The 240,951-nt window shown below is 47.2% G+C and overlaps 6 protein-coding genes and 37 non-coding genes across 47 annotated transcripts; 2 read left to right on the plus strand and 41 right to left on the minus strand.

The window, feature by feature from the left end:
* Positions 1-7,747: 7,747 nt before the first annotated feature.
* On the minus strand, positions 7,748-51,189 carry Sf3b1 (splicing factor 3b subunit 1). 2 transcript variants are annotated; one of them, XM_077700636.1, is made up of 15 exons: positions 51,122-51,189; positions 49,236-49,432; positions 47,058-47,141; positions 46,403-46,520; positions 39,799-39,872; positions 37,090-37,180; positions 33,201-33,283; positions 32,402-32,645; positions 30,998-31,284; positions 28,696-30,060; positions 25,760-25,981; positions 23,897-24,490; positions 13,683-13,909; positions 13,151-13,367; positions 7,748-8,663 (listed from the first exon to the last, which is right to left on the minus strand). In XM_077700636.1, the coding sequence occupies exons 1-15, from the start codon at positions 51,147-51,149 to the stop codon at positions 8,505-8,507; spliced, it is 3,990 nt and encodes a 1,329-aa protein (XP_077556762.1). In that variant the 5' UTR covers positions 51,150-51,189; the 3' UTR covers positions 7,748-8,504. The 2 variants fall into 2 exon arrangements, with proteins under 2 accessions (XP_077556762.1, XP_077556763.1); XM_077700637.1 differs by lacking the exons at positions 46,403-46,520; positions 47,058-47,141; positions 49,236-49,432; positions 51,122-51,189 and adding an exon at positions 42,405-42,485.
* A 1,472-nt stretch (positions 51,190-52,661) lies between these two features.
* Positions 52,662-72,744, minus strand: LOC144170693 (transmembrane protein 98-like). Its single transcript, XM_077700638.1, has 6 exons — positions 72,554-72,744; positions 70,245-70,410; positions 69,695-69,814; positions 66,491-66,700; positions 65,381-65,501; positions 52,662-58,591 (listed from the first exon to the last, which is right to left on the minus strand). The coding sequence occupies exons 2-6, from the start codon at positions 70,379-70,381 to the stop codon at positions 58,466-58,468; spliced, it is 714 nt and encodes a 237-aa protein (XP_077556764.1). The 5' UTR covers positions 70,382-70,410; positions 72,554-72,744; the 3' UTR covers positions 52,662-58,465.
* A 2,923-nt stretch (positions 72,745-75,667) lies between these two features.
* Dnt (tyrosine-protein kinase Dnt) lies at positions 75,668-157,203 on the plus strand. Its single transcript, XM_077700643.1, has 11 exons — positions 75,668-75,793; positions 107,167-107,318; positions 123,313-123,607; positions 144,928-145,108; positions 147,302-147,486; positions 148,566-148,682; positions 149,662-149,751; positions 151,113-151,294; positions 151,446-151,555; positions 152,053-152,355; positions 153,285-157,203. The coding sequence occupies exons 1-11, from the start codon at positions 75,682-75,684 to the stop codon at positions 153,394-153,396; spliced, it is 1,839 nt and encodes a 612-aa protein (XP_077556769.1). The 5' UTR covers positions 75,668-75,681; the 3' UTR covers positions 153,397-157,203.
* Trnas-gcu (transfer RNA serine (anticodon GCU)) lies at positions 110,009-110,090 on the minus strand. The gene has a single exon. It is a non-coding gene; the product is annotated as a tRNA-Ser (tRNA).
* On the minus strand, positions 110,295-110,376 carry Trnas-gcu (transfer RNA serine (anticodon GCU)). The gene has a single exon. It is a non-coding gene; the product is annotated as a tRNA-Ser (tRNA).
* Positions 110,581-110,662, minus strand: Trnas-gcu (transfer RNA serine (anticodon GCU)). The gene has a single exon. It is a non-coding gene; the product is annotated as a tRNA-Ser (tRNA).
* Positions 110,867-110,948, minus strand: Trnas-gcu (transfer RNA serine (anticodon GCU)). The gene has a single exon. It is a non-coding gene; the product is annotated as a tRNA-Ser (tRNA).
* Trnas-gcu (transfer RNA serine (anticodon GCU)) lies at positions 111,153-111,234 on the minus strand. Its single transcript has one exon. It is a non-coding gene; the product is annotated as a tRNA-Ser (tRNA).
* Trnas-gcu (transfer RNA serine (anticodon GCU)) lies at positions 111,439-111,520 on the minus strand. Its single transcript has one exon. It is a non-coding gene; the product is annotated as a tRNA-Ser (tRNA).
* Trnas-gcu (transfer RNA serine (anticodon GCU)) lies at positions 111,725-111,806 on the minus strand. Its single transcript has one exon. It is a non-coding gene; the product is annotated as a tRNA-Ser (tRNA).
* Trnas-gcu (transfer RNA serine (anticodon GCU)) lies at positions 112,011-112,092 on the minus strand. The gene has a single exon. It is a non-coding gene; the product is annotated as a tRNA-Ser (tRNA).
* On the minus strand, positions 112,297-112,378 carry Trnas-gcu (transfer RNA serine (anticodon GCU)). Its single transcript has one exon. It is a non-coding gene; the product is annotated as a tRNA-Ser (tRNA).
* Trnas-gcu (transfer RNA serine (anticodon GCU)) lies at positions 112,583-112,664 on the minus strand. Its single transcript has one exon. It is a non-coding gene; the product is annotated as a tRNA-Ser (tRNA).
* Trnas-gcu (transfer RNA serine (anticodon GCU)) lies at positions 112,868-112,949 on the minus strand. Its single transcript has one exon. It is a non-coding gene; the product is annotated as a tRNA-Ser (tRNA).
* Positions 113,154-113,235, minus strand: Trnas-gcu (transfer RNA serine (anticodon GCU)). The gene has a single exon. It is a non-coding gene; the product is annotated as a tRNA-Ser (tRNA).
* Trnas-gcu (transfer RNA serine (anticodon GCU)) lies at positions 113,440-113,521 on the minus strand. The gene has a single exon. It is a non-coding gene; the product is annotated as a tRNA-Ser (tRNA).
* Positions 113,726-113,807, minus strand: Trnas-gcu (transfer RNA serine (anticodon GCU)). The gene has a single exon. It is a non-coding gene; the product is annotated as a tRNA-Ser (tRNA).
* Positions 114,012-114,093, minus strand: Trnas-gcu (transfer RNA serine (anticodon GCU)). The gene has a single exon. It is a non-coding gene; the product is annotated as a tRNA-Ser (tRNA).
* Positions 114,298-114,379, minus strand: Trnas-gcu (transfer RNA serine (anticodon GCU)). The gene has a single exon. It is a non-coding gene; the product is annotated as a tRNA-Ser (tRNA).
* On the minus strand, positions 114,584-114,665 carry Trnas-gcu (transfer RNA serine (anticodon GCU)). The gene has a single exon. It is a non-coding gene; the product is annotated as a tRNA-Ser (tRNA).
* On the minus strand, positions 114,870-114,951 carry Trnas-gcu (transfer RNA serine (anticodon GCU)). Its single transcript has one exon. It is a non-coding gene; the product is annotated as a tRNA-Ser (tRNA).
* On the minus strand, positions 115,156-115,237 carry Trnas-gcu (transfer RNA serine (anticodon GCU)). Its single transcript has one exon. It is a non-coding gene; the product is annotated as a tRNA-Ser (tRNA).
* Positions 115,442-115,523, minus strand: Trnas-gcu (transfer RNA serine (anticodon GCU)). Its single transcript has one exon. It is a non-coding gene; the product is annotated as a tRNA-Ser (tRNA).
* Trnas-gcu (transfer RNA serine (anticodon GCU)) lies at positions 115,728-115,809 on the minus strand. The gene has a single exon. It is a non-coding gene; the product is annotated as a tRNA-Ser (tRNA).
* Positions 116,014-116,095, minus strand: Trnas-gcu (transfer RNA serine (anticodon GCU)). The gene has a single exon. It is a non-coding gene; the product is annotated as a tRNA-Ser (tRNA).
* Positions 116,300-116,381, minus strand: Trnas-gcu (transfer RNA serine (anticodon GCU)). Its single transcript has one exon. It is a non-coding gene; the product is annotated as a tRNA-Ser (tRNA).
* Trnas-gcu (transfer RNA serine (anticodon GCU)) lies at positions 116,586-116,667 on the minus strand. The gene has a single exon. It is a non-coding gene; the product is annotated as a tRNA-Ser (tRNA).
* On the minus strand, positions 116,872-116,953 carry Trnas-gcu (transfer RNA serine (anticodon GCU)). Its single transcript has one exon. It is a non-coding gene; the product is annotated as a tRNA-Ser (tRNA).
* Positions 117,158-117,239, minus strand: Trnas-gcu (transfer RNA serine (anticodon GCU)). The gene has a single exon. It is a non-coding gene; the product is annotated as a tRNA-Ser (tRNA).
* On the minus strand, positions 117,444-117,525 carry Trnas-gcu (transfer RNA serine (anticodon GCU)). The gene has a single exon. It is a non-coding gene; the product is annotated as a tRNA-Ser (tRNA).
* On the minus strand, positions 117,730-117,811 carry Trnas-gcu (transfer RNA serine (anticodon GCU)). Its single transcript has one exon. It is a non-coding gene; the product is annotated as a tRNA-Ser (tRNA).
* Trnas-gcu (transfer RNA serine (anticodon GCU)) lies at positions 118,016-118,097 on the minus strand. Its single transcript has one exon. It is a non-coding gene; the product is annotated as a tRNA-Ser (tRNA).
* Positions 118,302-118,383, minus strand: Trnas-gcu (transfer RNA serine (anticodon GCU)). The gene has a single exon. It is a non-coding gene; the product is annotated as a tRNA-Ser (tRNA).
* On the minus strand, positions 118,588-118,669 carry Trnas-gcu (transfer RNA serine (anticodon GCU)). The gene has a single exon. It is a non-coding gene; the product is annotated as a tRNA-Ser (tRNA).
* Positions 118,874-118,955, minus strand: Trnas-gcu (transfer RNA serine (anticodon GCU)). The gene has a single exon. It is a non-coding gene; the product is annotated as a tRNA-Ser (tRNA).
* Trnas-gcu (transfer RNA serine (anticodon GCU)) lies at positions 119,160-119,241 on the minus strand. The gene has a single exon. It is a non-coding gene; the product is annotated as a tRNA-Ser (tRNA).
* Trnas-gcu (transfer RNA serine (anticodon GCU)) lies at positions 119,446-119,527 on the minus strand. Its single transcript has one exon. It is a non-coding gene; the product is annotated as a tRNA-Ser (tRNA).
* Positions 119,732-119,813, minus strand: Trnas-gcu (transfer RNA serine (anticodon GCU)). The gene has a single exon. It is a non-coding gene; the product is annotated as a tRNA-Ser (tRNA).
* Positions 120,018-120,099, minus strand: Trnas-gcu (transfer RNA serine (anticodon GCU)). Its single transcript has one exon. It is a non-coding gene; the product is annotated as a tRNA-Ser (tRNA).
* On the minus strand, positions 121,954-122,035 carry Trnas-gcu (transfer RNA serine (anticodon GCU)). Its single transcript has one exon. It is a non-coding gene; the product is annotated as a tRNA-Ser (tRNA).
* Positions 157,204-163,441: 6,238 nt separating the features above from the next.
* Positions 163,442-185,759, minus strand: LOC144170694 (uncharacterized). Of its 3 annotated transcripts, XM_077700640.1 has the most exons (6): positions 185,436-185,759; positions 185,030-185,188; positions 180,930-181,059; positions 174,905-175,154; positions 166,947-167,358; positions 163,442-164,911 (listed from the first exon to the last, which is right to left on the minus strand). In XM_077700640.1, the coding sequence occupies exons 1-6, from the start codon at positions 185,447-185,449 to the stop codon at positions 163,558-163,560; spliced, it is 2,319 nt and encodes a 772-aa protein (XP_077556766.1). In that variant the 5' UTR covers positions 185,450-185,759; the 3' UTR covers positions 163,442-163,557. The 3 variants fall into 3 exon arrangements, with proteins under 3 accessions (XP_077556766.1, XP_077556765.1, XP_077556767.1); XM_077700639.1 differs by lacking the exons at positions 180,930-181,059; positions 185,030-185,188; positions 185,436-185,759 and adding an exon at positions 176,008-176,654; XM_077700641.1 differs by lacking the exons at positions 180,930-181,059; positions 185,030-185,188; positions 185,436-185,759 and adding an exon at positions 176,108-176,247.
* A 108-nt stretch (positions 185,760-185,867) lies between these two features.
* Rubicon (run domain Beclin-1-interacting and cysteine-rich domain-containing protein rubicon) lies at positions 185,868-215,953 on the plus strand. The gene is made up of 16 exons (XM_077700642.1): positions 185,868-187,016; positions 190,622-190,734; positions 191,581-191,751; positions 192,115-192,166; positions 192,230-192,286; positions 192,999-193,046; positions 195,611-195,682; positions 198,680-198,737; positions 199,501-199,615; positions 202,817-202,888; positions 203,503-203,576; positions 205,806-205,870; positions 208,408-208,708; positions 211,967-212,223; positions 214,276-214,348; positions 214,629-215,953. The coding sequence occupies exons 1-16, from the start codon at positions 186,683-186,685 to the stop codon at positions 214,666-214,668; spliced, it is 1,902 nt and encodes a 633-aa protein (XP_077556768.1). The 5' UTR covers positions 185,868-186,682; the 3' UTR covers positions 214,669-215,953.
* Positions 215,954-219,614: 3,661 nt separating this feature from the next.
* On the minus strand, positions 219,615-230,164 carry LOC144170698 (putative palmitoyltransferase ZDHHC24). Of its 2 annotated transcripts, XM_077700645.1 has the most exons (4): positions 229,830-230,164; positions 229,600-229,753; positions 228,517-228,833; positions 219,615-224,651 (listed from the first exon to the last, which is right to left on the minus strand). In XM_077700645.1, exons 2-4 carry the CDS (start codon positions 229,731-229,733, stop codon positions 224,233-224,235), a joined length of 870 nt encoding a protein of 289 aa, XP_077556771.1. In that variant the 5' UTR covers positions 229,734-229,753; positions 229,830-230,164; the 3' UTR covers positions 219,615-224,232. The 2 variants fall into 2 exon arrangements, with proteins under 2 accessions (XP_077556771.1, XP_077556770.1); XM_077700644.1 differs by having other exon boundaries at positions 229,600-230,160.
* Positions 230,165-240,951: the final 10,787 nt, after the last annotated feature.

Genomic DNA, 240,951 nt, shown 5'->3' on the forward strand with positions numbered 1-240,951 from the left:
CAAGGAAATCGGCGCACGGGGATGACACCGAGATAGCGCAAAATCGCCAAATCGGACAGTTGTATTCGTCGCGCGAAATCATACCGTCTTCAAGCACTGTCCCGGCCTTCGCTTCGAAACAACAACAACCACAACAACAAAAAAAGCGCTTCCTTTCGTCGTAATAAACCCTATGCAAAATGCGCCCCGCCATCTCACGTCAACGCCGGTAACTAGGTCCGCCATTTTGGTACGGTCGTTTGAAACCGAAACCAATTAGCAAAACATAGAAGGCGGGCATTGACCGCTCTTGGTGATGGACTACAATGCCGGAACATTGCTTCGTGCCGCAGTGCACGCAATGCGGAAATACCGGTCCAAATAGAGAAAAGGTACGTGAAGTTCCACGCTTTTGAATGAACTTTCTAACGCGAACTATGCCTTCGCGAGCAACCTTTGCGACACGCTGGGCGCGGTGCGCTGGGAGCGAATATTTGTCGTTGGTTCGCTAAGCGCAGGATTCCGTAGTCGCTGTCCGGATGAAAAATACAGCTGCGTTGGAGTTCTGTGGTCCAGCCTTTGTATTCGAAATGAAGCCTGAGCATGCGCCACCTATTCATGCGACTGACAGCGGCGCTCCATCGGGAAAAACAGTACCACACGTTGCCAAAATTAGGCTGTTTCTTTACTCGTCCCTGTGGCTCTGCGCCCGCTTCTTTTCATTGTTAAATGGTACCGCTTAGCCCCTACACGAGCCTTTATCTTACCTATGGCTGTAAAACTTTTCTTGCCGCACTACGCCGTCACGGCGCGGTTGAAAATTTCCTCTGTGGCGGGCGCGCACGGTATGGGAGTGTGTTGTTGGTTTCTCTTACGTTGCATTTAGCCGCGTGTCGTTGCAGAAGTGGCGTACACTGTTTTACGATGATCTAATGGTGGAAAATTCGAGCTTTTTCCCTTGGTTCCCGATTTGCCTGACTGAAAGGTTTGTTGTTACGTCAAGTTAACTTGGTGCCCATTGTCATTTCAGCCACGATGTAGTTACTGTCGAATATTTTGCGACTAAAATACACACTCCCTCCTCTAGTTTGTCACATGCTGCATGCATGCCTCCGACGTAATGATAGGGGCCATTGATGTAGGTAGCTGAAGCAATTTTCAAGTTTCATTCCAAAAAAAAGAAAAAAAGAGGAGGGCCAGAGTTGCATCAGGCCGCCGCGCATCAGCTTGAGTGCTTTTGCATTTTTTGTATCCACAGTGAAAATCTCAGTAAATCAAACTACTTCGCTGATTTATAGCGCGTGCAGTATAGCAAACTGTGGATATAAATGGAACAAAGGGAAGCATTCGCGCCCCCCTGCATGCCGTGGTCTAGATAACACGACGTTGCCCAGCCTCTGCGTGCTCGCGAGATGACTACGGCGAAATGTGACATGAATGCTTGCTGGTAGCTCATAGGTGACCCTTCAGGTGCCATGCCAGTCCTTGTTTCTGTCACTGTGGGGGGTGAGGCCAGCACAACTGGGCAAAAAAAAAAAAAAAACATTCCCAAGGCTACCAAGTTTTCTCCCAAGCGCCTGCACTGCACTTTGTTGCTGCTCGCATTGCTCCTGTGCTCGACGTGCATCGAACAGACGCATTGGCAAGGGAAGGGAGGGGCCATTTTCTCGCGGGCTTCTCCAGTCAATGTCTTGGACACTCGCTGGCTTGATGCTCTTCTGTCTCGGACGTCCCCACTGTTGTGGCAGCTCAGTGCACGCAAGCTCCGGTGGCGCCACTTAAAACCTCCGGCCTGCAAGAGGGCGAGTAGGTGCACAGCAGCCAGGATGTGACTCCATGCTCCACTGTAACCCGCCAGGCACTCGCACGCTGCCTCCACAATCGCCCCCCCTGTCCGTCTCAAAGGTGAGGCACACAACATAGGGCCGGCCACTTTTCTTTTGGGAGCGAAAGCAGCTGCTGAGCACATGGATGAGGCCCAACCTGCAGGAACAGAGAGAGTAACAGTAAATATCACTCAAGGAAGAACAGGACTAGTTCGTTACACTTTATGGTAAAGGGACCGAGCAGAAAACAGTGGCCGCAAGGAACAGACTCAAAATGACCAGATTTTGTGTCTTGCTTAACACTGTTGCAAGGGCAATAATATACACCTCAAACAGCAATGATGTCAAAATTGTTTGTCACGTTGATGTCAAAATTGTTTGTCACGTTGGAGCGTGCAAGTATCTCTGCATGCTTTGTTAATGCATTTTCAAGAGAAGGAAGTTTAACATTTAAAAACCTCACCGTGGGTAATGATACCAGTATCCGCATAATCGTGTTCGTCATAACTTAAACAAGCAATATTATGATTATCTGGAACTCACTCCCAGAACCTTTCGAGATAAAAAGGTAAACATTCGGGCTATACCGATGACCCATCGAATTAAAAAAATCTTCTAGTTCAGTGAGTTCGAGCTAACGAGGTTTTACTGTATTATCTATTCGTGCACACCAAAAACATGCGCTTTAGAAACAAACACAACCACCCCACCGCCAAAAAAGGAGAAGAAAGACACACAAACAGATTTTTGCGGCAGAACATGCGCAATAAATAATGAGAAAAAAAGAAACTTCAAGGCGTATGTGCGCTTTTGTAGTTGACTTCGCCGCAAAGCGCGATTGCTTTGCGGCAAACGCGCGGGCGGACGACCGTCACGGAAAACGGCCGCAACCTTTCGGTAAACATCTTCGCCAAAAATCATCCAGTTAATTCGATGTACAGCATTTGAAAATACCTAATCCACCCACTAGCGGTACGATCTGGCGATTGTCTATTTCCTCTTTCAGGGTTACTGCAACAGGGTCGCCGCTACGCATTTGCATGGTAAACAACGGTGAACAAAGTGCTATACAAATGCTCATACCGGTTAATTCGCGTCAAGTAAAAAACAAAGAAGGATTTACTTACTGCGAGTCGCACGTGTTTGTCCGCACCGATGAAGGCGAGCAATGCGCCTCGGTGGCTAGGCGGCATGCCCTGCTCCGCTGCCGCTCGGGTGGGTCTTTGGCGCGGCACCCCGAGTGGTATGAGTCTTCAGACACATTCGGCAGCGCAGGCAAGTCCTTCGTCCACAATCCGCGGTCGGGAGCCGGAAAACGCCGTCCAGTTTGAGCCATACCGCGTTACCGTCACCTGCTCTTCCACAGTAAACAATACGAGACTTCCCGATCGGCGCCCGTACCGATATGGCCGACGGTCTCGTTTACATCAGTGTTGCTAGATCACCAAGCAATTTCGCATAAGGTCTATTGGCCTGCTTCGGGTCTGCAGTTGTAGGAGACGTGAACAGCGCATCTGGAATTTCGCAGCGAAAACAATGCTGGCTACTCGTTACGACCAGGCATTATCGAACCCACGAATCACACAGAGAAAAACACCGTCCACACGAACGTTCTTGCCAGCACCACGCCGAAAACAACGTTTCGCGTCGGGAAACGCGCTGCCCGTGCGGCGGAGTGCAACCTCAAATATGGCGTCGTCGCCGCCGCGCAGGTAGCACCGCCGCGCGGTCCAAGACCCTGTGAATCAGTGATTTCCTTACACTTTCACCCCCTCTAGTTGGTGTGTAGACCCTCCCTAGTTTTTCTGGACACCCCCCCTTGAATACCCAAATTTCACTCTTGTCAGTCCTTGTATGGACCTTTTTCAGTATCGATCTGCGCATGCGCGGGCTGCCCGTCTGCTATTCTTGGCAGTAGCCTCGGGCAGTCAGTAGTAAACAAAAGTGCGCCCCCCAAGCTTGCTGTTAGCGTTGCACGTATTTATTTGCTTTTTTTCGACAGCTCGTGGCAAGTTCGTATGTGCGCACAAAAAATGCTTTCAAAGGAAAAGGGCAAAGTGGTTTTAGGCTGACCACGCTGCGAGCACATTGCTACCAGCCAGGGAGTAGCGAAAATGAAAAAAAAAAGTAAAAGGGGAGCTTCAACGGCCGCAGATTAGTCACGGAAACTTTCGCCTGCTACCGTGACATTCATATGAATGGTACGGGTGACGGGTGGGTGTGGCTATTTCTGCAGTTGCGGTCAGAGAAAACAATTTCGATTATTTCTTTTGTGGATCGTCTGTTCAAGCCATTGGCGACTTTGAACAGCGCCATTCAGAAGACTTCTACTACTGCGGTAGACCTATGTCCTCTCGTCGAGGCAACAGCTGAGGCGATTGGGGAACTTTCGGTCGAAGGTGTGCTCAAAAACGTAAAGGTATCGGTGCAGGACCTAGAGAAAAGTGGCACTCACATCCAAGCGTTAACACGCGATGACGAGAGAAGCTTAGCATTCCAGCTAACCAAGTACAAGGAACTGATTCTCGAGAATCTCCGACAACGACTTGTAGACTGCTCTACAACGATGCGGTGTTTTTACGCGTGCTTGTCGCAAAAGAAACAAGTTGTAGACTGGAAAGCAGTTCTTCCAGCAGTCGGTCTGCGATACGATGAAGAAATCGGAAGCAACTTAGACGCGGAGTGGAACATTTTCAGGCGACTTCAGGAAGATTTGACGTCCACTGCATTTTTATCATCTCTGCTCGTTCAGCCTCATCATGCCGCAGTGTTCCCCAGCCTGCGATACGTCTTCTGCCATCTCCTGCTGCTGCCGATCACAACAGCTACTGTTGAGCGCTCACGCTTTCACGCAAATTTCACGCTTTCGATATTCGAAGATTTTTTTCAGCGTCTTTATTTGGCCTAGTACCATGTGCCCGGTCTTCAATTGCTTTTGTTTTTATGGACCCTGGATGATTAGCGCTGCTTTCACGCTGCGTCAAGTAAGACGTGTGCAAGTTTAATTATAAGAACTGCAAATAAATAACATATCGATTCGTCACGGGGATGAGCGTTTGGTTAACAGACGTCTATTATTTAACTAGTGGGATAAAAAAACAGCTTTTCTAGTTTATGAACCCCCCCCAGAGCCATTGAGACGCTTGGGGAAACCCCTATAGATGCTTGGGGAAACCCCTGCTGTGAATACACCCTATAGCAGGAAACTCTATGAGCCAGAGCACCCAGGGAGTAATGGAGGTAGTGCCTTTCGTTTCCCATGAGCACAGGGAGACAGCACTGCCCAGCTTGGATCCTGACGACCAGCTTTGGCTGGTGCACAGAACCCAAGAAGATGGACAGTCAGAGGGGTCCTAGGATAAGGTGTCTCTTCCCCAAGGGTAACTGCTCCATAGAGACGTTTGTTCCTTCTCCATTCTGCTGTGTCCAGAACAAACTTGAAAGGTTCTGGAAAGCTTGCTTAAGCTCGAGCACTGCGAATATGCATGCCTGGGCCATCCAAAATGCACCTCCATGATGGGAACCCTATGTGAGGCAAGATGCTTTTCTGCGACCACACTCCGTTGACAAGAATTGCTCCGTAGTGGCCTTCGACATGCTTCTCCACCGGTGGGATGCCGGTTCTGAATTCCACGTGGAGCACATCCTTCTAATTACCTTCGCCCCAAGCTGCCTGCAACTCCACCGTGGTATACGCAGCATGGGCTGTGTGCACCGCTGTACCTGGAATAGGCAAAAAGTCGTCTATGCCCGCATCGGCCGTGACATATTTTGTCATTGAGCATATCCCCATCCGTTATCCAGACCACATCCAAGTACACGGATGGATCTGTGACTTCGGCCTCTTCGGCAATCGGCGTATGGATTCTGTCAGCTGGATGGTGCAAGAAAAGCTCAGCCACAGAACATCGCCCACCGCCACTGAACTAGCAGCTGTCAGAGCAGCACTCCTTTGTATGAGTGCTGCTCTGACAGCACTCCTGAGCAGCACTCCTTTGTATGTATGACACAAAACGATCAGTCAATAAAAACCTACATGATGTCTGACACATATAGTTCACCTAGTTGAAAGTCTGCTCTGCAGCCCATAATACGTATTTTCCCTGATACCATGTACAGTTCCTAAGTGTATGTACCGTTATTCTTGTTCAAAGTTTGGCGTTTATTTTTGTAATGTATCAACACATCTTCCTTGTTACATGTATTGAACACCTGATATGTTCCTTGTTCTTGACTTGGATGAAAAAAAAAAAAAAAGTGAAATTTTTTGTATGGATCCAAAACTAGCCTTGGGGCTATGGATCCAAATGCTAATCACAGCACTTGTATATATGAAAATTTCTGAAAAATAAAAAAACCTTCTTCTTCTTCTTCTATATAAGCGGAAGTTCTGCTCGGCGGTGGGTAATTGTTTCCGATTCCCCGCCAGCCAACTTGTCTGGGATATGAATGAAATGTACACAAGTGCGGTGCACGAAGGACGTGAATTGCCTTCAGTGGCTACCACTTTCATTCTGGTATTACGGGCGCAACCACATGGAGCGACGTTTTGCTTGCGCCTGGCGGCCGTCGGAGTCTCCTGGGGGCGACGCAAAAAACGGTGGAGAGCACGTGCAATTTACCCCACTACCATCGGCCAGATAGGTTTGTTAGCTAAAAACCGTCTCATTGGACAATTTTCCTCTTTCTTTTCTTGAATTTGGTGTTCTCCAACGCCTGTTTCGCGTCGCAGCTAGGAGACGCTGACAGCCGCCAGACGAGAGCAAACCACTCCATGTGGTTGCCACTTAACGGGCAACATAGTCCCTGATGCAGCTGCCAGAGAAGCCCAAAACCTTAACTACACCGTTGGAATCCCATTCTCCAACGATGATAGCTAAGGAGCTGCATTTGACCTGGGATGGAAATTCCAGCTGCCCACTTGGCAGGATCCTCTGATAAGGTATGTGCCTCTCCACATGATAGACCCCAAGTGCGATTTTCGTCATCCGCGGGGTCTCTGCCCAAGCGCACTAAAGGCATGCTGCGCCGGCTGCGACTTAACTTTGCATACACCCGAAGCTTTTTGGTAGAGTCGCAATTGTGTACAGCGTGCTCTACTACTGAGGACATTAGGCACACTTTAAGCCACTGCCCTCGATATGCTAGTCAACAGCATCAAAGGCACTTGAGCGACTCAGACGTGGAGGTGCTCTACAACTCTCACCCTTCCTTGGACCCTGGCGAAATCATGACGAGGCAGTGCTGGAAATAACAAGAGGTCCTGTCCCATTGAACACAAAACGTCTTGTAGATGTCTACCATGGTCTTGCAAGGTCTTAGACATCTTGCGCTATGCGAGTTAGAGACGTCTATTTTTATGTCTCAAAGATGTCTTAAGAGAGATATCTACAGGACACCTGTGCAAGATCTCCGACGTCTTGAGCTCCGTGAGATGATAAGTCATCTTTGCTAAGATGACTAGAAGACATACGAACCTCAACGTGTACAAGACATTCTTGACTACGTGATGATGCAGCAAGTAATGCTATGTGCATAAACATTTTCTTTTCCTTCTCAAACCCCTTTCCCTCTAGTGGGTCAAACAGTCATCCTGTAATAAATGAATTCATGAAGTAACTTTATAAACGCAAGGATGGAGGCTTGGCCTAAGTGGGGGACGAGTAGCCATCTTTTTCATTCATTAAGACTTGACCGGTTGATGGGGAGTGCCACTTTTAGTTTGTCTGTGATGGAGTACTTTGAGGGTATTTCACCACAGCTAAGCGGCACACATATTTAGCACTTTCGCACCGTATGCATGGAGGCTCCGCGTTGCGGCCTGTCGGAGAACTCGGAGTCTTAAGTTTGAAGCCGCAAGGGGGGGCCGGTTGTAGTAGCGTGGTCACGAAGGCGACAGCTCGTGCTCCAGCCCCCATAGTACAAGAGCTGCGCCGCAGTGGTTGTTGTTGTTGAAAGATTTATTGGGCAAAACTCGCGCACCTTTTTTTACAGAGGACCCAAAACATAGACACAATCTCACAATGATGGTGCTTGATGACACAGGCAGAAAGCCTCTAGAATTCTTTCCCCCAAGTTCCTACAAGCTCATATGCGGTACGTTTTCAGGAAAACTGATGGCCACACTAACATAGTTTTTGGTAATGTTTTACAGACAGGTGGACTTTATATTAAAATGTCATTAAGACACAGTCAAGCAAAATTGAACCAACTCTACCAATTTTTAAAATCTCATATCTAGTTGGCAGTCTCCTAAGTTTGCCCTGCAATATGTTAGTTTGGTGAAACCATTAAGTGCGGGAAACCAAATTTCCACTTTGTCCTAGAAGCTCCTTGAGAGACTACTTTTGGCAATGCAGAGTGGTTGGCGCACCCAAGCCAAATGCTCACGTGTATTGGCTGCACTCTAGAATTGCCACATAACTCAGACTTACACTGCAGTGCAACACCATATTGTGGATAAAATTGATACTACTGAAAAGGCTGTGCCCTTGTGATGCCTGTGTAAGAGGATACGTGACTTATCAAAAGAAGCCAATCCCAACCTTCTGCATTCACCAAGTGCGCCTTCATGTGGGGGGCAGGACATTCATTTTATTTCACAGCAAATGGGGGCGAAGAGATGGGGGGGCACAACAGAAACAGGCAACAACACTGAGGACAGGAACAGAACGGAAAAGGCAGAGGAAGCGGCGCGCTTCACAAGATGTAGTCCAGCTCGTGGCGTATGTAGTTGTTGCGGCCATCGTCTGCTACTCTCGCGTAACCGGCCACCAGGGCATCTTGCCCACCAATGTACAAGCTGTTGTAGATTTTCCAGTAGACGTCACGCACTTTCCTCGCAGGATGGAACAGCCCCTGCAATATTCAAGGTAAGCTCAGTTAGTACTGCTGCTGCTTCTGCCCGCACTGCTCATTTTCAGCGTAATGTACACGACTGCAAAAATAAAAACCACAATGATCTGAACATTGGCAATTGAACTTAAAAAAGAAAAACAGCAGTTTCTTGGAGGTTTGACAAATGATCCTAAAGCACCCTCAGTTGACAGAGTGGAGAACTTTTGGTCCCAAAATGGCACAGTGCAAGCAATACCTTCCCTCACAAATCCTGTTAATGCCATAAGTACTAATGGAGTAATCGTGTATCAAGAACCATAGAGTGCCATACAGTCAAACGCTGCCACAACGAAGCATGCCACAACGCCTGGCCAGATTTCCACGTTTTCCATGTATTGTGAACGCCACTACAGCGAGCTTGCGTTACCAAACGCTTAACTGTTTGATAACAAATATGCCAGCAGGAATAACGAGCTGCAGGAATCAATTATCCTGTACAGCGTGCGTTGTGATGGCCGACGATTATGTCCAGGACGTGGTGGACAACCAGGTCCTGGTTTGCTACAACTTGACCGACAACTGCCAGCATCGCAAAGGCCATCGCCGAGAAGAGGGACGCCACAAATGATCAGGCAAGCAGTGACAAAGAGCTTGCAGAGAAGCCAAGCGTTATATCACTACCCACGAAACGCATTTGACGCGCTGCAGATCCGCATCTCGTCACCCCCTGACCTCGTGCTGCAGCGTGCCCTGAACCTCGACAGCATCAGGCAGGCGCTGGTTGCCCATTCAGTACACCATACTACAGTCTACGCACATTACAGCGGACTTTTGGTTACAACAGACCATTTCTGTTGGTTTGTCTGGTCCCCATGCATTTTAAATGGAGCCCACTCCGCTCATAACGGACCCGGCTAGAGCAGACTATCGGCTACAACAGACTAAATTTTAGGCGAAAATTGTTTCGACTGAATGTCTATAGCGGACTTCCGCAAGGCCGGCACCTGATATGCCTTTTCTTTGTTTAGTTGTTTTTCTTTTTCTTTTTTTCTTGTTTTTTTGCCAATTTCATTTTAGTTCGCATCCCTCAGGCTGACTTTAAAAATAGACGTGTATGGATGTGTCCCTTTTAGTAAGTTGTGGAGACAGATGAATTTAACTTTGGTTGACTTTAAAAATAGATGTGTACGGATGTGTCACTTTTAGTAAGTAGTGACGCCAGATGATTTTAACTTTTTTTTTTACGTCTCAAACATGCTCCTTGTGTGCTTTATTGACTGGGACAGGTTGCGGCACTTTGTCAAGCATTAAATTGCCTTTTTGCGAACCTTGTCCCTTTCATGTGTGACAAATATACTGTTCCCTGTACTCTGTAACCGATTGATTGATTGATTGAAGTTTGGCAAGAAAACTGCTATGTCTGGCAACATTGCTAGCAGTCGGGTCGTTGGTGCAGCTAAGCCAAGCCAGTGCCAGTGGCTTTTTTTTTTTTTTTTGTGCGACCAGCAGCACGAGCGGCAGAGTAGCTGATTTTACAGTCGGATAAATCAAGCGTAATTAACACTGTCGAACATGGGCAAGAACAGCCCGACATCGCCAGAAGTACAGGCCTGTCTAAGCAGACGGTTTGCTTTACCGTCAAGAACAAGGCTGCTACCGATAAACACAATAATACACCGATAATACGCATAGTGGTGCACCCAGAGGCGTGTCTGCCCTCGTCAGTTTTTCTATGTAATAAAATACTCGGGTGAAGTGGAGTTCGGCTTTTATTATCCCCACACATGCATCGTTCCCATTCCGTTCGGTGAAAAAGGTAAGAAATGGTTCAAGTGGGGGAGTTGCATTGTGTGCAATCTGCCGGTAACCGTGCGCAGTCCAGCTGGTCTTACATCTGTCCGTCTGTCCGTCATCAGGTTATTTCATAACAGCTGTTTCAATGACCAGACTAAAATCGTTAGAAATGTGGAAGCTGCCTTGGCGGAACGTCAGGAAGCGATCCGATTTGTTTGACGGACGGTTTCGGGAAAACCTGCCTCGTTGTGAAGGGATTTAAAAGAGCACAGCTAATTCTGATGGCCACGACTGATGTTTTATAGCTGGTTAATAATTGCGCCTAGTTATATTCTTGCTTTATTTGCTCAGCTTATCATGCGTCTTTACACGCTTGACTGCATGCACTAGGCCTTTTCCAAGTGCCGGTGCTAAGCATTGGAAACGGTGTTTACGCTATTCTTAACTCCTGGCGCAAACACTGTGCAGAGGTGCTGCAGGCGTGTAGAAAGAACAAAGTGTATGCACTATGTATATGCAATATCGGTCAAAGTACCCACTTTAGGGCTCGTACCCCCCGTCGGATACTGCATACTTCGGCTACAGCGGACGTTTTTTTCCGGATAAGGAGGGTCCGTTGCAACGGGCGTAGACTGCACTATGCAGAAAAAAAATGTTGACTTTTTTCACCTATTGGAGTCTAAACATACTTTTTAATAAAAAAAGTTTTAAACGATCCTTTAGAATAATACTCGCTTCTTTGCAGCCACAGACAACTTCTCAGCTTGTTCATAAGCCATGCCAAGGACAAGTAGAATGCCTCCTCCGGTACGTGGCAGCACGCTTGCTGAAGCTTGGCTCGCCAGAAAAATAGCTACAGATTTCCCTTTCGTATATATTAGTATGAAAATCTATGCAAAAACATGTCTTTCTCCCTGCGTCCATGTCACAGCAGTGTAGAAAGCATCGCTGTGCTGGCTCAGGATGACGATCAGTGATGATCTGCCATCAATGAAGATGATACCCACTTCTGGTTTACACCGTCATTTGTAAAAGTAGAATTAGTGCCATTTGCCAGGCACGTACAGGGGTGAGACAGCTTAACCAGATTTGGGAGCAGTTTCTGGAGCAGCAAAATCTCGATTTTGGAGCAGGAGAACCTTGATTTGGAGCGGAAGGACGACATTTATTATATCACCTTAGGAGCCTAAAAACCAAATTTTTGGCAAATCAGGGGGGAGGGAGGTGGGAACTGCACCTATTAAATCGGTTTTGAACGTACATAACACTGAAACAGCTATCAAAAAAGTTTTTTCTATCAGAGTATCACAAGCTACGAACTGCACTACATTTATACAAACCACTTTTAAATTTCTAGGCTCTATGCATAGATAGCGTGGAGCGCCGTTGAGAATATTGAATTGAAAAACTAAGCAGCTCTAAGGCATTTTTATTATCACGTGAATGCCTAAATTATTACTTTTGCAATCCCAGACTGGGCTTTATGCAAAAGTGTAGAGCAACGGCAAAAGTTGCGCAAAGCGAGGTGACAGTCGTCGCAACCCCCCCCCCCCTATTGTAATCCCCAAGGTACACGTTCACAACGATCGTAATTTGAGTGACATTCGTATGTTGACCCACATCCCCCTTGGCTCCAAATTTCACTTCAGATAGATGAACCATTATTACTAACGTGCAATAATAAGCCCGTCCTCAGACACTTCTTGAATATTTTGCTGCGATGTAGCCCGCGCCGCCACTTCTGCAGTGTCTATCGTCCAATTCCCACCACTCGCAAGCTTGCTGTCAGAGGCAGCAATAATTCAGCGTTTTATTGCACCACAACGAGTCCAAAATTTCACTTCAAGCACGCACCGCGCCTCACACTCAAGCCGAAACACGGCGAATTCGCCGGCACCACGTCGTTTTTGATGAACTCCCGTCTTTCGAGTCACGCAACTTCCCGCAACAGATCAAACGACTAAATGTAAACCCAGTCACCCCCATAACCAAAACTACGGCACAAATGGGCGAAGAGCACTCTGCCTGAGCAACTGCTTCGCCCGGCGGCCATGTTTTCCAATCTTCACCACACCAAGATGGCGGCACCCGCTGATTCGTTCCGGAGATAGGGCGCTCCGAAAATTGTCGTTTTTTCGTCAACTCGCACAAGTAGTTTGTCGCCTCAGTACACATAAGCATTTTTTCTACAGGACTTTGGAATGGTTTTCGATAGGGAAACTTTAAAACTCACAGAATGCAACATGTGCAACCTGACATGACTTTCGAAAAAAACTATCTCGGAGGCAATTTTATGCGGGTCTTTTATTGAATGATCAATCAACTAAACCTTTACAAACAAAATCACCTTGGGGGTGCTGGAAAATTATGCCGTCAGTAAGCATTTTTTCCCACTGAGACTGACGGGAGCATTAAAATCATTGGCTGTCAGACTGTTTGGAGCAGTTTGGCGCAATTTTTGCAATTTTCAAGCTTTTGGAGCAGCCTGGCGCAGGAAAACAAATTTGTATCAAAACTGCGCAATATGCGCAGCTGTCTCACCCCTGCACGTAACACAACTCTCCCGCTGAAATGACTGGGGCAGGTGCTTGCAGCATTGCATATGAGCAGCGATGTTCGCCATCACCTGACCCATAGAGCAGTTTGCTAATTTTACATTTTGCTCTTCAGGAGACCGGCACAAATTTTTAGGCTTGACAGAGAGAGAGCCGTACCTGCAGGCAGTACTGGAGGATCTTGATGGGTCCCAGGGCGAGACGCAGGCCCTCGACGGCCCCCATGAAGGCCTGCACCAGATGCGGGGAGGTCTCGAAGATGTTGGGCCACACGTAGTTCAGCAGGTGCACCAGGGCATCCTCGCAGCCGAAGCCGTACACGCCCAGCGACATGTGCTGGATGGCCGCACACGCCGTCTGCCGGTGGACCAGGTCCCTGACGGGGGCACAGAGCTCTTTTAGGACCACCACACAGACAGCCTCTGCTTCTACCGCGTTTCAAGACTACCTCATTTTTTGACCAATCTGAATAACCGAATGCCATGAAATTATGGAAAGATATCGAAAATTGCTATGCTCCTGCAACCCACCACACTTGCTGAGGCATTGCATTACTGAGACCAATGTCAGGAGCTCTGTTCCTGGATATGATGGCGGTTTTTCTGACAAAGGTTAAAAGCAGCACTTGCAAGTTGAGCCCTGCAGCAAGCGCCCGGGTTCCCTCCCCACAAAGAATCCACAAGCCCCTTACCGGTCCATGAGGGCGTCCTCGAGCAGCGGGGTGACTGCGTAGATGTAGTCCCGTCCCATCTCGCCAATGTACTCAAACAGGAAGGAGAGGGACTTGAGCACCCCGTTCTGCACGTTCAGCTCGGGTACTCGGTACTCGTTCATCAGCGCCGGCAGCACTGTGAACGGGGAGCACGTCTCCGCCACAATGGCAATGGCCACCGTGGTGCACACCCGGTTCTGCCGCTCCTGCAGCAGCACAAGAGAAGGCAAGGGACTGCTCAGCCACGCCGTCAGCAACAAAAACCAGAAGACGCGAAGTTTGGTTTCCGTCTTCGAAGGATGGACATTGTGTGAGGTAAAAGTTACCATAGTTGAAACAAAAAATGTAAGACCCCATACAATATAGATGGCTAAACCTCCAAGCTTAGCAACAAGACAGTTACTTGCACTTCGCATATATTCATGTGAAGACAATGAAAACACAAGTGTAGGCTGAAGTGAATGATTAGTAATAATAACGGGACTGAAAAGATGAAGAGGGTGTCATAAAACAGGAGCACAGCCAGGGGAAGATGATACACGCATGTGATTTTGTGATGTGCTTCATAGCATCGCAGGAGGATGAAACCGCCGAAGAATTCAAGTCATTCTGCAGACTTGTTGGCCTTTAAGGAGCCATGAAGACAAAACAGAAGTTTGGTTCAATCGAAAGACGGCCTCGTTAGAATCATACTCACACCAGTTTCAACGTAAACTTCGCAAGAATAAGCTATATAATTAGAAAAAAAGGGAATGGCCATGCGATCCACTCGCTCATTTCCCGCAATAGAACCTATGATGTCATACCAGCCTGATTTGCGCAGTTGGCGGAGGCCGGCAAAAGCAAACGCAAATTAGGCTGAGCTTATAATCTTGCAGAACGAGCTATTTGTGCTTAAATTTAGGGCATATTCTTTTTAAAGCAATAAGAATGGTGGGACAAGCAGTGGAAGTTACGAAAGCACACTAAACATAGAAGTACTGATGCATTCTGCTGTGGGTGCTGCGCGCACTATGCTTGGTTTAGCTGCACAGCACTGCGGGGCTTTGGGGTTGCTTCAGACGACACTGGCTGATTGACACAAGCAATGGTGTCTTACGTGACCATATTTGTCGAGCGAGCACTATGTTTCACGAGGCGATTATTTTCTCCCAGAACAAAAACAGGCCAGATTTAAATACGGCTTGCCAGGTATGGTGGCACCATCTAGGTTCAGTAACATAAACAAACGCGCGAACGCTGCCGTAGGGTACCTCAATGCCAGCATCGCCATACAGGATGGAGACACCCTTTGAATGGTCCCGTGCCGCCGCAATTGGGTCAATGTATTCAACGCGTTTTTTTTCGTTTCCCACGAGACACAGCAATGCGAAACAGGTAAGATTATTCAAACTTCGCCAGTAAACTGCGTTGTGGCTATAATTTTAGCGTGGTTTTGATACAATGACTTGCTTCGGTGGTGAGCAAGTGACCAAAAATGGTGGCGCCAGTGTATACGTGTCTCCACTCTACGCCGGACACGTGAATAAAGGCACCCTAGGCTGCAGAGCGGTCGGTTCCTGTGATGTCATTGCAGACCACGAAAACACACGATTCAGCGGGAAAATCAAAATTTTAACTTAAATTGATTAAATTCTCAGTGAATAAAGCATCGCTTGTATCCGGACAAGTGCTGGGGGCACTATAAAACACGAAATCTTTCGAATAAAACAAACTTTTATTTTGTCTTCATGGCTCCTTTAACTCTGTGTTACCACGTGTGAAATTTCAAACACCGATCTGAAAGTCGCGCCGAGCTTTTTGAAACGTTTAGCGCCATCTGCCATGTTGCAGGAGAAATAAGCTTTCATTAGCTGTATACAGTAAGACCTCGTTACAAGAGACACTGCTACAAGAGAGACTGTTACAAGAGACACTTGGTTATAAGAGACATTTGAATGAAAGCGGTTTTGTTGGTTTTCCTATGTTTGCCATGTTAGCAACATTGCATACAAAAGACCTTGGTTACAAGAGACACGTTTTTTGGTTCCCTTGCGTGTCTCATGTAATGAGGCTTTACTGTAGTTCATGTTTTTTGAGCCAGGTGGCGGTTTTCAAAGCCCGCCGGGAGAAGCAAAAGGCGTAGTTGCCGCAAAAGATGGCTGTGCTCGCAAGCTCGATGCACGTCGCCAAAGACAGCCAATCGTGCTATTCTGCTGAATCTTCCACGGATTTTTGCAACTTCACAAGCAGCAGTGAGTCTGCAGCTAATTTAGAGCTGTCAGACTTCAGTTCTGAAAGTGACGATGACGACAGCCAGCATGGAACGTCAGCGGCCACCAACAGGTAAGTGAGAGGTTTGTTTTTGTTTTTGTAGTCGGTTTGTTTTGAGTGCTTTGCAGCCGATTCGGGAGGTTTATCAGTGTCGCGCATGGTTCCATCTTATCTGTAGTGTTTCCACATCCTTTGGCCAAGACTTGCTGCCGCCTCGACAACGTAGATTGGAGTTTCACCCGAGCAGAGAGCTGGGTATCCACTTCGGCCTTGAGCTTCGCAACACCGCGCGCCGCTTCCAGAGTCAGATATTTTCAAGCTTTCCTTCACAACGCAAGTGATCGAATTGATCTGCTTGAACACCGACAAGCACGCCTGGATGATACTAGAAAAACATTGCTACAGCGAGCCTGTTGGCTCATGGACGTTACTCCAGCAAAGATGCTGAAGTTTGTAGTAGACGTTCCCAGACTTCATCTGTACTGGACTGGCTCAAGCTTGTTGTCTGGTCTCATTTCACCTAAAATTACACCTAGAATGTGTTTCTGGGCACTCTTGGGCATGCTGCACATCTTGGAACCCCAAGACTGACGCTTCAGGTGGTGGAGAAAAGTTGGACAAAATTTCCTGGTTCCTTCAGCACATCAATGATTGCTCCGCAATTTTTTTCCAGACAAACTGGGAACTTTCAGTCGATGAGCAAATGGTAAAATCCAAAGGCCACTCAGGAATACGCCAGTACATTAGAGACAAGGTACAAAATGGGGTTTCAAGTTATGGGTTCTAACACCCCGGAGAGAGGGGAGGTGCGCTGGCCGCGGGACAACGGTGTTCTGTACCTACAATGTAAGGACCGTCGTGTTGTCAGCATAGTAAGCACTATGCATACGGCCAACCAGCATGTGACCACGAAAAGGAGAAAGAAAAAGGATGGCAAATTTCAATCACAAAACCGAAGCTCATTGATGAGTACAACTCAGGGATGCTAGGGCGGACAAGTCCGATCAGCTAACAAGATCCTATAGTGTGCTGCAGAAGTGCGTCCGCTAGTGGAAGACACTGTTCACGGGTGAACGGCGTTCACGGCCGTTGTTCACAGGTGAAGAATGATTTTCAAACCTCCTGCAAAAACTAAAAACGGTGCTTGACGTCATCAGTTGTGTTCATTGGAAACCCCTTTTTCAGTTTTGTTGCCGTTTGTTTACATTTTGGGTGGTTAGACGGTGTCGCGAGTGAAATTTGAACCCAAGGTAGCAGCTAGTTGAGTGAAAATGGCGTCTGGTTCACTGTGTGCGTTTTGCAAAGGCTCACAGCAGTTTCAGGGACTTCTGCCACTGCTGCTGCTGATTTTTTTCCCCAGCAGCAGTGATGACTCCAGCAATGATGTGGATTCTTCAGATTTTAGTTCTGATGAAGACTCTTCCGTTCAACAGCCTCAGACTTCGACAGGTGCTGCCAGAGAAGGATCATTTTTGCCTTCGCGATGTATTTATAATCAAAACATGCCTATTGTCTGACGACTGCAGTATTACTTTCATACGTAGGGTCTGGACAACGTGAAGCGGGGATATTTTGCCAAAACCGTATCACCTCATCACCTTCAAGATAGCCTGGCCCTCGTTTAAATTAGCGCTGTGGAGCGACACACGCTGCTTCTCAAGAGCGCGCTTAATTTTTTTTTTCTTGTTTTCAACCACTGCAGTGATAAGGATTTGGTGTGAGAACAAAAACAAGCATGCTTGGATGCCTATTTTAGGGAGACCGACTGACTCTTGAGTGGCCTTGTGGAGTGGCACAACTGTCAGGGCCGCGAGGTTGGTGGGCCCGCAAAAATCCAGAACTTGGTGTACAGCATTGATGTACAGTTGAACCCTGCTACAACGAACTCTGCTTCAACGAAGTATTTCCAATTCCCCATCAGTTCTCCATAGAAGTCAATGCAACAAAGTCCTCTTGCTTCCGCTTCAACTTACTGGGGCTGCGTTTGAACTTGAACATTTATTTTACAATAAAATAAGCATAACAACAGCTATCAGCATACCTGCCAACCTAGCAACATGAAAATTCGGGAGATCACAGTGGGGGAGGGGGGGGAAGGGGAGAAGAATGGGGGGAGATTTTTTTTTTTTTTTTTGCAAATTACTGAGACTGGAAACTGACATCCGAAAGGGGTAAGGATGTTTATTTTGAGCTGCTTTGTTCTTTCTGTGAGGTCACAAAGCACGGAATTTCAGCTGTGTATGAGTCCAGAAATACTTGCAAGTACTTCTCCTTTGCTTTTGACAGTGCCATCTGCCTTACAACATATTCCTCCACCGTGCTTACAACTGAACTCTGGAAAACATGCAACTGACGCCTAGGCAGGTGGCATAGGCCTAACGTACAAAATGCGCTCGCACTTTCTTTAAATCCGGTCGTGCTCTAAACAACGACTCCTAGCAATATGCCTGCCTGCCACAATCATGAAAAACCAGTTTTCAGTGGTGGTAGCTAGCGATCCTTGCGGAGGTCGCTCGCAACAGATTTCCGCACACACGGCCACGGCCACCTCGATTGGCGTCGCCGCCTTGGCGCGCATGCCCCCCTTCCACCGAACCAACCGATCTCCATTGGCAGTTGGCGATCCGAAGTGGCCGGCGTTGCTACAAATTTCAAGTTGACAACAAGCCGCATTAACGCAGACACTCTCGAAGTACTCGCGTCAACGCTTCGTGCCAAAACTATGCGTGGAACGTCAGCTACGATATGAATTGAAGCATCACAGCAAGCCGGCCTAGTTGGAAACGATCCATGATTGGACTTGCGCAAAACAAACGGGGACGAGGAAGGAACGACAAGGACGAGCGCACTCTAACAACTGGTTTAATTTCTTGGAAGAAAGACATATATACCCCACAGACCTGCGTACCCAAATCTCAGTAAAAGCTTTACAGCGCACACACATCACATAAGTAGATCGGCGTTTACAAAAAAGGCGACAGCAGCGTCAATTCCTTATCTAACAAGGCCACAGAAGGGTGGCTGATGCACTTGTCTTTGTGCTGTGAGATTAAAAACGCTTCCACAATCTCTCTTGAATTTTGTTTCGGATGCGAAAACAACCCCAAAGTTTCCTCTAAGATAGGTGCACAATCACTTCTTTTACATTTTTTACAATGCGTGGCCAAGTGTGTGTAAGGCCTTCCTTTTAAACTTGAAGCATGTTCTCTTAATCTTATATTCAGGCACCTTCCGGTCTGTCCAACATACACGTGCCCACATAGCAAGGGTATCCTATAAACCACGTTTTTTACACATTCAACAAATCGAAGCTTGTGTTTGACATTGCATACATGGTTGTATTTGTCTTTTCCTTCACACTTCCTATTTTGTTTTTTGCCGAGAAAACCACTTTCACATCATAGTTCTCTGCCACCTTTTTTAGACGGTGCGAAAGGCCATGTACATACGGAATAACGTTCAGCATCACCATGTCCTGCGGTCAGGGAGGAACGACGTCACGTCAACGCAATGCCAGCAATGTTTCCCACCTCAAAAAGGCTGCGACGACTGGCCAAATTCCATATGCTTTCACTAATTGCCCATAACAATTCCCATTTTGGGCTGTCTGCTAGGACAATGACAGCAGGCCAAACATGACCAAAGTGCAAATGACAATGACCAAACTGCCAATCAGGTCACGGCTATGGTTTTCAATTATGCACTGGTGCAACATAACTGACGATACACATCGTGGCCATTTTTTTTCCAATGTGTTACTACAGGTATAAACAACTACAAATTGCTTTGTACTTGGACTTCAGATTTAATGCAAGGGCCTCACAAACCTCTACAAGCAAAGCCAAGACCAGACGAGTTTTTGGTGAACTTTGGACTACACTCTACAAACAGACTGCTATAACAATTACTGTCAGTTTCTGAGTGAGCAAGAGGAGCTGAAAGGACAAAAGCAGTGTAAAACACCTCACATAACACAAGATTTTCCTTTCTACACCCTGGTCCTTTTCATTCTCCACCACTGCCTCGAGCTGTGCGAGAGGGGGGATGTACCAGAGGGAACGAGGATCGGTGCACGCGGTGCGCCGTCCCAGATAGCTCTGGCTGCTTTTTGTCGGGAAGGTTTCCTTGCTTGTAAAGCCGGATAGACACTGGGTCCCCTTCTGTAGCCCAGCTGCTGTGGCCATTTTCTCGCCGCAACCAAAGCCTGTTCAACAGGCGTGGGAAAACTGCACCAGCAGCTGTGAGTAGTCGGGGGTGCCAGTGCCCTCCCTGCTTGTGTAACACAGGGCTAGAAACGTCGTCAAGGCGCAGCCTCGTGCCAGACGACCTCCAACTTCCCTTCACATGCACAAACTCATCAGCTCCATTGGGAGAGAAGCACAGGTGCCATGAGGACAGCACATCACACTGGTCAGCATTAAAACCCTGCTACAATAGGCTGGAAGGAGGCTGGAACCGAATCCGAGACCTTTCTGTTATTGCAAAAGCTGGACACCCACATTCCTTTCAGCACAAGTACGCAGCAGCCATAAAGTTTGCAGCTCTTTCTGAGATGTTGTACGCAGGTCTGTGGGGTATATATGTCTTTCTTCCAAGAAATTAAACCAGTTGTTAGAGTGCGCTCGTCCTTGTCGTTCCTTCCTTGTCCCCGTTTGTTTTGCGCAAGTCCAATCATGAACAGCTACGATAGACAGACGCGAAAGTTGTAGTACCTTTTCCCTCGCCTTCTTTCAATACGGTGGCGAACGCGTCTCGCGGCCGGCCTCTGCCCAGATGCGCGGTACTCTACGGTATAGTTACAATAAACTAGAAGTTTTGTGGCGAGTGCTCTCCCGCAGCACCACAACTGCCACAGCAGGAAAGACTGACATACATGCAAGATATTAAAAAAAAAAAAAAAAAAATCTACTGTGGTGGTTACTTTTTGGGAGATTTGAGATAGCTTTTGTACAATCGGGAGATTAGGTCAAAATTCGGGAGTCTCCTGGACAATTCGGGAGAGTTGGCAGGTATGTATCTAACTTTTTATACACTCAGGATGCTTGCTTTCACCAAAAATGTGCACTGCGCGCCTAACACCACCGCCCAAAACAAAGGTGGACGTCATTGTTTGCTGGTGATAACGATGTGGCTGGCTGTCTTCACATAACGTGCAGGCCCGGTTCGTCAAGCCACAGCTACAGCCAATTCGCATCCAGTTGAAATCACACCAATGTGCTCTGCTGCTGGCGCGGCACCTTCATGTATGCGTTGTGACCAGCTGTCCTTGCAGTTTTCCTTCTACAATTCTTCAAAATCAAAAGCAAAAATAATGTTTTCGCGTTTAGACTTGAACCCACGTCATCCTATCTGAGTAGCGAGCGCACGGTTGTGCTAAATGCAAGCACGCGCGGCTTGCCTGCCAAGGTCACGCTGTTGCCGCGCCCAGTCAGAGGATAAGACAACGGCACCGCTCCTGCCACAAGCGAGAGGAGGGCTACCGATGGCCTAGCAGCTATCTGCAAGTGATCAGCTTGGTTGACACACCTTGTTGTACAGTAATACATTTTGCGACTGCATTCCACCCTACCACTGCAACATGCTCTTTGCATGCAGGTAAAAAAAATATTCATTGGTATGTTTGTTATCTGAATAAACACGATGTTATTGCGCGTCACACCCTTTCCGTATTATGCCGCCAATGATGCGGAAATATACGGGGCAATTTTTCCTGCCCTTCCGGGGTGTGCTGGGGCAGATTTCGCATCAACGAATTTTCACTCCAGCGAAATTTTTCGCACGTCCCGTCAATTTCGTTGTAACGGGATTCAACCGTATACAGTCTACGCTCGTTACAGCGGATCCAGCAACAACGGACTTTCGGTTACAACAGACCATTTCTGTTGGTTTGCTTGGTCCCCATGCATTTTAAATGGAGTCCACTCCGCTCATAATGGAACCGGCTAGAGCAGACTATCGGCTACAACAGACTAAATATTAGGCGAAAATTGTTTCGACTGAATGTTTATAGCGGACTTCCGCGGGGACGGCACCCGATGTGCTTTTTCTTTGTTTATTTTGGCAAGAAAACTGTTATGTCTGGCAACATTGCTGACAGCCGGGTCGTTGGCGCAGCCAAGCCAAGCCAGTGCCAGTGGCATTTTTTTTTTGTGCGACCAGTGGCATGAGCGGCAGGGTAGCTGATTTCACTGTCGGATAAATTAAGCGTAATTAACACCGTCAAACATGGGCAAAAACAGGCCGACATCGGCAGAAGTACAGGCCTGTCTAAGCAGACGGTTTGCTTTATCGTCAAGAACAAGGCCACTGCCGATAAACGCGACACCGGTGAGATAGAAAACAGGGCTATATATTTTCTTTATTGTAGGGTTTAACGCGCCGACGCAACGTAGGCGATGAGGCGCTCCGTAGTGGAGGGCTCCGGATTAATTTTGACCACCTGGGGATCTTTATCGTGCGCCGAAATCTCGTACACACGGGCGTTTTTGCTTTTCGCCTCCATCAGAAAAGCGACCGCCGCGGCCGGGAATCGAACCCGCGACCTCATGCTCAGCAGCGCAACGCCTTAGCCACTGAGCCACCGCGGCGGGTAGAAAACAGGGCTATCGAATACTCGAAGTGGTGCACTCGGAGGCGACTCTGCCCTCGTCAGTCTTTTTATGTAATAAAAAACTCGGGTTAAGTGAAGTTCGGGTTTTATTATTTCCACGCATGCATCGTTCCCGTTCCGTTCGGTGAAAAAGGTAAGAAATGCCTCGAGTAGGGGGGTTGTTCCCCATCCATTGTGTGCAGTCTGCCAGTAACCGTGCGCAGTCCAACTGGTCTTTCCCCATCCATTGTGTGCAGTCTGCCAGTAACCGTGCGCAGTCCAACTGGTCTAACTATATTCTAGTTCACTATAGGTCTAACTTTCAATTTTACAGCTGACCGTCATCAGATTATTTCATTACAGCTGTTTCAATGACCATACTAAAATCGCTAAAAATGTATAAGCTGCCTTGAGGGAACGTCAGGCAGCGATACGATTTGTTTGACGAGCGGTTTCGGGAAAAACTACCTTGTCGTGAGGGGATTTAAAAAAGCCTAGCTAATGCTGATGGCCACGCCTGGTGTTTTATAGCTGCTTAATAATTGCGCCTAGTTATATTCTTGCTTTATTTGCTCAGCTCGTCATGCGTCTTTACACGCTTGACCGCATGCGCTAGGCCTTTTCGAAGTGCCGGGGCTAAGCTTTGGAAACGGTGTTTACGCGATTCTTTGCCCTCGCGGGAACACTGTGCAGAGGTGCTGCAGGCGTGTAGAAAGAACAAAGTGTATGTACTATGCATATGCAATATCGGTCAACTTTAGGGTTTAGGGCTCATACTCCCCCACCCCCAGTCAGATACTGCATACTTCGGCTACAGAGGACAGTTTTTTTCCGGATTCAGAGGGTCCGTTGTAACGGGCGTAGACTGTATATTGAATTGTAGCTTAGGAACGCCAAAACATTTTGTATATCTTAGAATCCCTAAAATAATTTTCAGGCTCTTTTTTGTTTGTTCTTTTTTTTTTTGCTTTGTTGACCAATGAACTGTCAATTACACCTTTCACAAAACTGCTGTTATGTGTTTGAAAGAGAAAGCTATAACCTACTGTCCAGTAGCTCAAGAGAAAAAACAAGTTTCCTGGAAGCACTCAAAATCGGCCATTTTTACGCGGTCACAAAAAAGTTAAGCAGTATGCTTATGCACTGAGTTCGTTGGAAGGCCTACCGGTGGCCAGGAAAACTCTCATTGTATCTGGTCCCGCACTATAAGCGGTTACACTATAAATGGCCAACACTGTAACAAGTTTGAAGTCCCAACTTTTTCGAGTAGTGTCTCCCTCTAGTGTTTTCCCTGCAGGCCCAATAATCAGCCTTCGCTTGCAAGCAACCCCTCGATCCCCCCGGCACCCACCTGTACGCGCAGGTTGTTGAGCAGGGTGGCCAGGACGTCGTGGGGGCCGATGGCCTTGGCGATGTAGCCGAAGGTGTTGACGGTGGCTCGCCGGATGGCCTTCTTGTGGGCCTTGAGCAGCTCGAGCAGCTCGAAGCAGATGCGCATCCACTCTCGCGCCGGCACGTACTCGGCGCCCCTGTCGGCGATGCGTCCCACCAGGTCGATGCAGTTCTCCTGCACCTTCTCGTGCCGGTTCTTGAGGATGGGCGTGAGCCGGGGGAGCAGGTCCTTGATGGGGGGCGTCATCTTGTGCATGCCGATGACGTTGACGATGCCCTTGAGGGCGCCCAGGATGGAGCCCAGGACCTCGGGGTACTCCTCCCCCAGGTACTCGTACAGCACCACCCCCAGGTGGCCCATCAGCTTCTCCTCCTGGCAGGTCTTCATGACCACGGCAATGCGCGAAATCAGGTCGGCCGCCTGCTGCCGCACCTTGGCCGACTTGTTGTTCAGCCGCCACAGGATCGTGCCGCAGATCTGGGGCAAGTACGCCTTCACCCGCTTGCCCAGCGCGTTCACTATCGTGCCGAACCCGTTCAGCATCACCATGTCCTGCGGTCAGGGAGGAACGACGTCATGTCAACGCAATGCCAGCAATGTTTCCCACCTCAAAAAGGCTGCGACGACTGGCCAAATTCCATATGCTTTCACTAATTGCCCATAACAATTCCCATTTTGGGCTGTCTGCTAGGACAATGACAGCAGGCCAAACATGACCAAAGTGCAAATGACAATGACCAAACTGCCAATCAGGTCACGGCTATGGTTTTCAATTATGCACTGGTGCAACATAACTGACGATACACATCGTGGCCATTTTTTTTCCAATGTGTTACTACAGGTATAAACAACTATAAATTGCTTTGTACTTGGACTTCAGATTTAATGCAAGGGCCTCACAAACCTCTACAAGCAAAGCCAAGACCAGACGAGTTTTTGGTGAACTTTGGACTACACTCTACAAACAGACTGCTATAACAATTACTGTCAGTTTCTGAGTGAGCAAGAGGAGCTGAAAGGACAAAAGCAGTGTAAAACACCTCACATAACACAAGATTTTCCTTTCTACACCCTGGTCCTTTTCATTCTCCACCACTGCCTCGAGCTGTGCGAGAGGGGGGATGTACCAGAGGGAACGAGGATCGGTGCACGCGGTGCGCCGTCCCAGATAGCTCTGGCTGCTTTTTGTCGGGAAGGTTTCCTTGCTTGTAAAGCCGGACAGACACTGGGTCCCCTTCTGTAGCACAGCTGCTGTGGCCATTTTCTCGCCGCAACCAAAGCCTGTTCAACAGGCGTGGGAAAACTGCACCAGCAGCTGTGAGTAGTCGGGGGTGCCAGTGCCCTCCTTGCTTGTGTAAGACAGGGCTGGAAACGTCGTCAAGGCGCAGCCTCGTGCCAGACGACCTCCAACTTCCCTTCACATGCACAAACTCATCAGCTCCATTGGGAGAGAAGCACAGGTGCCATGAGGACAGCACTTCCCAATGGCTAGCATGAAAAACCTGCTGCAATAGGTTGGCTGGAGAAGGAAAATGAACACTTTGAACCCAAGACCTTTCTGTCATTGCAAAAGCTGGACACCTGCATCCCTTACAGCACAAGTACGCAGCAGCCATATGGTTTGCTGCTCTTTTGTTTACTGCGCTACCTCCTCCACCTATAAGCAAGAGAAGATCTTCAGCAAAGCAAGAATTAAAACAAAGTTGAGAAATGCCAACAACAACAAGTTGCCCATCAATATAAAAGAGGAGGGTGCCCATTTTCATACCACCCCTTAATTGAAAGAACACTCAGTAGCCCCCGAGCGACACAGTAACCAACCTCTGTGGTCTGTTCCTGGTAGGCGTAGAGAATGCCGTCGATGAGCTGCTCTTCGAGCCGGGAGTCGATGTCGGTGGCGCCCAGGTTGCCCAGGATCTTCTCAATGGTCTCCATGACCATCTTGCGGTACTGCTCGTTCTCGTCCTTTAGGTCGTCCACCACCCGGTTGACTATCTCGGCGGCCCCGACTTTGTTGGCAATCTCCACAGTCGTGTCCACCAACTGCAACAGCGGAGAAAGCAGCAGTCTGGTTGGGCAAAACATGAGAGCACGCGTCACGAAGAGCAGGGAGTACAGCTCACATCCTTGCATGTGCGCATTGCGAGCATAGCTTGTACATACACCCAGCATAATGTACGTTGGCTAAGTGAATGCGTTCGTTCTTGGTACCCCCACACATCACACGAGATCCAGCACATTGAATGAAATTAAGTGTCACACTTGCCTTACAATTTGTAAGATCCAGTGTTACCCTGACCTCTAGTGTTTTTTCAAATCATTTCAAATTGCAGAGAAACCCCTATGCTCCGTACATGGTCTTGCGATGACCACGAAGGATCACCGCAGTCCCGGCAACCTCCCCATAGAAACAAGGCATTAAAATATGATTATAGAACGCTCGCTTGGGTGCGCGTAGTCGGTCCACTTCATGCAACGGACGCCGGCAGAAGGTAAACTGGCACTTTTACCACCTTTTATGCCGCTTCGTTCCGACCTTTATTTTTTTAACCTACATTTGGCGCTACATTTGGCGCTACATTTGGCTACATTTGGCGATCCGCAAAGATAAAACAGTCCGTGGCAGGCCCGACCACTTGCTGAACAGACTCAAGCAAGCAGGCGGGTACTGGTGGGCGGGTCACGGGAGCCTTCGACGGTCCCATGCGGCAGCAGAGAGCTAATGCGCTAACCCATTGAGCCCACGCATTGAGCCCACGCTCCCATTGAGCCCATGCATGAACGTGAAAATACTGTATTTACACGATTGTAGGTCGACCCTTTTTTTTCAAATTTGACAATCCAATGTTGGGGGGTCGACTTAGAAACGAAATCGAACCGTCTACCTTTAGCAACGGAAAGAGAAACGAGAAATTGGGGGTGCTGCGAGGTGAGGACAGCTTTGCACCCTCGTTCCCATGGTTATGGTTTAAAGTGTGAACTGCATGAGGCGTTTTCTGCTCGCGAAAACGCACCGCGCACGACACAGCTGCGCTGCCGCTGCCGCGAATACCACCCGCATGCTGCGCGTTACGCGACCGGGGACGGCAACATGGCAGCGTCACCAGCCGCGAAGGGGTGCGTGTAGCTCCAGCGACCGCTTCTAACCGCTCTTGATATCACTGAAGGCACAAATGAAGGCGTTTGTGCAGGAAAGGAGCTGATAATGTGTTTGAAAACGACACTACAAAGCATCATCCGCGCCGCTAGGGAAAGCGCCAATCAAATATCCGCCACCGTGGTGCCTAAACATCTCCGGCGGCACCAGCTAGCTGTCCCGAGTGCTTTCAAAGTGTCGCAAGTCGTCAGGCTTCTCCCACTGCCGCGGTCGTAACGCGACATACCGAGGTAGAACCAGTAGAACTTAGAAGCAGAAGCTGCCGCGTGCGCGGAATTGTCGTCGCGGGTGTGAAAAAATCGCCCGCGCAACGCCGACACGCACGAATCGCGTCGCGTAAAGAAGCGTTTTGTTTGTCTCTAAGGTATTAGCGAATCCATTGATTCAATGCGCGACGCTAACGTAGCCACAAATATAGTACATTGTTCAGTACACTTTCGAACGCGATGGTGGGAGGTCAGTCGCTCAAAAGTAAATTGCGTGCGGCCGCTTCCGTCAGCCGCCATGTTGTTTGTTTTGGTATCGCGTGGCAGTGGCCGCTGCCGGTTGCTTTGATGGTTGTCATCTCGCAGCGAATGTGTTCTTCCCGCTCAACCCACGGCGCGTGGTTATTCCAGATGCTTATACAAAAGCTTTTCTTTTTTTAACATCCACCACGCATGCCGCGAGCGCACGGCTCCTGTGGGATGGGATGAAGAGCCGCCGTGTGGGACAAAAGAGCTCTTTTTGATACGATTTTCTAGGCGGCGTTCGCATTTTTTTTTTGTTTTTTGAGATGCAATTTTGGGGGGTCGACCTACATTCGAGTCGACTTACAATCGTGTAAAAACGGTACGTACACATTACACGATACCCCACGGTGATGATTGAACTCCTCTTTCCCTGCCCGCTTACCCCCCCCCACTCTTGCCGCCGGCCTTGGCCACTCTCTTGCCTTTTCCCCTCTCGTATTGCTCAGCCATATCGGCCTTCCCAGCTTATCTCATGTGCGCGAGGCGTAGGGTGTGAGGGCGAGCACAAACACTATGGAGGAGGAGAAGGGCACACAAAATAGGCATTTTGTTAAGGGACTTGGGATTTCAGTTATGGGTTCGCTAACTACGCGAGAATGCACTAAATATAGTAATTTAAATAAGCTTCTAGCCCACCTGACACATGAGACCACCTACTAGGCTGGCATTTACCCATATGCCTATCATACGATGCTTTCGCGTGGTCTCTTGAAAGTCGTATTATTACCTGCCACAGAGGCTCAGTGGCAAAGGCGTTGCGCTGCTGAGCACGAGGACCAGGGTTCGATTCCCGGCCGCAGCGGCCGCTTTTCTGATGGAGGCGAAAAGCAATAACGCCCGTGTGTACGAGATTTCGGCGCATGTGAAAGATCCCCAAGTGGTCAAAATTAATATGGAGCATTCCACTACGGCGCGCCTCATCGCCTGCGTTGCGTCAGCGCGTTAAACCCTATCAATCAATCAATCGAAAGTCGTATTATTGGGGTTCCACTGTATCATTATGCCATTAATTTTTTTCCCCTGAATTGGAAAGCAATAGCAATGACAAACCAGGTGCCAGTTAAACTGCAGAAGTGGCGAACACTGACCTGCCGGTAGTTGCGCCTGTCCAGGGCCATGCGGTGGTTCCAGAAGTGCTTGAAGAAGTGGGGCAGCACTTCCTCCTTGATGTACTGGGGCTCCACACCATCCGTGGCACAGCACTGCTTCACCACCTTCAGCACAATCTTCTTCATCTCCTCGTCCGGAGACTGGAACTCTCGGATGAGGATCAGCATCACTTCCCTCGTATAGTAGTTGGCGTACTCGGCGTCCATCAACGGGATGAGGTAGCCAATGGCCTTGAGAAAGGCCGCCAAACCTTTGCCTCTGTGCGTACGGATACCCTTCCAGAGGGGTTTGAGGACCGAGTCAAAGGACTCGATGCCGTAGGGGGTGGCAGCCTCGGCGAGGGCGGCGAGGGCCAGGGCCGTAATTGTCCGCACCTTCTGCTGTTCGTCAACGAGGCCGTGCTCAATGATCTCGACCAGGGCCCGCAAGTGGGGCAGGATGGCGCACCCCATGAGGATGGCGATCTGCTGGACAATCTTGATGCCTGTGTGGCGCGCCTGCCACGACTTCTTGCTGCGGCACACGGCCTTGAGGAAAGGCAGCAGCGCAGGGATGCCCAGCGCCGATGCGACGACTGCAAAGGCACGGGCCGTCGTGTTTCGGACGTACTCGTCAATGTTGTCAATGTCGGGCCTCATGGTGGAGATCATGGTGGCCAGGCCGGCGGCCTTGGCGAGGTTGGAGATGATCTCACGGCCCTCTACACGGGCATAGTAGTCCTCATCGATGAGGAGGGGCTCGATGACGACCAGGATCTTGTGCACGTACGGGCGGACAAGGTCGTCGAGTTTGTACAGGACGCGATCAATGACTTTGACGAGGAGGTGGCGTTCTTGGTCCTCGAGCGTAGGCGACATGAGCAGGGGCAGGATCTGGTTGAAGAGAGCGCCGGCTCCCAGCTCCCGGGCCTTGTCTGTGATCTGCCGGAGGGCTGCCTTGCGCATGGGCGGTGTGCCGTTTTTGATCTTGAGCAGCAGTTTCATGATCTTGCGCTCTTTCTGCTCCTCGGGGCTCAGCAGCTCCTCGTCCACCTCAGCGAGGAGCTTGTCAAAGTACTGCAAGTCCTCCGGCTTCAGAGGCGGCAGGTTGCCCTTGGGCTGACTGTCGGCCAGCTTCACGGGCTCCTCCTTCTGGAAGAAGAAGCCCGGACCCCCTCCTGGCACTCCAGGCCCCGCTCCTCCCAGTGGAGTGGGAGTGGCTGTCAGCTTGCGTGCCGGTGTTCGTATGGGGACATAGCCGGCTGGTGGCTGGAGGATTTTGTAGCCGGGCGGGAACATAGCATCGAGCTCCTCATCTGTGAGCGGCCGATTCCGCTCGTCAATCTCTCTCTCCCAGCGGTAAGCCTGCAGAAAAGCACAACAAACGTTGACGAAGTTGGCTCTGCGCAATCATTTTGGGGCACAGAATTTAGCTGAACGCTTCACGTAAAACTGCAATGCAATAACCACGTGAATTAGGGGATATGTTTTCCTTGCTTTTGGTTTCAGCTGCAGCTAGGACCTAAACTGCTCAGTGTTTCGACTTATTTGTGTCACTTATTTGTTTTATTTGTGTCACTTACTTGTGTCACTTATTTGTTATTTGTGTCACCACATTTTGTTCCCATAGCATTACCTCTGGCCTAAGGCACTAGGGTGACTAAGTACTTTTGACAACTGGACATGACGGGGGGTAACTCATGGGATACAGACCTAACACACAAGACTGCAACTTCTTTCTGGCAGTGCGACTAAAGGGACCATACGATCATGATGACAAAACACATTAATTCGAAAGAACTAGCTTTTGATAAACCACTCAATCTCATTCCAGCCCCAAAACATGTTGCTTTTAGCCAAGAAAGACTGGAAACATTGACATAGCTTGAAATTTTTTTGCTACACAATTCCAGCCAACATCATTGCTGAGGCACCAAGAACAACAGGGTGTCATTAATCAGAGGCATCGTGTTTAATGGTGGCCACCAATCACCCGAACTAGCCCCTGTGTGACTTCACACAGGCTGTTCAAGAAAGTGGCTGGTGAACAGCGTTTCTTTATCTATTTTCATACTATCTAGCTAACAAGTTCGAAGTCTACGTTGAAACTGGCACGACCATTACTCTGACATGACAATTAAAAATATAAATATTGGCACATTGTCCTCTTGGTCCCTTTAAAAACACATCCACTAGATTTCGCTGTAAATTATGACACACTTTTGACGCAAGTGGCGGCTGTAGCTTAGACATGCAGACTGCCAGAACTGTTCCTAAGAGCGCGTGTGCTACGAAGTCTCACCTGCAGCTGCTCGGGCGTCATGGCCATGATGTGGCCCGGGGTGGGGGTGGCCATGGCCATGGCCTTGGCCCCCGTGGGGGTCACCCCCGAGGGGGTCATGGTGGACGAGGGGGTCATGGCCGAGGGCGTCTGCGGGGTCTGGTTGCCCATCTGCGACGAAGGCGTCTCGTCCCACCGGGAGCGCCGCTTCGACGCGCTGGGCGTGGGCGTGTCCTGGATCAGGTCCGCCCCACCCGTCCGGTCTGTGCGGGGAGTCTCGGCCCAGCCGCTGCCGTGGCCGGGGGTCTCTGCGCACGGCAAGTGGTGGGGGGAGCCACATTTAAGTTTTTCACGCTGCCTTCATGGCTAGCAGCGAAAACTAATTGGATGAAAAACACACTCACATGCAACCTAATCCTTCATGGCAGTGTAATAAATAAGGAACAAAATGGTTAATAAGGATTAATGGTTAATCGTTAATGGAGTAATAAGGAGCAAATGGCCTAATTGCTATGTCATGAACCAGTATAATGGTGAGGCTGCATGTGGCAACCCTAAAGCTCCAAAGAGATTAAACGTAGCAAAGAAGAAGAAGAAGAAGAAGAAAAACAACCTCACAGCAACAGTGCAGTACAAAACTGAAAAGGAAAAAGTCATGACAATGCCGAGGCAGTGCACTGCCCCAAGTCAAAGCTCAACGAAACCTTGGAAACTTATCAGATGTTAGCCCATTTCTAGTCAATTTTTTGGTTTCTTTGCAAAAGTCAACAGAAGACCATGAGAACAGCCCACTCATAAGAGTGGTCAATGTGTGGCCTGAGACTGCACAACTCTCCGCCCACCTCAGCACACTGAGCTGTGTCGGCACACTAACTCAGCTGTGGAAGGCTCAAACCAAAACACGATCCAAACAGTGCTCCCGATGCACGCACCCTACATGCCTTGCCACCTCAAAAGACATTAAAACAACCTCCTCCCTCGAATATGCACAACATGGCGATTTGGATGGAAAGGGGGAAAAAAAAAAATCTAGGAGACGTGAAGGCAAAAGCCTTGACATGTATACATGGCTAGGCCTCTCTGGGGTGGCCGAGGTAAAAACGGGCATGTGGCATAACCAGAAGACACCAGCAAAACTGCCGTTCCAGCAGCTCCTCAAGAGGAAGGCACCTGCAGGCATTCAATCAGCCGGAAGCAGGCATCTGGGGCACACCACTGACCATTGATTAATGACTTCCAATACATGGCTGGTGTGCTTCCTTCACGCTGCCAAGCCTCTTGTGGTCACGTGGTATTTTTAGTACATTTCGCATCCTCAACCTTTGGGTCAACTTTCGGCCCAACTTTCGACCCAAAGGGCACCTCCACATGAAACAGATAAATTGCGATGCCTCTCCCGCTCCCTTGTGGGTGGCACCCACCCACCTCTCTCCGTCTTGGGCGTCTCATCCCAGCGGTTCCGGCGGGCACTGGGGGTTCCCGGTGCGGCTCCCTTCTGTGTGCCACCGGGTGTCTCGTGGCCGGGAGTGGCATGGCCTGGCGTGGCGTGTGCCGGTGTCGGGTCCCACATGCGGGTGCTGGAGTAGCCGGGCGTGGCACCGGGGGTCTCCGAGCCCTTTGCTCGGCCAGGGGTCTCATCCCAGCGGGCTTGCGACGGGGTGTGCGCCGACTGCACAAAGAAGGACGAGGTCACCACCAGCACACGCACTTGTGGTCTGGCACGCCAAGCTGTTACAAAAACACTGCTCTCGAGAGGAGCCTTCCATAACTTCCCCCGAAGAAGATACCTGAAGTCATGTCTTTCTTTGCGGTACTTGCGTCCCAGTGCTGTGCAACGGCTTTTGCCAGATGACGGCACACCACACAACATTATTACTTCTTACTAAGGGGTGGCACAAAGTATGGAAAGCATACCATACTTTTTATTATTTTACTCCAAAACCCGTGCTTCATTTCAAATATATCCCTAGTAGGGAGAAAAATAAGAAGAAACACTATACAGGCACTCCGATACGGAAAAATATCACTGTGAAATAATTATGACAAAACGAACTCTGGTCTCGTACACGAGGCACAATTTAGTCCAGTTTTCAGACGGTTAAAAATAGAAAATTTCTGCGACAAAAAGGAACAAGGACAGCCATGACTGACTCCTCTCACTGAGACAAGACGGGCAGCAAAATGTTGGCCCAGCCACACATCAAGAGGTCAGGCATGCCCCTACCTCAGCAGCATCCCAGCTGGACTTCTTTTTGGCAGGAGTCTGAGGTGTTTCATCTCCAGCCTGGTCCCAACGCCTGCGCTTGGCTGCAAAGTGAAAAGAATATGTGCAGAGCTACTGTTATAACGCCGCAAAAACTGCCCTAGTAAAATTATGCGTAAATTGTTTCCTAGGTTAAAGTATATTGTGTGTTAGGGTACCTTACTCTACCCTACCACCAAAATAACGAGCAATTTGCCAAATAGTGCACACACGGGGCAGAGAGTAGTGTGTTGTTAGAAATACACCAAGAGTTTGCTGGCCTGATTTTGCCTAAACAGATGCGTCGACGTTAAACTTCAAGCAGATGCAAATCAAGACCCAGATTGGAAAAGCCGCTTCCGTGCACAACTGCGTACATTACCAGCCCCAGCAACCTTCTTTACAGTGTTTATTTATTCATTCAAAAATTATTCTAAAGGCCTTCACTAGGAGGGTATTACATAGGGGGCAGGATACATTGGAAGCGAATAAAAAAAGAGTACTAACAGCACGTTAATAGGCAAACAAGTAATTACAAGCCGGTGCGAGGCAAACAAAAAAAAAAAAAAAAAAAAGGAAGCAAGAAAGAAGGAAAACAAACAAAAAATCTGGAGGACTCTTAGACAGACGTACAAAAGCACTTTTTAGTATCGGTGTTGAAGAAAAGAAATCAGGATGAAGTGAAGAGTGATGGTACAGTTCATGAAACAATGATAAACATGATAGTTTACACCGATGTGATAGGATAGGTAAAGATGCGCGAAGTTTTAGAGCCGTGACGCAGGTATGACGTGAATAATCTGAAAAGATGAAACGAATGGCATGATTTTGAAGGGCTTCAATTTGGTCAACTAAGTATGCTTCGTCAGGGTCCTAAATGGCAGAGGCGTATTCAATTTTAGGTCTGATGACAGTTGTGTCTGCAAGTTTGCGGAGGTTAGATGGAGCATGTTTTAGTCTGTGCTTTAAAAAACCCAATGAGTAGTTGGCGGATGCAAGAATGATGTTGATATGATGATTCCATGTTAGGTCACAGTGCAGGTTAAGTCCCAGGTACTTGTGAGTGTCTACTAGCTCAACAGTTGTGTTATTTAAGGGGGGACGTGGCTTTCAAAATCAACTTTTTTATTTCTTTGTGAATTTTGATGAAAATTGGCACAGCAACTGGAAATGCTTCTGTGATAACACCATAAAAATTTGAAGTTAATATTTTGATAACTTTTTTATGTATGAAATATTCTTTCTGTTCCGCTTGTACCGAGCTTGAGCGGCTTATAAAACACGATAGAAAACTTGTTCGAAGTGCTTTGCATTCCCAAATGAATGGACGAGGTCGTGACAGTTCTAGAATTTTTTTTTTACAACACAATGTTTTTTAGTTTTCATTTTTTTAGAGGTTAATGTGTAACAGGCATGTCAACTGTGAACGATTAGTTGAATAAAAAAATCACAAAAAACAAATCTGGAAAACCAAAAGTGTCACGACCTGAACAGTTCATCAATGAATGTAATGCAAGAAACGGAATCAAAATAGACCCAGCGGTCACGAAGAAATCCCTGGGACAAGCGACACAGGTGGCAAAAAAAACTGTTTTGAGAAAACGGCTTCCGAAGTTGCAACATAGGTTTCACATATCAAAAGTCGTCACGGTTGTAGCCTTTCATGTCCTTTTGAACATGGGGCATCTGGAAGGCCTTGCCTTGAAATTGGAGTGCCTTTTCAGCCTTTCTCTTTCCAGAAAACATCATTTTCAGCTCCTCCGTGAAGAGTACATACCCCCCTTTGCAAACCAAACGGAGGGGAGATGGGTTTCAATGGGCTTTCAATGCAAAGTAGGTTAGCTGGTTGGCTGTATCGCACTGAACAGCCTCCTTTTGCAGTGTTGTCACCATGGCAACAAGTTAAGCATTTTTTTTACTTAAATTTGAACATTTTTGGCTTTTTTTAATGTTTTATCTTGCCTGGCACAGCAACTTAGTACTCATAGTGCAGGTGTTCATTGCCAAAAGTTTGCATACCACAAGGTTGAAAATGAGCTACTTTGAAGCTTGGTAGAGTATTCTGCATAACTCCCAACTTCAATGCAAGAGCATATTTTTTTACTACTTTTGACATTCAAGGCATCCAATATTTCTCGCAGCACAGCCAGTATGCCCTGAGCAATGGTATCAATAATTTCCCTAAAAAAATCACTGTTAAATGCTGCCACAGTAACGTACATTTTTAACGCAGAGAGCATATTTTTATTCCTATATTACTAACTCAAACCTGTTTGCATGAAAATTACAAGTGCACGGGAAACGTTGCGCAAGAAAGGCGATATGGCTCGCGCGCATCGCAGCGCACGCTTACCGCGACATATCGAGCTTTGATTATACTTGATATGGCTGGTCAGGTCGCTTTTAAGATTAAAACTAACGTCGCAGGCATTAATTACAACTACTGGCGTTCAATCGTAACCGGTTGCCCAGTCATGTGATGCTCCAATGCGCGTCGGCTATGCCGTGCGCGCCGCAGCGTTTGACGCGTCGACCGTTTCTTTCTCAAGGCTAGCGAGCCCACAGTCAAAACACAGCAATAACTAAGCGTGTAAACATCGCAAATCCGACTAAATGTTCACTTCACGAACCGCTATCGCAAGCGCGCACACCGCGTCACCCTCCGGGGTCTGGCGACGGTAGAGTCACGCGCACCACGAAGCGTTCGATGACCTCCACCTTTCGAGCCACACAACTTCCCGTAATCTGGCTCGTTATCTCTGGCATTCCCATCGCGATAACGTCCGTGTTGAATACCACAGATTGAACAGAAACTCGGCCGAGCGAAGCGGCGAAAATGAACTCAAACCGCTCGCTACGCAGCTCAGGCGGCCGCCATCTTGCGTTGCGCCCGCGACATCCAATCAGGAGGGTCGTTGTTCTGGGCCTCGACCGGAGGACCAATAGCGCTTCAGCATCTATTTCTAGCTTCGTTTGTGCGTCATTTGTTTTCTGCCGTTTGTGCGTCTGCGAATAAACGAAGATAAAAGAGACGAGCGGAACCGGAAAGACGATCGCTCGGCCGATCTAACCATATCAAAATGGCCGCGCCCGGTGGCACCGTTGCGGAGATAGAGCGCTCCGAAAATTGCCGTTTTTTCGCCCTTTTGCGCTGATAGTTTGTCACCGCGCCTGACAAAAGTATTTTTTTATGCCACTTTGCGACGCTTTTCAGCGTAAAAACTTTGCAGACGCACAGAATAGGAAACATAGAAGCCGAATATGTGGGTTTCAAAAAAACGATGTTTTGGTCATTTTTCCGAAGTTGAAAGCCGCGTCCCCCCTTAAGGAATAGGAAGTTTGAATGTGAGATGCTTGGTTTGTAAAGGACATAAGTTTAGTTTTAGAATTATTCAGCGACATTACCCGAGCGGAACACAGTCATCGGTAAATAGCCTGATCCCCGAAGAAACACCATTTGGTAAATCATTGATAAAAATTAGAAAAAGTAAGGGGCCCAGGACACTGTCTTGTGGAACACCAGAGTGTACTCGACCAAAAGAATAATTAATGTTGTTAGCAGATGTGAATTGGACCCTTGATGACAGAAAATCTTTAACCCATGCAAATATCCACCCATACAAGAGGGTGGATATTAAGTTGTGTAAGTTTGATTAGCAATCTGTGGTGAGGTACCCGGTCGAAAGCTTTGAAAAAATCTATAAATCTAGAAAATCTAGAAATAACAAGACTGCGTTCAGTGTAGTCACTCCAATGACAAGTAAGTGCCACACTCCATCAAACTGCAACCCCCTTTGAAATTGCGTGCTGTGCTTCACTGGACATTGCGACCACAACACCTGCACGTAAAACTTGTGAACGCTCCACTCACCAGGTGCTGCTTGCTTGACTTCTCCATTGGCAGGCACTGTCTGCAATTCTCCGGCCTTGGCTTTGTCGGCCAGTTTGCGACGCAGCTCGGCCTAAAAGGGAAAGCTTGGTTTTAGGCACTGAAAGCCAAAACTAGACAGGAACATGTGCGAAGATAAAATGGTAATACACGAGAACAAAGCTCAACAATAAGTAACAGCCACCATCTCAAAAGTAGCACTGAGAATTGCTGTACGCCGACCAATAATAAAAACGACGCCTGCATTTGGGACAACTGAGAAGTTTAAGTGTAGGGGTGTGCAAATACTCGAATATTCACTTCTATGGCCGCATGTTTACATGAGCTTCCAGTAAAGCAATCGCAGCTGCCTTTGTTGCGTTTTTGACGCCACCTCCGTTAATTTAACAACGAAAAAGGTTCTATTTCTCTTGCATGCAGTTAGTTGGTGTATGCTTATGCATGTGTTTTTTGTTTGCTTACGTTCTAGACCGGGGATGATACTTTTACTACTCCTTTGTTGAATCCATTTGCGGTCAGTGCAAGCCATATCTCCGTCACTCTAGTGAAAGCCTTCATTCCGCGACGTATTGTTCACGCTTCACGCTCGCCATGCGCTTCCAAAAAAGAGCCTTATCGTGGTCTGCGATTGTGGTTGTGCCATGCTTTTATGTCATGCTATTCAGCCTGCGAAGTGCCCGCTTTGGAGTTACAAGGCACTGTCTAGTCGTTGCCTATGATTACAGTACAGCAGCTCTAGTGCAAGTCGTTCTTCAAATGCAAATCGTGCTCGCTCCGGAGTCTTGGAGCACCACCTTATAGTGGTTTGGCGAATGGACTGCTGCCAATGAGCGTTGAAATGTGCGTATTCCTTGGGTCGTAAAAAGAACGTCACGACTCCCAAACATGCGAAGAAGCTTCAGCTTTTGCACAATAACCGTAGGAAAATCACAGCCAGGGAATAAGAATATCCGATATTCAGCTTTCTTTTTCCTAATTCAATTCGATAAGCAATTTGATAATCGATCCGGAAGCTACTATTCGATATTCGCACATCCCTACTTGACCCTTTGCAGACCGTAACTTTTGCCCACTTTCCAGCCGTTCCGTTACGGAACTATTTCACCAGTTTCTGGCACTGCAAAGAAAAACCCAAATTGTCCGAGAAAAACTCACAGGATATCATTTTTTCTCCCGCACTCTGCTCACAACCCCTTTAACGATATATGAGCAATGCGTAAAATTCTCCTGGGTGCAGGCCAGGGTTGCTACTGCAGGTTTTGCAGAGAAACACAGTTTCCCTCCTGCCTCCTCTTGTTTTTCTATCACTACAAACAGCACAGTCCTTGCTGCTTCAGCCTGGGGAGATGAAATGGCTCAAGTCCCCAGATCACCCACTAGCTGTTGGGGATTGATTGATTGATTGTGGGGGTTTAACGCGCCGACGCAACTCAGGCGATGAGGCGCGCCGTAGTGGAGGGCTCCGGATTAATTTTGACCACCTGGGGATCTTTAACGTGCGCCGAAATCTCGTTTGCTTTTCGCCTCCATCAGAAAAGCGGCCGCTGCAGCCGGGAATCGAACCCGCGACCTCGTGCTCAGCAGCACAACGCCTTAGCCACTGAGCCACCGCGGCGGGTCTAGCTGTTGGGTGAGGTTGCGGCGGTACTGCAGGTTTCGCTTCTCTTTCTCACCATGATTCCGCAGCTGTGTGCACCTCCAAATAAAACTATTGACAATGGAAACCTGTAGATACCAGGAAAAAAGTTTCCACCACCATTTCACTGTCTTTCGACAAAATGCATAGCTGAGAGTAATGATCCGCATGGTGCCGTCTCCACTGCCATAGTGGTTTTCATCACTCGCTTCTGTCGAATCACTGTTATCACTAACTGATAGAAGCACACAATTCTCTTCCTCACTGAAATCATCATTGCTTTTGCTAAGTGCACTACCGTGGAACGCACGCAATGAGAAAGCAGCCGTGCTACTCGCGAATAGCGTGCACATAAAACGCTCTGCAACCCAGACGGCCCTTCCTTAACATTGTGCTGCGCCCTAGTGCAAAAAAGAACACTTCAGCGAAGTTCACTTCTACCTCAAAAGATGGTGCATCATGTATACAAGGAATGTGGGCGCATCGCAGTTAGAAAAACTGCAAAGCATAACCTTGAACACCCAGGTTGTGCATACCCCAACAGTGGACCACAACAGCAGTGTTGTGTTTTCAGGCAGGGCCCCGACAACAGACCAGAAAGGGCTAAGTGTCTTTAGCAAACTATTCAGTAACACTTAGGGTTGTCTGTCCTCCACTTCATGTGTTTCCTTGACTCAGTAGAGTGGAATTAGCCACAATGTCTTTACATGCGAAAATCGCTTTCAAGGATCTCCTTGACTGGAAGCTCGAGTGGAGGAGGGAGTTGGAATATGGCGGCAAAGAGGCTTCCCATGGTTTTATTTAAACTGCTGCACAGCCTCCACTGAAATGAATTAGTGAATGAATAAATAAATAAAATAAATTTTGTAAGCAGCGCAAGAATTACAGCCTTCGATGACAATGTTACAGCAGAGTGCTCCCAAACAAAAGGCTTTACACACACGCACACACACATTCTGGAACACCCTTTGCAAGGCTAATAAGAAGCGCCGTCATTCTACCCTACTTGGACATCCTAGTCCAGGAGAGGAGGACGCTCTGGTGGGCGGGCTCACCTGATCTTTGGTCAGTGCCTGCTCTTGCATGATCACTGTGTAAGTTCGGGACTTCATGTCTGGCGTCTTCCCGCCTGCACCAGGGAAAAGAGCAGAAGGGGGCAGCCTGTGCCGTCAGCTCCCACTGTGGCCGCGACTCAGCCCCCCGCACGTCCGCGGTACCTCCCCACACCGTACACTTTGAGAGAGACTCTCCTTTTCCCCCTTTACGCCCTTCCCTTACAGTTCCCTCCCCCCGAGAAAAGAGAACATGTAGAACAATCTCTACTCATCATTAGGAGCACATGAGACCAAATAAAAGCACAGCAAAAAGAACAAAAAAGCCAGCCCATGGGGGCACCAGCCCAGACACCCCACCCTGGGGTACGTCAGCAGCCGCGACCTAGCTACAGTGATGCTAAGGGACTACTATGGCACACACTCCCATATACCACAACACCCCAAGAGTATGGGCACCCACTAAGAACCCAAAGTTTAGGGGATAATTTCAAATGCAATTACCCCCTAAACTTCTCACCCATGTTTCAACCCTAAATGAGGCTAACATTACACCACCAGCCTGGTCTTTCTCGAGTCCCTCTTAACAAGACAAGGGTGGCAGAGCTTCAAGGTATCACAACAACAGCTAGACAATTCAGAGGCTTGGTCATAAGTTTTAAAGTGACAGACTCTTCCCCTTTCTCATGTTCTAAGGTTCTAAAATTAACACATTTCTACCTAGATGGCCCTAACTCTGGGCCCTGTAGAAGCTGCATTGCTATCATGCAGCCAAAATTACCCGTAAAACAAAGCAGAATAAGGGTTCAAGAGGAGGAGAGGAAAGCAGAAAGGGCAGCTTAAAAAGAAAAAAAGATATGTAGCCAAGGGTGCAAGCAACCACAGTGAAGATAAAGAAATAGTTCTTAGCATGCACTAACACACACCGCCAGGGGAAGGAACAAAACCAGTTACAGCAAAACCTCAATAGTTGACAAAAGAATTTTACATGGACAGGTGTAAAAACGGCCACCAGTGTCATCGGCTATGATGTTTAACCGTATAATGAGCAGCTTTTCTGGGCATGTTGACTTTGCATCTGCCCCTAGGATAGTCCAAATCACGTTCATGGGAATTCACATTAGGGTCACACTTCATCACCACTTTCACAAACCCATTCCAGCAAAACGGATGCAGAAGTGACAATGTTAAATAATTCATTTTCAAAGCATGAAACTGATTGACAATTACTGTTGACGATTGATTGTTGATTGACAACTACTCCTAACTGTTAAGAGTAGTTTCAGCGGTTAAATGTGGGATAAATTGTAAATGAGTAAAAACGAGATTCAGAGATTCCATGGGACCACGTCTTCATAATAAATTTTCTTGAGGATTCATTTCATCCACATTGGCACAAGAGAATGTTCACCCAAAATCTGGCTCACTGAATGGAATTCCCTACAGCTGGTGAATTTTCCGTGTTGTTATAGCGATAAAATTTAAGCCAGTCATGATTTCACCATGGAGGTTTTGCTGTATTGAGCATGTCGGTGACGCACAGCTACCAAACTGTCCCAACCACCATAATAATAATAATAGAAAGAAAAGTGAGAAAAGGTATGAGCAGAAGCCTGTAAGTTGGTACAAGAACACAAAAGGACCACCAAAGTGCAGTGCAGTGCAGTTAGTGCAAGGAACATCTTAGATTTCGGAAATGAAAGTGGTATGTCCTACTAGCAACAGTACCGCAGTTATAACAAAAATGTGCTGTTGCTCTGAAGTTAAAACTGCATCCTTAGAACTGACTTCCCCCATAAGAAGCACACAGCGCACGTGCTTGAATACGGAAGTTATCAGTTATCTAAAGCACTGCTGTGGACCAAGGTTTCCAGGACGCATCTGCCTTAATTGCGATATTTGAGTTCAGTGCTGCCGTGTGCTTCTGAACAGCACTAAACCACTCACACAAGTAAGGGCTGACTGGATGAGCGGCAAGAGATTTTAGCGCAAACACACGCCTCCGAGAAATCTGCCCACAACAGCAGATACAGAAGTGCAGCCAAGCAAAACTGGGACCATTATGTGCCCTCCCTTGGCATGATCGCTCATTCTCCTAGATCATTCGCACCCAGAATGTGTTTGGCAGAGGGAAGGTACGTCTTCAGTGGAGGATGTGCTTAGTGGAGGAGTGACGTAACCCCCCACTACACAGCTTCCTCCTCCTCTTCACAGGACCTCCTTTGGAGATGTCACTTAAGCAGAAATGTAACATAAACAAGGACAGTAAAACTTAGCCAGACATTTTATGCAAGATACTGCAGTAAAATGCAACCCTTTTTCTCCCCCCAGAGCATCCCATTGAAGACATACCCTCCATTTGCCGCAGGCGAAAGGTTTTAAATGCCTCAGCATTTCTTTGCAGTTCATTTCTTCCTGCCACTGGTAGACCCATCGTCATCCCCCAACATCGCCTTGCCTTTCCATTTGATGCAATGCCTTATCTATTTGGCACCCCCCCCCCCCCCCCCCCTTGGGCGTTGCGCCAATTGCTTTGTGTTACAGAGCAGGCGCTCCCCTCCCCCAGGAGGGACGCGCTGGGCCAGTGCCCCGGGGGGCAGCATACGTACGTGTGGCCCCTGGCTGCCAGCTCTGGCCAGGTCATCCTCTAAACAAGCGTCGCTGGAGCAATCAAGGAGCAGAGCCTAAAAATACCTCGGCTCATTAGTGCCTCCCCACCGCGCATGCCCCCCCGGCAAACACACACACACACACACACGCGAGATACCGCCACCGTGCGACGGCACGCCAACAACTGGGGGGGCAGCCAATCACCAACAACCTCCGACGGATACTTTACCTGAGAAGCCCACACTTGCTGCGGCACTCCTGGCAGAGAAGGGACAAACACTCAGGTCACAAAGGCTGCCCCCCACCTCTCCTCCTTTTCCTCTCTCTCTCTCTAGTTGTGAACACCTCACTCTGACACTTCCATCACTGCAAACACCAACTACGAGAACCTGCTCGGGAACTGCTACTCCAGTACCGTGTCTCACAAATCATTTTTCCACTTGGGCACTGCAAAGCATTCCAAATTGAGAAGGAAAGCACGGAGCTTTAATGTTGCACGAACTTGGGGACAAAGGACAATTTTTTCCTTCTATTATTCCTGTGCTATACAAGAGTTACAAACGACAAGAAAAACCGTTACAGTGAGGCCTTTTCATGAATGCATGTGGTATTTGGTTTGTACAAAATGCATTATTCTGGGTGTCAACTACTTCCTACTGTCAACAAGAAAAAAAATTCAGCAACTGAAGTTCTAATGAAAGCATTTACCTTGTTACTAGTGTTACCAACAGCCTTTGTAGCAACCACTACTTTAAAAGTTTCCACATGCTGGGAAGCAATAACTATTTACCTTCAATAACTTCATGGGGCCAATAGAATTTCCCTGCCTATCGGTGCCATTCATTAGCTTTCACAGTTTCATGATCACATCATACTCTTAGGCCAATTAGGTTCACAATGAACTTCAGTTAGCTCATCACTTCTGCAATTTATTTTTTCCAAATTTGTATCTAAAAAGGAAAGGGATACTTCTCACTCATTTGGTATTCTGGTATTTGGCGTATTAGTGAAGTTAGACTTAATAGACTGTAGTAACAGGACAACTACCAGCAACTTACTACTTAAAGCGGCCATGCAGACAAAACACAAGTTTAGTTCATTCGAAAGATTGCCTCGTTAGAACCATACTGACACCACTTTTAAAGCACACTTCGCTCAGATAAGCTATATAATTAGGGAAAAAAGGAATGGGCATGCGACCCACTAGCTCATTTCCCACAGCACAACCTATGATGTCATATGCCCAGCTGTGCGATTGGCCAAGGCCGGCAAAAGCAAACTCAAATTAGGCAGGGCTTATAAGCTTGCTGAACGAGCTATTTGCACTTTGCATATTCATTTTACAGCCGCAAGAATGGAGGTATACAATGAAAGTTCCGAAAACAGACGTAAACATAGAAGTACCGATGCGCACTGCTGTTAGTCCGCTGCTTTGGAGTAAGCGACGTTGACTTACATGACCCTGTTTGTCGAGCATACCCCACGTCTCCCAAAACGATTACTTTCTACCGTAACAAAAACAAGCCAGGTGCAAATATGGTCAAAAACAAAGCAAAAGCGGACAACAGGCGGTTCGGTATGGTAGCGCCATCTGGGTGGACTGACAGTAAGCAAGGCTGCAGAGCCTAATGATGCACTGGAAGTTTGTTTAATACCCTCCTTTGTGACTTCATGGCAGACGTCACAAAAACACACGATTTGGTAGGAGAATCAAAACCTAACTTGATTATCAGTGAATAAGGTACCGTTTGCTGCCGAACAAGCGCTGGGGGCACTATAAAACATAAAATCTTTCGAACAAACAAACTTGTATTTTGTGTGCATGGCCCCTTTAAGACAGACACGAAAAAGAGGAAGTACTGAAAGAGCGTAAAGGTATTTTTTTCTTGTAGTGACAGCAGTGCAAGGCCCAAGCTTCACTAGGAGCACAAGTCAAGTACATTCGAGCTACGCTAGATAACGGCTACTCTGCTTTACACATTCTCAACTTTCTAAAAGGTTGTTCCACTGTTTAGGGAGAATCACTCCTCAAAAAACACAGCTTGGCCCCAGAAGGAAACAGTGTGTGCCGCTGCCGTTGCTTGAAGAGGAGGGAAAAAATTGAACGACAGGCATTAGTGAAGGCAGCGTATGCAGGCGCGCGGTCGCCCACTCCCCCGACCCGCTTCAGTGCCTTTCCCTCTCAATGACCCTTCCCCCAACACCATGCCCTTTCTGGTCCCGGCACAATTGCCCACACAAGGCTGCCCACGGATATGGGGAAGCAAGAAAAGTGGGGACAAAGCCGGCCCACACTTTTACACACCTATTCAAGCCTGCAGTTGCAAGTGGAAACAGTTAATCATTCTTATACCTTTGCGACACGGCGTGTACAATTGTGCACGCAACTTTGAAGAGCATTTGTGTGAGTTACAATCGTCGTCATCCTCACTTGAACCGCTCAGCCAGCATTCACATTTCCCACTCTACGGAACGGTGCTGCCATTTCGTGAATGCTGCGCCTTTACCATCCACCAAGGCTTTACCAAAACAAGAGAGCAATATGGCGGCATTCTACAGTGCATCAAGTAGCTGTTCTTGGTTTTGTTTTCTGCCTAGTTAAAACGTTTATCAAAGCAAAATTGAAGCTATTACCATAATGTACACGGGCTACAGATCACAATAATGTTTATATGTTTTCTATTGTACCAATGGTTAGGCAACGGTGGTCGCGTTTAAGATGGCATGTTTACGATTAGGTCACGACCTATTATATTAATTACTTATGAGATCAAGTTGTTTATGGTTTTTAAGTGAAATTTTGTTATCAAAAGCATACACAGGGAATAAGAAATTTTTCTGACGGCTACATTCTAACGCGTGTCGCAAAGGGTTAAGGAACCACTGCCTTACGCAGGCCACGACCAATAAGAGTCCCCCATTAAGTTCATGCCGAAATCTTACATCCCGTCCGGTAAGCAAATGGCACATTAGGCCAATACTGCACTCATAAAGTTTGAATTCTTAGATTCTGTCTGCGGGAAAGTATAACCGCCCCAATTTCGCCATGCCCTATGGCAGAAATCCCCACATTTCGATGCTGCTGTAACTGTAAATGCCTCGCACAAGCTTCACCCAAGTATTTAAAAAATATAAGCCTGCCAAGCAACAAAACTGCAAGGATTACATCTGGCAGCCTTGAGTAAGCAAGATGCCTTGTGGACTGTGCAAACTGCTGCACAATTAATTGCCTTTGCAACCTAAACCACGTGCACAAAACCCATACTTTATCATGCAAACAGTCACAGTACCTCCAGGCAAACACTGGGCCAGGGCACACAAAAGGCATGACTGCACACCTGCTCTCCCTCACACGACTGACACCTTTGCTGATAGTCATATACGTTGTAAATGTTCGGGCTATGCTTCGGCAAATTATAAACTCATGACGCAGCATACATTTCATATTCATTGGTAACTTGAGGTAATACCCCAATCAATGCAGCATCCAAATGCTACATTTCCCATTCGCCTTAGTTTGAGTCAAGTTAAAACATGAGACAAAAATTAAAAACAAGGCTGACTACAAGCTTTAAATTTTTTTAACCTTAAAACTAAGCTCAAGTAACCATGAACAGCAGACCAAGTAATCACAAAGGCGCATAAGAAAACTTGTCACTCTAAAGTTACTGTTGCACAAAACCGTGCTTAGGACAATACTATTCTTTCATCCTAGTGAAAATGCATGTGCAATAAGCTGTACTTCATTGTACGTCTTTAACCCACATCCAATGTCATCTATAGTAGTTTCAGGCAACAACTGATCCAAAAAAAGTTGTGCAAAACTAAAACCCCCTCCAGCAAGATATGCACAGTAGTCACGTGCAGGGCGGGAGCTTTCAGTACAAATGCCTCATGCCGAACAGGAGGCCCACCATTTGCCCAGAGGTTGTCGCGTGGTCAAAAACGAGGCCCGAGCAACAGAGCACTGACTCAAACAGCTTCACCGAGACCGTACCGTCAGCAAAAGGGTCCACCCGTTCTGGTGAGATCATGAGCTTCCGGCGCTGTGCTCGATACTGGTCCTCACGGTCAGCAATGCGAGGCACCCGGCGGTCCGCAAACGGGTCATAGTCCTGCCAAAACAAGGGGAAAGAGATGTAAACACGGCAGTTAGCAAAGTACCACTAGTACACAATGACACCTAGGTGTACAATTACATTTTTTTTTTTTTACCACAGCCCATTTCTACGATGCATAGGTCCGCAGATACACGCAATGAAGCATGTCGAAGCATTTACACCAAGCCATGCATCGTTCTTACACTGACAGCTGCTTACTGCTAAGCAAGGCTACCAACCACATGAACCTAAATAAAGGAAACACGTAGACAACCAGGTTGCCTACAAGGTAAAATTCTTTTCTTCCTACAAAACACACTCCTGCATTCAATTAGCTCGGCCTCTGTATTAATCACTCTTCATTGAAGACATAGTCAGCAATGATGTGGCGCCATAAAATCAACTCAAAGATGGGGAAACACTCTCACAGTCGACAAATGCCAGAGCATATTCAAACAGGCTCGCGCTTCTTTACCAATCTAGCCTCGCGACAAACGAGCTAGTTAAATGTATGCCACGCAACGGTGACATCTGCCAACCAGGACAACTGACCTTGTCTGTGAGTTCTGCCAGGAAGACCGATGGAAGCGGCATCTTCTTGGTCTGCATGAGGCCTGTTGTCTCATAGTCGTCATCCTGAAAAGATAAAAATGCAAAAAATTAGTGTCTGTGCACACCCAGTGACAATGAAAGGACTCGACCAGTTTGCCCCCCTGCTGGGCAGCACCGTCCCATGCAATTCAAACAACTGAGTTACAAGCGTGACTAGCCAGTCCACAGGTGTGCCAAACTGAACGCCTGGAAACAAGCACAGGAAGTGTCGTGAGAACTCCCTTTCCATAATGTATTCCTGCCTGTTTCAGTCCCCTGTGTGGCACAAATGATGCAAAGGCACACTACCACCTTTTCCAAGTACAGTCGAAACCCGCAATAACGAAACCGCCAGGGAAAGCAAGAAAATTCGCTATTGCGGGGATTTCGTTGCCGCGAGAATGAAACATAAACGACCGGAAAATTGGCCACAAACCAAAAATTTATTTCTTAAAGTCGGTTATATTACTTCGTGAGCCTTACCTTGCAGAAAACGTCACAGTTCAGCTATCACTGTACAAGTGGTTCATTGCTAGTCGTCGTGCGCGCCCAAGAATGAGATCGTGTCAAACGCATCCAAAACATTCCGTGGGTTCACCTTCTCTGCACGTTTTCCGCCCTGGCCCTCGGCACCGAGTACGTTCGATCATGCAAGTGGAGTCCAGCTTCTTCTGTTTACAAACTTTGCCAGACAGAGTGGCACCTCGTTGCACCAATACTGTTTACAAAACTTAGTGAGCACCGCTTTCTAGACGTCCAGGAAGGTCACAGCTGTCACTGTTTTGTTTTGCGCACGTGCGCCATTGAAAACTGGTGGGAACCTTGCTTTTCAAAATGGTTGAGCTAGTTGCAGGCGTTTCCAAACTCTTGGGCGATGATGGCTGCCTTATCTCGTAGCGATAAAAACCTCCACTTTTGGGCTGGCGAAGGCATCTTACTGAGAGCAAACACGCCAATCGCCACACACAAACAACAAACGCACCGTTACGCACGCGCTCTGTTCAGCGGTAGTGGGCTAGCGTAGCCCAAGCCGAAGCCGCGACTTCAGTCACCATGTGTCGCCCCCTGGTGGTGCCGCCGCGAGGCTGCCTCCACGGCCGCCGGCTGCGCGGTCTTTTGTAAACAAATATGGCGGTGGCCATGCAAACGTGCTGTGGCTGAAGTTTACGCACTCTGAGTCCAAAAAAAATGCACTTGAGCACTTTTTGGATACAGTTACCCTCCAACGGGTAGGTAAAATGCCGACCAAACTTGCACCGAATTTCGTTAACGCGGGATCAGTTTCCGAAAACGTTTCGTTGCCGCGAGATATAAAATACATGGGCGTCGATGAACGTTCGCCGGGGATGCGAAAATATTTCGTTGCCGCGGGAATTTCGTACCAGCGGGATTTCGTTATCGTGGGTTTTGACTGTAGTTCGATGCCAACTGCTGAACAAAGAGGCTCTTTCAATGACTTCCGCCTGCTTCTATAATGCACCAGCCAAAGCTATTTTTTCTCCAAAGTTACATTTCATGCCTAAATGCATTTTGTTGCCCCACGCCTTGGCTGTCACCGTCTGACTTGTGGATTCTACCAGCTGCACACACGACATGTCCCGCTAAAGTCCACTTTGGTCCTCCATTGTAAAGAAACCCAAAAAGGAGTGCTATAAATGAATACAGGTGCAAATTTGCCCCTTTCTGTGGTGTACAATCTATTTTTTATCTACAAACTGTCCCTGCTGTCTTCCCTAAACATTAAGTGTGAAGAAGAAGCCCCAGGTCCCGACTACCTCCCGGCCCAGTAGTACGACGACACGCACAAATCCATTTAAAAGCATGCTTCTTCACAGCATGCTAGGCACCACTCCCACCCAACAAGCAGATTGACCCCTCATAATCCTCAAACTTATTAATGATGCTTCCTTTTTTGCTCCTAGACGATAAACAGTGCTCTACTATAGGTACAGCCCACCACATACTGCACATATGCCTGCGCTCTGTGAAGCAGACCTGCCCAAAGCCCACAAAATTTGGCTAAATGAAGTTGGATCCCAGGAGTGAGATACTTGGTAAAATACAAATCACACAAGAGCACAGCTTTGCCGGGCTGCTCATAATCGGGGAAGTCTGGACCAGTCACGGAAGCGTACTCACATCAGCATCGGCGTCGTCATTGGCCGCAATGGACGTGACGTAGCCGTCGTACTTGCTCTGTCCAATGCCATAGATGTCCTCGTCCATGTAGGCGCCATTGGCGGTGGCAAGGGGAACACCCTCGCCATTGTCATAGTTGCCTGCCTTGGCCACACCCGCCTTGCGAGCCTGGATATCGCGGATCTGCGCCTCGATATCTGGAAAGACAACAAAAACACAATGTTCCAGTGCACCTCATTCGAGCACAAAAACAGGCTACAAAGGACATCGCACACTAGGAACTCCAACATGAGCCATGAAATCTGTAATGGGCAACAGAATACCAGCCTTTGCCAGATCCTGCCCAAGGAACGGTAACACTTGATACTAAGCTCCACATGTGAGTCTATATAGCCACAACCGGTCATAAATTGGCACGGTTTCAAGGCCACCACCATTTCCTTTCTAACTTTTGCAACTTTTACACATCCTTTCATTGAATGTTTATCCAACCCAATTGTACAGGGGTCGATTTTGGCAATCTGCACATTTTCTTTTTCTAGACATGAGGCATTCTTTGGTAAACAGCTCAGACACATTTTAATCCAGTAGAGCTACCTTCTGACTGAAAGTATGACCAAAAGCATCTTGTCAAAGATTGCATATTTCTGGAGTGCACATCTAATTATTGTAAAACTTTTCATTTCTTGCGCCACTTTTTTTTTCATGCCGCAATAAGTATGAGCAATTACCGACAAGGTGCACTAGGGAGTTGCTCGTCGCAAATTGCCTTTAAGAAGGCGTTCATAAACAAGAAAACAAAAAAAAAAAAAAAAACAGCGCTTTTGAAACAATAGTTCAGCTTGTATGCGGTGCCAGACACGCCTCAGTTTGTTGGAGAATTCTACTGGATGCAGGAAATTCGCCTAAATTGAACATAAAGTTAAAGACAATCTTAAATACTCAAAATAACACACCTAATGTCGCAAAGTCCCGTTCACACTTGCGACGAATACTAGGACGGGACGTCTGTCGCTTTGTCGCGCGGCGACAAAAATTGGTCTCGACCATTCGACAAAAACGATCATCGCGCGACAAAGCGAAGGCATTCCCGTCGCTTTCGTCGCAAGTGTGAACGAGCCTTATATAAAAAGGAACGACCAGCCTTGAACGAAATAGTCTACCGAAACTAAACAAAGGGTGTGAGACACAAAACTATGCGCAAAGCAGCGCAGCAACGCATTTAGGATCGGCTACTTTATGAACATTCAACACGAAACTTCCTACGCTTGTTTAGGACAACAGGATGTGCAGTCTCACTACTGCAGTGCAAGGCAAACGTTACACGGGGGAGGTCACGGCTCATCAGCCATAGTACAGCTGTACAGTATAGCTTACGACGCCGATCCGTCAATACGTCTCCATCGAGGTTATGATGAGCGCAATCATTTCCTTTAGTGGCGCTAAACTTCGTGCAATGCGAATTACCTGAACATACAGACGAATGCTCAGCGTAGTACGGCTACTGTGTTCGCAACAAGACACGACAGACATGGCAGCAGTACAACTAGCCACGAATGTTACATGTTCAATTGACTTAAGATGAGACTGCGTAATTTCCATTTCACAAACGATGCGAATCCCTTACCGAAGTTATCCAGAACACAATGATTACGCCTACATAACGTCGGCCAACTAAGTTTGTCAGCGTCAAATACTCAACCGAGACCAGCAAACATTAGGCCTAACACGTCGTTATCAAATCGTCACTAATGTCTAAAGTTACGCCAGTATTGAGAGGCCAGAACTAAAGAATATGCCTCGCGAAGCAGTTAGGTAAACGGAGAGCCAGTCGCGGCGGCAGTGAAGTGAGAATTTTACGCACGAAAAATAGAAATTTTGCTTACCTTCGGCGGAAACTGGCGGCGCAGCCATGTTTACTTTTCACATCTGTGAAGTTTTGTGATGATGACAGCTGTCGCAAAAAGACGCAAGAAAAAAATAAAATGCACTGCCATGTTTTTTTTCGCTCTTTTACATAAAAATTATTTTTGCATGCATCAGTTGTGTTTTTTAAACATTAATGTATTGTAGACGTATCCTTACCCACACGCAAACGTTGCGCAAACAAGCGCGCTTTTCAAACGCGACGTCACTCGTACTTATGCAGTTAGCCTTCAACTGCTTCAACTTCGTCTCTCACGTAAAAGGTAACCAGCCGAGCAAAGGAACCGGAGAATTCACGTTTCAGTACAGCGCCTCTCCAAGTATCAGCAGGCTGACTTCAACAGCGTTCATGACAACGCGCCCCGTTTGATGTCAGTTTAGAATTTCAGCCCACATCGGTGAACCGATCTCGAAATACCATCGGATGCTTGGGTTTGTGCTTGGGATCACCCGACGGGTGTGCACCCCCGTACTACCATCCTCTCTCGAGTACTGCACGTGGTTCAGGGGTTGGACACCCGCAGACTGCTTGTACTAATAGCGCCCCTTGAGAGCATACACGGCGGCAGGAGTAGCATAAGCACTCATGTGATGCTATACTTACCCTGCTGTGCCATGTTACCGCCATATCCACACACGCGCTCCCGACGGAGCCCACTTATGCTCCGCCAACAGGCTACGTCGCTTTGGCTCTTTGCCAAAGTGGATCACAGCGTCACTTGAACTATTTTCCCGCAGTGCTCTGCACTCGATACCAAAGCTTATTGAGTAACAGTCCCAAGAGAAAGACCATAAAGGGTGGTGAAAAAAGCCATCTGGCTTCCCTATATCGTGATACCACATGCCTCCTCCCACCTGTGCAATCTGCAAACATATGTATTTTACACACACGGGCCTGTCGAAAAAACAACCGCTGAAGCTTCGAATTAAGCCTGCATCCCCGTACTTCACAGCATAGTGTCCTACACCAATTTATCGAGCGACTACGATAGCACCTAGATTGAGCCCCAGGTGTATCCAGGATTTTTTCTGAGGACGGGCAGCATGTCAGCCTGTTAGAATAAATGACGGTAAGAGCATTTGCCTTTCTTCACCAAAGCATACCAGCTTTCTTTTTTTGCTTTGAAAGGCAATAAGCAGCCTTTCACTGAGTATTGGGCAATGTGAGCAAATGCTCACGATTGTATCCATAAGATTACATTTGAGAAAAGTTTTACTGCCTTGCAGAATATTGATGTGCTCTCTGAAAAAAGGTTAGTAAATTTTACTAGGTCCGATGCACAAAATAGCCCTGAGCAGTTGGAGGCCAGCTCCTTACCGGTGCATTGTTGGGCTAGTTGGTGTTGTGTTTTGAATAGACAAAGTTCATGTAACAGCCCATCCAGACTTCAATCTCCCATCTACTATGCATGGCTCTCCCACTTGAAAGTCTCTCACTTTGAAACTAGTGTAATGAGAAATACCAGTCCAGGGAAAACGAAAATTGGCAACAACAGAGTCCAAGCATTTTCAATGTTCTTTATTGGCTGGCTATGATTGAAAAACCTCGAAAAGGCACACTTGAAGGAAGACTTCACTACTCCACAAAATAACCATGAAAGTAAGGCACTTGTTTTAACACGTGTCAACCACAAGACAAAGTATTTGTACCGGCTCATTTTTATGCTGCAAAGGTGCCTGGCAGAGCTGAATATTTAAAATTCTCCAGGCCGTAACATCACGCAACCACATTTGTAATACTGGAAAATATAAAAAATAGGCACATTAGCCATGTACCATATTCAAATCTCTTTTGTTTATAGATGTATATATACTATGTATATATTACCAGGCAGTACATATTGCAAAATGCTGAATACAAGGTTGGCATCAATAATGAATGCTAAATGGCAGCTGCATACAGCATTACTGTTGTTCTAAAAGCATAAAAATAGTGGAATGGGCGTAAGCGCTGCGTTCCTAAGAAAACCACTAAGTAGCAGGAATAAATAGTAAGAGTACATAACGGTGAAGTCTACATACATAGGCGCATAAAAGGTGTAAAGAGCACCAAACAACAAAATGCACAGCAAGAGACAGCTCTTTGCAAGCATGTAGTATGCAAGATTATTCGAGTAAAGGTGGCCCTACTGCCTGTATGCGCAGGCCGGGAAAAAACAATATAAAAAAAGTCACCGGCACGTGATCTGCTGTAAAAAGCGAGTGCCGCAAAGCTGCAGAAAACTTTAGTCACAAACGTCACACAGGCGTAACCGAACTGAGCTTCCGCCTCCACCACAAGGGACATGATTTTGCGTCTCGTTTTTGTAAAAGACACCTTAATTCAGGGCTTGAGCTGAAATACAATTACTATCGATGCCATAGAGAAAGAACTGCTCATTATAATGATGCAATTTCCTGATTGGTAAATTAGCCATTAACAGGCAAATTCACACGAGCTTATAGATTTCACTTTCGTTTGAATAAGCCCCTGTTGCGTTCCTTGTAATGAACTGCACAAGGGGAGCTACCACGATGCAATTGTAGGTTATCACCTCATGAATCTTTATAAATTTTCTAGAAAAAATGTTTATATAAGGTGGTTTGATGTGCCTACTTGTAGATGCCAATGCAAGGCATCACTCAACCCTAGTGTCGCTACAATGGCGGACCGTGCAGTGAGCTCTGAGAAGGTGGAAGGGAGGGGGGGGTCCTGTGCGTGATGCACCGTACGCCCAGCAGTGCTTGTTCAGATGGTGCTTAGGAGAGAGTTTGATCACCTTGTGGCCCTAGTGTGGATCCCTGGCCACGCCAGAATCCCGCGTAATGAATGTGCTCGTGCAGTGGTCTGAGAGCTTACCAATCAGGCCATCAATGTCACTAGTGGCATGCCCATACATTTGGAACCCGACTTGCCTGACAGACGTTCCAACCACCATACCACAAAGTGACACAGGGCCACATCGGGGCAGCAACAGCGAATAGATACTTGTGACACGAGTGCGCTTGTCGACATGCATTCTCGAGTATTTCTCTTGGCAGAGACCCCGTTTCAATTATTGCAGCTTTGCTCTTATAACAGCACCCTAAGATGCTAAAGATTGGAATTCACTCAGCATGAAGATACTGGAAAGACTTGGGCTGGACTGCACTAACGCACCATCCTTGTACCACGTGGTACAGCCAACTCAGGCATTTTACAACTTGTCACTGCAATGGTATCCCATCAGGAAGCATTTCATGAAGGATGAACAATACAGAAGTGGCCCCAGCAGTGCAACGATGAATATGGCATGAATATGAGCAGCCATGCACAGGGCTTCCAAATAGGCGCAAGGAAAACTGATGCACTTACAAATTACACTACACATGCATTGAATTGTAATAACCATTCCACAAAAGGGAGATACAAACATTCAATCCTGGATTGTTAATCACACAGCCACACAATGCCCATACCCATTACTGGTCAAAGGAAAAAAATTGCGTTAATCGTTGAAGCGACGAATTTTTCAATACGTTGCACGACATTCACTCCCCATCTCATTTCTCTGTCTACATTTAATGGTATAAAATAGCAGGAGCTCAGATTGAGCTTGCGTGGCACACAGTGCAGCATGATGAGAGAAGCAATGCAAGCAAGGGGTAACATGAAAATGGCAGCCTGGTGCAGTCAGCAGGCATGCAGTGGAGAGACTTGATGCAGGAAGCAGGCCCGCATCAAGGATAATGTAACGCTGGATGCAACGGGCCTTTGCAGATTCACAATGGCAATGTGATCAGAAGCTAAAAGTCGCAAGATCAAAAAGAAGTAGAATAAAATATTCGACTTATAGTTTGCCCTGCAGTGTTATCCTAAAATCCGCACGCATTAGCACACAAATAGCTCTTGCACGATGTTACCTTGTAAAGTATTTACCGGTTGCAATGTTTAAAGGGACCCTGCAACACTCTTTGAGCAGTGCAAGTAAACCTGCGCAACGTTTAGATTACACTGCTAGGAATACCTGAGCCAAATATAACACATGCATGTGAAGTGGTGAGCGTGCAAATCGCGGGGAAAGGCGCGGAAAAACCAACCGCGCTCTTCAGTTTTCCTCATTATGCACCCCTGGCATGGCCTAAAGGACGTCATTGTGGCCATGGCTGTCCTATTGGCTGTCGCTAGTCAACTTTCCGGCTTATTTCTCGCATTTCTGTGACGATCCGCCGTCGCTGGCGCTGTGTACCAACCTCTTCTATGCCTGAGCCTGCACGCACAGTTTTGGTGTTTCTATTCTGTTTTGAGTGCGCGCGGAGTTTGAGTGACGAACTCAATACTTCCCTTTCAACCAGACCACTCGACAACAAACGTTTATTGCAAAAACGCCCTACCAGCCTGAGTGCACGCTTGCGAGCAGGCAGTCATGCCTGCTTTTTTGTGGCCCCAGACCGGAAACAGACCCCTCCATGTTGTGGAGAAAAGGAGGAAACTCCCCAGGGCTATGATATACCGAAGGCCGCCGAAGAGAACGCCGCGAGCCGCCCCCCTCTCAGGGAAAGAGGGTGCAGCTTTCGCCGCATTGTCTGTGGTCAAGTTGAGAGAGACCAATTATGCCTGATTTCTCATCAGGCACAGTTTCCGTGATCGAGAATGGATTTTCATAATTCTTGCGAAACGAGATTGCTGGGACAATATAGACTTTACCCCAAAATGCATTCCGTGTAGTCGATGGCAAGTGCTGCAGGGTCCCTTTAAGCAGGAAGTCAGATTTCTTCCTTTCTAAAGCTGCATGCAGACTCAATTTTCATTGGTAAACATTCTTGATATGCTTTCTGAATATTTGTTGCCCCTCCATAAAACAAATATGATGCTCCGACTCCAAAAACATTCACAGACAAGCACAGATATCTACAAGGCATTCAGTACTGCATTGTGCCTCTCCAAAGGACAGTGTGAGATTTCCCTGTCTAGGTAACTGGAATGTTGCAGATATAAAAGAAAACTTCATCACAGCAAATAACATCCGTTAGAGCAATTGTTGCACAGCATTTCATAAACCAGCATTTCACAGCATTTCATGTCAACTAACATAAGCATTATCAGCATGCGTCAATGCTGGGGAAACATCACATTACAGAAAAAGCCTCCAAGAACCAGGACATAAAACAATGCCACGTGGTCAAGTCAGAAATCAGGACACAAAATTGAAACCTGCTACGAGAAGCACAGGCTCTCAACAAAGCTGCTTAGGGTTGTAAATACCCAACAGGATCAATCAACATGTTCTCGTATGCCTTCAAAGACTCCGTCTATCAACTATATTTTCAGATCTATTTGTACTAAACTCACAAAAAATAATGGGAAGTTGCTTTGCTGCTTGAATGCAAGCGGTAGCACTCTATCAAGGCGAGCAGTGCTTGTTTATGCATGATAAGAGGTGACATGCTTCAAATGCTCCCGCCTGCAGCGCCACATGCCTGCGACCCTAGGTATTACTTAGCAACATATTTTCTTGTTCACGTGACATTATTTCACTCCGTGACCTTGATTGACAGGCTTCACACATTACAGACGTGATTTTATGAAGTTGGGCATCTAGCGCTCGTGCTAAAACTGAGATTCAGCCTACAGGTTCGCCCTCCAAGATGAACACAACATACAAGTGGAAAAATTCAAACAACTGGCTCCACATGGGGTGAGGGCCATACCCATTTCCTCGTTCCCACAAAAGCAAATTTTAACAGTCATAAGTTAAAAAAACAAAAGTTGCAGACACCTCGAAATCGTATCATCGATTCCATTTTAGCCATTCGCCTGGCTTTCTCAAGAAAAGTTCCCATGTTTACCAAAGTTAAAATTCTTGTGTTCCTTTCCTCCCAGTTTCACTAGTTCCTTCATTCTGACTTTTAGCCTCTAAAATGAATGACAAAACTTAGTGCTGGTTTCTTTCCCTTTTTCTTGCACCTGAAAACCACATTTCACTGTTTTTTACCTGCGCTCAAGTTCATGGCCTGCTTTAATTTGAAAATTTTTACTCTCAACTTTGTTTGCGGGTCGTCATATGCAGCATAGCAAGCTGCATGCACAGAAAATAAAGGCCTTAGTGGTACTACGTGTGCTGGTTAGCTGACTCTTGCTTTCTCTCTTACGTCATGTTTTAATGCACAGTGCGATGCTTGATGGTGTTGTAATGCATAAATCAAATGAATCCAGCTTTCTGCCATTTCGAGGACATTCTAAAACGCACACAACAAGAGCAGCTGAACGCAATTTTAGAAATGGAATTTGCGTAACTTCTTAAAGTTAAATTTTGTAGATTGACTAAACAAGCCCATATCTTGTCAAAACTTAAATTAATTTGTACACAAATTAACTATATTAACAATACTCATATACCCCATCATCATAAAAGTATGCCACTCACCCCATGCTTACAACATATCACTGAAAGTTCCATAAGCTATGATGACATTCATCATTCTGTAATGTACTTCCAGGTGACACATGGACTACAGCGAGTGTCCTAGAAAGCCAACACAATGTTAAAGAGTTCAATATTCAGATCTACAGTTTCAAGCTCCTGGCCAATCAGTCAACTTAAGCAGAAAGCAACAAAAGAAATCTCCTGGTTTGATGTGCTCAACACACGGCTACGCCTTGTACACGTCTGCCTTTGTATACCTCCTTCATTAAAAAATAAAAAATAAAAAAAAACACTGTGGCAAATGGGTCTGACTCTGAACTCATGTTCATCTGCCCAACACAAACACTCAGCCACTATGGGGCTCACAATGATAACAGTGCGACTGATCAATGCTGCAATAGCTAGCTCTACGAGCAAAACAGGTACCTAAGATTCTTGCATGAATAAAGCAACGATGCCAGAATCGGGCCAGTAATGAGTCAGCTCAAGTTCTCTGGCATCACAACCTTTTCACTGTCCCTCTGCAATCGCCAAGCAGGGAACACAATGTAGAGAGCTGCTTCTGTAGTTTAAGTGTAGTCTCAGCAGGTCACACCGCAATTCGGCTTCCAACTTACAAGATTTTGCAACAGTGGCAGACAACGTTTCACGTCGAACTCAAGCCAGCTTTGCTAACAACACACACATCATATTTACCTGTAATGGCTTAGCACCTGTTTTGCCCTACAGGTGCCTGCACAATCCCCCCTAACAATTCTTGCACTCTACAGCATGATCAACTCGGCCATTTCCCAGCTGCCACCAGGGCTCATTTGTCCAAATCTTAAGAGTAGCTTTGCAGAGATGCAGACCGGTCACCAGTGCAACGAAAAACAGAGCTGTCCCCCTCTGCCCCAGCCAAGGGGATGAGTAGTGGTCTCAGGTTGGTCTCCACATGGAAACGTTGGCAACGGCTGGTTGCTGCTGCTGCTGTGTGGAAACGTCGGCCAGTGGTGAAATTGGCTGGCTTGATGTGTCTGTGGCCATTCCTGCTTCCCGAAGGACCTGCACAGTTTTGACAAGACGTAAGTCACCATCAGAAAGCCTAGTCACACGTTGTTTGAACGAAGCAGAAAAAAGAAAAAGCAGTCTGGAAGCAAAATACGAAATACATATTTCATATTTCACCAACCAACCAAATGCCCAGCTGCAGTTGGTGGCCAAACCCTACAAGCTAGTTTCTGAATGTTGCCACAGTGCTGGTGGCAAATTTATCCCTAGAATCCCTGCACTCTTCTCAACTCTGTACAAGCAACTACACTATAATGCGTACCACTTTAACGGGATTTTCGTTACGACTAAGTATTTCCAATTCCCTGCCAATGAACTGTAACAGACTGCGCCAAAAAGTTCCCTTCTTAAAAACAAAGAACTTTCTTGGATGATTTTCATTCATATTCAACAAAATTTGGTGCATAGAGAATTAACATAATTTGATCAGTGGTGAACTAAACCTAAAAAATAATCCCATATTCATCACACGGGAAAGTTAGTGCAGACTCACTGCCATAATGCCATTGTTTTTTGTCCTTTTTTTTTTTCCTATTTGAAACAGCTCCTGATGCTACAGAGTCCACATGTCACTGCCACTGCTACGAAGTGTGGTGACAACTGTTTGGTGGCAGTGAGAATGCAGCTACAGGTCCACGGAGCAAGATAACAGGAGCGCCGACTCGGCTATCTCAGGTGTCACATTTAATGTCCCCAACTCACGGAGCACAGTGTAGATGGCGCTGAGAATGGGCACTATTACCAAGCGTCCTCCGTGCACCGGCACCCCCTTCACCGCTGGACGTGCCAGCGGGGAGCATTACGGCTGAATTTGTCGTCTGCTTCAACGACGGTTGTTTTGGGCCCATTTTGGCGCAGCTTCGCGTTCGTTATGCACCCACTACGCACGGCTTGATGAGCCTGTTCGACAGCACGTCCCGAGTAACCAGTACCTGATGAAATGAAGTTGTCGTACGGCAAAGATACATCAATGATGGGTTTAAAAAGCAGGAAACCAAAATGTAGAGACCACATACAGACATCTGGCCGCTACAGAAACACTACCTTTTGCACTTTGCATGCCACGAATGAAACTTTATGCTGTAAATTGGTGAATATGAATTCATTGTGTTTTCACATGTGTTACGGAAGCCGAAAGAAGCCAACTAGTTCTGACAAATAGCGATTTTAAAGGTGCCCTCAACTTGCTCACCATTTTTGAACTTAACTTACTGGTTCCAAATTGGAAAAAATGTGAAGCACTCCGGCCGAATTGTTTCGGTATCTGTGTTCGTGTCGCGTGGTAGTGTAGCACCGAGCTAGCACATCAGGATGGCTAGCTTCCGCCATCTTGTTTCAAGTTGCCGCATGGCTTCTTTTCTTCTCTTTTGGAACTGCATCCGACAGTACGCATTGCATTATGCGTACTGTATACCACAATAATGTATAGTGCACTGTGCTCCTGAAAACTATTCATCCTAATAGCGGGATTCAGCCTGCCCCATGCCGTGGAATGCGTGTAAAACCTGCAGTGCTGGTTGAAAAATGATCGGTGCATTTGAAAGCAACACTAAATTTCAAATCGCCTTAACTATTTGAATCGTGTGAAGAGCTGTTTCTTCGGGTGTTCCCCTTAATTTAAACAGTATTCTTCTTTCACCAATTCAGACCTGTTGTGAGTAGTGCCAAAACAACCACGGCAGGGGCACGAGGGTGGATGCTTCGAAAAGTCTTTCCAAATCACGGCGCCACACAGCGCGAGCATGTCCCATGCTTTTCCGACCCATCACTTGCCACCTTCACCTCCCTTCCCGACATCTGAACGCCTGCCAGCCCTCGATTGGTTGTCCAGCTGTTGATTACGAAATGCAGATATGACATGCAGGTGGTAGGCTTCCGTCGATACCACAATTCATAAGATAGCAACAAGTATGGATTGTAGCCCACGTTACAGATTCAATGTTTCTTTTTTTCATTTCTAAGCAGACTGTTAATGATTAGCCAATGTTATCTAAAGGCATTAATGAGGATACATTGCTTGATGGAAGTTCATCTAGCAAAGGCTCGATAATGTCCCGGTATTTAGGCTGACGAAATGGCTACCAAAGCTGCTAAGATATCATTCCGGTGACTTTTTTGTTGTTTCTCTTCAAAGAAAGTGATCAAGACATCATAGCATACTCGTAGTTGATCCGCCATACAAGTCATTTAACCAGATGTAAAGGCAATTATATCAATGGAAAAAGTTGAGTAAGTGGTGCACAGGCGGGTCTGCTGTATTGCACCAAAGACAAGAAGGTGACGGTCCCCAGCAATCACCCCCTGGTGGCCCTCAGCAAAACATGCATTTGTTTGTGTGCTACAGTCAAACCCGTTTATAGTGAACTGCAATATGCACCGGGATTAGTTCGATATATCCAATAGTTCGATATAGCCGAACCCGCCTATAATGAACTTATCGTTACAAGTTCGCGATCCGCGGGAGCCCCCCTTTTCCTCCTAAACTCCACCATCCCTGCATGCAAAAATGAACACAGTAAAGTAGCTATTACCATAGCCAAAATTATCCATTTGTTGCAAGTTATAAAGCTACTTTCCGCCTTAACTGCCTGCTTTGCAAAAAAAGTGATGATTTTTGTGTTCACTTTCGTTTTGGTGGCTTCAACTAGCATAGCATTCTCTACATGAAACATTGGTTGCACCAGTTCGAGTCCGTGTCCACCAAAATCCAAGAAGCATTGGCCGAGCACATCGACTGCCGAAAGCGCTTCATTATAAGCGTCGGACGGCTTTCACTCGCGACATCTTCGGGAACGTTGGCGAGCTCTTCCCGGAACATTAATTTTTTTCCATTTTTTTCCCCCACAGTTCACCGATGCTGGTGTCTTGGTCCGGATTCGCTAAATGGGCGGGTTCCGTCGTGAGTCCCGCGCGTCAGAAACAGTTACGGAGAATTGTCGGGCGTCACGTCGCTCCGTGCAAGGCGCAATGTCTCAGTCGCGGCTTTTGCTCCATGGTCGCGGCCAATCCACATCTTAATCACCGCTCCGAGACCATGCATTTCGACGGCCATTCTAGGCGCGCAGAGTTCGATATATCGGATGTGAACTTCGTTATAAGGAATATGTTTCCCATGTATTTCCGTAACTGAAATATTTTTGTTCGATATATAGCATAATTCGCTCTACCCGGGTTTGTTATAGCCGGGTTGGACTGTAGCACATGCACACATTTAGGGATCAATACATGTTAAAATAATTAAAAGCAAGAGAAAAAAATTAAAGCCGTTCCACCAGTGTGAAAGCTGTAGGAAGTGCAGAGCAGTGACTCGCCATAATGGGCCGTGGTGCCGTTATCCGCTCATTCTTACCACCCATCACGCTCTTCGCCGCCCCGTCTCATTCTTCTCCTGATGAATTCAACGGAGGTTTGTCCAACGCATTTCAAATTTCTCGCCTTTGCAGTGCCCGCACGCCCCCTGCCTGAAACTGCCCCAGCGGTAGTTCTGTTCTTTTTGTGCTTGCCTTTGAACTGTGTTGCAAAAGCAAGCACAAGCACAAAAGCAAAAAGTGGCGTTGCACTGCCACTTTCTTTTCACTTACTGTCAGAAAAACCAACCCAACAAGCATTCCTAACTAAATGAACACGGGCGCTGCCAGTTAATTACGTATATTTTGCCTCAAATGTACGTGCAGTTTTCTTTGCACTAAACAACAGGGAGGTGTATGACAAGCGCCAACGTTGCTCCGCGTTGCTCCGCAATGCATCTGGAGTTATCTGCCGGTGGCATCAACAAAATTACTCAACCGCACAATGACGGTGAACACCGGGTCATAAGACTTGGGTCAAAATAAATATTGGGTTTGATATTCTGGGGTTGCCTAATCACACTACCAGAGCATTGCTATATTCATTACAAAGCAGCAGCCATCCACTTAAGGTATTAATCTAGAAATATGCATCATTACCGCAAATCTATGGAGACTGTGGACGACCCTCGCAAATGGTGTTTGTGTGCAGAAGAAGCGTAATTCGTTTAGCACGGGGCAGGATAGTGGGCAAGCAAGAAAGGGCGATTTTTGAACTGCATCACTTTATTGTAGGCAATATCAGAATGCAATATTACTTTTGCTCATTTTCTGTTTAGTGTTTCCAAAATCGCCATCATTTACTTTATTTATTTATTTATTTCGAATACTGTTAGTTCTTTTCGGGCTGGTACAGGGTGGGAGGATATACACATTTTGTCAACAAATCAAGCAATGAAACAAAATAAACACATCACGAGAGGTACATTTCCAACTTTCGTTCAAATGATTGTACAGTCATTGCGTCATCAAAAATCTGTGCATCGAGTGCATTCCAATCTTCTATTGTCTATCATACGATTGCACACTAGACCTGCTGGGTTAGATCGCTATTTTTCAGCTGACCTTGATTGTGCCTGGCAAAACACTCCCTGTCACACGTGGTGGTGTGCGATTACCCTCACTGCATTCTGCGCACATACGCGTCTTGTGATTGCGTGCACAGTTTGACATGTTTGAAGACGGATGTCGCGGCGAAAGGAAACAAGCTGCTGGGTACAGCGAACACGGGGAGAGCAACGTACAAAGGCACAACAACGAGAGGTGGTGCAAAGGATAAAGCGAGCAAAGTGAAAGCCGGGGGCCCAGTGCCACGGGGACATTACCGGACAATGCAAATGATTCTTCTGGGCCACAGTCGGCGCTCCTCTTTGTCTTACCCAAACGCAAGCTGTTATCGTAATCAAACGCAAGTTGTTAGGCAGGGCTTATATTTCGTGCAGTTAAATTTTGAATATGAACCCCTTCCAACTCACCCAGCTGTCTCTCATTCTAAGGGCTTATAAGCTTGCAGAATGAGCCATTTTCACTTAAGTGTAATGCATATTCATCTTACAGCAGTAAGAATGGTGGGGTAAGCAATGGAACATACGAAAGTACATGTAAACATAGAAGTACCAGTGCATGCTGCTGTTGGTACTGCACTCACTATGCTTGTGATAGCTGTACAGCAGTGTGGCGCTTCGGGGTTTTTTCACACGACACTGGCCGATTGGCATCAATGTCTTGCGTAACCCTGTTTGTCGAACGCACCCCATGTTTCATGAAACAATTACTACCTACCATAACAAAAACAAGCCAGGTGCAAATACGGTCAGAAACAAAGCAAAGGCACAAGGCGGTGCGGAGCAATATGGTGTTGCCATCTAGGAGGAATGACAGTAAACAAGGCTCTGCAGTCCGCTGCAGACCGAACAACGTACTTGAATTTCGCTTGAAGACCCTTCCTTGTGACTCCATGGCAGACGTCATGAAACACATGATTAAATTAAATTAAACTTAAATTGCTCAATTTCTCAGTGAATAATGCGCCACTCGCTGCTGGACAAGTGCTGGGGAACTATAAAACACCAAATCTCTTAAATAAAACCAACTTGTATTTTGTCTGCATGGCCCTTTAAAGGGGCCATGAAGACAAAATACAAGTTTGTTTTATTTGAAAGGTTTCGTGTTTTATAGTGCCCCCAGTGCTTCTCCGCAAGCAAACGATGATAAATTTAAGTTAAAATTTTGATTCTCCCGCCAAATCGTGTGTCTTCATCGACGTCTGCAATAACATCATAAAGGACACGTATTCAAGCTAAACTTGGTGGGCTGCAGAGCCTGGTTTATTGTTAGTCAACCTAGATGGCACCACCACTTCGCGGAAGGCCGTTTTTTGCCTTCGCTTGGCTTTTGACCGTATTTGTACCTGGCTTGTTTTTGTTATGGTAGACAATAATCTATATGTGAAACACGGTGTTCACTCGACAAATATAGTACCATCACTTACGCCAATTGGCCTGTGTCGCCTGAGACAAATCCAAAGCGCCGCAGTGCTGTGCAGCTCAAACAAACACAGTGCGCGCAGTACCAACTGCAGCACGCATCGGTGCTTCTATGTTTACATGTACTTTTGTAACTTCCACTGTTCATCCCACCATTTTACTACTACAAAAAGAATGTGCCAAAAGTTTAAGTGCAAATAACTCGTTCGGCAAGCTTATAAGCCCTGCCTAATTTGAGTTTGCTTTTGCCGGCCTCAGCCAATCGCAGAGCTGTCACGTATGACATCATAGGTTCTGTTCCGGGAAACGAGCTAGTGGGTCACATGGCCATTCCATTTTTTCCTAATTATGTAGCTTATTTGAGCGAAGTTTATGTTAGAAATGGTGTCAGTATGATTCTAATGAGGCAATCTTTCAAATGAACCATACGTGTGTTTTGTTTACATAGCCCCTTTAAAGAGCTTTGCAGTGTACATTATTCAAGGAACTGAACAACCAAAGATGTGCAGAACAACTCATTGTACAAGTAGAACTGGAACTTCACTAAGCTTGTTGCCTGAGAATAGCTTTTGTGCCCTTTATGCACTACGGTTTTTTGACATGCCCTTAAAACTGCAACCAAAAACGGTATGCCTGATCAAATGAGTATGTTTTTTAAGCTATTCTCTAGCATCTACGTATTGTAAACTGCCAAAGGAGTTCAAACTGACATCGCCTCAGTGGCTCCATGTAATTCCAGATTTCATTAGGAGAGATCCAGAGGTGGCAGTACTGGCAGTTTTATTTTACCGCCAGCACTGAGCAAAAGTATGTGGCTTGTGAGACTGAAAGATCGAAGGTAGAGAAACAAAAAGGAAGCTACATAAAATCTCCCCCTTCATCTACCCATTATTGTCTGCCCTTTGTGCAGAGACTCCTTACAGCCCGCAACATCCCCTTCCCTTCCTCACCTGAATGTGTGCTTCGGCATGTGCCAGGTACTCGTCGATCCAGCCTGGGCTGCTAGGCTGGCCGCACAGAGACCGCATGACCAGCGTCAGGTGTACCACGGAGAGCACCAGCGCAGTGCAGCTGAAAGTACACAAAAAAGGCACATGACAGGGCATCCCAGGGGGGCCATATCCCAGAGCCCTCATCAATTGGTAAAAAATTTGAGGCTCAATCAACTTGCTCTGAAGAAAAAAAAAAGTGGTTTTTCCTACGTGAATGCCCCAGTAAACACAGACACCTATGTTATTTAGAGAAGAGACCATGTCCACAGCATACAACTTCGCTCCTATCGAAAGAATGCCTTGTTGGAACACTCGTGCCAGTTTCAAGTCGAACTTCAACAAAATAATTCTTCGGAGCACATTTAAGCCTGCTTACGTGCTTTGAATGTAGAAAGTTGATGACTTCCCTTGGCAATATTTTACCATTACGTTGCCAGTGTGCCACACTGGTTCCATAAAGCTACCACAATACCCATTCTAAGTGTCTCAGTGCACATTTCCGAATTGTTTACGGTCTGGTAACGAATAAAGATGAAAAAAGGAAAGCGAAGAAACATATATACTTGATGTAGCAGTTTTCTGAACCATGTGCTATGGAGCCATGATGGGAGTGCGCTTGTTTCGTGTTCCAGGCATGGCTTGTTTTTTTTATTTTGGCACCGTTTTAGCTTTTTTTTCTTTTAAGTTTAGTGTCCTTTTAATTAATCAGAATGTAAAAGTAGTGTGAGATGGCCATACCCCGCTGAATGCTAACTGCTTACTTTGTTGCCAAATTTCCGATTTCTCATTTGTTTTGCACTTCCAAGTTATGTGGAGCCTTTTGTATATATTTTAATATGTCACAATTGGATGTTTAATTTTGGATGCGCAAACACAGTCACCACCTGCTGTCATTTTCCCCATCGTCTATCATGTCATCTTCCAGACTCCTTCGGAACAGGAACCAACCCGAAATTTCTTCTTTCGCCCAACAGCCCTCAGAGCCAACTCACTCTGCTTTGATACCGATGTGCACAACCCAGTGGAGGTGTGGCGCGTCAAAGGGAGAAGGAGGGAGGGCTCACTCACCGTGCCTCCAGCAGCCGGGGGTCCAGTGGCGGGTACATGGCTCGCACCACGTCGTCCACACGCGGCCCAACTCTCTGTGCCAGCTGGGCCAGTTCGGCGAGCTGGGCTGGGGTGGCTGGTCGCCGGACCGAGCCCACGGACGCAGTGACCAGCCGCTCGGTCAGCTGGTGGCAGGTCTTCAGCACTGCCAGGCAGTGAGGCACCAGGCCCCTATTTGGGACACAGCAAGAGAGGGCACACACACCTACAAGTATCACAGCAACACTTCAAAGCACGTACGATCAGTACAGTGGGAACTGACTGTGGTGCACATGGCTGGAATGCAGAACAGGTACAGTAATACCTCGTTACAAGAGACACTTGGTTTGGTTGGTCCTTCTCAAAAAACAAACTGCGCACAAATTCACGGGGACAGGACCACATGAAGACAGCGCAAGCGCAGTTTGTTTTTTGAGATGCATCATTACCAGCTCGCCAAACTTTCAACCTTTTCTGGTTGGTTCTCATATGTTTGCCATGTTAACAACACCGCATGCAAGAGACCTTGGTCACAAAAAACATGATTCCTGGGTCCCTTGAGTGTCTCTTGTAACGGGTTTTACTGTACACGAAAAACGGCACTGAGGCCCAAATGATAACACCCGTGCAGTGGGGGTAAAACCGTGGTACGTGACACTTTTCGAGTATAAATAAACTTCACACGACTAAAGCATGTGTCAGCGATGCTCTTCTACTTCTGAACACAGAGAGCCCCGCACAAGGGACAAGCCAGCCTGAAAGTCTCTCGCAAGAAGTTATCAATACAATAGTCATCATAGTGAGTGTAAATTAAATGGGCTCTGCAACACTGCCAATATATGCTTTCACTCTTTTCTTTGCACTTGGAAGCATTGTGAAAGCTACAGATATCACCAGCCGGGAGTGGTACTGCATGATTTGCTCGTCACAGCAGATGTGCCTTTCATTTCTGCTTTGTGTTTGGGGTAGTTTTCCTTAAAGTGGCTACCAAATGCGTTTATTGCTGGAACTGAAACGAAGTTGGCCAATAACCACTGTATCACTCTAATGAAGTAATTCAAGCGCTCGAAGAATGCCAAGACAGGGAAAGAGAGAAAAATTTTTCGAGTGAATTTTTAAGTTATCTGGTGGGCATAGAGCGGTAATTTCTGGCTGAGGTACTTTGTGACCCCTTATTCCAAGTACTGAGTGTGTTTGTTGACTAGTTCTGAAAGCAGTCAGAATAAAAAAAAAAAAAAAAAAAAGTAGAAAAAAAAGTGCTGCGGGGTCCCTTTAAGAGCAACTGTCCGTTTTCCCCATTCCACAGCCCCCCACTAGAATTGAGCAGTGTTTTCGCTTCTTTGATTTCTGTGGCTGCCGTCTACTAAGACCAATCCTTTCTTCACACAGTCTGTCTAATTCTTCCGCATTAAACGACTGCATGGTGCAGCCTAGTGCTTTTGAATAAACATTTTTACCACATGCTAGCAAAGAATGAAACAGAAGCAAAGCCCTGTTGCATGAGAATGCAACCATAATGCGGTTGAAAATTACTGTTGGTGCACTACGATCTTTCAACACAAGTAACTCGCACAGCCTGTGGGCAGACAGCTTTTGTTTTCTGCTCTGTGTTCTTCCTGAACTCACAGCTGCCATAATTTCTTTTGTAAATTATGTATTGAAATTCAGTTATTTTCTCTGCAGCACTACCCCTTTTGTATAATTATGTCACCCCAATGCCACATAAATACCCCAGCAGGGATCCTTCAGGAATCAAAAAAAAAAAAAAACAATCTTGACAGACTGTCAGAAAGTTCCTTTGAGAACTGTCACAGAAAATGTTTTTATAGATCAAGCTGCTTTCACGTTTGTTTCTGCCGGTGTGCATGTCTCACAAATTGGCCCAGATGCATCATTCACCGCACACAGAGCACAATGCCTCTGCCCCCCCCCCCCCCCCCCCCCCCCCCTTGAATAAAACAGGAGCATGTTGCAAAACAATTAGCAGTCTGCAGCACATAGTTTGTTTTAGGGAATACTGTCTAAAGATTTGGCATGTATGGCCTTTGTCACTGGACTGGGCCTTTTTGTCAATGCATTTGTTCCAACTCTGAATGGTCAAAAGCAGAAGGTAGCGAAACCTCAAATGCTGAGTGTACTGCCCTGAGGATCGATTGCTGCAGTGTTGAACGAAGGGGCTTCAGCAAGTATTCAAAGCTGGTTGGGAGGGTTTTGGAAGCACAATTTCTTACCATTTTGAGAGCAAGTTGGAGTTTGTCTTGCTGTACTTGGATTTCAAAGAATACGAGGACACGTGCACATTTTGCAATGAAGTCAACACAACATAACTGCTATATGCTGCTTTGAAACCTTTGCTTTAAAGGAGCCCTGAAGACAAAACACAAGTTGGGTTTATTAGAAAGACTGCTTAGTCCCGATAACAATGATACCAATATCATTGCAATCTTCGAACAAATAACGGGGATATGAAAGAAAACGTGTGAAGCCGTGGCGACCCCCTAGCAAATTTCCCGCAACTTTTCTATGACGTCACGGAACCTTGTTTGTGCGATTGGTGGCCGCCTAACTGACCTGTCGCGACGACACATGACTGGACGTCTGTAATGGGGCCTCTAGTTCCATTTGACCGCACCACTTGAATGCTAACATGCAGTTAATGCACTGAAAATTACCTATGTTTTATTGTTGGCCCGTATGACGTCATTCTTGCTCATAACACGTCACTGTGGTGCAAAATTTGAAGTTTTTAAATACTTCTTGCTTTTTTGTGTTAAAAAAACATCTTTTGTGGCTCTAATGGAGCTGAGTGAGATACTGAATCCTAGTTCTTTCAAATTAAACGAAGCTGTATTTTCTCTTCATGGCTCCTTTAAAAAGCTCAGGTGCATGCATACACATCTCCTACATATTTTTTAAGCATTCATGTCGCACTACTTATGGCGTTTAAGTTTCATATTTTGTTTTGTTTGTTTCACTATTTCGTCTACTTTTAATTCTACCTTGCTTTTTTTTTGCGTGTGTATATCCATCCCCCCCCATTACACTGCAATGCTGCAAGGCACTGTGGGTATCAGATAAACAATAAATAATAATAAAACTATCACACTACAGACATCTCTCAAAGAGAATGCCTAGCACACAACTTATACAAAGCAAGTTTTCAAGAATAAAGAAAGAACAACTCACGTGGCATCGTCTACCCACTGCTCGTCTGCGAGGATCTTCTCGATGTCCGGATGCAAGCGGACGTCATCGAGCTCCATGTCAGCTGCGTCATTCTGGCTGTGGATCAGGTGTACGTCAGGCCTGCAATTGGTGCGCAACGGCGCAACACCTTGAAGGCACAGTTTTGCACCCCCTTCTTTCCCCCAGGAGCAACTTCACCCGGCCTTTCGCAAGCAACCAAAGCACCGGGTGCTTGCAAAAAAATGCCCAACATACAAGCTCTTGCTGCCCTAATGCTGATACAAGCTTTCTAGACTCTATGGTGAAAGTAAAGGTCACTTAGAAGTACACTGCAGCATCATGAATGGAGTGAATATGACAAGAGCAAATCGAATGAGTGTAGACACCAGACAAAGTGCACTTGCAGCCTGCTAAAACTAGCACTTCTTTCACTCCAAACTGCGCATGAATGCTCTAAAAATGATGAAACACCATGAGAATGCTCCGTTTCGCTGCCCCTGTCAATTTTGCAGGCAGCGCAGCGGTTGCCTTCAGTTGGCTTGTCGCTCACCGAGAGTCCTGCAGCTGTCGGCTGAGGTGGTCCTGGTTGGAGCAGTACCGGTGTCGGCAGACCACGATCAGGGCAATCAGGGAGCTGACAAAGACCACGGCTAGTACGCTGATGGCTACCGCTACCACGGCATCCATAATGGGACAGTTGAACCCATCAAGGAATCCTGGAAAGACGCGAGGCAGAGTTTTTACCACCCCACAAGTGCACGGACAAAAGGTTTCGAAAGCAGAAAATGCCAGGAAAGACCAGCACCAGTCATGACTACGAATTTTTAGGCCGTGAAGTACTGCTTGGGATGGGACATGTGGCACTGGCATAAACTCCAGCACTGCATTGCACACTAACAAGAAAATTTGTATAGTGGCATTTAGTCTGGACCTGTGTGCCATTTTGTAACGGCTAAAAATAAACTGCACTCCTGGGGCTCCCTTTTCTGAATGACCTGAAGGTTACTGCGAGTGGACAGCAGGACCACTTTAGCTGCATGGGTGCTTGAAGAAAAGCACCACAGTTCTGTCTTTTCCTTTTTCTTTTCCAAAAGGCTTTGTTTAACTCCGTAAAAATACCATCAATCAGCACAGCTCTATTATAGGTGAGGTGAAAACATTTGTGCAGAACACAATAAGTTCCTTGATAAAATCAGCTTTAAACACGAGTTGTCCAGGCCTCATTTCATATACGTACCCTAAAACAACGCAACACAAGCCATGGCAAGATAACAATAAGTTCCTTGATAAAATCAGCTTTAAACACGAGTTGTCCGGGCCTCATTTCATATACGTACCCTAAAACAACGCAACACAAGCCATGGCAAGATAAGTTCACTGCCTCATGTACAGCTCTTAATGTTGATGGATGAGCACATTTTTGCCCTTAGCTGATTAGCGAGTGATTTTTGACTTTGCACTTAAACCATACAGGCAGAGAACATTTACACAAGACGGTTCTGTGTTGTCAAGGTATGGTCAGCCTTTTCCAGTTAGAAAGTTAAGACAAGCGGCATAAATAAAACAATCCGAATTTAATTTTAACGGAAAAGTACAATGTGTGCTATTTGAACAGAAATGCCGTCACTAACCCGTGATATGAAGACACGACTCCTGAAAATGATAGAGTGATATCTCCTTTAGGTGCTTTCCTCTAATACGTGAAACCTGATATCAACAAGAGAATTTCTAGATGAATGGTGTGAAGGTGAAAAATCTCAATTATGTCAAGACACCTACCACTACTTATAAGTCCTGTAGTAAGCACAACAACAAGTAAATAGGTGACCGAAAACGATGTGCAGCTGTAAATTCGTATCTATTTTCAACGTTTTCATGAGGAGAGGAGCAGGATCGAGCAGTGGCCATAGATATTGCGTAATCAAGGTTCACATCTCACCTGGGAAATAAGGCGCACCTCCAGTAGACAGATAGAAAATAATGTAAGCAGCTCAAGTTTCTCTGTAATGCGTAAACGAACAATTTACGAATGCAAACGGTTAGGCTACAAATACTTCCTCGTTCCTCGAGCCACAAGTTGAAACTGACATCCCGGGAAAGATTTCGGACTCATCGTGGACTGTCGAAGACGCAATACGCTATTCGTTTTTTTTCCCACACACCCAAAGACCAGGAAAGTACTCGGACAATGCGCGGACTACCCGCACTGAGTCCGAGACAGACGATTGGAGAGCCCACAGCATTGTTGCGCTGTACGAGTTTTATCTCGCTGCGCGTGCTTTATGTCATGCGTTCAGTTTGACGTGAAGCGTGAAACGTTACCATGACAACAGCGAAACTCAAAATAGCGGCACTGTAGTTATCCTGTCAATCCACACAAGTCAGGAAACCGCACTTGGACACTTTCACCAGGCGAAGATGAATTCAAACTCGACAGTACAACACGCTAGCATTTCAGCCACCAAACTGAGTCTCCAACGTTTGTTGCACACACAGACGCGTAGCAACAACAAACACGCAAAATCTGTAAAGGACTTGCATGAAAGAAATGCCGTATTAACAGGTATTAACAGCAGCCAACACCGCATGGCGAAACATCAACCTCATGATCAACCTTGACAAACCAGTTGATGTTTACACGCGCCTAATGAAACTTTGTACTTGAACTACACGTCGATATTGCACTCACAAAAGAAAAGTCGATTTCACCATCTGTGGGGCATATCTACGTAAACTTTCAAAACGAAGCCCAGAGTAGAGCGTCGTCGCAGATCACAGATATAATCTGCATTCCACCTGCGAGCACGCCGCGTTCAGGAAGCCATAGCACCACAAGACGCACAAATTGAATATACTCGCCTCAAAAATGGTGGGAAGTCACATGTCAACAGCTGCAAGTCAGATCCAAGTCACGACGGAGTGAGTTTGATTAGTGACAACAGAACAGTAACAACTTTCAGACTCGAGTTCATTCACATCGCAAGCCGAACAGCATTCGCTGCAGCGGCCCGCCAGTTGGTTGCCCCACACCCCCCAAAACAGGATTCATGCCGGCCGTCGACGCTCCGTCTCACTGGCGCTGCCGTCCATGCTACCTCGATCCCGATATATTGCGTTCTGTACGGATCGTACGATCGTACGGATGTTTCATTCTAGGTCACTCTACTATGCCACTAAAGTTGCTAAAGTCCCGCCGATCAAGCAACTCTATGCGATCAAGGGACTTTAGGATGCACAACCGCGAAAGCACAAGTTATGGGCCACGCTAATAAGCTTGAATTCCGCGCGGCGCGTAGAAATGTGAAGGAAAAGACAAAAGATAAATGCCACCCAAAGCTCCCACCAGTCTTTAGATTAAATTGACTGAAGCTTTCATAACATAATGGATACGTTTAGACCAGCAAACGCCGATTTATTCCAGGCGCCGATCGATTTTAGGTACAGAAAAACCCAGATTTTAATACGCAAACGCCGATTTATTCCAGGCGCCGATCGATTTTAGGTACAGAAAAACCTAGATTTTAATACCAACGACGAGACAAATTATCCTATTCAAAACTCGAGCACGGTAAATCGAAGTTTCGACCGACTTGAGGGCGTTTGAAATCTCAGACCGATCGTGACCTTCATGTAGTTTTACCACGCTTATCTCTAAAAAATATATTCCTAGTGTATTCCGGGCAACTCAAATGTCACGTACGAGAATCTGAAAAGTATTTAAAACAAATATAAAACAGGCCAGAGCTTCTATGTGCCATGAATCACCTGGCCTTCTTAAAAAAGAGGGAGGGTGAGCGCGAGGCATGTAGCCCTGCTGTGAGTATTGTATCACCTTGCTAGGTTAACAGTGGCCCCGGTCGGGCATTGTGCCGGAACCCCCGAGCTAAGGCTAACGTTTCGTTTGAGGTCTTGCGTCATCAACGGCTACCCTTTTCTTGGAGTATAAATATACTTTTTTCAGTTGGGTATCGGTTGACGACGTTAAACCTTAAAGCGTGGCCCTAAGCCTGACGCCTTATTGCTAGGCCTATTGTTAGGTAACCTCAATGTCGTAAAACATGCCAAGGAACGCCACACGTATCGTACGTTGATGACATCAGACTTGAAACGTTGGGCCGTGGCATACCCGTGACATACCCGTGCCGTCCCCTCCTTATGCTGAGCATCAACCATTGCTCGAGAGACTTATAAACTGGAAACTGCGGGAGTCCTCAGGCACGATCACGCCGATTTCACAAACGGGCCACTTTCGCTTGCGCGTAACAAAGTGGACATCTGTCCCTTGCTATGATGGCCCAGCGAAGCTGACCATCATTTCATCTCAGAATCAGAACGACCCAATACGCAAATTACAAACGCAGTGACGGCTATACTACTCCTCATTCACCCTATATCGCAAACGGGAGGAATTGAAAACCCCTCTCTTAAACAGGGGCAACGCAGCAGAACTGATTTGATTTGATTTATTGTAAGGTTTTACGCGCCGACGCAGCGCCGCAGAGGCGATGAGGCGCGCCGTAGTGGAGGGCTCCGGATTAATTTTGACCACCTGGGGATCTTTAACGTGCGCCGAAATCTCGAACACACGGGCAAAAGTTTTTGCTTTTCGCCTCAATCAGAAAAGCGGCCGTCGCGACCAGGAATCGAACCCGCGTCCTCGTGCTCAGCAGCCCAACGCCTTAGCCACCGAGCCACCGCGGCGGGTCAACGCAGAAGTGCACCTCAATTCGAAGTGCCATTCAAAAGTGAATTATCGTCAACACAAATCTGTCACATAACACCAAGATGGCAACCACAAGCATGCTCTATCTCTGTCGACAGTGATTAGCGATGTGTTGTGTCCCGCCTGAATTCTTTTATGACTGCATCTTCTGCTCTCATAGGCGACAACGGCGACACTGGAAGCATTAAAAAACAGGGAATAGTGAAGTTCACACGACACCTCTGACACAAGGGATGCACGGGCAGGATAATCATTTACAGGAAGAGTGAGAAGTCCCCGATCAGGAAGGAAGTGAGACAAGGAGGCACTGTATTGAACCAAAATTGTTTACAGCCGGTCTGGAAGGGGTATTCAGGAATCTTGACTGGAACAGTAAGAACTTTGCGGGCGAATGAAGAATTCTTGAGCCACTTGACATTTGCTGATCACTTACAGCCATCGCTGCGATGCACATTTCAGGCACATGTAAGTGAGCTATATTATTTTTTGCACAAAGTGTTGCGTAACCATAGTGCGTTCTAGGTGCGTTGTTGAAACGTCCGACTGCACAGGGGTCACTTCTCAAGCCGAAGCTTATTCAACACAACACAGACATCCCAGCTGCAATGTGGGGCACAGGCGAAAAATTCGTTTTAAAGGATTAACGGGGAAGGCCTGCTCAATTTCGGTGCGTGCCTCGAAAAGTTTCCGAAAATGCCTTTTTAGCAGGTCTCACTCTTAAACGTATTAAATAAAAGTTTGGTACATATTTAAAGCAAAATGTTGCTGTTATTAAATCACGCTGACAACTGTAGCGTCGCTCTTGGTAAACTATTGGAACCTTCTTGGATAGTCGTCGTGAACATATTTCGTTCCAAGCTTCCGGAACCTCGGTCCCGACGGCAAGCTGTTGCGCTTGCGCGTGCGTTCGGGCAATTATATTTCGCATGTGGAATTGTAAGTATGAGCCTGGAACTCATGAAATCGTTCCACACGTGGCATTGGATTTGGTGTCTTGCGCTCAGCGAGGCAGCGCTTATGGGGATGCGCTTAGGTGGGTCCGGTGACACCTTCAGGCGTCCGAACACGTGTTCCGGACGCGCGTCACAGAGCAATGAACGGCGCCGCACGTGGCACTCGTTTCAGCGCCCGGAGGCACCCGAGGAGCGGTGGGGAGTCCCTGTTCGGGAAATGGGGACGAGCTTGGGGAGAGCGCCGCCGCAGTGGCGCCCCCTGAGAGCGGCGATTGGCGTGAGCGGCGTCGTGTCGGCGGCTGGGGAAAGGCATGGCGGCGTTGGCCGTGGCGGCCGCCGCTCTGTCGCTGCTCAGCTCCGCCGCATCCTCCAAGGCCGCCTTCAACCTCTACCTCAAGCAACACGAATCCCGGAGGTTATTCGGTGAGTGCCCCCCTCCTGGATAACCCTTTTTTCTCGATTGCGGACGCTGAACGAGACGGCGAGGAAGAAACGAAAGGGGACGTCACACGACAGCGCTCATACAACTGTGCCCTCCGCGTGTCTCCGGTGCTCGTTTCTTACAGTTTTTATAGCTTCCTGTAGTTACGAGCCGCGAAATAGCACCAATAATGTGTAGCTGTGCTGGGTTTGGTATTATATCAGCTTGTTCGCCGAGCGAAGAGCGGCGCGGGAACGCGCGTAACGTACTCGCTCTTTCGGACGGGGCCGCGCGAGCCGCTAAAAGCCCGCTAAGCACTTGCTGTCGCTTTTCTGTACGGGTGCGTGTTGGCGTCAGCGCACCGGCATGCGCGTTCTCGAGTCCCTCCTCTGACACGCCTGATAAGCCAGCTAATTCGGCCTTTTGAGTATCCTTGCACGTGCGACTGAGCCGAGGGAGCACTCCCGAAATGAGGCTATTTTTCGTCTTCCTTTTTTTTTTGTTCTCCCCCTGCGCCGCGTGTTTGCGCCACCGCTGTTTCCTCTAATTACAAAATGAGGCGGCGACGATGTGCTTGCGTTGGCGGTTGCGATGTGAGCGCTGTACAAACGCACCACTCGCTGGGTCCCTGCTATTAACGGAGCACACTTTCCACAGAAAAGCGTCTTTCTCACGGCGTTAGCTGTCGTTGTTGTTTTCGGTAACATACTCACGTGGGGGGATTGGTCAAAAATCAGCGGCAGTATTGCCGCGTTCGTTATGTGTGGTGTAGTTTTTTTTTTGCGAGAAATTGCCTTACGGTATAAAATTAATTGATGTTGTGGGGGAAAACCCATCCACAGAGATCACAGGCCCACGTGGTGGGGGAGGGGGGGGGATTCGCCATAGCTTGATAAAACATCTAACCAAACGAATAATTTCAGGAAGTAAATGATGGCTTCAGAAAATGCTAGAATTCTCAGCACCTCCGTGCGGTCGTCACTCAAAGCGTTTTTCTTTTCTAACGCAGCTGAAGTACAAAAATAAATTTCGAGCGTAACACTTTCATTTTGCAAGTTGGCTCACAGCGCTTCTCTCCTTTCCTGTGGCGTATGCCTTATCAAACTTGTAAATGCGAACTGAATACGAATTGTAAAAACTGACTCTGAATCTAATCGAGTATTTCCGAGCACGAATAGTAAAACCTGACTGAGAATTTTTGCGTACAAATATCTTTTCTTCAGCGTGCATCAGGCACGTACCCAGGATTTTTTTTTTTTGGGGGGGGGGGGGGGGGGAGCAACTCTAGGTAACTTTTCTATGCTAATTAGGGGAGAAGGCGAGGGTACCGGATGTTACTAGTACAAACGCGATGAACACCCAGCGCTTACCATGAAGGCGCATAAACCAGCACAGAGACATGAAATTAAGTGTATCCGCTTTTGTGATGAAGATGAAAAGCGAAAACCCTCGTGTGTTCAAGATTTCGGACCCGCCGCGGTGGCTCAGTGGCTAAGGCGTTGCGCTGCTGAGCACGAGGTCGCGGGTTCGATTCCCGGCCGCGGCGGCCGCTTTTCTGATGGAGGCGAAAAGCAAAAACGCCCGTGTGTACGAGATTTCGGCGCACGTTAAAGATCCCCAGGTGGTCAAAATTAATCCGGAGCCCTCCACTACGGCGCGCCTCATCGCCTGCGTTGCGTCGGCGCGTTAAACCCTACAATCAGATCAGATCAAGATTTCTGCACACGTTAGAGATCCCTACGCGAAGTTTGCAAGATTAAAATTAGAACAGTAATTGAAATATTTACAGGAATAAATACGCGTATACTGCACAGTAAGTATATATTCCCTCTGCTAATGTGAAGGCATATTTCCGGAGCATGCCACATGTTATACGCAATCAAAGTCGGCAGCAACAGACGTGCATGTAGGCACTCGAGAGTTCAGGTCTCCGTGGCAAACGTCTTGCGCTTCCATATTTTTCTCCAAACAAAACCTGTGGCTACTAGTTATGAAGGAAGGAAACAAAATGCTAGGTAAATCGGAGATGTCATACGCCTGATTCGGTGTGTTATTACCCTAAAACACCCTCAGAGTTCAATGTTTAACGGTCTGCCATTCTAAGCGCCAACGATTCAGGCCTCAGAAATTGCAGTATCGAGACGCACTGGACTGCAGTATATGTAGATAAAAAAAACGGTGGCAAGCGTCAGCGTGTCAGCGCTTACCTATGGAAGTTTTGTAAAGGAGCTTGTTATTTCCAGGGATGCGCCTTGTCGCTTCGCAGCGTCGCATGCGGCGTCGCAGCGCGGCTTGTCCTGCTGTCTTTGCCCATAGCAACGGCTCAGGATGCAAGGCGGGAATGAGTTTCTCCTCCGTCCTCTCGTTCGGCCCGTTGGTGAAGTAATCTCGTTGCTATCTGCCGACACCTTGACGATACTCCGACATCGCGTGACTACGCTATGTTTAATGCGCCTCGTAGTTTCATCCTATGTACTCGGGGGTTTTATAACCTCTCTAGTAGAAAGAAACAGTTCACAGTCCAATGCTGAAGCCTAAATTTCTTTCGGCCAAAAGTCTGGTTGGTGTCCGTCGAGATGTCCGGTCCGGGTTCATTTTCACCAATCACCCGCTGCACACCTGTTTCTCTCATGTTGATCATTTACCACCTTGACTCCGCGCCCTTCCCCGCTCAAGCTCGGTGTTTTCGAGGTCTGTTTACAGGAATGCAGATCGGGGTCCGTAAACCCGCCGTTGTGCATAGCAGCCCTTAACCACAATGGCTGCCAATCAGCAGTGCCACTGTCACTGGCTTTAGTTGTCCGAAGGAATGCCGCCGGTGTCTCTTGCAGCCATACAACTGCGATGCGTGCCTTCACTTTGTCACCCTGCCGTCGTCGGTCTTGGTAACAACGTTCTTGCGCTTCCTTTGTGAGCGACCCTTCTTGTCCAGTTGGACGCGCCGATTGTGGAACAGGGCTTTTGTACTCCCACGGTAACTTTCCCTAAGCGGGCGTAACAGTTGTTACAGGCGCCGGACGATGGGGTCAAGCATGCCCTCGCGCCACTCCGCTCGTCGCCATCCTGCTCCAAGCCCTTGTGTCGCCTTGGCTTGTTCGGCGGACGCTGCACACGTGCGCGAGCCGGACGTTGGAAGGCATTCCGTAGAAAAACCCTACAGCGGGTTTCTCTGCGGCAAGTAGACTTCTTACTGACAAACGCAAAAGCAGTATTTCCACGAAAACTAGTGAAAAACACGCTGTACGGCTCAAGGAAGGAAACGGTTGAGCCACAAACACCAGGCATGGGCGACAGTATCCGTGACACCACGACGCGCTAGGACGGAGGGATTTGCTGGATGTTTAAAGACAAAAATTTTCTTCCCCACCAAAGCATATGCGACCAGAGCCGCTGAAACCGCCATCCTGGCGAAACAAGCGATACGTTGCGGCTATCCAAGAAGAGCCAAGCAGGGGGTGCAGCGAACTGCCCGCACTCCGCTGGGCAGAAGCAAGGCACCCTCGCGACCAGCCCCGCCGCGTTCCCCCCCTACCGCCCTTAGCCACAGCCGCCGCCGGCCCCCCTCCCGCTAAATCACATGGCGCTCTCCTTGCGCGCGCACGTAGCGCCGCTGCACTTCTCTCCTCTAAACTAACCAAATTCCTGGCCACATTCACTTTGCACCCTTCCTGCTATCCCCCCTTTTCAGACCCCCCCCCCCCCCTCCCCGTCCCAAAAACCTCAAAGCAAAGCAAAGCCGGCAGCAGAGCACGAAGCCAGTGTACAGCGGTTCTGGTTTCTGTGTAAACGGAGCAAACAAACCTCGCCTGTGTTTTTTTAAATCCCACCTTGACCACCAAATGAGGCGTCTTTTTTTTTCGTAATGAACGTAATCCACCAACCAAAACTAAGTCAGATAAAACTGCACCGTTAAGAAAATCCCGGCAACTTTCCCCTAGAAACAATGTGGCAAGAAAATAGTTGAGACAATGCCCTGCAAACGTGTACGCAGATCTTACTTCGTATGGAAAATGAGCCAGACCCTACTGTGGCACGGATCAAAATGAGCCAATGGAATTTCGCTTTTGGTGTGACTGTTCGGACTGTTTTGTAAGTGTTTTCAATTTCTTTTTTTTTTTTTTTGCTTTTGAGAGCTGGCTTATCATGAGTTCAGAGAGCAATGAGGAGATCGACGAATGATCTGCCGCCACACGTCTACGATTACGTGAACTGAAGTGAACTAAACACAACAGAGATGTGATACTATCATTTTATCTCATCTCCCTCGTCCTTACGGAGTAAATCTGGTTATTATTATTGTTATTACTCCCATATTTCCCATTTACGTACCTAAAAAATTAGCTGCCGCTAACAAATTAGCTGCCATGGCAAATCCTTCCTCTCTGTGGGTACGAGCCACTTCATTAAGGTGAAGACGATGATGTGAGCAGGCTTCTTGTGAAGAGTTTTGGAAATTTATGGCAGGGCAGTGAAGAGCTTCACGAGTGTCTTCAGGCGTTCCCAAAAAAGTACCCTACGGAACCATTCGAAAAGAGCTGCTATAATGCTGCTAAGAGGACTAAGAGGACTCACCGGCTCTTCACGTATAGTTTTACTGTTCTTGAAGCTCTGTTGCATGTTTATTGCCCTTTTGTGCTTAATTTAAAACTCTATCGTACCATTTTTGAAAGTCAATTGCAATAAAGTTTTCATGAGAATACCGCACCAACTTGTCTGTTTCAACTGAGTTCGAGCCAAATCCGAACTTATCCTAATATTGCTCAAATTCTCCGCATAATTTTTAGTTACTTGTCGCTATAGATTTGCCCTAGCTGACATGTAAAACATATCATTTAATAGTTTTGACAGCATTGCATTTAGGTCTGGTTCCAAACTTTTGTTTTTTCCCCTCAATATCTTCTTAGGTGGATTTGGCTCATTTCGAAAAAAAAAAAAAACGCCTGAAATAGCTATCACCATAGGATTTATATGGCGGCGCTTTAGAATGTATGCGAGGGAAGAAGAGCGGTGGCGCGGGAAAGGGGGGTACGGCCCAAAAAATTTCGGGAGGGGCCCGGGCCCCCCGGGCCCCCCCTCTGGGTACGTCCCTGGCGTGCATTAAAGGACAGCAGTGACAAACGTTTGCAGCGCTTCTGAAGCATAGCAGTAGCAGCAACAACCACACACACACACACAAACGTAGGTGGCCAAGACTTAATATATTTGAGTGTGCATGTACAGGTGGTCGTTAAGAAACAGATACAAAAAAAATTAAAACAAAAGATTAGAAGGCGATGGCAAAACAGTGCAACAAAACTTCTGCTACAATGCCACGAAAATATGCGGGTTCCTCAAGATGCTGTGAGAATAGAGTAAGTATATTTGACTGACCCCTCCAGTCATTGAAGACAAACCAGTCATATGTCAGTGGCTGGTATGTATTTTACTAAAAGCCGAAAAGTCATAGCTATTGGTATCTTACTCATGCCACTATTTTGACAGAAAACTTCTTTTGGGCTCATAAATTTGACACAGGCAGTGTTCCACTTCAACTAAACCACACAAGAGTTACCATACACTTGTTTTGCGAAAGACTTACACGTGTTAAGCTTTTCTGCACAACTTCAGCATTGTGCAAAAAAGCCAACCTGAAATAGCCGCCTTGCGGTGAAGCACTAATGTTCTCATGTCGTGCGGAAAAGCTAATTTGTATTGCTCTATTCGTAACTTTCACTATTCTAAGACTGCGAATACTTCGAACGGTAATATAGCACTGTGATTTCACTTGGAATAGCGAACGAAATTCGCGATGTATTCTAAGTTTTGAATATTTGCGCACCTTTAACTGTCGCTCATACGCTTGTCACAGGAAAGCACTCACGTTATCGTTTCTTTAGTGCTGGAGGTATCGTTAGGGTAGTCTTTAATCATTTTTATTCCTCCTCGCTTTCCTGTGAAAGAGAGGCTAGCTTACTCCCCGCACTTCAAGGTGCGGGTAGGTGCGGATAGTTTGGACGCCGCTGCTGTTTTAGAAGGGAGGGTACTCGGGTTACGCTTAGCAAGGCCGCATGGGTCCGCCCTCTATTTTTTTTTTGTTATCGGTGTTATCGCTCAGCGCCTTTATTGATGAGAAGAAACCCTGTGTAACCTGCTGTGCCTTTTACATGTACGCTCCCTACTGTACGCTACAGCGGAGCTGCATACGGCGAGGATGGCAGTATTCTTTGTATCCGTCTATCAACAAAAACATACTGTGGAATCTACCCCCTTATTCATGCAATTGTGCACGTGATTGGTAAAAAATTGATAATGGTTCCACGCCCCGTGCTGGGAATGCCAACTCTTCCAACACGACCTGAATGGACAGCTTTTTGTCAGGTTCCGCGACATCCACACTGACGTCACTGACAACATATCACCGGATTGTGTTGACCTCATTTAACCCGGGAAATGTGCATGCCCACTAAGCTCACGATGTCATCTTTGGTTGCGTTTGTGGATACGCGAGCGGTAAAGACCAATATTCTGTCTTTTGTCTGCACACAGCACACATGCCTACAGTTGGTGGCATTGCTCCCTAGGGTTTGTGGGGTTTCTCTAGCCCAGCCCAAATTCGGTACACCGGGCGACGCGCCGGCAGCGGGGCCGATTCGCGCCTCCGCCAAACCGCCCGCGGTAGACGTGCCCGAACGTGCAGGCGCCGCAGAGTCGCCTCTCCTTTTCCCTTCTCAACGGCTGGGCCCAATCACGCCTCGGACGACCGGCCCGCTGCAGACACGCCGCTACATGCCTGGGGCGGCGGCTTTGGCTGACGCAATCGCTTCGCCTCCATTCGTCGGATTCAAACTTCGGCCAGCGAGAGTCCTGATTGGAGAGATTCAAACCGCTCGCGGCTGCAACGGACTCCCGGGGGTATAAAACCCGCACAGAAATACAGCTATAGCGCGGCACTTTTCGGAGGCACCGAGTGGAGAGGTGCTGTCGCCTTTGTGCGAGCCATGTAACGTCTTTGTTACCCGTGTACATACTCTATATAAATGTTGCTTCAACTTTTCGTCGGCTCGAGAACTTCATCACTCTGCACTGCGCCGCGTCGATATCGGACTAAGCAAGGCAACGTCGCTACACCGGTGGCTCCGAGAGAGGGCCCAGTCCCAACAGTGGTGACAGCGTCGGGATGGCTGATTACCAACACTGGCCACCTTCCACTTTCACGGAGGGGTATGGTTCTTCATTTTTTTCTTCTTAAATATAGGTTCGTCTGTCCATCATTAAGAGCCCAAGGGCTGAGGGGAGGCACAGGAGTGATGAGGAGGGGCCTCCTCCTCCTTTCTTACGTCTTCCTCCTTGCAACCCCTGGAGGGTTTGGACAGCAAGCTTGTAAACAGCCTTGAGTCGCCGAACACGAGAGGCAGTCCCGAAAATGCGGGGGAAGGAAAAAATGCAATTAAGATTCTGAGCGCGCTCATGCGAAGCATAGCCACGTTCGCGTGGAGCGAGAGGAGGGAAAAACGCCAAGGAAGGAGTCACCCGGTAATGTATGGTCATGATGCTGCCAGCATCGCGCGGCCAAATTGCACGGAATGACGTGAAGGACTCTCACACTTTATTTCTTGTCAGCCCTCCGAATTTATCCGCTTACACCGGTTTTTATTACACAACCCGAGGGAATAATAGTGTAAAGCCAGCAGCAGCCAACCACCGACACCAGTCATGAGAACGACGGTCCAAGCTGATTCGACCGTTCTATTGCATTCGAGAATTGTCTGTGCGTGTGTTTAGAACTGCTTCTTCAAGAGAAAAATCACCTACACTTGAACAACAAACAGCTGGAAAGCTGCCACGGAAAAAGAAAACTCGTCGAATACCTCCCAATGTGGACCATAAAATTTTGTCGCCGGCTGTACATATACTCGTCGTTCCTAAGGCTTGTGCAACGGAATGACTCTGCAGTAAGGTGCATTTATTTTATGGCACTGAACACATGAGCAAAAGTGATGCTAGAACTCGTAATCACTCTAAAACATCATTTTTTTTCTTTTTCAGACGAAGGGATAACTTGTTTTAACATTTTTAGGTCCAGATTGCTGTGGTAAATATGCAACCAAGGGAGGCATCGTATTTTTGTTTTTGCGGAAGCAGTGTTAACGTACCTCTGTGGCAAATTCTTCAAGCCTCTTTCGTGAAGTCTTCCTTATTTTACAGTTTGTAACTCGTTTGCACAAAGATCTGATGGGCAGCAAAGGGAGGCGGTGACGCGGATATTCGACGACCCGGCGTCAGGCCGGCGTCAAGCGTCACGCTTTGAAGACTGTAATAGTCAATGGTACACACATTGACTATTACCACAATGGCACCCACAATGGTACCAATGGTAATGGTACCCGAAGGAGCTCCACGCACAATGAGTAGGACGCTGCTCGGCACATCCTAAGGCTCAACTTGAAGGTTACGAAATGTTAATCCTAAATATAGGACGTTAGGCTTGACATCAAGCTTTCAAATCTAACGTCGTCAACCGGTACCACTGAAAATAGTGCTCATTGTACCCATTGTACATTAAGGTGCGGCTACCAGTTGACGTAGTCAGACCTCAAAGCGTGACGTCAAGCCACGCCGTAGTTTGCCGCGAAGAGCCACAGTTTGGTGTCAAGTTGCTGCGGTATACCAAAATGTATTCCTAATATTCATTCGGCACAAACTTTGATTCTTATAATATTCTGCACCAAACCCACAGCCGCTCACGAATGTATCTTGAAACCAAATTGAGTCCTGCCGCGAAAAAAAAAAAGAGTAAGCGATCCATTTATTCTCGTCCCCTTTTTGCTGCCAGCAACTGACGAACAAGTCAGAAAGATTTAGAGATGACAGTCAGGCTCTCAGTTCTCAACGTATATCCTTTTCCCCTCCGTAGCAAACCATAATCCTCCCCAGATCTTTCTGCGCCCTATCTTTTACTCTTCCCTTCGTGAAGCTGTCTTCACCGCCATAATTGTAATTATGCGGGGAAGCAAGCTTTCAAGGCGATGCCAACTGCCGAATTGGGTGTAGTGCCCTCGCGAAATGCTGTATTTCGTTGGTGGTACCGCGAATAAACTCACAGTAAAAAAAAGCGAAATTTCATTTTAGACGAAGTGCTTTAATGCGCCCAGCCGGTCCGCTTCAATTCTTCATTAGCGCTACGTCAAAAGCAGCCCATCGTGAGATTACGACATGTCGAAATGAAGGGAGTGAACACGCCCCACAACGCCCATGGCACGTCACATATTAGCTGATTACCGATGCATAATTCTTACTATTTTCACTCAATCAAAAAGTAAGATGGCGGAAGAGCTGAAGTTGATGTAAAAATGGATGATGGACCACCGGTACATATATTTCGCGCCCACAAATGTGACTAACAACCTTTATTTTCCTTGTTGTTCGCCTTTGAATATCTATCATTTCCTGGGCTGATTTATTACTCACTAATACGTCTGGAGATATTGCATTAACTAATTGCCCACTAAGAAAATTCACGCTTAGAAACGTACGTTTTTTTTTTGCAGTGGTAATTTTTGGGAGTAAATACGAAACACTCCGGAATGGGAAAAAGGAAAGGGCAGGGGGATACATGCATGAAACGAAGATTACTATTGTTAATTCATCATACCCAAATTTACACGCAAAAATAAAATTTAAGTGGTGCCACTAAAGCGCAATAAGAAACAAAAACACTTCGAAAATAACTTCGAAACGCAGAAAAAAGAAATAAAGCCATCTGACTACGTGAAGCGTCAATGTGGGCATGGCAACGGAAGGTTCTGCGATCAATTGCGAAGTGCTTGCCTTCTCCACTCCTCTCGGGGGAAATCGCTTCCCTCAGCCGAAGCCGCCTTTGGGTGTATGTATATGTACATATATTAACTTACCAGCAAAGGCAAGGACAGCAGGTAAATTAGAGCGGGCCGTCGGATCCGCTCATTATCTCCGGATTAGCGTCTGCCATGCGAAGGGAGAGGGGGCGCAGCATGGCCGGCGCACGCGTCTCTGCCTCCGCTCCCACTCCTCCTCGGCCCTGCACAAGGACCCAACGTTCTCCCCCACTACGCGCAACTGAAATGTGCTGTCATGGCGCATGGCGCCCGTCCACTCGTGTCATCTTTGAAATAGCGCCACACTCGCCGCTGTGGCGTCTACAAGCCGTTGTGCTGTTAGCAGCAAGATGTTCGGTTACCACCCGAGCAGGCCGCACTTATGGTGGATACTGAATACGAAAATGTTCATCGGTACGACGATGACGCAGCATCCGTAGTTCTCCGCTACAGCGCGTTTCAGGCGCTGCTTCGACGCTCTAAGCACAAACTGGAATTTGGAATAGTGCTACATTTCACGCTTCCTTGCCGATCATACCAATAAAGAATCTCGCTCTTTGAAAGGGCCCTCCCTCTCCCCCTTCCCCCCACACACATTATACGCTAAAATTATGCACTATGCTAAATACAAAGACGCGTCATAGCAACATTGTGATCGTCTTCGTCGACGCAGGAGTTTGGACAAGGAGCTAACCGCAAACTGTCATAACTGCCGCTGTCTTCTACGCTCAGACGGTATGCACAGATTTTGCTGTATTCCCCTCACGCGTTGTGTTGGGGTTCACCTTCGAAGCTTAAAACGGACGGGACAAAGGGAAAAAGAAATACAAGATAAACCTTTACCAACGCCCGTTTTTCAGTGTTACTAAAGTTGTGTAGAGGATTCGTCAGTGTTTTTTTAACACGAAAGTGCTTTATTCCCGGCTACACGAAGATTTCGCATACGTCATATCCGTCACGGAAGTGACGCCAGTACAACGAAGCAAGCAGCCTGTAAAGGGTGCACCCCTGCACACATGGTCTTCTTGCAGGAAAGTAACCTTTAGTACTAAAGAGTAAGTTATACTTAGGGTTGTTCGTTTTCGGGTTTTATATTTTAACGCGAAAGTGTGTTATGCCGGGATACACCAGGATTTCACTGACGTCATATCCGTCACGGAAATGACGCCAGTACACCTTTGCCGAAGTGACCCGCCAGAAGGACGTCGCTCGCCAAGCACACCCACAAGGCAGCTGCCATCCCGCAAATCATTCTCAGCTGCAGATTTCACTGCACATTTCACTTTCGTGTTTTACAGATCCTATGACAGAGGAATCAACCACAGTTTTCCTTCTTTTTTTTTTACTGTGACGATATTTCTAGGACGTGCTCATCTGCCTTCAGTCTGCCATGTGCAATTTTAAATGATCTTTTTCTTTGTACGTTATCTTCTTTTTCGCTTTACTGACATATAACGCGTTATTTGTTGTTGCGTTTTCTGTTCATTCGAAATTTGATGTTATCTTACAATTCTGTCGCGACACTTCATGTTACCCCCCTTACACAATGTCCTGCAATAGGGGCCTGCACGGTATTTAAAAATAAATAAATAAATAAATAAATAAATAAATAAATAAATAAATAAATAAATAAATAAATAAATAAATAAATAAATAAATAAATAAATAAATAAATAAATAAATAAATAAATAAATAAATAAATAAATTCCTAGCTACGCAGAATGAACGTAAGATGAAACAGACGGAATGAACTAATACATATTTACTGCTTTTCCCTTCTCACTGTTAGCTCTTCCCTTCCCTCTCTTCGCCATTTGATTTACAGCTGCGAGTGTTCCTCCGTAACTACGAATGCTATCCCATTTGAAATGCTATTCAATTTTACCTCAAATCGTTTTGGAAGTGACACGAGCTGCGGTCGATGTTAGTGTACGTACACGTTTTAAGGCCAAAGCCTTAAGTGCCCTATTATGAGAAAAAGCGGTGTTTTAAGGCGCAGAAAATGACCTCAGCTGTAATGAGGAAAAAAAAACACTCACAAAAATGTCAGAATTTGCGCCAAAAGTTCGCATGTAGGTCAATTTAGAAATCAATTAGGTTAAAAAAATCGACACATGAAAGTTTATGGGATTCGAGCCCGGGTCTACAAAGAACGAGTGTTAGCACCACGCAACATCAACACGTTGCCATCGGTGCAGGAGGAGTAACCCCAGCGCGTGCCGCGCTGATGTCCTGTCGCAGAATGCCTTAACGTGACGGCGCGTGAACAGAACGCGTTTACGCCAGCCACGGAGAACTGTGGTTATGGGGAAACTGTCGCTAGTCTGCTAGCTCTGCCGCTAGTTGTGTTGCTAGTCTGGCTGCCGAAGTAGCTGGCGCCAAGAGACGAAGAGACGAAAGCATATGACGAGCTGCAAACATGATGTAGCTCTATGAGAAATCTGATAAGCATCACCAGGGAAAGCTATAACGCTATCGCCTTCAAAATACGCTAGCAGACTTAAGTGCCCCGAGGAATGTTTCATACACGGACCGTCCAACCCGATTTTACGAAGCTTTTTCAAGGAGTACAGGCAGAAATTGGGAAGGAAGGAAGGAAGCGAACATTCTTTTCCTAAGCACCCTTAGTCCAGGGCGCACATACACGTTCCACATTATTTGGACTCGTGGGCACGAGAGTTTGGCGGGAAATGAGCGGGCACATACGCTCGCCCGAGCTACTATTTACCGGGCACCTGACCAGCTCTCGTAAACCTTATGCGATGCACAGCCGTCTTTCAGCCCGCGCGAATACCTCGAGTCTTTTCGCGCACAGCACAAGGTACATTCCTCCCCCCATCGTACAGTGACAAGGCGGCAGTCCGTCCTCCTCTGACAGATACAGACTAACACATTAGCCACTGAACACCTCGGAGGTTACCCAAACAGATTACACACAATATGGGCCTGTAATCGACATCCAAAGTTGACCGGCATCCCGAATCGAACTCTGACGTCCTGGGAGAAATTAGGAAGACTACCCGTTCCGCGGCAACGTTTTCTGTAACCGAGACAGAGAATGGGCAAATGAAGCGCACTAACAGGTTACGATTGTATAAAAGGACTGACTTTGGTCTCGCTGTAGCCGCGTGGGGCAAGAACGGGTGGTGCATAACAAGGAGTTGGAGGATGCTGTTGCAATGGCAAGCTACGATAAGTGCAGAAGTGCGCAAAGGCTCCGTTTATCAACCTCGCACACAAGGCAGGAAGACGGAAATTTTCACCACAAAGTAAATTTGACATTTTCGGTAACCGTTCTCGCGATGTTTCGATTTAACGAATATTCCGCTTTTACAAAAAAAAAAAAAGTTGCGGCATTATTCGTCTATACACGTACACACACGTAGAGAGAGAGAGAGAGAGAGAGAGAGAGAGAGAGAGAGAGAGAGAGAGAGAGAGAGAGAGAGAGAGAGAGAAGTTTCGATACAAGTCCGCCATTTTATTTTTGTGTTTCGGGAGTTATACGGAAACGGTAAGTGTCATTGATGGTACGCGCCATCAGTTTACAAAAACAGAGAGAATAGCCTCAATACAGCTCGGGGAAGACGAAAGATTGGCGCTGTGCACATTGTTAGCGTCTTAGCGCAGCTCAACGCCGTGAACAAAGAGGAATATTCAAGAGAGCAGTTGTGAGTCACCACGATTGCTAAGGAACTTATTTAGAAAACCGCGTGAAGGGCGTCGGAACATTCGCATAAAAATATCGACTATTCAGAGCGTTGGGCACTGAAAACGCGCGCAGAGACACGCTGTTCGAATAGAGCTTGAATTGTCATGCTGCCGTGCCAGTCACGCGCAAGAGGTCGGAGGAAAAGTGACCTCCCCATGCAAGCGGTTTAGACCAATAGGACAGCTACTCAGAAGGGGAAGATTTTTCGCTTTTTTGCCCTTCATTTATTTATTTTATTTTTGGTGTTGTTTTTGTCGCACACGCGTTTGAAGCTCGGCGTCTATTGATCGTGACCAGGCGGCACGCCACAGCGACCTCGGAGCTCCGGCACTAATCACACCGGCTTCGCAAACTTGACGAGTTGTCGGCTGCTTGTGCGGGGGTTAGGGGATTTAGCGCTACATTCGGGTACGGCACCGTTAAACCCTTTTCCATTAGATCGCCGCATTTCTTGCCTGACGCTGCACGGAGAGATCAAACTTGGGGATGCGGGATAAGCCCTGTTCATACTCCTTCACTGTAGGTGGACTCGACGCGTCTCGATTGATTGCGCTATGCCCCGCATGCAAGCGTCATGGAGCAGACTGCCCTCCCGTTCTAGACTCTAACGCCGTTTGTTGGTATACACGTGAAGCTGATGTTTGACAGCGTGGCGGTTGTTTTTATTTCTTTCAAGCAGGATTACTGAGAGAAGACAACATATCAACATCACCTGCATGTTCAAAAATCGACGCCATGAAATTTCTTCCTCGCGCCATTTCTTTATATTTTTTTTTGTAACGGCGTGGCTTTTGTTTCCCTCATATGCGTGACTGTACACTGAGTTTTGCCATGGAATTAGTACCGGTTATTTTTTATAGATCGTTTGTTAGCATATTGGTTGCAAACCGAAATCATTAGCGCGATATGACGCGGAGCGGCCTTGCTCGCTCACGACTGCTGCGTCGTGGGGGTTGTTGTTAAAGAAGTTTATTTGACATTTTTACGCCAATCCAAAGCTGTTAGAAGGCCCACGCGACGCTGCCTTAGTGGCGCCTCGCTTCTTCAACCCCCATCGCACTCGCCGCTTTCCACGTGAGGTGTTGCCCAGTAGCGCGGTCCTTTGTGTTAGTTTTATTAATGCAAAAACACGCGCTATGAAGTGAAGCGTACGTGGGGTTAGGAGCCGTTTCGTGGCTGCTACAGACACTGTCAACTCCGGCTTTCCCGCGCAATGGGCCATTCAATGCTCCCTGTGAAGTACGGCCCGCATCTTCGAAGTTCGTAGAGCTTGCGGAGCAGGTGTGCGCAGCAGCGTCTTTATTCACAACGTTGGCCTTTGGTACTTCCTGCCTACTCCTTCCTTCCTGTATAAGGCCTACATTCTCTGTATACATCAAGTGCCACTCACTAGAACACCTTAAGAACTCTCGCTATTTTGGGCTTGACTGGAAAAACATTTATTACAGCTCTATTTTAGGGGGTTTGGCGGCACTCCGCCGAGGTGTTGTGCCGTGATGCTATTCTTCAGCAACTAATAAATGCAGTCCCAACACATTGTTCGGCTTCCATGGTCGAAGTGTACAGTCACGGTTTGTGACGATAACGGCCAGGGTTCGAGACCTAGAAATTGACCAGTTATTTTATTTTTCCCAGTCTAAAATCACAATAGGAATACCGCAAAAACCTAACAAGAATTCCTGTCGCACGACAGAAAACTTTGTTGTGACAACAGAAGTCCAGCTGTTACGACAAAGCCATCTGTTGTTACGACAAACATTTCTGTCGTAACGACAAAGTCAATTTTCTCAACGACAAATATTGCTGTAGTTGCAGCAGAACTGCCATTTACGCTACTCTTCACAATGGGCAATAACATTAAAAATATGTGCAACTACTTATGGAACATCAGGATCACGACAAGACAGGAATTGGACACGACTGAACATCAAAATCAGGACAACAATACGACACGCGACAGAACACCAGTATCATGACACGACAAGAATACGACAAGACGACAGCACGACATGCGAAAATACGACAAACTACAGAAAATTTTCTTGTCTTTTTCGACTGGGTTTTGCCAAGTGCAGTGTTGTTTTTTGGAAAAAAAATTCCCTGGATCAATTGTGCACATTGTTTTCGTAAACAGCAGTGCTTTGGTATCTTTTAGACCAGTTAGGTAAATCACCAGGTTTATTTCATGTTCTGCCTCACGCCGGAAGCGCTCTTGTATACCTATCTGAGAGCGGACTTTCTGACTTACTCCAACGTATCCGCGGGTACCGGATTTTCTCATAGTTTTTATTGTTAAACATATTCTTTTTGCGAAGGAACGTCTGACATCCACCTCAATGCAGCCTTACGGCTACAAAGGAAAGCTGTACAGCATCCTCAGAAAAGTTGCTCAGAAACTTCTTTCTGGTTAGCTCAGTTGGTAGAGCGACTGCCTTACATAGGCGGTGATCCGAGGTTCGAATCCTGGTCCAGGACGAATTTTTCTTCAACTTCGAAGTTACTGAGGAAGCTGTACAGCTTTCATTTGTAGCCGCACGGCTGCATTAAGGTGGATGTGAAAAGTTCCTTCGCAGGAACGTACTCCACCTTAGGGAGTGCCCCTAAACCTGGTCGATTAACGTATTCTTTTTCGTTGTGACCTCCTAATCGTATATTTATTCTAATAGCCAGAAACCATTTTTTTTACATTCTGAACTGTATACATGGAGTCCTAAAAGCTCAACGTTCCAAGTTACATCTTATCCTCTGCACCCCTCCCGTCTCCCGCGCCGTTCCCCGCACAAGTAAACCACGACGCATCGAAGGAAGTAATCCATTTTCTTGACGCGACTTGGCATGTTGATGTGGCCGTATTTATAAAAGGCCGGCTCGATTCGCCGACCACGCCTACCTCCCCCTCGTCTTAGTGTTTCGCAGAAGCTCGACAGGCCAGCAAGACATGCACGGCGACGAAACACTTCATCGGTCATCGGGACGCCTTCTTCGCCGGCCCAGACGACTCCCCCCGTGCTTCTCTCGACTCCCTCCCGGCGTGAAGGCGCTAGTAAACGATCCGAGACCCGGCCGTCGATCGACCCCTTCGTAGTTTATGTATACAGCGCTCGTTATCCTCTCGCGCTGTGGCCGTGTTCTTCTGTACTACTACCAGGGGGCGTGCTGGTAATCTGCAAAGTGAACGCGGGGCCAAGGCCCCTTATATCGGGCCGACCATCCGTGGAAGATAAACGGATTAATTTCGAGAAATAAGATGTATGACATTCGGTACAGCGCTAACTTATTATGGAGGTCTGCGATTCCCCGGTCTACAGATTTTCTTCATTGTTTTTTTTTGTTTTGCTCTAACGTCGTTTCGCAGCGCGAGAGGCGGCTGTGTGGGACGATGCACGCCAACGGAAGTGTCTTCCGCGCGTTTCACCCCTTAATAGACTCGCAGCAATAAATCATCAACGACCCTGGAACGCGACTTTCTTGGCGCAGGTTATAGGGCGAGGAACGAAGTGGGTGTGATATACTCGGCTGTCAGAACGCAGGCGAAAAGGGGAAAATTGAGAGGCTCGCGCACCGAGGATAACATTGGGTGAAACGGCGGGCGTGCGGGTCACGCGCTGTTTTGTGATGGTATTCCTGTTTTTAGGCACCAAATTAACATAAAAAAGGAGAGAGAGAGAGAGAGAGAGAGAGAGAGAGAGAGAGAGAGAGAGAGAGAGAGAGAGAGAGAGAGAGAGAGAGAGAGAGAGAGAGAGAGAGAGGGGAAAGAGGGAGGGAGGGAGGGAGGGAGGGAGGGAGAGGGAGAGGATAACTTTTGATGAAAGCATGAAACCGAGGGAAGTCTTCACAGAGACGTCCTCATTCCAGGATGCATTGAGCTTGGGGCCACGTAGGCAGCTCTTCCGATCAAGGGTGGTTGATCTTCGAGGCCGGAGCTGGCCAAGGCTCTCTCCAAAGCTCTATGGAAAGGTGGAGGTTGGGGGGCGAGGACAGTTCAGGGTGGATTTGTCGCAGCCACCCCCCCCCCCCCCTTTTTGGGGGAGAGGGGGGGGTGTATAAATCCCTGACCCACTATACGCTTGAGAGTCTCCCGGTTCTCCACAAAAGCGGCAATGCTGAGAAAAACTATTTAACTAGGTATAGGGAAAATCTGGAGCATTACTTAAAAATGCGACACAGTGTGAACCGTTGTAGCAATGTCTGTTTCCATCATTGTTCTTCGACAGCGTCGCGGAACCAGGCAGCAATACTCTTTTTTTTTTCGCAAGATGAGCTGTCAATAAACGTCACCACCGCCGTCAACTAGCCCTTCTCCCGCGTTGCGATCATCACTTCATTAAAGGCAAGTAACTTGGTTAGGGACTGACAGGGTGCTGACGCGAACGAAAGATGAATGAAGAGAGCTAGTCGTGAGTGATTCCTTCAATTGCTCACTCTTTTCGTCCTCACCCAGCGCTCGCTCGTTCGACCTCACGTTCCCGCCCTTGCGCTTTTCGGCGGGGGCAACACGTCGCCGCCATAAAGCGAGAGAAGCAGCTACGCAACGGGAAAAAGACAGGACAAAGGGGCCCGCGTCGCGACCCCCTTGAAATTTTCAAAGCGGATCAGCCGACAGCGTGAGCAGGCGCAGCCAGCGAAAGAACCTTGGAGTTGGTGAGGGGGGAGAGTACAACATCGCCACCCAGACACGATGCCTTGTGGATCATGCAGCATTGATACACGATTCGCTGTTTCAAGATATCTACGAATTGCGTTTATACTTCGCTTTCTGTTTTATTTCCTGTCTTCAGAAAGCAGCGCAGTGTTTTCATTTCCCGTTTATTGTCGGGGGGAACCATTGAGAGTTGGCCCTGTCTGGACGGTGGCGATAGCAGAACACCGCGAAGCCAGCGCGCGAGGAGAGCGTTGGAGGCGGGAGGAGGCGCCCGGAGCGTCGTTGCCCGCGGCGACGGACCATCGATCCGCGTCGTCCTGGCGTCGCCCCCCTCCTTGGGCGGAAAAGCAAACCCTCCTTCACTCCTTCACGGAACCCTCCCCTCCCTCCAACCTGTGGAGCGGCCCAAGGAACACGCTACTCGGCACGACGACCGGCAGCGGCAGCAGCAATCCTGCGCGCCGGTGATCGCGCGACAAACGCTTTCAGATTTGGTCATCCTCCCCCCCCCTCGGCGTGCAGCGCGAGAACGACTCACCCGCCACCCCGCCGCATTTGGCCGCGATTGGCTCGGGACCCCTCTGCATTTTCTCGTCTGAGCATTGGCGTCTGTTCTGTTCGATAGCGTTTCGTTTCAGTCTGTTTTCCCTTTGTCCCAGTCGTTACGTTCTCCGTTTGAAGGCATGGCAGATCCAATCTGCAGCTCCAATTCCCGCGCCTTCGCGTCCGCCGGTGCATGCAAGCTTGTTATCGGCGCGAAAGGCGACCCGAGTTAGATAACGACGCGAGTCTGCTGTGGCACCTCTATAACGAGGCTTGCGCTAATTTTCACTTTTATCACCGTGCCCGACAGCAGGAAGCTCTACCAAGAGGAATACAGTAGTAGGCGGCATCGACAAGAAAATTGCTGCCATCCCGCCCTGCGAAAGTGGGTGTCCAGCGCACGACCGGCTTAATAGATAGCGACCTGCCCATCGCGGACGGCGGAAATGGAAGTCAGCAAAAATTTTTACGCAAACAGCGTTTCATTTCATCAAGCATAATATCGAATTAGCAGCATACACATGTTTCGCGCATGATGATGATGATTATGATGATTTCTATTGGTTTCCACTTTGTATCGGGGTGATGACATGTCATCTTACCAAAAAGGACTTATATACCTATGTTATACACTTTTGGTTCAATACTAGCGCTGCTTAGGGCAGGCACAAAAAGCTTATTAGGCACAAAATACTTTTTTTTTCTGTTACAGGTGGTAACTGTCCTAGGCAATATACCCCTCTCTGCTTTTCGTCCACCAGCATTCTAATCTTCTTTTCGTCCCCTCGACAGCCTTGAAGTTAACTTCCTCTGTGATACCCTTAAATCCTAGGGCTTCTGAAAGCCCAATATTCCCTTCATGTAGATTTGGATGGATACCCTCACCCTCGCAAAACTTGCACGTGTCAGGCTTCTTTGCACAGCTTAGGCGTCATGCGAAGAAGCAAGCCCAGAGGAGCACGTCGTGCGGCAGAGCCACCTTTTACTGCTCTGTTATTCGAAACCTTGGAATACTTCGAACGGTAAAATTCGCCGCCGATCTAATCAAACCAAATATAAAACACTATTCGCAAGGTATTCGCAGTTTAGAATATTCGCATACCTCTACTACTTTTTATCTATCTTCACACGGACAGCGCTACCGCGCGAACAGGCGATCTTTACAGTACTTATGAGAAACCCCACGTGCCTGCCTGACCATTTCTTTGCACGATTTCCTCATTTTTTGGTGTATCTTGGTTACACTCAGCAAAGATGACCAATAAAGCTCTCTCTCTCTCTCTCTCTCTCTCTCTCTCTCTTCTGTAGCCGGTGGCCTCTGTACAAGGAGATGGCTCTACAACCGCGGCTGGTCTTAGGGTGGCCGTTGAAAAACAAAAACGGGCGATCTCCACTAACGTGAAACCTGAGGAGGGGCGAAGCGTGCAGTGCATAAGTGTATGACGCGGTGTCGAAGCGGTTTCGAAGCTATGATGAAGTGTATAATGCGGTTTCTATGCTGAGTGCTCGGCGTCTTAGGCCTTGACGCCTTGGCATTTTTGCCCATTGAGATGAAACCCTTGGGGGTAGAGGTATACAGCTTTGCTGTTGAAGTCTCGTGTCTTAAAAGCCCGAAGCGTTCTAGCGCGAGACGTTGGAAAACGAGTGTCCCGGTGCGCTATTTTAGAACGCGTTTTTTGCCCATGGAGATGAAACATTCTAGCGCGAGGCCTCCGAGGCGTGGGGAAACGAGTGTCCGGGTGTGTTATTTTAGTACGCGTTACGTTTTAGCGCAACGCGTTGGTAAACGAGTGTCCCGGTGTTTTAGTACTGTGACCACATCAGATGCCGACAGCCGAAGCCCCTAACGTTCTTCGCCCCTAAAACAACGGAGGTGCGTCTTGACCTAGATCTCCGCAGTTATCCGTGCTTGGCTTGGCTGAGTGTAACACGAGCTCGGCTTCGCCATTCGGGCTTAAAACATAGCTGCAGTTCACTATAACACAGCGGCGCACGGTGCCTTGCTCTCAGGTGGCCGAACGACGGCTCACCGATATCCGTATGCGATATAACTATATTCCCGTCCATTGGGTACCGAGATGCTACAGAATCAATTGCTGCATTGCCACCGAAATGTAGATGCTGCAATGCTCGCAAAGCGTAATGGGGGGTCTTGATTGCACTATACCTTTTTTGGCACATAGATAGCCGCTTACAATTAATGTACACGTTCTATGTATACCCCTGGAGAAGACACTCTGACTGGAGCACAGCCATAATATAGGGTAAAGCATTGTAATTATAAATTGTGAGCGGAGAGATTGAGCAAGAAAGTGCACAAGGACTCTATATACTCCTCACATGATGACACATTTCATTCAGGAATAATTCAGTTATTTCGGCCGCAATTTATTTTTCTATAACGTCTGGCTGTTCTAAAAACGCTCAGCCACAGTTTCAAGACATTGTTCATTTCCCATTTACGGATGGATTTCACAGAACGTTTATTTCCTATGAGCGAGTGACTCGACGTTGAGTGAATCAAAATTATTGTGCCCAAAGCCGGGGGACAAGAGTAGCTGAATGGAATGTCCCACGGGTGCTTTCCCATCAGATGGCGGCCAGGAGCCCATGAGCCTTAGCCGCATCCTCAGCCAGTAGGACGACTGGCTTCGACTCCGCGTCTGGGCTGAGCCGCTTTGCCTCCCACTGCTCCAAATAATATGTGCTAATTCTGTTATGGGTGTTGTGCGGATGGGGTGTTGTGGACAGGCCCAAATGACATGATGAAGGTTAGCTTTCGCGGCGCACCACTGGAAGGAGTCTTTTATCTCCTGTACCATCGCGCACGTACAGCCACGGCCAAAAACGGGTATGGCGACCTTAACGGAAAGACAATTTTTGCGCCACGTGGTGGCGGAAAATCTATACACACGCCGTTCATGGTGTGCCAACGCGTTGGTAAGAAATTCAATAGTGGCGTCTGTGTATTAATAGAGCTATAGCTTTTTTTTTTACTTTCATAATGGCACTGCGGTTAGAGCCTCCGAATTAGAAAAGGTCCGTCAGCCAGCGCTAACGCATAATCTCATATCTTAAATTGGGTTTTACTTTGTCTCTCTTTTAGTTTATCTTAAAAAAGAATTACGCTCACACGCGCGTGACTTCGTGGTTTAGCAGGAAAGCACGACGTGCTTGTACTTTCAACATGCAGCCCATGTTTCGTGTACGCGCACGTGTTTGCTTTGTGCATCATGTCCCCTGCTAGAATCGTTCGCCGTGTATCGTATACGCCATGTTCGCGATCCATTATATCACTAGTGTCGTTCACAATGTAGTCATTAATCGTGAGTGACTTTATAGATGACTTCATAAATGTCACAACAGTACTTGCCTATTTATCATTTGATAAAAAAGGCCTCACATCGTTTTCTTTTTTTGCAGCGGAGCTGTTACAGGGTATCTACCAGTTTTTTTTTTTTTTGCGTGCGTAACGGAGAAAAGATGCTTCATATTTTGATATAAAAAGGCGTATATTTCCCCTAAAATATTTTTAAACACGAGAGTGTTTTATTTTGGGATTCACAATGATTTCACTTAAGTCATATCCATCACGGAAGTCACGCCAGTACAACAAAGCAAGCGGCCTGTAAAGGGTGCACACCTGCAGATAGGGTCTTCTTGCGGGGAAGCAACATTTGCGGGGAAGCAAAGCGTACGTTATAGTTCGGGTTGTTCGTTTTCGGGTTTTACATTTTAACACAAAATGATTTAATGCCAGGATACACCATGATTTCACTGACGTCATATCCGTCGCGGAAATGACGCCAGTGACCCTTTGCCGAAGCGACCCGCCAGCAGGACGTCACTCGCCAAGCACAGGCACAAGACAGCCGCCGACCCGCAAATCATGCTCAGCTGCAGATTTCGCTGCACATTTCCCTTTCGTGTTTTACCGATTCCAATGACAGAGGAATCAACCACAGATTTTTTTTTGCAATGCGTTTGTACTTGGAAGTGAAGCCTTCTTCGTCCACTCCCCCCCCCTTCCCCCTCCCCCCAAAAAAGTATTTTTGCAATGCATTTGTGTTTACAAGCGAAACCTTCTTCAAGTTGATCGGAGTAAGCCATGGTCTTTGTGAGCTGGCTTTCTCACATTGTGTGTTGCACAGTGAGGCCTAATTATAAAGAAAAAGTAGGAGGCAATGGCGCAAACGCGGCGGGAGGAGACCACCGACGACGATCGGGCCGCGACGCCAAGCATAAGCGTGATTCCCGTCGGGACCTCGAATACCGCTTTGAGGCATGGCACAGTATACTCCCCCGGCGTGACTGCACGGTTTGAGAGGAGTTTGTAGCCAAGCGATAAACTACTAGCAGCTGCGCTGGTCTCCCTCCTTCACAGAGTGCAAAGGCGCTGAATTTTTTTTTTAAGCGAAGATTTTTACCTCTACCCCCCAGAGTCCCAGAGTTCTGTCGCGACCGTTGGTGCCAACATAAAATTCCCGCGAACAAATAAAAGAAGTTCCTGGCACCACCATGAAGACCTAGCAATAGGACTTCATTCGCAGGCCCCAAAGAAGTTTTCCCAATCCAATCCAATTCCTGGCACCGCCAGGAATCGAACCTGGAAGGAATACAGAAACGGAGCGACCACGTGATTGTGCCACGCGACCCCTCGCGTCGCTGTGCGCTCCGCCCAAGGCACCTGCAGCGGCCGTGTACGCACCTTGCGCACGCGCTAAGAGTTATAAAACTTAAAGGGAAGGTGAAGCGGTTTTAGAATTAAAAGAAAAGTTGACTAGCAGCAAGTACACATTGAATAGTTCATGTGTACGAAATATTTTCGCAATACATGCAATAGAAGCGGCGTGTTGCGACCGGGCGGGGGCACCCGATCCGAGCTCCGTGGCCTCCGACATACGAGTGGTAGCGTGTATGATGCGAGCGGCCAGCCGCTGTTGCAGCCGTGAAGAAGTCCAGAAGCCGTAGGCTAACGTAACTGTTTACTTCATAGCGAGAGGTGAGCCGAAGCCAAAGAACAATGCCCCGACGGGCGAGGTTACAATACAGGACTCGAGCAGAGCGACAACATCGATTCGCTGCTCTAACAGGAATGGTTTACAACGCTTGGGAGCTCTATTTATACCCGAAAGCGGTAACGGTCAAACGCAACACGTGGGAACACGCACTACACTCTTTCCAGAGTTCGTAAGCTGTTCATAGCCTCGGGCACGTTGAGTCCGAGAGAGGGGAGAGAGGAGGACTCCGTTGCGATCACCGGGGCCTGCCTCTGTGTCCTTGAAGAGCGTGGAGACGAGCCGTGCAGGCAGCCGCCGAAGTTCAGCCGCCGCAGGCAGCCGCCGAATGCGCAGAGAGCGAAGCGTCTGACGAGGCTTGTCGCTACTTGTCACCGACATGATTGCGCCTGTTTTCGAAGGCGCACGAGTGGCTTCGCCGCACAGCCGAGGAGTGATGCGGGGAAGTACTGCGGCGCTGGCCCATTCGTAACAGGCGCAATGAGCAAACAAAAGTGGGCCCGATGCCCCGCCCCATCTCGCCGCGCGATGCCGGAAGACCGAAGAGCGCGGGCGAAAACCGGCTGAAAAACGTCATACCTGGACTTCCGGCCGGATTCTGCCGCCTCGGCCATGCTCTTTTCGCCGTGTTTCCTTGTGAATGATACTTGTTGTTGTTGTGGTTGATAGCACTCATTTGTACAATTTTCGTGTTCAAAAAGTATACGCACGAACGCCAAACGAGGCATACGTTATCATGCCGTATTCCTAAGCAGAATAATGCCACGCCGGGATGCTTGATAACATACGGAAGCGACAGCCGAGGTGGCTGTGCTTGATGACAGAGAATATACTACACTACGTTAAATACTTTGTAAACCGCTCCAATGCGGTTTTTTTTTTTTGATGCGACGGACGTGAATGTTCACATCAGATTCTAGATTTAGGAAGGATGGGGAATACTGCTGTACTTTGGCCGGGGATGTTTCGTTCCATTCCAGAAACCAAGTCACATTTGTTCAGGAAATAGTACTTGTTTCGTTAAACGCGTCGGTTTTCTTTCCCTATGGGCTCAGGACAGTGTTCAAAAAAACATTTTTTTTGGCGAAACTAAAACAAGGGGCCAATCCTGATAGAATTTCTGTCCCGGCTAAGTGGTAAACAGTATTCCTACAAAGTAAAAGAACCAAGACAACCAGATTACTTATTTTGCAAGTATACATGTCACGATAAGGTGATGTTTGTCTGGAATTAAAAAAAAAAAAAACACCACTCCGAACCACCACCGTGCCATAAGTTGTGTTGACTGCGGGGGCCTAATTTTTTGCCCAAGATTCCTTGTGGCTGCATATTATAACCTGGCAAGCACTTGTTGTCACTGAACCTCAAGTGTGCTCCAATGATAGTCGGTGATATATATAACGATGATACTAAAAAAAATTAGGAGCGAAGAGTAAATATACGGCCTCTGTCCGAGTAGCGCGGTAAATGCTTAAATCTAGAAATGCTGAAACAGGCCAACGATTCATTATCCCAAACGTTTGGTGATTGTTACCTAAAGTAACGTAACTACAACGCAACTGCCTTGTCCGACTGGTCTGTTAATTATAACGAGGTGGCCGTAATATTGTAGCAGAATGCGCAACGCACAAGCGAAAATCAAGCCCTACTACAGCCAATAATGCTGAGCAGGCACTAGTATGCTGCAGTGTTTTCAGAATAAATGCATGCGAAGCCGTAAGACGGCACTCATCGAAGTGCAGCTAGCAATTGCGGAGGCGCCGTAGCGCCGCTGCCGAAATGGCGCGCGCATGTGGGTCTGTGTACGGGGATGAGTAACGGGGCTGCAGGGTGGGCGACAACGAACAAAGAAAATGCGGAAGCAGAGTCTGCTTGTTGGTTTATGCGTGTACCGGCAAGATGTGTCTCGCATATACGTTTACAGCGCATGAACGCTATTTTTTCGCGCAGTGCACGTACGTGCTTTCGCTGGTAGATTGTTTATAAAACGCCCATTAATCTTCGGCATAAATAATAAGAAACAGTTAAGGCAGTACCTAATATTAACATAAGGTATAAAATCCCCCTATGCTGGTTGCCTAATTCAAAAATATTTTGATGGAACCCACTAGTCGACGTCACAGTCACTGCTTTGGGGTTCTCTGTCGTGTAAAGCAAATTTAAGCTCCAAGATAATTGAACCAACAGCACGGGAAATTATAAAACAAACATCCAGTCATGTGCGAAAATTAAACTGCAAGCTAAATTGCCCCAAAGGCAACCGTGCGATCGTTCGCAATGCTTCCGACAACCCGCGCGGCCGAACGGTGTGCTCCTTTGACGTCATGACGGGCGCAACCAATCAGGGGCGTCAAAAGACGAAAAGCGCGCGTCTTTCAAACGGGGCCGCGCTTTTTGCAAGGTAAATGCCACTTGGACTCATGTACGATAAATTTCAATGTGATATTCGGAATCAACGCGCAAGAAACTATAAAACTGTTAATCTAACTCAATTTTTTTGGAAAGTGCTTCAGCTTCCCTTTAAAGGAAGCTCACACTAACGCATGGCATCTCCTTTCTCCGTCTCTACCGCCAATTTCCTCGTCTCCTTCAGCAGCGGCAGAGACGGAGAAGTGAGATCGTACAGGGTTTCAGCGTCCTTTAAATTTATATATATATATATATATATATATATATATATATATATATATATATATATATATATATATATATATATATATATATATATATATATATATATATATATATATATATATAGGGAGTAGTAGAACTTTGAAGATGGTAGAGAACACAAGAGAAGAAAAACTTCGAACAAGGTAAAAGCACGATTGTGGCAGCACATGTGACGCCAGCACACAAACCGTGGACGTGGCCGCAACACCAGCTGTACAGCACGTGAGCGAACAACAACCCGACCCACCAAAGACAACACGCTCATGGTTCACGCAGACCCCAACACGCAGTATAACGCAAACAGGCACCCAAACAGGCATCGATGTGGACCTCACCCCTAGCAGCCCCCCTAAACTACTGACTCCAAGCAAAAAAGTGTCACCCCGGAGGTCTGCTCGGAACAAACACAAATGACTACCACCGAGTAGGCCGTACGCTCCAACCCCTAAATCCCGCTCTTTCCTCAAAGCTCGAAAACTAGCCGGCAAACAAACCAACTACAGATTTCATCTCAAAACGTACTCCTCGTATCTCCAAAGCAAAAATATCCCCAAAGGCCTCCGCCTAAAAGTTAGATGTGCCCTTGGTGAGCTCCCTCCTGAACTAGCTGCCAGGTGGCAAGATATTCTGAATAATGCTTCTCTTTCCCTCCTAGAAATTCTTAGAGAACACTGCACTAGCCATCTCAGCCTCTTCAACGACCAGATTGAAGCTCTTCCACTAACCGAGCAGGAGAAACTAGATCTCAATATTTTCATAAATCGTAAGGAAAATGATCTTAGCAATAAACAAGCGGTTAAGTTTCAGCGTGACCAACTTCCCTCGCAAAATGCAGCATGTACTGTAGGAGATCAGCCTCTCAATAGCCGCGCCTACGAAGTACTAGGTCATGTAATGTCCCCCCTCGATACAGAGATCGCTTTAATAGAACCTCCTCCCTCAGCCAATAATCCTATAGAAAAAACGAGCTCTCTCGCTACCTGCCCCAGCAACGTTATTGACATTTCCAAAACACTAACGGCCGACGAAAAAGGTATCCTAGAACGAGGTCTAACTTTCTGTCCCACAAATAACAGTGTGAATGAATACGAGTTACACAAAGATCTCACTGAATTTTCTCGGAGAATGAGACTAAGCGAGTTTTTTTCGGAGAAGCAGGACCAACGTGACATTAACGAACGCACCCTCCACCCTCCTAGCACTTGGACTCCAGATGTAGATCAATCTCCAGAATTGGATCTCTACTTAAAATCAGTATCAAGAGAAATTTTGGCAACAACTAAGCGATCAAACAAGCGCAAGAACCTAACTCCGTCGGAAGAAGTTACCCTGAATTGCCTATCAGCCAGAACCGACATAGTCATAAAGCCAGCCGACAAAGGTGGTAGTGTAGTTGTTTTACCTATGGGAAAATATAGGCAGCTCAATAACCCTTGCCACTACAAGCCCTTAGATAACGATCCGAGCCAGGAATACAGCCTAAAAATCCTTCAGACCCTCACAGATCTACGATCTAGAGAATTAATAACGACTACTGACTTAAATTTCATGAAACCGAATAATAAGCATGCAGGACGTTTTTACCTCCTCCCAAAAGTCCATAAAGTCCCCGTAGAATTATTGTTCACTGCCGACATTCCTGGCAGACCCATAGTTTCGAATAACAATACCCCAACCGAAGCACTATCTCTGTTTCTGAATCATCACCTATCCGACATTCCGGCTCTTCTTCCTTCATTCGTTCAGGACACCCCCCACTTCCTCCGCATAATAGAAGAGATAAATATGGGCGGGCGCCTACCCAGTGGAACCCTCCTTGTTACTCTTGACGTTGCTGCATTGTATACAAACATTCCGTTCGCCGACGGAATTGAAGCGATTTCAAAATCTCTATCAGTGAACCCGCACCAACATGCACCAGAAGTGTACATAACTTTGTTAAAACTAGTTCTAACTCTCAATTATTTTGAATTTGACTCTTCTTACTTTTTGCAAGTTTTTGGAACTAGCATGGGTACTCCATTCGCACCGACCTATGCCAACATTTTCATGGGGCAACTTGAAGCTACCCTATTAAGCTCTTTTCCGCATAAACCTCAGGTTTACCTCCGCTACATTGACGACATCTTCATGATTTGGGAACACGGTCGCGCGACTCTAGAAACGTTTATATCCCATCTCAATTCTTCGCATCCGACTATTAAATTCTCCTGCCAGTATTCTGAAAAAGAAGTGAACTTCCTAGATACTACCGTCATTCTAGACAACGGTAAACTTAAAACCACGCTTTTTAGAAAGCCAACAGACAGGCAGCAGTACCTAGATTATAAAAGCCATCACCCCAGACACTGCAAACAAGGGATCTTTGTAGGACAAGCCACCAGGCTTAGAAGAGTATGCAGTGATGACAGTGACTACGTAGAGCACCTAGACGAACTCAAGGCCACCCTTATGAACAGGAACCACCCCAAAAGCTCGCTCGATCAGGCGTACCAACGTGTGTCTAATCTCAAAAGGGATGACGTTCTCAAGAAACAGCGGCAAAACGAAAGCGCCAGGCCACCTGCCCTAATAACTAAATTTTCAAACGCCCTCCCAAACGTAAACAATATACTGCGGAAGTACTACCCCATTTTAGCCAGTAACGACCGACTTAAAAAGACTTTCCCGGAAGCACCAAGGGTTACCTACCGGAGAAACAGGAATCTAAAAGATATTTTAGTGCATGCTAAAACAGGGCCTTCAAAGCAACCAGTCATAGCCAGCTGCTCCCGCCCCAGATGCAAGACTTGTAGGCACCTGCAAACAGACTGCGTTGTAAAAAGCACAGCCAGTAATTATGTCCACAAGATTAATTCAAGTTTTACGTGCACTTCATCCAACATTGTGTATATGTTGGAATGCTCAATGTGCCACAAACAGTATATAGGCGAAACGAGCCAACCTACGAGCCTACGGCTTAATGGTCACCGGGCAGATACTCTTAGCAAATCCTCCATAGCTGTAGCGCAGCATTTCAACCAACCAGGCCACAATTTTGATGACCTTAAGTTATATATACTTCAGTCAAATTTTAAGTCTCCTAGGGACAGGAAATACCGAGAATCCTACTTAATTCACAAATTCAACTCCATGGAACCTGCTGGAATTAATGCGTCTAAGGGCAACTTGGAATCCTTGCGATATTCACCGGGAATACAGCATTAGGCATTTTCGTGCATATACCTCATCCAAAGTCTATGACCGTTCACTCTGCTCTGTACCTGGTCACCTAATTTCTTTTTCTTTTTTTTTTTCATTCCTTAGCGTCTAGCTTAATACTCGCCCTCATGCCTCCAACTTTTGCTTTTGGAATTCAATTTTATTTATTTAATTTCTCCTTTTTTTTTACTCCGCGTGGTCTTGTGCCCCGTACGTCACTCTAACTTTATCTTTTCGTTTTTGAGTTTCAGGACAGGCCTGTTCCAGGAATGTTGCCGTGGGTGACACGTGCCATTTCAGTTGCCGGGTCATTGCTTTTTCTTTAGTGTGTGGGTTTATGTGGTTTCCCTCCCTGTTTTTTTCTCCTTTTTTTTTCTTTTTTCCTTGACCTAGTTAGTTTTCCCCCGTCTTTATCTTTTCTTTTGACCTGAGGCTTGCAGATAGTTTCTGATAAGGACCCCACCCTCACCGCCTAGTCTGCTTCCGGCGGTTCTGAGATCCTTTCCCTATACCCCGCGGCGGGTCAATAAGCACCCTCTCATCCTTTCTGTCCAAAAATTCCACGAATATCAACCATCAGCTGACTTCCGTGTGACCTACTTCGCGGCTTAAACTAGACAACCTTCTTGGCTCCTCAATCTCTCCCCCGACACACTCCGAAATCAATCAGCTTGCTCAATTTCCCTTCCATCTTTCCCTCTCCTTTCACCTGGGGTCCTACCCCTATATAAACCCTGCCTGCCAGGCGAGAGATTGCCCTGAGGAAAACAAGTTCTCTTTGCTGAAACGTAGGCCACAATCGTGCTTTTACCTTGTTCGAAGTTTTTCTTCTCTTGTATATATATATATATATATATATATATATATATATATATAATGAGTTTACACTAGTGTGCTTCATCAATAATCAATACAACTAAAAAAATCACCGTTCATGAATCATGCATTGATTTAACCTTAGCAAAAATATTTCTTTGAAGTAACAAAGGGTGTGGTTAAGTGAATTTCACCCCTGTCTCTGGTTTCACTTCTTGTAGAGCCACGCGCAAGAATTCAAGTGACGTCGCATGAATAATCGTTTTGGGTGTCCTAACAGCTTCGCTTTCCAACCACCTTCACAGGGTGGACTGGCGCGCATTTTTGTAAAAGATTTATTTCCGGCGTAAATATTGGCGGTTAACCTAGACATGGCCGCGCGACTCCACGCCTTTCAGCGACAGCATCCCTGAAATATTCTTTATCGAGATGTCTGTCTTTGTTTGTTTTACGACGACACAAGACGTCCCATTGTTTGAAACAATTTACATTGTAGCCCATTTAACAAACCGTGTCACACCGCTCCTTGCTGTACCGTCTCGTACCGTATACCGAAGCCATTCCACACTATCTTCCCATGCCGCCACAGACGAGCCACCAGTACCTTACAAGTTACCACACCAGGTGATTGTCGGCGGGATTTTGTCGTAAAGAGGGGGGGGGGGGGACCCATTACATTTCGGGAGAAAGGGAGAGGGCGAGAGGAAGAGGCAATTGTTCTGGTGCGGATTGGGGGGAGGGGGTGGCAAGTGCCCCTTTTGAAACCCCCTGTCGACTCATGCCACGCCATTATCCGGGCTGAATTTTTTCATAATGCACATCGCTGCATTGGTTATTGCGCCTCGAAAACGTGGCCGCCATTCAGTGTTGCTTGTCCCGACCACATAGCGACACGGCGTACATCCAAACCGTGCTTTTGCAATGGTTCCCTGCCTGCAGGCCTCGACGTGGAGCTGTACTACGTGAAGGAGGGCCGGCGCAACGAGTACGCTCTCGGCTTTGTGGTTCCCGTGCCGGCCAACGTGTCCGAGCTCGAGTTCGTCTGGCAGGCCCTGGGCTCGCTCCCGCTCGCCTACACCATCGACGTCCAGGTGAGAAAAGCGGCAGACACATTTGAGAAATCCGGTTTCCGATGACCAGTAGGTCCTCCGGCTACCAAACTGGTTCGCGGAGCGGCAATCGCGTGCGCAGCTAGACGCGCCCTTTCCACCCCGAGTGTTTCGCACTTATACCTTAAAATCATTCGGCTGCACTCGAAACAGGGCTGAGATTCTTGGTATCTTCTGTCTTGAGTTACGTAGAGGTTAATTACGCCACAGTGAAGTGACAGGTTCTCACATGACTGGGTCTTTCGTTCACCGGAATCAGGCTGCCCTGACGCAGCGCCTGCCGTCAATATTCGCACCTTTACACTTATGAACGTACAAACGTACAAAGTGAGATAAAAGACGTGAAGGCAGCGGCATGAGTTTGATCAGCTGCTAACAAACGGCAGGAACTGCTATTGCCTCGATGTGTGTCAGTATAGAGGGTTCTTCTGAACTAGGCAAGCAGGAAAATCACAAATAATGAACTGCGTTAGAATAATGAACGCATTGCTATCCAATTGGCTAAAAAGAAAAGTAAATGTGATAAGGCGGAAAGTTGGGCTAATTGGTTATTACTTGAATGCATTTTATAACGTTGAAACTAGAACGGGAATAAAAAAAAATCATGCGCCATTCCACTCGGGGGTGGCGGATGACCATCGGAGCTTTTTAGCACAAGACATAGAGATGACAGGGAATGTATGGGAAAGGTATGTGCAAATTTTCAGAGAGAAGCTCCAGCAGATTGTAATTTTTCGTGTCCGCAGTTAAAAATACCAAGAAACTGCAGAGCACGCGCGCTTATAGCAACAGTGATGGAGTCAAGGTCGCTGTGCATGCAGCGAAGTAGCAAATTGGCTAAACCGTCGTGATGGCCGTGAAGGATGCGTGCAGCTTCGCTGTACCCTCAAGTCTCACGCATTAGTGTGAGCTTAATTCCTTCATTTCTTAAAAGTTTTATTGAGCGTTTAGAGACTTGAGGGTATAGCGAAGCTGCACGCATCCTTCACGACCATTACGACGGATTAGGTCCACGATTGCAGCTGATTTGCTTCTTCGCTGCTGCCGCAACGACCTTGACTCCATCATTGTTGCTATAAGTGTGAGCTTCCTTCATTTTTTGGAAGGTATAATCATTGGACATCCCCTTGGAGGGGCGTACGCTATGACGTGCCTTTCTCGTTCCGAGCAAGTGTTGCCACGATTACATCGAAAGCTGAAGTTTTTACTGTTTTTCTTTTTGGCCAATCTTTGCCAATCTGCCTAAGTTGGTATGCTGGATTGACAAAAGTCCACAGGAGACGCTGGGAGGTCGTCGCGAGGTACGCACAGGCGAGGTACGCACAGGTACGCACAGGTACGCATAGCTAGGCATTTTGTTGGTTTTGTTAACTGCCGGGCGGCCACCGCGACGTCCGCGCTCGGCAATTTCTTGGTAGTTCTAAGTGCGGACACGAAAAATAACGATTTGCTAAAGAGCTTTGCTCTTAAAACGCACACGCACACTTTTATTTTGACTCTACCGATCTTGAAAACGGAACATATTGCCATATAGCCATAGACGACGCAGCTGTCTTGAAGGAAAAACAACTTTATTGGAGAGAACTTGCGGCGAAGCAGCAGTCAAAGTGACGTGTGTAGGCGAGTGTCGGCGAGTCGAATACCGCGGCGGCTGCCCTGGGAGTATTTATCTTTCGGCGCGATTGTTTCTCGAAACGTGGAATTACAACGGGAACACTGGATATCAAAAAAGATTATTCTAGGCTAGTGACATCAGGGCCAGACACTCTCCCTGTCAAAATAAGATAGCCCGTGCGGCATTAAAAAGAAAGGAAAGGGTCCATGCACTTTGCTTGGAACATTAATAACCCATACAGGCGCCTCTGGATGGTAAAAAGAAAACAGAACTACACAAACATAATGCGTGATTGACGGCAATATTAATTATTAACTAATCCACACAAGATGCATGTCTCAGTAATGAGAAGTATAAGCTTGATGTTCAAGTCATGCTTTGAACGTCGTGTGAATTAGGTGGTGAACGCGCGATAATATAGCGCGCACAACGGGACGTTCTTGGAGCTCGGGAGTTTTTGGATGGATGGATGGTTGATTTTAGGGTTTAATGCACCGACACAATCCAGGCGATGAGGCGCGCCGTAGTGGAGAAATCAGGATTAATTTGGACCACATGGAGATCTTCAACGTGCGTCGAAATCTTGTACACACGGGCGTTTTTGCTTTTCACTTCCATCAAACAAGCTGCCGCCACGGCTGGGAAATGCTTGGGAGTTTTCGTTAGCGGTCATGAAAAATGCATAACTATAAAACTGCAAATGAAACTATAAGCTTCGCTTTAAAAAAAGAATATACCTTGCAGAAGTGCACGGCCCATCACCCGGTAAAAAACTTGTTTCTATGGTTATTTACGGTTTCCTAAGAAGGGAAAAGAACAGCTTTATCCTCAACTAAATAGGCAGGGTACAGTTCGTCCATTAAGCACTTTTTTTTTCAGTCACTATATCAGCCCGTTAGCATCAGCAAAAGAGAAACTAACACCAGCCACAGTGGGATTCGTGCACACGGGGGCAGATCCCTATCGATGTAAAACGTGACGTCCTTCAGCGGTAATTTTCCCAATATACCAACTGACACGGGTTGAGGTTTCCGAGAAAAAAAACAATCAAATGTTACGACGACGATGAGATTCGAACCCACGCGGGCAGAGCCCAATGGATTAGCAGTTCATCGCCTTAACCTCTCGGCCACCTCGTCCGCCTGCACACGAGGCTCTTCGCCGCGAAGAGCCAGCTAGAAAAGTCCTGTTTTCTTTTCACCATAGTTTCAGGCTGTAGATAGCGGGAATCTCTTTTCAAGTGATTTGAAGCCCCGGTGAATCTGGCAGCACACAATTTTTCTGCCCACTACACGGCCCAACATACGCCGTTTACGACCTTTTTTGAAAAATAAAAACGCTCTCGACGAGGATGGGATTCGAACCCACGCGGGCAGAGCCCAATGGATTAGCAGTCCATCGCCTTAACCTCTCGGCCACCTCGTCCGCCTGCACACGAGGCTCTTCGCCGCGAAGAGCCAGCTAGAAAAGTCCTGTTTTCTTTTCACCATAGTTTCAGGCTGTAGATAGCGGGAATCTCTTTTCAAGTGATTTGAAGCCCCGGTGAATCTGGCAGCACACAATTTTTCTGCCCACTACACGGCCCAACATACGCCGTTTACGACCTTTTTTGAAAAATAAAAACGCTCTCGACGAGGATGGGATTCGAACCCACGCGGGCAGAGCCCAATGGATTAGCAGTCCATCGCCTTAACCTCTCGGCCACCTCGTCCGCCTGCACACGAGGCTCTTCGCCGCGAAGAGCCAGCTAGAAAAGTCCTGTTTTCTTTTCACCATAGTTTCAGGCTGTAGATAGCGGGAATCTCTTTTCAAGTGATTTGAAGCCCCGGTGAATCTGGCAGCACACAATTTTTCTGCCCACTACACGGCCCAACATACGCCGTTTACGACCTTTTTTGAAAAATAAAAACGCTCTCGACGAGGATGGGATTCGAACCCACGCGGGCAGAGCCCAATGGATTAGCAGTCCATCGCCTTAACCTCTCGGCCACCTCGTCCGCCTGCACACGAGGCTCTTCGCCGCGAAGAGCCAGCTAGAAAAGTCCTGTTTTCTTTTCACCATAGTTTCAGGCTGTAGATAGCGGGAATCTCTTTTCAAGTGATTTGAAGCCCCGGTGAATCTGGCAGCACACAATTTTTCTGCCCACTACACGGCCCAACATACGCCGTTTACGACCTTTTTTGAAAAATAAAAACGCTCTCGACGAGGATGGGATTCGAACCCACGCGGGCAGAGCCCAATGGATTAGCAGTCCATCGCCTTTACCTCTCGGCCACCTCGTCCGCCTGCACACGAGGCACTTCGCCGCGAAGAGCCAGCTAGAAAAGTCCTGTTTTCTTTTCACCATAGTTTCAGGCTGTAGATAGCGGGAATATCTTTTCAAGTGATTTGAAGCCCCGGTGAATCTGGCAGCACACAATTTTTCTGCCCACTACACGGCCCAACATACGCCGTTTACGACCTTTTTTGAAAAATAAAAACGCTCTCGACGAGGATGGGATTCGAACCCACGCGGGCAGAGCCCAATGGATTAGCAGTCCATCGCCTTAACCTCTCGGCCACCTCGTCCGCCTGCACACGAGGCTCTTCGCCGCGAAGAGCCAGCTAGAAAAGTCCTGTTTTCTTTTCACCATAGTTTCAGGCTGTAGATAGCGGGAATCTCTTTTCAAGTGATTTGAAGCCCCGGTGAATCTGGCAGCACACAATTTTTCTGCCCACTACACGGCCCAACATACGCCGTTTACGACCTTTTTTGAAAAATAAAAACGCTCTCGACGAGGATGGGATTCGAACCCACGCGGGCAGAGCCCAATGGATTAGCAGTCCATCGCCTTAACCTCTCGGCCACCTCGTCCGCCTGCACACGAGGCTCTTCGCCGCGAAGAGCCAGCTAGAAAAGTCCTGTTTTCTTTTCACCATAGTTTCAGGCTGTAGATAGCGGGAATCTCTTTTCAAGTGATTTGAAGCCCCGGTGAATCTGGCAGCACACAATTTTTCTGCCCACTACACGGCCCAACATACGCCGTTTACGACCTTTTTTGAAAAATAAAAACGCTCTCGACGAGGATGGGATTCGAACCCACGCGGGCAGAGCCCAATGGATTAGCAGTCCATCGCCTTTACCTCTCGGCCACCTCGTCCGCCTGCACACGAGGCACTTCGCCGCGAAGAGCCAGCTAGAAAAGTCCTGTTTTCTTTTCACCATAGTTTCAGGCTGTAGATAGCGGGAATATCTTTTCAAGTGATTTGAAGCCCCGGTGAATCTGGCAGCACACAATTTTTCTGCCCACTACACGGCCCAACATACGCCGTTTACGACCTTTTTTGAAAAATAAAAACGCTCTCGACGAGGATGGGATTCGAACCCACGCGGGCAGAGCCCAATGGATTAGCAGTCCATCGCCTTAACCTCTCGGCCACCTCGTCCGCCTGCACACGAGGCTCTTCGCCGCGAAGAGCCAGCTAGAAAAGTCCTGTTTTCTTTTCAACATAGTTTCAGGCTGTAGATAGCGGGAATATCTTTTCAAGTTATTTAAAGCCCCGGTGAATCTGGCAGCACACAATTTTTCTGCCCACTACACGGCCCAACATACGCCGTTTACGACCTTTTTTGAAAAATAAAAACGCTCTCGACGAGGATGGGATTCGAACCCACGCGGGCAGAGCCCAATGGATTAGCAGTCCATTGCCTTAACCTCTCGGCCACCTCGTCCGCCTGCACACGAGGCTCTTCGCCGCGAAGAGCCAGCTAGAAAAGTCCTGTTTTCTTTTCACCATAGTTTCAGGCTGTAGATAGCGGGAATATCTTTTCAAGTTATTTAAAGCCCCGGTGAATCTGGCAGCACACAATTTTTCTGCCCACTACACGGCCAACATACGCCGTTTACGACCTTTTTTGAAAAATAAAAACGCTCTCGACGAGGATGGGATTCGAACCCACGCGGGCAGAGCCCAATGGATTAGCAGTTCATCGCCTTAACCTCTCGGCCACCTCGTCCGCCTGCACACGAGGCTCTTCGCCGCGAAGAGCCAGCTAGAAAAGTCCTGTTTTCTTTTCACCATAGTTTCAGGCTGTAGATAGCGGGAATCTCTTTTCAAGTGATTTGAAGCCCCGGTGAATCTGGCAGCACACAATTTTTCTGCCCACTACACGGCCCAACATACGCCGTTTACGACCTTTTTTGAAAAATAAAAACGCTCTCGACGAGGATGGGATTCGAACCCACGCGGGCAGAGCCCAATGGATTAGCAGTCCATCGCCTTAACCTCTCGGCCACCTCGTCCGCCTGCACACGAGGCTCTTCGCCGCGAAGAGCCAGCTAGAAAAGTCCTGTTTTCTTTTCAACATAGTTTCAGGCTGTAGATAGCGGGAATATCTTTTCAAGTTATTTAAAGCCCCGGTGAATCTGGCAGCACACAATTTTTCTGCCCACTACACGGCCCAACATACGCCGTTTACGACCTTTTTTGAAAAATAAAAACGCTCTCGACGAGGATGGGATTCGAACCCACGCGGGCAGAGCCCAATGGATTAGCAGTCCATTGCCTTAACCTCTCGGCCACCTCGTCCGCCTGCACACGAGGCTCTTCGCCGCGAAGAGCCAGCTAGAAAAGTCCTGTTTTCTTTTCACCATAGTTTCAGGCTGTAGATAGCGGGAATATCTTTTCAAGTTATTTAAAGCCCCGGTGAATCTGGCAGCACACAATTTTTCTGCCCACTACACGGCCAAACATACGCCGTTTACGACCTTTTTTGAAAAATAAAAACGCTCTCGACGAGGATGGGATTCGAACCCACGCGGGCAGAGCCCAATGGATTAGCAGTTCATCGCCTTAACCTCTCGGCCACCTCGTCCGCCTGCACACGAGGCTCTTCGCCGCGAAGAGCCAGCTAGAAAAGTCCTGTTTTCTTTTCACCATAGTTTCAGGCTGTAGATAGCGGGAATCTCTTTTCAAGTGATTTGAAGCCCCGGTGAATCTGGCAGCACACAATTTTTCTGCCCACTACACGGCCCAACATACGCCGTTTACGACCTTTTTTGAAAAATAAAAACGCTCTCGACGAGGATGGGATTCGAACCCACGCGGGCAGAGCCCAATGGATTAGCAGTCCATCGCCTTAACCTCTCGGCCACCTCGTCCGCCTGCACACGAGGCTCTTCGCCGCGAAGAGCCAGCTAGAAAAGTCCTGTTTTCTTTTCAACATAGTTTCAGGCTGTAGATAGCGGGAATATCTTTTCAAGTTATTTAAAGCCCCGGTGAATCTGGCAGCACACAATTTTTCTGCCCACTACACGGCCCAACATACGCCGTTTACGACCTTTTTTGAAAAATAAAAACGCTCTCGACGAGGATGGGATTCGAACCCACGCGGGCAGAGCCCAATGGATTAGCAGTCCATCGCCTTAACCTCTCGGCCACCTCGTCCGCCTGCACACGAGGCTCTTCGCCGCGAAGAGCCAGCTAGAAAAGTCCTGTTTTCTTTTCACCATAGTTTCAGGCTGTAGATAGCGGGAATATCTTTTCAAGTTATTTAAAGCCCCGGTGAATCTGGCAGCACACAATTTTTCTGCCCACTACACGGCCCAACATACGCCGTTTACGACCTTTTTTGAAAAATAAAAACGCTCTCGACGAGGATGGGATTCGAACCCACGCGGGCAGAGCCCAATGGATTAGCAGTTCATCGCCTTAACCTCTCGGCCACCTCGTCCGCCTGCACACGAGGCTCTTCGCCGCGAAGAGCCAGCTAGAAAAGTCCTGTTTTCTTTTCACCATAGTTTCAGGCTGTAGATAGCGGGAATCTCTTTTCAAGTGATTTGAAGCCCCGGTGAATCTGGCAGCACACAATTTTTCTGCCCACTACACGGCCCAACATACGCCGTTTACGACCTTTTTTGAAAAATAAAAACGCTCTCGACGAGGATGGGATTCGAACCCACGCGGGCAGAGCCCAATGGATTAGCAGTCCATCGCCTTAACCTCTCGGCCACCTCGTCCGCCTGCACACGAGGCTCTTCGCCGCGAAGAGCCAGCTAGAAAAGTCCTGTTTTCTTTTCAACATAGTTTCAGGCTGTAGATAGCGGGAATATCTTTTCAAGTTATTTAAAGCCCCGGTGAATCTGGCAGCACACAATTTTTCTGCCCACTACACGGCCCAACATACGCCGTTTACGACCTTTTTTGAAAAATAAAAACGCTCTCGACGAGGATGGGATTCGAACCCACGCGGGCAGAGCCCAATGGATTAGCAGTCCATCGCCTTAACCTCTCGGCCACCTCGTCCGCCTGCACACGAGGCTCTTCGCCGCGAAGAGCCAGCTAGAAAAGTCCTGTTTTCTTTTCACCATAGTTTCAGGCTGTAGATAGCGGGAATATCTTTTCAAGTTATTTAAAGCCCCGGTGAATCTGGCAGCACACAATTTTTCTGCCCACTACACGGCCCAACATACGCCGTTTACGACCTTTTTTGAAAAATAAAAACGCTCTCGACGAGGATGGGATTCGAACCCACGCGGGCAGAGCCCAATGGATTAGCAGTTCATCGCCTTAACCTCTCGGCCACCTCGTCCGCCTGCACACGAGGCTCTTCGCCGCGAAGAGCCAGCTAGAAAAGTCCTGTTTTCTTTTCACCATAGTTTCAGGCTGTAGATAGCGGGAATCTCTTTTCAAGTGATTTGAAGCCCCGGTGAATCTGTCAGCACACAATTTTTCTGCCCACTACACGGCCCAACATACGCCGTTTACGACCTTTTTTGAAAAATAAAAACGCTCTCGACGAGGATGGGATTCGAACCCACGCGGGCAGAGCCCAATGGATTAGCAGTCCATCGCCTTAACCTCTCGGCCACCTCGTCCGCCTGCACACGAGGCTCTTCGCCGCGAAGAGCCAGCTAGAAAAGTCCTGTTTTCTTTTCACCATAGTTTCAGGCTGTAGATAGCGGGAATCTCTTTTCAAGTGATTTGAAGCCCCGGTGAATCTGGCAGCACACAATTTTTCTGCCCACTACACGGCCCAACATACGCCGTTTACGACCTTTTTTGAAAAATAAAAACGCTCTCGACGAGGATGGGATTCGAACCCACGCGGGCAGAGCCCAATGGATTAGCAGTCCATCGCCTTTACCTCTCGGCCACCTCGTCCGCCTGCACACGAGGCACTTCGCCGCGAAGAGCCAGCTAGAAAAGTCCTGTTTTCTTTTCACCATAGTTTCAGGCTGTAGATAGCGGGAATATCTTTTCAAGTGATTTGAAGCCCCGGTGAATCTGGCAGCACACAATTTTTCTGCCCACTACACGGCCCAACATACGCCGTTTACGACCTTTTTTGAAAAATAAAAACGCTCTCGACGAGGATGGGATTCGAACCCACGCGGGCAGAGCCCAATGGATTAGCAGTCCATCGCCTTAACCTCTCGGCCACCTCGTCGGCCTGCACACGAGGCTCTTCGCCGCGAAGAGCCAGCTAGAAAAGTCCTGTTTTCTTTTCAACATAGTTTCAGGCTGTAGATAGCGGGAATATCTTTTCAAGTTATTTAAAGCCCCGGTGAATCTGGCAGCACACAATTTTTCTGCCCACTACACGGCCCAACATACGCCGTTTACGACCTTTTTTGAAAAATAAAAACGCTCTCGACGAGGATGGGATTCGAACCCACGCGGGCAGAGCCCAATGGATTAGCAGTCCATCGCCTTAACCTCTCGGCCACCTCGTCCGCCTGCACACGAGGCTCTTCGCCGCGAAGAGCCAGCTAGAAAAGTCCTGTTTTCTTTTCACCATAGTTTCAGGCTGTAGATAGCGGGAATCTCTTTTCAAGTGATTTGAAGCCCCGGTGAATCTGGCAGCACACAATTTTTCTGCCCACTACACGGCCCAACATACGCCGTTTACGACCTTTTTTGAAAAATAAAAACGCTCTCGACGAGGATGGGATTCGAACCCACGCGGGCAGAGCCCAATGGATTAGCAGTCCATCGCCTTAACCTCTCGGCCACCTCGTCCGCCTGCACACGAGGCTCTTCGCCGCGAAGAGCCAGCTAGAAAAGTCCTGTTTTCTTTTCACCATAGTTTCAGGCTGTAGATAGCGGGAATCTCTTTTCAAGTGATTTGAAGCCCCGGTGAATCTGGCAGCACACAATTTTTCTGCCCACTACACGGCCCAACATACGCCGTTTACGACCTTTTTTGAAAAATAAAAACGCTCTCGACGAGGATGGGATTCGAACCCACGCGGGCAGAGCCCAATGGATTAGCAGTCCATCGCCTTAACCTCTCGGCCACCTCGTCCGCCTGCACACGAGGCTCTTCGCCGCGAAGAGCCAGCTAGAAAAGTCCTGTTTTCTTTTCACCATAGTTTCAGGCTGTAGATAGCGGGAATCTCTTTTCAAGTGATTTGAAGCCCCGGTGAATCTGGCAGCACACAATTTTTCTGCCCACTACACGGCCCAACATACGCCGTTTACGACCTTTTTTGAAAAATAAAAACGCTCTCGACGAGGATGGGATTCGAACCCACGCGGGCAGAGCCCAATGGATTAGCAGTCCATCGCCTTAACCTCTCGGCCACCTCGTCCGCCTGCACACGAGGCTCTTCGCCGCGAAGAGCCAGCTAGAAAAGTCCTGTTTTCTTTTCACCATAGTTTCAGGCTGTAGATAGCGGGAATCTCTTTTCAAGTGATTTGAAGCCCCGGTGAATCTGGCAGCACACAATTTTTCTGCCCACTACACGGCCCAACATACGCCGTTTACGACCTTTTTTGAAAAATAAAAACGTTCTCGACGAGGATGGGATTCGAACCCACGCGGGCAGAGCCCAATGGATTAGCAGTCCATCGCCTTTACCTCTCGGCCACCTCGTCCGCCTGCACACGAGGCACTTCGCCGCGAAGAGCCAGCTAGAAAAGTCCTGTTTTCTTTTCACCATAGTTTCAGGCTGTAGATAGCGGGAATATCTTTTCAAGTGATTTGAAGCCCCGGTGAATCTGGCAGCACACAATTTTTCTGCCCACTACACGGCCCAACATACGCCGTTTACGACCTTTTTTGAAAAATAAAAACGTTCTCGACGAGGATGGGATTCGAACCCACGCGGGCAGAGCCCAATGGATTAGCAGTCCATCGCCTTTACCTCTCGGCCACCTCGTCCGCCTGCACACGAGGCACTTCGCCGCGAAGAGCCAGCTAGAAAAGTCCTGTTTTCTTTTCACCATAGTTTCAGGCTGTAGATAGCGGGAATATCTTTTCAAGTTATTTAAAGCCCCGGTGAATCTGGCAGCACACAATTTTTCTGCCCACTACACGGCCCAACATACGCCGTTTACGACCTTTTTTGAAAAATAAAAACGCTCTCGACGAGGATGGGATTCGAACCCACGCGGGCAGAGCCCAATGGATTAGCAGTCCATCGCCTTAACCTCTCGGCCACCTCGTCCGCCTGCACACGAGGCTCTTCGCCGCGAAGAGCCAGCTAGAAAAGTCCTGTTTTCTTTTCACCATAGTTTCAGGCTGTAGATAGCGGGAATATCTTTTCAAGTTATTTAAAGCCCCGGTGAATCTGGCAGCACACAATTTTTCTGCCCACTACACGGCCCAACATACGCCGGTTGCGACCTTTTTTGAAAAATAAAAACGCTCTCGACGAGGATGGGATTCGAACCCACGTGGGCAGAGCCCAATGGATTAGCAGTCCATCGCCTTAACCTCTCGGCCACCTCGTCCGCCTGCACACGAGGCTCTTCGCCGCGAAGAGCCAGCTAGAAAAGTCCTGTTTTCTTTTCACCATAGTTTCAGGCTGTAGATAGCGGGAATCTCTTTTCAAGTGATTTGAAGCCCCGGTGAATCTGGCAGCACACAATTTTTCTGCCCACTACACGGCCCAACATACGCCGTTTACGACCTTTTTTGAAAAATAAAAACGCTCTCGACGAGGATGGGATTCGAGCCCACGCGGGCAGAGCCCAATGGATTAGCAGTCCATCGCCTTAACCTCTCGGCCACCTCGTCCGCCTGCACACGAGGCTCTTCGCCGCGAAGAGCCAGCTAGAAAAGTCCTGTTTTCTTTTCACCATAGTTTCAGGCTGTAGATAGCGGGAATATCTTTTCAAGTTATTTAAAGCCCCGGTGAATCTGGCAGCACACAATTTTTCTGCCCACTACACGGCCCAACATACGCCGTTTACGACCTTTTTTGAAAAATAAAAACGCTCTCGACGAGGATGGGATTCGAGCCCACGCGGGCAGAGCCCAATGGATTAGCAGTCCATCGCCTTAACCTCTCGGCCACCTCGTCCGCCTGCACACGAGGCTCTTCGCCGCGAAGAGCCAGCTAGAAAAGTCCTGTTTTCTTTTCACCATAGTTTCAGGCTGTAGATAGCGGGAATATCTTTTCAAGTTATTTAAAGCCCCGGTGAATCTGGCAGCACACAATTTTTCTGCCCACTACACGGCCCAACATACGCCGTTTACGACCTTTTTTGAAAAATAAAAACGCTCTCGACGAGGATGGGATTCGAACCCACGCGGGCAGAGCCCAATGGATTAGCAGTCCATCGCCTTAACCTCTCGGCCACCTCGTCCGCCTGCACACGAGGCTCTTCGCCGCGAAGAGCCAGCTAGAAAAGTCCTGTTTTCTTTTCACCATAGTTTCAGGCTGTAGATAGCGGGAATATCTTTTCAAGTTATTTAAAGCCCCGGTGAATCTGGCAGCACACAATTTTTCTGCCCACTACACGGCCCAACATACGCCGTTTACGACCTTTTTTGAAAAATAAAAACGCTCTCGACGAGGATGGGATTCGAACCCACGCGGGCAGAGCCCAATGGATTAGCAGTCCATCGCCTTAACCTCTCGGCCACCTCGTCCGCCTGCACACGAGGCTCTTCGCCGCGAAGAGCCAGCTAGAAAAGTCCTGTTTTCTTTTCAACATAGTTTCAGGCTGTAGATAGCGGGAATATCTTTTCAAGTTATTTAAAGCCCCGGTGAATCTGGCAGCACACAATTTTTCTGCCCACTACACGGCCCAACATACGCCGTTTACGACCTTTTTTGAAAAATAAAAACGCTCTCGACGAGGATGGGATTCGAACCCACGCGGGCAGAGCCCAATGGATTAGCAGTCCATCGCCTTAACCTCTCGGCCACCTCGCATTTCTTTCCCATGTTGACTACAGGCCGCCTCGTCCGGCTAAACGGAACTTCTCGCCCCAGTCGGTAATTAAAATATTTTTTTGTTTCTGGCTGCAGGTGGCAGATATTTTCTTCCACTGCAATTTAAGGCTGGCAGGACATCAACATTCTAAAGGGACGCTAAATCGGGTTTGAACATTTTCTAATTATGCTACCAGTTGACAGTTAATAGCTATCTCTCGAAATTGTTCTAAATGTTTTACAGTCATGGCTTTTGCTCCATCCAGTGTGAGCCGTACTTTCGAAGCTCTGGGATATTATTTCAGGACTCTGAACAGCGCACGCGTGAGATAGTGGAGGCAGCTGAAATGCAACTAGGCGATTTCGAGTGTGTCGGTACAACATCGATAGCCTTGTTGGATAAGGAGGCAACGTTCTTAAAAAAGAACTGGTCGTGGTAATGACTGACACGTACGGGACAGTCCCAAGTGATTCCGTTATTCTAATCTCGGTATATTCGTAACCTTTTCTGTATCTCTTGTTTTGTTGCTGGTATATATTTCACCCGGATTCAATAAAGTTCAGTTGCAAGTAGCGCTCGTCATTTTCTTCTGTGTCCATCTGTGTTTTGTGCAGTTAAGATGAACGTTACCAGTCAATAACGTGTAAGCCATGTTATTGCCGAGAACCATGTATGCGTTTTTTTATTGTTTGTTTTTACTGCCCGGCTACGTCCGGCTCTGTTATCTGTGTAAAGCGAAGAGCGTCTTGCATTCTTCATTTTTATGCCGCACGGGCTATCTCATTCAGATAAGCAGACTGTTTCGTGTTGACGTCACTAGCCCAGTATAATCTCCTCTGATAATGTTCTGGATGTAAATCGACTGTTCCAGAAACATTCGCGCCGAAAGATAAAAGCCTGCAGAGCAGAAGCCACAGCATTCCGATCGTCGACGCTCGCCCGCACACGTCACTTTGTTGACTGCTGCTTTGCCGCCTCTGTATTCTTTGAGTTGTTAGGGGAGCACAAGTTCGCTCCAATAAACGTGTTTTCCTTCGAGACAACTGCGTCGTCTCTGGCTTCGTGACGTTATTGACATTTTTCACCTGATTTACACGATTTTTTCTCTCACTAAAGTGTGTTGATACTCACCATTCTTCTCGCACTATGTTCATTACTGCTTTCGTGACGTCGACTGCGACGACACAATGGAACAACCGCCGGGCTCAATTCGGTCGATTTGCTCACATTTAACGCCAGCAAACAACGAATCCATAGTGGTCAGAAATCAACCCATACCCGCCGCGGTGGCTCAGTGGCTAAGGCGTTGCGCTGCTGAGCACGAGGTCGCGGGTTCGATTCCCGGCCGCGGCGGCCGCTTTTCTGATGGAGGCGAAAAGCAAAAACGCCCGTGTGTACGAGATTTCGGCGCACGATAAAGATCCCCAGGTGGTCAAAATTAATCCGGAGCCCTCCACTACGGCGCGCCTCATCGCCTGCGTTGCGTCGGCGCGTTAAACCCCACAATCAATCAATCAATCAGAAATCAACCGAACATCGGAAATTAGAAGGCCTGGATTGCATCAGACTACACGTCAGTGTGACGTTATCGGCGTAGTGTAGGAGATGGCCCCAACAGCCGTTCTCTCTCCCTCTAGGCTTTAAAACTAAACTAAGGCTCTAGACTTCCGCTACAGAGGGAAGATAAAGATTTAGGTGGATTGAACTAATCATTGCAGCCAAAAATAAGACAGGAAAGAATTTACAACAGCATCCGCTGAGTCTCCATAAAACGCGAGGCGTTTAACTGTTCGATTATTTTCGCTGCGCGCCCTTACATGATTTTAGGTTTCGAAACGAAAATAAAAAGCAATCGACGAGGATGGGATTCGAACCCACGCGGGCAGAGCCCAATGGATTAGCAGTCCATCGCCTTAACCTCTCGGCCACCTCGTCCCGGTAGCCAAAGCAACTTGCAGCAGTAATACAACCAAGTAATTCTTCCCGTAACAACGCCAGCTGCTCCATCCTGCACTCCTTGCGTTGCGCCACATCGATCACGCGCTGACGGCTGAATGAACACGCACCTAGACAATTTGTTTGCAGGGAGGTGGCCTTCCCCTTATATATACATAGACTCGCGGCGTATCTTTTCTTCCGCTCCCGGCGCTCAGTTTGCTGCCGTTTGTTGTATTGACTTTATCTCCTTTAATTTTCTTTTTGGGCCGCTTCTTTTCTCGCCTCTTATTACGCTCAATACTGCTTCCTCGTGGAATATCTGAGCATACACGTACAGCCTCCCAAATTTTTAATAGTATAGCGGGAGCGACGACCGATCGGCATGTCAGCGCCTTATCACGGTGTTCACCGGCAAAATGGGCGAGGGTACGCACACACGCATAGAACTATCTGTTGTGGGAGTGTCGTCTGCTCCGCTCTTCTTCTCAGGGCAACACACTCCCTGTTTTTCTTATCCTGCATGGCCGTTTCGCTACCGCCAAAGGTAACGAAGCAGCGTGGGGCACTAAGTCATTCAGATGGCAGTGGCAGGGGGTGTTGCACTCTTAACAAAACAGCGGAGCAGACGACACTCGCACAGCAGATAGCCCTATGCGCGTGCGCGTACTCTCGTTTATTTCGCTGCTGAATGCCGTGATAAGGCGCTGACATGCTGATCGGTAGTCGCTCCCGCTAAATTATTAAAAATTTGGGAGGCTGTACATTACGGTACGGTTAGTTACGGTGCACGTACGTTACGATACGCACCGTACTCGGCGGTAGCACACCGCCATTGCGAGAACGCGGTACTGGCATAGCCCTTGACACGTGCAGTACAGCGCCTATACGGAACGATGTGCCAGTACCTTCCTGCATCGTACCAGACAGGTGGCTTACATTGTGTACTGTTCAAGGTGTCGCAGTTCACTTTGGATACTGGCTGAAAAGGGGAAATTTTTAGTTACGCTTTATAAAGTTGGATATATACGGCCTCAAGTTGTCGACGGGGCAAGGCTCCCTGACTAAGTTCTCTTATTGCAAATAACCCTGGTATTCTGAGTCCTTCCTTCACTTGAGCCTCCGTGGAGGAGGTCCTTGAAATCGATTTAGCCATGCATAAGTATTGCGGAATTCTCCCCTCAGCGGAGTGGAGGGAGAACATGGAGCTCAGAATACGGCCCTAAGCACACTGATTGAAGCAGGGCCACGAACGAGCACCAGAACCACGTGCGCAGGTGAACGAGGGTCGGGGCCACCGAGCCCTGGGCGAGCCCTCGGTGGACGTGTCCCCGCGTGGCACGCTGCCGGCGACTCCGCGAAGCTTCCGCGTCCGACTGCCGTGCACGGGGCTGGCCAGCGCAGAGGTGCCCGTGCGCATCGTGCTCAACGTGTCGGCGCCCGAGCAGCACCTCCCGTTCCACGACGGTCGCCATGCGCGCTACGACCTGCTGCCGGCCGCCTACGGGGCCCGGACCGCCGCGGCCAACGGAACCTCGGTCTCCCTTCCGCGAAACAAGATCTGCGCCAAAGGTGAGGGGCACCCTGGCAGTAGTAGTATGAGGTAAACCCTGAGGGGATGCCATTTCGGTTCGAACCAATGAAAGTTCGAAAAAATGAAAGTGAATCATAACAACAGTAAACTGTTATAATTGGGAAGCCGTAGGGCTTGTACACACTTTGGTGCTTGAAAAAAGTCCGCGATTGCGGCCTGCCTTTCGCCCCTAAAGGCGGCAGTCAGCACTTTTTGTTCTAACAAATGAATGTCGCGGAAAGCCTCATCCTCGCCTTCTTGAGAAATGAAGAGACTGGCGGCATTTCGTCAGCTACTTTTGAGCAGACGGGCGCAGTATGCCTCGTCTTCGTCCTTCTTGTCGTCATTGGCTCGCCCAGATTCCACGCTTCTGACATGAAATACAATGCTCTCATCTGTCAGCGCGCCACACACACCACCATACTCGCGTACTCATCGACCTAGGCATCTTCCAGAACGTCTACACTACGCAGCCATGTGTGTAGACACAAGGTGCGTTTCTCTGGCCGGGTGACAGGCGCCAAGGCGACGGCGTGGTCGGCGCGTAGTTCGAATTACCCGTTGCGGAACGCACTCGAGTTAGAATTACGGGCTTCTTTGCACATAGACATCTATAAAGACTTGACCGGACCAAACTGTGCAGTTCGAGTTATCCATAAATTCGAAATATTGAAGTTCGAATTGAGAAGTCTTCACTCTATAGCAGCAGCCAAGAACTTAATCTCGGAATATCGTAGAAAAACGCATGTGGCTGCTTAGTCCAAAAGCCCAAGTGACGATCTGGCGATCACTGCCCTGGAGACCACTATAGTTGCTGAGCATCCAGGTCAGCGCTGGTAGTCAGGTTCAGCAACAGCTCGGGAAGGGAAGAGGAGAGGGGAGAGGTGGGAGGACTGGACTGTGAGCACATCCGATGTTGTCGTGGGTTAGGGTGCCTCATCGAGATCAAAATTAACATTCCGCGGGGTATAGGGTCGGAAAAAGGCGGTGCAAGCAGGTGGGGTGTGTTTGTGCGAATAAGACGGAGAGTATTTCATTCGTGTTTGGATAGGTTAGGATGAAGAGGCGGAAGGGCGCGAATGCTCACATGCTCACACTACGTTTGCGCGCCCCTATTAGAAGCCACACTTAGAATGCAGCTGCACTAAGGAGTGGGAAAGTGGTTTCAGGATAGTGCATCTCACAGCCACACTAGTCGCGTGGTTGCAGGAACACGCTTTTTTTTTGTGTGGAATATGATGCATTATTGCGTGAGTACCACTTTTTTAACTTATGGTTTGGACGACTTGACGGGAAAACTAATTCCTCGCGGCACTCAAACGCGCTTTGAATGCCAATGACTTATGCAGAGCAGAGGGCAGGCTCAACGTTAACGTTATCTAATGTTCAGCCTAAACATTGGACGGCAGGGCTAGCGTCACACATTGACGTCTACCGACGTCTACCGACATCATCCGGCACCTACTAGCGAAAGTATATGTTCCACTGGCTCCACAGATTTTCGCCCAGTAATGTGGTAATTTCGCTTCGTACTGCCTTGCATCCAAGACTACCGGACTCATCAAGTTCTTGCGATCATCTGGACACCCGCCTTGACCACGTGGGTTGAATATTTCCTGATTTATCTGTTCATAATTCCCGAGCCATGCCTACCGCCATTCGGTAGGCGCAGCCAAGGAGTTCATCATGCAAGACACCTCTAGCCCCGTGCCTGTGCGTTTAGACAACACTTCCTCGGAAGTAGATATGGATTCTGATAACACAGAAGAAGGTCGCTCAGTCGGTAATCAAGAACCTCAGCCTTCAACCAACACAGCCTCGGACACTGAAATGGACCCCGGTATTGCAGAAGATCACTCAGTTGAATCTAATCATCACGAGCATGACTTCATCGAGGTGGTCTCCCGAGCTCAACGTCGCCGGCAGCGCAGTGTCGCCGCAGGAAATCCTGCCGCACCCATGTCACCACCACAGACCAAGCAAGCCCCGGCACCCACAAGTAAGTCTTCCGTCAGGCCTAAACCATTGCCCAAGGACGATTTCAAACTAGTATTGCGTCCCCAGGGCGGACTCCCGCTTGGCAACATTCAATATGCTGATCTCTCCCTGGCACTATTGAACGCCATCAAGGTCACGTGGCGTCAGGCAAATCTGCGCCTCCGAGTGGACATAACTCAAAACACTGCCACCATCAGTACTCCGTCCTCTGACGTGGCACGCGCTCTCAGTCAAATCAAACACCTAACCCTGGAAAACAAGCAGTACCCCGTCCAACTTTACGGCCTGGCCCCCGACGACTCCGTCAAAGGCGTCATCAGTGGGGTCCCGATCCGACTCACTGAAGCAGACATTCTCCACAACATTGATCAGTCCTTGGATGAAGTCTACACAGTTCGAAGACTTGGCACCTCATCTACAGTGGTTCTGACCTTCGCAGGGCCCAGGGTTCCGTACACAGTCCGGCTGTACGGCGCCGAATACCCATGCTCTATCTACAGGAAAACTATCCCAGTCTGCTCTACATGTCATACCGTCGGCCACAGAGCCACGGCTTGTCCTCGCCCAACCACTCCCGTCTGCCATAATTGCGGGATCAAAGAGCCTCAGCCGAACCACCCATGCTCGCCTACCTGTGACCTTTGTGCTGGCGCCCACCTGTCCGGCGCACCTGGCTGTCCTAAGCGTTATGCCGAACCGTTTGTTCTTCGACAAAGACGACTCAGACAAAACCATGCCAGCACATCTACTTCTCGAGCCTCCTCCCCATTTCGTGGCCGTCATCGAGACCGTTCAACAACTCCTTCAGCACGGAGACGCAGCCATTCTCGAAGCAAACAAGTCGCCCAGTCCCGGGATTCAAAGCCTTCACCCGAGACGGAGTACAACCAGCCAAAACAAGTAAGCTGGGCCCAACGGGTGTCTCCCACAGCTCAACCCCAGTACCTATTCACGCCCCCTCAACAACAATCCGAGCACCCAACTGCCTGTGTTGAATGTAAGCGCCTTACTCAAATTTTGGAACAACAAAACACTTTAATAGCCTCGCTCCAAGCTCGCCTTGATGCCCTCGAGAAAGCTGACTCCACTGCTAGCGAAAAGCGCAAGAAACCTAACCCTCCTAGTCCAACGCCAGAACCGTGTAACTCACATCCCTCAAAACAGACCCAACAGCCACCGCCACCACCGCAAATCCAAGACATGTTTTCTACACTCGCTACACAGCTGGCCTCCATAAACCAAGACCTTCACACTATTCGGGAAGAAAATCAGAAATTACAGCAAGAAATTGCATTACTTCGCACGGAATATAACACATTCAGGAAAGACGTCGCCTCCATCAGCACTCCATCCAGTTCACTCGAGCACAACTATGATCTCGGCCCCATTCGGCAGGAGAGGACTACAAAAGGTTCTTTAAGGACCCACACCCGCGCCGTCCCATACGCCCGAAACGCCGACAATGCCATCCCAGCTTCCTTACCTGATGGCGCGGAGACAGCCTAACCCACCTTCAACGACACTCCTACAATGGAATTGCAGAGGCTTCAAACAAAAAGCTGCGGCCCTTACTCAATACATCACCACCCTTGATTCTAAACCAGCAGTCATTGTCCTCCAGGAGGCGAATTCTCACATCAAGCTCCCTGGGTATATCCCCTACGGCCCGCCAAATAATTGCTCCACCCTCACACTAATTCGTAACACCATATCTGCAGTTGCACACGTCACCCCACAACGGGGATGTAATCATGTGTTCACCGAGCTCCTGTCTCCATCGACCAAACGTAAATCAAGCCTCTACGTTCTGAACATTTATTGCCGCCCTACCCAAAATGCCCCCGATATTTCATCCACAATACGCGATGCCATCGCTATCGCTAAAACAGGGCCCCTACTTATTCTCGGCGATTTCAATGCTGCACATCCTCAATGGGGCTACACGTACAAAACAAAAAGGGGCGTCCTCCTGGCGCAAGCAGTCGATGATTTTCAACTCCTGCTGCTTAATCAGCCCGGCTTACCAACAAGAACGGGAACCAGCACAGCGAGGGACACTTCTCCAGACCTCTCTTTCCTCAAGGGCACCTTGGATGTACTATGGTCATCAACTCACGAGAACCTTGGATCTGACCATGACATTATCCAACTCACCATTCGCAACCATAATTAAAACGTCAAGACAGGGGTCATCCGCCTCACCAACTGGGATGCTTTTCGCAAGGCCAATTCGTCGCGCCCCATAGACCTGGACCAACCTTTCACCGACTGGATTGATGACATAATTCAAACAGTCCGACTGAACACAAAAACCATAGCCACTTCTTTCCAGACACCTAGCGTGGATGTTAAACTTTTACATCTCTGGGAGGCCCGTCGAAGCTTAACAAAACGATGGAAGCGGCAAAGACATAACCGCAAACTCCGCCTCAGAATTGCAGCACTTAACAAAGAAGCCACTGAATACGCCAAACACCTCTCCAAAGAGAATTGGCTTCAGTTATGCGACAGCCTCCAAGGTACCCTCACCACTCGCCGAACATGGCATTTGCTAAGGTATCTTATGGACCGGCTTTCCAGCAAGAATGAAACTCAGCGCTCTATTACCCGCACCCTACACTCATTCAACGGATCGGCCCACGACCTCATACAAGCGCTCACGGCTAAATACCTCAACACCTCCCGCCACTTCACCCCACCCCCCTATACGGGGTCGACGAACAATGACCTGGATAAGGACTTCCAACTGTACGAACTAGAAGCAGCTCTCTCCGAGTGCAACAAAAATAGCGCTCCAGGTCCAGACCAAGCCACTTACCGGCTTCTTGCCAATCTGGATGGCGACTCTCTCGATCATCTGCTCCACCACATCAATTTATGCTGGGCCTCAGGCCAACTCCCTCCCCAGTGGAAGACAGCTGAGATCCGGTTCGTACCCAAGCCTAATAAGTCCCCTCACCTAGATAACCTTCGGCCCATTTCTCTAACCTCCTGTGTGGGTAAATTGGTTGAACGTTTATTATTGAAGCGCCTTCAAACCTTCCTTGAAAACAAGGGTCTCATTCCCAACACCATGTATGGGTTCAGGAAGCATCTGAGTACCCAGGATATTCTCCTTCGAATTAAAGAAGAGGTCCTTGCCCCGGCTACCCGTCACTCCCCGCGAGCCATTCTTGCCTTAGATTTAAAAGGCGCATTCGACAATGTGTCGCATTCATCCATACTATCCCGTCTAAATCAAACAGGCTGCGGCCACCGCACGTACTCATATATTGCTGACTTCTTAACTCAACGCCAAGCTATTATCCGGGTAGGAGATGTTCAATCTCAGCCTATTGCACTGGGTGATCGGGGCACGCCTCAGGGTTCCGTCCTCTCTCCACTACTTTTCAATCTGGCCCTCCTGGACTTACCCCATCAACTCGACGCCATCCCGCACGTTCATCACGCACTTTACGCTGATGACATCACAATATGGACAGACACTGACTCCATTGGAAAAATCCAAGACTCACTTCAACAGGCTACGGATGTCGTTAAGAAATATGCCTCATCAGTCGGGCTTCAATGCTCGCCACAAAAATCGGAACTTATCGTCGTACGCAAACATCCCCCTGCTTCACTCATTGAACCGATTTGTATCTACCTCGACGGCCATACCATACGACCCAGCTCCTCACTTCGAATTTTAGGCCTAATCATCCAGGCCAACACGCGTAATGATCAAACTTTATTGAAGCTCTCCAAGGCGTTTCAGCAAGTCTCCAACATGCTTCGACGCGTTCGAACCGCTGCCGGGGCATGAAGGAGAAAGATCTCATTCGACTGGTTCAAGCTCTCCTGATTTCGCGAGTAACCTATGTAACACCTTACCTTACCCTCACCAAAAGTGACACAGAAAGCATTGATCGATTAATCCGCAAAGCTTTTAAGCAAGTATTAAATCTACCTATGAACACTTCGACGGCCCGTCTCCTACAACTTGGCCTCCACAATACGGTATCCGAACTTATTGAAGGCCACCTATCAAGCCAACGGCTCCGTTTAACACAAACACCTGCAGGGCTAGCCCTCCTAAACAGCCTTCATATCCCATGCCCGCAATCTACTGTCTGTCAGCCCCTCCCTGACCATTGGAGAAGTAACATCCAGGTTCGCCCTTTACCCAAAAATATGCACCCTGACCTCCATCCCGGCCGCCGACAAGCCCGAAGCCAAGCACATGAGAATATTTATGGAAAAAGAACGGATGTCGCCTATACGGATGCTAGTACCTACCCTAATGGTCAACACAAAGTAGCCGTAGTCACCACAAAGGGCGCCCTCGTTACCTGTGCATCAATCAAGACATCATCAACCTGGGTTGCCGAGGAGCTAGCTATAGCCTTAGCCCTCATACACACGAAGTACCCAATCATTATTACGGATTCCCAAGCTGCCTGCCGAAGCTTCTTAGCCGGGAGGCTGGCCCCTTCTACTTTAAAGCTACTTTTACCACACCAACCCAGCCGGAAAGTCAATATCATCTGGACTCCTGGCCATTCCTCCCTGACGGGCAACAACTTTGCTCATCAGCAAGCCTGCGCCCTTTCTCTCCAGGCTTCCGAGGAAACCACATCATTAATCCCGCTCGTAACGTATCAGGACATCACGCAATATTACCGGTCCGACAGACAACACTTCCCTCCTCCTCACCCTTCACTATCCAAGGAAGAAGAATCGCTGCTCCGCAGACTACAAACCAATACATTTCCTCACCCAGTTCGCCTGCATCGTATATTTCCAACTCAATACTCTGCTGTATGCCAGTTTTGTTCACAACCCGGAACTCTAGCTCATGTTATAATACAGTGTGTGTGCAATCCCAAACTTCCACCTCTCCGATCCCCTCTTCCCACCCCTGAGCTGTGGGAGAACCTGGTGACCAGCGACCGTCTGGACGTCCAGCAGCTCCTGGCATCCAGAGCGAAGGCTCTCTGCTCACTTGATGGATTCCCGGACTAGGGAACCACTCCCACCTTAGAAAGCTCAAATAAACGTTTTCTCTCTCTCTCTCTCTCTCTCTCTCTCTCTCTCTCTCTCTCTCTCTCTCTCTCTCTCTCTCTCTCTCTCTCTCTCTCTCTCTCTCAATAACTCCGGCGCATGCCCGGCAATTGTTGCTGTTAGTCCATCGGGTGTTACTACCCACCGATTAACACATGCTCGCAACGGTGTATTAGCCAGCGCTTTACAAGAAATCTGTGCCCGTACCCTGAATACTGACGCAAAGGTTAAAGGATGGCGATACTAACGAGAGGACACACAAAGAAAAACTGATTATGGTGATTATGATGATAAGGGGACACGTTTGACAGTGGGAAGCACGTATTTTTACCTGTAATTACACCAATCGCAAGCACTGGCCAATTCCCCTCAGTAGGTATGCGCCATTATACCCTACAGAAGAAGTTGGGCACTAATGATTTTACTACATCATGTAAAGTGCTTAGATGTTCTCGTAATTTGTTTTAGAGGTAACAATCAATGCACTAAAGTGAGCGCGGAGAAGAGAAGAAACTTGAAAAAATTCTGCAGAAGTTCAGAGAAATATTTACTAATGCGTAGCATTCTTATGACGCTATTATAACGATTACAGGAGAAACTTACGCGAAACCTGCATTATCGTGGAAACGCCATGCATTTTCCGTAATTTTTATATATTCTTTTTATTTTTTAGTTTTTCGAAATTTCGTCCGACCATGCAATTATCTCCATTTACGTTATTACAACGATCTGAAATCTGACTTATTGTGGAAATTCAGGGCGTTACACGGTTCGCCATTTTCCGTATTTATTTTATATTTTTTCTTATTTTTTAGTTTTTCAAAATTTCATTCGGCCAATTATGTCCATTTACTCTATAAAAACGATTATAGGTGGAACTTTCGAGACATCTGCATTATTATGAAAATGCATGGCGTTAACGTTTCGCCATTTTCTGTAATTTTTTTTTTATTTTTTCTTAATTTTTAGTTTTGAAAAATTTTGTGCGACCAGTTATCTCCATTTACGCCATTATAGCGATTACAGGTAGAAATTTCGCGATATCTGCATTTTTGCGGAAATGCAGGGCGTTACACGGTCCTGGCTGTGGGAGTACTGGGCAAAGAATGCTACGCATTAAAATTAAATTAATCAGGGATAACCAAAGAAAGGTTATAATGGCTAAGTCAGACTTAAGTTAACATGGCCCGGGCACGTTCGAAAGAAAATTAGCTTTGTTGCGCTTGCCTCCAGCCACAACTAACTCGTTTTGCTTTCTCCTCTCTCGCAGCTGCAGCATAAGTGGATCGCGTTTCTTTCCCGAGAAAGCGTAATTTAATAGTCCCTTTCTGTTTTTCTTATCCTACCAAAAATGAGCGTTCTCGGGAAAGGCGATTGCGCTTCCTTGAAAGAAAAACTCGAAGTACTGCTCTTTGCGTTGTCTTTTTTTACGACCGAAAGTGATTCGATTTCGAATTGCCCAAGGGCATAAGCGTCCGAGAAACGAATTCGGAGTCTCGTTTCTCAAACGTGATACCGTATAAATTTCAATGTCTTAAGGAGCCTCGCTCTGAAGGAGGCATAGTTGACGTATCAGAGAGCGCGCACGTACCGAGGACAAAAATAATGTACGCGCATAGCAGTCTTCTGATAAGTACAAGGTCGCCCGAATTTGTTCGGCTTTTTAGTTTTCCCTGCGTTATGTGGCTTTTTTCCGCGTTGGCGCACACGATGCCCTGGTAAGAAATGCCCTCAGAGCCTCCCCAGACAAAGTATAAATCAAACGCCTTTCTTTTAGAGACAAAAACAAAGAAGATTTGCCGAAAGACATTAGATTAAAGCGTGAGGATACCAGTTCGTGGAATGAACCTTTGTAGGCACTCCTACACTCCCCGTTTCTGTGGACACAACTATTGTGAGCGAAAGAAAGGAGATATCTTCTTAGACGGTGAATCCGTTTGGTTATCTCGTCTTGAGATTACTGAACGAAGTTGGCACGAAGAAATATTAAGTACTAAAATGCATTTTAGGAATTTTTCTTCTCTTGAAAGTCGGTCGGGGCCGGTATTCTACAGTCGACGATGCAATTGGCACATTTTGCTTCTAAGATAGAAGGCAGTATTCTGACCCTTATACACTGCCGACAGAAGCATATTTTTTTTCACAGCGAGAGGCAGGACTTATACATTGCTTCAATACTCGCATATCACAGACGTAACGGCGGTGCACTCGAGAGAGAGAGAGACGGAAAAACCGAGAAGCGTTCAGTTTCCTGTTAACGGCACATCTTGCTGCATCAGTTAAGATAAAAAATAATAAACAAAGAAATAATGCGCAGATGGCTTTAATATATATATATATATATATATATATATATATATATATATATATATATATATATATATATATATATATATATATATATATATATATAATCAGGGTGTCGGACTGGAACCGAACCGGAAACCGGAACTGACCCCAAAAATAATAAATCACGGCTACCGGTTCACTACGAAACGGTGCGACCATACGTTGTTGATATAGCACGGTCAGTGTCATTCGGGGAGTTTTCGTTTTTACGTGCCATCAGCTTCGTGATCGTCCATGGACTTTAACACCTCAGATTAATCACAACGCTGCCAACCGTCCCTATTCGTGGTCGCCACTCGAGGAAAGAAATTTAGAGATTCGGTACTGAGCATCGTGTTTCTCACTGTTCAGAATTAGGTAATTTCAGACCGCTATTACCGGGGTCTTTTTCTTTTTTGCGTCATTTTCCCATAAGGCATCAAAGGAATGGAAGAATAAAAAAAAATGGAAGTGACAGGAGAAAGCGGCTTCACGCACTACAAAATACCGTATAGGCCAGTCTCAGCAAGAAAGTCCAACAGCTGCTTGTAGAGAGGACCATGACCGGGGTCCTCGGGGCAGTCGCACAAATATGTGAGCTAAATCTGCCCTTTCGATTTTACATAGGTAGCATTAGGGTCGGTAAGCTCGTGGATAAATCGATGATAATTTACAGGGGGTACAGACTGTATTAATTTGGAACTTCTTCCAGGTGGCTTGTGGATATTGTTGAGGGATTGATCAGGTGGAGGATATTTGTCTGTTTTCGCGCTACTGCAAGACTATCTCACGGCACGTTTTCGTGCGTTCCCTTTCCGATCTGAGGGGAAGTCACCCACTGTCCGGTTGAGAAAAAAGCCCGTGGAATAAAAAAATTAAGGAAGCTCACACTAACGCGCAAGACTTGAAGGTAGCGAAGCTGTGCGCAACCTTCACGACCATCGCTTCTTCTTCGCTGCCGCAACGACCTTTACTCCATCTTGTTTCAGATTTTTGGAAGTGATAATCATCGGACATCACCTTGGATGGGCGTACGCTATGATGTGTCCTTCTCGTTCGGAGCGAGTGTTACCACGACTACGGCGAACGCTGGAGTCTTTCCCGTTTCGAGCAAGTGTTGCCACTATTACGGTGAACACTGGAGTTTTTTTTGGCCAATCTCCTTCAGTGACTAGGCGGCTTGACAAACGTCCGCAGGGGACGGTGGGCGGTCGTCGCAAGGCACGCACTCACGAGCGCTCAGCATTTTCTTGGTTTTTTTTTTAACTGGCAAGTGGACACTGCAGTCTTGGCCAATTTCCCTAAGTGGGTATGCTTTGCTTGAAAAACGTTCCCGGAGGCGCTGGGCGGTCGTCACGAAGCGCGCACGCACGAGCGCTCGGCATTTTCTTGGTTTTAAGTGCGAATGCACTTTATAAGCGACCCTGAATTCCGGTGACCGCCGTCCGTCCACATAGCAACAGCTGCGGGTGCGCGCGCTCCTCGTCTTCCTTGGCAACGGGGGGAGATGGGCGCGCGCTGCCTGGCCGCTGACATGGCACATACCCACGTGGGGGATTGGCCAGGAATCTCCTCGTCTTCCTTGGCAACGGGGGGAGATGGGAGCGCGCTGCCTGGCCGCTGACATGGCACATACCCACGTGGGGGATTGGCCAGGAATCGGGCGTGAGAAGGGCTAATGCACCCGCTTAAAGGAGTACTGACACGAAATTTCAAAGCTGAGATCCGCTCTAGCAATCAAGTACAACGACAACACAAATAGGTGTCTGTGAATAAATGCATCTTTCTTTCTTTGTAGTTGTGTGTGTGTGTGTGATCTCTCTTTCGCGAACATTACCGAACCGCGCAAATTCAACTCCTGCATTCGCACTTTCACATTCTTCCCCTCGGGGAAATGCGGGGAAGGAAATTTTTTTAAACTTCCGAGCGGTAGCCGCGATGCCCGCGTTCACATGTGCCCCCTTGGCACTTTTTTGGTATTTTGAACTGCGCGGACACGAAAAATTACTGTTTGCTAACAGCTTCGCTGTTAAAAATGTGCTATATGCGCTGTGGTATATAACTGATTACATTACTCTTGGTAAAATGTCGTCCCACCAATTCATTTCTGCATGGAGGCGAAGCGGACCCTACTGAGACTCCGTACATAAAAGAGCGGCTGAAAAGAATGGTTCACGCATGTGTAGACAGCTGTAAGAATTTTTGTACGACTTTTTTGTGAATTGTTAGTTGTAGAAAAAGCTAGGTAGAATAGACCCTATGCAAAATGCGCCCCGCCATCTCACGTCGACTCCGGTAACTAGGTCCGCCATTTTGGTACGGTCGTTTGAAACCGAAATCAAGTAGCAAAACATAGAAGGCGGGCATTGACCGCTCTTGGTGATGGACTACAATGCCGGAGCATTGCTGCGTGCCGCAGTGCACGCAACGAGGAAATACCGGTCCAGATGGAGAAAAGGCACGGGAAGTTCCACGCTCTTGAACGAACTTTCTGACGCAAACTATGCCGGCGCGAGCAACCTTTGTAACACGCTGAGCGCGGTGCGCTGGGAGCGAATATTTGTCATTGGTTCGCTAAGCGCGGGATTTCGTAGTAGCTGTCCGGATGAAAAATACAGCTGCGTTGGAGTTCCATGGTTCAGCCTTTGTATTATAAATGAAGCCTGAGCGTGCGTCACCTATTTATGACTGACAGCGGCGCTCGAGCGGGGAAACAGTACCACACGTTGTCAAAATTAGGCTTTATTTCTTCACTCGTCCCTGTGGCTCTACGCCCGCTTCATTTCATTGTTAAATGGTACCGCTTATCCCCTACACGAGCTTTTATCTTACCTAGGGCTGTAAACTTTTCTTGCCGCACTACGCCGTCACGGCGCGGTTGAAAATTTCCTCTGTGGCGGGCACGCACGGTATCGGATTATGTTGTTAGTTTCTTTTCGGTGCATTTAGCCGCGTGTCGTTGCGGAAGTGGCGTACACTGTTTTATGATGATCTTACGTTGGAAAATTCGAGTGTCTGCACTTGGTTCCCGATTTGCCGGGCTGACAGGTTTGTTTACGTCAAGTTAACTTGTTGCCCATTGTCATTTCAGCCGCGATGTATTTACTGTCGAATATTTTCCGCCTACAATACACTCACTCCTCTAGTTTGTCACATACTGCATGCATGCCTCCGACGTAATGATAGTGGCCATTGATGTAGGTAGCTGAAGCAATTTTCAAGTTTTCATCAAAAAAAAAAAAAAAAATGAAACGGCCAGAGTTGCATCAGTCCGCCGCGCATCAGCTTGAGTGCTTTTGCTTTTTTTGTATCCACAGTGAAAATCCAAGTAAATTAAAATACTTCGCTGATTTATAGCGCGTGCAGTATAGCAAACTGTGGATATAAATGGAACAAAGGGAAGCATTCGCGCACCCCTGCATGCAGCGGTCTAGTAAACACGACGTTGCCCAGCCTCTGCGTGCTCGCGAGATGACCACGGCGTGATGTGGCTTGAATGCTTGCTGGTAGCTCATAGGTGACCCTCCAGGTGCCATGTCAGTCCTTGTTTCTGTTACTGTGGGGAGAGGGGGGGGGGGGAGGCCAGCAAAACTGAGGCAAAAAACCCATTCCAAAGGCTACCAAGTTTTCTCCCGAGCGCTTGCACGGCACTTTATTTCTGCTCGCATTGCTCCTGCACTCGACGTGCGCCGAACAGAAGCATTGGCAAGGGAAGGGAGGGGCCATTTTCTTGCGGGCTTCTCCAGTCAATGTCTTGGACACTCGCTGGCTTGATGCCCTGCTGTCTCAGACGTCCCCACTGTTGTGGCAGTTGTGCATGCAAGCTCCGGTGGCGCCTCTGTAAATCCTTGGGCTTGCAAGAGGACGAGTAGGTGCACAGCTGCCAGGATGTGACTGCATGCTCCACTGCAACCCGCCGGGCACTCGCACGCTGCCTCCACTATCTCCCCACTGTCCGTCTCAGAGGTGAGGCACACAACATAGGGCCGGTCAATTTTTCTCTGGGAGCGAAAGCAGCTGCTGACCACATGGATGAGCCCCAACCTGCAAGAACAGAGAGAATAACAGTAAATAGCCCTCAGGGAAGAACAGAACTAGTCCGCTACAGTTTATGCTAAAGGGACAGAGCAGAAAGCAATGGCCGCAAGGAACAGACTCAAAATGGCCAGATTTTGTGTCTTGCTTAACACTGTTGTAAGGGCAATAATCTACACCTCAAACAGCAATGATGTCAAAATCGTTTTTCAAGTTCGAGCGTGCAAGTATCGCTGCATGCTTTGTTAATGTACTTTTAAGAGAACCTCACTGTGGGTAATGATACCAGTACCCGCATATTCGTGTTCGTCATAACTTAAGCAAGCAATATCATGATTATCTGCAACTCACATCCAAAACCTTTCGAGATAAACAGGTAAACATTCTGGCTATACCGATGACCCACCGATTTTGAAAAAAAATTTTTTAGTTCAGTGAGTTCGAGCTAACGAGGTTTTACGGTATTATCTGTTCGGGCACACTCAAAACATGCGCTTTAGAAACTACCACAACCAACCACTGCCAAAAAAGGACAAGCCAGACGCACAAACAGATTTTTGCGGCAGGACATGCGCAATAAATAATGAAAACACACACAAAAAAGAAAATTCAAGGCGCATGTGCACTTTTGTAGTTGACTTCGCCGCAAAGCACGAATGCTTTGCGGCAAACGCGCGGGGGGACGACCGTCACGGAAAACGGCCGCAACCTTTCCGTAAACATCTTCGCCAAAAATCGTCCCGTAAATTCGATGTACTATCTTGATCACACTTAGGGTGAACACGGCCGCGCGCTTCATTCCGTCCACGGGAGCCGCCTGTCGGCGTTCCGGGAAACTTCGCACGCTTGCACAGTTCGTTTGCAACGAGGCTATGTTATGCGCGTGCGGAGGTACCCGGAACGCCGACAGGCGGCTCCGGCGCACAGAATGAAGCGAGCGGCCGTGTTCACCCTAAGTGTGATCAAGATAGTACAGCATTTGAAAATACCTAATCCATTCACTAGCGGTACGGTCTGGCGATTGTCGCTTTCCTCTTTCAGGGTTACTGCAACAGGGTCCCCGCTACGCATTTACATGGTAAACAACGGTGAACAAAGTGCTATACAAATGCTCATACCGGTTAACTCGCGTCAAGGAAAAAACAAAGATTTACTTACTGCGAGGCGCACGTGTTTGTCCGCACCGATGAAGGCGATCAATGCGACTCGGTGGCTAGGCGGCATGCCCTGCTGCGCTGGGCTCGGATGGGTCTTCGGCGCGGCACCACGAGTGGTGTGAGTCCTCAGACACAGTCGGCAGCGCAGACGAGTCCTTCGTCCACAATCCGTGGTCGGGACCCGGAAAACGCAGTCCAGTTTGAGCCATACCGCGTTACCGTCACCTACTCTTCCACAGTAAACAATACGAGACTTCGCGATCGTCGCCCGTACCAATATGGCGGACGGTCTTGTTTACATCAGTGTTGCTAGATCACCAAGCAATTTCGCATAGGGTCTATTCTCTTTGATGACCGCAAAAGGCAGGTCCAGAATTCACCCAAGTTGTGGTCGGCGCTATTCCCCTGTGAAGTTATACTGCGCGGTCTGCATGGGACGTGAAAGCAACCAGGAAAGCGATATCTACCGTGGCCGCGTTTTATTGGAGTTAGGTAACTCGCACTACGCTATTCCGGCCCCGCAAGACGTTGTTTTAACCAAAAACAAAAAATAATTATTAAACAACCTTCAAGTTTGACTTACCGAACGCCAGCGGGGATGTAATGCGAAAAAACAGATTTATAAGTGTCTTAATTTCTCGTTCGCAATCCAAATGTATTGCAAAACAAGACTGGAGGCACCACTAAACCTCACAGATATGATTCTAAAGACGATAGTCTTCCTTGTGCAACTAAAACGTAAAAATTTTGGTCTGTCTGTATGTCTGGGACTCGGTTCAGCCACCCGGCCAAAAAGACATAAAACCTGCGCAATAGTCTTATGTAACCACAGCCAAACCTAAACATCTAAGTCCGGTGTCAGCAACACTGATGCACAAGAACGAGACATTACGCGAATATAAGGCAGAAAATATATACATAAGTAATATGAACACGAAAGTGTTTTATTCCCGGATACACAAAGATTTGGCTGACGTCATATCCATCACTGAAGTGACGCCAGTACAACGAAGAAAGCGGCCTGTAAAGGGTGCACCCCTGCACAAAGGGTCTTCTTGCTAAGAAGCAATCTTTAGTACGAAGGAATACATTATACTTACGGTTGTTCGTTTTCGTGTTTTATATTTTAACACGAAAGTGTTCTATGCGACGATACCCCAAGATCTCTCTGATGTCATATCCGTCACGGAATTGACTCCAGTACACCTTCGCCAAAGTGGTCCGCCAGCACGACGTCGCTCGCCACGCACACCCGCAAGACAGCCGCCGACTCGCAAATCATGCTCGGCTGCAGATTACGCTGCACATTTCACTTTCTCGTTTTCGTGATTCCTACCACAGAGGAATCAACCACAGTTTTTACGATGCGTTTGTGTTTAAAATCTAAGCGAAGCCTTCTTCAAGGTGATCGGAGTAAGCCATGGTTTTTGTGAGCTGGCTTTTCTCACATTGTGTGTTGCACGGTGAGGCCTAACCACAAAGAAAAAGTAGGAGGCCATGGCGCAAACGCTGCGGGAGAAGGCCACCGACGACGATCGGGCCGCGTACGCCAAACATACGCGTGATACCCGTAGGAACCCGAAATACCGCGAAGCGAAAACGCAACACGTCAGCACGGCTACGACCCCACAGAATACTCCCCCGGCGCGACTGGGCTGTTTGAAAGAAAGTTTGTAGCCAATCAATAAATCACAAGCAGCTGCGCTGGTCATCCTCTTTCAGAGTGGAATGGCGCTGATTTTTTTTCGCCTTTTTTTTTGCAGTGTTCCTTTAGTAAAAAAAATATGGAAGCTTGGTTTTTGCGATAGCAAATAAAATACTACATCGACGCCAGAAAACCGTTGCCTGCTGTTGCCAGCGCTACTTCCTGGCGACATTTAATGGACACTGAAGTGAATTTGTCAAGCTCCCGATTTTGCGTGCACTGCGTAGACTGGCTCAAATTAACACACTTTTCATCGTTTATCCGTTTGATAAGTCGTTAATTATTTTATAAAGCGGGAAAGAAGAAAAACTACCATGCGCGGTCTGTGGCGGACGCCCCAACTAAAGTCTGTAACGTCGGGAGGAGGAGGCACCGTGATTGGACGATGTCCAAGGTTAGCATTCAAACAAGTTTCGGTTTCGGTTCTGTAAAACAACATGCTTGACATCCGACGGCATCGTTGGATGGGCATTCTCGATATCTCAATAATCGTCGCACCGCGCTTCTGCCATGTTGTCGGCTGTAAAATGCCTAAGATAAGCCTCCCAGGACGGCTTGGAATCGTATACAAATCACTAGCCGAGGCCTACGCAGTGGATGAACGCCCTCTTCGTCACCGTATACGCTCAAATGCCATGCGCTTTTCCCACATATTCGGAGCTTGCCTCACTCATGCCTGTATCGTAAAATGCGTGTTCGCACCAGGCCAAGGGTGTGCTGATTCAGGCTTGTGCCCACTGCCTGCAAGCAGTCGGTGCTTGTGGCAACAGCACGCCAACGAGAACTCGCTAACGCTTTTCCGTCAAAGAAATGCAATTTGCATTTCTTTGACGGAAAAGCGTTCGCAAATGTGCGGTCGTGCTGCTGACCGCTGTGCTTGTTTACCCAGCGCAAAAAAGTGCTTCCTGCTCCCTAGTTTTGCGCTGTAAGGTAGAAGTTTCAGTTGATTTTATTTCCTTAGTACCTATATTGACTTCACTAACTCTTCTCCCGCGTTCAAGTGGCCTTAGATTTTCCTACTAGCGTAAAGTCAGCGAAGCGTCGCATGTGCACTTGTGCAGCGCTTGTGTGGAGCGACCCGGACTCGGAGCTTGATACAGTGTACAAACTAACAAAGAAAGGCACATTCTTCCATTCACAAACGTGTTGTGGCTTAGTTTCAACTGAGCGAGCGAATTGCGACGACCCGTCGGCGGCCGGCGGACTAAACCACTGCCGCTGGATGAAAGGCGCACCTTGCGTGCGTTCGCATCCAGCGGCCGCGACTAAACGCTGGGCCGACTGACTCGGTCGGAAGGTCGGCGAGCCGTGCAGTAGCGCAGCCAATTGCCAGCTCATCTCCTCCCGACGTCACACGAAAACGCCACAGAAAATGGGCGAGGGTGCAGAAGGAGGACAGCATTTTCGAATTGATTTTTCTACTAAATAAATTCGCGTAAACGCGCCTAGAGTGGTCGAAACATGACCCATGTACTCCGGACTACAATTTGCGCTAGTAATCCCGCAATGTTTACAAATCACTTCTGTGTCGAAATCAAACGCCAATAGCAACGAAAGGTTCCACTAGATGGGATCCACTTTCCGCTTGGAACGCTCGTGCAGTAGGACGTCGTGGTTTTATAAACGTTGTAGCAGAGTCCGTCTCTGGTTGTAGTAAGGTGCCTCACTTCACGCGCGTCTCCACCGTATGGCAGCGCTGGCATAGAGACACCCGACTTGGATCAGTGGAACGCGGTAAATTTAAATTGACTTGAGCAACCCTCCAGCGTGTTATCTTGGGAGGAACTAGACGGGAGAGGAATAGCATGAGAGGTGAGCGGGAAAGAGAAGGGAGGCATTTACTTGCAGGGACGCCAGTCGACTATCGTCTTTCGGCGACATTTGCAAAGAAAGGAGCAGATACGCGGCCAGTTTTTAATGCTGGCTTTGGTAGGCGGCTGCCAATCGCATAAATATGACCCTGTTACATCATAAAGGCTGGAGAAAAAAGTGCCTGGTAAACGGAAACAACTTCATTTATTTTCCCGTTTATGTACCATAATTGTTTGAATTTGCCATTAGAATCGACGGCGTTGCTATTGGTACAAAGCCATTTTTTGATTGAACCAAACTTGTGTTTTTAGGTCACGGTACCTTTGAACAAGGTTAATTTTTTCGCACATATAATTATTCTATTTGAACCGGCTCGCGAACCGGTTCGGTGTGAAATTTAGTCGCACCGGGACCCGTACCGTAACGGAACCGGTATTTTCTTCGGTTCGGCACGAACCAGCAAGAGAGAGAGAGAGAGAGAGAGAGAGAGAGAGAGAGAGAGAGAGAGAGAGAGAGAGAGAGAGAGAGAGAGAGCTCTGGTACGTGCACGGCCGCACGCATTGCGCGCAGACATACACGCACATATATTCACGTAGTGAGGCATATTTTGGCAGAAAATGTAATTGACGTTCGCGAATGCAAGGCTTACCCGCGAACAGTTTATCACAAGCCCCCTAGCTGCTCAGACCTAAAGTGAAACTCGAAACGTCCGCTACGGGCGCACAGCAGCGCACTGCAGCTGAATATATGACGCCAACGTTTTGCTTTTTTTGGCAATGCCGTTTTTGGCAATGGCACGCCACGCGCTGGACTCTGGCGGAACAGAGAGAGAGAGAGAGAGAGAGAGGAGGAGGAGCTACGCGCAGGGGTGGCACATATTTAAAAGAGCCATGAAGACAAAACACAAGTTTGGTCCATTCGAAAGGTTGCCTCGTTAGAATCATACTGACACCACTTTTAACATACTCTTCGCTCAAATAAGCTATATAATTAGGGGGAAAGGGAGTGTCCATGCGACCCACTCGCTCATTTCCCGCAACAGAACCTATGATGTCATATGAGCCCAGATGTGCGATTGGCTGAGGCCGGCAAAAGCAAACGCAAAATAGGCACGGCTTGTAAGCTTGCCGAACGAGCTATTTGCGCCTAAATTAGTTATTATTTTATTTTTATTTTATTATTTATGTACATACTGCAGACCTTTCATAGGTCCAAGCAGGACAGGCGCTTTACAACAAGACGCAAAAAAGAAGAAGAACATAAACAACAATGCACAATAAACATGAGAACATCAAGTAAGGGAGTTAAAACAACGGGATTGAATATCAGCGTTCCAATCATTTATCGTTTGGGGAAAAAAAGAGAACTTGAACAGATCTGTGCGAGCGAAATACGGCGTAAACATTCCCGGGTGATAGTGGCGTGTAGACCTTCTTGACAGAGGAATTAAATAATTACTGGGGTCTAGCCCACGCTTTCTGTTGACGACAAGAGAAAGGAAATCTAAACGGAGTTTCTTCCGACGTGCCTGAAGTAATGGAATGTTATTATCACGCAGTAAATCTGAGGGGGAATCGTAAGGGGAAAATTTAGAATATATGAACCTGGTGGCCTTCCTTTGGATTTTTTCCAACTTACTGATGTTTGAAGATGTGAACGGGTCCCAAATTATACAAGCGTACTCGAGTTTTGGTCTAATCAAGGAATAATAACTCAACAGCTTAACATTAGAGGGAGCGGCTTTAAGTTTATGTCTTAAAAAACACAGCTTACGAAACGCAGATGAACATACATTGTCAATGTGCTCGTTCCATGATAAAGTATTCGTTAATGTCAAACCCAAATATTTTACAGAAGTGACCTCTTTCAGTGGTGATGATCCCAACTTGTAGTTAAAGCTTAAAGGCACTTTCTTGCGTGTAATGCGCATTATGACACTTTTTTCTGTGTTTAAAACCATTCCCCAGCGGGAACACCAATCACCTATTCTACCGAGACTTTTAGACAGGTTTTCTTGGTCACTTGGAGAGGTGATGCTACAAAACAGGACACAGTCGTCCGCAAATAACCGCATTTCCACACCAGGGCAAGCTTCATATACGATATCATTCACAAAAAGTAAAAAAAGCAAGAAAAGCAATGGTCCCAAGACGCTTCCTTGGGGAACGCCAGAGCGAACTGGAAGGAAGTCAGATTTTTCATCGCCGAGCGAGACAAATAGCTTACGATTAGATAGGTAGTCGTAATGCATTGCATGCATTACGAGTGCAATGCATATCCATTTTACAGCAGTAAGAATTGTGCGGTAAACAACAAAAGTTACGAAAATGCACGTAAACATAGAAGTACCAATGCGCACTGCTGTTGGTACTAGGCGCACTATGCTTGTTTTAGCTACACAGCAGTCCGACGCTTTGGAGTTGTCTTATACGACGCTGGCCGATTGGTGTAAGCGACGTTGCCTTACGTGACCCTGTTTGTCAAGCATGCCCTATGTTTGACGAAGCGATCACTTTCTACCGTAAAAAAACAAGCAAGGTGTAAATACGGTCAAAAAACCAACCAACGGCGGAGTGCTAAGTATGCTAGCGCCACCTGGGAGGTTTGACGGCAAGCAAGGCTGCAGAGAGAATGGCGCAGTTGAAGTTTGTTTGTATGCGCGCCGTTATGACTTCATTGTAGACGTCACCAAACACACGATTTGGCGGGAGAAAGAAAATTTTAATCGAAATTGATTAATTTCTTAGTGAATACGGCATTATTTGCTGCCGCGCAAGCGCTGGGGACGCTATAAAACACGAAATCTTTCGAATAAAACCAACTTGTATTTTGTCTTCATGGCTCCTTTAAGTTTCAACGTCACTTGCAGCGAAAAAATCAGACACGAGGCCTATTTGTTGAAACTTGAACTCCATAGGGTGGGAAAAGTGCACTCACGTTGATTTTTTTTTTTGCGAAACTGCTTTAGAGTTGCCTCTACCCGAAACGATGTAGCCGTATACAATACACATTTATAAGTACCCACTACCAATACTACAAATCGCATACTGTTACTGGCACCTCGTATTTGCGATCTTCTTCTGAAGCCAAGCTTGACAGCTAAGGTCAAGCAACATGAGCATAAGCTGTCCGGTGTATCAGTGACCGAAATGTGACGGCGAGTGCACGGCCCTGCCGTTCGGGACAGCTTTCAGTGTCGTGCACGACCCAATATAATGTGCTCTCTTGCCTCCCTTTGCAGCAGAACTGCAGGCTCCGGACGACCGTGCCAGCTGGCGTGCCGGGCTGGTCCCGTCCACGGTGGCCTCCTCATCGTCCCGGTCACTAGTGGTTGTCGCCGGGTGCGCATGCGCAGCCGTAGCAGCCGTGGCGCTGGCAGCTGCGGTCGCTTGGATCGTGCGCGTGCGGAAGGCATCCTTCAGGTACAGCAGTCAACCTATCGATAACCGGCGACGGTTCAAGGGTCGCGGAGCTACGCCTGAGATAATACCATAGCTAAGTAAGCTCCAAATAAACGTTAGCTAGAAATTAACATCAAAGCATGTTAAGTAATATGAACCATAAAAAAGAACAAAGTAGTCGTATAATGGGAGAAGATTAGCTTGTAAACTCAGACAGGCGCAGCACGCGTTCGTGTTATTCCAGTGGAGCTGTTTTAGGTTTTTATTTGTGTTTTTTTTTTGCATCCGTGGGAATAATTAAGCCGCTCACTCTCTAACTGCCGGGCCGCTGTTCCCCGCGCGTATTCTCTCGCGCTACCTGTTCGCCTCCGGCGCGTCAAATTACGATATAGATTGATCCTGAAAGAACTCCTTCCCTGCAATGCATTTGTGTTGAGAAGTGAAGCCGAATGGAAGGAGATCGGTGTGAGCTTGGTCTTTCTAATGTGGGTTTTCCACTTTGTGTGTTACAGTTGCACAGTGAAGCCTATTTATAACGAAAAATATGCGGCAGTGAGCGCAAACACGGCGGTAGGAGACCACCGGCAACGATCACGGACGCCAAGCGTAAGCGCGATGCCTGCCGGCACCCCGTGTAGGTTGTATTCACTGGCGTGGTTTGGACGGCCACTGCATGTTCACTGTACGTCCATGTTTGGATGTGTATTTGCGGACGTACAGTGGACATCCAGCAACGGATGTAGTATATACCTTTCCGTATGTCCCAAGCACATCCGCCCATGGACGTACAAAGTTATTACGAAGAATCCAAATAATGGTGTACATTGAATATGCAAGCAAAAAATGAAAAGCCACTCTCCTTTTAAATTAAAAAGATTTTGTACATCAACATTCTGACTTGTATATTGCAAGTTTCATCGTTTAATACTAAAATTAAGCCTAACTTTCTTTTTAGAACCACCTCACCAACTCGATGGTCTGTTTGGAGAAGGATACCCTTCTCCATTGAGGGCCACTAACAAAATGTGTGAAGCAAGTTGACCGTGTTCGTGCATACTTGTCTCCCCAGTAGTGCGTTAGTGTTGTGCGATGTATTATCTCTTGTAGGAATATACTTTCCACGGTAATAAAACATTTGTGATTCTGTAAATATTTTCTGAACATCCAAAATAGTACGTCCAAGTTCGGATGTCCGAATGTATATACGTTAAAGGAGTAGTGACACAAAATTTCAAAGCTGAGATAACTACGTAAATTGCTTCCTTTTTATTAGGAGATATCTCCCAGTAAGTTTCAACAGTAGCAGTTCGATATAACATATTTTAAATCCATTTTAATATTTGTCCGCACGAGAAAGCCCAGAGCGGGCCAGCATGACATCATCTGCTACTTGCCCCAAACTGCCGACGTCAGGGCTCCTGTGACGTAGCCGACGTGTTAACTGAGGTTGGCGCGCGCTGCTGCACCATGTGTACACGTCATCGTTTTGGGACAGACGTCATGCTGCCCGGGCGCGTGGGGATGGCGAAGACCTCGGCCGGTCTGGGCGCGCGGGTGTGCTCGCTCGCGCGCGCGTCCAGACCGGCAGCGGTGCGACAAGAATGGTGACGTCAGTGCTACCTTGTCGTGGCGGCCGCTCGGCGTTCGTTTTGTCCACGACCGGCTTTGTCCAAGCCGGTCGTGGTTTTGTCGAAACCGAAACTGACACGAATAAACGACGCCGAAAACGATTGTTTATGCTGCGATCGACCGCCTAACGTGCCATTCTATGATTAGTGGGATAGTGGGTCTACTCGATTATCAGTTCCGGGTCGTCCGCGGACTGCCCAAGACGCAATCCGGCGCTCGTTTTTTCCATGTATTCCTATGTAGCTTCCGGTCCGGGGACAGTCCTCGGACTGCCCGCGGACCGTCCAGGACTGGTAAATCGAGGAGGCCCAGTATAGGCACCCACAGCAGCGAAAAAAACGTAAAACGAAAATTTCGTGTCAGTAATCCGAATCTATGTTAAATCCGGACGTCCCACGGACGTACACGCTATATGTTCATCAGCTAAAAAACGGACGTCCACTAAAGCCAGAATGTACGGACGCCCAGTGTGGTTGCTTGGGCAGGTCTTGCATCACTAGTACAATGAGCTGAATACTAGGCTTGCCCCGGAAAACGCTTGTTTTGCACAACTGTCGTTTGTCTGTCGGCGCTATCTTCCCCCAGGGGCCCAGAGGAAGAGGAAGAGCAGGAGGCGGCCGCCTGGGAGGCCTGGTCCGACGGCCGGCTGGCATCGTGCGCCAGGCCGGCCTGGCAGCCCCAGCCCCCTGACGACGGTCACCAGCGGGTGCAGCAGCAAGAACTGCAGCCCGTACGCCTCTCGGCCGGAAGCAGGGCGGCTTCGATTGCGGGTAAGACTTCTCGAAACACGCGTATGCCGATAAAAGTCGGGTGAAAAAGAAAAGCGTAGGTGACAGTGCAAACTGGCGACGATGAAAAAACACAGACACCGCACTGTCTTTGTTATCGCGTACTTCTGTCTGTTCGCTTGTATACGTCTAACATGTACGGGGAATAAGCCTGCTATCAGGCTATTTGAAGCAAAGCGACAAGCCTGATAATGTATGTTCTGAACTTGTGCTCGGTTCGTAGCCAAGTAACTTCTCATTCTCTCCAGTTTGATAGTTTACGCGCTTGGCAACGTGGTTGTTCGTAGTCCAAGTGTTGATACAGTCCGTCTCAACACTTAGGCATTGCCTCTGTCACATGGCTGTTCATGAAATCGCATAATCAAATTCGTCAAATTGCATCAAAGGGTGCCCACTGGTTATCATTTGTCGTCCACTTGCTCACTTGATGTGTGAATTGTTTTAAGTGCGGAGGACTTTAGGGGCCCGGCCCGTCGTCGTAGCTCATTCAGGGTCACGGGGTCTAAAGCCACTGTTGCCCCGCGGCGTCACGCGCCAAAACAGAGGCTTCGAAAAGATCACCGCTTCCCCTGGTCTCGATCAAACCTGGGTGCCGTTACAATCCCATTGCGCCACACAGGCACACGTCGCCCATATGCAAAGGTTGGGGGTGATCTTTGCGTTGCGCCTTTGCCATGGAAGCTGCGATTGCTAGGCCGCAAATAAGTACGCAGTGATATAAAATCAGAAAAATAAATAATGAATTAAGATGTTAATTACCCCCATTCATGGGAACTCAGTCCAGTGTCTCTATACAGTCCTTTCCAGGGGCTGCGGCGCCCTCTCTTGACTACTTTCGGTATCAGCGCCAGGCTGACGCTGAAACTAGTCAAGAGAGGGCGCCCAGCCCCTTTGGCGCTTTGGCGAATCACTACTGCGCACTCGAAAGCTTTCGTGTTGAGTGGAACTGCTTTAATGTTTGTTAGATGTGATCATGAAATGCTGTGATCTCAATGACTTGCAGTTTGATTCTCATTGATAATCACTTCAAGGCCTGTCATTTTCATTTTTTGGGTGTGCAGGTGTAAGCTTAAGGAGTCCGTCACCCGGCGTGGTCCAGGGCGCAGACCTCACCGAACGGCTGGCTGAGATCCACATTGACAGAAGAAAAGTCACCTTCCTAGAAAATCTTCATCAAGGTGAAATTATTTGCTTTGATTACTGAAGAGACAGCCTGAGATTCATTCACCTTTATGGTGGGCTGCCCTGTCACATTCGTTACTCCTTCTATCCACTATTTGTTCATTGAATTGAACAAAGCCAGCGAAAGTTACCCCTGTACAAGGTGTACTTAAAAAGAACTTGCAGCTGGGCGAGTTGGTGTGAACTTTGCGACGTGGTTGAAGCGCTAAAAAAATAGATGGACACAAGAAAGATAAGACAGGCGCTGTACGGAGTACAGCGCCTGTATGCTGCAAACGAAACTTTGCGTGAAAACTAAGTGGAATATTAGCTGTGGTTCAGCCATTCCTTCATTCTTTCTTCACCATAATATTCTAGGCGCTATACCATAACCATCTGCAGAAAGTTCACAAGGAAGCGTATACCAACAATCTGAAAGTTTTGACGGCGCCGTTTTTGAAACAATTCACTCCACACATAAATAAAAATAAATTTTAAGTGCAAAGCATTACCACGGTTTCTCTGCATCAATTCTTCAGGTATGTATGTCTGTATGCCTGTTGAGTAGCATTGCTGAAGAAGTCGTTGATCAGACGCAAAATAGTGTAAACGAAGTTTTGATGAGTTTAGCAAGTGCGTATCTGCTAGTGGGCACCATAAAGATAAATGAAAGAAACTCGCAAGAACCGTCTTATTCAACCTAATCCCTGTATTTGCGTTGATGAACAGGTTTAGCCGAAAGGCCAAGCTAACTCTACGCGAGGTGAGTGTACACGAAAGGGCTAATTCGAGTGAAAAAGTGACCCATCATCATTTTTAAAAATAAGCGACAGTAATGCAGACATGTCCATAACAGCTTTGCCTGAGTGCTGTACGCTGATAGGTATTGAGCGAGGGGGCACTAATTTGGCTAGCCGGAGGACGTCGATCGTTCGGCAATTCCTGAAATAACTGCTCTGAATTATCTACTAAACCTCATTGTTTTTATTGCCACAGGCACGTTTGGTCAACTCTTTCATGGCCTTCTGGTCGAAGAATGGGCCGAGGTCGGAGCCGAGCAAAATGTCCTCATCAAGACTGTAACAGGTAGGCCGGGGTAATAAGAGCATTCAAGTACACGGGCCTGAGGCTGTGATTTAATTGGAAAGCGGTTGTACACAAGTTGTTCTTGCATAACTTTGCTCTGCATACAACAATATTTGTGAAATAATGAAATGATTTTTGATAAACCTGGTAAACTGAGCAAATTCGCCGGTGATGTAATGCAGCAAGGAATAGCAAAATTGCCCCCATCTCCCCGCGAGGGAAGCCTGGTGTGATGCGGCGCATGGATACGCGAAATGAGAGAGTACACGTGTTTTAGCGACCACCACCCAGCTCTTTATTACATTTAAGAATGATGACTTTATGGTCAGTAAAGTGCACAGTGAGCGGTTGCCGCAGCAGTGGTGGAATCTTGGTTTCATCGTCGATGTTTGAGAAGAACGAGAGCGAGCGCTGACTGAACCGCCGCGGAGCGATACCCGCTTTATATTCACAGCGCTTGAAGGAGAGGAGACCGCGGGAGAGAGTCGCGCATGCGCGCACATGCGCAACGGAGCAGCTGTTAATGCAGCGTTAACGCAGCGAAGCGCGCGCCAACCAAGCGCGCCAGCTGTCGTTATGCTAATGCGCCGGAGTGAAAGTGTTGCGCACTGCTGTGAGAGAGACGAACGGAGGAGAGTGGCGCGTGCGCAGGGGGCGTGCGGACGGACGCCGACGACGCAGGAGGGACATGCCTCAGAGCAAGAGATGCGCCGCATCTAAAAATTAAACCCTTTCTCTCTCTTTCTGAGACGCAAACATGCACGCACATCAATGGCTGGATGCCGACGCCACTTTTATGTAGGCAATGCTATGCGCGTGGATAGCAATCATCTACGCGCATGACGCAAGTAATTTTCTTAGCTGCATTCTGCACCCCCCCCCCCCCCCGAAAGCCACGGCATGAAAATTGTCTTCTCATTTTCCTTGATGCTTATTACAGGTGTGCAGAGATTTAAAACTTCGAATACTTTGTGAATAGTGCTTGCTCTTTGAATTCATTAGAGCACAGTTTCACCGTTCTAAGTATTCAAAGTTTTCAAATATTTCAAATATATGAATAATAGAGCAACAAAACTTGGCTCTGCCGCACGACATTCAAACTCCCAAGCTTCACTGCGGAACGCGCTCTTTTGGGTTGGCTTTTTTGCACAACGCTTAAGCTATGCAAGAAAGCTTAACTCGTGTAAACCTGTAGGCTAGCAGCATTGGAGCGCGACTTCTGTAATATCGTGTCTGTCGCTTAGTTCCTAGGGCAAAATGTAGCTTTCGCTGCACTATTGAAATTCATTTAAACAATTGCAGATAGCAATTGTTCATCGTGATGAAGATGAGGCGCGACTTCAACCCGCGTTCTCTTGCAGGCGAGGCGTCAGCAGCTCAAGCTTCGCTGGTGGTTCGCGAAGGTCTGTCCCTGCTGGGAATGAACCACGCCAATGTGCTCTCCGTGGTCGGTGCTGCGTGTGATGAGTCCGGGCCGCCGCTTCTCATCTACCCTTACATGAATGCAGGGAACCTGAAGCGCTTCCTGCGGCAGTCCGACCAAGTGAGTACAACGACGCGCCACCTGGAGCAACCATTGGGCTTTTATTCCCCCTTCCCACACTTCCAAACAGTGCACTACTGGCATACATCTACTCTTTCAAAAATGTTGTGCAAAGCGAGGATAAACAGCTTGTTTTTTTTTTTACTCGCAGGTGCTGGTCACTCAGGACCTTGTGGACATGGCCATTCAAGTGGCTGAAGGACTGCAGTACCTGCACAAACGAGGCTTCATTCACCGCGACGTGGGAACGAGGAATTGCGCGTAAGAGTTCTACTTTTACACTTTTAAGAGTGCTACTTTTCAGAGCGCTACGCAAGAGCACTACTTTTGCAAGAGCACTGCATTTGCACACCGTCCTTGCATAGAGGCCAAGCAAAAAGGAGGAAAGGAGGTTCTGGAGTTCGAGAATTCATGAACCCCCCCAAAAAACAAAATAGTCAGAAATCGGTCAGTCAGTTTCAATTGCTTCGAATTTTTCTAGCGAGAAAGTCCACGGATGGAAGCTCATACTGCCAGGCATTTTACGAGAATTCGGAATACGCTGATGTCGAGTTATCAAGGTCATACTTTATTCTAACGCAACAGTCTCACCACTATACTTTAGGGCAGCTGCCAAAATAGGTCAGTCTTATGTCTCCCTTTTCTCGAGTACACACATTACCGTTGCTATCCCTGTTCCATTAAACAGCAAACATCGCCATCATCCTCTGTGGTAATGCACGTGTTGCGGATAAACTCATGCCCGACCGCACATGCAGCGTTGACGACCGCCTGCACGTGAAGATCACGGACAGCGCCCTGTCGAGGGACCTGTTTCCCGACGACTACCACTGCCTGGGTGACGGCGAAAACCGGCCAGTCAAGTGGCTGGCGCCCGAGAGTCTAAGGCCCGTGCCGGGGTCTTTCTCCCCGGCCAGCGACCTCTGGATGTTCGGAGTCACGCTCTGGGAGCTCATGACACTGGCGCAACAGCCATATGCAGAGCTGGACCCCTTCGAAGTGGCAGAACACCTTGAACGCGGTTACCGGCTTGCGCAGCCCATCAACTGCCCCGACCCATTGTAAGCACCAGCTGTTACGGCGTTTAACCACAAAGAATGTTTCCTTGCTGATGATAACATTGATAACTGCCTTTCTTGGATTTCGGTTCAACATTTGCCTAGTTCAAAGGGTTTTCCCGCAGGTACTGCCCTCAGAATGGCGGTGAAACATGAACTGGCATCAGCTGAAACGGGAGATAATGACCTGTGTGGCAGATACAGATCGAGGGTTAAGATGTCACAGATGTTACATAAATGATACTTCATTCAGTGTGCTTTGCCATATGATGGCCAAAATAAATCTGAAGTATCAGCAAGTGAGGAGAGCGAACGATACCCATCAGTGTCCTACAGATCTACGTCACAGTGCGACATTGTTGAGATGTAGTGGCTTTATCATCTGTAGCAATTGCCATGAAAATAGTGATGACTGCAAAACTCTAGGCACAAGATGAATTGTGGCCAGTGCACCGACTAAAAAGGATGAATCCAGTCAGTAGGATAAGTGAGTTACCGTAATTATTACCTTTAGTGCAGAATCGAAGTGACGCAATTGTTGATTTAACATGATGAAAATATCCGCAATAAGACGTGAATCGAAGGTACCATGACAAATGACAGGTAAAGGCTGTGTCAAATGGCCATACACACAATAGTCTGTCTGTGCACCGAAATGTCTGCGCACCATGCATAAAATCCACGTAATTAAATATCTCGTGACTGAAATTTCCGTGCACCAAGACATGTGCCGTCCACGTGTTGAAATACTATTCATAACGATATGTTCTCATGTATGTACATTCGTATGAATATACTTTTACAGAAAATCGTCAAACTTCTATTGCATCATGCCTCCCTGCATTATCGGGGACAGTGCTTATCCTGTTTAACACCCATTCTGTGTCGTTCTGTCGCTGCCAACTGCTTGAAAAAGGCTGTTCTGTTCGCAGGTACATCGTCATGGACATGTGTTGGCGTGCGGACCCTGACCAGAGGCCCACGTCAGGGGCTCTGCTACGCCTTTTGGCGGACCTGTACGCGGCCCTTGGACGCTTCATCTAGGCCATCATTGGCCGTCCAGACAATCAGTCCGCCGCCCACACGAAACAAGTTGCCACGCACCTGGCCCAACCAGCCCATGCCCTGCGCACCTCTGTGAAACGTTCCGAACTGCAGGAGGCAGAAATGCTCAGCACTGCCCAGCACCAAGATGCATACACTAATATCGGAGTATCCATGAAACAGCAGAATGATGTCTGCAAGAAGTGCCAGCTCATGCCCCTTGGCAGTGGTTGTCCGATGCCAAGTTTTATAGCTTAACTGACTAGATAGCATGGAAGGTATTGAGAAGCTAATCATCATGACCTTGGGCGACAGAATTCACTAGATAGATAGAATTCACTAGGTGACATACAAATAGTTCAACGTTCAGAACTGTTATCAAAATGATTGTTGAACATTTTCCACTGAAATTTCTGCAAGGGGAGCAGGTGAGGGTACCGCACCTGGGGTATCTAGCAAGGATGAGCATTGAATTGCCTTCTGAAGAATTGAGTGAAGGAAGTGCACTCAAACAATCAGTATAAGTTTAAAACATTTGTAAACAAGACGAACATTCAGTTAGCCTCTCCAATGACCCTAAATGTGAGGATGAAGCACTTTACTGCCTTCACTTTGATCCAAAGGTGTCCGCATACGAAGCTCCACTTTTTAAAGTGCTTTTTTAGTTTTTCCAAGGGTGTATCTTCATTAGTGTTTGTTCACATTTGCACAAGGCTTTCTAAGCCCTATTTTTTAAGCAGTAGAAGGTCCCATTGATACAGAGCAGTTTGAATTATTCGGCTTGTGAACTAAAAGCCTCGCTGCTGCGAGCATTTCTGCCGCCTGTGAAGAAGACGTTTCACCGCCGTGCAGAGGTGGACTCCATCCCGCGCCGTGCCTTGACCGCCCTCGAGCTTATTTAATCCCGCTCTGCACTTACGTGGGATTGGGCGGCAAGCCGCCAGTCGTGTTGGTCTGAAGGTGCAGCCACTATACGTGAGAACACTCGGGGATCCCATGAAAGGCTGCTATACGTACGCGTGCATTCGCTCCTCCTTTTTTAAGATTGTCGGAGTGCTGTGAGGATGAGGCCCGAAACGGTCGTCTAAAAGCTAGTGTGGACATGCTGGGAAACTTATGCGGCTACCAGGTGCCGTACTGGGGTCGGTTCTTTGCTATAACTATTCATTCTGTGGCACACACTGCCGGCACGAAGGGGCTTCATAAGGTGTCAAGATGGACAGCACTCCTTTTTTCCAGACTGCGCCTGATGCTGTCGATAATGTCTGTGAGCGCAGAAGTTTGCCTTGGCTGTACATTCCACTTTGTAATTATGTAAAACATTTTACACCATGGTGGCCCGCTCAAAATTGGTTTCATTGTCTTCTTGTTCAGTGAGGGCTTACTCTATGAACTTCCAATTATAATTAAGCTTTTCTGTTCTTTGCCCACTTACACGCATGAGCATTGATCCTTATACAGATTATCCTGTTCCTGTGCTTTGAGACGACCGTTTTAAGATGCCTTAGAGTGAAAGAGCACATTTGGCGAAACGCTTATACCGTATTTATTCGATTATAAGGCAGTCACGAGTCAAAAAATCGCCGCACACGCACACACACACACGCACACACTCACATATATATGCATACATACATACATACATACATACATACATACATACATACATACATACATACATACATACATACATACATATAGCTTTGAATATAAGGCAGGGTTTGACATTGAGACAGTGGATTTTGGAGAAAAAAAACTCGCCTTATATTCGAATAAATACGGTAATTCATGTGCCAGATAGTGTGCAAGCTCACTGTTGTTGCGCCATAGGTGTACGCAATTTTTTTACGGTAAGCACAAAGGAGAGGTTTTAAAACATTTCAAAGAGCCAGTACGGTGCTCTCATCTTTTTGGGTCTAGCTGGAAGTCTGTTAGTTGACGTTCACTGGACTTAGATGGTCGACGTAGCAGGGTAACAAGAAGTAAGTCGCTGAGAAAGTGCAATAGATTGAAGTCGGTGGTATATATCCTTACCGCAGCTATTCAACTATATGCCTCTTGCAAAGAGCGCTGCTTTGAGCATTTCGTTTGTTTTCATTACAGAGTGAGAGCAAAAAAAAGACACAGTTTATGGTTATATCCTGATCTCGAGCTTAGCAAAACTTAACTGCACATATTTGCATGTGCAGGAGTTAATCATCCGTCAACAACAGTTGATAGCGCCTCAGCGCTTGCTTTCACAACACGAAACGGCCTCCAAACAAGCTCTGCTTTTTCTGCACTTTATCCCCGGTGCAGCAACCAGCCCAACAATAGCCCAGACCTTTTAAGACGGTGCAAACGTTCGTCGTGAGCTCAGTATATTTGTCACGAGATAAACCGTCCTTGACGTACCGCGCTGACGTCACGCATTAAAGATCACGTGCTCATAATTTGAAACTCTGACGCCTATCTTCTTTAACTTTCTGGCTGTGTCTGTTTTGAAACCTCATAGCAGTAAAATAAAAAAAGAACAAGAAATGGTAAAAGACAAGTCATTAGAAATTACCGATTTTTGAAACTTCTTTTTTCTTGCACAAAAACAAATGAATTGAGATCCATAACTAGAAATCATAATCTTCTACTGGTTTTAGCAGTTTGGCCCATCATGGCCTGCAATTACGTGCACTTTATGCGCACCTTCAAGTCCGCCATATCACCTTGATACGGTATGACTTGTAAAAAGCAGTTTAGCGTTGCTGGGTCCGAAAAGTGTTGCATATAAATCAAAAAGTGAGAGGGAACCTTTTATTTGCATTAAGATGTGCTCCTCCAAGACTTGAAAGAAAACAAAATTTAAGATGGACATTTGAGGGTGAATAAACTCGTAGTTTAGATAAAGTGGTTCAAGTTCGAATACCAGACAAGCCTCTTACAACTAATGCTCTTCATTGCACAGTGAAGTGCATTAGCCGCAAGAAGACGTAAAAAGAAATTAGACATACCAGTGCACGATATAATTTTTGAAAGCGCGCCTTCTTCAAAGCATTACAGTATTCTTGATTGTTTTTTGTTGATTGGTAAACTGAATGCATGATATATGACAGGCAGTTTCAAGGGACAAGTGCTCAAATCTAGAGGAGGTCATTTCCGTGAACTCTGCCGGTTAATTTAAAAGTGACATATACTTGCCTCGGGCTGAAAATCCAAGTGCCGAAGCAGGGAAAGGCATTGGTGCCATTGACACGTCAAGCTAAAACCATGTATGCAAGTAACATGATGTAACATTTATTTAAAATTTTCTGGGCCTTCTCAGTCTTGATTAGAATGGATAGAACGGACACAGCAACAATCAAAGGAGGACATAAGCCCACAAGAAGGTGCAGCTTACAGGTCTAATTTTAATGCCACGTGCAATACTTTTTCTTGAGGACGTGCGCCCATACCTACCTGCTAATTGCTAATATTGGCAATTATCAATAAATTGATGTGCAGCGTACACCTCTAGTAATAAAAAGGCAAGTGAACTACTTTTGGAAGCAGGTGACAGAAAATTTAAGTAAACGGTCAAAATAAAAAAAAGAACGCCACTCTTCCCACTTCATCTCGCTGTGTCTGGCCGCCTTTGCTAAGAAAATCATGGTTCCATTGTGCGGTTCCGAAGAGTACTCTTGCTCACTTGCTGAAAAGACGTCTTTCGCGAATAAGTGTTTTGCTCAGCTAAACGAGTTTCTACGTCAGCTCATTGGGCAAGGGCCTGTTTTTACACATAGTGACCATCGCCTGAAAAGCGTGTGCACTCTGAATAAACATGTCTTGTTGTCTATAGCCACCTTTCTCGTTTCGGCATGCTCTGAGATGCATAAAAGATAGCTGGTCAATCAGCACAGCTTCAATTTCTTTTGTGGCCACCGTGGACGGAGATTTCCAGTCACCCTGCCGTGTGATGCGCTGGCTGCTGTCTTCGGTAGAATGTTCATTTTCCTGCAAGACTTCGAAGGATCACCAAAACTAAATAGCACTGGATTAAAAATGTAGTTCCCAAGCTCGCCCCTAATTGAACTGCTACTACTTATTATCCAGCACTTTTGCTACGCTACATTGTTTTTAAAACACATCAATAATTTAAAAGTAAAAAATAAACAACTTACTCGAAAGTGCTAGTTGTTACAAACCTAATTAGAATTGTGGACATATGTACCCACTCGGCATGTGCTTTGTAAGTTTGTTTAGACAGCTCATCCCCTGAGTACTCTGGCTTGAATTTGCAAGATGTTAATAAGGCCGAGCACAAAAAAATAAAGTGAAATACTTTTATACATACGCTGCAGAAGGATAAACATTTCAGCAGCTCAGCACTCCATCGATGACATAGGGACTAAACACAAACAAGTGGCACAAAAAGTGCACAAGCACGAACGACCCGAAAAGGGTAGCTTTCACGACTTCACTTTGGTAACATTAACTATATTTCTGTCTCGAGGGAGATCTCCAGTGCAAAAACATGAAGATGCTGGCAAATGAAGTGAGCTCGTCTTTCAAATGGCGGGCATGTAGTGGTGATCACAAGAGAGGCCTGTGAAATGTGACCCCTGGAAACTGGTGGCTTGGTTCTTATGGTACCTCGTTCCGGCAACAGTGAGCCTTTAATGCGCAAGTCCAGGCTTCATGAAACCTATAGACCCTTTGCAAAATGGCCCGAGCGCTAGCGGAGGAGCAGCAGGCCATTCCGGCAACACTGTGCTCCGCCATCATGAAGGAAGCGAAAACAGCGAAAAGGCAGCAAACACAGAACAGCTAACGTCCGCCGCGACGTAATAATGGCATGGGCTTCTCGTAAAGTTCTTTTTACAAGAACTACGTGGGAAAATAACCTTTCGTGGGAAAATAACCCAAAATATCTCTTTATGAGACTGCAAAATGGTGAAGCGTTGGGTCAAAACACGTAACTGCAACGGCGTTCCTGCGTGACGCTTCCTTTCTCATGGCGTCGTCGCGTTAACCACCAGTGTTGCCACCGCTGAATATTCAGTGTGGCCCGCCTTTTTGCAAAGGGTCTATTGCAATGCATGTGTTTGCCGACATTTCTAGGCCTCGTGTTGCCAGGGGCATGGCTACAGGATCAACTGCCCGCTGCAATTTTGCCCGCAGGAAACGCCTGTTTGTCCGGAGCTCCACGTTCTGATGTAACCAGAGTGTGGGGCAGTTTAAACACACTGCGGTAGGAACTTATCCATGCCCACAATAGAGGTGTTAGATAAACATTTTAATCGTACCTCAGTCTGTACCCAGGTCCTCATCGAAGTGTCCATGTTCAGTGGTTTGACAGTAGGTACCTATATAAGGTGACTTCCTACATAAACTGCAGTTCATAAAACATTGCCTTGTCAGCATATATGAGTGGTAGGCCAACTTAGAGCAAAAGTTGCTGTCAGGCTGCTAGGCAGTTCAGTGGTCATTAAGAAAGATATATGTCCACAGAATGTTTGTCTGAAATGTTGCCAAGCGTGCCTACAACGCTTAGCTAAATCTGCATCATTTTATGTTCAAAATTGCCTGCCGGCTCACCATTAGCCCCTTCAGCCATTTCTGCCTTCTTCCGCGTTCACCTAAGCTTATCATAAGCCCATACATTTTGGTGCTGGTCCTTCTTTACGAACAACTGTCTAGTGTCGGGGCATCCCGTCTTATGCTGGCATTGCCGATTTAATAGGTTCCCCTATTCAGCACGTGTTCGCTGGTTTCCATAAACTTCCTTGTGGAATCGCCAAATCTGAAGAATTTGTGACAACTTGAGACTTCCTGCAGATCCTCAATTTGTTATCTCCAATGAGTAGATTGTTAAGCTGCGCACTACACAGGTGGTTTAGTGGTGATGAAAAGAGGCTGCCCCACCAGCTGGGTCGCTCCTGCCATTAAAGTGAATTGTGAAACAGTGACACGAATTCTGATAATGCAATAATTGGTTTGGTCCACGACTAACCAAGCCGAGAAGCACTACGTTGTCAGGAAACGTGAACGCTTTTTTCCCGAGCAAAATGTCACATTAGATGACATTTTGAGAGAGATGCAAGATGAACACACACTAGTGTTGCTCTACCCTAGCTAAAGGAAATGATTCTGCTCATCATTCTACTGTTTCTGCAACAGAGGAGCTGTCACGACAGTTACTAAGTGGAATCCATAACTAAGCTACAGAAAAGTCTCTGCTTGGAAACTAGGCACGCATCTTACAGCAAAAGCTCCAGACTGCAAATGCACTTTCACAGAAGTGTTCTTAAAGAGGCCATGCAGACAAAATACGTTAGTTTTATTAAAAAGATTTAGTGTTTTATTGGGCAGCAAACGATGATTTATTCACTGAGAAATTAAACATTTTAAGAAGAAATTTCAATTCTCCCACTAAATCGTGTGTTTTCGCGACGTCGACAATGATGTATAAAGAGCAGGGCCTTAAAACTAAATATAGCTTGCTGACCAATCTGCTCACATCTCACAGGCACCCGTTTATCTTGTTTATTGCCCACGTTCATAGATCATGCTTCAATACTGCTGAAGTGCCACTGTATCACACTTTGCTTCTGGTTGGACTTCCACACCTGCAGTTTTATTACAGTTCATACTAATCGTTTCCTAAAACTTGAGCTAAGACTCGACAAACATGGTCACATAAGCGACCGTGCCGCTTGTGTCAGTTGGTCAGTTCTGTTTCAGACAAGTCCAGCGCATCCTACAGCTGTGTTAGCGGTCAGCCGGCTAAGTGCTGCACTAACTGCTTCGGTGTTTACATGTCCGTACGCAACTTTAATTGTTAGCCCCAGAATTCTTACTGCTATAAAAAGAATGTGCCCTACATTCAAGCGCAAATAGCTCCTTCGGCAAGCTTATAAGCCCTGCCTAATTCGCGTTTGCTTTTGCCGGCCTCATCCAATCACACACAGGGTGTCTATCAAATTGCCTAATTCAATTTCCCTGACTTTTCCATGTTTTCCATGACCATTTTAAACGAAATTCCCTGACCTATACAACAGGCGCCAATCTGTGGAAATGGTCTGTGAAGCATACAAAAAGCATATACAAAACACATTCTGTCATAAGGAAAAACACATTTGTTGCAAGTGCCCTAATTCTCAAAATGCACTTTGATTCTTCAGTTTGAGGTTTGCTTGCCTTCTGTTACGGCTTCAGAGAGTTTATTTCTTCTTGCGGGATAGAAGCTTCAAGTTGCCCTTCAGCGAGCACCTTTTGCTTTTTTTTATTGTCCGGGCTCGACATGCAACGTGAACCGCATGGTGCGTTTTTGCACGCGATTCGGACGCGTCGGCGTTGTGCGTGCGATTTTTTGACGCCCGCGTCGACGATTCGCGCGCGCGGCAGCTTCTGCCTCGATAAGAAAATGACGCGCGTCGCGCGAGGCAGTGGGAGTAACGTTGGTGGGAGGAGCCTGCCCACTTGCGCCAATGGAGAGCCGCACGCCTCATGGCGGCAGTTTCGAAGCTCTCGAGACAGCCGAATGGGCCCGCCAGAGATGTTTAGGCTTACCACCCCGGCAGGTATTGCATGGGCGCTTTCACTAGCAGCGCGGATGATGTTTTATAGTACCGTTTGCGCCCACATTATAAGCTCCTCTACCTCACTAGCAACTCCGTGGCATTTTGGAGAGCGGTTAGAAGCGGTCGCTCGAGCTCCCGTCACCACTTCGCGGTCGAAGCCACCGCCATGTTTCCGCTGCCGGCAGCACCGCGCGCAGCGTGCAGGCCGTTCCGCGGGAGCGTCAGAGCGTCTGTGACGTGCGAGCTGCGTGAACCGCACGGCGAGTTTCTGCACGCGATTCGTGCGTGGTATTTTCACGGCCGCGTCGACGATTTCGTGCCTGCGGTGGCTCCTTTTCTGCACAATCAAGTGCGTTTGTGCCTTGAGTAGCATTTTAAGGAGCGGTTAGAAGCGGTCGTTGCAGCTACCGCACTACTCCGCGGCCGGTGCAGCCGTCTGTTGCCGGCGCCTGCCGCTCGGCACCATGCTCGGCACGCACCGTGCGGGTGGTTTTCGCGGCGTCGTCAACGCGCTTTAGGCGTGCGCGGCGCGTTTTCGCTTGCAGAAAAACCAGAAAACGTTTCATGCGGTTTATGCTTTCGTCGCGCGCGAACGTGTTGCGTTCGGCAACTTATTAGGGGCCCCCAACACTGGTTTCCCCTATTATGAAACTGTGGGCAGGCTCCGAAGTGGTTTTCCCTGACTGGTACCCTGGTACTACTTGATTGAAAAATTCCCTGACAATTTCCTGACTTTTTCCGATGGCGCAGACTTCCCCGACTTTTCTCTGTTTTCCCGGTCGCTAGACACCCTGCACACAGTAGGGCTTATGACATCATAGGTTCTGTTGCGGGAGATGAGCTTGTGGGTTGCATAGCCATTCCTTTTTCCTAACTATATAGCTTATTTGAGCGAAGTTTACGCTAAAACTGGTGTCTAACGAGGCAATCCTTCAAATTAACCAAACGTGTTTTCTCTGCACAGCCCCTTAAAGAACAATACACGACCTTAGGGAATAAGGTTGGAAGAAGTTGCCGCTGTGCCTTATCACCGTAGCCGCATACTTCTCCGCGCGGCGCAAGCGGGGCGTTACTGGGAATATTTTGAACATGGCGTGAGCCGTTCTCGAGATTTTTTGGACTTAATTTGCTTATAAACGACTCCAGTGACGACAAACAAACTGCGTGAGACAAGGCAGACGATACCACGCATTCATAGCAAACCCCATTCAAAACGCGCGCGCACTGACGTCACGGGTCCGGCGCTTTGGCGGCGTGATACACTACATGAGGTGGTGCCGTTCTTGAGTTGTAATCGGTTGTAACCGAGCATACCTTGTGAAGAGCTGGGGCGGTATTCTCGAGTTTTGTCCCTTTTGGCGAGCCTTGATTGGCTAAAAGCAAACAACCGGAAGTGACGTAACGCAAGCGCAACAAACCTACTTCCAACGCTCACTGCTTAACCGGAAGTACGTCATGATAAAAGGGACTCAAAAGGGATGTTTTCAAAAAGGACAGTTACGAGAATACCGCCCCTGGTGTCCCTAAGGAGGAGTAAAAATGGCGCTAGACTGGGGAGACTTGTTTTGCGAAATAGATGCAATCCAAAATACAGTAGCCGACCGTTTTTCTAACTTGCTAGATATTCTGGAGTTTGGCAAAGAACTGCCAGTTGTCTCATAGGAGTAATGTATATGAACGGACATTTCGGACAAAATAAAGTCAAAAGTTGACGCCATTTTGAATTTTAAGTGACCTGGCCAGCTTCAAATTGGATGGGAATCAGGATAGGAATTGAATCCTGTTGGGATAACAAACTTTGGAGGTCATAATTTTGAATGTAGTCGTCGGCGGAAGCAATTTCAAAAGCTGGAAACAAGCCAGTATCTTTTAAACGCAGAGCATTTCTTTAACTCACGATGTCACCCGGCGTTGACGTGCCTCGGCGTCCTCAACAGCCGTTCCAGGTGCGCCCTCTCCCCCACTCCTCGCGTTTTCTGCGTGCTCGGATCGCGTTCAGCAACAGGTGGGGCGCGCATGCATCGTAGTTTGGCGCGGGAGCAACAACAGTTGTGGCGTGATCGTGACGTGGTCGTGCCGTGATGGGTCGGTTCTCGGCGTTCGCTCTCGCTGTCAATTTCATTCGAACCAGATAAAATCGGGTATGTGCGCCCCCCCGAAAATGCTCTGCATTTGACCGTGCCCCTTGCGAGGGGGATGTTTTCTACTTTTTTTTTAAACACCCTTTTTTTGGGCATGGAGCCAACGGATGAGATCATGCACCAAGTGACCGCGCTGCCGCAAATGTTCTCACACAAAGGAGGCATTTAAGGCAAGGAACCATTCGTGACTTGCCCTATTTATTGAAATAGAGTTCGTTGCTGTGACTCGTGAATTTTTCGGACTGGTCTTTCATGCAACTATTTTTGGTTCCCCTCCAGGTCCAAAAAATTGGTCAGCTACTGCGCTAAAAAAAAGGGGGTCCATCCAGACATTCTGCACCATGCTAGGCAGCAGAGACAAATGAGGTAGCCTTCTTCCATGACAATGAGCTGCCACAGAGCAGCGGGTTTATTCATTACAAGGAACACTGGTGACAATGGTGGGGGACATGTAAAAGCAAGAGGTAAGGGTCAAGGAAACAAAGAACTCAGCGGCGGTGCCGGTCCCGACTGTGTGACCTCCGGCTGCGGTGCCGGCTCCCCGAGCGAGACTTTCGGCGTGGCGAACCCCGCCGTGAGCGGCTCCTGCTGCGCGAATGGCGGGGACTGCGGCGGCGTGGCGAGCGCGACCGACGGCGCGAGCGGCTCCTTTTGCGAGCCGGACTGCGTGACCGCCGCCTTGGGCTGCGCGAGCGACGGCCGCGAGGGCTGCGTGAGCGGCGTGTGCGGGGGCTGCGGCTGCTGCGCCGCCTCGGGGTGCGAGACCGCCTACGGGGGCTCCTTGACCTGCGCCTAGGGCTCCGCGAGCGGCGCCGGGCAGGGCTCGGCGAGCGGCGACGGACAGGGCTTGGGGAACGGCGCCGGACTGGACTCGGGGAGCGGCGCCGGACTGGACTCGGGGAGCGGCGCCGGACTGGACTCGGGGACCGACGCCGGACTGGACTCGGGGACCGACGCCGGCCAGGGCTTGGGGACCGACGACGTGGACTCGGAGACCGCCGGCGCGGGCTTGGGGAGCGTCGGCGAGATGGGCTGGGAGAGCGGCGACGCGAGGGGCTCGGAGAACGCCTGCGTGGGGGGCTAGGTGTGTGGCGCCGTGGGGTAGAAGACCTGCGTTGGGGGCTGGGGGACCGGGGGCGTGGGCTCATCGAGCCTGCTTTAATGGGGCTGCTACCAGGCATGCGGTGAGGAGGTGGAGGGGGTGACAGACTTTCTTGGCGGGGGGTTGGCGATCTGCGCTGCGGGCTGGCCGACTGTCTGACAGGCGACTGCTTAAGCGGGCTGGGTGAATGTCTTTTTGGACTGGGGGAGCGATCTCCTGGGCTGGGGGAACGGCGCCTGGGGCTAGCAGAGAGGCGCCTGGGGCTAGGGGAACGACGCCTGGGACTTGGAGAACGACGCCTTGGGCTCGGGGAACGGCGCCGTATGGGGCTGGGAGAGTGACGTCTGATAGGGCTTGGGGAGCGACGCCGGACAGGGCTTGGTGATCGCCGGCGTGGGCTTGGAGATCGGCGCCTGGGGCTTGGAGACCGGCGTCGTGGACTTGGCGAGCGGCGCCGTGGGCTTGGGGACCGACGCCTGGGACTTGGAGAGCGACGCCGTGGGCTGGGAGAACGGCGCCTTGGGCTGGGGGACCTCCGTCTCGGGCTAGGTGATCGCCGCCTCGGACTGGATGAACGGCGCCTGGGGCTCGGGGACCGACGCCTTGGGCTTGGTGAACGGCGTCGGGGGCTCCGAGAACGCCTGGGCGAGCGCTTGCGAGGACTGGGTGATCGCCGCCGCGGCGAGCTCGACGTCCTACGCGGGCTTCGCGGACGAGCCTGGCGCGGCGATGGGGACCTCCTGCATGCAAGGAAAGAAATCATGGCACTATAAACAAACAACTCTTCCCAAGCAAAAATAAGTTTGCAGCCAACATACAGTATCAACCAGAAGCTGCAAACTTTATTTCTAAAACTTACAAGGCCCAAATGAGACATGCTAATTATCACTAATGAATATCAATAATCAATGTACTCCACAAAAGACAAGATAAAAGCTTCAACAAACATAAAAACATGAACTTTTGCCAAAACAAAAGGAGCTAACCCTGCAGCTGTCGCTTCCGAGTCTCCTTGACCTGCTGTTTCGGATTGTCCACGCACAACTGCCAGAGAGCAGCTACATACAGTAGAATCTCGATGATACGAATCTCGCGGGACCGCGAAAAATATTCCTATCATCCGAAATTCGTATGAACCAACACACACCAAAAAATTGAGCGCTGAAAAAAGTTTTCGTTTATTTCTTTTCTCACTTTCGCGTGAACAAATCCATGATTTTTTCTGCTTTTTTTTAACCCACCACGTCACAAAAGCAGTCCTTTCTGGAGCGCGTAACGCTTCGCCTAGCTTCGCGCTTGTCTCCTCAATCCCGGTGTCCAAGCTCGCTACACGCCGCAACAGTCAAGCGTGAACCGCATGGTGTGTTTTTGCACGCGATTCGCACGCCTTGGCTTTGCACGCACTGTATTTTCAAGGCCGCATTGACGACTTCGCGCCCGCGGTATCTCCTACCTCGGTCAGAAAAAGATGCTGACGACTTGCGCAACGCTGGAGACAGCCCGCTGGCTCCGCCCGAGATGTTTAGGCTTAGCACTCCGGCAGATATTTTATGGGCGCTTTCACTAGTGGCGCGGATGGTGTTTTATAGTACCGTTTTCGTAAACGTTATCAGCTCCTTTACTGCACAAGAAACTTTGTGTCTGCCTTGAGCGGCATTTTAAAGAGTGGCTAGAAGCAGTCGCTCAAGCGGCCGTGCCACTTCGCGGCCGAAGCCACCCCCATGTTGCCGCCGCCGGCCGCGGCATGCGCAGCGTGCGAGAGGTTTCGCGGCGCGCATGGGGCGTGCGGGGCGCGTTTTTGCAAGCAGAAAACAACAGTCCGGCCGTTTCTGGAGAGAGAGGAGTGACAAATGGGGAGAGAGAGCCGTCACTTGCTTGTTCGACAGTCGGGCGCCTCGCCGGCTCGTTCGTATCATCCGCCGGGCAGCGCAGGTCCGTTCGTAACAGCCGAATTTTTTCCCATTGCAAACAATGCAATTTTGCCGGGACTTTTCAGAAATTCGTATCATCCCGAAATTCGTATCACCCAGAATCGTATCATCGAGATTCTACTGTATTTTGACTGCACACAGAATTGGAGAAGCCGACGAAACTATGTGTATTGTTCTCACAGTCCGTTTTAGACTGTGTTGTTATAACTTGCATAACCTTTTTTTTCCTCCCAAGCCTAAATGTCACGTTGCGTTTTGGGGTGTGTCAGCAAGGGCTACATTTACACCACTGTTAAAGGCAGTGAGTGTCCTGTATGTGGCCAAAATGAGTGCCTGTGATTGTATACTTGTGAAGCTTGCTCATAAACGAAAGTTTTCTTGATGCTGATTGTAGTGTTTAATGCGCCAACGCAATGCAGGCGATGTGGCGCGCTGCAGTGGAGGGCTCCAGGTTAATTTTGACCACCTGGGAAGGGGGGGGGGGGGGGGGGATCATTAATGTGCGCCGAAATCTCGTACCATGGGTATTCTTGCTTTTCACCTCCACCAGAAAAGCAGCTACCACAGCCGGGAAGCGAACCCACATCCTCGTGCTCAGCAGCACAACGCCTTGACCATCGAGCCGAAGCGGCGGGGAAATGAAAGTTTCTTAATTATATGATACTAACGTGCCATGCAGCTGTATGGCAGTACTGTACTGTATTGTCTCAAAGAGTTCGGCATCGAGGCACCACCCCCAACCTCATCTGGGACTGCCACAAGCATACTGGGGCAGTGTGGGTGTGGTGAGGCATGCAGAGAGAGACACCTGTGCACAGCTGCAGGAACAAGAGCGGGCTCTCACCGCTGGAAGGACGGCGAGCGGTAGCCCGCAGGTGGCGTTCGACGTTTGCGGTCCGATGGGCTCGGCGACCGGACCCGCACTGGGCTGAGCGGGTAGTCGGCCATGGCCAGCTTCACCAGCCGGCTCTGGATGCCCGTGATGGGGGGCCGGGCCAGGCCGTTGGCGGCAGCCGTGGCAGGGGCCGGCCCGGGCTGCATGGGTGGCGGGGGCGACTGGGGCCGGCCCGGGCTGTTGTCGGACGCGCTGCCTGAGTCGGCCGAGGTGCCCGTCTCCGACGACTGGCCCCCGCCCCCACCGCCAGAGCCAGACTGGTTGTGGTTGCTGCCCGTCTTGGCCGCCATGCGCTTCAGCTTGCGCTTCTCCCGCTTGAGACGCTTCTTCTTCTTGCGCTCCTTCTTCAGCTTCTTCTTCTCTGCAAGGACGACACACGCAAGCGCGCTCACAGAGGCGGCCTTGCACTCGCGGCAAACTACAAGGGGCACAAGAAACCAGGAATAAGAGGAGAGGAGCAAGGTAGACCAAGTGTTGGATCCCCCTCAACAGGTTTCAAACGTGTAGGGCGTTTTTAACAGGTCATTCATAAAGAGAGTTGCTGCCCTCTGGCCAACACCCTATCCCCATTTGCATGCGTGGCACAAATGCAGCTATTTTTCTGGCAATAATAAAAGTTAACAGGAGCACTATACTACCTCTGTCTCATGCCTGTATTATGCCTCAAAACGAACAGGGCTGCTTGTAACACTTAGGTGTTTCAGTACTATTACTAACAGCCACATGAAACAAACACGTAGGCCCTTACCTTGTTAACACTTTCTTTATAGTATGAATAATAAGTACGAAGACTATAGAAGGACTGATACCTGTATGAATCCACTACCAGCAACACACAATCGGTTTTCTCTACTCTAGACCCAGACTACCGTTAGGTACACACTGCGTATAAAGACCCTTCCCGCACATTACTGCCAAAAGCAGTTACCACCAGTGCCAGCAAGGTTGGTCTAGAACTTGTTGCACCAACAAAGAAAAGCAGGCACCAATGCACCCTCAATAGCCAACCTTATCGTGCGATTTTGCAAGCGAACGGGGAGCGACGCGGCAAGTGAAGAACTACTTTCTGCCGCGGGGGAAATCGCTCATCGCTTCACTCGTTCTTGGCTTGGCAGAAAGCTTCGCTCGTCGCCAGCAAGTGGCCTGAGTGAATAGCCAATAGGAGAGCCGTAAGGGACGCAACTCCCTGCTTAGGGAGAGAATGAGAGGAAGTGGCGAGTGGCAGCACAGTGCATCCTAAAAAAGTACGACCCCCTGCTTACTGAAATGCCCGCATTGAAAACCTTGCGGCCGTGCATACTTTGATAATGCTAATGGGTGTAGTGCGGCAATATTGGAACCTCGTTCTGCCGTTGCTCGCACAATTCTCTCATGTAGCTGCCTCAACAAGTGACTGGGATGAGCGATTGTGGGTGCCCGTCGCATCACCCGTCGTGCTTCTCGCAAAAATCGCTCCATGTGGTTACTGCTTCACTCTTGCAACCACAACCAAGATGGCCCACCTTCTATTACAGAAAAATCTGAAATACACCTTCACTGTTCCCTAAAGTGGAACTTGGCATTGAGCCACCCCCTTCAACTTTACTATTTGTTTGAGTGTGTAACCTACAATAAAGATTAGAAAAGCCTACCTACTGAAAGTTCCAACCTTTCTAAAGACAATAGTTTTTCAATGCATCTCCCTGCTGCCCATGACAGTTGACAACCTTAGGCGCATGGTTGAAATGAAAAACAAAAATGACGATTTCTCCAAGAACCGAACCACATTGCTGCATTGTAATAATAAGCAAACTCAGTACACGGTTGTTAAAAACAAAAAAAGGTGTTCAATGGAACAGGCTAAAGAGTTAGTGCAAAATCTTGACTGGATCTCAATGGGACAGACAAGTGATTCTTTCAGTTCGCATGAAAGCCAACGTTTTATATACTAGGGAAACCACAGGGGATTTTAAATAAACAGGCGGAATTAATTTTACTTTTGCATAAAATTTGCATTAACAGTTCTAGGGTGCTACCAGGAAAATCGTTTAGGGTTAAAGTGTTGTAAGTGACGCCCTTTCATTTGGAATAAAGAAAATATACTCGACAAAAATTGGCTGCCTGCCCCTTTAAAAGGAACCTTCTTACTAAAGCCAGTGTGTGCACCAGGCTTTAAAGGAACACCGAAGACAGGACAAGTTGGCCTAGATCGATAGAACACCTAACTGAAAAAACAAGTATACCACTCTTGTGTTTACCATTTCTGCTATAAGTAAACAAACGCTAACAGAATGTGTCACCCCCACAGGCTATTCTGAACAATTTGCAGCAAGGCAATAAAGACTCCCCATAACAAGATTCCGCAAGAGTGCTACGCCCGATTTCGCAGCCAGATCAAACGACTCCTTTACAGTTCAGTATACACAAACAACTCTTGCTGCAACAGAATTCTCTTGTAAGCAACATCAACATCTGAAGTCAGCTTATTAGTAACTGATCAATTACTACTTGTGCCCCCCGCAACAAAGCACAGAATGAGAAGACTGGCAAAATCCCCTGCCACTGCAAAATTTCATTCGTGTCCTCGTGAACACTGGTGTAAAGAATAACCGGAACAGCTACAACACAGACCCCACAAAGAAATATTCCCTTCCCCTATTCACTTTCCCTACCTTGCTATGCTCCGGTGTCATGATATTGTTAAGGTATCTCTTGCTTTGCCCTGCTGGACGACACAACAAAAGACATCAACCTATGTACACATAATTTCACAATAAAAAAAAATCATTATTACAACACATAGGTTGAAGCTACACCTTTTGGCAGCAAACCATCATATCATGGTTTTGAGGTCGCCCAAGCACTGAACTCTCTTCCTCAGCAGCGAGTCTAATGCTCTTCACAAGTGGCAGCGAGTGGAACCGGATCACTAGTTGCACTTTTAGCTATGCAAGAACAGCACCTAGCCTGGCCCAAACAAAAAACCATCCAACAAAGTCATCCACGTATATCGCACAGCGAAAAACCTACGCTTTCCCAGATACAACATCCAGAAAGAGAACGTGAATTAATACTCAATTTTTTTCAACTGCATTCATTCCACGTATGCCTCTAACTTGGAACATGCTACTAGGTCAGCGAAAGACAACACGGTTTTGTGCCAGTGAAATAAATGTTGGCATGGCTTTGCGCTTGCACCGTTACTCCCATAAAAGTGGGCCAACCTCTCATGCCATGGTAGGCGAACAGCACGGTCCCTTTTCCATAGCACATGGCTTTGAAAGACGGCGCAGTCACTGCTCAGGTAACCGCATCTCTATCAGTTGCCATTCATTTTCTACTGCTTTGCAAGGTAAACTTCAAAGTAAGAAGTTTCGCAAAAGTGATACATTTGGAAGCATAGGTGTGACAGCATAACAGTTTTTTTGGAGAAAACAAGAGCACATTTTTAAAAATTCTTTCTGCCCAGCAGCAGGCAGGAACCCCTAAACTGTCCACTTCGACCACACTGCCCCTCCACTTTCCAAAGGAATGCGCAAACTTTCAGACCATCCCCCATGTTTTCACACATTCTGCAGCCTCCCTTTCTCTCAATCCCCATTTGCCTTACCCCTGCACCCCACAGTGGCATTTCCTGTACCAGCAAGTAAGCTTCTCGGCAAAGTTAAAGACCGCAAAGATGAAACGCAAGCTCGGTGACTCTGAAACAATGCTGTGCCTGAACAATCATACAATTGTAATGCCAATGCAAACAATTATGCTAGACAACAAGGAAAACAGACAAGAAGTGTGGCGACTCGCCAGCCACTGCCTTTGAGCGAGTTGCCGCATGCTTATTTTATGCGACGAGAGGCTACACCAGCAAACGAGACTGTGCAACCAATAAATTGCACGGCTGGTATGCTAGCATGGAGCTCCGATTGCTCATTTTACCACCACTGCTGACACTGCAATGCAAAAATTTGAACACTGCTAATGCTTATGATCTTTTCACCGCGCAGCAGTTAGCCGTTATTTGCCGTACTTGCGATGGGGCAAACAAAAACTTGACGACCCGCCAAGGGGCCTCCCTTGGGGGCAGTTTAACTGTGGCAGCACTTTACCTAACACGTCCCCGTTTGCCCACTCTCTTCCAAAAGGGATACTCACTTGCGTGACCCTCTCTTTAAAGGAGCCATGTAGAGAAATACAGCTTCGTTTAATTTGAAAGAACTAGGATTCAGTATCTCACTCAGCTCCATTACAGCCACAAAAGATGTTTTTTAATGAAAAAAAAAAAAAAAAAAGCAAGAAGTATTTAAAAACTTTCAAATTTTGCGCCACAGTGATGTGTTATGAGCAAGAATGACGTCATACGGGCCAACAATAAAACATAATTTTCAGTGCGTTAACTGCACGTTAGCATTCAAGTGATGCGGTCAAATTGAACTAGAGGCCCCATTACAGACGCCCAGTCATGTGTCGTCGCGACAGGTCAATTAGGCGGCCGCCAATCGCACAAACAAGGTTCCGTGACGTCATAGAAAAGTTGCGGGAAATTAGCTAAGGGGTCGCGACTGCTTCACACATTGTTATCGGGACTAAGCAGACTTTCTAATAAACCAAACTTGTATTTTGTCTTCATGGCTCCTTTAAACTGCCCCGCGTTTCCTTGTTTCCCAACATAGGACGCCTGAGCAACAGGTGCCCACGTGACGGTCGCGAAAAGAACGATTAAATCTGCGGTAACGGATTAACAGCCTGGGCCATGGAAAAACAGCACTACTTGGTGGGACCTGGGGTGTGTACTCGTAAAACTACCATAGCTCAAGAATGTTGCTGTGCACGCACGCGAACCAACAAACCCCGAAGCAGTTGATGTGTACGTGTTCCAGAAAGCATTTAGTCTTGCTTGTGCTACACAACCGCTTGCACTTTCACAGTGACTTGTTCATACCACCAACCAGCAGCGAAGTCCTTTGCACTGAGTACACATTAAACCCCGGTATAGGGTGAGGTGTGCGGTACATGCTTGGAAGACCCCCAAAATCGCAATTGTTGATCGCACCCTTACCATAGCTGTGCTGCTGTTTCGCATCACATCGCGCAATTGCCCCTTAATTTTTCTTTGAGTGTGGAAACATCTGAGGCAGAAATGAAATTCAGCGAGTTTAAAAAGGATAACTATGTTAAATAAAACAAGCATCGGTGAATTCTCCCTTGAAGGCAACATTGACATCCTGATATTCCGAGTCTTGTTCTTCCGTGGTCCACAAGTTGCTGATAATGAATCACAGCTCCGTTTACTTGTATTGGCTGTTCGAGCCACTAAGAGCCCAAAAGCAGGTACGCGGGAACTAAAAGCACCTTGTAGGTGACTTTTATTATTATTATTCTGTTGACAGACCTGCTAGCTTTCATGCGAGCTTGAGAAGCATCGAGGGCGAGCAATAACATCCCCTTATCTCAATCAAAGAACTAGTGCACCCACAGAAAATAGACAACCTGAAAGCTGTTCAGTACAGTACAGTTGGAAAACGCAACGGGTGAAGAGGGAACAGGAGATGCTACGCCTTAGGACGGCAACGTTCACCATGTGCTCTTGGTTCTTGGTGTAAGTGCTTGAACTACCACAAAAATTTGCCAGCCATTCCCAGGCGTCATGACCTTACCGGACTCCCAAGTATTTTTTTGCAAACCTCAGTGGCGGGACAATCGGGTGCAGCACACACTGCAAATGCCCATCAAAGGAGGGGAAAAAAAGGAGGGAAAGAAACGGAGGTAGGGGAGGAAAAAAAAAAAGCAGTTCCACTTAACGTGAAAGCTGTTGGAGGTGCAGAGCAGTGATTTGCCAGTGTTTCCCTTTATATTCTTGCGAGTACCTTGTGTTTGTGTTGCTTCTTGCAACACCACCTGTATAACATTGCCCGATACAGGCGGCACTGCTCCTGCTCTTCCGCCAAGAAGGGCTGTGGTGCCCTCTCGACTAGTTTCAGTATCAACCTGGTGCTGATACCGAAAGTAGCCAAGAGAGGGTGCCACAGCCCCTGAAAGCACCTATAAAGAGACACTGAATTGAGTTTCCAAGATTTGGGGTAATTAATGCGTTAAATCATGTTTTCCTTATTTTATATTTGATTGATTGATTGTAGGGTTTAATGACGATGCAACGCAGGTGATGAGGCGCACCGTAGTGGAGGGCTCCAGATTAATTTTGACCACCTGGGGATCTTTCACGTGCGCCGAAATCTCGTACACATGGGTGTTTTTGCTTTTCGCCTCTATCAGAAAAGCGGCCACCGCGGCCAGGAATCGAACCTGTGACCTCGTGCTCAGCATATTTTCTATTATTTAGATACTTATTTGTTGCCTAGCAACAGCAGCACCTGTGGCAACGGTACAGCACAAAGGTCACCCCCAACACCTTGCATATCAGTAGTGTGTGCCTCTGGCGCAATGGGATAGCTTCATAATACAAGGGACCCCAGCCCCCGGCTCGATCCTGACCGGAAGAAGCAGTTTTTGTTTCGAAGCCTCTGAGTGCATGATGCCGTGACACCGAACAAGCCAGGCCCCTAAGTGCTGTGCATTTTAAGGGGCCATGCAGACAAAATAAGTTTGCTTTAATCGAAAGATGTAGTTTTTTTATACTGCCCTCAGTGCTTGCCCGGCAGCAAATAATTCTTTATTTACTGAGAAATTAAACATTCTAAGCAAAAATTTCAATTCTCCCAATAAATTGTGCGTTTTCATGACGTCAACAATGATGTATCCAGAGCAGGGCCTTAAAACTAATGATAGCCTGCTGACCAAGGCAGCTGCCATCTCACAGACGGCCGTTCGGTTATCTTGTTTATCGCCCACTTTCATAGATGGCGCTGCAATACTGCTGAAGTGCCAGAGTTAGCACTTTGCTTCTGGCCAGATTTCTATGACTGCTGTATTTTTGTTAGGGTCACACTAATCGTTTCATGAAACACAAGCTATGACTCGACAAAAATGGTCATGTGGCTGTGCCGCTTATGTCAGTTGGTCAGTGTTGTGCTAGACAAGTTCAATGCATCCAACGGCTTTGCTAGGCAGTGTCATCCGGAAAAGTGCCGCAGTAACTGCTTCCCACAATTCTTACTGCTAAAAGAGAGAGAGAGAGAGAGAGAGAGAGAGAGAGAGAGAGAGAGAGAGAGAGAGAGAGAGAGAGAGAGAGAGAGAGGAAGAATGCACCCTAAATTTAAGCGCAAGTAGCTCGTTCGGCAAGCTTATAAGCAGTGCCTGATTTGCTTGATTGTAGGGTTTAACGCACCGATGCAACGCAGGCGAGGAGGCGCGCCGCAATGGAGGGCTTCGGATTAATTTTGACCACGTGGGGATCTTTAACGTGCGCCGAAATCTCATACAAACGGGCGTTTTTGCTTTTTGCCTCCACCAGAAAAGTGGCCGCCGCGGTTGGGAATTGAGCCTGTGACCTCGTACTCTGCACCCGCTGCCTAATTTGCGTTTGCTTTTGCCGGCCTTAGCCAATCATGCAGCTGGCCATTGGCACCATAAGTTCTGTTGCGGGAAATGAGCTAGTGGGTCGCACTGCTGTTCCCTTTCTTCATAATGATAAAGCGTACTAGAGCGAAGTTTACGTTAAAGTGGTATGATTCTAACGAGGCAATATTTCAAACGAACAAAACTTCTTTTGTCTGCATGGCCCCTTAAAAAGCAATAAAAAGTGTTATGCAGCACACACAAGTGCAAGAGAACTGGAAGTACCGCCCTGTTGTACCGATAGCTAAATCTGGCAGCAGCTTGGAGCAAGTTCAGACTGCAACTCCCTGCACATCCCCAGCCAGAGTTCTTCTCATATTGAGTACCTGCACGTGCCATTGCAGCTAACCACATGCCTCCAGTGAAAGCGCTCCCTCTCCCCCACACGCCTCTGCAGCTCTAGAGAAGGGGCTGCTCACCCTTCCTCAGGCGCTTGGCGTACTCGGGGTCATCCCCGCGGCCGTCAGCAGGGGGCGGCCCCTTCTGCGGGCCGTCCTCGACCCCCATCTCGTCCTCAGAGTCGTCCTCGGACTTGCGCTCATCCCGCACTACTGTCTCGGGGGCGCAACCCTCACGGTGCAGCTTTGCCATGAGTGCGTCGAGGTCCTCAGAGTCCTTCGGGGGCTTGTAGTTCTCCACGTGGTCCACACGAATGGTGCGCTTGCACAGCTAGAAACCAGGGAGGGAGGATGCCACAGGTCAGGGCATCCCCCCCTATGCAGCAACCAGCACTGCCGGCAAGCCTGACAGCTAGGTAGAGGGCATTCAGCCAGAAACTGCTCAAAGCGGGACCTGGCTCCTAACCGTGCCTTCCAAACTGTGCTCGACGCAACTGCGGCTAAATTTAGAACTTGTGCGAAGAACCATGTATTTTAGTAATCAGTCCCATTCCCTGTTAAGTGCTCTGCCGGTTGATAAACAGATACGAGACCACTGCACACGTCTTTGACAAAAGTGATTCGAGAGTGAAAATTTTGAAATGTATTCACCGAAACGACCAACCGAAAACAACAAGGTGTTAGACTGGCAGGCAAGCACGACCAGAGCTTCTGCCTGAATGCCACCACAAAGCGATGCTAAAGCCTCTTAAAATTTCTATGCCCTTCGGGGAAAATCAGAAGTCTGAGCACCCAGTTACTACCATTGGAAGCAAAAGATGAATGCATGCTTTCTAAAGAGCTATCTCTAGCAATCTCCTGTCAACTGCACTTGTACAATGGCACACACTGGCATTGAGGGCGCCACTGCCAACAAGCAGCACAGCAAAAGAAAATACCCCAACTTGTCTATGCAAGTGTATATTTTTGTTTGCACAAGCACCTCGCACACTTCGTGAGCCGCTACAAAAAGAAAGCTGATGAAATGGCCTCCACAAGTTACCACGACAAGGTGTACGAGGCCAAACAAGCCCAGACGCCCGTTCAGGGCTCCCAGGGCAGGTAACGCCGGCAATGGTGCAGCCCCCAATGCCAGTGTGCCCCACAAAATTCCCCAGGAAACTTGCACATCAACGAGGCCCCACCCCGCCTTGAGGTGCGACGCATGTCGCCGCAGTGACCGGGGGCGACACCACCATCTTGGGAGGGAGCTGCCCGCTAGCTGCCGAGGAAGAGAGCTCGCACCGTCGCGTGGGTACTGCTGCCTGCTTCAGCCGTGCGGTGGCAGCAGCGTGCCTAGCAGTCCTCCCGGCGGAGGAGGAGGGTGTCCGCCAGAGCCCCCAACGGCGGACAGGCGGGGCAGTGGCGCCCAAAAACCGGGGCCCCGCCCCCAAGTGCGCGGGGGAGCGGAGCCTCCGCAGCTCACGGTGCGGCTGCCGCTCCAGACGAGCTCGCATCTCCAATGCTGGGGCGTCCCGGTTCCATCAGGCGTGCACAGCCGCCCGCGCAAGGAACGGGATGGCGATGGGCCCACACCCAAAACAGGGCCCCGCCCCCAAACGCACACAGGGGCGGAGCCACGCCGCACAGTGCTGCTGCGGCCGGCAGTGCGCAGCCGCCACTGCTGCTGCTCCAGACGTGCCCGCGTCCCGTGCCGGCGTCCCAGCAGCTCTGGTGGCGGCAGAACGAATGCAGCCGCTCGCCGCCCGTCCATCGCGGCGGAGATGGGGGGCGGCGCCCTCTTTAACGAGGAGTGTCGCAGAAGACGGCGAGCGGCGGCAGGCCGGCTCAATCAACCCCTTTGCGTGTCGCTCATTTTGCGACTCTGGAAAGGGGGCAGTGCCAAAAGTGGCGGCATCAAAGACCCGCCCTCTACACCGACGAGGGCAGCAGCAATGCCCCTCTGCACCTCCCCCAGCACACAGAAAGGTCACGCAGGAAACCGCCGGACGGCCGAAACGCAACCGCCCTGCCGCCACAGCACTAGAAGCACCCCTCCCCATGCCCACAACTCACCTGGCTCTGTGCGCAAACAGCTTTGCAAGACAAGCAAGGAAGACCTTCCACTCACAAAGGAATAAGCGAGCCCAATACAAGCAGCCCAGCCAGCGCAACGGACCAAGGAGAAGCAAGAAGCTGCTGTGTACAGTACACAGTACAGACACACTCACTGCCCATCCAAAGGGGGAGGGTTTCAACACTACCGTAAGTATGCAAAAGCGGCTAACAGTACTGCCAAAAAGGACGCTCTTCACTGATATCACTTGCGATAACAAAGTTGTTTCTTGAAGAGGCCATGAGGACAACGTACAAGTTGCTCACACCCCACTACAACGGAGAACATACGTAACTGCCACCACTAAAAAATTTGTTCAAACAGGCACAGTTAAAATTAGTCGATATGACCTACAAGGGCACAAGTGCTGCCAATATGCTGTCTTATAGCCTGAACGAAGGTCCAGGCTGGAAAAGTATTCAGCTCCTTGTAAGCACTCTAGTGATGTCAACTGGGGCAGTTTAGCCAAAAGGGAAAGTACGGTATCACCAACCAAACCTTCGGTTTATTTATTGTTCTGGACAGCCAAGCTGGTGAGAACTAGACGCGTTCAGCTGATCTAAATTGATATTAACCCTTTTTTGTAAAACTGGCATGAGCATTATTCTAACAAGGCAATGTTTTGAAGAGGATATGGCTACACGATGTCACGATGGTCTCTTAAGAAACAAAACCTACTCATAGTTGGAGGCACATAAAAACAAGAAAAACTAAAACAATTTAACAGACGAATAGAAGGAATTTGTGACGTGAGCTAAGTCATTGCTGTGACGGTGTCTGGCAAGTGAGTTAAAGCCCAACTGCACTCAACTTTCACCTCGGCCAAATTTACCACGAATGTACAGGTCACACCACCAAACCAATTGGGCACGAACAGTAGCCCCGTGAAATGTGTGGTTAATTAGTTCGAAACATCTAAAATAGCTCCGTCACAGGTGACGCTGCACCGGCTAGCAGATCTCGCAAACAGCCGAGGAGCTGAAGTTACATTGCAGCTGGCTGGGCGCTTTTTCCTCCGCCCAGCCAGGAGAAGCAGTCGAGCGCTGCTGGGCGCATTTCTCCAAGGGCTGCTGCAAGGGCATTGCATGCAGATTTGCTCCACCCTGCCAGCCGCGTGCAGCTGCTCGCTCGCCAGCTGGAACATCACTTCAGCCCGGCCGTAATGGCCTTGTTTTTCTGAATTTGTTTCAAAATCTGATTTTTGATGGTGATTTGCACTGCGCATACACGTATTGCCGCTGCAGGGGTGAGACAGCTGAATCAGATTTGGGAGCAGTTTTTGGAGCAGCGAAATATCGATTTTGGAGCAGAAGAACCTTGATTTGGAGCAGAAGAACGACATTTATTATATCACCTTAGGAGCCAAAAAAAATCAAATTTCTGGCAACTCACGGGTGAAAAGTGCACCTTTTAATTGGTTTTGAACGTACACAACACTGAAACAGCCTTTCAATAAAGTTTTTTTCTACCAGAGTATCACAAGGTACGAACTGCACAACCTTTTTACTAGCCATTTTTGAATTCTTAGGCTCTATGCATAGATAGCGTGGAGTTCCATTGATAATATCGAATTGAAAAACTAAGCGATCGCAAGGCATTTTTATTATCATGTAAATGCCAAAATTGTTATTTTTGTAATCCCATGCAGACTCGTCTTTACGCACAAGTGTAGAGCCACGGCCAAAGTGAGGTCACAGTCGTCGCACCCTACCAGTCCTCCCGTTTCAATCCCCAAGGTGCATGTTCACTACGATCGTAATCTAAGTAACGTTGGTATGTTTATCCACCTCCCTTCTTTTGGCAATAAATTTCACTTCAGATAAATGAACAATTATTACTAGCGTGCAATAATAGCCCGTCTCGCTATCGAAGACTGCTTGAACATTTCGCGGCGATGTAGCCTGCAGCGTCGATCGTCCTATTCCCGTCGCTCGCAAGTCCGCTGGGAAAGGCATCAATAACTCAGTGTTTTATAAAACCGCAATGAGTCCGAAATTTCACTTCAAGCACGTACCGGCCTCACACTCAAGGCCGAAACACAGCGAATTCGCGGACACCATGTTGTTTTTGATGAGCTCCCGTCTTTTGAGTCGCGCCCCTTCCAGCAACCGATCAAACGACTAAATGTAAACCCAGCCACCCCCATAACTAAAACCAAGGTAGAAATTGGCGAAGAGTGCTCTGCCTGAACCACAAGGAACTGCTTCGCCGGCAGCCATGTTTTTATAACTTCATCACACCAAGGTGGCGGTGCCCAGTAATGTCGTTCCGGAGATAAGGCGCTCCAAAAATTGCCGTTTTTTCATCAACTTGCACAAGCGGTTTGACGCCTCAGTACACCTAAGCATTTTTTCTACAGGACTTTGCAATGGTTTTCAGAATATAACATGTGCACAGAATATAACATGTGCAACCCGAAATTGTGACTTTCGAAAAAAAACTACCCTCGAGACAATTTTAAGCAGGTTTTTTATGCAATGATCAATCAATTAAACCTTTACAAACAGCATCCCCTTGGGGGTGCTGGAAAATTATGCCGTCAGTAAGCATTTTTCCGCACTGGAACTGACGGGAGTGCTAAAATCCTTGGCTCTCAGACTGTTTTGGAGCAGTTTGGCGCAATTTTTGCGATTTTCAAGCTTTTGGAGCAGCCTGGCGCAGGAAAACAAATTTGTATCAAATCTGCACAATATGCGCAGCTGTCTCACCCCTGCCGCTGTAATATTTTGTATCTTGCGGTCAACCTTTTTTAGGCAACAGAAACAATATTCTCAAGAGGCTGAAATTTTCAGTGCAGTTGGCCTCTAAGGTACGCCTTTGCTAGCGCAAAAATGCATGCCTAAAAAAAAAAATGCATGCCTAAAGACGCATTAAGCAAAATGCTCTTTTGCAGCAAGATTTCTCTAGCGGATGGGTTCTAAACTCATTTTTGGCGGAACGCCGCGTGCTCAAGATTCGAGTCAGAGGCACCACAAGTCACGTGGGAACTGAGGTTAATACCCGGCGAGCTAAATGCGCTCCTGGACAAACCCATGCACACCGTTTTCTTGTGTATTTCGCACAAAGGCAAAACACTGAACTCCAACAGGCATCTAACTCCGGTTCAGTATGAGGCAGCCCCATTCCTAGCAGACAGGGTGGAGAAATGACAAACGCACAAGAATTCTCGTGTACTCTTACGGAGGAAAAGAAGGTTAGGGGAGGCCCCGCTGTCCATTGGTGCATTGGGAGAGGTGTGGCTCCTTCAAGCTCTCAGGAAGCCACCGGCAACCGCGCCAAAGCAAAGGCGGCGAAGTTTAGTCCGCTGAGATCACACAACGCAGCCCAGCCTAGTCGATATCTAACGGCGGTAAGGCGCCGACGCCGGCGGGGTAAGCAGACAGGGGGGGTGGTGAGCGAGAGGCAAAATACAAGCACAAAAGGAGAGCACCTAAAATGGCATTTCCAGCTTCAATAGAGGTGATGGGCGGCCCCTCCCACTAAGCCTTTTCTTTCCTCCATGCATGCCCCCCACATCTTGAGAGCACGCACAAACTCCCAATGGCCCCTCATGCTTCCCGATCATGAACACGCAATAGTGTGGCCTTTGGAACGTGGCAACTTCTGTAAGCGTGCAAACTGCAATCCGTGTTTTTGCGCAAACGAGGACGTACCTCTACACACGCTAACCTCGCATTCCGCATAACGAACAGCAAGGACCAAAAGAAATTCAACGGTGCTCTTTTAAAGGCTCCTAATCTAAGCGATGCAAATGCCTGTGTTTGGAATGTCAGAGGTAACTGGAGGGATGCGACCAAACCAGCAGAACAATGCAGTCAAGGGCTGGAACGAGTAGCACAACACAATCAGCACTGGCCAATGCAAGAAACCACTGAGGCATTTTCCCAAGACACTCTTGCTTGGCACAAGGTAATCAACGTCTTTGCAGCACAGACTGCATTAAAATTTCAATGAAAGTGTGGGAAAGTCAGCACTGCTAACAGGGACAAGAGACAAAGCCTGGGCACTTACCGAAATGCCGTTGAGGTTGTCCACTGCAAGGACAGTGCTACGCTGGTCTTCGTAGCAGATGAAGCAGTAGCCCTTCGACTTTCCTGTCTTTTTGTCCCGAATCAAATTGATGTTCACAATCTCCCCGTACCTGAAAACAACACAGTGTGCTTGCAGTGTCTGCTGCCGCTATGCAATGCGGCGACCACTGCTTATGCAACAACCACGCCTTGCACACGACTACTTATAGTAGTACTACAGTAGTTGCTTTTGGCCAACAGCAAAAGAAGCTTGTACGAACCTCTAATCAAATTTATTTGGCGTGCTTAAAATACTTTAAAGGGTGCACATTTACAGCAACAAATTTCTCTTGCATATAAAAAAAACCATTAAGCTAGTTTTCACGTTCTGACACTAAGCTGTTTAAATAAAAGGACACTTGCAACACAGATTGCTGCTTCACGTTTGAATGCACAAGCATTGAAAAAGGTCAAGCAGTTCACTGCTGTCAAGGAATTCACTAGTATCGAAAAAGAACTGTCGCCAGCTCCTTCCAGAAGGTAGTTGCACGTCATGTATTATTGTCTCACTTGGAACTCGCTGAGCACACGCTTGAGCAAACTGGCACTAGGTTTTCTTGAGAGACAAATACCACGCCTTCAATCTTACTAAGATTAATGATAAAAACAAGACCAGAAGGCAGACAGGAAATATGCGAACAGTGAAAGAAACCGCTCACATGATAAAAAAAAAGATGATTGTAACATAAAGGTACCATAAATTGAGAAAAAAAAATTGAAACAGCTGTGCTGGGCTCAGAAGCGCAATATAGACAGGAAAATCACGCAGTGCCTTGTTTGAGAACAAATGCACTGAGCAGAAGTGCAACTGAAATGAGGCATGCAGCCTGTAGAAATATATATATATCTATATTTATATATTTACATAAACCCTTTTGTTAGAATGCGATGACTCCCAGTGAAATCTATGAGTTAATAAACGTCTACCTTCCTAACCTTTAAGGGCAATACATAGAGGGTAAGCTAGAAAGCTGTGGAGGTCACTGATACCTGTACTTCAGTTGCGTTTTCCACACATTCGAAAAGAATGGCACCCGACATGACAGGCTTCAAATGGTGTTCGTAATTTACAGCGCTCCACTACATTGATTGTAGGGTTTAACGCGCCGACGCAACGCAGGTGATGAGGCGCGCCGTAGTGGAGGGCTCCGGATTAATTTTGACCACCTGGGGATCTTTAACGTGCGCCGAAATCTCGTACACACGGGCGTTTTTGCTTTTCACTTCCATCAGAAAAGCGGCCGCCGCGGCCGGGAATCGAACCCGCGACCTCGTGCTCAGCAGTGCAACGCCTTAGCCACTGAGCCACCGCGGCGGGTTAGCGCTCCACTGCAATTTCAATGGCTGTTTAACCCTTTCGGCCCTGGTGGTGTCAATTAACGCCATAACTTCTTTGATCGCATGGAGAACGAAACCAAAACTGCTAGTTTTCTGGGGAATTGTTCTTCAGTGATGCCTGTTGTGATAGATATCACTGTTTCATTTTTGCGGAGCTGGACACTACAAAGCAGCAGCAGCTCCGTGGAAGACGAAATTACCACACAGAGGCTGAAAAAAATGGCGGTCCGAGTTTCATTCCCAAGCCTGTAAATCTACAAATACGTGCACAATGAAGCTCATTTTTTGTTTGTAGGTTTATGTAGTCATATGCAAAATTGATGTCTCTGCTCAATATAAAATATATAATTGCCAGATGTCGTAATTCTCTAATTTATTAATAAATATTAATATTTTGCACTTTCAGATATTTTTTGTTTGTGGGCTAATGGGACGCTAAAATTTAGGGAAACACCAAAAACATTGTTTTGTTTGAAAAAAAAAAAAAAAAAAACAAACAGGTCTTTGCTCATTATGTTGCACTGGTACTCCCAAAGTAATTTGTTCATCTTAATTAAATATTCTCTCTTCAGTATTTAAGAAAGTTGCATAAAAGCCCTGGGACGAGGGTACTATACTCGGTGACAACTTAAAAACGGCTCCGGAAGTTGCCGCTGTGCCTTATCACCGTAGCCGGATGTTTCTCCACGCGGCGCAAGTAGGGCGTTACTGGGAATATTTTGAACATGGCGTGAGCCGTTCTCGTGATTTTTTTGGACTTAAAATGCTTATAAACGACTCCAGTGACGACAAACAAACTGCGTGAGACAAGTCAGACGATATCACGCATTCATAGCAAACCCCTTTCAAAACGCGCGCACTGACGTCACGGGTCCGGCGCTTTGGCGGAGTGATACACTACATGAGGTGGTGCCGTTCTTGAGTTGTAACCGAGTATAACATTCGTGCCTCGAAGGCATTTCTGCTCCGATAATTCGGTTTGAATGCATTCGAGACTTCAGCGAAGTATGGGTTATTTTATAACAAATATCGATGCAGGAAATAATTAAAAGCAATGTTTAATTAAACTAGGCCTTCTGCTAATAGCAGCACTAAAATTACACACATGGCAGCAAAATAAGCCAGGGCAGAACGCATCGCTGCACCACCTGACGTTGCACCTGGTGTTGAGACATCCAAGGGGCAAATACGCGAGCATAGATTGGTGCGGACATGGGTTTGACAAAAAAAAAAAAAAGAAGATTGTCGTGTATTTACTTGCTTCGTTGCAAATGCCGAAAGACGACAGTTTTCTGCCACCCGTGCTCCCTACCACCCTCAGGCTCTTCCCCTATAATAAATGCGATGAAAGGTAACTCAGCTCAATAGCCCCCCCCCCCCCCCCCCTTCCTGTTTTGCAATGCACACTTGCAATTTGTTGAGAATACTCAATACTCGATTTTGTTCCATTTGATTTTTCGATCGGAGCAGCTCAAGCACGTATTTTTGTATTTTAAAGTTTGCTTTTGCCTGACCTTTCGGAAACCTTTGAACGCATTGTTCTTAGATCCAACGCATGTTCTAAAAAAAACTGATACTCTGGTTGTGCTTACGTTGTAACTCGAATAGTATGCTTGATTTTTTTTGCACCGAATTATGTGGACTTGTGAGAGCCGAGGGAACAGTTGCAGCAGTAGGGCAGACCAAGCAACGCACATCTCACATTTGCCGCCCACTGCCGAAGCGCAGACGTGAGGAAGATGTGTTTAGCCGTTAAGCGGCATTAGCTATGCAAAGAAAGTGACCTCCGGCGCCAAGCACCTAATGCCAACAGCTTTGTCGTTTGAAGTGAAGGAAAAAAGCAGGGTAACGAGCGTGGTTGGACGCGCACGCGCACATCGATGTCTCGACGCCAGATGTGCAACGTCGGTTGGCGCGGCGATGCCTTTTGCCACGCGCTCGCGTGCATGTATTAGAACCTACTACGACTCGACACGCCAACACCCCTAACAAACGGGAAGAACAATAATCAATCAATCGTTTACAAAATGGCGCGGAAGCTGGTCGCATAGGTGAAGTTTTTTGTAGCTCAAAATAATGAACAGGCAAGCATCACACCAATCTAATCGCAAAATAATGAACAGGCAAGCACCACACCAATCTAGAAGACCATAAATTGTGATCCAAGCGCGATCGGATAAACAGCCTACTGTTTCTTTTTCTCACACACGCGCACAAAATGTGCAGAAGCGTCCTTGCATTTCAGAACCTTAATGATCGAGCAGCAGAATTAAAACAAAAAAAATCGAACGCATTCCTCGCTCGGGTACCCCTCCCACAAGAGCTAAAACTAAACAGCGTCGCTGTAAAACGTGTCTAGTGGGACATCAACCGTTCTTTATATTTTACCTTAATAAAGGCCCGCTGCAACGGGACTGGCATTTTGTGACTTCAGACAGGCACAACGCATCAAGCGCGAAAAGTCAAACGGGCATTTCTAAAAGCGAACAAAGATAAAACGGAGCCGGCACACGTCTCAGCTCTAAAATGGCGCACCAAGTGTTTCTTTTTGCGTTCGCTTGTTGAGTTTACTTTGGCCCAGATGTGGCTTGGTTTCTTTTCCGTGTCCCGCGCTTTTGTCCTCCACTGCGCTGCACAACTCACGCGCTCGGGAAGCCGGTTCTTATGGGGAAAAAATATCACAGCAGGTTCGCGTAAACTTACTGTGAAAATACGCAGATCACGTCTCCTTCTGTTAGCTGGTAGTCCAAGCCACCGACGAATATCCAAGCGCTGTCCTTGTACTTGTTGTGCCAAGATGTTTTTTCGGTGACCCCAAGCTTTAGCTCTGTTTCGTTGAGTTTGGTGATATTCTTGACGTTGCTGTGGACCAATTAGAAAACCCAAGATATCTTAACCACCAAGACAAAGGTAAATGTGCACTGAAGCGAGAACAACGCAATACTGCCACATTTCATTAACGACTTCGTCATAGGGACGATCGATCACAAGAGGCACTCCATTTTGTCCCCTAGAACCGCGCCCCGCATTCTGGGGCTTTATAGCGCTAAAATTTTGTTCTCAAGGAATATGAAAAAGTCTTGTAACGCTTAGCAAAACTGGTACCTACGTCAAAGGATTCATGTGAAGCTTTCGCCAACAGTAGCGTTACTTACTGCCGTCAGCACGACGACGCAAGGCCGCCCTGCTCTAGGCCTAACAGAACCTTTTGCCGTTTGCTGCAGTGTTCGGCAGGTTCGGCGTCGTGGTCTCGTGGAGTGTATCAGTACGCAGCCTTGCATAAAATATATTGGTGGTAAGCAATATAAGTTAGGCCGCCTCACGTAATTTCAAACTACAAAGGCAGCCATAGAACAATATGACACTTGCTGAATGCAAACCAAGGAATGAAAACTATAAATTATGAAAACTTTTTTCAAGAACTATTTCTTCAGGTTAAGCTGCGAAGTGCGTTGTGCGGTTCCGCGTGCTACGAATGCTCTACGATGCACGCGTCGGCGCCACTCGGCACGCTTTACTGGTTGGCATGACTAATGTGCGCGGTTATTTTTCTTTATTGTGCGCTTTTCTCTATTTTACGTTTATTGTTCCGTGCGTAACGAAGGTGTTGGATGTACAGTTTAACTCAAATTACAATTCTCAGCAAGATCTCAATGTCTTTCCTTTTGCGTTTACGCAAATGATATGCATATTCTAAACCCAACATTATTTATATTAAAAAAAAAAAATCTGCGTGCACTTGAGGCTGCGACTTTTGCTACTGCAGCTAGCGCCCTCCCAGCGGGATGCGTAGCTGAAGTTGAGCCGCCGATCCTGGCCGATCCACACCTGCTATTTTTTTGTAGCTTCATTTTTTTTCAGTCTCTGTATGGGTGACCGTTCTGTGGGGTGACGCGGTGGGCGTGCGAAGTCAAGTCCGCGGAACTTATCGCTTGGAGGTGTTCTTTCATATCGTTCTTTCTGGGTCATGACAACGTGCGTGTCCTCCGGTGTCTTTGAGGTGAACGCGTCCTCACGCGCGAACAGAAAGTATTTACACAACCGTCGCCGGTGCGTCATGAATCCGTCAGTTCTGATTCCGCGCAAAAATTCCTCATCAATCGCTTGGATTTTAAGCGACTGCCTGCACCGACGTCACGTGCCGCAGACGAGAATTTACCGCTTTTGAAACTTGCAGGACTTCAATCGTGCCGACTGGCTGCTGATGCAGATGACTAGGTACGGTTATGTTCCCGTCTGCAAAAGTGCTCGTGAAATACGATCGCGTACTTTCGCTCTGTGGACAAGACGGGACTCGCTTTGCGGAACAGTGACTACGGAGAATCGGAAACTTGTGCGCCGTGTTGAACGGTCGGCATGGCCGCGACGGCAGCTGTAGAACATCGGCCCCCGCCGTGCACGGAGGCACAGCAGCTGAAACGGCGCTGGAGCAACGACATTGTTCGTGAAGTGCGCGCGAGCGGCTCCGAGTCGCACCTGAGGACTGTGAGCAGCACGGGAAGCATGACTGCGTCACGAGAGCGCGCGAGGAAGGTGCACCACGTTCGTTCGCGGTCCGATCTGGCCGGCCAGGCGCAATGCAAACCGCCGACGCCGGTTCCGAGCGAGCCGCAGCAAATGAGAACCTCCGCCTCGTACCCGGCGCAACTGACCGCGGGCTGCACGGCCCGGAGGAGCCTCCTAGATGAAGGTTGTGCCTTACCGTTTCTTTGCGCCCTTTTCCGCCGACCGTACGCTTTTTTCGTCGCATGCGCATCTGTAGAAAAAAAAAGTGCTGGGAAGAACTTGAATGCGATGCAAATAGAGGTACTAGTACGTTTTTCACTGTGTAGAGAATCGTATAGAGATAATTGTAGCTTCTGCAGGGCGTTCTCATTATACATGTACCACTGTCATGAAGTCAACCAAAATGTCGGAATTCGTTACCCGGTGTTTGCATACTATGTTAAGGTCTGTTCGTATCACAGCAGTTCTGTTCTGGTTCCACCTTCATGCATAAACAGTGGGAACCAGGCTTCCATTTTCTTCTTCTGCATCCGCATTCCTTGGCTGGCTGGGGAAGCTGGGACATCAACGAACAGGTCCTGCTTTTGAATGCACCACTGGGGAATTGTACAGCAAAGTGTGGTACATTCTGGACTAGCTTGTTTATTGCAGACGAATCAAATGGACCTTTTACTTCTGTAAACATGGCAGCTCGTGGCTTTTGATGCTACAAGTGCATCAAGCGGCACGGTGACGAACTTGTGCGCTTGCGCATAAAAATGCACAAAAACACAAATCGAATTTCCGTGTGCAACAGGAATGATAATTTGTCGTATCTTACAAAAGCATCGCATTGTGGTTAATTTGTGGGCAGACAAGTGTTAATCTTTGCCCGGAGCACTAGAAACCTAATTAAAAGCTCCCCATGTCAAGCACAATTTTAAGAAATAGACATTTTCGAAGAATAACCTCAACAGATGTGATGCACACTTTAAAAGAGTGGCAGAGCTTAATTCTGTACTAACAAAAGTGCACTTGTTAGGCCCGAAAAGTTGCAACTGAACATTCAAATCTACTGAAGTACAAACATGAGACAATAAGCCCACCCACTGCTGTGATTTCACCATTCTAGCTGCAAGCTTTCGGCCAAAAATTGTAAATTTTATTGCGAGAAGCTTCAGCAGTTAAATCATTAAATACATTTTTGCTCTTCAACCACACCTAGACGCGTCAAGGCAGGCGGAGTGGTGACATCATGTACAGGAAGATGTAGACTCATCGTGAAGGCAATGTGCGAGCTTCGTGTACGTACTGGTCAGCAACGTCTTTCCAGTGAAGGTATATTTGAGAACAGTACTGTAGCTGTTAACGAAAACATGCTGAAACTTCATAAAAAATACGCTGATGACGGCGTGGGGCAGAGACTGAGGTCCCGTGCTGCTTCGAATGCACAGCCCTTCTCACATTGGTTGCAGTGCATGCACGACGGCAAACTCCGAAATATTTTCCAGTGAGAGGTTACTGTGCTGTTTTTGGGCATCCAGAATACCTTATCGGAAGTTATTCCTGTTAGAGCAGTTGTGAAATGGCGGCACTGGTCTGCGCAATTTTTTTGACTCCATCCCTTCATTGGATCAGACTGAACTGAACAATGGGCCATTGTGATGTAGCAAGGTGAATGATGTAAATGATGTATATTGATATAATTTTGCGACCCAGTATTACTGCTTGCCAAAAACTCATTTTGGGATGCTTTCGCAACGAGATTAGACATTCGGGTTCAGTGTAAGAACAAGTTAGCGGGCCCAACAACCTTCAAATTAATCGCTCGCCTATTGGGGCATGACCAAAGTCAGTCTGTAAGCTTTTATAAATGCGTGCACAGGGTAACATAAAAAGGAGCAAATATAAAATGCAGTGCTGAGTGTCTTTGTTGCAATTGTTACCTGGTCTGTATTTCATTGCACTGTGGGCACATTATTACTGATAGAGCCATGCGTCAAAATTTCGATGCCTGTAAAAGTCCTCAGGCTGCCTTACTGCATAGTGCTCCACTACTGGGCGCGTCGTAGCAGGAGTATAATATCGTGGCTTGAAACTGCAATTTGAATTTATTGAAACAACTTGCACAAAGAAGCATTTCAGCACAGACCTTGGCGCTGCCGCCAATGACAAGTAGGACTTTTACCTTACCTTGTGATATTTTAGAAAACCTTTGATTGTTATAGGAACAGAGCCACCGTAAAAAGTCATGCATTTTTTCCAGTATGATTTTAGGGGGAGAACTAGAAAAAAATTTTTTTTTTATTGCGGAAGTTTGCTATTCAGCATAAGGGGAAATTAAATGTATAGATACACCCCGGATTCCCGAAGGAATCGGAGCAGGGGGCCATGATGTGGTCCTTGTATCCACGCCATGAAGTCTGGCGGACGTCGGGGCGCGGGGCGCAGGTGGCGAGGTGCACAGTGCGTAGGCTTCGCAGAGCAGGGCAACTCCACACCAGGTGCTCTGCTGTAGCCTGGTCAACTGGAGCGGGGCAAAAGGGGCAGGTGGAGTTGAACGGGGCATGGTATTAAGGAGGCCGACCAATGATGCCAGTTAGGGAGGCGAAGGAAATTCAAACGCCTGTCCTGCACATGAAGTTCTTTTGGTCCCTCTTCCTCGTGTGCTGTGAAACCTATCTCAAGGTTGCTAAGCGTGCAGGCTTTTGGGATTATACCCAGCTTCAGAGAGATTTCAAGGCTGATCCAATAATTAACCACTAAAACATTCATCATGTGTCATCATTGATTGCCAGAGAAAGTTTAAGGTGTGTTTCTGTTCGAGCTTGAAGGGGTGCATCTCAAGTTCTTCCATCATTTTGGACATCTAGCATTGGTAGTGAACGCAAGGTGGCAATATTATAACAAAAGAAGGTTTGTTGAGATGCTCGGATGACATTGATAAAAGCAAAAACAATAATTGGTGGCGAAATTATTGTGGCTCTGATTTTTAGCATCAGTTACCTCTTTTGCACTGGAAAATCTTCACTAGGTTACATTACGTGGAATGCAGTCAAAACAGGATATATCGAACTCGGATATTCCGTATTATTGCTCAATCAAGAGTTCTGAATATCCTCTTTGAAATTTTTTGCACACCCCTGCATTTCGGGGATCGAATTATTATTTTTAATGAATCATTTTCCAACCTCCTTTTGAGTTTGCTATATCCAGTTTCACTGTTCTGCATGGCTGATGGATAACGTGGCCGCGAGATGAATGGACAACTCTACAGCGTTCCTGCTCTTTTCAAAATGGATTGCTGTAGTTGGTTTAGCTGTTTGGGCGTCAGCTGTGACATGGTCTGGCACGACCATTGCACCTATGGTTGCTGGGAGACAAGTAATGTCTCCACTTACTTCCTGTTAATTTTTGCCGTGCTTTAGTGTTTTGGTCCAGCAGAGCATTGCAGACTACAATTACCGTGCTGGGTGAATTTCCTCGCAGCACTTTCTTGGTAGTCTGCATTAAGAATGATTTGAAAGGCCTTTTGACAATAGAAGCAGTGTCCATAGAAAGTCTGTGGGAAATCCATAGAACTGAACAAGGAAAGAGAAGCACACGTTGCGTACATTGATACTAGTCTTCGAGCAATGATTTGTTGCATACAGAAGTTCTGAGTGTGCTTTCTACCGTCGGAATGCTTTCACCCACTAGCTGTTGCTGCGTATCGTCCTACAAAAAATGAAATGCCCTTTCGTCTTAGTGTCCTATGATTTGAATGAGCTGCAGCTTCTTACCATGGCTTGTACTTGCTGGATTTTGCAGGCAGCAGGCTGGCACCAGCGACAGAATGCTTCTTCCCCACCCCACACAGGGGCCAGAGCCTGACTAGCTTCTTGTCCTCGGCCGACTTCCGCACATGTGGGGAACTGGACAGGGTAAGCAAGAGCTTGACCTGCTGTGGGGGCTCAGTGGCTATGCCGTCGTGCTGCTGAGCACGAGGACGCGACTTCGATTCCCGGCCGTGGGGGCCGCTTTTCTGATGGAGGCGAAAAGCAAAAACGCCCTTGTGTATGAGGTTAACCTGGAGCCTTCCACTAGGGCGTACCTCATTGCCTGTTTGTGGGAGTGTTAAACCCTACAATCAATCAAGCAGGAGCTTGCTGTCAGCTCCTTCTGGTTCATGGCTTGAAGGGGTAGGGGGATCCGTGGACAGCTTTGGCTTTTGCTTGTGCCTATGGTGTCTGTCTTGAAGTGTGGGAAACTGAATTTTGTTAGTGTGAACAAAAGCTGTGACCTTGTAATTAGGGCCGCAGGTATGTGACAAGAACATTTGAGTGCGAAGCAGGTGTTGCACGTATACAAGTATTGTCCATACTTATAGTTGACTTACTGGTGGTATTGTATAATGATGTCCAACAGCAAGCAAACCGTACACGTCTCTTGTGCAGCTTGGGCTGCTGATATTTTTGAGGCTGTACTGTGGCCAATTGTGTCTAACGAAAGCAAGAAAATAGAACAGTGGCTCACGTTTCTGCAGGCAAAGCCAATGCGAGTTTGTCCACCAAATCGTTGGCGTAAAAATTGACACTGTTTTCCTTGATTTACCTAAAAGATCTCCTACAATTCGACTGTTTTCCAAAAAGATTTCTTCCATTTGATTAAGGAGGTTTGGTGTGACAATCGCCTGTCTATAAAGACTGTTCTCTGTGTTCCAGGTTCTTTGTCTCTGGGGGCCTTAGTTGAGGTTCCTTCGTACGCTAACGTGTCGTGACGGCTTGCAGGAAAATGCGCACATATACGTTTCGGAGGCCCTGATTGCCGCACTCGAGCAGATGAAATGCAGCCGGGCACTGCGGTCGGCCGAGGAGGACGACGAACAGGGCGACAGCGACGAGGAGATCCGCCAATTACGGCAGCGGATACGGATTCGCCGGAAAGAGCGCCTTCGCGAGGTGAGAAGCTGCTCTTCAACAACATCACAAAGAGATCAATTACGTGCACATAATGGTTGGAAACATTTAGTTTTGCAAGCAGCAGATCCACCAGAAGTTAATTATTGAAGGTTTCCACGAAAGTGACAGTTGGTGCATGTCTAAAGCCACCTCATGTGGCAAAGGAAACAGTTGAGTACAGAAGAGGCTGGTGACATAATATGCTTAGCACAGTGTACGCAGTGTCATCGGTGGTTGGCTATTAACCATTTTAAAGGCATTTTAGAACTTGTTAAAGTTATAATTTGCTTGGCGTTAGGACAAATAAGACAACAAGCCTACCCTGAGCCCCCCCTTTTTTTTTTCGGTGTCAAATCTTTGCAGAAAGCTTTTTCTCGACCATTGGAACGTCAGCTTAGTGATGGCCGCACAGACGGTAAGCAGATGCCAGGACTGTACTGCCTGGACCTCTCAGTGAATCGCTGCTTTCCTCACGCAGCTGCCACAACAAGCACCTCGCCGCTGAGCTCGGCTTACTCCTCTCCTTGCTTCCACGGTTAGTGGGCCGCCCTTATCAGCCCTAAATTCTTTGAGAATGCGTGAATGATACCAAACTACCGTGCGACTCTAGAAAAATAGAAATAGAAGTGTACGCTGCTCTGATAGGCCCGAAGGTCCTTAAAGTTGGCTTCACCACTATGCAGATGCGTTGGTGGGAAGACGTTTCCTGTGGGCAGAATAAGTGCTCGTTTATGAAATACAGAGGCCCTGGGGCCTCCGTATTCACACATGTTCACATAAGTGCAGTACGCCCTCTTTAAAGTCAGCTTCACTTCTATGCACAAATGCATTGCTGAAAAGACATCTTTTCATTCAACTGAAGTGGTTTTGTGTGAAAATATAAAGGCGCTTCGGCCTTTCGTAATAAAATTTCCTTATGCATGCAGTGAAAGTGGGACATATCAAGTGTTACAGATGGGGTGGGGTTCCTTGTTGAGTCCAAATAGAAATGCTTATGCACTTAAAAATGAAAGCAAGAGTTTGCGATGCAGTGTTGCATAGGCCTTATCTATTGTGGTTTCGTGTTGCCGTTTTATTTTTACTTGAGATGGCTATATTTATTTGAAACTTCAAAATGCGTGACCCACTTGTGTTTGTTAACTTGAAGGAATGTTGTTGTGGTGACCGGAATGCGCATGTATGCTGGACTGTTGTGTGCTGACCTCGATTTGTGCCTTCTTGTGCCCTTCCGTGCATCCTTTCACCAGCTGAGCTGACTGATGATGAAGACGATGTTGAAGAGTATGATTTGTCAGGTGAGGCTGCTATTTGCTGCTTTCATAGAAGCAAAAGTTTTAGTTTTTGCACATTTAACTCTTTTCATTTTGTGGTAAAAATAGTTTTTTTTTTTGGTGTGTTCCAGTAAAGCTTTGTTTATGCAAAAACTGTTCGATTAAAAATATACAAGGTGCATAAAAATCTGCCTTGCAACGATATATTTTTACTTTTAGAGATGAAGTAAGGGGTCGGAATGCAAAATTGAATTTTTCAAAGACTGATTTTCTAGCAAACTGAAAAATTTGTGCAGGAATGTTTAAACAAAAATAATAAAATGGTTCTGGAATGTACTTCAACGTGGTGGCAGGACACAGGAAGTGAACTATGGAAGATGCGAGCGATGCATTTACACTATATATGTACATGATGTCGGCCATGAGAAAGCTGCCTCAACTGGCTCTTCTCCTTTTTCCGCAGAGGTTGGGCCTACAGGTAGCTTGATCGGTTTGTTGGCTGCAAAAAATTACTTGCAGCCATCAGACCGAGAGGAAAACCATAGGGAAACAGTTGTTTTGGTCGATCCCAGTCAAGTTTTTTAAATGATTGGTTTGGCTCAAAAACACGCAAGGCAGATATTGGTTTGGCTCAAAAACATGCAAGGCAGATACAAATGAAGCTAAGTAGAAGCACTTTTTAATAATGTAGCGTTTAAAATGAAGTAAGGAGTTTAAAGCATCTTTTCCAAACCCTGAGGAAGTTTTCATGTGGGCTCTAGCAAAAATTTTAACTGTTGGGGTGGTGAATATGCAAGACATGTAAGTATAAAGCTAAATGCATGTTCTCTTGAATGGCATAGCTTTGGAGGTGAAGTATGGGGTGGAAATGCAAAATTGAATTTGCCCAAAACAAAACTTTTAGCAAGCTTTAAAAAACGTCGATGATAAGAAAGTTAAAGACACTTTGGAATATTCAAGGTCTTTTTGAGTGTATTAGCGAAATTCTCCGTAAATTAGAAAGTCCTAGCTCTGGCTGTTTTCCAGGTGCAAAAAACATCAGCTTTTCAGTTGCACATGCCATTTGGCAAAACAGTCTACACCTGGGTCTCTCCTCGGGCAAAATGCCAAACTGCCTTGACGAGAAGGCAACAAGTCCTGTTGCAGTGATGTTTGCACCCTGTACATAAGATAAACAACATTAGTGACATCCATAAAGCACCGGAATGGGATACGAAGAACAGCAAGCCAACTGGACAGAACCAAAACGTACTGATAACAGGCCGCCAATGTTCAAGGCTGGTTCCCGTCATTACCCCTTTCAGAGCTGAACTCTGATAATGCTACATTGCCCACAGGTTCACTGCTGCTGATAATGTTGTGGAAATCCACAGAAGATGCAGTGAAATCGCACAACCTACTTGATCTGCAAGCATGACATAGTTTGAGCTTTTGCGTCACGGTTTAAATGTTGCTGTCTAGCTGAAAAACTATGGAAAGTGTACTTCTCCAGCAATGGGGCAGGTGGCGCCAGATGTTTTAAAATGGCAGGTGTGGTTCCTGAACTTGCGTCTGAATTTACTGACAACTGGACTCATTTGGAGATATGCAACTCTGTTTAATTAAGCGCGACTGTGCCACGTATTGATGAACTGTCTAAGATGAAGTGATGTGGCACGTTTGTTTGATGTTTTTGGTGGCAATAAAAGGCACCTGTTTCACGCTCCAGTTGTGTTAATTTACCTACGTACCCCCCCCCCCCCCCCCCCTCCCTCCCCTCCTCTGCAAGGGGTCTCCCATCACTTCCACCAGTCCACAAGGGGTCCCCGACACATCCATGGCTGAGAACCACTGGCATAGAGAATGAAACCAAAACTGCTAGTTTTCAGGGGAATTGTTCCTCAGTAATGCCAATTGCGATAGATAGCACTGTTATTTCATTTTAGTGGAGCTGGACGCTACAAAGATAAACCTCTGTTGAAGATGAAAGTATGACACTGAGACTGGAAAAAAATGGCGGTGCGAGTTTTATTCCCAAGCTTGTAAATCTATCAATGTGCACTACGAAGCTCATTTCTTGTTTGTAGGTTCATGTGGTCAAAAGGCTTAAAAAAAAGTATGCAGAAATGATGTCTGCTCAACATACAATTTTTAATTGGCAGATGTCCTATTTAATTGCCTCATTAATAAAAGTTTTTATATATATGCACTTCTAGCCCACTTTTTTGTGTGCCCTTGAGACCATCAAATTTAGGAAAACACAGAAAACATTGTTCTGCTTGAAATAAATTCAGGGCTGAAAGGGTTAAGAAAAAACTGGTGTGGTGCGTCTCCCGCAACACGGAAGACGCACCAGAGGTTTTCAAATGCCCAGTGCAGTTTTGAAATCAGTGTTCGAAAGTATCAGTATCGTTAGCTGGCTGATGATGTTCCATGAGTGCAATACGGAAAGAGTTCAGAGCTTCCAAAGTGCATGCCATGCAGACTGCCAGCCACTTGTGTTGTGTTGCGTATTTTTGTGTGTGTTGCCTTAGTGTGGTTTTCCAGCAGTGTTTATTTTAAGCTTTGTAGTATCAATGAAAGCAGCATTCCTCCTGTCTTTGCTGCAGATGACATGGAGTCCAATTTGTCCAATGTACGCGAGGGCGGTCTGTCCCTCTCCTTGGCCTCACTTTACTCGGGTGAGTTTAGGCAGTCATTGTCCACTCTTGTCGATTCTGCATGGGTGAGGTTTACTCAAAGTGGAAATGGTCGCTTTATACACTTCACCGACAAATTACTTATGTCGAGTAATGTTAAGCCTGCAATGAAGAGGATTGAATCACAAAAGTTTGTCCAATCCCTCCGTGGGTAGGTGTCATGGACAATTAGAGTAGGGAACAGCGTGTGAACAATCATCTCCAGTCCACTCAGGGGTACGGGCTGCGCACTTGCAACAGTCATCATCTGTGCAAGTCTGTGTGTCTGGAAAAGATATCCCGGCCTAATCATTTCTCAACACCATTGGAACTGGTGGAGGTGTGGGGTTCAATGCAAAGCAACACTAATCCTGGATCTGTGTAGCTTCAAGCTACCAATGCTAGCCACCCCCGTTGATGTCGTTCATCAACCATTACCGCCGATGTCACTGATTGCCTGTGCCTGTTCTATCTGTCAGCGCGATCTGGCATCCTCCAGCAGCCAGGGTGACTATTACATTGAGGATTGGCTGTTGTCAGACGAGCGGGTGAGTGCACACAAGTGGGATGGCACTGCGAAGTTAAACAACGTCGACTTCTACCTTACGAAACAACGAATGTGGCATCACAACACGGGGTGATTTTAAGACCAAGTTCTCTGAATTATTTGACAAACCGCCTGTATGCAGACTACAAGCTGAACAACGCCTACGCGGAAGAGCTCGGATTCATGGGGAGAATTTCACAAGCTACATAGAAGACGATGTAGCGTCGTCGTTCCCATGTCTGAACAAGATATGTTAAAGCATATTTTAAGAGTAATCGATGATGACGTGTTCCATATGTTACTTGCCAAGGACCAGAGGGCTGTGGCACAGGTCGTGAGCCTTTGCCAAAGCTCTCATGAACTGCACAGGCAATGACTTCTCATAGGCCTTCGCTGGAGACCAATGAAGAACTCGTAATTTTAACGTTCACTACGGAGCAGTCTTCACTTGAGACGAAGACAAAGGACTTCGTCTGCTAGGAACTGGCCCGTCAACTTTCGGTTGTACCCTTTATTCAGCAGCCGCACCAGCACATGGCAACACCACCGTCATGCCTACCTCCATCTCTTCAGTGTACCATTTGGGAACAGGTCACCGAGGCCCTGCCAACTACTCACCAATCAGCTACAGTTTTTGCACCCCTTACTGTTCCCCGGGTAGCCACTGTTGCTCTTCCCCTGACATCCCCAGCTACAGTAACCCTTCCACTGACATACGTTAAATGTGTGGCGCACCCTGCCCAGCTGCTTACCCACTCGTTTGAACCAACCATACCAACGGCTGTGCCGTTCAGTTATCAGCCAGTCACCCAGTTTCCACGTCCCTTGCGAGTGGCTGCACAGCAAGCGAATCTGTGGCCCACGCCGCACAATCGCCCGATACGCTACTTTTGTGGATTCGTTGGGCATGTCGCACGTTACTGCCATCATGTAATGCAGCGTTTTGAGGCGTTCAACACCCAGGATACACGCCCAGGCAAGTTCAGCATCACGTATCACTGGGCCCCTTTAACGTCCTTTGCGCGCGACCATGAGACCTTTCCCAGTCGCCAATTGTCTTCTCCCCGTCGCCACTCCCTGTTGTCTATGTACCGTCAGCCTGCTCCTCCAGAAGTGGGAAACTCATCCCCACAGTTTCGGAAGCATAAACTGCCTATTCAACGAAAACCCCAAGTCCTCGTGCATACCTTTCCGCATGGTCTTCCGAGTGTGATGGAGCATTCGCGTCTTTGCGATGTCTATTAACTTTACTGAAGGGCACTTGGACACCAGTGGTGCTGGTCTTGGAGCCGTGCTCGTTCAATGCAACCCCAACTGTGGTGAAAATGTCGTTGTGTTTGCGAGTAGCTCTCACCAAGGCCGAGCAGAACTATACGGTGACTGAAGAAGAGTGCCTGACAATAGTTTAGGCCCTTACAAAGTTTCGGCCCTACCTTTACGTTCGGCCCTTTGACATTGTCACCAACCACCACGCCCTGTGAGGGTTGTCGTCCCTAAAAGATCCCATGGGATCACTGGCCTGTTGGGCCCTCTGCTTACAAGAACAGGAAATTCGTGTTATCTATTGGTCCGGACGCGGGCATTCTGGTGCCGACGCACCCTCGCGCTCTCCTGTACCTGTTGATGCTACGTGCCTTGATGCAATGGATACCTTGTTGTCGTCGCTGACTCTCACAGACGTGGCCTTCGAACAGGGGAAGGATTCATGAATTGCTGCATTCACCCGGCATTCCTTTGTTTTGTGCCACGGTGCACCCCGGGGATTGCTTAGCGACCAGGGACGTGTATTACTCTCTCAGGCTGTTCAAGCACTTCGGACCGAATGCAAAATTGTGCGTTGCACCACGACCGCATACCATCTGCAAGCGAACGGGCTCACCAAAAGATTCCATAGCTTGCTGTTGCGGAACCAAAAATTGGCGTGCCTTATCAAATAAAATTTTGAATTGTTTCCTAAAGTCAGTCTTCAACTGGAGATTTAATTTCAGCGCCGAGAATTTTAAACTTCTTGCAGAGCTTTTACCTTGTGAGAATTGTTGAAAGGCCTCTCGTAAGCTTATTTTAAGAGAACTTTTTAACCTGATTTGTTGTCTGACAAGGCTACTGCCTGCTTCAGCGTGCTTCATTTGATGCTCTCATGAAATGTGCCTGACCATAATGCCCCCAGCAAAAAACTGCAAGTGATAGTTCATGTTACTGCTGCTGACAAAGCCGGAGTAATTATGGCAGGTACGAAATCAACACTTTTCAATTAGCCAGCCCACTCGCAAGTAGGTAGCCCTAAGATGTACTAGTGCTGGCAATGCGCTTGATTTGTGATGTTAAGTTTGTGTTAAGTTTGTATCCAGATTTCTGAATGTGGAGCAGGAAATTGATAAACAAAACACTAAACGATGAACTTTGTGTCTTTCTATGGTGTGCAAGTAACAGATTTTGTTGTCCTCACCTTTCAGATGCAGATGTGCAGAAGACGTCGTCTGTATGTTTGTCCCAGGAAGATTCCTGCCAACCGTAAGCGAAGGAATTGTTTGACGCAGTTCACTTATTTGAAGTGGCCAGTTTATTTATTTGCCGTATGCTGTGCCATCATAGTCTTACGAGATTCTGCATGTTTGCCCCTTCCACGTACTCTGAGTGAAAAACCATGTTGATGCTACTGCTTTACTTGCCATTTGAGATACTACAGTAAACCCTGAGTAAAACCAAATCACTTTGTTCCAAGTGCTATCCGCCGCAGTGGCGCAGCAGCTAATGTGGTGTGCTGCTGAGCTCAAGGACGCTATTCGATCCCGGCTGGGGGGGTTGCTTTTCAGATGGAGGGGAAAAGCGAAAACGCCTGTATGTCGAGATTTCAGCACACGTGTTAAAGATCCTCAGGTGGTCAAAATTAATGCAGAGCCTGCCACTTATGTGCACATCAAACCTCCAAAAGCCCCAAACACCTAAAAATTGAAGTTTTTTAGTATTTATTTGAAGTGCTCTTTTATTTGAGGTTGTCTGCTGCCATAATCAGCAAGCACGCAAAAATTGTAGTGACAGGGGTCTTCACTTGGGGCATAGCAGAATTCCAAAACATGTTGAGCAGTACCTTTACTATTGTTGGCTGGCGTTTTTACAATGTACCCTTTTCCTGGAGCTTAGACTTTGGAGACCCTCAGATGTATGCAAGTTTCCTCGAATGTAAACTGACATTTTGATGTTGTTACTGTGTCATTACTATCCTACGCCAACCTTTATTGGAATTTTGTAATACTTACGGTTTTCCACTGCCCAGGGGCTCGTCGGCTGAAGCGGTGGCCCTGAATCTGCTGAGGCGCTTCTCTGAGAAGCAGCTGCCCAAGGCTTCGGACCTCCAGTGGCTGGTCTCTGAGCAGGACGCTGAACAATCGGTACGCACATTATTCTCTCCAACTCTCTGGCTTTCTGACTCTGTGGGCACCTTGGGGAAGCCGTGGTAGAAACTTTGGATCTGAATCTGTTGTCAACATGCGGTGTGCCGGTTTTACGAGAAGAAAGGAAATCTTTGAAATGTGTTTCTCCCGGGATGATGTTTCAGAGTGCTTCTGCCGATGCTTTATATTTACAAACAGTAGATAAGATTTACCCACATGGCTTTAATATTTGTACTAAATAGTGATCGTGTTCATAGAATAGGATGTGGTGTAGGATGTTTTAGCACTTGTTTTGTATAGCTTGTTTTACCGGCACGAACTTCGAACTTGCCAGTTATGGAAATTCGGTGTAAGTGGTTTAAAAAGTACAATTTTGCAAACGCTCAAAAATTTTTTGTTAGACTGTTTCCCTAATTATGCTTTTGCACAGCTCATAGTTGTTTCACTGCATTTTTTGAACTTGTATTTATTATTGATACAGCGTAGCTGATACATACAGTAATCTCTCACTATGACAAAATCACTGGGACAGGAAAAAAATCTGATACAAGCGGTAATTTGATAAAAACTGTGGACTGAGACTTATTAAAACAGTTACAGTACCCTTGGAAGTTCACAGAAATAGATTGTGGAACGCTTAGAACAAATATATAATGTTGAAAAAACAAACCTTGCTGATAAGCCGCAGGTATTTTTTGAGGTGCAAAAAAGGAAGCTAAGCTCTTTATGCATTTCTTGCGGGGCATTAAAAGTGCCTCTTCCAACAGCCTGAAGCACTGCATGGTGAAAGGCAGTGCTTTTCATTGATGATTGCTTTGTGAGTTAAGCTTCCTTGAAGGCCTGCTGTGGGTAATATGGTGTACTTCTGGCTGATCATCTTTGAAGGTACGGGTGTCCGGCCGTCGATATGTTTGGAATTATCCATTTCGAAATGAGCGTACTTTGATTGGGGCCATGTGAAACCAATTAAAGTGATAAAAAAACAATTTTGTTAAAATGAGAGATTAGTGTAGCCAAAAAAATTTCATTTTATTTCACTCCATTCCAACCTGCCCAGCTGTCTGATATTAAGGGGGCACATGGGTCTTTGATCAAAAACTTTATTTTTGCAGTTATGATGATGAAAATTGGGGGGCACATGTAGTTTCTCATTCTGATTGTAGATATCAAATTTGTTCTTGAGTAAAATGATTATATTCAAATTTATTTGGATTTTTTAATTAAATTTTTTAGAGCCTTTGTAAAAAAACTACTGGAGGGATGCAGCTAAACAGGGAACCCAGTGAACTGTGCACTAATCAAAGAGTGCAATAAGACTAACATTATCGTTCTATCTGGTCTTTATTTGAAAAATTGATAAAAATTTGAGGACATATGTAGTTTTTCATTCTGATTGTAGATATAAAATTTGTTTTTGTGTAGAACGAATACATTCAAATTTATTCGGACTTCTATGTTTGATTTCTTGACAGCGTTTGTAGAAAAACTGCTAAGGTGATGTAGCTGTACCAGTGAACTGTGCACAAATCAAGGAGTGCAATAAGACATACAGTATCATTTTATCTGGTCTGTAGCAGAAGTTACAACCATTTGAAGTTTGGACTTAGAAGGCAAAACCGTTTTTTCTGGTTCCCACCTTCCAAGCTTAAACTTCGAATGGTTGTAGCTTCTGCTACAGACCAGATAAAATGATACTGTGTGTTATTGCACTCCTTGATTTGTGCACAGTTCACTGGTACAGCTGCATCACCTTAGCAGTTTTTCTACAAACGCTGTCAAGAAATCAAATATAGAAGTCCGAATAAATTTGAATGTAGTCGTTTTGAACAAAAACAAATTTTATATCTACAATCAGAATGAAAAACTACATTTGTCCTCCAATTTTTATCATCGCAACTGTAAAAATAGTTTTTGATTTAAGACCCATGTTGCCCCCTTAAGGGCACAGGGTAAGGTGAAATTTTGAAAAAAATGACTTTTTGTTTTTCTTCGCAATTAAGGAAGTTCAATTCCTTGTGCACATTTTCCATATTCACACTTGCCTTAAAAAGTCTTATTTCTCGCTAAAAAGCAGTTTTCCCGTAAGCAAGTAGTAAGTGCCCACATCCTCTTAAGAATGTTCTCAGGGTGTATTGTCATTTTTTTCCATCAAAAAACTTCCAGTTTCAGATCAAAATGCTTTTCTGGAACCAGCTGTATTAAGAAATTGCTTAGCAACCATTGCATAGCTGATTTTTCAGCGAGGGCAATCCAAAGACCCTGTTGCACGTTTTTTCCACATTTGCCCTTCGAAGCTGCGCACAAAAAACATATTTTTTGGGCTTCACACTCTAATGATTGCAACATTGGATGCTGTTCTTTCATTAAATGATGAAGCAACGCATGAGCCAGCATTTTGAAATCATTCAGACCAAACCCTGGGCACAACACCACCATCAAGTGGCTTAAAGAGGTTGACCACAAGCAAAACACTGTGTGAACAGATCTGTACGAGGGTGCATAAAATAGTCAAGGAAGGACAAATGACTGGGTGAAAAGCAAAAAACTGACTTTGACAGTGATTATGAAGCTGGTGCTTTTTAAATAAATGGCTCCATTGGTGTTTTTGGCAAAAAAGTATTGTTTTTCACCTCTTTTTTTACTTTAAACTCAATTATCTCAAAACAATCTTTTTTCTTACATAGGTACCATTATTTCCTATATCTTCCAAGACAACGAGCTGATTTTTTCCCCCTGTTATCTACATAACTTGTCACACCTGCTGTACTAGAATTGAAAATATGCACGTAAGAGTTTTTTTGGTACACAACTTTTAATACTAAAATAATGCCAAAATTTAGGTACTAACGGACAAAAAATTATAAAAAACTGAATTTTTTAAGAATGTTCATAATTCTAGTACAGTTAAAAGAGCACAAAATTTGAAAGAAAATGATATATACGTTAAGCAGATACCTTTATTAGATGCCGAGAAAAATGTACCTCAAAATGGCAAAAAATGCATGGAAAGTATAGGGCTTACCCTGTGCCCTTAAGATAGGCTCTATCAGCGGACACACCCAGGTGTCTGTACTTCGCCTACTACCTTCCTGCCGACTTATCTAACTGAAATAGTATTGCATATTTGAAGCTTGCTCGCACGGCTGTATGAACTAGTTGCCCTATGATACTCGCCTTGACACGGAGGGTGCTTTGCAGCTGTTGCCTCTGCCAGATGCATGGCCTGTTTCGCCAGATGAGGTGGAGGAGGAGTACTACAGCGCGCACAAAGTGAGCACCACACTTTTTCACCTTGCTGTCATGCTGCGATCTTAGTCCGTCCTTTTTAATCTCAGTTTTACTTGCTGCTTTCATTTTGTGACAAGTTCGTTTGTGGAACTTGATCAGGACTAAGACATAAAGCACTATCTAACCACTGTTCAGTGAGACAAAGATGTTTCATCAGAAAGTGGTTTGAAAGCTGATCTGGGTGTGACAGAGTGGCTTTGTCTTTGCTAGGCGTGTTGCATGCGAGGCTATTGCACTAACATGAAAGATTGCTCGTGAGGCATTCCTGCTTTTTCTTCCAGCACTCGCAAAGTTTGTAAACCAGCTGTCAACGTATGCGACATGTGCTGAATTGGAGAAAAACAGAAAGCAATATTTGTTGATGTCGATCGAATAATTAAGCAAGGGCAAGTTTAGGCTTGCAGTTATGACAGTGGGGGGGGGGGAAAGTGTTTCCGGCATTAGTTTAAACTCACAGAGACTGCAATGATAGGTGCGAAAAGTTGGAAACAAGTACCTAGGTACTTTCCCACCATTTTTCTTGCTTGTCTAGCTCGACCACTTAAAAATGTGGGATATTTCCACTTAACATGGCACTTAAACATGGCACTTTTCAGATGCGTCTCCGAGGAAACTCAGAGTGGGCTCCGCCAAGGGAGCAGATCATCTTCAGCATGCAGCCGGAACTGAAGTGAGTGGCCACAAGTCATCCTGCAATGTTTCCAGGGTGCTCTGGCTTTGCGTAAACATTCTTTCACATTGGAGCCATGCATGCACTCATGGAGCCATGGCATTGGAGCCATGTTGCACTCAACATTGTGGAAATCTTCTGTTAAAATAGACAACATAATTTGTTGCTTTACTCAAAAGATAGGGCAGCTCATACCCCCCCTCCAGTTTTGTTTGTAGTACATAGTCAATGTTTCAAATTACTTATCTGCTCTATCATAATATGGTATACTAAGAGCTCCACAATGTACTTGGCAAAGCAGTCGTTATGGCCAATTGGTACACGTGGGGACCATAATGCTCACCGTATAATAACATTAATTTACTGTAATTTGTTTATGGCTTTATGGCTGAGAGTTAACATTAATCTGAATTCCAACCGCAGTGAGTTTGAACTGCAGCTCCACAATGCTAATTAATTTGCAGTTTTATTTTGCCAGCATGATCTAATCATCCAATGTCACAAGTTCAGTGCAAAAAAGTACAGTAATCCCTCGTTATAATGAAATCGGTTTCCTCAAAATGTCGCTTTCTTCAAGTTTCTTCTGGTCCCAACCGCATGCATTTTAGGACGCATTACTTGAAGTGCGCAAAGAGCTTGATTCACTTAGAGTGAAGTGGCGAGCGTAGGCCTCGCCGAGCTGTGGTGACCAAACGGCGAGTCAGGCTGTCAACATGGCGGGTCAACGCAAGCTGGTGCTTCTGCGGCGATTTTCTCGAGCCGGTCACGCTCAGCTTGCGCCATTCAACTTTAGACAAACGGTTCAAATGCGTTGTAGGGTCATTGAATTTTGTTCCTAGACATTGGTCAATGAAGTGGAAGCGACGGCGCATGAACATGGGCTATGAAATCGTAGAATTAGTAGTGTCGATGTCAACGAGACCCCGAAAAACTCTTGTTTTGCAAACTTCACGGCTGTACACCTTGGGAAAAAATTGCGCAGTGACCATGCAAAGCCCCTTGTGCAAAACCGGCAAATTTATATGATTGCGCTGCTTACCCACTATGACCAGTTAAACATTTTTTGAGCTCAACAAACACAACCTCTGATTCGAGCCAAGGCATTTACGGCGCTTTCTACCGCGAAACTCTCTTCGCGCGGTAGCACCTGCACATGCTGTGAAATAAAGTTATATGAATGAACAGCAACAACAGCCTCATGCAATGCTTGGTGGAATTGGAGCAGGGGTTGCTCGCGCCCGGAAGAACTTTAAGCAGCCAAAGCTCTTTCCTTTTCCGCCTGAATGAAGTTTTGCTTCATTGAATACATTATGTTTGGATTCCTTGCAGTAGGGGCGCAAGTAAAGCTCAATTGTTTCAGCTTTTCTCCAGTGGTCGCTTATATCGAAGTATTGCTTAAAAAGAAATTTTTCGCCGTCCCACTGACTTTGTTATAATGAGGGAGTACTGTAGTTAGTGAGTTGTCACCTCTTCCTTTGTCCTCCGTATTTTATAGCCTGATCTACTGAGGTTTGCATTAAAATTAGCGTGAGTGCTATTCCGATGAGACATTTCCAGTGGCATAGTTGTATGTTGTTTTCAGGAACCTTTTATGGTAATGCAGTCATTTTGTTACATAATCCATCAAATTTACCATGACGAATATTTGCTTATTACACTGTTCTTAATGCAGGGCTGGCGTAACTTTGTTTACTTTGTGTGTTATTTAAAATCTTGGCTTGAATATTTTTTCTGAAGCTCAGTGTGCGATGCCAAATGTCCAAATTTCCAGAAATAGTTTGTTGTGATCACTTCAGCGTACGCAACTCCCATCCATGTCACTTTGGAAATCGAGTTTCAATTCTTTATCAGATCTGTCGTGACTGCACCACAGGGAAACGTATGAGGAATATGTTAACTTCTGCATGTGATATTGCACTCTGTGTGAAACATTACCAGAGCAGGCTCCTGTTACTGCAGAATTTAACGATACTGTGATGAGAAATATTTTAATTATGAAGTGCTAATTGGGGAGGAAGCACTGAAAATAAAATGAAATTTTTGCTTTTTGCTCTGTGCAGTCAAATTGGTGGCTCCCCATTTGAGATAAATCATTAATTGCAAACAATTTATGCCTTAATTTAAAAAAAACAACTCAGGGAATTTTTTGTGTTGACATTGCTGAACATGCTGTCATTGGCAAACACAAAAGCCTTTACACGAACACGACGACCTTGTTATTCTTTTCAGGCGTAAGGATCAGCTTGCCAAGCAAAACTATCGTTGTGCTGGCTGCGGGCTTCGAGTAAACCACGGTGAGTTTGTTACATAACTGTACATCTAGCCCACAAGTCGAAATCCTGCATCAAAAAGTTGGTGGGATGCGCTCAGGTCAGGAATAGCGCTCTAGTCAGGAGTAGCACTGCATTCTAATGCAGTTGATTCCCGTTTATGCGAAGTTCATGAGGACTACAAAAAACTTGTATTAAACGTACTTTCAATTTACCACAGAAAACAAAAATTAGTTTGAATGCTCACTGTTAAAAAAAAAGTAAAGGCCATCTGCTTCTGCTTCATGTTCTGCTTGAAGAATCTTGCTGTGGAAAGTAAATTCTGCAGATTGTAGATGTGTCCGACTGCTTTTTTTAGATGCCAACATGCGATGCCAAAGATAGAAGATAACGTGCTGCTTGCGCCAGGGGCACCAGGCTTGAGTGCTAAACTTTGTCTCTTCAGGAGCTGTGAGGCTGTAGTCAACTGCGATGGTGGTGATACTACCAGTGCAGCATACAAAGTTGTTTCTGAGCTTTAAAAATATTGTAAATTTATCAAACGTTCCTGTCTCTTTGAGGCTTTACATTGAAAAATACCTTCTAAATAGCCGATATCTTAGACATTTAATTTCCGATTACTGAGAATTTTTTCCCATAAGATTGCATGCAGAGCTGACAAGACGCTTTCTTCACTTTCGATTAACCGAGAATTCTAATTAACTCTTTCCTTACGGTGCCATAGGCCATCAGACACGGAGTTCCTGCGATATTAAACGTCCTGTGAAAGCTAAAAACAACACCTTGTGGACAACTAACACCATCTGGCATATTTATTGGCAACATCTTTTTGGATGTCATTATTGTTGGTTTACATTTGGCGTGCGTAGACGGTGTTGAGGCTGGAATTTGAACCCAAGATAGTGGCGAGTTGCTTCACTTCATGGTGCTCTCTGCAAAGGTAGATAGCTGTGGCAGGTATCTCGGCAGCTGCAGCTGCTGATTTTTCTTACCGCAGCAGCAGTGATGTTTCTAGCAACGATGTGGCTTCGTCAGATTTTAGTTCTGAGGAAGACTCTCCCATTCAACAGCCCCAGACTTTGACAGGTGCTGGGCGTAAGGTTCATTTTTGACTTCGCGCTGTATTTATAAACAAAATGCACCTTTTATCTGACGACTGCAGGGTCTGAATGGCGGGCGGCGAGGATATTTTGCCAAATGCACCGCGCTGTATCGCGTTATCACCTTCAAGATAGCTTGGCGCTCATGTCAGATTAGTTCTGCAGAGCGTTGCACATAGCTTCTCAAGAGCGCAAAATTTTTTCCTCTTGTTTTTTACCACTTAAGTGATAAGGATTTTGTGTGAGAACACAAACAAATATGCTTGGATGCATATTTTAGAGAGACCGACCTACTCTTTAGTAGCTTCGCGGAGTGACACAACTGTCAGGGCCACTAGGTTGGTGGTCCTGCAAAACTGCATAACTTGGTGCACAGCATTGATTTATATGTTGAATCAAAGCTTAGGAACGTAGAAGCAACTTGTATATCTTAGAATTTATAAAAGAATTTTTAGGCTCAGTACAATCGCCTATATGTATTGTGCGTAAACTTTTTTGTACATTTTTTTTTGTTGATTTGTCCACTAAACAGCAGATAATTGTGCCTTTCACAATACTGATGTTATGTGTTTGAAAGAGCAATCTATAAGCTACAATTTCGTGCATAGCAATGCTAAATGTGTCCAGTAGCTCAAAAAAGAAAAAAGTGGAAACACTCAAAGTCGCCCATTTTTTCACCGTTACGAAAGATTGAAGTGACTTGGAATTATCGGAAGCTGACTGTATCTTGATAGGTGCGATAACTAAGCGGAAAGGAGGCGTCATCCAAAAATGTCCATGGTTGCCATTTGCTGTTGCTTCTAGGAAGGCCCTGTGCCTGAGGGTCTTATCATCATAATCATCCCCACTAAAAATGACTATTGATATTTCTAAGTCGCTTAATTGAAATTTTGAGTTATTTGAAGTGATATGCTGTTCTTGGCAATATTACATGCAATCCAGTGGAAAAGAAATTTCTCGATAATTCCGAACCAAAAACCTATTAAATTGGTTAATTAGAGGTTATTCTGAATAAAAAGCATAGAGGTGTATGTCATATCTCAATAAAATTCAGAATTCTCACGTGCTAAAACAGCGCTGTGTTCTGTACTGATGTCGGCGCCATTGCAGCTGAGGCAGTGCACAATTGATAAATCGACGGGCCAGTTGGGACTCATGCCAGCATATGCATCTCTCCTTTGAGGTCCTCAACCTCCTCTGTTGTGCACAGCGCCGTGTGAGCAGTTTGTGTGGTGGCCGCTTCAGGCTTCTGCTATCATGGCAACCGGTCTCAACTATCATGGCTACCCGTGTCGTACACTCAGCTTAGCGACGAAAGTGGAGATTCTGAATGAGTGGAGACGTGTCGCATAATAATGACAAAGGTGTTCTTGTGCCGTTTGTTAGTTCAGTTAATTTGAAGTGTCGTGTTAATGGCAGTCACCATTGTCGTCGTCGTCCTCCCTTTTTTGGCCCATGCAGCCCAGCTGAGCCGGCTGCGCTACTGCGAGTACCTGGGCAAGCTGTTCTGCCACTGCTGCCACAGCAACGCCCGTGCCGTGATCCCCGCGCGGGTGCTGCACCGCTGGGACTTCTCCCTCTACCCGGTGTCCAACTTTGCCCGCGATCTGCTCGACCGCATGACCTCCGACCCGCTGTTCAACGTCAACGACCACAACCCGAGCCTCTACCGCAGGGTCAAGGCCCTGGACAGGATGCACCAGTGCCGCGTCGCACTCCAGTACCTCGAACAGTACCTCCTCTGCTGCAGTCGGGCCACCGAGTGAGTTGGCTCAGCTTCTATAACGGCTCGGCCCTCTGATGGTTGCTGGAGGGGTTCCAAACGTCACGCTGTGTGTGTAGTGACCCCTGACCCATAAGACACGGCTCTGGGATTGCACCCACTGCGATGGCTCAGTGGCTAATGCATTGTGTTGCTGAGTCTAAGAGTGTGGGCTCAATTCCAGCCGTGGTGGCTGCTCTTCAGACGGAGGCAAAGAGTGAAAATACCCGTCTGTTAAGATTTTGGCGTGCATTAAAGGCCGACTGCATTCAAAATTTCAACCTCTTGAAAATGTTTTTTCCATATACAGTTAAACCTCGTTATAACGAGACGGGCTATAACGAAATAATGGATATAACGAGCAAATCGTAATTCCCCTTGAAAGTCCCCATAGAAACCAATGTATTTAAAACCTCGTTTTAACGAGGTAAAATTTGCCCGTTACGGGATATAACGAACAAATTTCGTTGAGAAATCAAATTTTGAGCTAATTTTTAAGCAGTGCGCAACGCGGATTTGAGACAGTGCGCGACGCGGCAACTGTATTAGCAGTTCAAAACTCCCGCCACGCGCGCGAAGCTGGATGGCGCACCATGCGGACGCTGCGCCCGCGAAGCCATTCCCACCCTCCTCTCGCTGCGCACGGCATGCAGACAATGGGGCCCTTCGATTTACAGTCTTGGACTCACCGCGGGCTCCCCGAGAAGCAGTCCGACGTTCGATTTTCACATGCATCCCTATGGCTTCGGGTGGCTTCGGGGAATCCTCGGACTACCCGCGGACTATCCGCGGTGAGTCCGAGAAGAGCCCCAATGCGTCGCCTTCCTCTCCCCCCCCCCTGCCCCCTCCTCCTCTGTTCGTATCGCCGACGTCGCTGCGTAGTTGCGTGTGCGTGGGTTTTGGCAGTCTTCAGCCTTATCTTTTATCGTACTGCTCGCGTGATTCCAACAACGCGAGTGCGACAGGCGGGAAGCGAAAGCTAAAGGCTATCACGCTTGAACAGAAGACGGCTATGATAAAAGCCGTCGCATCGGGCGCGAAGGAAGGTAAGGTGCACTCCGTGGTAAGGTGGCAAGAGACTTTGACGTGTGGACGAGTACGCTGTCCACCACCGTGAGCAACCGAGAGTCCATCGTCAGCGCTGTTGCACGTGGCGTGAAAGGAAGCACTAAGGACGGCGTCGGAGGCACTAGATGCGGTGGACGTGGTGCGCCGCTCCTTCGGCGCGCACGAGGGCGGCGAAGATGGCGTGAACATAGCGGCCGCAGCTGAGCGAGCCATCGCTCGCATCAGGAAGGTGCATCAACGTCCAATTACGGACTTCTTCGAGCCAAGTCTGTTTGAAATACGAGTTTTGAACTGCAATAAAGTAGGTTCGTGACTTTTCCTTTTTACCTCCGGAATGTGTTTATTTTGCTGACTACCGCCGTGCGGCAAGATGCTATTTCGCCCGCTTTTTGTTTTAGGTAACTACAATGCAAATATTTGCAGTAAATGTCGGCTATGGCTATAACGAAATATTGGCTATAACGAGCAAATCGCGGCGCCCCTTCAATTTCGTTATAACGAGGTTTAACTGTAGTCTGCCTAAAATGACTGCAATAATATTAAATATGACAGCTGAAATGCGTGTATCCATGGGGCAGATGACCATAAAAAAATGGGAGATCTTGAAACTGAAATTGAGAGGAGCGCTGCCATTATGGCCAGGTTGAAGTGACGTTCCAGCTGGCGAGTGGGCGGGTGCACATGGCCGGCCAGCCAAAGCAAACCTGCGCGCAACGCTTCTCCCTCACTGCAGCCCTAGGAGGAGTGTGCCCAGTGCAGCTCGACCAGTTCTCCTGGCTGGTTGTAGGAAAAAACGTAAGGCTGGCCGGAATGTCACTTCCGCTTCATGGCCGTTTGCACGATCTGCCAGCAGGTCCAATGTCAGCTGCGACAGAGCTATTTTAAACGTTTGTAACTAATTAGCACATTTCACGCGACTAACAGTCATGTCCCAGTTGGTTTGGTTGTACGTAGTACGTCCTGTACATTCAAAGAAAATTTGGTCGAGGTGAAATTTGAGTGCAGTTGGGCTTTAATTAAAGGTGGTCAAAATAATTGTGTAGCCCTCCACTTAAGCATGCCTGATAGCCCAAGTGTAGCTTTAGCATTAAACCTAAGAAATTTTGTACTCTACGGTTGTAGTTGTTCCTTCCCGCTCTTGTTTTTACACCTGTGCTTGTGGGTATTTGTACCTTAGCATTTGTGTTGAAATTTGGGTCTAGTCATTGTAGATCGGTTGGTGTTCCTTCTCTTCATGCATACACAATCTGCCATTTATTTGACATTCAAAAGATGCTGCTGTGCTTGCCACCAGCATGGCATTCCAAATCAGTTATCGAAGAATTGCAATGAATTGTGTAGATAAGATGGGTGGAATTGCCTACAGAGCTGAAGCAGAAAAAGATCAACAGCAGGTAACAGCGTCACTGAACGAGTGAATGCCCAACGACAAAGACATACACCATTAGTTGCTGATCAGTGAGCATTTATATGCAGTAAAAGCTCGTTAATTTGAACTTCAATAATTCGAACATGGATAATTTGAACTACACACTTGTGCCTGACAGACGGCCGGAGAAATGCACTTGCTTCTTACACACAAGGGTGCGTTGTCTCCAAAACAGAGAGAGAAAGTGAGGTCGGCTGAAACCAATTGGAAACAACCATGGTGCACGTTTTGAAAGACAAGTTCTTTGAAGACTACGTCAGCGTGGATGTGAGTGCAGCGGTGTGTAGTGTGCTGACAGATGAACACATCGTTTTTCAGGCCAGACACGCAGAGCCCCCAACTATCAGTGATGACGAGGGGGTGGAAGACGAAGCACTAGTGCGGCCATCTGCTTGGACATCACGGCCAAATGGAATGTCGTTAGTCTCTTTATGAGCTTTGAAGAAGGCGAGGAGGAGGGGGGCTATCTGCTACATTTGCCCATTAGAGCAAAAAGTGCTGGCTGTTGCTTCTAGGCACAAAAGGCAGACTGCAATCACGGACCTTTTTTAAGCTTCAAGGTGTTGACAAGCCCTACTGCCTCCCAATTGCAGTGTACTGTTGCTATTCCAGACTTCCATTAGTTTGAGGTTTCATAAAATTGAACTGAGATGGCTTCCCATTATGGTTGGAATTAAACAGCTTTTGCTGTACATCCCGCAAACGGCCAAGTATGCACATTAAGAGGATGCCCCTCCCTGCCTCTTGATGTTGCTGTGCAGGGCCCTGGGGTGGCTTCAGGCGCTGCCCGCGTACCTGCTGAAGGACCCGCACCTGTACTCGCTGGAAGACCTGGAGCAGGCCCGGCAGGGCAGCGGGAGCAGCTTGCTGTGCCGGCTGCGGAGCCTGCAGCAGGACTGCGAGCAGCACTGCCTTAGCTGCCCCATCTGCACGGGCCGGGGCTTCATCTGCGAGATCTGCAGGGACGCCCGGCAGCTGCTCTTCCCCTTCCAACTGGCCCTGGCGGCACAGTGCGAGCGTGAGTGGCCGGCCCTCCAGCCTCTATCCACTGCCCCCCTTCTTCTCCCTGAGCTGTGGGAGAACTTGAAACAGCACGGTTGTCACACGACCTCCTGGAATGAGGGACCACTCCCACATCACTAGGCTCAAATATTAGTTTTTCACCACCGCCACTACCACTGATGTTTTTTTGTCTATGCCAGTCGTTTTTCCGAAACAGGTGAGAAACGGAAACACACCTGTGTGATAGGATTTCGGTGCTCGATAGAGACCCCCAGGCAGTCTAAATTAATCTGCAGCTCTTAACTTTAGCATGTCTCGTGGCCCCAGATGTAGCTTTAGCACAATTGAGCTGTTTTAGCAACCATGAGTGCACATAGGGGTGTCCTCACCTCTCCACGGCAGATGCTTTCCGTGGAAGTTGGTAGAAGCAGCTGAGGTTATTCTTTTTTGCAGAGGAGGTGCAGCGAAGCAGGTGGTTGCTGTAGGAATTCTAGATTTGCCGCCCATATTGTAGCTACGTGTTACACTGCACCCTGCATGCTTGCAATACAGTCAAACCCGGTTATATTGATCTCACAAGAAAACACCTATCAGTTCGATATAGGGAATAATTCGATATAAGTAAGCTAAGGAATTGGACATCATAAAAGCAAAAAGCTCATGCCATTTGTAAAAACAGTTTATTAATGAAACTGCCTGAATTTCGCGCGAAATAGTCCCGTATCTTCTGCTTCAATAACCTCGCCGCCTGAGATAGTACACACTTCTCCACACTGTGTAAAGAGTTGGAGCAGCTGAGGCTGCAACCTTTCGCATTTACGAAAAAGTGCCGGACTAGTGCGAGTGCACGAATCACTTCGGAGGTTGTGGGAAAAGTATCGTTGTTGCTTTCCTCGTTGCGCCCACCTTCACTCGCGCTCGGTATGATGTCGGCAATATAGTCTTCCAAACTCTCCCATGGTTGTGACACCATCATCCACGCTCATAAACTTGCCGATCGTTGATCAGGCAATGGCGTCCGGAAATTCCGACAGCTTACTTCACACTTCAGCAACGCCGATGGTGGCTTCGTTGCGCTCCTTATGATTTTCAGCCATCAGTGGCATGCACAAGCCGCAAGATTTGAAGCAATTTCGGGCGGTTTATTTATTAACATCTGCCCGGAACCTACTTCAACAAGGTGTTCTCGGGAATCTCGGGCCTGACGGGGAACGTCCAACTTCTCGCCAAGGTTGACATGATTTGCGAGTGCCAGCGTCACGGCAAATGTCATATTTGGCCACTTCGCACTAACTGGAGCCACTAAATAAGCCTTTATTTAGTGACACTAGCGCTAACCACCACAGCTGCACTTCCGAACAAGCCCACAAAGCATGAACGTCGCAAACACAACGAACAAAAAGAAAAAAAGACATGGCGGGCAGGTTGGGATCGTTTTTTGCAAGGGGGTTGTCGACGGTTCGCCCTACACGGCGCAATAGCAAAGCAACACCCTCTGGGCAAAGTCACGATAGGGAGAGTGAGGTGGGGGAGGGGAAAAAGCCGCCCGCTGCCCATGAGCGGCCAGGCTAAACCACTTTGAGGGGTGCTCCGGTGGAATTTCTCCTCCGCCCCAATGGAAAGCCAACTTTGGGGGGCACTTCTGTGGCACTTGGCATTCGATATATTGGTTGTCACTGGTATTTTTGTTCAGTATAAGTGTAGTTTTTGCTATACATTCTCATTGTAAATGTACTGTGTCCAGAAATGGTTCGATGTAAGGGACAATTTGATGTGAACGGGTTCTATATAGTCATGTCCGACTGTACTAATAGAAGGCGCTGTGCGTAGTGTGGCAACTGCATTGGATGTTGATTTCATGATGCACCAGACCTTGCCATGTCAAAAGGCTCAACATTACACAGATTGAGACAAGGCAGGTGGAAAGTAAGAAAACACTACACAAATATAAAGAAATGTGAAGCGGGATGGTGCGTGCCCAATCTGATTACAGAAAGGTTCCAGAGCCATTACTTTGTGCCTCCTCCCACTCAGAGTTTTCAGTTGTCCTTTTGAACCTCTCGTGCAGGGTGTATGGCGTGCTTTCATCGCTCCTGCTTCGTGCCTGGTGCCTGCCCGAAATGCAGGCGCCTAGAGATGAGGTGAGGATGGCTCTTACCTGCATTTTCCTGATTGTATACAAAGGGCGTGTTCATTTGAGAGGGTAGCATGAACCTGAAATTTCGGTGGCCGAAGTAAAAAAGTGCACTTATTGCGCAAGTACATTGTGCTCGTGTCTATGGAAAGTCTAGCATTGTGCGTGTAGGAACATTGTAGCCCATCCCACACCTGCACATGCATCCAGTTCTTAACTTGTTCACTGTGACCTGAAGTGTTTCAACTGAAACAGTAATCGTTAGCCTTTGTTTTCTTTTCCCACAGGAGGCAGAGCATGCTGGAGGCAGATGGACCATCAACATGAGAGCATGCCTGGCATTCTGGTTCATACTCGACACGTTTTTAGCTTTACAACGTGCGCACAGGAAGGGAGGCTGTGTGTGAAAGCTGCTGTGGAGCCTGGCCACAATCTCTAATTATCCTCTGCCATTTACGTCTTCTTTGCTGCGCCAGGGACAGTTACAAGAGATCCGTAGCGTATATACGTGTGGTGGCTGACATGTCCAGGCAGGACTTTGGTGTTCCCGCAGGCTCAGTCGAATGTATTCCACTTAGTTTTACAAGTCACCCGCTAAATCTGCACCACATCACTCACATTTCACCCCCTGTTCAGTTACCAGGGGATATTGTGAAACAAATAAGCGATCAACAAGTCCAAGTCCTCCCATCTAGGTCTTTTGTGGTACTCTGGTATGATGCTAATCTTATGAATGTGAAAGTTGTGTGCACGTCAATAATTGCGCACAGCTGCTCACCGGTGCCTTTACAAACTAGTCGCTGAGCGCTGGTTCGCTCACACTTGCACGCATGTTGCCATGAACACAAGTTTAGCTGCTGCCAGCTACTTTGCTTGTCATAATAACCTTGGGCGGTTGTCCATCGTTGCTGCATCAGTCACCACAGCAGGCTGTGTAAACGATGTTCTCCCATATGAGATTAACGTAGCCAGCCATGCAAGTGGATAATTTTGACGTGTACAAAAAAATCTCGATGAGCTGACATGGTATGTTTATTCAATAATTGGAGTTCTTGCCTTGCCCCTTTCCTCTTTTCCACATAATGGGATTTTGAGCAGTGTTACACTGGTACTGCACTGGTGTTACACTGTGGTTACACTGGCTGTGTACGCAAGGCCTACGAGTTAAAATTTGACGAGCAGCTTACATGTTGCTCTGTACCGAAGAAAGTGCACTTTTGACGTAATGCTTGACGTTGTTAGTTTATGCATGCTGATGTGACCAAAGCTCGCCTGCTAGTAGTTGAAACCCCTGGTCACTGAAAGGTTTCGAGGTTTGTTTTTTGTCGTGTTTTTGTTGTTGGTAATATATTTGTGATCAGTGAGGCAGCGCTGTGCTGCTGCATGCATTGTACAAATTGTACTCGACGACATGCACAATTCTGAAAGCTGTATGTGTGATATGGGGAATGGAGATTAGTGTGCAAGCCAGTCTGAGACGGTACTCCTTGCGCACCCCTTACTGGCATCTTGAATGGATGTTTGTTGTAATATTATACAAGAGCCATATTTTTACATGTTGCATGATGATTAAAAAGTCTAGGCGAACAATAAAGATTCACTACCACGGGAATTCTGCAGTCATGTGCCATCAGTGAGTTGGCAATTCATATGTTTGAATTGAAGTTCAAAACGATCTAGTTTTGAAGTGTACAGCTCATGTCCGAAATTTTTTCCCCAGCCAAGTCAACAAAAATTTTTCACATGAAAGTGCACTCGGAAGCACAATTTTTCTTTCCAGCATTCTTCTGAAAATAATTTGGTGGTGTTGGACTTGTAATTCCACAGGGCGGCACCTAACAGATTAACAGCGTGTATAGGAGCTCCATTTACTGAAATGTTGGAAGGAAAGCAATATAGCTGACACATTTGTAATGTGGTCTAATTTTTTTGTAGGTATTTGCTTGCATATAGGTAAACAATAATGTTCCTTTGCAGCAAATATGTTTAAAGGAGCCATGAAGCCAAAATAAAAGTTCATGTTGTTCAAAAGATTTCATGTTTTATAGTGCTCCAGTGCTTGTCCGAATGCAAACGATGCTTTATTCACTGAGAAAGTAATTATTTTAAAGTTAAAATTCTGATTTTCCCACTAAATCGTGCATTTTTCTGGTCTGCAATGACATCACGGGAACCGACCACTCTGTAGCCGATTGAGTAGCCTTGTTTACCGTTAGTTAACCTAGATGGCACCACCATACCGTGGCAAGCCGTTTTCTGCCTTTGGTTTTTTTTTTTTTTTTTGACCGTATTTATACCTGGCTTGTTTTTGTTCAGGGAGAAAATAATCGTTTCGTGAAACATCATGCTCGCTCTACAAATATGGTCCCGTGAGACACCGTTGCTTGTGTCAATCGGCAAGTGTCGTCTGAGACAACCCCAAAGCCCCGCAGTCCTGTGCAGCTAAACCAAGCATAGTGCGCGCAGTACCAACAGCAGTACGCATCGCTACTTCTATTTTTACGTGTGCTTTCGTAACTTCCTCTGTTTGTCCCACCATTCTTGCGGCTTTAAAAAACTCCCCCCACCTCCCCGAAGGGGATCGTGCGGAAATGCGAATGCATTGGGTGCACCGATGAGTGCGCTGCGGCAAGCAGTCACGGAGAGAGGTGCGCACTCCACTGCATTTATATATATTTTTCCGAGTGCAGCGAGCGGAGAGGAGAGAGAGACCCGCGCAACACGCCCGCCCCGCGCGCGAGCTCTCTCTCCGCCGAGCTCCGCGATGCGAGCGCCCTCACACGCCCGAGCGCGCTCCTCCTCTCCACTCACTCCGCTACCCTGCCCGAGCTCCGCGATGCGAGCGCCCTCACATGCCCGCGCGCGCTCCTCCTCTCCCCTTGCCCTCCGCTACTCCCGCCCGAGCTACCACCTGCTCCGGTTGCTAGGCGCGCCACAGCTGTCGCTAGGGCGAGGAGGAGTGCGGAGAGATAACACCTGCGGGCGCACGCCGGCCAACGGACGCACGACAACCCCCGACTAAGAAATGCAATCGCATTTAAAAGAATGTGCACTAAATTTAAGCGCAAATAGCTCGTTCGGCAGGCTTTCGAGCTCTGCCTAATTTGCGTCTGCCTTTGCCGCCCTCCGTCAATCGCGGAGCTGGCTGGTATGACATCAAAGGTTCTGTTGCGGGAAATGAGCTAGTGGGTCGCATGGACATTCCCTTTTTTCCTAATTATGTAGCTTATTTGAGCGAATTTTATGTTAAAAGTGGTGTCAGTATGATTCTAACAAGGCAATCTTTAGAATGAACCAAACTTGTGTTTTCTCTTCATGGCTCCTTTAAGGGGGGAAGGCTCTTGCAACGATTGCTTTTAATTTTGAAGTAAACTCTTTGAAACTTATCAGCCTTTTTTGCTTTTAACCCCACTGATTTCAAATATGCCATTTTTTGGGTCAGTCAATTAGTTCCCCAGATAATTAGAGGTAATTAGCCATTTTTGGAGGAACAGTACACAAAACTGATCGTCATAAAACTAATCTTCATATTTTGCAATACCACGAACACTGGTGAGTGCAGTAAGCGAATCAGTTTTTTTGATGCACCACTTTGAATTAATTTTACAACTCATTGAATATTGGTGTTTGAAATGAGCATTCGAAATTGTTCCTTGCCACTGGTGCCACCGAAGTTCAATAATCTGTAAAATTAGTTCCAAGCGGTGCAACAAAAAACTGATTCTCTTATTGCACTCATCAGCGTTCACTAATTACCTTTAATTATCTGGGGAACTAAATTACTGACCCCAAAAATAATGGCCTATTTGAAATCAGTGGGGAAAAGGCAGCAAGACTGACAAGTTTCAGAGTTTACTCAAAAATTAAAGGAAGCTGTTTTTAAGAGCAGTGTCCCCCCTAACCCAGAGGGTTACTAATCATTCAACCAGCCTTGTGACGTCACCGGGCTAGTGGCGGTCTTTTCTTTTAAGCCATACATATGTACACTGAGGTCCTAGACTTTCATTGCATTTGAAAAAACCACACCCACACAAGCACCACACAGTGCGACCACGGATAAGACTTCTTCTTCATTGTTCCCAGCTGCACCAGAAAAAACATGCAAAGGTAACTGTGATATTGGTTGTCAATAAACTGGGTACAAGCACCTAGGCAGCCTTGTATCCTCCTGAACTCTGCACTTGATGCAGCACCGATAAAGGACTGAAAGCTTTAGGTGGGAAGCTTGCACCTACCTTTCGAACGTAGTTTCTAGAATAACTGGAATTTCATTTGAAATGAACGAGAGAGGTGTGCATGGTTTTGTCAAAACGTTTCGTGACTCAGGTGCCACAGATGCCACAAAATATTTGCACATTCCTCTCCCATATATTCTAATTAACCCTTTGAGGGTCAGATTATTTTGCAAAAAACTTTCCCAGATGGTCAAACTACTTTATTGCGAATTTTTATGTGCAAAATGTGTCAAGTCGAGAATAAATTGTAAAAAAAAAATTAGGAACATTATACAAAGAGACTGGCAATACCTCGTGAGCGTTGGTAATAAACAAGCTTAAAAGCAGCACCAATATTGATATAAACAAACTTTCGCCGCACCTGCAAGAGAGTGCTGATACAGATAAGTTTCGCACGCCTCCATTGCGATCACGCGGCGAAACTGAAACAATGAAAGGGCGTTTACACGGACCGCGTGATGCACTGAAGCTAGCTGTTTATCTCCACAAGAATGTAGCACAATCAAATTTCAAACACTTCTTGTAAGTACTAGGGGGGTGGCAGCACCTCCCAGTAAGCAGGCATCGTCATTGTGGCGCGGAATTTCGAACGAAGGGTTGAAACTACCCGCATGGCAAAGACCTTGCCGGACGGAAAACCGCCGCCGTACATATATGGCAAAACCCCTCACAGGGTTCAGCGGTACTCAAAAAGAACAGCAATTTTAATAAGCCTGCCTTTTAGCCTTCTTTCTCCAGTAAAGGGTAGACATCTGGGTTTCCCTCTGTCAGAGTAGCATGCACAGTTAGAAATGCATAGAACAGTTGCCTTGCTTATGCAGGTAATGGTAAATGATGGCACTAAAGCATATACACACACACACACCACAAAAAATGAAGCTTCCCATTATTGACTTTGTTGCGAGTCTCCCATGCTAAACAAGTTTGATATAGGGTAGCCACCTTTCCCCCCCCAAAAAAAAAAAAAAAAAAAAAAAAACACTGGCCCTTCGGGGGAAGGGGGGGCATGGTATTTAGAAGGTTAAATTTGTGGTTGAAAAAAAAAAAAAAAAAAACAAGAATTTATGTTTTATGACATGCAATGCCATATGCATTGTAGCGTTTTTCTAGAGAGGAATCAGTGTTTGTACTGAAAGTTACTGAAATTTTGGTTATTGCTCTGAACGTGCTGCACGGAAAAGTAACCGCACATACTTCATCCATTAAAAGCTCTTCTTTGCACCTCGCCTGCGCTCGCCCGCATATTTTCTCTGCTCGCGTGTCTTTGCGCAGCTTGCCGGCACCTATTTATTTATTTTATTCATTTAGGTACCCTAAAGGCCCAAGCGGGCATTAAATAGGGGGCGAATTAGCTGAAAACCGACGAAACATACAATATTGCAGAAGAAAAGTATCAACATAAATAGAAGTGACGTTGAAATACCGTAAAAGCACGAGAAGTATACAATACAAATGAAAAATGACAGATTCTGGTATTTTAAAAGCAGGAACACACAATTGCAGTCTAGAAAAGATGAGCATTATAAGACAAGTTACAGAGTATTTTGAATGGCTAAAAATGTGAGGAGTGCGGTTTGAAAAGAGGCGTCTGTTAGATTCACTAGGCTACTTGGTAAAGAATTTAATTCATTAATTGCCAATCATCGTAGCTGCTGAATTAACACTTCTAAAATTCTAAAAAATAAATAAGCGCAGCACAATGGCCAAAAACATGGCCAATGACGGCCGGTTTTAAGTGCAGACTGGCAAGCGGCCCGCAAGCGGCCCGCTGCCGGTCAAAAACCGGGCAGGTGGCAACCCTAGCTTGATATGCAGTTGTACATCCTGCGCTATGCAAGAGGCTCATCTGTTTTTTGAAGGCTACTTGGCAGCTCCTTAATTCATGTTAAATTTTATTTCGTCTCTATGCTATTGCACACTTCATTCAATGCCATTTGTGCATTCATACCACCGGCCCAAGTATAGCATGCTTGCAAGGACAATACTGGCAGCAAACCCCATGCTATCTTGGGCCACAATTCTTTTTCATAACTCGTCAACGGCAAGCTTAGAAAACCAGCAGCTGCAACGCAGTGTGACTGGTGCACTGACCTAATGGCAGTGGGTAGCAATCTGTTGGAGATTGACCATGTCATGTTTACATCTCGCACTATGAAACACAACACGTGGAAAATGCAAATCCTGGTGACATGCAGCTTCTACTCTTAACATCCAGAGTGCCATTTTTGACCATAACTAGGCTGCTTTTGGCTATGCAAAAAACAAAGAAGGTAACAAGAAGCAAACAACGCGGACTCGCAACTGGTTTATAAGTGCCCTAATACGGTGCAATTTCAACAAGATTAACCAGTTGTGCATGCCCATCTTGTCTGCTCGTGGTGCCAGTGTATTTTTTAGCATTGTTGTCGGAATATTTAAGCCAATATGCAGGCTAAAAGAGTGCAAAAGTCTAGTATAGGCTACAGGTAGCACACTATAATGTCTGGCGTGTTTGGCATCTGGAGAATATGACCCAACTACAAAAAGGAAGTACATAAAAAATAAGTGAGAAAAGACATCTGTTATTTCGATACATGAACGATAACGACCAAAGCAAGGCTGGTGTTGCTATAAAATTTTGAAACCAAGCAACTGCACTCATTGTGGTCATAATAATGCAGATTATTTGTATCTAGAGCAGTGCTATTTTACTGTGGCCAATCGTTTCGTGAGTTGGGTAAGCATCCAAATAATCGCGTGCAAATGACCGACTGTGCATGTTGGCTGTACAAATGTCCTAAAACTACTCTGGAAACTCTTTCAAGAGCCCGCTTTAAGTGAGGCGTGTACGGGGTATAGATGCCTTGCATTTAAAATACAACCGAGTTGATTGAGATTCAAGTCCTCTCCTCTATTTATCAATATGTCCTTGGATATCTTTCTCTGTTCCTCTTTATTTAACCATCCTGCTCAAGGTATTGCTTCTCAACAGCCTCTGTAATGCTTCCAGCTTTTCATAGCTCTTTGTGCTGCTGAGCACGAGGACGCGGGTTCGATTCCCGGCCGCGGCAGCCGCTTTTATGATGGAGGCGGAACGCGAAAACGCCCGTGTGTACGAGATTTTGGCGCACATTAAAGATCCCCAGGAGGTCAAAATTAATTTGGAGTCCTCCACTACGGCGCGCCTCATCGCCTGCGTTGCGTCGGCGCGTTGAACCCCACAATCAATCAATCAATTTTAATAGCTCTATTCCTGGAGGGTCCAAGGCTCACTGTTCCAACCTGGGCTCCAACTGTATACATTTCAGAGCATTCGATGGGGGATGAGAGGATGGATGAGACGTGAGATGAGGCTGAACTGGGGGTTCTGGCATGGTTACTGGGAAGCCTTTGATTAGGATGTGCAGGTTAAAATGATGGAGCCTTATAACTAGATGCGCACTCGTAAGTGAGCCCAAAGTGATACACCTATTGTAATAAACACCATGACACAGCACGAAGAAGAAATGTGACACTGGTAAGAAAATTTCAACATCTCAACAGTATACTGCTCAGACGCTGACATCAGATTGCTGCAGTGCAGAAAATCAAGGTAAGCTTTCTCTGAGAACCAAGATAGTTGCACATCTTACTGCAGTGCAAAAATTTGCATTACCAACGCTGCTGCACACTAATTATACATTTACAGTAGCTGACCGATTTTTTTGGACCTGGAGGGGAATGAAAAATAGTCCAAATAAAAGAGCAGCCTGAAAAATCCGTGAGTCATTACTTCAATGGGACAACTAGCGTCTCCTCGAGAAAGTCCGGAATATCCAGCAAGTCCGAATTTCTGGATTCCGAAAAAACGGTCGGCTACTGTATAAACCATTGGGTCTGAACCTAAGCAAATCTTTTACGGTGCCCATTGCTCAGTGTCTGGTGTTTCTGAGTGGACTAAGTTTGCAAATCATCTGAAATCAAGACTGATAATCGTACAAATGCGTGTCATCAGGTGCGAACAGAAACGATGGCTATAATGATGACTAAATAATATGATAACCACTGCTTGTTATCTATGATTCAGAAGCAGTGGGTTGTATTCCAAAGCTTGTGAACTTGCAAAAGCATTGTATTTTTCAGATCTGTGCTCTATTCGTCTATGTAAATAGGCGGTGGTCATCCATAAAAATAGACAGCAATAACACTCCTTCCTAAATGTTTTAGACATTTGCACATACTGAAATGTAGGCCTGCGCAAGTCCAACAAAACAAAGCAAAAAATAGTTTCAAGTATGGTGAAGGAATGCAGTGGAGAAGTTGCAGGGATAAGTTCAACTCTTCTCTATTGCTGCATTCTCTGCCACACTAGAAACCATGAATAGGAAAATTTCAACGCTGCGAGGGTGATATCTCCACACATTTGGCATTAATGTTGAGCCTTGTACGACTTCTAATTAACAACAAAATGCTGATGAGGGATATTTTCTTGTTCAGCCCGTTGACTTGTTTATGGCAAAATCTTCTCTTCCTGACCAAATGAACACTACACTCTGGAGGCATTCTCAGATAATGAATGGCAGCCTACAATTGCCCCTGAAGAAGAAAGTGTACGACAGCTGCATCTTACCGGTGCTCACCTATGGGGCAGAAACTTGGAGGCTCACTAAGAGGGTTCAACTTAAATTGAGAACGACTCAGCGAGCAATGGAACGGAAGATGATAGGCGTAACATTAAGGGACAAAAAGAAAGCGGAATGGGTCAGGGAACAAACGCGTGTTGAGGACATAGTAGAAATTAAGAAGAAATGGACGTGGGCAGGGCATGTAATGCGAAGGCAAGATAACCAACCGTTGGTCATTACGGGTAACAGAGTGGATCCTTAGAAAAGGCAAGCGTTGCAGGGGGCGGCAGAAAGTTAGATCGGCAGATGTGATCAAGAAGTTTGCGGGGATAAATTGGTGGCAGTTAGCAAAGGACTGGGATAATTGGAGATCTATGGGAGAGGCCTTTGCCCTGCAGTGGGCATAGATAGGCTGATGATGATGATGACGATGAACACTACACCATATGGGATGATGGTATTTATCTTATTTGTTCAACTCGTACGGTGCTAAAATAGTGCTCATGCAAAGGCTGTACCGACATAGACCGGAAAATATTTAATTTGCCATGAAGTATTGGTTACACTTTCAGTGGTACAGCAGCTGAACAGCTTTGATCTGGCAGAACGCGTGCTGCTTGCAGGCACAACTGACAACATTCCTTTCACCTACGTTGCCTGTTGGCTCATGGCAAGTTGGGTTAGTTGCATTTTTTAGTATGGCAAAGCATAACTAGTCCACTAACAACTGGCTGACAGTGCAATGCTTCTCCACCAAGTATTAAACGAAAAACGACTAGTAGCCACTACAGCTGGTAAATGACTAAACAGTAACACAAAAATAGGCACACAGGACTTGCACATAAACTTCAATGTGTTTTCAAGCTCAACTAAATTTAGGTTGCACAGCATTACACTGGCACTCTGACAAGGTTTTTTTCGATTCTTGGGCCAATTAAAGCACAGTGACACGTAGCACACAGCATCAACCACCTTCCATTCCATGCGTCTCTGTGTGGCCACCTGTCACACGCGCTGACGATCACTTTTCACCACATCAGCGTTGTCGCTCGGAGAAAAAGTTGCCGGAGTCCTCACTCCTGCTTCTCGTCGTCCTTGGCCACGCAAACCACACTGCCGTCGAAGTGCAGCCCGTCGCCGTCGACAGGGGAGTCGATCCACGGGGAGAGCCACACGAGGTACCAGGCGCTGCCGAGCGACTCGCGCAAGTTCTTCCTCAGGCCCATGCCATACGTGCGGATGCCGTGGCTCATCTCATAGGTGGTCTGGTTGGCGGCCACACAGCGGATCTCGGTGACCAGCAGGTAGATGCAGAGGCAGAGCACCACCACCTCGACCAAATTCACGATGGTGGTCAGGAAGAGCACCACGTCGAAGGTGCCCAGGAGCAGGCCGAAGTGGGGGGCCACCATCTGCAGCAAGGCCAGCGTGCTCATGCCACCCAGTGTCTCCAGCAAGAAGGGGCTCTTGTATGACAGGCTGTACAGAAGACCTGCACAGCGCGACGCAAGGGCGTGCCACTCTTCAACTGACCTGAAAAAACTCGGGTGGACGACATCTTGGCACAAACTGAGGGCACGAAATGGGCCTCGGATGGGCAGCTGGCAACCAGAGGGTTATAAAAATAGCAAAGTGGCTACTGAGAGATGGGACCAGAAGTAGGTGAAGTCTATTCACTCGATGGAGGGATGAAAATTAAAGCCGTTCCACTCAGTGTGAAAGCTGTCCGAAGTGCAGGGCAGTGACTCGCCATAAAAGGGCTGTAGCGCCGTTATCCGCTCACTGCTACCAGCCAATGCAATTAAAATTTCCCGCCTTCACAGTGCTCGCGTGGCCCCTGCCTGAAACTGCGCCAGCGGGAGTTCTGTTCTTTTTGTGCTTGCTTTCCCTCCCGCTCGTGCCGGCGTTGCACTGCCACTTTTTTTCGCTTACAATAGTAAAAACCAACCCAACGAGCGTTCCTAACTAAATGAATGTGGGCGCTTCTGGTTAATTACGTATATTTTGCCCCAAATGTACCTACAGTTTTTTTTACGCTAACCAACGGGAAGATGTATGACAAGCACCAGCGGTTCAGGAGTTTCAAACGCTTATGACCATATAAACCGCTTGGCTTTCGAAGCCTCTGGGTTATGCCGTGACGACAGCCGCTATGACGGAACGCCGTGTGGCTCTACTTGGGTCCAACGAGCGAGCTACAAAGACGAGGCGAGACCCTGAAGTGCTCTGCATTTAAAAGAAGAGAGTTAAGAGGCAAGACAGAAATGGGTGGAGGAACACGGGAGAGGCCTTCATCCTGCAGTGAATACAAATGGGCTGATGATGATGATGAAGCAATTTACTGAATGGTAAAATATGTTTTCCAGCACAGCCCCACCTTCGCTGGGTTCCTCAATTCTTTACGGCTGAGCTATACCCACAATCAGGTCCATAACCTAGGCTTGCTATTAAAACAATCAAAGCTGCCTATGTTGGTGTTCCGCCAACACCGCATGTCGGAATATGCCACATGTGCACACGAAAAACGTGCTTTTTGAAAGTAAACCTGAATCGATAATGATGCCTCAGGAGTTCAACAAAAAATTGTTGCCTGTTGCCGCACTTTCCCCGAGGAAGTGCTTAAGTGTACAGAATGCACACAACAAGCATACCATACTTCCCCTGCCCCCTCTGAATTTAGGGTGCAGGCTGTAAGAGATGATAGCTTCACAATCCAGATTGGTGCAGTCTTACTGACTGCTACTTGCTTAAAACTGTACATAGAGTAAAAGTTCGTCAATTTGACACTGGTGCGATCGTGAAAAATTGTCAAAATATCTGATTGTCGAAATATCGAATAAACAACAAAAACGCGAAATTTTCCCTAGCATGAATACCTTCATTTGCCAAAGAAGTTTGTAATCTCAATCTGTTTTTTCGGGCGAATTTGAACAGCGACAACAGCTCTAATAGCTGCCAGATGCTCCGTGGCACCCACACCATGTGGAACGTGCTCACAAAAGTCCTCAAGCAAGGACAAGGCGTCTACAGCCTTTACCGTGCGTTTCGACAGTTGGGGCAGTTGGCCACAATTGTCATCTCCTGACGAATTGTCGCTGTTGGTGCCTATTACATCCTGGATTATCTTTTCCTCAGTCAGCTGCCTGACACCATCACTGAAAACATGTAATCGGCGAGTCGCATGGCAGGAGGCAAGACGTCATCGAAACAGCTGTCATCCTCTATGATTGCAGTTGCATCAGCTGTTTCAAGTGGCAGTTCTCTGTGCAACAGTTCGGTCGAACAAACCCACTATGCTGGAAGCAATTTGCGATGACAGCAGCAAGTGTTTGCTCTTGGCAATGTTTTTCTTTCCGCCGTTTTTGCTCTCTGCCTATTGACTGGGTGAGCTCACAGGCTGCGACGCTAGGTTGCATTAACCGATGCGCGCTAAGATTTTGCCGAATAAACAAGTTCCGCTCCACAGACTCCTCTATATAATTGTAGGACCATGTGCGCAGGTCGAATTAACCGACTTTTTGAATTAACAGGGGTCAAATTAACGAGCTTTCACAGTGTTTCAAAATTTATGAAGTTCATTTCGTATTAAAAGATTTTTTGAGGACAATAGTCTAGCAAAAGTAGTATACTGGGCAACTTGGCGTTTCGTAGCTTGAGTATAATTGCACAACAAGCAGACACGGCAGTAGCAGCAAGAGAAAAACACTCACTGCACATACGTATTTACTTCTCTTATGCTTGTTTGCGTCTTTTTGTGCACAGCACTTAAGCGTCTGCTACTGTGGTTTGGTGGCTTCATCGGCCTCATAACCGAGCTAACGAAGGAGATACCAAAGGCAGCAGAAAAACAGAGGAGTAAAGTGTGGCAAAAGTGTGAGGGGGAGGGTGGAAAGCAAAGCGTACAGAAGCCCTGTACGCATTGCTTTAAACAAAGCAACTCTCTCTCCTGCTCGATGCGTGGCTCATCCGAACCACGTGACATTTGCGCGGGAGGTTCAAACACGATTTACAACAGCATGCTCGGCGGTGGCGACGCGCTGCGAGATAACGGCAGAGTAGCGCGCGTCATTGTGCGTGCATTGATCACGCGATTGCTTCCCTATATGCAGCAGTTATGCGCAGTTACTTAGAAGACTGAAGTTCACACTGCGCACAAATTTTGCATTAGCGAGTATAGTAATCGTCAGCCATTTTTTATTGTTGCACAATTGTACTCAAGCTAAGGAATGCTTTAGCCCTCCACGTGATACCTCGCGTGTGGCTTGTTTCTTCGGAAAAATTTCAGTGGATGCCCAAATGCCCGAAGGCATTTGCCTAAATGCAGGTCACGAAACAGTTGCATTCGGAGCTACAAAGCTTGAGAATTGCTGCATTGCTGCTAAGATTCAAACCAAACCTGCTGTGAGATCACATAAAGGCCAGGACCTGCTAAGTGAAAACAAAACTTATACCATCATGGATAATAAATAAACAAGTTGGATGCCCAATAACCAGAAGAGCCAAAAACCAATGCAGCAACCAAATTCCAAGAGCAACTGCGTCTTAAAACAAGCTAGAATTACATTGGAAGTAGCCTTCACTAAGTTCATAAAAAAAGGCAGAAAAACAGATCTTCAAAAGAGCAAATATTCAATAATTTCAAGGATCACTGCAATCTCTACTACACAAACAGTCTTCAACCAAAGTTCCAATCTATTCCGATTTGTTTTTGCTCTGCCCATACATAAATGAGCACACCAGAATGCTAGTGTTGTGGGCAATATTATGGTTATATAATGGAAGGTTCTTCTACTAAGATATTCTTAGTGGATAAGGCCTGCAGGACCAATTGGACTTAGGATGTAGGGACCAGCCCAGGTTGATCACCCGAAGTCCTTTATGGATTCAATAAAGTCTATTCCTCCTCCTGTACTCAATTAAATGATGAAACTCTTAAAGCAAAACAACAAATGAATGCGAGCTTTTGTTTTGTTTTTGCACAGTACAAAAAGGCGTGAGTGTGCGTTGTAATGCAGGAGAGCACCTCCAAGGCTAGAGGACACCACCTTATCGACTGTCATGTACAGGATGGCAACAATGAAGTACCACTGGTTAAAGCATTTGGGTGAAGTTCCATTTGACCTAACTTTAATCATTTTTTACTTTGGGTTACGTCAGACATACCTTTCATTTTGGGTGACGTCGGACGTAACTCAATACAATATGTTACAGTTCCTTCGGAAGTAACTTCAATTTTCATACTGGGTTCTGGTGGACATAACTCTTGATACTGCAGTTGTTTTTGTACGACACAAAAAGGTGTCGACGTCCATCGCAATGAAGGAGAGCACTTCCAAGGATGGAGGACAAGTTCTTACCGATTGTCATGTACAGGAGAGCAACGATGAAGTACCGCTGGTTGTAGAAGCCGATGCAGCGACCGGTGAAGATGCAGTGGTGGTCGTGTTTCAGTATGCACTCCTTGCACACGCTGCAGTGGTGGGAACGAGGCGGTGCGTTGCTTTCGCAGACAGGGCAATACCGCCAACCGGGCGGCAGGACGTCGGGCGTCTTCACATCACGCACGCTTGAGCCCACTCGCAGGAGCTTGATGAGGTTTGCGTATATGTTGAAGGCGATGAACAAGGCCAGGGAAGCATGGACCCACATCACCGCGTCGAAGGTTTCATGGTACCTCAGCCAAGAAAGAAACAAACAGGAGCAGTTACAGGCAGGAAGTGAAATACAGTTGACACGCCGGCACACTGCTCCAACGACAAATTTAAAAGTTTAATCGTATGTTTCCAGAGAAACGTTCTCTTTGTCGCCACTGGATGTTAGGGTGTGTGTTGTGTTCTGCATTTCTCTCCTTTGTAAACGCGACTTCGAAGGCTGGGTGGGTTCCGTCGCTTTTTTGCAAGTATGTGCCTACCAGCCCAGCACCAATCTCTTGTCGATGTTTAGGCTTTTCTCGTTATCACTGCCGTTATTGGCGTATGTTGACATTTTTACCTGCACTTGCCGGTACTCGTAGCCGAAGCTCGCACGTTTTCACCACACATGCTCATTTTCGGCTAAAATTTAATGTAATCTAGCCAATGGCAGGACTTCTATATAGCAAGCTGTAAACATTTGGAGAAGTTAAAGACCAATGGGAATTCCGCTACATGAATTGTTACCACTTTTGAGGGCATTAAAGTACTTTCAAATGCAGCTGGAAGTTGAATAGACCACTATAGAGATCCTGTACCCTACTCACACCTCGTTTCACGAAAATTAAACTGGGAAAGGAAGATATGAACGTAATGATAAAATTTTCGCGCAGTCTGCGCGCTTGTGAAAAAAGGGCGCGGTGTGAATTTCTGTACACAGAATTAGGGAAGAAAGCGCTCCTCATTTGTTAAATGGCTGCTTAGGGTCTGAAAAAGCCCCCAACATAAAACAAATCAACCAAGACATACCTTGGTGCGACGAAGACGAAGTCAAACAATCCGATCACAGGAACGCTGATGATTAAGAATACAAACAAAACACGGTCCCAGAAGCCCCTCGGCACCGAGATTTTCCTGTTTTGTGGTGGTCCACGCCCATCCATGCTTGACCGTAGCCCGAGAGCTGCACGAACGTTTCACGGGAAGGTCACAGTTGGAAAACAATCAAAGGCACGGCTTTTGACGGAGCTGGGAACTACCGATCACTTGTGCTTGACACCGCTTGTCGAACTTTTGGACGCCATTGCCGAGTGAGATGAACCTGGTGAACTTGTGCCACTGGCAGGTGGGTTCGAAAGACAACAGAATCTGCCCGGATGTCCTATTGAGGTACCCCACAGCACGATAAACTACGAGTCTTGAAATGCTGAGACACCGAAGGCCACCACGTATGATGCACGAGCTGCACGCAACCACTCAGATGCCTCTCTTTTGCCATGCGTGAAGCATCGCGCGAAACCGAAACTGCTTTTTTTCTCTCTTTTTAGTAAATGCACTCTCCAAGTGTTATGCATTTCAAACTACTTCTGTATACAACCACAAAAATTAAAAAAAAAGCATACAAGTCATGTATATTGTGCCCAAATTTCGGTCAGCACCACCCAACGTTTTTAGATTCTAAAAACGTTGGCACCACCGCCGCAAGCCAACAACGAAAACGCCTGAAACGTGTTTTGCCGGGTTTTGGTTTCGATGTGCACCCTGCTGAACATGCTGCGTTGGCCACTTGTGGCTGAACGCTGCCGGTCATTTGAGACCCACGGTAAGTGATGACTGTGGTTTCTTGATGAATTTGATCAAACGTAATAATCAGTAAATTCGACACTTAAAGGCCAACTGCACTCAAATTTCACCTCGGCCAAATTTATTTTTAATGCGTAGTAAGTACCCCCAAAGTGGTAGCCCCGTGAAACGGCTCGTTAATCAGTCAGAAGCGTTTAAAAAGGCTCCGCCGCAGACCACTCTGCACCTGCCGGCGGATCGCGTAAACAGCCAAGACGCGCCTGTGACGTTCCAGCCGACGGTGGCTTTTTCCTCTGGCCAGCCACGCAGCGGGAGAACCGGTCGAGCTCTACTTCCTCCATGAGCTCTACTGCCCCGTGCGCGCGTAGAGCTTGCGCGCAGACATTCTCCCCAACTGGTGACCGTCCGGCCGCTCGCTGGACGGCTGCAACGTCACTGCAATGGCCGCGCTCTCCTCGGTTTCGGTTTCAAAATCGCCGATTTTTGCTGGCCGCTTGCGGCGTCCGCGTGCGTATTTCAGCTGTTGTATTTTGCATGTTGCTTTCTTTTTAAGCAGACTATACGGAAATAGGGTTTTCAAGAAGTGGAAATTTTGAGTGCAGTTGGCCTTTAACGTTGAGTAGGTTTTCGTTACACTGAAGGATCACGTGTTTCGTAGCTCTCGCCTTTTGTTCGAGAGCTAACGATGGCTGTTTGTTGAGAAATAAAAAAAATTAACACTGGCATTTCTCTCTGCTGTTCCATTTCATTTTTTTGTAACATTTCCGAGCACGTCACAAAACTTCCAAAATTAGTCCAGCCCAGATAAGTTCTTTGTAATGTCCCTCCACCACCTTTAGAGCTTATCTGGCTTTACAGAGAACTTATCTGGGTCCCTCCCCCCCCCCCCCCCCCCAGATCAGGGACAACTGTCTGTGCCAATGGAGAGAAAACTGCAGAGAGAGAGGGGGGGGGGGTGGGCTAACTGCTTTATGTTACTACGTGTTACTATGGTCCCTAGAAATATTCTAGGGACCATAGTGTTACTGCGACAAAGTTCCTAGTAAACTAGTTTCGGTTTCGGTGTCGGCGTGACGGATACGCATTCCCTACAGTTCCTTTTTTCGCAGCTCCGTGGTTGAGTGCGCTGAACCACAGTCACCAATCATGCAGGTATATATTGGCGTCTCCTTCTCTATGTTTCATTTGATTCTAAGCAAAATCAACGCTTTCACTGGAGAACTCGGACTGACTTAATACATTATACCGTGGACGATACCGCCGAACTCTGAACCATCCAGAAACGCCGTCAATTTCGTCAGCGCTGCAGTTTTGAGGGCAGGTACTGGTATGTAAGCTCTTCCTGAGCTGAAAACTGGGCAGCATCACGGGCACGTGTAGCGTGCTTACATAGCGCAGGTGCGCCTTTAGAGCAGCACGCGCACACTACGGCGCGAAGTGAAATCGCTGAGTTAGGCAGGCCCCAAGGAGTATCGGTGACCCGCAGCTCGGAAATCGTATAGCGGAAGCTCGCGTTGCAGAACCCATGAATCCTGCGCTCAATCCCACCCCTGCCCGTTCCAATATCCTTGATGAGCATCGTGCAGGCTTTCGGTCGTGGCGCAGGTTTCATGTCTGAGGATAGCAGTCGTACTGCACTGGCTAAGTTGCCTATTTACAGCATAAAGGCTTGTCAACATTTGGATTGCTAAATAAAGTCACGCTGTCTAAACACCTGCACAGTTAGCGCTGGTTGTATAGTTTAAAAACAATTGGTCACTAAACATATTTTGCCAGTAATGTGGTCACTGGCATCGTAAAGTACATATCGCATTATAACTTTTCCAAACGCCAGTATATTCCGAGCTGCACTCACACTGGTGGTTACGCCATCCCCGTTACATTTTTTTTAATGTGTGATCACTCGAACACTACTTGGCTCACTTTCCGAAAAAATCACCGTCTCCAAAACCCCGTAACGGGGCCTGTCAGCAAATTTCAATTGACTTCCAAAGCAGGCAACAGAATTCGCATTGGCTGCGTGTAGCCGCTAACTCCTCATCAATATGCCAGTTGGCTGCAACAGCCTCCTTTTCCTGTCACTTACATCAATGTTGTGGGATCATGGCTGGCTTTACATTAAAAAAAAAATAGCTTACTGGTATTCATGGCTGTTAAATTTGACGTTGGCTGCACCTTGCACTTGCTTGTTTCCAAGCCCAACATATGGGTTGACCAGCGATGGTCCTGTCCATCCAATTCACCCATTTCTATTTGGTGGTGACGTGGCACCCCACCATCGCTAAAGTGCTTCAAAATTTCGCAAAAATGTGCAATTTTGTGGCTATGGCGAGGATTCGCACACACAATTCCAGAACTAGCAGCAAAACTCCTTCGACCCTCAGGGCTGCCACCGCCAGTTGCAAACAGTTCGACATCTGGACCCCGTGAGCATTATTAGTCAGCAGGAATAATGTGCGCTACGTGAAAAATTAAAGCAGAAGAACGGATGTTTTCTGTTTCATTTATTTATTTCTTGCATAATCAGCTGGGTAAAATCTGGAAGTCACTCCAAGTAGTCACACACCCACAAACACACGCACACGAACCCCAGTCCCATTTTTCCAGCCCACTTGAGCACTCAAAGTCACACAGCCACGTATTTCAAACAAACATTTCTGGCTCTGTTAGTAGTTATTTGCAGTCACTGAGTACGGTGTACAGTAATTTCTTCATGATACATGTGAAAACAACATATATGTTCCAGACATTGCACCACAAACAAGACAAAGTGACACTGTCCATCCCCATGTCTGAACACTTCTGTAAATTCTGTTCCATGAGAGCGTGCCTTCACCATTCAGGTGTTCGACCTTATATCCCAGGGCCTCGGGAAGCTAGCATTTTTGCGAAAACTAAGGCTGGTAGCAGGGAAATCCACAGAGAGACATTGACGACATTGACAAGTGAGACATTGACGATTCGTATTACGTAGGCCTCACAATTTAACCCGTAGAAGAAATTATCTGAGCTGGACATCCTCCTTTACTTTAGCAATCTACCCTCTGTAGTTGAAAAGACAAACAAAACATGAGCAAGTGAGTCCGAATGATTACCTCACTTACAATGTGCAACTGATGGCAGTACATGTTTTTCCAGATGACTGAAACAATTACAAATTATATACAACTCAACAATACATTCCTGAATGTCATCACTACCATTTCGCAGTTCTTGTCAGATAATACATCCAGTCTTGTCATTTAATGCACAGTTAAGTGCTATTTGCAAAGGCTGTTCAGTCTCTTGGGTTGCAGTCAAATTTTTCCATTGAATTTCTTTTAAGTGAAACAGGATACGGGACATGCCACTCCTCCCTGCTTGTTCTCAGCTTTCGTCCTCAGGTTCCATTTTATGCATGCCAAAAGTACGAGTGCATCTTAGCTGCCACCCACGAATGACAATCTGAAGACTAATTCGCGTACTGACAACAAGCACTCCTAATGATTGCCTGGTGCTGCAAAAATCCAGGACCAGGGATGGCGATTACTGCAACTGATGGGGATTGCTGCAACGTCCACCACCAAGATGCCTAGTTTCAATATGTGGGCTACGGGGTGCATTTGTGTTGTATTCAGTTTGAAGAAATTTGATTATGACATTTTAGATGCAACGCATCTCATTCACCCGCCTTCCATCCTTCCATCCATCCGGCGTCGTCGTTGTCCGCGCCCTCCCCCATTCTCCTCGCTGCGCCAGCTGCGCTCTCCGCCGCTCTCACCGCAGCGTTATCTGCGGGTTAGCGCTCGCTCCTCGCAATGCCAGATGTGCGTCGGCGCGCGCTAGTGCTCGGTTAACGCATGCGCATGCGCTGCTCTCTCTCATTCCCCTCACCGTTATGCGGCGGTATAAAACGCGGTACCTGCGCCGCTCCGCTCCGTTGTTCCAGCGCCGGTGCTCCGACGTCCAACGCTGCTTTGAATGGAGACTAACAACAACAAATTACGCCCATCTCCCCTCTCGGAAACCCCGTAGTAGACGGAAATGCATCGTACGCGTTCACGGCCCCTTTTACGCGATGGGAGAATCAACCCAACGGAAACGCCGAGGGAAACCTACGATGCGTCGCATCTACACAGGGTTCCCGCGAGGGGAGGTGGGCGTAATTTTTGTTTGGGTTTGAGGCATGCAGCAACTTTTCGAGGTACTTGTTACATAGCTTACCTTAAATGGACACAGTGCCTCCTTAGGTATTACCAGAGTCCTTCACTGCTTTACTGGTCACGAAACTTCGGCGCTCGTTTCATATGGGGACCGCGGGCGCCACTACAGGCGCCACCGCCGCACGAAGGGCATCCAGCCGCCGCTCGTGCGGCCAGCTCTTGGCGTGCAAACGCTCGCTGCTTTTGGTGTCGATCTGCGCGCTGATTAAGAGTGCTTTTTTTCGTAGTAGTTAGCGATGAATAGTTAAGTTATTGTGTAATCACCTGCCTTCAATAGAGTTTTATTTTTCCGTGTAAATTACCGTAGACTTCGGCTGTGAACGGCAACTGCTTCTGCGTCCTCTGGCACAAGCGCTGCGCCATCGTGTTTGCGGATTTTTAAATCTCTATTGATTCTTTTCCTAAAGCAAAAGTTGTAAATACCACACATACGGTAGCTCCGTAGTCACGGACTGCTGCGTGGCTATCGATAATACAATAAAAAAAAAAAAACGAAAGAAACAAAGTGCGCGTCGTTCAGACTACGCTATAAATGAATCCGTTGATTGCTCTGGAACACGCACAGAACGCTAAAAGAGATAGCCCAATAGTATTGTCGTTTCGAGGAGTTGGTACATACTTGAGAACATCTAAAAACGCTGCAGAAACGCGAAGGATCAAAACACGAAGAGATATATGTTGCACCGTGTGCCTTCCTCATTCCGCGCTTTGCAGTCCTTGCAAAAAAAGGAAGCGAAAAAAGAACAATAGAACTGATTTTATCACACGCCACAAAAAAAATTTTAATATTACGAAAGGAGACAAAAGAGCGCGGTCCAGCGTACAAAAATATATGTTTTTTTTTTTGCGCTGCGATGTTCAGCACACGGAGGAAACAGAATATTGCGAAGTAGCCAAGAACGAGGCAAAGATTTTCTGAACGAAGTTGATTAAAGCGACCTCCTGCCCTACAAAAGAGTAGAATGAAACACAAACGTCGAAGAAGCAGTCCGCAGTGTGACGTGCACAGATTACCGTCGATAAAGTGAGTTGCGCGGCGTTTGCTATGCATTCATTACTCTCGGAGCGTTATTAATTTGAGATCCCTGGAAATAGGATCGAGAACATTGTCGAAGAAACAAAAAATCAAGTTAGCGACAAGGTGACACCCTTTCGATATCAAACAATATTGCCCGAGGGGACGTACGACAAAAAGAGCCAACGGGCGCTCCGGTTGAAACACCAGATAAGAAAACCGGAAGCAGCCACGCGTGGTTACAAAACAATAAAAACGAACCCTAAAGGATAATTCGCGGAAATATGAAAAGTAAAAGCACATGGACGTCCCAAAGCTTTTTTTACATGCGAGCCTGAGCGCAAGGTAATACAAGTTTGCAAAAAGGTAATGAAGCACCGCTACTACCTGACTGACCTGACAAAAATCCGGCCTTAAGTTTGCCTTGTACGACTCTAGGTCCAGGATGCTCTCAAAAGGGAACATCGCTTTTTTCATTCTCACACACAGTGCATTCCCACACACTGTCACACACTTATAATCGAAGCTGAAATCTCCCGTTTCTTGCCTTGGAATGGCGCGCCTCCATTTCTCACGCAGCTCCCCGTCGCTCGGCAAACAGAACAAGGAAAGATTTTCTGTTGTATCGTTATACAAGGAACGAAATCCCGGGACGCAACACGTGTTCTGAATCGTCGTTACCCTACTTAAGACGCATCACAACAGCGCGAGATGCACGTTGCATTGTTTTCCCGCACAAAACCAACACAACTCACCGCGTCTCCGCCGTTCGAGCCAGCTCAACGCCGCCCGACGAGTGTCCTCAGTGAGATGGTGGCGCCACCGCGCGGCGGCCAAACGCAGCATATGAAGCTCTCCCATTGAGTTACGGAGCAGTTTCGTGGCCAGTAAAGCATTGAAGGACTTTGGTATTACCCAGCAGTGACCTTTCAAGCTGTCATATTGGAGAGGTAATAATAGTGTAGCGAAAAAAAATGAGGCACCTCAAAACAATCCACAGTGATGGTAGGCGGAAGCAGTAATTCGTTTCACTCAGTGCTGCCGTGCCCATCATACGTTTGCCCTTGAACGTACTCTACCGCAGGGAACATGTTAGGCAGGTGTCTCTACAATAAATCTTGATGCATAGCTGTAAGACCAACAGAAAAGCTAAGCAAACCTCCCATGCCTTGAAAGACAAAGGTTAACTTCTCCAGGACCTTTTAGTAGACATCTGCAAAGAACTTCATTATAATGGAAGCACCAAAAATACAAAATGCAGCTTACCTGCCCAACACATCACTAGGCACCTTGCTTGTGCCCAGTAGGCCGGTGCTGCCACCCCTCCCATTGTAATTCGGCGCCGCTTCACTGAATTTTTGGGGCTTGGCCAGAATTCGTTATCCCCCCTTCCGTTCAGCAATGTTTTATGTACAGCATCCAAGCTGTTTTCTTCCGCAGGAAATGTCACAGTGGCATTTCCTGAGGAACGTCTCGGATAAAAAAAGAAAATAGAGCAGCGCAAAGTATGGCGTCCACAAACAGCTAACAGATGAAACTAAAGAGACAAAACGACATTTGAAAGGAATTTGCAATAAAAACAAAGCTTACTGCAAGTTCCGCATTGGGAACATAGCATATTTTTTATTAAAGGGAAGCCGTAGACACTTAGCTGCAACCTCTGAGCGATGCCAGATGTGGAGGTTTGAGAGATTTGACACGAGAAAATGTTGATGAGCGAGGAATGGCAGGGGTACGTGTAAAGGTCCTCCCAACTCGTGTACGACTGTCCAATAAGCACTGGCTGGTGGATTACAGCACAGACGCCGAATTTCACAATTATGACGATATTTTTGTCTTTCAGCCTGCATGTATGTGCAGACTCTCGTTTGCTTTGTTTGTTACATCAGCAGAAAACCTCCAACTCTTATACTGAGGTCCTGCACAACCAAATGACAGAGGCCCATTCTCATGCCTCTTTGCCAGTTTTCCAGCTTATGGTATGGTGCGTGCACTAGGGCAAGTGTGTTTCGACAGGGCTCGTTCTTCCATAACCCGATTGTTAAGCTGCTCAAGTGGCTTTTCTGGTTTTCGGACATACTTCTTTAGCCTAGGCGTGTAGTTTTGGAACGGGAAGGCACTGTAGCCATGCAAGGATCCATGAGTACCCCACAGCCAGGACAGCGTAAAGCCCAGTACAATAATGCGTACTTGGGGGAAGTAACACATTTAATCGTTTTAATAACGTAAACGGTGATTCATCAAAAGGAATTTTGTAAAACCAAAAAATACAGAAAATAGAAAAAATAAACTGTCGATATAAAAATATGTATAAATTATACACATAAAAAGTAATGAAGACAAAAACAAAAGCCTGTTTGTGTCCTCCCCCTTTTTTGTCTTCCTCCAATTTTTGCGCTGTCAGCCGTCATGGAACACTCCTAAAATAAAAGGCCGAGAAAAGACGGATGAAAACACGAATTAAAAATTCTTGAAAATGAACCAACCCTGCGAGACCCTACGCCTAGCATCCGCGGAAAAATACATAATCGGCGAAGTGATGGAAATTTACATAATTGGTGAAAAAAACAAAAGAAAACATAACAACAATAATACAGTGAAACTCCGCTGGTACGTCCCCTGGACTTACGACGACCCGCTTCTTACGACGGATCACCGCGCTCCCGGCAAACTCCCCATAGAAACAATGCATTAAAAACCCCGATGATATGACGCTCGGGTGTGCACGTGGTCCGCTTCATACGACGGACCCTGGCGTCGATAAACGTACCGGTGTATTTCCCATATTTACACCGCTTCGTCGTCTCGTCCTGACCTTTATTCTTAACCCCGCTTGACGCTGCTTGATGTGCAAAGGTCCGCATGCAGGCGAGACCACTTGCTGAACAGACGCAAGCAAGCAGGACTGGTACTCGTGAGCGGGAGTTAACCTTCGACGGCCCCACTCGGCAGCAGTACGCCAACGTGCCAACCACGAGAAGTCATAGTTCAGGGTTCAAGTGGCGGGCGGACCGTGAATTGGAAGCTCCCATCGAGCCACCGACGAATGGGAAAACACCACGACACAACCCCACGGCGATCCGCACAGCGTGCGGCGCTTCTCTGGCGGGCTAGCTCGGATATCGTGAATGTGATTTAGCACAACATAGATGTTTTTTTGAAGTGGGGTTTCAGATAAAGGTTCGCAAATCACGCGAGAACGCGCTAAATATAGTAGTTTAAACACGCTCTTAGCCAACCTGTCGCGTGAGACCGTCTACTAGGCCGGCATTTGCCCGCACCCCGGTCATACGACACCCCGGTCATACGACGCTTTCTCGTGGTCTCTTGAAAGCCGTATTATCGAGGTTCCATTGTATAACCCATAGTATTTGGCTACTCAGCCAAATCTGGCTGTAAAGAACTCACAGTGTAGGCAAGCGACGTAAGAATGCTACGCAAGGCAATTCCCTGAATTTTCTGCAGTTGTTTTAGTGCGCAGCATTTTGGCGGCCGCTACTGAGGTTTGGCGGTGGCGACGGCGACGGCGTTGTAACCGAAGGATCGAAGACAGAGATAAAACGGCGGAGGAAAGTGTGGCGAAAGTGCGAGGGGGAGGACATTATGCTGAGCCCATACGAGCGGCTCGTCGGGGTGGCTGGCGAAGTGTGAGGGGGAGGGCGGCATGCGCTGCTATGACGTCATCTCTCTCACTGCTCCCCTCCCCATCACACTTTCGCTTGGCCCCTCCTACGTTCGTTCGCCATACGAACCACGTGACATTTGCGAGAGTCAAACCCGATTTGCAACAACATGCTCGGCGGCGGCGATGCATTACGAGATAACGGCAGTTATGCGCCGTGACCGGGAAGACTGCAGTCCGCGCTGCGCACAGATTTCGCATTAGGGAGTTTATAATCGTCAGTGCTTTATTGCTCGTACCCACTCCTAAGTAACTAAATCCTAAATCCTAAAAAGTGATAATCCTAAATGAGCGTCGAGAGAGAAATATAGAGCGAGAAATAACTTTATTGTGTGACAGCCAGTAATCAGACGTCGGCCATGAGCCCTTGAGTTCTAGCAGCGTCTTTGGCCAGCTGAATGACGTTGAAAATAATTTTTTTCACCTGTCACTGCATCTGGCTCTGCCGTCCCATAAACCCGCATCGCGTCTGCTGCACCGGGTATTTGTACGAGAGTTCGAACCCGTTGCTCCCTCATATCATCGATTATTACCAACGCAGGCTCCAGCTCAGACACGACGAGCTTTCGAACCACGATTCAATTTTATTGGGTTCACATGGCTAAATGGATGCGATTTCTTTGTGACGTAAATATGAGGAAATGGACCAATTTGCTCAAACGATGGCAGAACTTTTTTAGACTGATCCTCTTTTGTCAATGTTTAATTTTTTTTTCATTTGCACTGCGTATTGACTACAGCGCAGTTCAAAGAACACACAAAAACAAGAAAGAGGACATCCGCAGCGATGACTTCCAACTGCACGTTTATTATGACGAAAACCCTTATATACACGTAAATATCGCAATATGGTGAAATGTATCAAGGATGTCTTTTATAAGATTCCCTATCGACGTTTAAAGTGGTACGGAGGCCACAGCGACCAGTGCATAAATGATCACTTGCGCGAACATGACTACAATGTGAAAGGGAACTTGAAGATTTACTGTAAGCATGTGCGGGTTCGTGGCCATCTTCGACAAGTGCGCTGTTTTGGGCAGATGTGCGAACCAGATCACGCGGGAAATTATTGCAGCTGAGAAGATTAAGCGTACCAGTAGTGATTGATTCAGTGTGACTTCTCTCTCGCTCACCGAAGAGGAGATTGCAAACTTGGACAACGCATCGCGGACGCACAACGACAATGGCGTACGTAATTAGGTGTACTGCGTTTTTATCTGTTGTTTATTTGTCTTTTACATCTGTTGTTTTACATGTATAGAAGGGTTTCTTGTTATTAAACATTAAGTTGGAAGTCAGTGCTGCGTATGTACTCGTTTTTGTTCGCGTGTGTTTTTTCTGTACCATGTTGAACCAGCTAGCCCAGATTTACTGGATAATCACGGTAATTACTTCTTCATTATTGCGATATCTAGGGTGAATGCCAGGAATCATTTCGGACAGAATTGTTGGTTCTGAAGTATTTTTGTGTGCGCGAAGGCGTTTTTATTGCAAATGCATGCAGCAAGCTGGCTGCATTGGCATCCAGGATCCCCCTCTTTGTGACCTGAGCTCCTGTGGGGGATGAAGGAAGATGAGTTGGAAGGGCTAAGAAAACCGCATGTTACACATCTAGAATGCAACTATAAACATAGAAAAAACCGTGGTTGATTACTCTGTCATAGGAATCAGTAAAGCAC

Source organism: Haemaphysalis longicornis, unplaced genomic scaffold (assembly GCF_048455015.1).
Source record: "Haemaphysalis longicornis isolate Haplotype H1 unplaced genomic scaffold, Haemaphysalis longicornis Haplotype H1 scaffold_2, whole genome shotgun sequence".
NCBI classification, from domain to species: domain Eukaryota; kingdom Metazoa; phylum Arthropoda; class Arachnida; order Ixodida; family Ixodidae; genus Haemaphysalis; species Haemaphysalis longicornis.

Excerpts from the sequence above, each read along its gene's own strand:
- LOC144170693 (XM_077700638.1), bottom strand. The coding sequence starts at position 70,381 with ATGGATGCCGTGGTAGCGGTAGCCATCAGCGTACTAGCCGTGGTCTTT. Across the intron at positions 69,815-70,244 it reads CGACAGCTGCAGGACTCTCG|GCCTGACGTACACCTGATCC; the intron begins GTGAGCGACAAG and ends CACCAATTGCAG. Across the intron at positions 66,701-69,694 it reads CAGTGGGTAGACGATGCCAC|GGGCCTGGTGCCTCACTGCC; the intron begins GTGAGTTGTTCT and ends TGTCCCAAATAG.
- LOC144170698 (XM_077700645.1), bottom strand. The coding sequence starts at position 229,733 with ATGGATGGGCGTGGACCACCACAAAACAGGAAAATCTCGGTGCCGAGG. Across the intron at positions 228,834-229,599 it reads TTCGTCTTCGTCGCACCAAG|GTACCATGAAACCTTCGACG; the intron begins GTATGTCTTGGT and ends TTCTTGGCTGAG. Across the intron at positions 224,652-228,516 it reads TCTCCTGTACATGACAATCG|GTCTTCTGTACAGCCTGTCA; the intron begins GTAAGAACTTGT and ends CGCGCTGTGCAG.
- LOC144170694 (XM_077700639.1), bottom strand. The coding sequence starts at position 176,319 with ATGCGAGCTCGTCTGGAGCGGCAGCCGCACCGTGAGCTGCGGAGGCTC. Across the intron at positions 167,359-174,904 it reads CGCCAAGCGCCTGAGGAAGG|AGAAGAAGAAGCTGAAGAAG; the intron begins GTGAGCAGCCCC and ends TCGTCCTTGCAG. Across the intron at positions 164,912-166,946 it reads CGCTCGCCGTCCTTCCAGCG|GAGGTCCCCATCGCCGCGCC; the intron begins GTGAGAGCCCGC and ends CCTTGCATGCAG.
- Rubicon (XM_077700642.1), top strand. The coding sequence starts at position 186,683 with ATGGCCGCGACGGCAGCTGTAGAACATCGGCCCCCGCCGTGCACGGAG. Across the intron at positions 191,752-192,114 it reads GGAAAGAGCGCCTTCGCGAG|AAAGCTTTTTCTCGACCATT; the intron begins GTGAGAAGCTGC and ends AAATCTTTGCAG. Across the intron at positions 193,047-195,610 it reads TGAAGAGTATGATTTGTCAG|ATGACATGGAGTCCAATTTG; the intron begins GTGAGGCTGCTA and ends TCTTTGCTGCAG.
- Sf3b1 (XM_077700636.1), bottom strand. The coding sequence starts at position 51,149 with ATGGCTGCGCCGCCAGTTTCCGCCGAAG. Across the intron at positions 47,142-49,235 it reads ATGACGACGCCGATGCTGAT|GATGACGACTATGAGACAAC; the intron begins GTGAGTACGCTT and ends TTATCTTTTCAG. Across the intron at positions 39,873-46,402 it reads GGTGGACCCTTTTGCTGACG|GCGGGAAGACGCCAGACATG; the intron begins GTACGGTCTCGG and ends TCCCTGGTGCAG.
- Dnt (XM_077700643.1), top strand. The coding sequence starts at position 75,682 with ATGGCGGCGTTGGCCGTGGCGGCCGCCGCTCTGTCGCTGCTCAGCTCC. Across the intron at positions 107,319-123,312 it reads CCTACACCATCGACGTCCAG|GTGAACGAGGGTCGGGGCCA; the intron begins GTGAGAAAAGCG and ends CCACGTGCGCAG. Across the intron at positions 148,683-149,661 it reads CCTAGAAAATCTTCATCAAG|GCACGTTTGGTCAACTCTTT; the intron begins GTGAAATTATTT and ends TTATTGCCACAG.